This window comes from Nipponia nippon, unplaced genomic scaffold (assembly GCF_047370975.1).
Source record: "Nipponia nippon isolate SJK-2023a ecotype South Korea unplaced genomic scaffold, ASM4737097v1 scaffold_9, whole genome shotgun sequence".
Lineage (NCBI taxonomy): Eukaryota > Metazoa > Chordata > Aves > Pelecaniformes > Threskiornithidae > Nipponia > Nipponia nippon.
Window position 1 is genome coordinate 45,958,772 of NW_028262413.1, and position 213,827 is coordinate 46,172,598.

Sequence of the window (213,827 nt, forward strand, 5' to 3'; positions counted from 1 at the left end):
AAATGTCATCTTGGTAAAAATGTTAGTAATAAAAAATAAAAAGAAAGGCCCCACTATGGACTCAGGCCTGTAAAAATATCCAAAAGATGGATCTGGAAGTTTATAAACAATTGAAGCTCAGCGGCGAAAGGGCACTCTGGGGACTGCCCGGCCCAGCACAGACCTTCGTGGGGCGGGGGGGCAGAAAATCGATAAGTTAAAAAAATAATTGACTGTGTGCTTGGTCTTGAATTAAAAGAAGGGAACAAACCAAGACGCTTTCACCCATCTCAGATAGTTTTGGGGCTTATTGTTGTTTTGGAAATTAGGGTAAGGAAGGAAATGCCTGAGGGAGGGGTGGTGGGATGGGGAGATGCTCCAGCTTCTGCTGCATCCCTGTGGAGCTGCACTGGGGCTGTCCTGGCTCCCACCCACTCTGTTTTGGGATACTTGGGGTGCAGGAGGGCTTATCCCCAAGGAGAGGGTGCTGGGATGGGGAGGGGACCCCGAGGGTGTGTCCTGGTGTCACCCATCCCGCATGACACCGCCCACAAGGGGGGTAGGAGTCCTTCCTCCCCCTCTCCTGGTCCCTGCTGCCATCCCACTTCATCCAAGAGCACCGTACCAGGGAAAAGCATCGGAGCCTAGAGGGAGCTGGTAATAAACCCGGGCCAACCCCACCCCACCCCTGGAACAGCAGGTCTTGGAAAAGCCGGTTACGCCGGCGCCGCGCTGGGGCTGTGTCATCACCGCGCGGGAGAAGGATATTTCGGGTCCCCCCCGAAGGAAACGTGGCCGTCACTGTCAGGACAGCGGCTCCAGGGCTGAAATTGGGCTCAAAAATTGGGCTCCTGTGAGGGCTGGGGGTCACCGGGCAGGGACGGCCACTCTCTGCTCGCTGTGGTGGCTTTTGCAAATTGAATGCAACTCTTTTACTTCGTCCCCAGGTTGGGTGATGTCCCCAAGGACCCCGCTGAGGATGAGACCCCCCACCACGTTTTTGCTCCCCAGCAAACCCCGCTGCACCAGAGCAAGTGCCGGGAGCAGGAACATGCAGGGAGAGAGACGAGCCTGGGGGTGGAGAGATGCAAAGATCAAACCAGCAGTGATTTCAAAATAAAATCTGACAGCCCAGGGAAAACACGGCGTGTCCTTGCCGAGGCTATCATTTATGCCAATTAAAAAAAAAAAAAAATTGGCATGGCACGAAGGAGAGCTGCGTGGTATTTCCTGAAAAGGGCGTGGGGAGCATCCTTGGAAAGCCTTCCCTGCACAATGTGCTTGCTGTTTCCAGAAAAATAAAGTTTGCTGTGACCCACCTGTCCCCGAAAAGCAGCTATTTAGGGCCGTAACACGGTCAGCCCGGAGCCAGTGGCTGGGTCTGTCCTGACTGCAGAGCGGCTGGCACCTTCGCCAGGCTCTGGGGCTTGGCTATTTACCTGCAGCTCTTTAATTGCTGCAAAATACCCTAGGAAAAAAAAAAAAAGCAGGAGAGCTGCCCAAGCACCCAGCGCTCCCAATTTAAAGTGTTTCCCTCCCAACTTTCAGCTGGTGGCCATTAAATCCCCCCTGCCATCCCCCAGAGCCATGCCTGGCAGTGCCAGGACAGGACAGGAGTGGGACAGGAGGGTTTTTTCTCCTTTGCCACCTCAGCTTTTAGGGGAATTTTGGCCCCACTTGGGAATTTGGGGGTTCAGAGCCCGTTGGGCAGCAGCTTCGGGGTTTGCCGGAGAGATGGCTGCGGGAGCGATGGGTGGGTGCATCCCCACGGGGCTGCAGGGGGGCTCTGCTGCCTCTCCCTTGGGAAGGGACAGGTTTTGGCAGGGAAGGGGGTGTCCTGCGGTTGGTGTCCCACGTGTCCCCGCATCCCCCGGAAAGCTGGGGCTGGCACTCACTCCCCATCCCGGCAGCAGGGCGTGCTCGGGGCTCACCAAGGGCGTTCCTGGAGGTTTCAGCAGCGTAACAAGACTTGCCAAAACCTAATCTCCAAGAGAGATTACCTTTGGCATGGTATTTCAAAAGGGGAGCGTGGAAAACAAACACAAGCCCACAGCTTGGGTGGGTTTTTTTTCGCCTGAGCTCCGCTCAGAAGCTGCAGCCAGGCCGTATTTGGGCGATGAGACCAGATCCAGCATTTTCTGGCTGGACACGATGCTGAAGAGAAGTAGCTCCACCTAGGCAGGCGCTGGTGCTAAAGCAGAGCCGACCTCCACACCAGTTCAACCATCAACCATCCACCGTCAACCATCACCTCTGCTGGGGACCGCGCCAGCCACGTATACTTCAACCTGCAGCCGGGCTTCGAACCAACACCAAGGTCCCAAGTCTTGGGGTCAAGCTGGGCTGAGAATTCAAAGTTTCCCTTTTGCACATTTAAAAAAACTCCGATGTTTATTTTCTTTCCCGCTGAGGCTGGAAAATTGGGGGTAAAAATACCTGTTTTCAGCAAATCTCCATTTGCATCCTGCAAAGGCACCCCGAGACCCTCAGTGGGGGGAAATCCTGCAAAGAAACAAAACTCCACAGCAATAAAAACCCATCCCAGGTGGAAAAAGACCCTTAAAAAAAAGCAGCCAAAGGCAAAGCAGAGTTTTACGGAGCCCCGGACATGTCTGGATTAGTCCCATAAAAATCAGCATCAGTCACTGGTGGGGAATATTGGCTTCCCCGCAGGAGACAGCGGGAGAGACGCTAACGTGGTCTCATTTTGAAAGCTGCTTATTAGTCCTCATCAAACATAATTATACTTCAAACCCAAATGAGATGTCCAACTGAATTTTGAATACACGTTAATGTTTTTAAATGGGGGAAGGAAAAAAAGAAAACCATTTCTTGAATCCCAGCCAGGCTCTGAGTGTTAAAATAGACACTGCTAATGGCTCTGGGAAGGGGGGCTGCAGCTTCGTTGCAGCTTTGCCAATTAAATGCTTATTACTGACCAATTAAGCAAAAATCAACCTGGTTTTAAGTGATATCCAATTAAGCGGGTCCTGCAGATCAGCCTCAGTTGTTAACTGGGGGAAAGAAACACCCTCTCCCCGCCAGCCCCCCCCGGGATGCTCGGACCAGGCGGGGTTTCTGCCTACCCTGCCCATGAAAAATCCCCTTTTTCTTTCAGCACTGCCACTCTCCTGGGGGAAGCACACCCCAGGGACCAACCCGGGCACGGCAAAACTTTTCGGAGCCGGGAAGGAAATGAGGGAAAAGGGGGACATTAGCCACACGCAGAGGGTGGCTTCTCCCCCCCAGCTTGGCAGGTTGCTGTTGCCAGGCACACGCTGGGCCATGCCCATTCACAGGCTTTTCCAAATATTATCCCAATATTTGCTTTCAGTTCCCAGATAAATGGGCCTCTTCAGCAGGCTTTAAGCCTGCTCTGTTCCAACATTTTCTTTAAGGCAGCCGAGGAAACGTTTGGCTTACGCCGAGCTGCTGAATCCCACTTTCAGGGCTGAGCTGCAAGGGGTTTTCCAAGACAAAATAGGGGCAGTGTTGGGTTTTTCCCTTGTTTTGTTGGGAAATATGAAGGGGGGCACATCGCCCCTTAATCTTCCCTTCTTTCTGTCTCCTCTCCCACGCCATGGTCTGTCTTTCTCATGCTTTCCTGTGGTCTTCACGGATTTCTGAGCGTGTTTGCAGCTTTCCAGCTCCTTTTGGAGAGGGCAGTTTGCAGTCTCTACCCAACATGTGCTTCCTCCGCTGCGGTTATTGGTGTCTGAAGTTAAATAACACAAAAAAACCCCCTCAAAACCCCCCTTGAAATGGTAACCCAAGGGGTCTTCCCTTGCAGTTGCTTTTGTTCTGGCATCTCCACCAAGCTCTGAATTTTCTGATGTGGTCGGGATGGGGGGAGGAGGTTTTCAAGCCCTGTGGGACCTGACTGATGGCCACTGACCTGCTCCCAGCCCGGTTTGTCATTGCAAGCGGCAGATCCCGCTGCTGTGGCCAGCAGCGGGCAGGGGGGCACGGCCGGCCGTGATGCCCCGCAGCACCCCGCAGGCGAGCGGGAGCATCTCCCTCCGCAGAGCATCCCCCCGCCGAGCAGCCCCTGAGCCGTGGGGAAGCCCCAGGGGACCCTGCATCCCTCCCGTGGTGCCCGGGCACCCGAGGGAGCCGAGGAAAGGGCCCATGGCACAGCCTGGGGAGGTGGGGCTGGGGAAAAGGTAGGAAAGGATAAAAATGAGGCAAATTTGGGAAAATTTTAGTGCAAGGAGTGACTACATAAATAAGACTCTCCAAGGGCTGAGTGAAGTGACTTGCAGAGGCTTCTTCCAACCAAAATTATTCTGGATGGCGGGTGGTGCAAGCCCAGGGAGCCCGGTGTGGGTGAGCCAGGACGACTGCTCACTGTCTCGTCCCAGGCGAGGAGTAGGTGCCACCAGATGACCCAGGTGGCCCAGCCAGCCCAAGGGAGGGGGGCTTTGCGCGGTGCTTGGGATGGGCGAGCAGCCCTCGGCCACAGGGATGTGGTGGGTGTGAAGCCGTACGTGGCTCTGGGGAGCACCAGGGTGAAGGAGTGGAAGGAAAATTAAAAGCTGTTGTGGCTCTGGGAGTCCCCAGCGAGTGGGAGGGGGGCAAGGGGAGACTTGGTATGGGAGGGCATCACTGAAGGCTTTGCCTGGCCTCATACTCTGCCCTACAACTGGTCCTTACTGGGCTGGGTGGGGTGACGGAGGTGACGCTCTCCAGGTGCTGAGACATGTGGGATCCATGGGGACGTGTCCTTGGGAAATGCCACCTGAGATATGCAGAAGCATCCCTGGAGATAGGCCCAGGGGGGTCCAGCCCCGGTGCTGGAACGAGCTCAGTGGCAGGGGGGGTCGTGGCACTGTCCCCTGTCCCCAGCTGGGCTCCCGGTGCCGGAGGGGGGGCGTCCCCTTTCCCAGAGCTGCGGGATGGGGGATGAAGAGGCAAACAGTCCCAGGGGACGGGGGTCCCGTGGTGGGCCCATCCTCCGGAGCAGCACAAGGGCTGCATCAGCACCTTTCCTCCCACCATTCATTTACCCCGGAGCATCCCTCGGGACCAGGGCAGGAAAATCCCCCGTGGGGCCGTGCCATGGGTGTCCGGGGGCATCGAGAAGGTGCCGCGGCACCCTGCCCAGCCCTGCCCGCACCCCGGCACCCGCCCAGGCAGCCTGTGCGCCGGGCCGGCACTAGGTGGGGATGGCATTACACAGCCGCGCTGCTGCGCCGGGGAGGGAGGGAGGGAGGGAGGCAGGCAGGCAGGCAGGCAGGCAGGCAGGCAGGCAGGCAGGCAGGGCAGGGGCTGCAGCCGGGGCTGCTGCTGGCGGCTTTCCCCAGGGGAGCAGCAGGGTGGCAGGGGTGCTGAGGACTGATGGGCTGGGCTGAAAGGGGCTGAAGGGAAAAGGCTGCCGGGGAGAGATGAGGTGCGGGGTGCAGGCGGCGGCATGGCAGGGATGCTGGAGGCAGCACAGCAGGGATGTGGGCAACATGGCAGGGATGCTGGAGGCAAGGCAACGTGGCAGGGATGCTGGAGGCAGCACGGCAGGGATGTGGGCAACATGGCAGGGATGCTGGAGGCAAGGCAACGTGGCAGGGATGCTGGAGGCAGCGTGGCAGGGTTGCAGGTGGTGGTGTGGCAGGGATGCAGGCAGTGGCATGGCAGGGATGCTGGAGGCAGCACTATCAGGCTGCTAAGACGGGTGTTATTGCAAAGGCTGTGGCTGTCAGAAAGCCTGAGCCCCTCTCTTCACCCCTCCAGGCTCAAAAATGCCCCAAGGCAGGGCAGAATTGCCCTCTGCACCCGCTCCAGCCAGTGCAGCTGAGGCAGTGCACAAGCGCATCCCAGCAGGGCTGCGCTGAGCCCCTCGACCTGCCCTTGCAGGAAAATGCTTCCCCTGGCACACGCCTGCCAAGGAACAGCGCGGGGCGAGCACCAGGCACTCAGTTTGGCTCAGCCCGAGCATCGCTGGATGCTGCAGCACCTGGGTCCCACAAAAGTATTTGAAATTTTGGCATTTTGTCCTGCCGAATGGGCCTGCTTGCCCTCCCAAAGAGCCTTGCCAGAGGGGGATGCTGCCCAGGTTTTGGGTCTGTTGGTGCCACGCAGAGATCAGCCCCAAACAGCACTGGAGGGATTCACACACCGAGAGCAGTCTCAGGGAGAAATGCTATAAAAAAAGGAAAATACTCCTTTTTTCTGGACAGCAAGAGCCTCATCGAGGCCGCAGAAAGGCATTGGCAAATGCCGCTTCCCGAGCCAGTGTCCCTGAGCCCATGCCTCCAGGGGGATGCAAATGCCCATATATCACCCAAAAAGGGGGAAAAAAATAAAATAAATAGTGCAATTCCACATGGAGCAGAAATTAATTTGCAAAGTTCACATCCCAGAGGAGTCACGTGTGAGCACATCGCAGCCTTTTCCCTGAAAAATGGCTGGAGCCAGCTGACGGCTCCCGGGGGCCTGATCCTGCCCGAGGGTCCTGCTCTTCAGCTCCCCGCACCGGGGGCTCGAGGGTGTTTTGGGACTGACTGGGGCAGACATGGGCCCTTTGGTGTTGCCTCACCGGTACCTCCTGGGGCCAAGGTGCTTCCCCGGAGGGAGGTGGAGGGGATTTGTTTTATATTTGATGGTATCAGGACCCCTTGAGGAGATCCTGCCCGCCGTGCCACCCTCCTCATCGCCACAACCAAGGGACGAAGGCAGGGAATGGCTTATCCCACCCTGCTGGCCCTCATTCAGAAGAGATTGCAGCCCTGAGGCTGCCATTAGCCAGGGAGAGCCCAGCCCAGCCGCAGAGCTAACGAGTTTCCATGTTTATTACTGGCATTAATTACATTTTGCAATTTCAGAAGGGAAACATTTCCTATGAGTGCTTCTCAGCCAGATCTTCTCCCAGGCCCACAGCTTGTTTCATCCAAGCGCCTGTGCTGGATTCTCACTAAGGTGGGACACCGGCACGGCTGCAAGCCGGGCAGTCAGCTGCGGAGGTGGCGGCAGCGCCAGGAGAGGGATGCAAAGCGTTCGTGGTCCCGGTGCTGCCTCGACACGGGGTTAAGACTGGATGAACACGTGGCAGGAGGAAAACCCCGTTGCAGGAGAGCATTTTGCACTCCCTGCTTCGCCTTGGCCGCTCAGCCACCGGCAATACCTCCAAAACCTGTCTCAAACACGACGGGCCAACGCGATAAGCCCTTCACGTGAAAGAGTTTAGTTCCCAGCACTCGCTGTAAATCCCTCCGGAATCCACTTGATCCAGTCTTACCTCCCGAGTCTCCACCAAAACCAGAGCACGGCCAGAAATCTCACCACCTCCCTGCTCACGCCAAGGCTCAGCTCACGTCCGCCGCCTCTGCACGAGGCATCTTCAGGGAGAGCATTGCCCCAGAGCCTGGGCCCAGGGGATTTTCCCAGCCTCCTTCTGCAGGGACCTGAGCACCGGCAGCAGGGACTGAGGATGCTCTTGGCCATCAGCATCCTCAGCGAAACCTGGAGGCAGCTCCGACAAGGCATGGACTATTTAGTGATTTCAGGTAAATTTGGAAAATATTTGGGGGTCAAAAAAGAAGCTGGCTTGGAAATGTCAAAACATCTCCTCTGGGGTTCCCAAAATGAAGGGCCTCACAAATACCCAGCCTCTGTTCTTGAAGCTTTTTCAGGAACCATGGGGTTTTACTTTCTATTTGGAAATAGCTTTTTTTTTTTTTTTTTTTTTTTTTTTAAGTTTTAGAAAGGGGTTAGTTGATCTGCAGACATAAACTTTGCATTTCTTGTCAAACTGACTATTCTGAGGTGATCTGAAACCAGATTGGGGGATTTTTTTTTTTTTTAAATCAGGCTGCGTCAGTTTAATCTGAATTGATTTTTTGCCCCTTCCCTCCCCCTTATATTTTCCAGATCAGCCACTAAATGACAAATCCCTTTTTTCACCCCACAGCGCATGGCCTTTCCAGGCCATCCCATTACTTGGCTACAAGACAAACCAAACCTGATCCAAACGAGCTTCCCACAATGCTCCCTGCAAATCCAGCCACAAATAACCAACCGTATCTCTGCCAAATCCATGTGCCAGCATCAATTTCCAGCTAAATCCATGCACCAGCATCATCATCATTCCTTGAGCTGCCTCTGGGAAGCCGGAGCATCGCCCTGGATCTGCTGCTGCCTTTGGGATATCATCTGCCCTGATTTATTATTGCAAATTTCTCGGACCTGGGGCATTGCTGCCTGAGCCCGCTGCCACCTTGGAGCCGACACACCAACTTAGTGGTCCAGCTAAAATGAAGTATTTGAAAGCCAGAGCTGGGATGCTGCGGCTCGGATCGCATATAACCATAGAATGAGGAAAAAAAATATGATGACCACAAACTATTTGCATTTCGAAACTGAAACGTTTACTTCCTTTGGTATTTTTGCAAGAGTGCTGGAGGCAGCGCGGGCGATGCTGGCGGCCGAGGGCCATTGAGGCTTTGAGTGGCTTGTGTGAAAACACTTTTTGCCACAGTACCTTCCCTTGGGTTTTTCGTGACACACAGTAGCTTAAACAACTGCATTTGGATGGTATCAGTGGAAGGGCCTCTGTATTTCTATATTTTGCTTCCAGCACACAGGATTTTTGCATTGTTGGCTTCAGCCGACTCCACATGGAGCAGCACAAGGTGGGCTCCCCCTGCTTGACCACATGCCTTTCAAGCGACCCCAAATACTATCCTATGTGAGAACAATCTCAAACATAAATTTACACAAATAGAGCATTTCCATGCATTTGACAGTTCTAAAGCCTGCGCACAGGGGTGAGCTGCAAGGGTACATGGGGAAACTGCGGCTGGGCACGTGCCGGGAGCACCACATCCCTCCATGGCAAGGAGGTTTTGGAGATGAGCAGGTTTCTTGGCCGATATTGGCCCTATCGTGTCCCCTGGGGAGGGAATAAGAGAGGCCAGAGGGCTGCAGGGATGGAGAGCTGCCCACTTTGTGGGTTGATCCCCCAAAGGTGTGGGGCAAGCCTTAGACTGAGCTGGGCTCAGACCCAGGAGTCCGGCTCCAGCCCCAAAACCCCGCATTAGCTGCTGAAAGCATCTCTCCAGCCCCAGGGCAGCAGCTCTGCTCCCTCCCCACCCTGCTGCAGAGGGCTCAGAGGCACCAGCTCCCTCCTGTGCCTGGGTGTCCCCAGGGAGAGGACACGGATCTGTCAGGTCAGCGAGCTTGCTCCATCCCAGCACCTGGGATCAAACTCCCCAAACCTCAGCCTTTCCCGCCCCTGCTATGCCTCCCGAGAAGCCGTGGCAGCACCTATGGAGGATTAGAGCCCTCCTAATTTCCAGTCCTCATTTATTCCTGTCCACTTTTAGTCTCATTTGTTCTGGTGCCAACATTGTCTTTCAGCTTAAATAACTCTTCCCCTTTCCTGGTGCATCCCCCCTCGAGGTACCTGCGAGCATCTTCTCTCCCAGCCTTGGTCTCGCACACCTGAACCGCATGCATCAGGAGAAGGGATTTTCCTTTCCTTAGATGAGGATCTAAGAAAATACAGTACCAGCAGCTGCAACCGCACAGAGCTGTCAGAAGCCCCAGCCCTGTGGAGCTCAAAACCTGTTGAAAGCAGCAGCCGGGGCCGGATTCAGCACTGACACTGCTCGGGTGAAGCCGCTCTGCCACCACAGGGGCCTTACCGTGCTCCACCACCGGCCCACCTCCGTTCAAGTGGGTGAGATTTTGGAAGCACACAGTCAGCTCGTGCATTGGGTTTGCGTGGCAACGTTTTGGTAGCGGGGGGCTTCAGGGGTGGCTTCTGTGAGAAGCTGCCAGAAGCTTCCTCTATGTCCGATAGAGCCAACGCCAGCCAGCTCCAAGATGGACCTGCCACTGGCCAAGGCTGAGCCCATCAGCAACAGTGGTAGCACTTCTGGGATACCGTATTTAAGAAGGGGGAAAAAAACCCCCGCGCAATTGCAGCTGGAGAGAGGAGTGAGAGTATGTGAGAGGAGAACTCTGCAGACACCAAGGCAAGTGAAGAAGGAGGGGAGGAGGTGCTCCAGGTGCCGGAGCAGAGATTCCCCTGCAGCCCCTGGTGAAGCCCACGGTGAGGCAGGCTGTGCCCCTGCAGCCCATGGAGGTCCACGGTGGAGCAGAGATCCACTGTAGCCCCTGGAGGACCCCACGCCGGAGCAGGGGGATGCCCGAAGGAGGCTGTGACCCCATGGGAAGCCCGTGCTGGAGCGGGCTCCTGGCAGGACCTGTGGCCCCATGGAGAGAGGAGCCCGCACTGGAGCAGGTTTGCTGGCAGGACTTGTGATCCCACGGGGGACCCACGCTGGAGCAGGCTGTTCCTGAAGGACTGCACCCCGTGGGAGGGACCCACGCTGGAGCAGTTCATGGAGGACTGTCTGCCATGGGAGGGACCCCAGGCTGGAGCCGGGGCAGAGTGTGAGGAGTCCTCCCTCTGGGGAGGAAGGAGCGGCAGAGACAACGTGTGATAAACTGACCGCAACCCCCATTCCCCGTCCCCCTGTGCCACTGCCAGGGAGGAGGCAGAGAAAATCAGGAGTAAAGTGAAGCCCGAGAAGAAGGGAGGGGTGGGGGGAAGGTGTTTTAAGATTTAGGTTTTATTTCTCATTACCCTACTCTGATTTGATTGGCAATAAATTAAACTAATTTCCCCAAGTCAAGCCTGTTTTCCCCATGACAGTAACTGGTGAGTGATCACTCCCTTTAGTTATATTTTCTCTCCCCAGCTGAGGAGGGGGAATGATAGAGCGGCTTTGGTGGGCACCTGGTGTCCAGCCAGGGTCAACCCACCACAGCTCACCAGGAAACGTGATTTTGGAACCCCCTCAAAAAAGCGACGGTGGGAGGTCAGCCTGATTCAACCATCAGGCTTTCCTCTGGGCAGAGGACCAGGACCCCCACAGCAGCTGGTGGGAAGGTGGTGGCTCAGCTGGAGACTCCTGCCTGGACAGGAGGAGCTGGTAGGACCAAGATGGGCTGAGGGCAAGGAGCAGGGACCAGGGATGGAGGCAGGGACCCTGCAGAAGGGAAAAGACAGGGAGGTGGCCTGGGGCTGGCTACTGTCCACCCTGTGTCATGGCAGGAGCACATCCTGCATCTCAGAGCCAGAGATCCCAGCACCCAGGTTGCACCCAAATAACCAAAGCCAGGAACTAAGGAGCCAGGATTAAGCCTTGGGCCCAAGCAGTGCTGGGATAGGCAGGAGCGAGAGGGGAGGTTGGGAAAAAGAGCATCCTGCAACCCCAAAATAACATGAGCAGTGAGAAGGAACTGCTGAGGCTCCTTTTTACGCCCAGTTTTGGGGAGCTGGTCTCACCAGCTTGCTCGGTGAACAGACCACAGCCATGTTCAGGTTGTTGCTTCATTTTAGCGCTTTTTTTTTTCCCCCCTCAGGAAAAATCAGCCCAAATCCTGCAGCACATCTGCCAAAATCCACATTCACAACAGAAACGGTGGCTCAGACTTTGCCACTGGGGTCCGTGCCCTCAAACCAGGGGGCAAAAAAAGGCGGCATTGCTAGGACAGGAGCATAAATCAGCATATTGATTTAAACATAACTATTGATTTAACCCCTTCTGCTGCTTCCCTGCGTTCCCGACGTGCTTGTCCAAATGACAGAGAACATCGTTTTAGACAAACTCCATGGTTGCTCGCTGTGCAAGTCATCGGTCCCCAAAACCCGCGGGTCCCTGCGTGCTCAGGGATGGTTGGCATGTCCCAGGCTGCTCCCCCGCCAGAGTACACAGAGGGCACCTGCCAGCCTCAGAGGTGGTGCTGGGCACAGCCGGGAGCAGGATTTGGCCCTGGGAATCAGGCAGGGTGGCAGGTAGGGATGGCAGAGTTGGGATTGCCAGGGATGGCCCTGAGAGCAAGAGCGCGCCTGGCAGCATTACTTTACCTGGGGTCACCGACGTTGCCGGTGTCAGATTACGCCTATCTGAGGGTTTATTTCTTGACATAGAAAAAAAAATCAGGTTCTGAGGGTATTATTACATAAATATATATGTATTTTATGTATATATTTTATATCTATATCCCAGCAGCTCCAGGAGAGCCCCGCTGGCTGCAGGCATTGCGCAGAGGAAAGCTGGTGACTGCGATGCACCCAGAGATGCTGCCTTACCTTAAACTCACCCAGAAAAATCCCTCCAGCACCTCCAGAGCTGCAGCCCTCCTGTCTCGAAGCAGCGTGTGCAGGTCAGAGGTGTTTTGGGGAACCCCTGCCTAGACGGAGCGGGGAGCCAGCAGAGATCGGGGCTGGGGCACAGGAAGTGATCCCCCCCCAAACTCAGCCCAGCTTGAAAGCCCAGCAAGCACTAACACTAACAAACAGTCAGTGTGTTTATATCCCACTTTCCTGCTGGAGTAGCAGAGAAGGGGGGTTATTTTTGGCATATTTTTTCACTGCGGCAGAAGTCGGTGAAGGTCAGGAACAGCGCAGAGCTCTTGGGAAAGCCCAGAGGAGCCCCAGGCACAGGGCGATGCGGGGAGGGACGTGGGGAGCTGCTCCAAGCCCAGTTACACAGGGACTGGGTTTAGCCTTCAGGACGTGGGGCACATCCCTGGCTTTGAAAGACCTGGGGATTAAAAGCAGCATGGACTGGGATAGTCCATCCAAGCCACCTCCTATTCCAGCCCTGTGCTTCTCCGCTTCACTCCGTGCAGCCATGGAGCAGGAGAGCCACCCTGAGCCCTTGCCCACCAGGTCCTTCACCCCTTCCCACCCGTCCTGCCCGTGCACGGACACGGCCATCGCCTGGATGCCAGCAGCAACATTCCGGCATCATCGGGCACCTCTTCCAGCATGCACCCACTGCCTTTTGGCAGGGCTTACTGCTAACGGCGAGTTAAAACAGAAACGAAGAAGAAAGCACAAAGCGGCATTGCTCATTGCCCACTTGCCATCATGCCACAGGGCCACGTTCTTTCAACTCACTGCTAGTTTTAAGATAATTTAAACCATCCATCTCCCCCATTTTGCCCCAGCAAGTGACCTGCTCACCCACAGTTTTGATCTGCTTCGTCCCCACTGGGAGCCCAGGCTGAGGTTGCTGGCCTGCGGTGGCACATCCAGACGTCCTCTCTTTGCAGCAAGGATGGCTTTTCCTTACAAACCCAGCAAGATCAGCAAGGAGAGCACATGAGTTCTTGCAAGTGCTCACAGGCTGATGGCTTTGGCAGATAGCTGGGTCTTCTCTTTCAAGCACATAACTAAAATATGGAGCGCAAGTGGCAGGAAAGCCCAGGTTTGATTTGGGGAGAAGCTCGGACTGGTATCAGCCAAGAGAAAAACAGGTATAACCGGGACCTCAGCAGGCAAGGAGCTACTGCCCAAACCCCAAACCAGGCGTGCTAATTCCAATTGCCCCACTGTAGCAGGGAGCGTGGCTGGAAACACCATCTTTTCACATGGCTTGTCCATAAAACATAAGATTTAAGCCCAGAAAGCAGGACGGGAAGAGCCTTCTTCCACACTGTCCCATGTCTGTGGTCTCACATCTCCTGAAGCCTTTGCTGCTGCTAATTCCCTGTGCATCACCTGAGGATGGGGCCACCTGCGCATTTCTTGTCTAGCACAGGTCGTTTAGAGGATTGCACTCACCTGAGAAGTGGTTTATCCCCACAAACACGCTGCAGCTGCAGGGAGAAGGTGCCATGGGCTCTACTTGGCATCAAGAGCCTGAATTCAGCCCTACCCTTGAGCATCCATTCAGACCCAGCGCTTTCTCTGTACCTCTTTATTTTAGCCCTAACTGCAGAGATTAAATTAAGAATGCCCACATTAATTTGCCGTGCATGTGAAGGGGCTGAGGATTTCTCCTCCAGCTGAGGGCAGGAGCCCCGTGGCCGCCCTGAGTCCAGCGCTGGCTCCCAGCCTTGCCAGCATGTCTGCCTCCTCCTGCCCGCTGCCGAGCAGATATCAGGGCAATTGTGATAACGAGCCTCTGCCCTTCCAGGCCTTCTCAAAGCATTTAATGAAGCCAGGTGCTAATGAACTAGGCTTCACGGCGCCTTGGAAATGGGTTATTGCCATTTGAGGTGGAGGGAAACCAAGGTAGGAGCAAATGGAGTAGCTGATCCTGATGATGAGGTACCTCAGGCTGGATGCAGGAGCCGGAGCTCCCTGCCCGGAGCAGGGAAAGGATGGGAGGTAGACGTGATGGTGACCACAGCTCTCTCATGTGGTGCCTGTGGCTGGAGAGACGGGTTTGCCCACATTTGGGAGGGCAGGGGGGACTCCCCACCCATCCCGGTCCCGGTTCAGCCCTGAGGGGCTTTGAGGCAGCCATGCCTCCGCGGCCGGAGCTCCCGACCCCTGGCTTGCTGGCGTTGCCATCCTCCTCTGCATCCTGCCCCTTGAGTTTTGCAAGATCTCAAATGCAGCTGCCGAGGCACAGAGCACGAGGATTCATGGGTCCCCGAGCTTCCTCGGTTTTGTGACTCACCAGCCCAGTCTCCTTGGTGTCACTCATGACTCCGTTGCACTTTGCATTGCGCCACCTCTTATCAGCAAAGAAGACAACGGTTTGCCAGCGCGTCCCACCCCAACGGGGCAGCCTGACCCTGCTGTAGACGCATGTCCAACGCCTCTCCCCACAGCATTTTTGGACCAGCCTCCATGTTCTCGTGCAATGAGCATCCTCCCTTAATTCCTCTTGCAGACAACCGGTCCCCCCGCAGCGGCTGCTCCTGCGTTCCTACCGGTGGGGTCGCGGTGGCTCTCTCTGGGTCTGCCTGCAAGGGCAAGACAGCCGATAAATCACAAGGATGCGGCCGCCGGGTCACATGCTCTTACAGCACACATGTCCTCACATGCACGTTGATGGCGTGCTAAAAATATTCTTCACTTTTTCACTGATTAAAATTTTCCAGGAGAGTTGGAACCACAGCCCACGCCCTATCTGTAAAGCCAGAGGTTTCCCCTCACTCCCCCCAGCCCTGCCAGGAAAACAGAGAATGCCAAACAACATTTCTGGTACTTTGAGGTTTTTTTTGTCATTTTAAGAGTCTGGCTAAAATATCACCTTTTTTCAATAATTCATTTCATGATGGCTGGCACCGTCCCGCAGCCGAGCTCGGCACTGACGCACGCTGCCTGGCTCTCACGCACCCACTGGAGAAGCCTGTGGCTGAGCTGGGATGCTCCCACTCCCCACCCAAAGCCCCATTTTGATGGCTTGGAAAATTAAACAAAGAAAATATGTTTTTAAACCAGCTCCCACCTGGCATTAAGCGGCAGAGAGCTAACCCCAGCTTGGCGACAGCTCCAAATGACGATGGCCAGTCACCATTTTCTGGACAAATCTTTCAGAGGTGCCTGTTGTGCCAGGTAAAGGAGAAATCTGAAGGATGCTCACAACCCCCTGGCCACTGGCCAGGCCCCCCCGTGCCATCGCCGGTGACCGTGGCAGCATTTTCTTTGCCCAATTTGGCTCTCAGCCACGGAGGAGGAGCAGCAGAGGCCACAGAAGGTGTGTACACAACAAGGCGATCATCTCAGACTGGAGCCTTTGCCAAACCCGGAGCTAAGCTGATACGAAGATGCCATCAGAGTGTTTTTGCTAATTATCGCTAATAATTATTTGTGCATAGTTGCTCTTAGGAGCTCCGGTCCTGGCTCAGCCCCTGCTGCTCCTGCAGCCTTGTGCAAGTGGAACAAACAGGGGGGCCCTGCCCCAAACCCCTGGGGATGAGAGGAGAAGGAGGGTGAGTGCGGTGCTGGGGCAATGCCCCGATGGTGGCAGTGGGCACATGTCCCCCCCATGCTGTCCTCTCTCCCCACTCATACCAGTGACGGCCAGTTAGACCCCGTCTGTCCTCCCTTTGCTTTTCCGACTGCGTTCGGTGCCTCAGCCTCTTGTCAAAACCCAGATTAATCACAGCACATCTATTAGCAGCTTCTCCCCCCGGCCCCGTGCGGGATGTCTTTCTGCTGACACGGCAATCATTTCCCTGTCAACGTGCCTTGACAGCACCAGGATTTCTCATTTCAAACGCTGGTGTGTCCCAGGGTGATTCCCAGCTCCTCCATTAACCCCTGGCCCTGCAGGATGGGGGCAGCCAGCCCTGATGGATGCTCCAGTATCTCTTCCACCCCTGGTTAGCAGAAGCTGTCTCCTGTTTTTCCTCCCAGCACTTGACATACCTATGCAGAAGAGCATTTAACCTGGAGGTAACTGGGTGTCGAGACTTTTTCTTCTCCTTTCCTTCTTATCTTCTGTGCTGAGAACAATGGAGGCAAGGTTTGCAGAGGGAGGTAATATCTTTTTTTAGACTGACTGAAATAATTAGAAGAAAAAACAGGCAGGCTGTTGGGTACATGAGCCCTCCAGCAGGCCTGAAATAGAAGCAGAAGTCTGCAAAGCGGAATACCAGTGGAGAACAATAGCTCCGAGCGTGACTAGTTGCGTTAACCAGTTCTGCCACCAAAGACCATTCCCCAGCTGTTTCCCTGGGGCTAAGGAACTGCATCACCCCTCTGCCGAAACCCGCTGAGACCACCCCACTGCCAGGAGCCACTGCCGCGGCGGAGGGAGCCACGATGCCGCGTGGACCTGAGCCCCGGGCATTGCTCCACGTGGGCTTCACGATGCCCAGCGTGCCACGACGGTACCCACGAGGGCATCCCTCGCCTCTCTGCACCCTGTGCCCCGTCCCACTGCTCCTGAGCCCTGCCTGACCCCAGCCCCAGGGACACTGTCCCACCCTGGACCCTGTCTGACCCCAGGGACCCTGCCTGACCCTGTGGACCCTCCGATTCACAGAATCACAGAATGGTTTGGGTTGGAAGGGATCTTAAAGATCATCTGGTTCCAACCCCCCTGCTGCGGGCAGGGACACCTTCTGCTAGACCAGGTTGCTCAGGGCCCCTTCCAACCTGGCCTTGAACACCTCCAGGGATGGGGCATCCACAGCTTCTCTGGGCAACCTGTGCCAGTGCCTCACCACCCTCAGAGTGAAGAACTTCTTCCTTAGATCTAATCTAAATCCACCCTCTTTCAGTTTAAAGCCATTACTCCTTGTCCTATCACTACGTGCCCTTGTAAAAAGTCCAGGGACACTGTCCTACCACGGGGGTCTGGCCTGATCCCTGGGGACCCTATCTGATCCCGGGGACCCTGCCTGACCCGGGGGACCTCTCCCACCCCAAGCTCCTTATCCCGCCCCAGCGACCCTGTCCCATCCCACGGTCCACGGCCCCCCCGCCCTGCAGCCACAGCCTGACCCCCGTTCATCCCGCGGGACCCCTTCCCTTGAGGCTCAGCCGCCCTCCCCTTCCCCCAGCCCCAGCCCGTCCCGGGGGGCTCCCAGCCCCGCGCCCGCGGCGGGGGGGGCCGGGGCCGGGGCCGGGCCAGGCGGGGGGGCCGGGCCAGGCGGGGCCGGGGCCGGCGGCGGGGGCATCCCCGCCTCCTCGCTGGCAGCGCCGGAGCCGCCGGAAACCCGGCGTTGCTGCTGCTGCTCCCCGAGAAGTTGGTGCGGAGGCGAGAACCGGGGGGCTCGGCCCGGCACGACCCGGCCCGGCCCGGCCCGGCTCGGCATGCCCGCCCGCCCGGAGCCGAGCGGTGCAGCGGGGCGGCGGCGGAGCCCCTGAACGGGCGGCGAGGAGCGACCGGCCCCGGCCCGCCATGGAGCAAGTGAGTCCGACCGGGACCGGACCCGACGGGACAGGGAGGGGACCCCACCGGGACGGGGCTGGACGGGACCCGCCGGGACGGGACGGGGCTGGACGGGACCCCCGGGGCGGGACGGGAGCCCCTCGCTGCCGCTGCCGGCCGGGAAGGGGGGCAGAGGACCGCACCGGCCACTTTGGGCTTTTTTGGGGGGTCTCCGCCGGCGCTGGGACATCCCCGGCCCCGCTCCGCCCGGGTCCGGCAGCGGGGACAGCCCCAGCACAGGGAGGGGGCAGAAATGGAGACCCAGAGGATGGGGTTCCCTTTTCCCAAGCAGCCCCCCCTTGCCTTCTGCCCTCGCCCGGGGGCCTTGGAGCTGGCGGCAGTCGGTGGGACAGAGCATCCCCAAGAGCTCTTCGGGTTTTAAACTTTCCAACCGGCTGGGTGAGGCCGACGGGCAAACGTTGGCGCTGCCGGAGGACGAGTGCTGGCAGACTCGGGCTTGTTCAAATGCCACGCTTGCTCAGGCCACCTTGTGCTGACTCTTGCTGGGGTGTTGTACTTCCGTACTGGAGCTGGGCCTCGGTCAGCCCGCAAGCTTGGCCATGTCCACGTACCTAGCAGCCTTCCCCAAGTCTGTCCTCCTCCTCCTCCATCTCTGCCTGGGACGGGTTTAACTCGGAGTAGGGCAGTGGTGCTTCTCCTGCACGTGTAGGTTTTCATGTCCATGGGATCACACCCCAATAATGCATCCCCACGCAGATCGATTAGGATGCCACAAATTTGTTAGCAAGTTAAACAGGTAGTTTTCTCCCCTCATCTGGCCGCCCAACTATTCCTGCTTCCTTTCCTTTCCTTAAATGCTGCTCATGCACAAAGAAAGCTCCCGTTAGGGCTTACTGCCGGAGGACTTCAGGCTCTCGTACATGCCATGCCGGTAGCTGTGGCTTGTCTCTCCCCCTCGCCCCCCCCTTATTTCATCTCCCAACATTTTGTGGCAAGAATGAGAGCTTTTTTAAGACAGCGGGGAGACGGCGAAGCAGCCCAAGCTGGTAGTGACTGAGAGTTGTTATTATCCGCCGGCATCCATGAAATTAATCCACAGCGGAGAAAGTGCTTCCAGCTGGTGTCCGTGCTCACCAGGCGCCCGCCGGCCGCAGGGGCTTCGTGATGGCCCCTGGGGTTCGCGAGCGAGGAGGCTGGCAGGGCTCTGGCTGCCCCACCACCTCCCCAGCACTGACGGACCGGCTCACCAGACGCTCTTCGTTAACGATAAATGAGTCCCCCGGTGATTTCTTTCGGGAGAGGGCGTCAGCTGCAGTTTCCCAAGTTTCACGTGGATCCGAGCAGTTTATTTCCAGTGAGACGGTTTTGCCTCTGCGCGTCGGGGAGAAGTGGAAGTGCTAACGGTCGGGCTTGGAAGATAACGTGGAAAGGGAGAAAAAAGAGTGGAGGTCTGGAGATGCAGGTTGTCCCCTGGGAAGCGTTCATCAGTGCCTTGCTAGAGAGGAGTATGCCATAAATGAGCTGCTTGCTTTAAATGAAGTTACTGTAGCTGGGTAAGATGCTTCTGTGCACTCTATGTAACTTGTAAAAGCACCACCATGATTCAACTGTTGGGATTTTTTTAGTTAAAGACATGAAAAGTATGTGGGTTTGTGGGCCATTAAAATACAGGGGCAGGGGAGGGGAGAAATAACCACCTAATTGTTAAATAAAAAGCCACCCTGTCCCCCGATTTGGCATCTCTGGTGAGCTGTGAAACATGAATCTAAACCAGGCTGGAAGAGTGAAACTCATGTTTCACTTCTAGTGCCCCCGTGACATAAATTGCAAAAATGAGTCGTATGGATTGATTTTGGGAGCGATGCCTTCGGCATGAGCCAGCAATGGGATAACTCAGTTCTTCCCTCGTTTATGCTGGCTCGCTTGGCTAATGCCAGTGGGTTTCTTCTCATGGATTTACACCAGTGTCAGGAATGAATCCAGCCCAAGAACATCCCGGAAAGGATATCTTAGTATTTCTTGCAGAAGGAGTACCCACATAAAGCTGAATTAACACCAGCAACTCATCTCTTTGTGCCATGCTCCGGTTTTAGTCGTGGAATTGCAGGCAGAGAGTGCAGGACGGACAGAAAACCCTGCGCTCGGTGCCCTTTCCTGGCCAACCCCCCCTTGCCGATCCGTGGCAGGGGTGGTGTGAACTGGCCATAAAAATAAGCCACAAAAAATATCAGGCACCAGCTCTGAGACTCTTCTTGCTTTCGCAGGAACAAACGATCAAGTTGCATGATCTGTTTTTTTACGCCTTTAACCTGCAGGCGAGGGATTACAGCAACTGCACCCCCATCTTGCGACGTGCTGGGTGCGTGAGAGGGGGCAGCTGCTGACCCAGAGCCCGGGGTGCTCAGCAGCCCCCGGCACCGCAGAGTGCAGGATCGCACCCATCACATCTATCTTGTAGCAGGGGCTGGAGGAGGCACCGGGCAGCTCAGGCGCAGGTGACTCCTGCGCAGTGCAGGAGCCCTTTGCTTGTGGCTGCTGTCATCTGCTGAGACCAGCACTCTCCATCTCATCTTGCTTTCCCTCTCCTGGGATGCTCAGCTGGGGCAGGTGGGGGCTTGGAGTCACGGATCCTCTCTGCGGATGCTCCCAGATGCTGGCACAGCTGGGAAGTCCTGCCTGGTGTGGAGGGAACCCCATGCATGGCTCCTTCCAGGCAGGTGGCTCCAACCAGGGCTCCCGAGTGGCCTGGGGAGAGGGTGAGCTGCAAGGCCACCCTGCAATGCCACGGAGAGGAGGTACCGTCCCCGGGAGGCTGGAGAGCCGGCCAGCCCACGGGGAGCAGGCAGCTTGCAGGCAGCGCAGGCTGCCAGACAAGCTCTGCCCTAGCTTTTCAGCTCTGCCTTGTGCAGAAGTGCAGGCATGAGCCCTAACTCCAACAAAAACGGTTACTGGGGCAGGTTGTTTTTTCAGAGGTAGATGTTAAGTGCTGTGTCTTCACAGGGAGTACTTTTCTTTTAAAACTGGAGGAGCCAGGGTCGTTTTCACGCTGCAGGGCACCAGGAGAGGCCACAGATAGACGTATTTGCCATGTGATTTCAGATAGCCTTTCTGCCAGGTGGGGAAAAACAACAGGAAAAATTCATCTGCAAAGCAAAAAAAAACTTAAAGACTAAAAACATTTTGGCAGCTGTTTGTCTAGAGTCACTCAAATAAACTCTTCGTGCAGCTACATCCATGCAAAACGAGGGAGGTTAAAGTCCGTGCCCAATTATCTAAAAATGACATCAAAAGGGTGCTTGATCAGGAAACCAGCAGGTCTATATTTGTGCAGCAATTGATGTTTGCTGAAGTCGCAGATCACAACCGAATACAACTTCCTGGCAACCTAAAAAGTCAAGTTTAAAAAAAACCCCACGCACTACCCCTCGTTTCCCGGAAAACTTTTTCATGCTCTGTCATCCTGTATTGTGGCCGTTTCAAACACGGCTCGGTACAATCGAAATAACTTCTACAAAAGGCGCCAAGGATGTTACAGATTTCCGCCTGATTTTTCTTTTAGGTGATACACAGTTTATTTGAGTTTTTTGTGCTCGGTCTGCAACCTACCTGCAATGCCAAGCCTCTTCCCGACCTTAGCGGGGATCGGGATAAATGCGGGTGCATGGGGTATTTAATCTGTTTTTCCTCTTTTTATGGGTGCAAGTTCCCTCTTTACAGTTACAGCTCAGCCCAATGGCAGCTGCTGTCCAAGGGCGTGTTTGTTGGGAGTCTGGAGCATGGAAACAGATTTATTAGCAAGGCTCTCCTCCGTATTTTTGGAGCTCATCCGTACTCACTCGCTCTGTTCTCACTCCCTTCTGGCCACGGGAGTGTCCAGCTCTGACTCCTTTCCATGCACGTGGGATTTCCTCACGTTATGAAACATGATGTCTGAGCTCCAGCCACTCTGGTTTGTTTTGTTTGGAGTTTTTTTTTTCCTATGAGAAAAGGTTTCATTCAGGAGCTAGCGAGGGCCATTTGGGGAGGGCTGGGGCTCTGCTTTGTTGTGCATCCTTGGTTTGTGCGAATGTGCTGCCTTTCTGCAGCGGGATTGCTGCTACTACAGATGGGGATGTGGAGGAAACTGAGTCTGGGGGGACAGCGGGGTTCCTGGGAGGACACTGGAGGATTTGGGGTTGGCCTCTCCTTACAAGTCACAAGGTTGGTGAGGTGTTTGTGTAAGGGGATTTGGCTCAGCCAGGGATTCCCCTTGCCTTGCTCCGGGGAAAGAGGCTTATTGAGGGCTCCATGGGATGTTGGGAGCAGCGGGGTGCTCCGAGGGAGGCAAACGGGGATCCTGCCTTTGCAAAGGCTCTTCCAGCGCACCGGAGGGGAGGACAACTCTCATCTTTAACCGAGTCTGCTGGTGAAGGAGGCACTCAGCTAATAATCCTGGCTGTCCCTGCTCCCCTTCTTAGGTTTCCTGTACCCATTTGATGAGAATATTGATATTGGATATTTCTGATGGTTTTTTCGAAGCAGGGAAGTTATGCACCTCTTGGTTTTTACCAGGCCTGCAAAGCCAGCAGCCTCCCAGTGCAGGATGCTGGGGCTCCCCATGCCGCTGCTGTGGGTGGGTGAGAGCAGGCTGTGACAAACAGCAAGGAGCTGAAGGCAGGACAAAAAAAACCCACTCTTGGTGCTCCTTCCTCTGCTGGTCCGTCCCTCTGCCTACAAACCACACAGGAGCCTGCTGGGAACATTTTAGTTCAGATGTGATGAAGTCCTGGCCCTTATGCCATGGATTTGCCCACAGGAGTTGGTTTGGGGGCGATGACCAAACGTAGAGACCTTGAGGAGAAGCTTGCAGAAGTGGCGATGGGCTAAAATATGAGCATTGCTACTGATGCCAGCAGGATCCGTCCTGCTGGGGTTCATCAGAGAGCTGGAGGAGCAAAGCGGAGAGGAGGGTGCTTGTTTTCAAGGAGCACTTGGTGCACAGCAAGCAGGGAATACCTCCACAGAGAGGGGAGCAGAGCCACCGGGGAAGCAGAGGAGCAAGGTGGACTTGCTGCCATCCCAACAGTGTCCCCAGGGGTGGCCAGGGTCCATGCCCGCTCCCCTGTCTTGTGGCAGCTCTGGGATGGGAACTGGTTGAGTTTTCCTCTGGAAGATGTCAGTCTTTTCCCTTGTGATGTGGTGGGGAGGGACCACGTGTGGTGGGTGCTGAGGTCTTGTCTGGGCAGGCTTTCTGATGACCTTCATTAAATGGATGGAACATGCTTTTGACGTAATTCCTTCTCCCTTCTGTCCTTGCAGGATACAAAGGAGGAGGTCTCAGAGAAACCAAAGCCTGCTCCAACCGCAGAGAAATACGGCTGGATTAAGAAAAGCAGTGGGGGGCTCCTGGGATTGTGGAAGGATCGTTACATCCAGCTACGGAAAACGCAGCTTGTGGTCTATGAGGATGAGGTACGGTCACAGCTAATGGCCTTGAATGAAGGGCAGGATCAGGCCCTTGGTGACACACGTTCCTGTGTTTTTCACTCTTCCCTCCAGCCCATTCCTTTCAAAAGAGCTTCTCCAGTTATCTCAAGGAAGGGTAAATCCTATAAAGAAGAGACAGCAGCTGCATTTTAGAGTATATTCTATATTATAACTATTTTAGCTAGTAAATACTTTGACAGTGCCATTGCCAAAATAAAAAATGAGGGCAGGACATCCTGTGAGAAGGCGAACAGAGCAAAGCTTTGGGCGGAAGCAGGATATGTGCTATGCGTTTTTGGCGTTTAAAGGATAAAACTGGATTGTAGCAGGCTGGCTTCCCACCCGCTGCTTGAGGGGACGGCAGGCAACCTTGCAGCTGTTTGGCACCCCTCAAGCAGCTCAAATTGTTGCTAGCCAGACTCTTCAGGGTTTCGTTTAGCCACCGATGGATGCCGGGTGAGATTGTGAGTGCCTGCTGTCCTCCTTAAGCAGGGATGCAGTCTGGATTTGGCTCATCCTTTCCCTTTACTTGAGCCAGTACTGAGCGAAGGACCCCTGGGAGCCTTGTCCTGGACTTCCCTAGATAAATTGCATGCCTTAAGTTCATGGCCTCGTTTAGAGCTGTTTCCAATCAAATGAGAAATAAGAGCCAAGCCAAATCTGTCCTGCATCTTCATGCGAGAAGAATGGAGAGTGCAGGGCTGGTCCTGGGTTGCAAAGGTGGCTCTTTCTTGAGTCAGGCCCTCGCTTCCTGGGCTGGAAGGGGCTTCTGCAAGAGCAGAGTTTGCCCCAAAAGTTCAAAATTACAGTGCAGAGCACAAGCTACAACCCAGAGAGGTTTGAGATGAGGGGTGGGTAAGTCTAAGCCCTGCTGGTGTACGGTGGCTTGAAGTTCGTGTGTGCATCAGGATGGAGGAGCATTTCTCACTGCATGTCTCCACAAGGACCATGTGCCTGTGCGGTGTCGGACAGAAGGGGATCTGGGGTGATATAAAACCAAAAACGTGGGCATCAGGATGATATAAAACCAAAAGCATGTAGAGCTTCTGTGCAGTGTGTCAAGGGAAGAAGAATGGGGAAATGTTTCAGCAGCTGCATTGCTGCGATAGTTTCAGGAACAACAGGACTGACAAATGAGTTTGGTTCTCTTTTTTAAAAAACATACTATTGCCTAATAGACAAGATTTGTTTTAAACAGTTTAGGTTAAAGGGTATTACTTCCTCCCATATGCTGAACCCTCCTGAATCCCAAAGCTTTCCGGAGGCATTTGTTCTTAGTTTTGAAATGTCATGAGGAGTGCAAGAATAATGAAATGAGAAGTTAATGTCCGGTGATGAGCAGCTTGGAAGGCAGGCAACGCGGTGGGGGTTTCTCTTACGCAGAGAGACGCAGCCTGGTCCTGCAAGCCTTGACTCTTTGCAGATTGCTTCCCAGTACCCCGGCCACCTGTTGACTCCAGCTGAAGCTCCAGGAACTCGCGGATTCAAAATCTATAAACATGACGTAGGTTTTTTTAAAGGGCATGCCTTTAAAAACAAGATATATGGAGGCTCTCATTACCACAAGGGAAAAGGAGGCTTTTAAAGTAAGATTAATTTTCACAGACGTTCAGAAGAAGGAAAAATCCCAATCATTTAAAGCGTTATTTTATTATCTCAACAAGGAAAATGGCATTTGTAACAACCAGGCATAATGTTTTCTGGTAGCCTGCGGATTGTGGTAACATCCTGTAATAAATTGCATCTGTAAGCTACAGTAGCTACAAGGTCCCATTATTGTAAATAAGGGATCATGTTAATATCTATAGGCTATTAAACTGGCTTACAGTGAAGTCAAATGTCTTAGGAGAGGAAATTGCTACAAAATTATCTGGTAGCACAATAGGATAGCATGTGATTGTGCAGGCTTGCTACAGAGGAACTAAAGGAAATGGCAATTTTCTGCACTCAGGAGGGGTCCCGTGGCCACAGAATTGAGGCAATTCACGTTTATTGCTGTATTTATCTTCCTTTAACGTGAGTTAGGGCAGTGTTGCTGTCTCCATCTTACGACTGGGGAACTGAGTTTTTGAGATGAGAAGGGCCTTGCCCAATATGAAAGGAGAGTCTGTGGTGCAGCGTGCTATGGTGGCTTGTATTTCTGGAGCTCCAGCTGCCATTTTCCCCACTGGACCTTCTCCACATACCTGCCCTGCCTTGTGTGACCCTGGAGACAGACGCAGCATCCCAGACCATCCTCAGGCTGAAACATCTTTGAATGGGATCGTTCAGTGCTTGCTGAATCAGGGCCCTAGAAAAAGAAAGGAGATAAAGCCTCAGGTAACAAAAATACGAGCATCTTTCCGTATGTATCCTAAGTTAGACCCCCATGGGAGGGAGGTCAGCTTGCATGTGGGAGGGCAGGTTTGGAGGCTGAGTATTTCAGCTGGTCTGAGCCCCTCAGATTTCCAGGAACTGAGCTAGTGACTTGGACACACTGTGCTTTTAATCAGTCCCTCATGTGTTGGAGCCCTTCACGAAGAGGTGCTAATATTGCCTTCAGCAGTTGTTTCATATGCAGGCACGCTGGTTTATGCAATTGCAGGAGGCTGGCTGCACTTGTAGCCGAGGTTTGTGTGTGCAAAACAAGAGCAGAGGGGATGGCCAACGCAAGATGCAGGCAGTAACGTTGTCACTGGAAAGTACAGTCTGAGCACAACACAAATATTGTATTTATCATCGTCAATAGCAATCTCCTGGAATGTGCTCCTGACCTGCCCTGGGAGCCTGTTTCCCATATTGCATCTGTTAGTCAGGCTTTGCCTTTGGTTCAAAGTGGAGCCACCTCCCGAAGGCAAATTGCAAATGGTTATTGTATTACCTGCGGCAGATGGGGGGTGAAAGTCATCCCACCGGGCTTCAGGTTTCTTGCAGCAGATGTGAAATGAAGGGAGATGGATTTCTTGTTATCTGCTGTGCCCCTATCTACAGCACCCCACATCTGTACCCTCACGTAAACTAAGAACCGAGCGGGCAGGTGAGTTTCTAACGGGGTTTCTTGTCTTCTCTGCATATTCTTGCAAGAATAAAAATGAAGCTTTGCAAAACTACAGAGAGCATCTGAAGAACAGGCAATCCTGTGCAGAGAGGCTACACAGATCAGTATCATCGCTCCATGGATTAGAAAGCATCAGTCTTGGGTTTGGTTTCTTTTCCCTAAACAGTGCAGCTAGTGGTTAGAGTTGGTTTTTTGTTGTTTTATTTTTTTTAAAGTGTACTATTTGACAGGGAAAAAAACCTACTAGGCAAAGAGTCTTCTAGAGACCAGAGGACCCACTCAGCATTTAACAGTGGTACAGTTAACATCTGCATTTTGCCTCTGGTAAAGTGGTAGAAACGTATACCTAAAAGTGATTTATTAAAACTCTTTGAGATCCTCAGATGGAGAAGTAAATTATCATTTCAAGCAGTCTAGATGTCGTACACTGGGGGTCACAGCCCATGAATGTGTGTCAGTGAAGAGGTCTGCCGGAAATTTTGCCTTCATAGAAATAAACATTTCAGTGGGTCTTTTTTCCCCTTTTTATCACTTTTCGTTAAGGAAGTTGTTTGCCAAGTGCGATTCTTTGGTTAAGCACATGCATTAATATGTTTAGGTGTTCAGTAATTTTCTTCTTAAGGGCCAAGCTTACAGACACATACATATTTAAGTCGCAGCATCTGCTCCACAAACAGCTAATGGAATTGGTTTTCTGCATTAAATCATGAACGTAGGGGGTTTTGTACCAAGATTTTAAGCGTCTTTTTGATCGTCCCTTACAGCAAGCACGAAAGCAATTTAAAAAAACAGCCCTAAAATCTGTAGAGGAAAAGAGAAAGGTGGCCTGAAGGGAATTCCCTGCCTTGATCGGCAGCAAACGCCGCGCCATGGGACAGCCTTGTGAGCTGCGTCCTGCAGGGAGGTGCGACCGCCGAGTAAGGACTCAACCTTTCCATCTCAGGACGATGTAAAAGGATGATCGCTTTAACTTCTTTGGGACGCTACAGACCAAATGGAGGGGGAGCTTGTCCAGAACACGTGTCTGAGACCTGAGTGTTGGGGCAGGACTCTGGAAGCGAGCTTGTCTCTGCGTGATGCTGAGTAGCCTCCGGGTCCCAGGAGGTTGAAGGGACCTGGAGACCTGTGGCAGGGTCGAGTCTTTTGGTCTTTATCTTAGTGGTACAGGACAAACATAAAGGATCTCTTTGTGACCCAGGTAGGCTCACAGAGAGGGGATGGCCACGTGCCAAGGGTAGAACAGAAACAAAAGCCCCATTCTGGTGCTCCCTGAACTCAGATGCTTTTCCTTTGCCCTCAGACATGGAGTTTTCGTATTTCTCTGGCTGCTTTCTTCCCCACCTTCCCTGAAGAGGATAACTTACTTGAGAAGTTCAGGTCTCTGAGATGAAGGAGCCATAGCTCACACAGTCAAACCAGTGCCCCTGGGAGGCAGGGTCCTGCACGTCCCCATCCTCGCTGCCCTTGTTCCCTGGCCAGGCCAGAGTCCCCCAAGCCTCCCCAGGGAGGAGAGGGGCAGCTGGATGCCAAAGGGCACTGTCATGGCAAAAACACAGCTCTCCACCCTGCCAAGTCCTTCTTGTCCCCCAGCTCGGTGCTCCACTGTTCTTAGGAAGCGGAGGACGGCTTGCACTGGATCAGAGGGAAGGTTCCCCTGCAAGAGGCAGGAAGGATGGTGTGGACAAGGAGGGTGACATGGAGCCACTGGACTCTGCTGGGGACAGAGCCGCTCTCGAGAGCGGGGAGGGTGGGCAGGAGTCTTCGTGCTGGTCTCTGGTCAGAGCATTGCCAAGCCACCTACATCCTGAGCCCAGCAAACTTGCACATCGGAGCTGGTAACCGCACCGGCCGTGCGGCAGGGCTGTGATGTGGGCGGTCGTCCACCAAAGGCCAGGATGAGATCATCCATCCCTGAGGCATGTATTCCTGACCTCACCCTTCTCTGTCATTTGTTGGCCGCTGAGGGGTTATTATTTCCATCTCTGTCCTTTTGCAGTGACATTGCAATACCAGGATTGCAGCAGGAGCCTTGAGCCTTCAAAGGGCTCAGAATGTCAGCAGGATTTTATCTGCTCGGTTTTAGGTTTGGGCAGGATTAATCTCCTCCTAGTATATGTTTTCCCAGTTCTCTGGTCACATTCAGCTAGTGTTAAATGAAATAAACAGTAATGTCATTAAAATAATAAACCTAAATTAGATCCAGACATCCCTCAGTAGCTCAGAACTTGCTCTGCGTACCGGCATCGGCTCTGCCGGGCCCCCGTCCCCAGATAGGAGGGTTAAAAAAACCTAAACACAGTCTGAGCTCTGCACAGCGACTTAGATGTCAAGTGGTAAAGGGAGGAAATTCCCCGCAGCCCACTTCCCTCTGAACTCTCCATTCCCTGCCTCCAACCACGCAGCAGCTTCCTGGCTACGACACATTTCCTCGTCCCACACCCCCCCTTCGCTACAGGAATTGCTAAATACAAACTCATACGGGTACAAGGAGCTGCCTTGGGAGCAGAGCCTGAGCTGGGGATGGTCATGGCCAGCGGTTTTAATTTAGGATGGTAATAGAGAGGTTCATGAGGCATGCTGACTGTAGCACTTTACCAGCAAGAACTGCTCTGCGATTCTCAGTGCTTATTTGTGTAATGCTTAGGAAAAGGGAGCTTTGGTCTCTTCTGGGCTACTGAGACATGAAGAATATTATCTGCCCAGCGTTAAGCTGCGATTCCTATTAGGGATGGTGCTCTGCAGCTGAACTGAGCCACGCATCACGTGTGGAATTTTAGTTATGTTACTGGGAGAAATGAGCCAAGATCGCGGCCGGCAGTCATCAGCAGAGATACACCAGTGATAAATACTCCCCACTGAGACGCTGGCCCCGACAGTTTTGCTGGCTATACGGGGCCGTATTTCCAATCCTAAGCATTTTGACAGCTCAGAGCGTGGCTGCAAGAGGAACGCGTCCCAGTCGCACATGGCTCCCGCTGACCTTGCTGGGGCTTGGTGCGGCGGCAGGGCTCGCCTCTTATCTCCGCTCTGCCTTGGGCTTCCTGGGGGGCTGCTTGGACCATCATGATGCTTGCATCGTCTTCCCTGGGAAAAAAACAGAATAACATCTCCTGCATTCATTGTGGGGAGGAGGCAGTGTCGCCAAGCTTAAGGGGAAGCCTGGGGAGCGCCCCGAGATCATGCCAGGAAGGTTTGTAGAAGTGCATCATGTTATTCTTCCTTCCTATGCCAGGACTGGCAGCACGTTGTCAGCCTGTGGCTGGGGCAGGATGATGGGCAAAGACCTTCCCACCTTGTTTCTGGCTGCAGATCCCTGGATGAGGCCAACAGAGACGGCAGAGGCTGGTGTTACTGTCCCCAACGTGTTATTTGCTCAGCCGCTGTGGACCACTAGCCACAAATCGGCCTGTAGCTTAAAGACTAGAGTGTTTTCTTAGTGAGATGCCAGCCTGATTTATGGGGGCTTGCTGTCTGCATGCAGGTTATTTTTAAGGTAGAAGAGCTTTTAGACAGATGCAGGGGGAAGACGTGCAGAGTTTGATGGTATATGATTGATTTCCGTGCCTCCTATTCATAATAATGTTTCATTCCCTCTCTGCAGGATGAACAGAAGTGCATAGAAACAGTGGAACTGGAAAGTTATGACAAGTGCCAGGAACTGCGTGCGCTACTAAAAAAGAAAAACCGTTTCATTTTAATCCACTCCCCGGGTAAGAAGGTAGGATTGCCTTTCTCATCACCCTCAAGTCTGCAGACTCCAAAATGAGTTCCCAGGCAGCTGCGCCCAGAGCAGATGAAAGGCACTGAGATTTAGCTCGTTGGGAGAAATGACCTATAGCTGTGAACGGTCTAGAGCGTGTAAGGAGGAACGCTGCTGTCTTGTAGACTTTCTTCTTGTGGCGGGGAAAGGGTCTTCCTGCGACTCAACTTATTCCTTGTGATATTTTTCCTGCCTGATCATTTTCTTTCTTCCAGTACTCCCTGAGCAGTGGAGAATGACCATTCCCTGTGGTTCCCCCATGCGCTCTGGGCGAGGAAGTGTCCCTGTCCCAGCTGCACATGCTGTAGCTTTGCCTAAGTTCCAGTGAAATCAGTGATCCCGATCCATGTTCTGAGACAGTTCCTGGAGTTGGAACCGTTGATCCGAGAAACTCCAGTGCAGAGTTTTGCAGCCAAACAGTTCCTAGGAGAAAACAGTTATTTTGCAGAATTCATAAAACTCTACATCGTTAGTGTCCTGCGCAGCATCTGGTTCGATCCAGAACCTAACAACCAGGCTGGTGTTGCAAAGAAGTTATGCATCCATCTGAGCACTGACTGTATGCAAGGACACACTTGACTGACTTACTCCTTATGTAGGTTCATCATCACTACACATCTTCGGAAGTTGTCCTTAGTTCCTACTTACATGCTATCCGTTTCAGCATCTTTATGGGCTAGGATGCTTCTGTTGTTGCTCTGAGGCATTGCACTTTGACTTACATTCTAATTTAAACGTGATTTTATTGGCATTAGAGATCTTATTAAATCTCCCTGTGCAAATCTGAGAGGTTGTGAGGGACAAAACATATTCATTTCCATAAGAATGTGAACAGGCAAAAATACCAACTTGCCTGCATTCCCCCATCTCCATTTTGTTTAAATAAATGGAGATTGTTTAGTCATTGTTGTCATTGTGGCTTATTCTTTTGCTCCAGTCACTTAGTGTTTATGCATATAATAAGACCCCAGCTGAGTTCAGATCATCATTGTGCTAAACTTCATTCAAAACAACAAAACAAGGACTGTCCTGCCCCAAAACACTCACATGGATCAGGGTGGGGGTGGAGAGAGAAGGTGAATGATGGTCGTTTTGCAAGTAGGCGCAGTCTGTATCGGGGAGAAAAGTGATATTAAGCACCATTCACCAAAGTGATGGTAGCCTGGAAATTTGCACCCTGGGCTAGCGAGCTCCTGCTCAGCAGCGGATCCCAGAGCCGTGAGTCTCTCCAGTCCGAGCGGAGGTTTAGCCTTTGTTTCGTAACTTGATTCATCAGAAATAATGTGAATTTTAGATTGAAAGGGGATAACCCTGGCAGGCTTGGTGTGTCTTCTAGAGGGTGTCTCAATAACCACAAGTGCACACCTACTCCCAGGGAGGCGAATAAAAGCCTGTGTGCTCAGAGATGGGCGGCATAGTAGGCATTATGATGATCTGCAAGTATGTTACTTGGAGAGGCGAAGCATGTAGTAGCTGCATATGTCTCTGCACTGCTGCATGAATCAACACAGGGTGAGACCTCTTCCTAAACCTTTCATTTCTTGCTAGGAGAAAGATATGCCCAAACTCTGCCCCGACAGGGTAACTTCATCCTTTTGGCATGTTGGCAAGTTTACAGCTCCCCTGGTTTTCATGCCACTGATGAAATGGAGACCTAGATAGAGGCTACTTTTTATAAGGCTCTTCTGGTAAAAAGAAGGGCTTTTATAAATGAAAAGTTCCCTGTTTGTAGCTCCCCTCCTTTTGGCTGGGAATCTGCTGAGGGTGTTGACATGCAACATACTTTGGCAGATGTTCGAACAGGCTTCATTTAGGAGGCCAATGTACACAACTGTCCTTCTTCTGTTTTGAAATTGCAGCTGTGGCGATATATATCAGCTAAACATTTTCCATTTGGGAGGCTTGCTGCCATCCACAGTTTAAAATTACCCTGTGAGCTGCCTTGCCAAGCCCTGCCAGATCTTGCTAGGGTTTTTTTTTGCCCCCTCTCCTGAGCACAATGCTGAGGAATGCAGAAAGCCAGTGAGTTTGTGGGACTTATGAACAAGCTAGGAAAGGCCATTTCTGTTTTGGTGCACAAATAGGAGTTTCCCTGTTGAATACAGGAAGCCCAGTTTAGCTATAGGGGAATCCCAGTTAAATCTTGGATGGGATATTCTTGAAGAGCAGAGGACATGAATCAGTCAATTAAAACTACTCTGCAGCTAGAGTTGCACCCAAATAAATAAGCTGCCTTGCTAAACACTGGTCTTTGATGGATGTACCCCAGATTCTGCTTGCCCTGTTCACAAGGATGACATTTTTGTTAAGCTGTGACAATATGAGCATGTCACACGCCTGCACTGGTATGGAACTGAAAGCACTGCCTCCTGAGCTTCGATTCTTCAGCAAAGGAAGCTGGAAGTGTGCAAAAGACCCGTTCTGCTTAGAAATCTCAAATGCTTCATTCCACCTGCAGCAATTAAATGAAAACTGTTGGATGCAGAGAGCCGAGCTTGTAAGAAAGGGCAGCGGCCTTGGCCTGGAGATTTTAAAACGTACTTACGATGCAAAAAGCAGTGTAAATGATGCTTGGTGTAAACTGCCTAGAGACTACAGAGATTGGCACAAGTCTGGTATTCAGCGGGTCTGAAAGCCTTCAGCTCCAGGGAGGTCTTAAGAATGGGAAGAAAGAGGGTGATAGTAAGGGAAAGAGTCCATGAGCAAGCACAGCAGCTCCCCACGCGTCCTTTCCTAGCACAGCCAGGCACAAACTTCGCACCTGCGGTCAGGGGTGGAAACTTTCATTGCTTATTTTTCCCTTAGTCGACTTTGGAGGTACCTGCAGCTGCCTTCAGCAGGGGCCCAGCCGGGAACCTGCAGATCGCAGTGAGGCACGTTTGCCCTGTGCATGGAGGAGTCTGCTCCTGGGGTCTGCCTGTTTGGCAGAGATGCTGCGTTATTCCCAGGGATGAGGTAGCTCTTGGTTCAGCTGCAGAAAACCACAAGAATCCCCTAACTGACAGTCCCTTGGCTTCCACTTTTCCCTCCATGATCTAACCTGACAAAGTCATGTAGAAGAAGGCAGGAGATGACCTCATGTCTGGAAGAGGGACTCTGGTGCGCTCTTGGTAGTTTAAGATGTTACTGACCCAGCTCTGCTCTGGCTTCTGCTGGAGGTGACCACCCCGTACCAAAAGTCAGCAGAAGGGAACACATTCCCACACCTAAGCCAGCAGTTCACAAGCAGGTCACCGTCCAGTTTAGCCCAATCCCACTGAACTGAAGCCAACACCAAGCTTTGCACTGAAACAGCTGAGGAGCAAGCACAGGTTTCTGTCGTTGCCCACCTCTGCTGCAGATCAGCAGCATCTAGCAGAATCGCTCAGCAAAGAGCTGGTGCTGGTAAATGTCTCAAACTGCAACTATGCAGTTCTCCAGAGCTTGTCTGTTAAATCCTTTACTGCAGGTACAACAGACTGACCCTGAGAACGCTTCTCTTTCCTGGAAAGCAGGGTCAGCATAGCCATGAGACTGTCACTGCTTGAAGAGACTGATGTCTCTGAGAAGACACGGAGCAATCGGGGACACTGTTGTCACTGTCATCATGGACAGTGACCCGTGTGTGAGCCTCTTGTTGCGTGACATCCAGGCAGTGATTCAGCGGGAGCTGACTGGCCCTGCTGTGCTCCGAGTTAACTGACAGTAAATTGCGTAGTCTGTATTCATGGCTTACAATGGTCACTATCACATTAGGTTTAGCCATGACAGCTTTTCCTGGCACACCAGCCTGTTGTTTATGGCATGACTCAGTCTCAGCTGGCTTAGCAAGAAGGAGAGCAAATGTGCCTGCTGCCCTCTTAGATTTGGTGTCACTGACTGTCTACCTTAAATTGCTGCTGGGGAACAGACCTTGCTTAACATTTTGTGGGGAGTATTCATCTTCAGGTGCATCCTCTAATATCTGCGAATACTCAAATGAGTAAAAATACAGACAAGATAAATTCACTTGTTTCTTGTTTGTAGAGGACCTGGGGGTCTCAGATTAGTGTACAGAGCTCCAGTGGCAGGCAGGACTGAGACCAACTCCTCCAGCTCCTTCCTGCCTCTTCTCCGCAGCCGTCTGCTTTATAGAGAGCATCCCCCCTGCTCTGGGTTAGCCTCTTCTCCCCAGTGCTGTGGCCAAGGACATGAGCCACAGATGGATGCAGAAAGGGACTGAAAAGCAATGAAGAGACTCTGGCTGGCAGCATCCTGAGCACCCGCCTCAGAGCCCCAGCAGCACGACACTTCCTTGGTGTCTGTGGATATCATTCTAAAAAGGAGAAAAAAGTTTTCAAAGATAACTGGGTGTACTGGGAGGAACCTGCTGCGAGCCTCAAGGCTGCCCCTCTGTGTCGCAGCCCCAGGGACTTGTGCAAGCGGAGAGCAGGGCTGCAGCGGCATGAGTTTGGCATTGCCCACACTGCCCCATTGCAGGGAGCAGGGTCCCACGCAGAGTTCTGCTCGTCCTCCCTTGCCCAGCCCATCGGGAAACTGGAGACCTCTTTCTGCTGATGCCTTGGGAGCATCTTTCCATGAGTCCCTTTCCCCCACCATCCGTTGTGTCTGCGTTTGGTGGCCGCGGCGGTTGGTCAGCGTTACACTGTGCGGTGGAGGGTTGCCTGCCAGAGGGACATCTCAGCTTCTTATTAATGACGAACCATCCCCGCGAGCCTTCGCTGTGCCCTGCTGCAGGGTTGCTGACACCAGCGCTTAGTCACAGTCCCAGCTCTGGGAGGCCAGAGGCTTTTGTTGAGAATGAGGCACAGAAAGTGGCATTAGGAGAGGAAGCTTGAAGTGAGGCAGGAATCCTTCCCTTGAACAACATGTACGGAGATTTCTAAACCCTGGTGCAGGCTGCCAGGTCTTTGCCAGGCAGTGCAGCAGCTCAGCTGCTCACAAGTAGAGCTTTCTCATAAGCTTTTATAATCACAAAGCTTTGGGGCAAAATCGTTTCCAAACAAAAAAAAGTTTTTAAGCACACACAAAACCAGGCCTGCTTGGACTAAAACAAAATCTGGCTGTTGCTCTGGTTTGGAGCCTTGCCTTCCCCTAGGTTTCCTGGTTAGCGTGGCCCTTCTGCACCCCAGACAAAGAGCTCTTTTTGCAGCGGGCTGGGGTTCAGGCCCTAACCTCTCCTCTGAGCTCTCAGGAAGACATGTGGTCCCATCACCTTATATGCAAACTAACGGAACAAATAATCTTTCCCCAAATTGTTTCTTAACTCCTTGCTTGCCATGCTGGCTGTGAGGGTTTGGCACTTTGTCGCTGTGATGTGCAGAGGTAAAACCATGGCACTGAAGCGAGGAATAAATGCAGAAGGGAAGGGCAGTTGGTTTCTAGCTAAACAGCAGGACTGGGTGTAAGGAGATCAGGTTTTACTGCTTCAGTCTTTAGTTCTGCAGAATTTCTGATGCTACCATCAGAAGTTGCTGAGACCCAAAACAGTTGCAGCTTTGTTGTGCCATAAACAAAACAGAGAGCTGCTAAGAGCATTTGACTGTCAGTCACCATTAGCTTCATTACCCTCATTTTATATAGTCCCTGCTTTTTATAGACATGGCTGTGATTTCACAATGTGGGGCCTCATTTACAAAAAGGCCGGGACTACAACTGCTCTTGAAGGCAATGGGAAGGTGCAGAATACCTATAGCATGTTAAATACCCGAAAAACTATTCCAGACAAGACCCTGCTAGTATATGTTTTGGATGAGCCTCTCTGTATTTCACCTCCCCACCTGCAAGAGGTGGATAATTTCAGTTGCTCTGAAAAGTAATTTGTGGAGCCCCCAGATATTGTAGTGATAAGCAGCAAAGAGAAGATTGTTGGAGGAACCAGTAATTCTGTTTTCGGGGCAGGGCTTGAGCAGAGTGCCACCAATAAGACATATTGACCCACGAGGATAAAACACACGATGGGATAGCTCAGTAAGCAGTGCCGCCCCTGTCATTAGGGATGGTGCTAGGAGGAACATGCACAGCAGGCTGAGTTAGGATGGCCCCGGCCACATTGGGATTGTCTAATTTTTAAGTGCTTGATTTTGCAACTTTGATGATGTTCGTTAGCGCAAGAGCATTTCTGTGTGCCTGTGCAGTGCGGATTAGGGCACCGCATGGAGCTGTTTGGATCCAAGCCAGTCTGCCATAGAGCCACCTGTACCGTGAAGATGATATTTCTCTCACCTGAAGTGTACTTTCGGGCAAAGCTACATAATATCGGTGAGGCGCTCAGAGAGCACAGCAGTGAAATAAATAACACCCCACCTATTGTTCCTGATGCGGTCAAGAAGAGATTCGAAACACTGAGCACAGCCATGGGACTGCCCTGGAGGAAGGGCAGAGCTGGTGGAAGGGAGGACAGGCCGTACAATCACCCATCGCTCCCTCCTTATTTGTGTGGCCTGTGCTTCTTGCCAGCTCCCTCTTGTATGGCCAGTTCTTCCCTTCTTAGGACAGCTGTTCAAACCCCAGAAAGCGTATGTTTGTAGCATTCACTGCTGTATTTCTTCATTTGCAAACAGAAGAAGAATAGGGTTAATTTTTTCACTTACGTTGCCCTTATGCCTCATCACATCCCTGCTCAGCTGAATCGGGGTGAGCACAGCCAAGGTCAGAGCCCCAGATTCCCATATCAGTTCTGCTCTGCAGAGCCACAGGAACAGGGAAGCAGGCAGAGCCCGCTGCATGCAGCCTTCCCATTGCTTGCAGCCTGGGGGGAAGTTGGAGATAAAATACTTTATTGCATCTGAACCAGCACAAAATGACTTGGACTTTCAATCTGACTCTCTATACAGTGTGACCATTCGCTGTACAACTTGCTGCTGCTCTAAGAGCTATTCCGAGCATTTTGCAGAAGGAAGAAACTCTTACTTTCTTACTACTTTAGTTACTAGTTGCAAAAATAAAACTACAGCACCAAGCTGTTCAGCATAACAAAATCCTGTTCATGGGAGCTATGAAGTGAAGTGCTTGCCAAAGCGCAAAGGAATCTGTAGTTTAAACACAGGCTGGAACTGGATGTTATATAGAAACTGAAGTGACACACAGAGAGCAGAGAGGTACCTCTCTGTTCCTGGCAAGGAATGCTTAGGCAAAAAATTGTCTCTCTGCTCTTGCAGGTTCATGATATCAAATTTCAAGCTCCAACTTTGGAAGAAAAGGAATCGTGGATAAAAGCTCTTAATGAAGGGATCAATAGAGGCAAAAACAAAGTATTTGATGAGGTAAGAGGAAGTGTTTTCAAACTCCTATATTTCTGTGTCTGTTCTCATCCACTACTTTTTTAGCTAAAAGCAGAACTTGCCTGAGCCCCTTTGCTCCCTGTCCTTCCTGCATGCCAGCCATGGTTGAAGGAAAGATGGTATTGAAGGCAAACCAGGTCGCATCCCCGCAGGCTGGGAGCTTTTAGCCGCTTCAGTTCCCAGCCCAAGAAGGCAGAACATGTAGAGAGCTGTTTGCACCATCCTACGTCTTGCTGCTTTTCCCTTTCTTCTGGCTGGGGTTCGATGCAGGGAGGCAGGGGCAGCTAGCTGAGTAGACAGTGTGCCGGAGGGATGGTCTGTGCTGCTAAGAGCTAACATCTCATCAGGAGGCCCATGGGACACAAGAGCTCACCAAAGTCAGTGTGAGATGGTCTGCTGGCTTCAGTGGGTTTGGGATCAGTGAATGCAGGGGTGTTCCCCTCTCCCGGTGGAAGCGGCTGGTGCAGAGAAGCAGCTGCAGCGCCGAGTTGTGTCGAGCTGGGGCTGCAGCCTGGAGCGACCTGTCTTCCCCACGCTGCCATGATCCTCAGCACCAAGCACCCTGGAAATGGAAGTATTTGGTTAGGACATAGCCCAGTCTTCAAAACTGGAAAAATGTGAAGTGACTCAGTCTACCAGCTATTCCGCCTGCAGTCTGGAGAGAAGTCTGGTGGAAAGTTACTCCATGGCCCCGGCCAAACCTGCCTGCCTCTCAGCTGGCCCCGACACACCTGCAATCCCAAATTCTCCAGGGATGAAAATTGCACATCCTAGAGCCTGACTAACCTTACCTTGTTCCCTGTTAGCTAATTCCTTGTTAGCTCCCTGAACTAAACCAAAGGAGCAGTATCTATTCTGCAGTTGTTTCAGTAACTGAAAGGAAGTGCACAAAACCACCATCACGGGAATGACTCAAGAAGAAACAGGCAGAGGAACGAGGGGACGAAGCAATCGGCAAGATCTGTTTAGCAAAGGAAACCAAAGCAATGAGTAAAAATTTTGAGAAAAGGGCTAAGCGCTGCAGGGATGGTGCTAGAGATGTGAACTCTGAGAGCTTGGGCTTTGCTTTTATTCAGCAGAGGGCAAAAGCAGGAGGAGAGGCTGGAAGATGCTCCTTTTTTGCCAAGGCAAATGGCACTCAGTGTCAGGTTTTTGCTGGTAGTGGGGTGTAGCGGTTCTTCGGGCCCTTGGACCAAGTGGGAAGCGGCACATGGAATTAAAAGGACCAGCTGGGACCAGCAGCAGCCTGAGAAGATAAAACCCACCAGCAGAGAGCTTAGCAGCGAGGTCTGCCCTCACGTTTCAGCGGGTGGGAGATGGGATGTCCTGTAATGCAATGCTGCTCAGCCCTTGCTGAAGTGACCCTGAGGTGGCTTGGAGCTGCCTGGAGGTGGGCAGTGAGCTCTGCACACCCCCTCGGCAGCACAGCAAGGTGGGATCTCAGGTCACCTCCCTGCCCCATGGCCCGGGGTTATCCTCTTTGTGAGGACCTGGGTTCTCAGAGGGAGCCAGCCTCTAATTCTCATTCATTCCAGTAAGGATCAGACCTCAGATTTAAAGTGTTTCCGCACAGGCCAGGCACAGGCTAACAGGTCAAGCCCTCAGCTGGCTTGGATTAGCTGTTCTCCCCTGAAAGAGCTGTAAAACCACTCTGCCATATCAGCCAGGGATTGGGACCCATTTTTCCCTTTAAATCCCTATTTCACCCTTGCCAGCTTTCCTATTGTACAAACTTGTAGCCAGCGAACCAAGGACACGCTGACGTTTCACCATCCCCGGTCACTGGTGCTGCCCCTCTGCATGGAGCAGACTCCAGCCCTCAGCCATCTCAGCACGGGTGGGTGGGCGATCACAGAGCCAGCACAGAGAAATACCTGCCAGGGGGCTGGGACCTCCCTCCCCTCATGTGGAAGGCCTTGGATTTCTCATCTGATTCCAGGAAATAAATGTGTTAATTCAGCTAGAGTTGCAATTAATCCAGGTCACTGCTCACACCTTCTCTTCAGCATCCTGCAGCCATTAGAGCTGTAGAAGGGAAGGTCTGTAACGAAGCGCTGCTGATACAGTTCACAGTCAGGTCACGGTTATTAATGAGCTTTCACCTCTAAGATGGCAACAGCAATTTCGGCGCTGTGCTCTGCCACATGCAGGAGCCGGTCCAAGACCAGGCTGCAGCGAGGACAGCAAAGCTGCTTTGTGTCCTTCCTTCCCTGCCCGTTAGGTAGGGGGGAGGTTAGCCATCGCAAACATCTGAAGGTTGGATGCTTTGCTTTGGAGAGTCTTTAGATAAACACGGCTCAGTATAGGACAGATACCTTAAATATCTATCGCATACAGCAGGGCTTTGCGTGCAGGCTGTAACTAAGGTCTGAGGCAAAGACTGTAGTGGTGAAATATCCAAAACCCTCCTGCATCCAAATGCTCTGTCTCTTCATGTGTGACAGTGAGAACTTTATAGACATGTCTTGAGAAATTAATGACCCTCTGACTTTTTTCTTTCCCTCCTCTTCTCCCTTTTAAAGGTGAAAGTAGACGAGAGCCTTTCCTTGGACCACGTAACTCGGGACAGAGTGAAAATGACCCACGGACGCAGGCCACCCACGAGAAGTCACCTAAAGGAGGTAAGTGCACCCTCCTGGGGTGAGCCATCTCCCCAGTTGGGATCACCAAGAGCTGCTCCTTCCACTTGGGTACGAAACCACAGGGAAAGCCCCAGAAACAGAGAGCCCAGAGAAAGCTGACGAGGGAAACAGCTTCCTTTGGGAAAAACACCGCCAGCACCTCTCTAACGAAGCTCCAGGTTCCTATAGATCTGTAGTTGCTGCAACACGTTACGATATATTTAGCTTTCCATAACTCACGAGCTGCTTCACCGTCTGGTGAGAGCCATTATAGTTTCACTTTAATCACAAGAGACTGAAGCTCCTATATTTATTTTCTAAGTGATGATTTTGTAACCACAGTGGTCTAAAGGTAGAACGGCATGGTCTGTGGGGAGAAGCTGTATTTTTTATTAAGCTAACTGGAAAAAGCAGACGAGCTTTCAAGCCTACAAGCCCTTCCTTAGGTCTGAAACAGAATACGTTATTCTCCCAGGCAGTTTTATGGACTAGCCTGTCTACTCTTAACTGATTTTCTGGATCTGTCACTTAAAAAAAAAAAAAAAAGGAAGAAAAACCACCACAAAATAAACCTGCAGTTCACTTCTATGGGAGAGGTTCTTACTAATGTTTGATTCCTGTGATTTATGAAAAAGTTGCCACAGATTGATATTTTAGCAGAACATTAATCTCAACCAAGGAAGGTTCTTAAATCAAACCTTTTTTCTTCAAATTTCCAAGACTCTGACTTATGTGTCTGCACAGCGCTCAGATGACCCTCATGCAGAAAATGAGATGCCCCGAGACTTTTTACTTTGCATAGAAATGAAGGAAGAGTGTCTCTTCCAGAGAAATGCATGAGAATGAATCATAGATTCCCATCCACTCCTCCAGAAAACCGCAGAAGAAAACATGACAAAAGTCACAGCAGCAATGAAGTGTGGATTCTCGGTTGCCCAGTACGGGTTCAGGAAGGTAGGAAGCCCTTCCCGAGGCACTGAAAAGATCTCTCTCCCCTACTCTGCTCACTAAATTCACAAGATGCCTCTGAGGTTAATACCTGTAAGACCTCTCACCTTCAGCCCAATTCAGGGGAAACTGGCTTACAAATTCAGAAGCAGGAATGAGGGGAAAGGGAAGGGCTAGAGCCTGCAGAAAGATGTGTATCACGGCTGCTGGCTGCAGGATCGTGAAGGAAATGGGATGAACGATGATTTTCAGTGTCAAAGCAGCCAGGTGAGGACAGGTCAGGGCCAAGCTGCCAGGATGCAGCTTGCCTCCGTCTCTCTGATGGGCTGGAAAGGCAAAGAGAGACTTTAACTAAACTCCCTGCATTGCGGGAACCTGGCCCTGGCTGCAGCTATGCCTTCGTGTGTTTTGGATTCCCTCACACAGGAACTGTCACCGCATTTCTCCCTCTGGGCCACTGAGCTTACACACTGCAATGTCTTTACTAAGTCCATCCTTTTTTAGGACTCCCCCCTCCTACTAGAGTGATTTGCACACAGCCTGGGGTTTGAAGGAGGTTTAACCAGCTGAGGCTTGGCCCTGGTAAGACAGGGATGACATCAGGTTGGAGGACGCAAGCAGAAGGCAACGGTATTACAATAGTATCCCTGGCCGAGCAATCTAAAGATCAGCTTGGTTTATATGTTCAAGTAAAAATATGACAGTCCCAGAAGCAGAAAGCAGGTGTGCTTTGGGTAGGTATGTTATAAATGAAGGGGGGGTAGAGGGATCCAGCTATAAAGAATTAAAATATGGCAGAGCTGACTGCTTAGCACCGACAGGAAAACCAAGAAATAAGGTTATTGTGGAACAGGCTTTGAGACGTTCTTCTCAAAGGAAGTAGTAAAATAAGTGCTGTGCTTTTGTCCTAATTCGTGACTGCTTATGGTTATTGGCTTTGATATTCTCCTGCAAGTTGCTGCACTATCAGGCAGAAAATAACTCGGCAGAAAATAACTCAGCAGAAAATAACACAGAATGTGTTGGTCTGGGGAAAAAGTGGGGCTTTGCAGGGGGGTGGAAGTGCTTCACTCGATGCATTCAAGATTTGCTGCAATGTACGTGACTTGACCCAACTTTCTTCTTTGTTGGGTGAAATGTATGGGACTCGTGATTATCAGAGCTCATTAAATTTCAGCACAGCGGATCACCTTGGGTTTCACTTACCAGATTAATGCTGGTAGAGCTGACTGCTGCTGTTAGAGGGTAGCACAGGGCGATGCTGCACGGAAGCAAAGCGAGCTCCATAGATTGCCCTTGAGCTCTAGAAAGAGCTGCTCTTAAGAGCACCATTTTTGTTATCAGTCAGATTCTTCGTGCAGTTTAGACAGATGTAAGTATAAATGGGGTGGATGTGTGAAGCAGCAACCCCTTGCTTGCCATGCTGGTTGTGAGGGTCTAGCACTTTAACTTGAAGTTAAAGGATGGAGCACAGGATTGGTGATGGGATAGATATTGAAAAAGTTCTCTCTTGTATTTCAGGCTGCCAAATCTACATCAGATGGTATCCTGCGGCTAGATCTGGATATAGTAGACAACAGACCGCCAAACCTTGATTCCACTATCAGCGAAAGTGACAATGCGCCACCTCAGAAAGAAACTCCAAAGCCACCTATGCCACCTACAAAACCCACTGGCACAAAAGAAAACCAAGATGCAGAGAACAATGTTCCTAACCAGGAGCATAAAAAACCTCTGTCTCCTCCGTTGCCTCCAGATAAGAAGCTTAAGGAAGGCCTAGCATCAAAGGACAATGTAAATGCCAAGGAAGAGGACTCTGTAAGCCCAGAGGAGAATGTAGAAGCATCCCAAGCACCAAGTGAGGAGAACAGAGAGAACCTCATTGAGGTCAGCAACCGGGGCATAGCAAAAGCTCCGATTCCTCTTCCTAAGAGCGTGCCAGACAAGCTAAAAGTAGCTTGGGACCAACCAGTCCCTGAGCCTAAAAACACAGAAGACTTGAAATCATCAGAAGGTAGTAGCAAAGACAACCTTGCTGAGATTGCCGCTGCAGATGTTACAAAGCCTCCTGTTCCTCCTAAAATTCTGTCAGAAAAAATGCTAGCCACAATGAACTCCAGCCATGGTGACCTGGAAGCTGGGGTTTTGGAAGACCTGGAGTCGGGCAGCTCCAAGCCCCCGGTGAACGGGATCTCAGCCAGCGAGGCAGCAGAGTCCACATCCCCAGCAGTTGAAACTGAAGAAGGAAATGGGAGAACCTCTGCCGAGAAGGAACAGCAAACTTCAGCAGAAGAGACAGAGACTTCCTTAGCTACAGAGACAGGCCATGAGAGTGTAAAAGCAGCTATTGAGAAGACAACGTCTGTAGAAAGCACTTCAGGTCTCAAACTTCGCAGTTCTTCTCTGGGAGACTTGCTGTCTGATTCCAAAAATACACAGAGAGCACTTCCAGACCAAGGTTTCCCCAAGAATGCCCGTCACTGCTTAGCTAAAATGGAGGAGAAAGTTGCTAATGAAAGGGAAAAGACAGAAAAACTTCTGCAGAAGGTTTTACGTGAAGGGTTGGAACAGGCCCAGGAGGGGAATGGACCCCCAGTGATGGCAGAGACATTGCTCAATGAGGCCGTAGAACAACTTCGGCAAGCTACACAAGTTTTGCAAGAAATTAAAGGTCTTGGAGAACTGAAAAAAGAAGCAACACAGAAACAGAAAGACAAGCAAAAGGATCTAGTGACTCTTTATAGGAGAAGTGCTCCCTGACATACTCTTCAAAGAGACTTCTTTCTCAAAATGAAAGCTAAACATTTGCCATTTATGATTCGTACCATTGCTCGGCCAGTGTTTAAAAGGTGGTGTTTTGCTGTGCACGCACCATGTTTATGGGACAGAATTGAGCTTTCAGTTATAGCATCTTTCTCTCTTTCTTCATGCTGTACATACCAGTCCGGTTCTAATCCTCTTAGCACAGCAGAAGGTTACAGGACATTGAATGGTTTCGAAAATGTGAAGGCTCTTGAAGGACTCTGTCCAAAGTCCTTTCAATGGATCAGGCCTTAAAAATTACTGGTAATCAAACCAAGCCAGATTTTTGAAAGGAGCAGAATGGCTATTCTAGCAAAAGCCCCTGTCTGTCTGTATTTACAGACAAGCAGATACCAGATTACACTGGCACCTATCTGGTTTTCCCAGTTAAATCATTTAAGGATAAATGTAGTCAATGTTTTATTCACTTGCTGGCAAGGTTTCCCAGACCACCTGGCCCAGTGGCATCTAGGAATGTAAAGATAAATGGTTTAGTCTTCTCCAAAGGTACTCATAAAACCACATCCACAGTTCAAAAGTGACCTCACACAGAGGCAAACAAAACCGGCCAACTCCTGACTACAAGTAGTGCCCTCGGATCTGGAGCAGCTGGAGGAAAGCGCTCTTCTGAGCCTGGCTGCGCAGAGCTTTAGGTGTGCTAAGCACAGCATAAGTGAACGCACGTCTCAATGCGTCATTGCCAGGCAAGTATTAATTGTTCCTGCTCCATTAATAGGGAAACTGAGGCAAAGAGCAGGCTACGTTTGACCTTTGAAGGAGTGTCCTCTAGCACACAACACACTGATTATTGAGGACCATACCTATCTGGTAACTCTGAATCCCCTCATCATCTTTGCGAACAATTAGCCAGGCATTTGGAGAAGTTGTGTCCAGGAGATCCCCGGGAGCTTCCTAGGAGAGCTGGCATTAAGAAGCTTTAGTGATGTGTGTTCCCTTAGCTGTAGGCTCGCTCTCTGTCTTGTCTTGAGATGTGAACTGACAGGAGCATGCACATCAGGCAGCGGGGCTGGATGAGATCCCTCTTCCTATTTAACACATCTCTACCTGCTGTGTCCTGGCTAGCCTGAGAGCCATGGTTTGGCACAGATGTCTGTAATCGGAGTACAAGGAGGGAAAGGTATTTTGCACACACAACTTTGGGGCTAGTCCCAGTGGCTTAAGTATATTAAGAGAAAAATGCATTGCTACAGAAGGGTCTGAGGAAGGCACTGCAGAAGGCTCCGGCACAATTCCCACAGCTTCCCTGCCCACCTGCTGAAAGCAACCACAGTTCCCGTGGTCTTTAGTGATTACAGCTGTGATAAAATCATGTCTTCGCACCGCTGCTGTCTAGCCCTGTACCTGAGCTGCGTCCCCTCCCCTATTCTCTATAGTTGCTCTGAGGAGAATCGTCTGACAGCCCAAGGGGCTTCTCCTTTGCTTGAGCCAGACTCTGGAAGCACGGAGAAGGGCAATCTTTCCAGTCTGGTTTTAAGGAGTGACATGCTAGCTAAGCTCTTTTCTCTCGTTTGACAGCACTGCCCTCTTAGCTCGCCCACTTCTTTTTCTTCTGTTCTTTCTTTTATAATTTCCCAGGTTCCACAAGGCTGCAATGGGCTGCCATCACCCCCGTAGCAGCAGCCCAGTAAAGCTTCATCTGAGCCTCTTCTTAGGCTAGACAGTGGGCACTTCAGGTCTGAGCACAGAAATGTTGGCTTTGGGCTTCCAAGTATCCCATTTTTCACCACCCAGAGCCACCAAGACAGGTAGTGCCTAGAACTGATGCTTCTGCCTCTTTTGATTAAAGCAGCCTTGGTTTCAGTGGTCTGTCCCCCTCTCAAGACAGCCATAGACATCGCATGGGAATTCACTTTTTATTCTCTCTCCTGGAAAGTTCTACACAGTCAAACACTCAGGGCTCAGGTGCCAAAAAGCTTTGCTTTGAGACAAAAAGATTCCTACGTCCTAAGCCCGCTCCCAGGCACGTAGCCTGGAGCAAACTCTGGATCTGTGTCATTTGCTGCTGTAGATTCAATGTGAACCATGGGTCTTATTTGCCTTTCCAGATATACTTAGGACAAGGGCTAATAGCACAGACAATATTCAGTGCCTATCTGCTATCTAAATGTATTTTTCTGCATGTGCACTTTTGTTTACCGAACACTGTGTGGTATGAATGTGAGCTGTCAGAACCTGGTGTGCACTGGAAGTCGAGGGACATCAGCTTCAGAGAGCAGGGAGGCTTTTGCAAGATGCAGTTCTGTAACAAGAGAGAAATGAGATGGGGAAAAAGCAGTTCACACTACCAGGAAGACACATAAACCAGGGCAAACTCTGGGTACAGGTTCAGATCCCAAAGCAGAAGCCAGTCCTAAACTCCAGGATGGGCAAATCAAAGCCTGGAACTGAAAACCAGGAGAATGAAAACTGCTTGTGGGATAGCTCAGTCCCCTAATTTATATACAGATGCTTTTGCTCTCACAGGTGTTTTCTTGTGGCAGTGTGTTCTGTGGATACCCGTCTGGCAAAGCGCTGATGAAAATACCCAGACATCCCTATCTGTTACAGCCAAACCTACAGGATGTGCTTACATTTACTGTATATTTTTATATTATATTGAATATTCTAATGAATAAATGTCTGACATTTTACTGAATACCCATCAGTAGGAATCTTAACAGATAAAAATCCCTGTATCTGTTAGGAAATGGGCAAGTTAAATCATTTTACAAGCTACAGCTAATTACTGTATTTGCTGTACTAACAGAACTTACTGGATTTGTATTATGTTGTGTAAATAGGTATAACTTAAGTGGAATCTCCGTAGCACTCAGTAACTCTACTGCTGAAAATGCTGTTAGAGACTCTTTGGTTTTAACTATTTTTTCTAATAGGGTTAGCTGTTCATCCTAAAGTGTCTAGCCCGGCCGTAAGCCTGATTCACCTGGACTTTGCAGGAAAAAATGCATCATGTTCCTTCTGCAGTTTTCCCACTTGTTCTTCTCATTCTGCTCATTAGCCAGGCCCTGTCTAGGGCTGGAAACTGCCGTCTGGGGTGTTTTTACATGCTCCTCTGAAAATGGCAGTGCTGGTCATTCAGAGACAGGATCCTGGTCTGCTCCGACCTCATACAGCATCTCCCATCTTCAGTGTACGTCCTGCCACCATGCACTTTTTAAAAAAATCTTCCTTTAAACTTACACTTAAACTTACATCTAATTTCTGGCTGCACTAAGGCTGGTCTTTTTGTGCCTGAAAACCCTCTGGGCATGGAGCACTGGGGTGTGAGTGTGTGTTTTGGGCTGTGCCACCAGGTTACATGTCTGTGACAGGAAGGAAGTGAGTTTGCAAGCAAGCAGATGTGGATGACTATCTGAAAAGCAGCTGCTGCAGCCCGTGGAAAGGCAGCACTTTGTCTCCTGCTTGTAAAGAGCTTTGACGTTTGGCAATAAAACCCCCTTTTAAATATCAGCTGTTTAAGAGCCATTTGTCCTAAAGAGGAGCAAAGAAGAGCCACCAGGAGCAGCACATTGAGGCTTTGCTCTGGAGGAGGGCGTGTTGCACAGGCTGTGGTCAGGTTGGGGCGAGCTAGACGCTGTGCTAACCACAAGCCCGGAGGAAGGAGAAGCACTGGGGGCTGCGGCCGGCACAGAGCTGGAGCTGCTGCTGCACACAGTGCATCCTGAATCATTCCTGCCTGCCAGCTTGGCTGCCCTGGCCCGAAAGCACGGCCGAGGCCAGGATCTGCTCCTGCTCCTTCTGGAAAGCAGTGGGAAGCATCCTCATCGCTGGAGAACTCACCAAGTGCAGTCTCCAGCAGTGCTGTCTGGGCTGCCCTTAACATCTTCACGTGGACTCTCTGGTGTCTACAAAAAGTTGAACTCATTCAGCAGTCGTCCCCTTGGTGGTGAGCAACACCAGAGCCTTGTTCCTCTGCTCAGATGACAGTAAGCTACAGGAAGATAAGAAGCTGGTATCCTAGTGAGGGCTTCCCCTCTGAGAGAACTGGGTAGAAACTGGTCAGTAGGTTCAAAAGTTATGAGGAAGCAGGGAAAAGAGTGCAAGTATACGTGCCATCCTATTGCACAAGCTTGGCTTCGTTTGGGTAAAAAAATCTGCTTAGCAAACCCTCTAACCCCTTGCTGGGAAGCGGGCTGTTCCTCAAAGGAATCTCCAAGACACAGGGTTGATTTCTACAGATACACTGTAGAGAAAGGCACTCTCTTCCTCTTGCACTAAGAGACGAGACAGCACATCACATTTTGGCCTTAAATTGATGTTGGTAAGGAAGGGAAGTGTCTAGCACTATGTGAAACGATTTAAAAAAACGCAAATGAAAACATGCATAGTATTGGCATATGAAACATTTGCCTGAGTGCCTTTAATTCAATGGATAGTCATGGTTACTGGTTCGAAGAGACTGCGTTATCGTGTAATCTGAAATAGAAAATGCAGGTCCTAGGTTCCTTCCAGTGATCCCACAGAACTCAATAATTTGCAACTGAAAAAGAGCAGAAAGAGCTCTTCCAGTCCTGGGGTGCCAAAAGATTTACTACAGCATTGGCTAGGCTACTCTGATGACTAATTCTTGCTATTAAAAAATGTGTGTTTTATCTTAAATATGAATCATCAACAGTGAAGCTCTCCAAGATTTCCCCTTTCCAGCTTCAGAGTTAGAAAATTTGCAGGCACAGAAGATATCCACCGTGTTTAGAGAATGGAGATCCCCAGCTTGTTATGCTATGCAAGTTCACATACTTCAGAAAGCCAGTGCTTAATTTATTCCAGGAAACTTAGTCACCGTGTTCTTCTAGCGCCTTACCTCACGGCTAAGCAACCCACAATATTCCTGTGACAACCGCCAACGTGATGTTACAAAGCATTAACAATTTCATTCTCAGCAGCAATCCTGCTGTCTGAGGTCAATGCGAGGTACTTTAAGCCATGTATTTTCCATCCCCTTCTGGGTGTCGGAGACCCAGTCCCACCAGCTTCACTTCAGAGAGCAGCTGGAGGCTTCTCCCTCGCATCTCCTGCTGCGCAGCATTCATCCCCTCTGCCTGAGCTAGCCCGGCTTGGCAGTTCAGAGGTTGTAAAACACAACATAGGAGGAAACGGTGAAGGACTCCTACCTTAGCGCATCTTTACTAAAGATGATATGTAAAGCACGTGTATTCACACCTATAGAAAAAAACAAAACTGGGATATTGCAAAATGCCATTTATAAGAAGTTATTACAGGAGGGATGGCTGTCAACAGCTTATCACATTGACTGGGTAAAGGGAAAAAAACAGAGTTGGCTTACTTTGCAGCAAAAAAAGATTGTAGATCTTGATTTAGAAAAGTCTTCCAGGCCCAGGGTGGATGTATTCTAGAAGGGGATCCACAGGGGGACCTTCATCACTGGGACTTCTTAAGAGCAGATACGGAGGGAAGGTGGGTATATCTCACCCTCTTCTGCATGGAAAGGTGGATGAAACTGTTGCCTGTGGTCCTTCCCAGCCACATGGTTTCCACAGGACACTGGCAAAAGCCTCAGCAACCAGACCCAGGAGCTACTAAACCCCACAGGCTATTCAGGTCTTTAACCCTGTCTTCCCTCTCGCTGGGGAGCTGTGGGATGATAAACGTGGTGCCCTAGAAATCCCCTGCAGACCCTGCTCGCACCTCCTCAGCCTGGCCTGCTCTGCCCAGCTTGCTTCTCCTCTTCTGCTCCAGATTTCAGTTCTCATCTCTCCCTGCTTTCCCATCTCATGCCCCTTCTCTGCCAGAACAACTGATCCTAGAAAGCTCGGCACTGTGTCGATAGAAGCTGTCCGTAAGTTTTAGTTGTGCCGTTGCCAAGAAAACCTCCTTACTCCTCATCCCTGTCAGATTCACGAGCCGGTTTCTACATCCCCGTGGGGGATACGTTTACGCTTTGGAACGTGGACGTTTTTCAAAGTCAGGAAATTAATTTTAAAATTATTTGCTCAAAATAAATGAATGAATGGAATCAAAATGCTGGGAACCCAAGCTAGAACTACCTCCATTTTTTTGACTAACACCACTATTGGTGGTTCTTTTATGGTATCTTCCAGTACGAAGACCTGAAGGTGTTTTGTGGCCATGCATGAATTCTGCCTTGTAGTGCAGCCAGGAGAGACAGTGGAGCTTCTCACCCTGCAGAATGAAGGCAAAGGCACAGAGCATTGAAGAGCTGGGCTCCAAACCCATTGCCCTGCAGCAGCTACTTTTATTTTTAATTGGTGCAGTAGTGACCTTTTGCAGCAAACATTAGATGACCTGAACATTAGATGTCCACATGAAGTGCTCCTAAAAACAGCAAACAAACAAACAAAAAAAGCCAATTCTGAGAATTTGTCCTTTGATGACTTTTCTAACCCTTAGCAGGGGTAGGAATGGTCCTCCGAATCCTGCTTTCTTTGGGCAATATGACAGTTAAAGAACTATTACTCCTAGCCCATAAGTGGATAAGACATACTGTGCAAATACTACAGGTAGCCGTTAAATCTACCATATTGTTCATTTAAAATGAGAAATAAGAACTCGAAGTATTTTGGAGATGTTCTGGGGGAAAAGACAGAGCCATCTGGCGCAGGGACTGTAAGGGGGTGTACTGGAGAAGGGGTCAGAGGTAGGAAGAGGGCGAGATGTGGGGAGGCAATGCTAAGCACTAGCTCCCTTTCATGGGCAAGGATGTGACATCTAGGCAACGCAAACAGATCCAAACTCTCCTTCCCCTCAGAGCTACACAGCAGGGTCACATCCAGAAATATTTGAAAGCCGGTTACTGGCTTTCCCTTACCCCTTATTGAAACATTTAATTCCCTCTTGCCCTCTAAATCGTTTCAGATGCTCGGTGAAGTTTTAAAATACATCAATATTTTTCCCTCCCACCCAAAAAAACTCAAGTAGTTTTGGAGGAAAATTATTTTTTCCTTCCAGAGAAACCTACCTTGCACAGAAAGAAATGCTTCCTAAAGGAGAAATGCTAATCAGTTTTAGATGCAAGTTATCTAGCACACCACCGCACACTGGGATATTTATCACTGACTTTGATAAAACACTAGAAGATCTCCAAAAGTCCAACAGATGTGCAAGCCAGCATGACTAACAGGGCGAGGATCTGCAAAACTGCAAGTTCCTCTGCTATTTCATTCGCAACAAGAAGTCAGTTTTGAAATACTGGCAAAATACTCCGGATTTGTTTAGACCACATCACCATGACAGCAAAGCACTGCCCAGTTCTTCATGTATTGTACGCCTTTGCAAGAAACAGTGGCAAAATGGGGGGAAATGAAGCTCAAAGAAAAAAAAAACACATGGCCAGGTGTTATATGGGAAATCACAGGAGATACAGATTTGAAGCTACGTTCTCCGATGCCCATCCCCAGCATGTGCATAACCTTCCTGCCCAAGCAACAGAGCCTCCGATCAGCTCTTTCTCTGGAGCAACGCTGAATTTTCAACAGCATGGGCTGAATTTCCTGAGCGAGGCAAATAAATTCCACTTGTTTTCGACTGCCAAGAACTAACGAACTTCTGAAAGGTCATCGGTTCAAACAATAGTTATGTATTGGAATGACAGGATTGCTCTCAGCTCAGCCACGCTTCTGCCTTTCTATCCAGGAGGGTTCAAAACCACCCACCTCCAAGGGTGGAATCAGGGTCTCACGGGAATTGCTGGTGAGACGTTTCCTGGCAAACCGTTTTCGGGGCAAAACAGCAACCCAAAACTGTTAACAGAGAACTACAGATGTGGAAAAGTGTCTTGGTTTTAAAAAAATGTACAAAACAAGCTTTGAAAATTTGACATTTCAAAAGGGGACAGTTTTGCTCAGCAGCATGAAAACACAATTCCAACACCTTAGTTAATTTACAATTTTTTAAGTCATTTACCCTAAGAGTTTTTAAAAGTATGAAATTACGTATTTTGATGGAGCTCATGTGATTGCTTCCTCTCTGCTTACAGGAGTTTTAATTTTTTTTTAATTTTTTTTTCCTTGCTCTAGATAAGGGAAGAGAATTCAAACCCTTGGGAAGGCTGGGAAGATGGGAGAGCTCTTTCAGTCCGGCTCCAGGCAGACAGAATAGGATTCCTGTGCATTTCAGCCCTCAAAATGGGGCACAGGGCTCCAGCCTGGCTCCTCTGTGACTGTTCTCTCCAAGAACCAGCGTTTCATCCTCAGATGAACCAGTCGCACCACAGGCTGTGGTCCATTTGTTTTGGCTCAAGGCAACAGTAGCTGCACAGGTACAGGGTTGTTTTTTTTTAAATGAGTCTGTCATTGCCCAGAGAGAAAATGCCATTTTCTCAGACAATCACAGTAAACTTACAGATGTCAAAAGCAGCACTCCCTAGAAATCCTTTAAGGAGTTTGGTCTCATTCCTGTGACAAGTCTGCGTTCAAGAGTGTCACATTCTTCTGGTAAGCAGCTCGTCTGGAATTAAAGTATTCTCAGTGCTAAACACAAGAGATGTAAATTCAGGGGCCTGCAGCCAAAGCCACCATTCCTATAGAACAGAAAGAGCACAGGCTGTTCTCTACAGCTCTGCATGCTCCTGCTGTCCTCGTTGGGACGGAGGCAGAGAGCAACCTCGGCGGCAGCCCCGTCCCGGTTAGACATCGCCCCCGCGGACCATGAGACATGTCAACAGAATAGAAGGCATTTTTCGACCTCCGAATCAGGACCCTTGGAGGACCCCTCCCATTCACCACAGTGAATAACAGCAAATTGAAATGCAGCTGCTGCCTACCCCAGTTTCCTGGCATTTAGCAGACATTTGCGTCGGCTAATTATCACCAGTCTTGTACTAGCCAGAGCTCCTGAATCTTGCAACGGACTTCTTCAGGGAAGAACATGGTGTCTGCATATGACCCCATTAATACCATGGGAATAGCATCTCGGTTTGAAGATGTAATGTCCACAGATTGGTTCTGCACAAATGCACTGATGAGGGGAGCAAGCCCTTTGGGTTTTGACCCCCATTTCTAGATTCAGCAATCCCTAGCAAACAACAGAGGCCAACAGAGTTTCATTATTATTTTTTTTCAGAGCAGCTAGGTGCTCGACTGAGTTACTGCGGCTGTAACTCAGCTGCGTTACAAGCCATCTCCAGCAAGAAGGCACTGGAGCAGGAGGTAATTGAGGGTTGGCTCCCGGAGGGAATTTTCCCTTAAAAGGATAACTACATTGTCATGATGAAACCAGCTTGCTTCCACTGCCCGCAGAGCTTTTTGCAAACACGGCTGCCAGAGCTGGGGGCGATGGCGAGTATTAACATCAGACAGCTAGGAGCAGCAGGGCAGTGGCTGCTCCTTAGATGCTACAGGAACTCCGGCCTCTCTCAGCCATGCTCTCCCAGGAAGGGCAGCAGGACGCGCAGGCAGCCCCAGGTCGCTTCAGTGCCATGTAACAAGAGGCCAACTCCTACCATCTGCTCGAGGTAAAAAGAAACCGAAGTGAGGGACTGCAACCAAAGAAACCAGCCTCACAAGAAGCGCTTGCACTCAAAATCAGCAATAGTTTCAGAGAGGGGCAGGCAGGATGCCAGCTGAAAGCATACCAAGGCCAGGCAGGAATTTTTCCAATTAAATATTTTTTCCACCAGAAAATAACCGAAACCCCAGCTTTTCATTTGAGAATCCATGGAACAATTCTGATCAAAGCTCTTTAGACAGGATCAAGGCAAATGACAAGAGAACTGAACCCTAGAGTGGCCTCTTGTCCAGCAACAGGCTGCTGAGAGAGGAGAGCCAGGTTTGACGCCAAGCCCCAACGCTTACACCGGTGACTTGAAGCTCAGCTTCCCACAGCCCAGCGGAGACCGCCTTAACCCTGACACAATCCCTGCTCCAGGCCCGAGATCCCTCCTCGTCCTCTGGACAGCCCACCCAGCTGGAGCTTTGCACTGTGCTCTTCTGTGCAGTGCAGGAAGGACCGCGCTGTGGTTTTTACACGGAATGAGGCTGAAATGGGAAAGGCTGGGTTTGGCCCGGCTGTAGTGGCAGGCACCGGTTCCCACCTCACAGCTAAAGCCTCCCTGTGCAGATCTTGGGTGAGGTTTTCAAATCTGCCTCACGCTCGTGCGGTCTCTAACACAGAATAACCCACCCCTCACGCTGCAAGAGAAGGAACCAGGACCCAGTGTTTCCCTGCACCCTGACGAGCGGACAAAATATGCACGAGTGAGCAACAGCCAGGTCTCAAGCGAGCAGAGACTCCTGAGCTGGCAGTGCAACAAAGGCCTTCACAAAGTAAACCACCATCCCTTCCCCTGAGGACTCGAGCAGCCTACAGAACCCCACGCAGCTATAGTCCTTATCCTACAGCGGGGAGACGAGGCAGGGGACAGAAGCCCAGAGAGCTGGTGAGACAGATTTCTGGTCACCAACAAGCCATGGTGGCTGGAAGCAGGATCTCCTAGCACTAAGCACCTTTAACAGACAGACCACCAGCAACTCACCCCAGACCACAGAGGTGAGCTCAGGAGCTGCAGGAACTCTGCAGCCGTTCCCAGCTCTGCCTGGTGGTTGCTCCATCTGGTCCCAGCCCGTTGCTACCCCTGTGAAGGATCTGCCTGAAATATAGTCCCATTTTGGGAACTCCACAGGCAGCCATGGAGATTCAGTACACTGCCTCTTAGCTTTAGGGGTAGAAAACTTTATTCGCTAATCAGTCTTTCTCTATAGAGAGAAGTATTAAAAGCTTCAGCCGGATAAGTGTGTTAGTGCCGATAAACAGAAACTCATCCAGAGATTAACAAGCAGAAAGCTGGAGGATTACAGGTGTCTACAGGCACAGACTGGTTGCCATTTGGCTTTCTCCTTCTATGAGTAACAGCATGAAAATGAGTCAGGCTCTATAGATGAGTCATGGCGAGTGTATATAAACTTCCTCTCCAGACCAGGAGAACCTGGGCAGGTGGAGGAAGAGCTCTGTATATTCTTCTGCCCTAGATAAACACAGCATGGTGCGTCCATGGAGCTCTGCGAGTCCTGCTCCGGGGCCTGGGATCTTCCCAAAGGAAGACCCTGTGGTGGAAACATATGATAAACATACGACAACATCTGCCTCCTGTTTCCTGTGCTCTGTACAGATTATCGCTCTCTACAGATAACCCTGTCCTTCTCAAAGAGAAGGCTGGGGTTTGTGCTTTTTAAGCTCTGCTGAGACCAGCTACAATTTGAATCAGCTCATTCTATATCAGTTTTCAGACCGTGTGCATCACCACATCTCAGCATCATCCGCTAGACACTCCAGCAATGCGATTACACATCTGCCCGGGGTTGTTTGTTCCCTCATCCCTCTTTCCACGAGCACATTGCACTGCAGCCAGAAGCAAGACAGGCAAAGTGCCTTCTGCGTTTGCATGTTCTGTCTCCGCAATCAGAGCGGGGCTGAGGCCCAGCTGAGCTCCCCCTCCTCCTCTCCACTGATGTCATGATTTTCCGTGTTGCTTCTTGTGCCCAGAAGTGAGGAAGCCCCTGGAACGCAGCAGCTCGTGTAGGAGCTGTTTCTGCACTGATCACCAGCAACTCTAGCAGCAGGCTTAAAGGGAAGCCCGGTGGGCTGCAATAAAATAAAAGTCATCAGGCTGCGATTTGCCATCAGCAGAGCTTCTTGTAGAGCGCGTGACTCGGGCTGCTGTCCCAGCCCCCTCCCCCTGCCTCCAAATCCAAGACCGTGAAATTATTCATTAGGCTTGGAACAAAACTCTTTCGGTGCACTTGCATGTGGCTGGAGGCAGAGACAGATGTTTTAAGCTCTGGAAGAAAATAGCCAAGAGAGAGAAACGAAACGCTTCCAAAGCTGCACTGCTGCCTCCTAACAGCGTCCTATCCTGCTCCTGTTGCACTCTGTGGTGCACCATGATGTCAGAGAAGAAGGGAGCGATGGCATCACAGCCTAGCGACCCTTTGCTTCCACTTTGCTTTTATTAAATGCTCCAACACAAGATTTTTTGTTTCGCTTCAGATTTTGCATCGAGTCCTACAGCATGGCATAAAGGCAGCTCAGGGCTGTGCCTCTGGCAGTAGGTTCCAGCACTTCAGGTTTATGGTTATAAAATCCCATATTTCAGCTGCACTTTTGTCCTGAAAAAGGCAGGGAAGTGCTTGCCTTTAGGAGCCAGACAGTCCTCAGAGGCCCAGGAAGCAGAGGATCCTCTCTTTTTTTACACATGCAGAAAAGTGAGAATAAAAACATTGCCTGCAGGCGTGTCAGCAAGGGGATTAGGATTTAGTGTCCGATTATTGCTGGGTTTATCCGATGCAGCCGTTCCCACCTCCCATAACCAAACCTTGCTCAGCTAACCATCGCATTCGAACCAGGGAGGGTCTGGACCCCAGCTCCATCACACCATCTCTCTTCTCAAATTCAAGAAGGAAGATTTTCTGCCCGTTAGATCCTTCCCCGCTACGCTTGCTTTCCTTCACATAGTAGATGTTTTAAGAGCATACTAGTCTTCTATTCCTGGTTTTGAAAGACCAGCCTCCACTCTTCCGGTAAGACGTACAGTTCAAAGCAAGGCCAGGATGACCGCTGTGACCTGATCTTCACTGTGAGATAGAGGTTGTCACACCAGTAATCTCTCAGCTACTGGTCAAACCTGGCTTCATGCATTAAGAGAGTCTGAACACAATGGGCTCACATAGACCTCCTTCAGCAAAGCATCACAGAAATAACAAATTTCCCCCCCCTACACTATTTGTCTAAGATATCATTCAGGTACAAATGATACTGGGCAGGTATTTTTTTGCTTCTCATGTATTCCTGCAGGAGAGATGTCAGCCCAGTTCTCCACAGCTGGAAGGAGAATATACCGAGTTGGATGACGTAGTGAACTCATGTCAGTAAGCTCTATGCGAAGGTCAAGGATCAACAGGAGTGACCAGAGCATCAGGAACAACCCCGGCCACAGGGCTAATTGATTGCAAGCTTCACTTTCAAAGCTACATAGAAGTTTAAGCCTATTTATCTTTTCAAGGGATTTAAAGGCCTATCGGCTTTGGGAAGTGCGAGTGACGGGAGAGGGAAGTTCCAAATCACCAGCTGAAACTTCCAGTTGCTGGATTAAACTGTGTCAACCCCATGCAGCAGCATCTTGCCAGGCAAGACTCACTCACCCACCCTCTCTGACATTTCCTGGCTTCCTTGAGACTTTGCCTTACAAACAAACAAACAAACAAACAAACAAACCCTTCAATTTCTCGAACATGTGATTTCCTCCCAATCTCATAACACTGGATTATTCCTAAACCTAAGAGAGAGAACATCACTTTGTGATACAGGCTGCTTGCTGATCTAGGAGCAGCAGCTCTGCTGAAATACCTCATTCTGCGTTCTCTGAAACGCTACGCAGGATGAGCAGAGCCTGGGAAGACGGGAAAAATGGAATTATAGGCTCGTGAAACGGACACTGACAGAAACCTGGAGTGTCGAGCTCACTCAGATGCCGTCTGTGTTTAATCCAGTCATCAGACAGTCTCTGTTTAACTAAATATTTAACTTCAGAATTGGGCCTGAATTATTATTGGCAAAGCTTCCAAGCTCCACAGGTCCCTCTAACAAGCTGTTCCTCTGTGGAAGCCTTGCAAGGAGATGAATGCAGCCTTTGAGGGAAGTGCTGGATCCCTTCTCAGGCTTCCAGAGTGGGTTTGTGGAGTCCTGATAGGGTTTCTGAAAGCTTCATATGTTGACTGTTAGAAGCTACAGGGCTGATGTTTGTATGCATTGCTGGGATGTTCCCAGAGGAGTTCTGGCTCCGCAGCATGTCACAGCAACAGAGTTATCAAAGAAAGCACCAAAAATAACCTAGTCTGCAGGACAACTAAATGCCTGGCCCAGACAAAAAACAAATAAGATGGAGCCACACATGAAGCCATGTAGCCAGAGCTCTAATTTGTATTCTATTCGAATGGGACAAACCTGGAAGCACAGTTTGCAAGCCAGCACACAGAGCCGGTACAGTTAGTCCCTTTTGTACCCGCAGCGGGCACATAAAGCAGCACAAACATACAATTCCTCATGGCATCAATGACAGCCATGCACAGCAGTGCCCAAAGGATCTGGTTTCGGTGCTGCCACGCAGAGCCCACGATTGCTATCTCAGCACGTTGCGCTGTTTGACACCCAGTCATGTAAAAACAGTCCATCAGCACGGAAAGAGGAACGTGCTCATCCCCTCTCCCGTGCAATATTCAGTTTCCTGACTGTGGCAGCATATGCCAGAAAAGAGAATCCTCCAGGGCTGGAGGCTGTTCCCCGAGCCAAGCTCCCCGCTGTGGGCAGCTCCAGGGACGCAGAGGCTTGGCTTCCTGGACTACAGGCAGCTGCAGGCAGGAGGAGTCACCTTCCAGTTTTGCTTCCAAAGGAAGATTATAAATTAAAGTCCAATTTGCTAAACCTTTAGGTAAGCAACTGTTTCTGCATAAACACATACTGGTTTGTGGGCTGTATTACATGGCTAGCTACAAATCTGACTGACTTTAAAATCACAGTGTATACAACTAAACCAGAGAGCAAACAGAGGCGCATTTTAAAATGGCATGGATTTAAACAGCCTGACTCATGATTTTTGAAAGCTGGAGATTGAAAATAATGATTATCCTAAACTAACACATAAAAATTGTCCATGCAAGGTAAGAGCACAAAATGCCACGCCAGAGAGCTTCACTTCTAAGTGAAAAAGAGCACGTAGCCGGCTTAGCTAAAATTATTCTTCAAGTGAAATAAAGTCGAAGACTTTAACACCTTTCTGAAGATGAGGTCAATACCAGGAATATATTGCAAAAAGAGCTCAAATGATCACCTCCCCCTGTCATTCGTTATGCTACAACATTAGTGGAAAAATCCAACAGCTCTTTTAGGTCTGTTAGCTAATAAATGGATCGCTAGGCAAGCGTTCAGCGTCATTAATAAATCCTTGCTGCATTCTGTACTTAGTATCAGCAGAAAGCCTTCGTCCCTTCTGCCCCTGAACACATACCTATTTAGTAAGGACAGAAGGAATGCCTACATGGCTTTTTTTCTGCCCGCTGGAAATGCCCAAGCCCACAAACAGATGTAAACTTTCAGTGCATCTGCTCTACTTCTCTTCCGAGGTCAGCATTAAGCAGCAGAAGAGCCGTAGGTGATCAGTCCTGGCCGATTCAAGCTCTGGAAGAGGTGCAGACAATGACATTAACAGTGGCAGGTTAAGTCCAGACAGCTTTCCATCCGAGGATCTCTTACAGCGTAACAAAAGACTATAGCAAGAGCCAGAGGTCCCACCCAAGGCTGGGATGCACGGTAGGTCCGTACCAGCCAGGATTATGCTCTGCCTTATTCAGGGCTGTTTCCCCAGCCCCCAGGCACTCGGGTACCCAGTGGGAAGGGCTCAGCCCTTTGCAGTCATTCCTGCTGGCGCCATTCCAATTTGTCTAAAGACGCTTAAATATTCATCGAGAGAGAGCAAGACTCTGTCTCGCCGGGTGCACAGACTACTCTCCAGGGAGACAGGACACCTGCCTTCTCCACTCCCTGCTCCATCAAATCATTAATTATTTAAAATAACAGGAAAGAGCAAGAAAAACTCTCCGCACCAGACATGCTCGCAGCCTGCTGTTTACGGTACTCTCTGGGGTCTTGTGGAGACCAGGGTTTGCATCTCCCCTCCGGCAGAACCAAGGATCAAGCCTATCTTTCCCCCTTCCTCAGGGAGGATGCTCTACCCGCTGAGCTATTGTACAAAAGAAGGGCTTCCCCTTTATCCAGACAGACCTTATGTTCGCTTTTCCTACCGGAGAGGGTGTTTTTTTAATTCAATTTGAATAAAAGGAAAACAAAACACAAATGCAAAGCTCTGAGACCAGCAGCTAGCCACAGACCCCCACACAATCTGCGTTCGCTCGAGAGCTTAGAGTCTATCTCCCCATTTCACAGCTGGGCAGGCCAAGCCCCGCTCATGGTCCCTGCAGTGGGTCAGCGGCCCCAGCACAGCGCTTGGCTGCAGAGACCCTCGGCAGCGGGCTTCGATGAGATGGAAACCGCCGGCTCAGCCCTGCTGCTCCCAGCCCTGAAGACAACTCTGCTGTCCCTGTGCTGTCCCCACGGAGGGACATTTCTGAAGTAGCAGAGGGTCTCCCCATGCATCTCTGCATCCCCCGGGACGCTGTCTGCCTCCCTGCATCTCCCACCACATGTGCATGCCCTGCGCTCTCTCGCAGGAGCAGAGAGCAGAGAACAGACCCCCACAAGGGTCCCCGGGACAGGGGTGTCCCCCAAAACTGGCCTGAGCCCAGGCAACAGCCCCATCCGCACCCTGTTCATTGCTTGCTGCAGCAAATGGAGGCAGGTGAACAGCACTGGCACCCTCGTGTGGTCGCCGGGTTCAGTGGGTGCTGGAAGTGAAAACCTGCATACAGCAGGGCTGGAGAGGACGGGGAGACTCCTCCTGAGTCCTGCTGAGGAGGGAGAGGGGTCCATGGCAAGGACCGAGTCTGACACAGGTCTGTAGGCCAGCCTGGCACAGGCAGGGAATGCAGAGCTGATGCTGCAGGGACTAAGTCAAGAAATGAGAGCAGCGAGGCTGGAAGGGTCCATGCAAGGTATTCACCCCTATCCTGTCACCAGCAGCAAAGAAACCCCCTTTCTGCAGTCAGCCCCACTTTGCTGCCTTGGCCACTGGGAAGCCATACACAGGAGAAACCAAAGTCCTGCCTACCATGATACCGAGTAAGCCAGCACGGATTCACCAAGGGCAAATCGTGCCTGAGCAATCTGGTGGCCTTCTATGATAGAGTCACTGCAACAGTTGGCAAGGGAAGACCGATTGATGTCATCTACCTAAGTTTCTGTAAAGCCTTTGACACAGTCCCACATGACATCCTTATTTCTAAATTAGAGAGATATGGATTTGAAGGGTGGACTATTTAATGGGTAAGAAATTGGCTGGATGGACACATCCAGAGAGTTGTGGTCAATGGCTCTATGTCCAGGTGGAGACCAGTGATGAGTGGTGTCCCTCAGGGCTCTGTCTTGGGACCAGTGCTTTTCAATATCTTTATCAATGACATAGACAGTGGGATAGACTGCACCCTCGGCAAGTTTGCAGATGACACGAAGCTGAGTAGTGCCGTTGACACACCTGAAGGACGGGGTGTCATCCAGGGGGACCTGGACAAGCTGGAGAAGTGGGCACATATGAACCGAATGAGGTTGAGCAAGTCCAAGTGTAAGGTCCTACACCTGGGTCGAGGCAATCCCAGACATGAGTACAGACTGGGAGAAGAACTCATTGAGAGCAGCCACACAGAGAAGGACTAGAGGGTCCTGGTGGACGAAAAGCTGGACATGAGCCAGCAATGTGCACTCGCAGCCCAGAAAGCCAACCGTATCCTGGGCTGCATCGGAAGAAGTGTGGCCAGCAGGTCGAGGGAGGTGATTCTGCCCCTCTACTCTGCCCACATGAGACCTCACCTAGAGTGCTCCATTCAGCTCTGGAGCCCTCAGCACAAGAAAGATGTGGACCTTTTGGAACGGATCCAGAGGAGGGCCACTAAGATGATCAGAGGGCTGGAGCACCTCTGCTATGAAGACAGGCTGAGGGAGTTGGGGTTGTTCAGCCTGGAGAAGAAAAGGTTCCGGGGAGACCTTATAGTGGTCTTCCAATACTTAAAGGGGGCTTATATAAAAGATGGGGAGAGACTCTTTATAAGGGCAGATAGCGATAGGACAAGGGGGAACGGTTTCAAACTGAAAGAGGGGAAATTTAGATCAGCTGTTAGGAAAAAATTCTTCACTCTGAGGGTGGTGAGGCCCTGGAACAGGTTGCCCAAAGAGGTTATGGACGCCTCATCCCTGGCAGTGTTCGAGGCCATGTTGGATGGGGCCCTGAGCAACCTGGTCTGGTGGAAGGTGTCCCTGCCCATGGCAGGGGGCTGGAGCTAGATGATCTTTAAGGTCCCTTCCAGCCCAAGCCATTCTATGATTCTGTGATTTAGGCTCGTGCCTCCCAGTCTTGCCCATCCTGGGTTTGCAGAACAGGTTCGTCCTTTCTCCTCGCACCACCTCCCTATGTATTTGAAGGCCAACAAACAGCATTTACTCAATCAAGCCACAGTGTCACTGAACGTGTCACCCCATATCTGTGGCAAGTGAGAGTGCAGGCAAAGACAGGAAAGGCTAGAAAATATGAGGAATAGGGAACACTCGTGTGCCACCCTTACCCTGACACATTAGATATGGGGAGAGAGCTGCGGGGGCCAGACCCACGCCGGGGACCTTGCACAGGCTGAACTGAAATGGCTGTGGCAGAAAGGGCGGCCCTCGTGTAGCTCCAGGAAAGATTTGCTGCCAGAAGAGCCACTGCCTGGTCCTTCGTGAAAAGGCAGTAGTATCCCTTCCAGCCTGGAGACAGACAACAGTGACACGACCAAGCACCCAGTTTTGGAATTTTTTTTTTTTTGCTGTTTTGGAACTTTTTTTTTCTGCCTACCTCAGACCTCCCTGAAACAGATCTGATTCTCCCCCCAGCCTCAGCTCAGCCACTGCCTGGTTCCTTCCCCCTCATGCTATCAAAATGGGAAAGAAAATAAAAGACAAAACCAGACCTAGATGCTGAAACAGGAGAACAAACTAAAACTCTTGAGTGACGAGCGCTTTTAACACCCTCCTGTGCCCACTGCCGTGCCCTGGCTGTGTGGTAGAGGAGAGCACCTCATCCCCAGGAAATGCCAAACACTGAACCCTGCTTTAAGGGAAAAAAACCAACAACCCACCTCATATTTCCCACAGAATAGAAATCCCTCTCCTCCCAAATCGGTTTGGAAACAGAATTAAACTACCCACAGCCTCAAAGTAGCAGCACTGAGCTGAACCACGCTGAGGTGAAGAGCAGCGCTGGCCTAGGTAACGGCCGTGCGGCCCCCTGACTGAAATGGCGGTAGCTGCATTTTCCCCTTCGAGTCATCCCAAAACGGCCCGAAAACACCGTGTTTGTCGGAAAGAGGATTTGTTTTATTTTATTTTCCTTTAAATAACAGTTAAAGAGGCGCTCTGCGGCGGCGGGGCGGTAGCAGCCACCCCGCCCGTGAGGCGGCGGGGCCGCGCTTCTCAGCCCGCCCGTAAGGCGGCGGGGCCGCGCCTGTCAGCCCGCCCTGAGGCGGCGGCGGCGGGCCCGGCGGGCCCAGCGGGGCTGGCGGGGCCGGCGGGGCCGGCGGGCCGCGGCATGGGGGACGAGCTGGCGTCGGAGGGCGATACCCGTGAGTGGGGGCGAGGCGGGGGCTGCCCCGGCGGGACGTGGGGGTTTGTGCGGAGGGAGAGGGTGGGCGCGGCCCCCGCCTCCCCTGGCTCTGGGGGGGACTCTGGGGAAGGGCCGAGATGCTTTGAGAATAACAAGATGTATAAAAATCCATTCAGAAACAAACTCGGTGTATAACCTACGCGGGAATCGAGACTGCTTTTGCCCCAAAGCATCCTGTACCCCTAAGATGCTGCAATTAACACTACTTCGGCGTTTTGGCCCCCTTTATCGACCAGTCCCCGGCCATACTGGGTTGCCTTTGTGTTCTGCAGCCTCAGGTAGAGCCCAGCAGGCAGTTTAGCGCATCGCTTTGCATGCCTTTCATCTCCTTTGCTGCTTTTTTAAATCTCTTGCATAATAATCTGCCTGTGAGTTGGTGCATTGCACTGAGCGTCAGTCACTTAAGTTGTTTTCCACGCAGTTTGGGTTAACTGAATTTATATCCAGTGCCATAAGGTATGAAATACCCCAGAACCTGAGCTCGAAAGAGAAGGAAAACTGCTAAATATCTACTGAAATGCTGCTGTTGGACAGGTGCCTGCCATGATGAGGAGTGCATTTACATTTACAGGGCTAGCTTCGCAGGTCTGGACACTAAGTAGGAAACTCAGACTGTCAAATTGTTTCCCATTTGTTGCTGAGAACAAATAAACTGTGGCTTCTACAGCCTTAGCGATGCAAGGTTTGTTACTGCATCTTCACAGGTAAAGAATAAATAAGTCAAGGGGTGGTTTGGCATCTCTTGGCAGTGATGCTTTGTGCGATCATAAAATGTAAGAACACATTTATGTCACCTGGAGAGCAGGGGCAGCAACATTTGCTTAACTGAAACATAGGATTTACTCCACTGAACGGAGATAAGCATTTGCAAGGAGGTAGCATGTGTGTAGCCGTTGGTGTTAACAACATAAACTCCACAGGTTTTTCCCAAGTTCTCCTGATATTTCCTCTCAAACGAAGGGTCCGTATGGCGTGGAAATGCAGTCCCATTAACGCACCTGACCAGATGAGAATGTGGTCTCGATATACAGTACAGAAAACCTTGTTCCTGCAGAAATCAGTGTCCAAATCCTGCTGCCTTCAGTGAAGCAGCAGATCCAATGCTCTTGAGTGACCCTATCTGGTATTAAGATTTGTGTTATTGGCATTTTTCTTGAGCTAAAGGCTATTGTTTGAAGGTAAGAGGAACAGAAATTGGAGGATGAGGTTATACCTCTGCTGCTCTAAGAGTCCACAGTAGGGGTGCCTTTCTTCTCTGCCTTCCAGAGAGAAATGGGGTAGTGCTATTTAGACAGCAAGTCTCCTGTTTATCTCCTCAATGTGGTGGAACGGGAACAGTAATATGTTTCGATGCCTCTTGCATGGCATGCGGTCAGTGTCTAGTCAATATGTTGATACAAACTGAAGTTGCATTGAGCCCCTGCTACCCTCAAACTGCAGCCTGAGATCTGTGGAGACGTAGAAGAGAGCAGAGCACCTGAGCCAGCTCTCCAGCGGGCTGTGACAGGCTGAGGATCTGACTCAAGCACTTCTCGAAACAGTTCCCCAAAAGCACTGGGGCAGAGACCGAGTCCAACAAAGACTGACACCAGCCCTGCCAAAAACCTTGAGAGTCTCCCTGCGGGGCTGCGGCAGGCCCAGAGTCACAGCCTTGCTCTCGTTTCTTGGCAGGAAGGTTTGTTCGATCAAGGAGAAGATTGCTGGGGCAAGGCCCAGCATGGAGAGTAAACACCCTTAAATTGTGCCTAACTGTGCAGGACAAATACTGCCGGTTGTGGTAAATTATGCGCAGAACTGCCACGGTCTATTAAGAGATGCAACACTAATCGCAGGCCAGACTAGCAGTTTTGTGCTGCTTGGCTGATTCAGGTTGGCCAGAGGGGGACAGCAGGACCATGTGTAAAGGCCAGCTTGCAGAGCAGCGGGATGTAAGTGGAGGGATGGAGGAAGGGGTCTGGATCATCTGCCTGAGCCCTCACACCAGCACTGGGCCTCAGAGGATGCCAGACCTAATGGCTCAAAAGGTTTTGGGGCTGGAGCAAGTCTGCGCAAACAGAGAAAGACACCGAATTAGAAGAGGAGCTGATAGGACTGGGAGAGCACTGATGTGGTGCAGGGGTACTCAGAGAAGGGGAGATAGTGGGGGAGGACGAATCCAGCAAACGTGCCAGTGTCTGTAGCGCTGGGATTCTTGCTGGAAGAATCTCTGCTGTCATCCTTCCTTGAAGCCACTGGGGCCGGTGAGATGAAAGGGGGGTTTGTTGGGACATGCTGCTCCGTGCTCCTTGCCAGCACTGTTTTAATGCTCGCTCTTCTGTCTCTGCTGCAGTGCTTCATTCAGAGAAGGAGTTCCACGATGCGGCGAAGCGTAATGACACGGCCAGGATGGAGGAGCTCATCAGGAGAGGCGTCGACATCAAAGCCAAGAACAATGTAAGTCCTGGGTTTTTCCACCTCTAAGCTGCAGGAAGTGCTGAGGGGGTGTTTCAGAACAGCAGCTCCTTAACGCTACGCTCCTCCTTAGCTGCTCAATTGGTTAAAGCTTTAAAATGCACCGCCCAGTGCTAAATAGGGCCTGTAGCAACTGAGCAGTTTCACAACACACTGGAACCCACAGCACTGTCATCCTGGCCAGACTGAAAAGTTGCAAGCGCTGAGGGAGGGTGATAATTTATAGTTCCCCTCAGAACCCATGTGCCAGATACACGTGGCTGCAATGAAAGGCTTTGATTTTGCTATCTCCATATGCCAAGGCTGTGGGATTAACTCAGTTCCTGCTGCAGGTCTCCCCTTGTTGACCAGTAGGTTCCTGGAAATACGGAATTGCGCCCATCCCTACTGTTTCAATCTGTCTATCCATGGTCAGCAATACTTCTCATTCCGGTGCTGTTGTTACAGTCCATAACTGCAGTTTCTGAGTAGAAGGTGACTAGCAGAGGTCACTATCTGCCTGACAAGAGAGCGAAGAGACAGAGGGCTGTGTCCAAAGAAAACCCTGCACAGTGTGGGAAATGCTGGCTCCATGGATGGCAAAGGAGATTTTGGCCTTCAGGAAGGCTGGTGGATACGCACGCACTCTGCATACCTCAGCCTTCCCTCTCTCCTTCCTTCCCTTCCAGACGGACCGGAGTGCCCTGCACTGGGCCGCGGGAGCAGGGAACGTGGATGCTGTGCGGCTGCTTCTGGATCACGGTGTCCCGGTGGATGACGAAGACAGTGTATGAAGGCGAATCTCCCTTGCGCGTCCTGCAAATGTGCTCTGTGTTGGGGGAGCGCCGGGGACTGGGTGCTGGGCTGGCAGTTACAGACCTTTGCCCTGGGTCAGCAGCACAAGGCATTGCAGTGCTTGGGAAGCTGTGGCCTCCCTGCTGAGGCAGGTGCAGTGACTTTCTGGAGCAAGCCTTGTTTTCAGATGTGTTGGTGCTCTGTCTTTTGGCCTTTTCCTTGCATGCATCGTGACTAGGAAGTAGGCTGGTAGAATGTGTGAGGTTTTCTGTATAGCGTGGGGATGCTTGGCTGCTTCTGGTCATGTTGTTGGGGCTTGAGGGAAGACAGTGACAGCCAGCAAGTTCTCTTTCCCCCATAACAACCAGGCTAACATGCACCATTGACTAGGAAGTGGCAGTCAAGAGACAGGTCTCCGCTCAGCTGCTGCGACCATCCGTGGCAAGAATAATAGTAATTGGAGAAAGTGAGGCTAAAAAAAGCCCAGAGAGAAACAAAAATACTTGGGAGACTTCATGAAGCTAGAGGGACAGCTTCCCTCCAGGGTGGGGATGGTGGTGGCTGCAGTTTAGCTGTAAGTATCTCTCTTCTCTTCCGCCCAGTTTGGAATGAATGCGCTTCTCCTGTCTGCCTGGTTTGGCCATCTCCGCGTCCTGCAGATCCTCGTCAATGCTGGGGCCAAGATTAACTGTGTCAATAGGGTGAGAGAGTCTCCCTACATGAGTCCATCACTCAGCTCCAAACAGTGACGGGGGGAGAGAGAGAGGCTTACCTGTGCGCAAAGGTGTGGGACAGTATCTGCTATGGGGACTACCATCTGCCCTTATGCCTTATTCCTAAAACAGGTGTAATAATTGTAGCTATAGAGATGTACACAGCTTTCTCAGCTCTCATTTGTGCAGTGGTGATGTGGAAGGTGTTACAGAAATGGGAAGAGGGTTTAGTGAATCAGCAGTCTGTGTATTTTAATATAGACCTTGGATGGGAAAATGAGCATTGATACTTCAGTCATACCTTGCTGTTTGCAGCACAAGCTAGTTCAGCCCTAGAGGTGCAGGAAGGCATGGAATGGGTCTTTGCTAACAGAAGCAGGTTGTTAAAAGAGACTGTCCTGCAGTCTTGGAGTTGTTAAACGAACGGTCCTTTATCTCCTCTCCAGAATGGCAGGAACGTGCTCCACTGTGCGGCTCAGAGGGGACACATCCAGGTGATGGAGTTCATCATGGAGGACCTGGAGGACATGTGTGTGGATAAGACAGACAAGGTAGGAAGGATCTTCACTGCTTTGTTTCACAAGGTCTGATCTTGCTCTGCTGAGCTTAGCATGAATGTTGCTCTTCGTCTTGGGAAGAGACTCAGATGCTACTCCTGGAGAACCAAGGGTATCCCACACAGGCTCTGGCCCTCCTGCAGAGCAGGGCATAGGGATGATGAGGATTCTGGCTCTGATCAAGCTTCAGCAGCCAAGGCTTCCCAATGTAGCCTTTTGCAGAATGAATTCAGGAATTTCAGTGTCCTCCTCTTGTGCAGCTGATGCTCTAGGGTGTATTGTAGGTAAGCAATCACCAAGGGTAGCCCTCTCCCAGCATGTTCCAGCGTTAGCTGATCTGTTCCTGAAGGCAGCGTAGGAGCACACAAGAGCTGGCACACACTCTTTCCCACTCCCTGGCCTTCATGGCTCCTAGAGTGATCTCCACTGTGATGCTTGGGAGTTAAATGAGGCAAGAAGAGATCTGCCTTTCCGCCTTTCCCCAAAAGGGCTTCTGACTCACTCGATAACTGGGGTCACAGATATTAATTCCATTTTTTATCCTTATTTGCTTTTAGTAAACTATTTATTATCCTCTATTTCTATGAAATAAACACCGAAAACATCTGTTTTCCAGTGTTTGGCGAGACCAAAGTGCTTGGACTTGTTAGCCCCAGTGGGTAGCTCTGTTCACCTTGTTTTGTTAGGCTCATCCCAAATGTAAAGCAGAATAAAATTAACAGCAGAATAAGAGATATAACTATTTTTGAAGTGCAGCACTTTGTCCCCCTGTGGACTGGGTTTTCACCAAGGCATTATTATCTTGCTGGCAGCAGATGATCTAATCTTATGCTTTCTGAGCCTTTCTTGGACTGTATTTCTTTCTGTTTTCTTCCAAAGATGGACAGGACAGCGTTTCACCTGGCTGCAGAGTATGGGCGGCTGGAGGTGGTGGAGTTCCTAATTCGACTGGGTTGTTCTCACGGTGCCAAAGACAAGGTATGGGCATAAAACCACACACAAGGGAGGTAAAGTCCAAGGGTTAGAGGATGTGATAGTCAGGGAACAGCATACCGAATGAGGCTCATGCAGGGAAGGTGTCAGCAGTTTTAACTATGGTTGTGGTATGTCAGGGCTTTTCTTCCCTATCCGCTTGCAAACCACTTGCACCTCAGTCTGTGTTGGATTTCTCTCCAGGGCTTTTCAGACAGGATACACAGCAATACAGGATGCAGGATACACACCTGGTGGACTGTGCTCCAGTTTAAGGTAGCTGGATTTCTTACCTCCCTGCTACACCTATTAGAAGACTGTTTCAGACTCATGCTACTGGTTACAACCTGCTTTTCAGTCGTGCTGGAGATACTCTGTGCAAAGTTGTGGCGTATGAACACTCGGTCCTGTGATACATATATGTATGAAGTGATGTCTGCTTGCAGGAAGAAAATACAGCATTGCATTTAGCTGCTAAAAATGGACATCTCTCTGTGCTGCAGAAGATTATAGATGTTGGAGTGGACCTTGATGAAAAGAACTTAGTAAGTACATTTAAATTAAATGAAAACCACATCAGTTTCGCCCTTTCCCTCCCTAGAAGTACTCTCCTGCCACAGTCCTCAGCCTGAATAGTCGGTATTGACAGGAGAGGTTTAGAAAACAGCTGATTTTATCTAAAGTGCACATGTATAAATGCAGGTCACACTTCAGAGTATCAGTGAAAGGCAACATCCTTCTTGGACCAATATCCAATTCTAAAGTGTTGCCTTTTCTTCCTGCTGTATCTGCTGCCCTACCGTATCACTCCATTTAATCTGCCTTTTTCCCCCCTGACCCTTGTACATTCAAGTGCCTAAATGGTTATTGAGTGTGTTTTAAACTAAACTTCACTATACTTTATAGTACTGATTTAGTCACCGAACATATGGACCTTCTGTTTGAGATCTCGCTTTGATAGACCTGCTTTGGAAAATTCTGTGGCTGGAACATAGTTAATGATTTAGATAGCAAATATTGGCTGAGTAACGCTGTTATTTATTCCAGGGCACACTCCCAATTAGGTTTATCAGCAATTTTTTTAGACTTATTTGGTTACTGTCTTTGAAAAGTGTATTTGATTGTGATTAAGATCTGAAAGAAAAGGGAAACCACCTTCTGCGGTAACTTGGGTAGCATTTGTTTTCCCCCAGATGAGCTGCCCTTTGTGCAAACAGCAATAATAAAACCAGATAGGAATTCTGCTTGTTTCTTGTAAAGAAATGAGCTGCAGCCCTCAGAAGGGAGAACCAGTGGTTGAGGGCCGTGGGCTTCCAGTTCTGACCCTGTTTCTGGGCTGCTCCAGGAAAATGGTTTGTCTTCATTGTCCATGTGAAATCCTTTTTTGTTTGCTAATGGGCTGAAGGGGAGAAAAGATGATGAACATGATGTCTGTTTTGTGGCGCATGGGCCAGCTGTTTCCAGTGGCAGAAGGACAGAGTGATACATCGGTGGCAGATAATTATGTCCTTTATTTTCCTAACAATCACCCTGGCCCTCAGAATTGGTGTTTTAACATCTCATGGATTCAGAAGACGGGGTAGAGGCTTGCTCGTTCCGCTGCTCTGTCTTGGCCTTGTCTCCAGAAATGCTGCTTGTCTCCTTTTTGCCTTGTCCAGGAAGGATTTACAGCTCTGCACCTGGCTGCTGAGGGGGGTCACAGTGACTGTGTGAAGCTGCTCTTGGAAGCAGGCGCCGATGTCAATGCCCAAACCCAGGTGAGCTCTGTGGAAGTGATTCCATTTCCAGATGCTACTTTGTGGCTTTTTGCCCAGACCTGTGGCCTCCCAGGGTTGGCTCCTGTTATCAGGTGAGGCCGTGTGGAGCCCAGCGCTTCAGAAACAGCGCAGGGAGTCCAGAGGACAGGGCACGTGTCTTTGTACAAAGAGGCGGGTGAAGCTGCCCTGGGACCGGTTTGGCTGTGGAGACAATCTATGAATTCGTCGGTATGGGGGCATGGGGCCCTCGCAGGAGGGAAGCAGGGAGATCTCTGTGGACAGTCTGTATGAACTGCAGCTTCTGAGAAGAAACCCTGACTAATACCTGTCTCTTCTGATGTGCCTCTCAGAAGAAGATGAATTGCCTTCATTACGCAGCACTGCATGGCTATGAGGAGATAGCCAGGATCCTCGTGGATGCAGGAATCCACACAGACGCTGTTAATCATGTAAGTCCTGCTCAATGCTCTCATTGTTTACAAAAAGGCAAAGCCAGTTTGTGGAGCTGTTCAAGACCACAAAGCAACTCGGCAAGGAGCAGTGCTGCTGTGGGGTCTGTGCTTATGGGGCGGTATCCCCAGTCCGCCCCGAGTCCAGGCTGGCAGCTGTCTTAGAATAAGACACTGGGCACTGCATGGTCTTTTCAGTGCCGTGAGCTAAGCTTTTCCTAAGCGCAGGGTCTTCTTTCCGCAGCAAAACGCATCAGCGATACACATTGCGGTACTGCAGAACTTCCCAGCCATGGTGAAGCTCTTGATCGATGCAGAGTGTGACCTTGACATTCCAGATAACGTAAGACTGCAGCTCCTGGTTTTTGTCTTTGAAATGTGAACCCGTTTCATGGGGGATTTGGTCACCTCGGGGACAGGATTAAGGAGGAGTACTTTAAAATGGGGAAAGCCTGGAAGCACAACTTGGGGAACGTGAAACCTGTGAAATGATTCTGACTGTTGCAGTGAGGTAATTGCTTGATGGGCTCTGCCATGTCCCTGGGACCTGTGCGCAGAGACATTGCTTAGTCAGACTCTTTCCTCTCTGTTGGAAGCAGGGGGGAGGAAGTTCAGCCCAGAAAATATTCTGCAAAATGTTTGGGGGGCTGAGAATGGGAGGCAAACCTGGAGGTAGCTGGTTGTCTCCCCAAATTGTAATTTTGTGAATGAGGGGCTTTGCTAACAAATGTGTAATTTCTTTGTAATGTTTTGGTTAATGTTCATTCTTACAGTGATGTTCTCTCCTGATGACACCATAGAACTGCCACATTTCATATTTGATTTTAGTTGTTCCCATTAAACAATCCCAAGGTGCATACAGTTTACAGTGCATACACATTAACCCGGCCCTGTGTCCCAGGAACAAAGAATTGGCAAAGGTGCTTTCCTCCCCTGGCCAGTCTGCCTACAGAAATTGTTTAAATAACAGGAAATAATATAGCCCTATAAGTGGCCCTAGGGAGCTTTATGGAACTGAAGAGGTTCCTTCTTTAGACTGAAATATTATCAAGGAGGCTTCCTAGCGCTGGTGCTGGGACAGACCAGTTCTGCTCAGCCTGAGGAACCCAACTCCGGTTTGAGGTAGGAAGGTGTTTGGCCCTTAGTTTAAAAAGGGGTAGAGGGCAAAGGAGGGCAGAGCTGACAGCGTTCGTACAGCACTTCCTCCTGGTGGTGTTCTGTCCTCTCCTTCCAGCCTCGCACTTGTCCTTCTCTGAAATTTAGTCCTTTCACCCTCCTTCTGCAGAGGCAGCAGACCTCACTCCACATCGCTGCGGAGCACGGCAGGCAGGACATTGCCGAGATGATTCTCATTGCAGGAGTTAATCTGAAGCTAACAGACAAGGTAAATGTCTCCATGGGTTGACTAGATTCTGTGGGGGTATGGAGGGAAAATATGCATGGTCTTTGCCACTGTTTTTCATAATTTTCAAGGAAGGCTATTAATAATACTAAAATCTGGATATTTCCAGGGATAAGGCCTTGAAACACTGCCGAGTAGGTTATTTTGATGTGTTTCCCGGGAAAGAAGTGACTGGTTCTTAGGAAGGTAGAAAATAGTTCACACAATAAGCAAACTTCTTCTTCTCAGAGTTGTTCTAGTTCCTTCTACTTCTACTTGTGCTATCATGCACATTAATATCAAAGCTCTTCTTGAACAATGATAAATAATATACCTCAAGAATTACAGCACACGTTTTAATAGGTTAAAAGTGGGTTGGTATAGATCTGGCACTGGTGTCCAGGGCTTTTGCCCTCTAATTAAATCAATAAAAGGAATTCCAGAGGAATCAGGTACGTTGTGTGCAGCCTGAAAGCATGGTATGTGCCCAGAAAACGCTGAAGGGGGCTTGGCCAGAGATTAAAATAGTGTCTGCCCTTCGCAGTGGGTTAAAGCACACACAGACTCGAAGCCACCTGGCTGAAACGGCCTTCAGCCGCAGTGAACGTTTGCCACCTTCCAGCAGTCTTGTGGAACCACAGCGAGGCTCAACGCAGGAAACACGTTCACACTTTTCTGTGTGAAATTGGGTTTCTGCTCACATCTGAGGCTAGAACCGTTCTCACTGGCATGCCTGATGGCTGGGCTGGCTCGCTTTCCTTCATGCAACTTTCAAATCTTGTTCCTTTCTGCTATTTGCTTTTAGAGATACATACAAATCCCCCTGCCCAATCTAAAATCATGTTCATGTAAGGAGCGTAGTTACATTTTCGTAGTCCCATCAGCCTGTGCTTCTCTTAGGAGACCGTTTCTAATCACGTGTATGTGGAGCCTATAAAATTAATGAGGTTGTATAAACCACTTCAGTTCCATGTGTCAGCAAACCTGCTGTGCAAAAGGCTATAAAATGCCGTGGATCGTCGTGCTGAGCTCGTCCTTGGAGGGCCGCACCCATGTTGCTGGGAGCCTGAAAGCATCCTGCCATCCGCTGTGGGTTACGGGATGCATTCCCAACCGCTCCTGCCAAACGGGCAGATCCCCTGTGGCAAGAGGGATGCTGCAGAGCTGAGAAAATGGCTCCCCATGCCCTGCACACAGTACCTCGAAGCTAGCTCACATCTGAGGTGGTTACAGGCCTTTCGTCCCGGCTGGGTGCGTTGCTGAGCAGGCCGTGCTGCCTGCTCCTACAGACCGCTGGGTGGGCATGGAGATGGTACCTCCTGAGCGTGCAAGGTCTTTTCCAGCTCATTTTTCCCCTTCTAATTTCAGCAAGGGAAAACATCTCTGGATGTCGCCGCCCGAGGCAATCACATCAACTTGGCGGACATGATTATCAAAGCCGATCGGTTTTACAAATGGGAAAAGGTGAGCAGCTTTTACACCACCATCCCCTGCACTTTCCAGGGCAGATGTAGCTTTATCCTCTCTGTTGAAACTCCACATTACCCGCTGTCAAAAGGAAAAGAAATACAGGGCGTCCTGTGACAGCCTGACCTCTACTTTCATCACCTTACTTAAGAAAGACAAAAGTCCTCACCATGCCAACAACATCTACTTAAGGCTTCCCTTATTTAAAAACGCCTCTGTTGTTAAAAACCCCAGGCTGCGCTGAAGGGAACAGGGGTTTTCAGAGATTCTTTGGCTGCTGTTCCCAAAGCCCTGTAGAAGAGAGTGGGGTAGCATTAGTTCCTTTTCCCAGAAGGAGAGCCGGAAGCACTGGGCAGGAAAATGGCGTGGCCCAAGGCCACCAAATGGGATGCGGGGACTTTTTCAACAGTGGAAGGGGGACACCTCTTGCAAACAGAGCGATCAGTTCTGGTTGGAGTTGTACAACCCACTTCCCTCTCAAACTTCCCCGCAGCCGGGGCTGTTCCTCCTGTGCTTCCCGGGGTGGCCCAGCAGCCTCTCCCCTCCCATGGCCCCCTGCGCAAGGCGCAGCTGCTCAGCCCCAGTCCTACCCCAAGCCTGTGCCCAAAGCAATCCGAGCAGAGGGCGTGCTGAAAGAAGAGGCAAACGCCACATCCCTTGCGTCTTCAAGACTCTGGGCATCCTCCCATACCAGGAAAGACAGCGCTCTAGCGGGGAAAGAAAAGGAGGGCGTACGCCTGTGGCTGAGGCGCAGCTTCAGGAGTAATACTGTGTGTATCGGGCCCTTGCCTCGGCTTCCTGCGCAGCCCTGAGGGAAGTCGTTTAGCCTCTTTGCAGTCTGGCACATAAAGGGGGCTGAGCAGCTGCGCCTGCATTGCAGGGGAGCAAGCAGATTTAATTAAACGGTTCTGCATACAAGCCCCAGATAAAAGGCACTGGAGAAATGCAAATTGCGATCCGCATGGGCTTCCACAGCAAAGCTGCTATTAACAGTATTTGTTAACGTGCATGATTAGACCAGAGTGAAACAAGAGAAGAAAAAAAAATAATGTGCTGTGCCAGAATGAACTCCCAGCGACCTGCAGAGCTGAGGGTGCGGGAGGCTGCAGAGCGACAGGTCCATCTGCAGCATCCCAGCCGAAACCCCGGTCCCGCCTTTGCAGGACAACCTGAACAGCGACTCCGACTCCTGGCTGGCAAAGCACTTGAGCTTTAAGCAAGATCACAGGCTGGAAACGCAGCACATTCGCTCGGTAATGTGGAGATTAGCTACCAAGTACCTAAAACCTGGTGAATGGAAGAAGCTGGCGCACTACTGGAAATTCACTGATGCCCACATCAGGGCCATTGAGCAACAATGGACAGGTATAAAACACCGCCCAGGTGTTTTCCTTCCTTCGCTTGGGCTGTGTTTCTAGGAGATCAGTCTGCAGTAATAGCAAAGCAGGAAGAAAACCACCTGGCTTATTTAAAACAACCAAAAGATTAGGTTAAAAATCCTGTTTTTAATGAATGTGGAGTTACCTACACCCTGGAATTTGTCTAGGAGTAAAGCACACAAGCAGGGGAGTTGGCAGCCCGTTGCTTGCTCCTTCTGAGGCACTTGCCAGACCCGTGAATTCTTGCTACACTTCTTGTTCTGTAGGACAGAAGAAACTTGCTGGGTCTGTTTTTTTTTTTCTTTTAAGGAACTGAACCAAGAAGGCAGTGAAGTCCCATTTAGAATTTAAGAGATACGTTAGCGGAAGCAGGTTCCGAGTTTCAGAAACAGATCCCCTCTGGTTCGGTTACTGTAAGGACTCCTGTAGTTGGCACGACGCGAGCAAGGGGCTAAGCTATGTTCTGAAGGCAGAAATTCTGTATTGCCGTGAAAGGTTGTCTGACAAGCCCAAGCTCATCCGTGGCCCACTCCATTCAGTTTAGCGTTAATCTAGCAATCACGCCACAAGTAGGAATTAAGCTAAACTGTACTTTAGAGCATCCTAGTAAAATCCAAAGAGGAGGGCGGGGTGTCCGAACCCGCCAATTCGGAAATCCGCCCTGGTCAGGGCTGCACACTGTGAAGCACAGGATTTCAGCTGTGGTTTGATCTTGCCAGGCACTAAAAGCTACAGGGAGCACGGCCACAGAATGTTGCTTATCTGGCTCCACGGCGTGATCGCGGCAGGAGAAAATCCAATCAAGGGATTGTACGAAGGCCTCGTGGGGATCGGAAGAAGAGATTTAGCAGGTAATGCTTTTGTCTTCCTTCAAATAACACACACCGAGCACAACAGAGAGGAGAGCTTCACTGAAGCCAATTCACACAAGCTGGAAGCCACCCTGCCCCCTGACTACCATTTCTTTCTCTTCCTTTGATAAAGAGGAACCCATCCTGCCACGGCTTTATACTTGCTGCGCAGCAGAGCGTTCTCTCTTCTTTTACAGAAAGCATTCGGAAAAAAGCAAACGCGGACTCTGCCTCTCCACGGAAGTGCGTAGCGATGTAACAGCGGGAGGGCAGCGGTGGTTCCTTCAGCTGAGGCACCCCCGGCTCATCTTGGAGCTACCGGAGAAACTCTTGCTCTGCTACCGAGCAGAAGGCAGCTGCAACTTAAGGGCTTCTTGTCATGAAAAGCTGGCATCGCTGCCACTTCCTTCTTGGCCCAAAATGACCAGCGCTAACGGTCTCAAACGCCTCTACGCAGAAGGGAGACTTTTATCAGCGATTGCACGTGGTCTGGGTACTGCAATAAGTCCGGTGAGCGAGCCTCGCTTGTCGTACTGTGAGTATCAGGAAATATGACGCTATTTTACTGTAACTTGTTTTCATCACATTTTTATATAGAAATTTTTAACTGTCAATTTTTTAAGTTATTGAGGGGAAAGCCTTTGTTTTCAGAAACGTTCTTTGCTTCCCTTTTTGGGGCAGGAGGTTTGTCTATCGCTTGTCTTAGACGTGTTCCTAACTTCCCTATGAGGGTGGGAATTTAAGAAGAAAGGTCAAGGCCACCACTTGGTCCTTTTGGAACCTTAAGGGTCGGGATCATTTGTGTTTCGACTCTTCACATTAACATATACTGTTTATAAATCAAACAGGGAGCTTCTTTAATCCCTAGGTTACAGCTTGAAAAGTGTAAGATAAGAACGGTCACCCGTTATCTACACGGCCTCCGAGAAGGAGATACAGGTTTTTAAATGCCGATTTGTCATGTAATACTTCATATTTATTTTTTACAGTGTTTCAAGGGGAAAATAATGTCTGTCTTTCAATAAATCCAGATTTTACCCTTAGTTATGGCTTAGTCATTCTTCATTAAAAAACTACTACATAATTCTTACTTAGAGCTAAACAGTGCAACCTTATCATTAAAGCTTGAGGTGAATTCAAGAAGGTGCTGGTTTTCTGAATTTCTAGAAATTAATTCATCTAAAAATTAATTTCAGAGGTGCCTGTAGAGGCAGAGCAGGACTGCGGTACGCTACACCGCTGTTCTCTTGCAGGCAAAACGAGAGACGCTTGCTGAAATTGAAGTTTTATTGAAAACCGTTTTTAAACAGCAAGAAAGTTAAAAATTCAAACGCTTTATTTCCAATAGAAACAAACTAACTTACAACACAACATACAAAGCAAATAAGTGGTGGCAACATTGGCACTTAAACATCTTTTAAACCAAATATTCAACAAAAATATATGTCAGCTTATAAGTACATGATCTGTGGCAATATATACAGCTGAGTGAAAAATATAAAAAGAAATATAGTTCTGCTTAAGAACATGATAGTGAAGACTTTGGTAGCAAAAATGTCTTTGTTTTTAAAACTCTAGTCTTCAAGATGCTTCCTTGAATTCAAAGACTAAAAATTAAACTGACCTATCCCATGACACTGCTGGAGGTTGCTGTCCGCGGGTAGCTCACTGCCTAGTGATCCTGCTGGAATCGCACAGTGATAATCGGCTAACGCAAGGAAAAAGGCAGAGTGGGAACTGTTGATTGTACGCAGGAAGACCGCCAAACCGATTCCTCGTTTTCACCAGGGCTCCAAAACCTACTGCTCTTCTTGCTCGTTGCTGGCGTGAAGACTGATCTTCTGGACTTCCAGCTCTTCTGCGCTGACCATGGAGGGATCGATGGCTGCGTAACGGGTACCGTGGAACTGCAGCAAATGGATCTGTCGGAGACGGAGAACAACACTGAAACGGGTGTAGAAGCATAAGGGTTTGGTAAAAGAGAAACATTCCTTCTGAGTAATTTTTGTGAGGATGAAATCATGGCTCTGGAGTACAAGAGTTCAGAGAGAGGACAGAGGAAACAGGCAGCAGACAGACCCCCAAATCCAGCCCTCCACGAACGCGGCTGCTCCCAGCCCTGCCTTTCTGTGTCAGTGATCCGGGAGCCGGAGCCAAGAGAGCTCAGGCGGGTTAAGAAAGGAGAGCGAGCAAAGAAAAGGAGCCCCCAGCGCCGTTTCAGCTGGAATGCAGAGACTCACTTGAATGTATAGGTTGACCTCAGCACTCCTGCAGAGATACGGGAAGTTGCCTCCTGTTTTGAGATGAGCTCTTCTGGCATTGGGATAAAGCTTATACATTTCTTCTTTTGCTTCAGTCGAAAGTGCGCTTTGGTCAAACACCTACGTGAACAAGTCACAGCAGTTAGTTCTAAATCTAATCAGATTTTGCTTATTAAATCAGACTGGATACATGTCGCTCCTAGAAGCGATTCTCAGCTTCTCTGTGGAAGAATGTTAAAGAAACAGAAAACAAGCAGACACGTGAGGCACTGACAGCCAGGAAGCCGACGCTGTGATACGTAAACATATGTCTGTCTTATTGCACAGAATATCCCATTCGTAATTTGACACAGAAGAGTCACGGTGTCGCCCAGTCAGTAGGAGGCTTATGTAAAGATGAAGTTAGACGCTGCAAATATTTATTAAGTTGCTAACAGAATATCCGGGCCCCACCTGCCAAGGGCAGGAAACAGTCTTTAAAAAAAACAAAAAGGATTAGGCGGAGATTAACTTACATCCATAATGGTTACAGGGATGTCTCGGATTTTATGAGGTTCCACATAGGAGTTCTGGCAGTTGAGGGTAAGTCTCGAAGCGAGCTCGCTCTGGCCCAGACTCTCCAGCTTTCCAGTAGAGAGAAACACTGATTAACAAGATATTTCACTGCAGGAAGTTAATGCAATATTAACAGTACAGCCAAAGAGAGGTTAGTTTTAAAGGGAAACGTGACTGCACTTCAGACGAAGGTTACAGTTCCAACTTAGTATCTCTCTGCGTGAGACAAATGCTTAAAACACGTGCCGCTAGTTGCTCCCGCCTCCAGAGCACAGCCTACAGATGTACCCCTGCACTTTCTCCTCTCCCACCTCAGTTTCTTCGCTACTTCTCCTCTGATCTACATAAACAAACAGGACTGTCAGGCAGGCGGTCACAGCACCAGTTACATTGCTGGGACAGTCAACACCTCCTAAGGTTCTGTTCCTTAACCCTCCCTTCTGGGTAAGTAAATGAAGAAAGCAGCAGAAACACCCCAACCTCCCGCTAATAAATCTGCAGAGATTGGCATCACAACCACGGGAGTACGCAGCTACCTACCCTGTCCACCATGAAATCAATCCCATCCGCCATTTCAGGATCTAGAGGACCAGATGCAAAATTCCCAAGGACAATTTTTTTCAGCATAAAAGCAGGCATCAGCCAAAAGCTAAAACAGAAACAAGAAGTGACAACCTTCAAGCACCCGGGACTCCAACGTTAAGATGCTTTGTTGTAAGCGCGCCCTTTCCTTGCCTGGACTTTGTGCTTTAACTTCAAATGAAATCCTGAAGCAGCTTCAGGAGCACAGAGATGGAAAACCTCGCAGCTAGGTGCTTGAAATGGTCTGGGAAGCTGTTAGTCTTGCACTGCAAAAGTGCATTTTAAACATGGGGAATAGCACTCTTCTGACTCTTAAACAGCTTTGCTAGAAAACAGGCAGAGTTCTTAAATCTGACGGCACGTCCACAGAGGATGACAGGACGACTTGTCTGTCCAATTCCATGCTCCCAATTGCGAAAATTTCCATTTTCCTTGTGGCGTGGCTTTAACAGTCCCAAGCATTCCACCCCGCACCTCCCTCGCCCAGGTGGAAGCAGGTTAGACACATGTCCAACCAGATCAGCGTGACATTTCATCGCAAAAAAAATGCTACACATCTGATCGCTTGTCTCAGTCTTCCTTACCTGTTTGCTGTCCATGTCTGATTGAAGATAGAAGTGTCACTAAAGGAATTACACAGGATGAGAGATTGAACTCTGGGAGATTTGTGTGTGTATTCAGCAAATTTTTGAGCCAGAAAGCCTCCCAGAGAAGCTCCAAAAAGGTGAACCTAATTCAAGAAAAAAAAAAAAAACAAAACCCAGATCATGTTACGCCTGTGAAATAAGTGACTTGTAAGCACAACAGTTCATTACAAAAATAAGTCATTTAAGTTTTACCCTGTCCTCACAACCCGTTTTTTAAAAGAATCAAACTTTTCTACTCAGTCTCTGGTTTATGTGTGATATGAATGTGATAAATACTGAAAAAAGGAAGCGTTCCAGATCCCAGTTCAAATTTCTGTTTGCTCATGAAGGTTAAGAAAAAAGCGAACATTTTACTTTGTCTTCACTAGCTATTCCAATCCAAGATACTTTATTGTGGTACTCTGTACCATGAGTTAGGAAGGATAACTTCCACAGGATCTGATGAAAAACTAGTTAACCAACCCACTTTAATAGGCCTAGAACAGCAGTTGGATTTAGGCCAAGTATGACAATTATCAAGGGTATTCACCTTCCAAAATAAACTTGTTTCAAAAGCAAAATTGCAACACAGCCTCTTTATTTATAGGCTACGTTTCTGTGTCCTATTTTATATGCTTGCTCTTAGATAAGACTCTTTCAACCATTAGGTTTTTACCGCAACTATACCTCCGTTTCCCCATCTCTGAGCACTCACTTTATCCAGCTGAAGGTGGTCTAACAGTTTTCTGAATCCGTCGCAGAACTCGAGGTGATCCCAGTACACCGGATACTGCAACTAAAAGAAGATGAAGTTAGAAAAAGCCGGTCTCTGATCAGTCCCTGTCAGCTGCCCGCTTGCAAGCCCTACCAATTCTCCCACCAAAGGTTTCAAGATGGTGACGGGCCTCTCCTGTCTCATCAGGCTCCTCGGCAAGGTCCCTACAGCCAGAGAGCGTGACCACCTCCCCCTCGCTTGCACAAAAATACACAACTGCCAGTACCGCAGAGCAAGTTTGTTGGGGAAAGTGCAGCATTGCTTCATTCTGTAAGCAGCGGGAGGAGAGGCTGGAATGATTCTTCAGCAATTTTGTAGCAGGTAAATTTGGCAGGTACAGGAATCATTAACTGCTGCAAGAGATACAGCAGTCCTCCCACAGCCATACTGTTTAGCAGGAATATCACTGTGCAAATCAACCGTTTCGGTTCAGCTCAGGAGCCGAGAAGCCACAAAAGAGCGTGCTGTTGGGATTCTAAGGAGTGACTTAGCATTTGCAGCTATGCAGGCTAAGAACCAGGTTATCCACCATCGACACCCTGAACTAGCCCCTACGCTTGCCTCGTGGCTAACAAAGATCCAGCTGGAGGCAAAGATGGCTGGTGTCCAGGGCACACAAGGGAGAAAACAGACCGAGACGTTAATGACGTGCATGCACAAGGCTTTGGGTAAACGCTGCCATAAACATACAGCAGATTTCAGCCTGGATCTGCACGCTACGTACTCTGGAGTACAACTCAGAATCAGTTTTTTGTGGATTCTCCTTAGTCAACACTAAGAAGCTCCATCCTCTGATTAGAGCAACAAGCGCAAGTACGCTAACTTTGACCCAGGACTGAGAACACTCACAGCGATAACTCTGTAGCCCCATCCAGTCAGCGCCAAAATTTGCTGGAAAAACACATCTGCAGTTCCGCTTACAGGGGGGAGAAATATGAGCGGGCACCGGATGCTCCTAGGTCCTGCGTCATACAGTGACCAGACTTTACTGTCGTCATCGTCTACTATTATCTGGAAAAAGACAGGCACGGGGGAGAGAAGAAACACACAAGACAAATGAGGTTCTTCAGCCAGCTTCCACGATTGCTTCTACAAAATTTCCATCATCTAGTAAATATAACACTCAAGACCCCTTTGAACAAGGCCATCTTTTACTGTTCTTCACAATAGCTTTCTTCTCTAAGGCTGTTTATTAACTGGAATTACAATCTTTGTGTGAATACTGCTGGAAACAGAACTGCGGCCATGCACTATCAGACCAAACGCCTCGCGCGTCCTGACGTAAGCTGGATAACGAATGCTGCGCCGAGTCAGCAGCAGCGCGATACACGGTGTCGTACGGGAGCTCATCCTTCCGCAGACAACTGGAGAACAGCCCAAGTGCTGAAAGCAGCGAATGATAGTGGTTTTACAGTGACAGACTGCACTTCAGAAATTACACCCAGGAAAAAACATCTCTCTTCCTGTCTGGGGAGGTGCTGTTAGCTAAAGTTTGCAATGCTTTGCTCTGGATTTCAACTCGGAGGGCCTGAGTCAGAATGATGGTACCTCTCGATCTGAAAATTTATACAGAAATAAATGTCGCGAACAGCAAGATCAGGTTTATGCAATACTCCACGTGCAGAAAAATATGCTTGGGAAAGGAGCCACCGTGCGATGGCCCAGGAGAAACCCAGGAGGTCAGTTCAAGGTACAAGAGCAACGGCTGTAGGCTGGAAGAGCCAGTGCTGCCCCAGGAGGCAGCTTTTTAAATGACCACCTACGTTTGCATTCACTGGACAAAAGATGTTACCGGTCTGGATACACGCAAGCCTACTGAATTAAGCTGCTAACACCACAAATTATTGATCTGAAACAGTTCCAGCCCGCTGCCAGAAACAGAGACACACACAACTCCCAAAGCAGCACTGCAAAGCTGACCTGGAAAGAAAAACGCTTCCATCATCTGGCAGCATCTCGGGAGCATCTGGAGTGCCTACGACACGCGGCTGGCTGAAACGGATTATTCACACGTGAGCTGCTCTCCTTAATGAGCAGTTTCTCATACAGTGCCCGTCTCGGGGCAGAAGTCCTAGCACAACTCATATCTTTAAAGGTACAGCAATTAGATAAAGGTCTTTTCTAGCAGTGCTGGAGCCTGACTTGTTTTTCCAGGGCCTGTTCTACCAGCAAACTGTTGTGCATATTTAGGATGCACTTTCAACCCTCCACAACCCAGCAAAAGCGTGCAGCTCATACCAGATCAACAAGCACAAACCTCTGGGGAAAGCCTGTGTTGCACAGCATCTCCTTTGTATCAAGATTTTGTAGCTTTTTGAACGGTAATATACAAGCACAATTTGCTTTTCCATCACTGCCGTTAAGCTTCTCCAGGAATCAGAGAACAGCATATCACAAATCAGATTTGCTTGACTAACAAATCTGCCTGTAATAAAGCCAGTATTTCAGGCTCTGGGAGCATGTGGGAGACCACATGATACCGTTGTTTTGTAAAGTCTTTACAAAAAAAAAAAAAAAGAAAGATTGCATACCAGAGCTTCCAGACCATTTAAAAAAACAAACCGTGTACAAAAGCCCTCCCAGCCCTCCCCCCCCCAATCAACCCTTTGCACCCAGCTCAAGAGCTCCTGGCCTTGCCATTCTCCGCTGTTATTCCATCAGTAACGTCGGATCCCTTCAGGGTGGCTGTTGGTGGCTACTACAAAGTTTACCTTTAGGAATATTTCCAAAGGTGAAGCACGTTCCTTGAAATCAGAAAACCAAAGTTATTTCACGTGAAGGGAACTGAGGCTGAGAGATAATGTTTCTCTCCTCAAGCCCAGACGATGAATCAATGGGTTTAGACAATTCTATTCCATTTCTAGCCACATACCGGATAGTTTAACTCCAGCTCCTGAACAAGGCTAAGCGCCGCACAGGCGGACAGCAGCGTGTTTCGTGGCAGAACTTCCCCCTTGAGGTTAGCAGAGCCAGACTGTCCTCTCCTGAAGGCTTTTAGGAAGGACTTCTCTAAGACAGCAAGTGGTGTGTGCAAATGGAGTCTCGCAGGCAAAGCTAAAGACTTAGTTTAAAGATGTTATTTTCTGGGCTGTGCTTCCTATAGCCGACGAGAGCAGGAAGGGCGATGGAGCTGTGCATTTCCCGCTCCTGGCAGGAGGAACATCTCAGCCTGTTTTCAAACAAACAGCTCTGGCTCCGCTTCCTTATGTCGATCTGACAGCAGTAGCGTGTACTTACCAGCAGTAATGGTCAGTCATTCCTCCCTCCATACTGCATGTGCTTTGCTTTGCAAACGTACCCCCACTTTTGGGGGGATAATGCAAGCAAATGTAGCCCTAAAGACTGCTTCAGAGATTAATTACGTCTTCAAATTGTGCCTTTTTTTTTTCTTCTCTCTCCAGAAACCACGACTACTTAGTTTATTTCTACCTTCTTCATACCCCACATTCATCGCCGTGGCATCCCATTTACTTTTGAGTAGACTGCATCACTCAAGGGTCAGGTATTCCCTAGGCTGAAGGCCACCAGGTCACCAGCAGCTTCAGTTTACACGTGTCCCCATTTACGAAATCCTGCGTAGTCAGCAGCAGCTGAGGGCAGTGGCCCCTGGCAGCGAGCTGCAGCATCACACTGCCCCCACAGCAGCAGCCACGCGTTCTGTTGTAACCACAACCTCCAGCTCCTTTCATTTACCGTACTGCATCCCATAAAGCAGCGCCTCAGAGCACCCACGTGTCTTTCTGCTGAAATACTGCCTCCGGGTTTTGCTGACCCAGTCAGGCACTGCCTGAGGCAACAGCGTGGCACAAATAGACCCAGCAGATCTGGTACTGGCCAAAAATGGGAAGAAGCTGGACAGCCAGAGCACGCATCGTCAACAGCAATGGATTTTTCTTATTTACTGAAGACACAAACTGGCAAAAATGAATGAGAAACCCCAAACGGAAAATCCTACAGCTCTTCTGTAAAGAAGAAAAAGCTACACACCACTCAGTGGAAATAATGTTAGGCACATTTCAGCGTTGTTCCTTAGGTTTGGGGACACAGTCTCTTTTGAGTGGCCCAACTGCAACCAACTTGCTGTTGAAAAAGGTAATGCTACTCCTGCCTCTGCTGTCAGCACCATCCCCCGGCTCCTGCAGCCCACACAGCCATCCGGATTAGGGAACTGAACCAGCTGGAAGTCAGCATAAAAACAAGCTATAAAACACTCCTGAGCCAGACAGGTCACTGACTCCGCTCAGCTTGTATGGTTACATGAGCGACTGTGCTTGCAGGAGCAGCAGAGTCCTTCACTCTGGCAGGAGCCTGGGCTGCTGCTGCAGGTTAGTCTGTAACCACAGCCCCGGCAAGCCTCATTGGCAAAGGCAGGTGTGAGAGCTAGTCCAGGTCAGGAGTTACGTACTAGTACTGCACTCCGTGCCCTCTGCCGCTCAGCATGTAGAGAGCAGAAGCTGGAGCACTGCACACCTCAAACACTCTCCTGTGGTTCAGTGAAAGGAAGTGGAGAAATCCAAGCGAGAGGAGAAAGTGGTTGGACAGTGTGGTTAAGCAGAAGCCATCTAAAGGGCACGCAGCGGAAGAAACCATGTGGCTTTTTCCACCATGGTTAAGGCATCTTTCCACTCTCAGGAACCCTGCGTGCAGCCTGACTGCCGAGAAGTTGCCTTCAGAGGCTGCGCTTCAGCCTGAGGCTGACGGGTAGGAATGGCGGAGGTGGCTCTGGCGGCTCTGTGAGAGGGCACGCACACGGTCCCCAGCACGCGCTGTTTCCTCAGAGCCTCCTCCTCAGGCCTGGCTGCCATCAGGACGCCAGGTACTGCTGCTGCGGCTCACAACTGCGAGCCTCTGCTCCCCACCACTGCACGCGGAAGCGACCTCCGAGAAGCACGTGAAAATTAAGAGCGTGCTTTCGTGCACTCATATGACGCGTGGGACAACAGTTCAGGAGATAAGCCAGGTCACTAGCACAGCCACAGCTGTTCTGCATTAACCAAACAGCTGTGTCTCCCCCACTACAAAGCAAGAGGAGACATTTCACCCACAAGGCGATTACAGTTGTACGTACCTTTTTAAGAGGAACTGTGCTTCTGAACCAGTTATAGTCAGGAGAGACTTTAATCTCTCCCATGATGTTTAGAAAAAAACTCAGTTTAGGTCAGCCTGAAAAAAAAAAAAGAGAGACAAAGTTAGAAATCAATACAACAGCTTTACCGTAGGCAGCACGCAAAAGCCGTGCTGCATACATAAAGCATTTGCAGGGTGAGTTTGCTCTTATCCATTGATTGTACTCCCTCCAGCTAACGCCAGGTTTATTTATCCTCAGTTTTCATCACAAACCATTTAATTATTCTCCCAAGAGGCCGTCACCTGACTGCCTTACTGTACCAGCCCAATTATGAAATGATGACGCTTTTGTAACCGCATTCCCAGGTAACAGTTGTAGCAAAAGACAACTGTGTTGCAGGCTCTAAGTGGCTTATAAAGCTAAAGCACATTTTCGGTTTGTTTTTCATTTATAAAGCACTCCAAACTTATATCTAATAAATATTCACACGATTCACTCAGCAGTTCAGACAATAGACGTACATTATTTCATGAACCTACTGCCAAAGCATTCAGACCACGTTCTGCCATCTCAATATAACTGACCCGGAGGAGTCCCAAAGCGCAGCGGGAACATCAGCTGATCCGAGGCTTAATTTACAGAAGAGCCCTGAAGTTTCAATTCTACCCACACAGAAGCTGACTCCTGTCAGGAGTTACCAACAAAGGTATCTTCGAAGCACACCAATTAATACAGAACAACTTGATTCAGAGTTGGGGCCACACAGGAATGCCACTAATTCACTCTGAAGTCAGAATGTCCTAGCGTACATAATGGAAGTGTCTTACAATACTCCATTAATTTGTAACAAACACTTCTTGTAACAAACAAACTTCTAGATTTAACTTTTTTTAAAGCAGCGAGAGACCATTAGCTTCCATTTATACAACAGATGGCATCAAACAGTTGGAAGCTTGCAGACTCAATAGCTTTACCCTGAAAGCCAACTGCCTCAGGAGATTATTTTCAGGCATTCACACACAGCACTGAGCATAATAAAACAAAGCAACTTTTGCTCTTGTTACTTAATAGTTTGCCAAGTATAAATGAACAGGTTTTGTTTCTTAATTCTTCATAAAATAAGACCTTGGTATGTTCTGTGAGTCACTCCAATTCATTTCTCCCTGCAGAAAAGCTGCCGGTGTGCAGGTTTAACTAGCTTATTGGATTACAGCTGGATTAACAGTTATTTACAATTTCTTCATCTTTCAGTCTTCATTGCTATTTTTCAAGTACAGAAAACAGGGATTTTAAAAGGGAAAGCACTTTCTAAATTGCAAGACAACACACATTTTCCACGGAGCAGGCGATACACCTGTCACGTCTAGCGAGGGTGTCAGAGGTGGAAATTCAGCTGCGTGGCCATTGTTTCAATGTTGCATGGCTCCGTTTTAGCGCTTTGATCAACTATTCTGCTCCTTGTCACAGTCTGGCAGCAGGCTGAATTACAGCAGGGTAAAAAAAATATCTATTCCAACAACCTGCAATGCAAGCAGGCACAAAGATGCATTACTGGACTAAGGGGGACAGCCGGTCATTAGGGAAAGCAAACAGCAGTTCAGACTACTAATTCCTTTCCATAACCAGACATCAACTCGTTTTCGAAAAGCTATTCAGCAACGACGGCGTGACAAAATTACGGCAGAAATAAATTACAGCAAATGCCTTAAAACACCACATTCTCTTTGAGTATCACATTACCGCAGGGCCAAGAAGCAGAAGTCATGGTCAGGGCCTCGCTACGCTGGGCGCTGCACAAACACAGAGGCACAGGAGAGGAAGCCTTTCTGCTAATAATTCTGGTTGCCATAAAGGGTCGGCAACCTCGCCCTGCTGTGATCACCTCCCTTTTTCTGCCACCTCAGTCTTTCAGCACCGTTAAGCTAATTGGCGGGCTGGCACGTCACTTGGGAGCGCAAAGCTGCCTGTCATTAGACCAGGTAAGGAACGGGCACGGTGCAGATGAACTCGTCCTGTCAGCGTACCTCGGCTCGCACCAGAGCGGGTTAAGAGCCCATCGAAGCCTAAATTCTGAGCTTCCCAGTTCACCTGTTACCACTGGTGGAAGCAAACCGCTGGTCACCAGGACCTGAGCTGATTTCCCCCAGTTCCTTTCTTGTAAAGGACCCCCACTCCTAAGGATTGGTCCTCTTTTAAAGCAACAGTAAACAGTTTTGATTATAGAAGTTTTTGCTGAAGTCGATGTCCTGTTACTGAAATACTTTTTTTCCTTGGCACAGAAACACAGCATTACATCTGCACACACAAATATTCCTGTCAACAATGACTATGTGCTCTTCCAGTCACTGAAAAGCTGAACCATCAACTCGAAACAAGGAACCAGCCAGCAAAGGCAACTCAAATCACAAACAAAGAACCTGACGCTCCTCAAAACCAAGCCTCTAAAGACCCAAGTTTCATTTTCAGTAAATCTAAACAACCTGAAGAACTCTGACCTCTTAAAAATAACTCCTCTGAAGGAAGAATCACCTATGGATGTGTTCAGAGTACTTGATAATATTCACCTTTTAAGTTATTCCCGCTACACTAGTAACATTTTCCACTCGTTATCTATTTAGAAAGTCTTTGATCCTGCCACTAGAGAGAAAACCCTGCCAGAGGGGATCAGACGAGCGGCGACTCGCTCCTCTCCCCCGTGCCGTGTCTGCGTGAGCCGGGGCCACCGCGCAGCCGCTCTCCCTCTGCGCCGGCCACCCAGCGCCCACTCCCACGGGCCAAGAGACCTGAATCAGCAACACCAGCACTGAGAGCTGACGGGGGCTGCAGGCAAACGCCAGGAGATGCAGGGGAGACGCCAGGGCTACGGGTGCTTTAGGGACGCCAAATACGGGCAATGGGGAAGAAGTTACGGATAATTGGGACATGGCAGCGGGCACCTTCCCTTTTCCCCAGCGCTGTTCCCACCGACCCCAGGCCCTGCTCCTTCCCCCCCTCCCCAGGCACCGCCGGCTCCCCCAGCTCTGCGGGGAGAAGGGGGCAAAACCCACTCAGCACCCCCAGCCCAGCCTCTCCTCCCCGCCGCACAGGCTGAGGCGGCCCCTTCCCCTGAGAGCCCCCCCGGGAAGACGAACCCCCAGGGCAGGGCAGGGCAGGGCAGCGCTGGGCTTTGCCCCCCCCCCCCGTTCCCCCCAGCCCGGAGCACCTCAGGGGTCGTGATACCCTCCCCGCCTCCGGCCCGGCGCCTCCCCACGGCCCCCCGAGCCCTCAGGCACAGCCTCGCCCACGGGTAACGATGTCCCGGAGCCTGACAGACTCCCCGGTCTCCTCACGGCCCACCCGGCACCTCAGCGCTCCCCCCCCCCGCGACCCCGGCCCCTCAGGCTCCCCCCGGCCCCGGGCCCTGAGGCGAAGGGCGGGCCTGTCTCCACAACGAGGATCCCCCCCACCTTCCCCTGTCGCTGCCGGGCCCTCACCGGCTGGGCAGGCCCCGGGGACGGCGGCACGCGGGACGGCCGCACTCCTGCTCCTCCTCCTGCCCCGCCGCAGCCAGCGGGGGCACCCGCCGCTACTTCCGGGTGCTGCGCCCGCCCCGGCCACGTGACGGCGGAGAGGAAACGCGGGCGGGGCGGAGGGTCCGCCATTGCTGCCGAGGCGGAAGTAAACGGTTCCGGCGCCATCGCTACCGAGGCAAGGATCACGTGCCCCCGCGGCGGGGCGGTGATTGGTCGGCGGGCTGTGGGGGGCCGCGGCCGCCATTAGCGCCCCTCGGGCGGGAGCGTCTGAGGGATCGGTCGCTGCCGTTGTCCCGCCGGTTCTTCACAGAATGGGGTTTTAACCTAGGAAAAAAAAGGCACGGCAGAGCTCTGGGGGTGCTTTATTCCGCTCTCTGCCGGGCGCAGGCGTCACTGTGAGCTGCCGCTGCCATGCAGCGGGAGAGCGCGTCATTTTTTTTGATACATGTGAGAAATCCCGAGTGATTTCAGTGAAAGCACCGGTGAGTGAAACGGCGTGTGTTCACGTTGGGGTCTTACTTCTAATATAGTAGGTTTTATCCCGCTCCTTTGATCCGGGTGTTGTGCAGCACTTGCTCGTCTCATAGGAAATCTGGATCTTTTCATCAGCTGGGTCCATTCGCACAAAGTTTATTTTAAAAAAGCTAAATCCAAGGCTATGCGGGCCAGGTAACAAACCCGTATTCACGGCAGCATGTGACCGGTACCGGCTGGAGCCGCCGCCGCTCTTCCCTCCGTGATCTCTTCAGGTGTGACCTGAACGCAAGGCAAGGCGAACGCTGGAGGCCGGTGGGTCCCAGAGCTCAGCCTGCTGCTCCTGCCGAGCTCCTCAAACACCTCCTGAAAGGAAACACAGCGCTGGGTAAAGACCAGTTGGGATCGATTGGCTTCGTTGAATTGGTACGTGACAAATAGGAGCGGCAAGTGGCTTGAAAGAAACGGACTGATAGATACCTGACACTTGTAGGTGTGTTCTCCATGAGATACGTCTAAAGGATGCGTTTGATGAGATAACGAATGTATTTATGCATAGTGGTGTTCCCTGCCTGAAGATCACCCTGTGAGACAAGGCATCGTTTTCAGCTCTCTCCCAAAGTTGCTTCGTTTTGCCTATGGTTGCCAACTGCTGTCTCAGTTTGATTTTTGAAGAAAGGCTTTTTTAAAAAATTATTTCTGGGATCCAAGAGAAATATTTTTCCTCATGAGGAAGCAGAATTAAAAGGCAGGAATCACCTGAAATAACGTGTGTGCGGAGCGCCGCTGAGGGGCCGCCGGTGCCGGGACTACATTTCCCATGATGCACTGTGGCGGGACCGCAGCCCCACCGCTAAGACTACATCTCCCATGAGCCCCCGCGCGGCCTCCGGGGCGGTGGCGGGCGCGGCGCCCCGCGCGTTGCCCGCTGGGAGAGGTAGTCCGCCGGGCGTGCGTGGTGACGCCAGGCGGCAGCGCGCTGCCGTCACTGAGGCGGCGCCGGGCGTGGGAGGGGGTGTTTACGGCGCGGGTGGGGCGCGCAGCTCCGCCGCCAGCGAGGCCTAGTCGGCGGCGGGGGGAGCGGGCCGTGCCCGCGGCCGCACCATGTCCGCCTGCCACAGCTGCGCCGCCGCCGCCCGCCTCCTGGGCTCCACGCTGCCCTCCGCGCGGAGAGGTAACCGCCGTCCCCCCTCTCGCCATCACACGGCCCGACGCCGCTCCCCGGCGCGGCCGGGCCCTCCCTGACGGGGCCGGGCCGCGGCGGCCCCTTCCGCTCCCCGCCGCCTCCCTGAGGGGAAACCCCGTCCCCTCCGGCCGCCGCGGGGCTGTCAGCGCTCCGCGCCCCTCCGGCCCGCCCTGGGGCAGGGAGGCGAGCCCTCCCGCGGCGCGGCGCCCAGCGGCAGCCGGCTTGGGCAGCTCTGTGCTGCAGCGCTGCGATAAGGGCTTCGGTTAGGCAGCGGCTGGCCGCTTCGGCCCCTTGCTTTTTTTTCCATTAATCTTTTGCCAGCGTCAGCCCGGGCGGTGTGAGGGGACGGCCGGCGGCGGGTCGGGATTAAGGGCAGTATTACACCCTGTGAAGTTCTGGAAAATTAGCCCGCACTGGAATATCTTTTGGGAAATGCGATGCGCGAATAGAGTTTATTTCAATGGGAGTGATTTTCAGCAGCAGTTGTCCCGCGTCTGTTACCGTGCAGTGCTAGTAAATGAGCTTAATTAGCCGACTGATTAAAAGCCTGCCTTTTTTTTACAGCCTAAACTTGAAATACTTCTCATAAAGGCTTGGGCTCAGTTAGCAAAAAGTAATTGTTTCCAACTTGGCAGAAGGGCGAGGCTGCGCAAACCACTTACTAGAAGTTGAAGCGGAGGCAGGCTGTTACTTTTTTCCTACTTTTGTTCTTTTCATCGCGTTCTTGTGGGTAGCGAGAGTTGACATAGCATGTGCTGCTTTTGGTGAAGGGCAGACCACCCCCAAATTTTGCTGAAATCTCCCTTGTTGCCACGTTTGCAAGAAGAATTTGGATGATTGTACCCTCAGCAATAGCCTTGACGATTCAGGGGTGATTTATTGCCTTCAAGAGGTGAGTTAACTCATTGCAGTTGACTTTACATTTACATCTCTGACGTCACCTGTGCTGAAAGGTTTAAACCAGTACTTTCAACTCCAGCCTGTCTGGCCTCATGTAAACAATAAACTTTAAAGGAAGTAATATTCTGAGTTAACTTCAGAATTATCTTTTTTTAAAATTTGTATTTTTTTTGGTCAGAACTAAGATTTAAAAAGGATATGTAAAAGAACAAATGAGACTAAAACACAGATAGAGAGTAATAATCTTATTCATGCATCAGCTTTCAGTGAAAGTTCTTTTAAAAAAAAAAATCTTATTTTGGTGCATTTTTGTTGTTGTAACAGATTATGTCTTCTGCCTGGTACTTTGTTTGCTGTTGCTGGTTGGCACAAACTTGAGAGTATTCAGAGTGTGTGGATCAGTCTAGTCGATCAAGTGTTGTGTGGGACAGAGAGGAGACTTTTGTCACGGTCTCCCTGTCACTTCCTTGGGCAATAGATTCTTCCAAGACATTTGAAGCTTGGCCCAAAAGTGAGTGTTTCTTCCCTTAAATCTCAACTAAAGGTGAATAAGGTGTAAAAGGAGCCTCCTGTTATTTCTTGACGCACTAATCTGACCTGGAGAGATGCCATTGCTGCTACCAACATTCTTATGTTAGGTACAGATCCTTTAAATTTACTGTTTCAAAAAAACACCCAAGCCCTGACTGTGTGTGTGAGCAAACGCTGCTGTGCTAGCCAGCTGTTGCATATTTGAACATTTATCAGTATCTGGATCATTCAGTGGAAGCTGCCAGGCATTGGGCTGGAATGTTGATTTCTCCAGAAAATCTGCCTGAGTTGCAATAACTTTCTTACTGCTTCATTCTTTAATCATACAATGCTATTTTGTCAAAAAAAAAAAAAAATCACTCAGACCTCATGATAAGCACAGGGGCAAGGCTTTTCATGTTTAGCCACAAGCTGATGTAGCAGTAATATGATTTTTTTTTTTATTTTTATTCTGGTTTAGCCTATTTACACCCTTTAGAGTTCAGCATGTGTAGCAGGGTGAGTTTACTGTTCCCAAAAGGCTGGCCGGCTAAGAGTTTTGTGAAAACCAATTTAACAGCAACAAAAGCGTGACAGCGTGGGTGTAATGCTGCTGGCTAGCCTGGATCTGCTGCCGGCGTCCCGTCGAATGCCGGAGGTGCAGCCCCACAGCTGCAGCGTTTCTGATCGATAGCTGGGCACAGGCAGTAACGTGGCACTTGCCACCTCAGTACTTGACACTGTGTGTAGTTTCATAGTTCACCCAGAACGGTTTTCAGTGCGTTTTCTGTGTCACAGGGACGCTCCGAATTAAAATCGGTGATCTTCAGTCCGCGTGCGGTGCTTAGTGGTAAAATGTTTGAGTTTCTGTATTAGTGCTTCGTCCTTTCTCCACGGGCCAAATCTCCCTGCATGGCAGAAAAGTTGTGTGACTTTGGGTTTTATTCAGGAGCGCTGAGGTGATTTGGTTTTATTTTGTTAAGGAGTCTTTTCTCAGTTCCCTTCAGAAGCGGTAAAGCAAATCTCAGTAAAGGTACCATCCATGAGGAATAAGCCCCCAAGACCGGGAATTAATGCAGAACAGCTATTGCATTGTAAATGCTCACCACAGCTTATTCTCTACTGTCAAGTGCACTTGGCACACGTAGCCTCCAGAGTTCTCTGCAGATTCTGTTGAAACAACACAACTGCTTGTGAAAGTGAGCCAGTATTTTTAAGTTTACTGCGATATTTTCATAGTTTATGTAGTCTAAAGCATCTTGCTGTGTTGCCGTGGCACTCAACAGAGGAATTTAAAATTGGAAAGCACATTGATCATTATTCCTCCCTCACATTTACAGACAGAAGTAATGCTATTACAGATTTTTAAAAGATTACGTTTTTAGTCATGTTAAAAATAACTGCAAATCATCTTCAAGTTCAGGAATCTTAAGCAGCATATAAGTTAATAAAACAACTTCAAACCTCATTTGACACTGTCTTCTTGGTTGTGACTTTGCAGAAGCCTGTGAGAGTTTTCCTGGTAAATTTAGGCTCGTCCGTAGCGCTTTTCCTCTTTATTTTTCTGTTTTCCTGTTACAGTAGTAAGGTGGATTTTCTTAAATGTCGTCTTTCAACTAAGATGCCAGCTCTCAGTTGTCATTGTTACCTCTTTCAGAGCAAATGAACTGTACACCTCTTGCCATTCTTACTGTTTTTTATTCTTGTTTTAGAAGAGTTTTTGGAGTTTTCTGTAGGATTCTCTCATCTCTCTAACAATAAAACCCATGTATTATTAGCAAGTTTTTAATTGTTATTGTTGCTATATAGCTCTTCTGTCGGTAAGTCACAGAGTTCTTATCAAAACCAGAGAGCAAGTGAGAAATTTGCCACTTTAAATGAGAGAGGGAGATGTGAGATGGATTCCAGGCGCTTGTCTGTATTGAGAGATGTTGAAATCACAAGCATGACATATGTTGATTCACATCATACCTAGTCATGAAATGTAATCCTATCCGCTGTTGCAAGCGGAGGAAAAGGCTGTTGAGTTTCTCAATGAGTTTTTTTTCACGTTGGCAATAAGCTATTTCAACAAAGTTAAGATTACGCTGAATTTACTTGTGTCTGTCTGTCAGCACGTGCCAAATACGACACTACCTTTCAGTTTTCCTCAGGACCTTTTTTGTCAAGCGGTACCTCAAATTCCTGGAAACTAGTTTTTAGTAGAGTTCACAAGTGAAAGCCAAATCCAGACATGCAGTCCGTGAGTCTGAGACACGTCTTTAGTAATTTTTGCATAATAAGGAGACACTTCAAAGGTCTGTCTTTTATTTCAGGGGTTGAATTATTTCACAACGAGGGCTGGATGTTGATTGCATTTATCATCCTGAGGATCGGTTTCATAACTGGGATGTTCCCTATTTCATTACACAATGGGACTGTAAATTATCTGATGTTAGATGACATGGAATTACTTTTGGGTCATTTTTGGACAATCCTGGCAGCTTTTAATGAGATGGACATTGAGGTGGTGAAGAGAATTTATTCTGGATAACTGAAATTTGGATGTTCAGAGTTGAGTTCTGTTGCTGAAACCTCTGAGCTCCATTTAATGTAAATAAATTCTGGGGTTTGGTGGCATTGGGATTAGAACTAGAGTATTTTTAATGTTTAATTTTCATGTTTTCATTGTTGTTTAGGTATTACTTGTGGTCGTACACGCATCCCTGTTTTAGGAAAACTTGGGACTTTTGAAACTTGTTCCCTAAGGCGAATTCCTCTTAGAAACTTTTCAGAAACACCAGCGTATTTTGCTTCAAAGGATGGTGCAAGCAAGGATGGTTCTGGAGATGGAAGCAAGGTAATCCCCACGCGTTAGGTTTTTCAATGGTTTATATAAAATGCTTCTTAAATGTTCTTAGTAGATTTTTTTCCTTACTTAAAACTAGAATCTTCTTGAAATTGTTGCTTTAAACATTTCTCATCCTTCAAATTGCTACAACTGACAGTGGAAAAAAAAAATAAATTGTATTGTGAATTTTGTTAGCAGACAAAGCTTAAAAAAACATCCCATAGTGCTTTTCCCAGTTTTATAAATCTTTTTGCCTGGTGTAAAGGGACACTTGAAAACTTTGTAGAACGTTACAAATCCACAACAGGTTTCTGGATCTCAGGAAAGAGTAGTAGTCAGAACTATTCTCCTTCAAAAGCCTGCTACTCCCAAGTAGACTTTTTAAAGTAAGTACCTTTTAGAATATTTTTGTTTTCAGCACTGATTTGGTAGTTGTATTAAGCAAGACAAGTTTGTGAGGAGACTAGCTTTATTCCTATTAGTAAATTGTGATCTGTCTTCATTCTAGTCTTTCTCTATAATTATAGTTAATAAACAGCTTCTTCAGATAAATGATTACCTGAGAATAAAACTGCTCTTTAGTCAGCAAATAAGAGTTTGAGAGTTCACAGGCAACAACTTCGCCTTAGTGTGGCGTGTTGTGACATCTGAGGACCTGTCCGGATGACACAGGTGTGTTCTGAAGGTTCAGATTAAACTTCTTTAAAAAGCAAAGAAGGAAGATAAAAAAATTTTAATAGTCTTTTTTTCTTGAGAAGGGTTGCGATGAGGAATGAGTAGGCAAGCAAGGTTTAAAAAAAAGGGGAACTGCCTTAGAAAAGGGAAGAGAGATCTTTGCTGTTTCTTGAAATATAATAGTTTTTATTATTAATCAAAGTACAAAGGCATAGAACGGATATAGATTTAAAAAATGTTAACCTTGAACACCACTAAGCAGGGTAGTACGGAGAAAGGCAAGTAGGTCTCTGTCAGGGAACTCTGCCTTAGAAATAAAAAAGAAAATATTTCCAAGCAATTTCTGAGATGCTTGTTTTGTAGGCCATATCTACCCTACAGCCATCTGCCAGCATAGCTACATCTGTCAAGGACGTGAGAAGAGTTGTGGCTTCAGAAACCCTTAGAATCAACACAGTTGCGATAATGACATTACTCTCTCTATAAGTATGATTTGTTTTCTTCTCTGGGGTTAGAATAAATTACATTGAAATATACTATTAAAACATTCTTGACACAGTTTAGCTTATTGTTGTAGTGCCAGTCAAGCAGTTCTAATGTAGATATGGGATGCCTCTTCCACGGGCATCCAAAATTGGCAGACCTGGGAAATGCAGATGTGTGTACACTTCAAAACGTTTATATTGTGTGGTTCTAAGTTTTCAAAGCCTTTAAAAAATCCTGACGATAGTTATTTTGTCATTCAGCTATTGCAATATTCACATTACTGGATTCCATAAACACGCTGCTAAATGCCTCATGTAACAGCTCCATTGTTTGGGGCTAATTGTCTGGAAATCTTTTCTAGAAGTCTGTCGGTGAGGGGGGTGGTAAGAAGTCAAGCTCTGGAAGCTCTGGGAAAGGAGGGAACCAGCTGCGCTGCCCAAAGTGTGGTGACTTGTGCACGCACGTGGAGACCTTTGTGTGTAAGTTTTAATGAATACTTTCTTTTTTAAATAGACACAGATGTGACTGTATTTGTGATCTAATGTAGTCCTGATAGCTAAGTTTTAGCCTACCTAATTAGACAGCGTCAAAAATTTTGTTATGCTTAGTTTGGCCACATTGGCGTAGGCACGTATTGTCTCGGTGGATACATTTGTGTAATTTCCTATGATGTGTGGTGGAGCAGAATATGGTAGTGGAATTCGGACCGCAGCTGTGAATATACAGTTTTAAAATAGTTCATTACATTTTATGCAGTGAAAGAGATGCTGACATAAACAATACCGTTTTAACTACTGGTATTTCTTTCTGTCTGTTATATAAATGTATACTTATCTATATATATGTTTGTAATCTCTGTCCTTTGTTTGCTAAATAATAAAACTTTAATCCTGCATGTACTATAACCAAAGTGCTTATCCAGCAGAGGAATTCGTATATGACAGATGGCTTACTAGAATGGTCTTCTGTGGCAAAGTCAGATCCATAATACATTCCAAATAGGAGGCTGAAACGTCCAAATAGAAAATCCAAAATGTGTCAGATGCCTGGTGTCCAGCAGCAATAGCTACTTTTTTTGAAGTACAGTCCAAAGTAATGCCAGCTGTGCTTTAGGCTTTATCAGACTTGAAGACATTTCTCCTTATTTCAGCGCTAATGAGACCAGCCTAGAAAATAGTTGTCAGAGAGCAAATACCCACTGTCAGTTGCTGGGGCTCAAGTCAGAATCAGACTGGTGCACTAAGAAGCTTAAGACAAGGTCAGCGTAAACTTGTTCAACCATTGTTAATATCGCAGTTGGTGAAAGTAATGAGCAGATGTGCTATTATTTGCTGCTACTTGTACGAAATACTATTAATAAAAACGATCAAACATCATGAATTACAAGACAATTCTATAATAATAATATTTATTTACGTCAGATAAAAGGATCGGTCCTCAGCTGCTATTTTTTTTTTTTTTTCAGAAATAATAAGCCTTTTTTTTTGTTTGAAACTATAGGCAACAAGGTTTTCTAAAAAATTTGGCACTAGTTGATAGAATCAGAAATACAATCCTGTGTGGTGTTCAATATGTTGGCTTCTCCCTGGACTAGGTGTGGTTGAAAAGAGTGGCAGGATTTTTAACCTCATTTACCTTCCTATCAGATGATTCATGAGTAGAGAGAGACATTTTGAAGCTCTCTCACTTCACCGGTATCTCTGCTCCCCTTCTTACTGGAGGTTGTGCTTTTATGTGGAAATACCATTCAGGCATCGTCCCAGAGTGGAAAAAAAATCACTGTGTATCCCTGGAAAGCAGAGATGTGATTTAGTTTATTGTCGTCGGTGTCGCTAGGAATCTTTAAGCGTGTTTGAAAACTTTCTTACGAAGAGGGCTTGTTCATACTAACATTATGGGAGAAAATATCTGGGATGTGCAATCTCAAATTCACAAGCAGCGATGCTGCGCTTGAATTGCGGCACCAGAATGGCACAAGTACTGTAAACAGCTTGGGACTGGAAACTCGCTTTCTACTCGTAAAAACAGTGTTGCAGATTTGTCAGAAGCTTGAAAGTCAAAATATGAGGAAGTCTGCTTGTGAATTATTGAGTGTATTTGCTTTTCTCATCCTTGCACGTTCTGCTCTGAGGCTTTACCGTTTTACAGCCTTTAAATGAAGGCTGTTACTAGTTTCAAACTAAGCACAGTGTCACCAGATAATGGAGTAGAGTAGACTTTTTTTTTTTTCATCGTGAGAACAGCAGTCATCAGTTTTCTGTTAATTGGTAACTTAAAAAAATTAAACCAAAGATTGTAATTGCTCTAATTTCTCAGAAATTCCTGAGAGTCATGGTTAAGTTTTCTGTGGACCTGTGTCTTTCTGGTTTAGTCTGTTAATTTGAGCACACGGCTTCCCAGCCAAACTGTAGACTATAAAGCAGCTGGAAAACAGAAGAGCTAACTTCTAATTATCTTAAAAATGATTTTAAAAAAGAAAACAAAAACTACTAAGAAAAAAAATCTGTCCTGTTCTGCCCAAAATGAATGGGTTGCAGGTTGTATTAAACGTACTGTAACTTGATTTTTCAGATAAGCCTTTGATGTTGCTTAGTCAGGAAAAATTATGAATTCACTCAATTGTGGTTTGAATGACCAAACTGCAGAGCCTTAGGTAAATATCTAAAGCCAAAGGAAAATACGCAGTTAGCATTTGTTTCAGTTTTTAAATATTAGGTTTTTCAGTCATTTTGAGAGAAGTAGGGGAAAAAAAATACTGAATAAAAGCCACATTTGTTAGTAAATTAATTGCCATTGCATGATCAGTGTGACAGGCTGGCTGTTCAGTGGAGTTTGTTTTTAACGGGGCTTCACTTTGTATCTGCAAATCTTGCACAAGGATTTGCTGGGCAATGGTTTTCCAGTAATTAACAATTAAGGAAGAACATGATGCAAACCAAAAGGAATTTCGCCTTGACACACTTTCTCAGCGACTCCTGTATTGGTTTGGGTTATGAGACTGTGTGAGGAGAGTTTTACGATCAGTGAAATAAGATCTGAGCCTCAGATGTAGAGTGAAATCCAACAGCTGATTGACATAAGGAGCCTTAACTGCGCACTGCTTTTACTGTCTCCGCTTGATGCCATCAGGTTTGCTCCCATCCTCCAAAGCAAGACTTCCCCGCTGCTGTACACACTTAACAGGCAAGAAGCTTCCCTGCTCTTTTTCCTGATGTCTTTTTACCTTATAGCAGTTTAATACTAGCCCATTATCTCAACCCTAGAAGTGTTTTTAGTCCTCCGACTGTTTTGGCTTCCTGTACATATTGTAAAAAGCTGGCCTTTCTCTTTTGCAAGGTCAGCTCGTACGGACTTCAGAAATCTCTTTACAAATGCAGCCTCTGCGGTAATGTTGCCTGAATCACTTGGCTTGCATTTTGCCACACTGTAAATATTTGCAGATATCTTAATGACAGTGAGGTAACTTGACTTGAAGGCTCATTGCAGTGCTTTTATGTGTTTGCTAAAAGAACATATGAAAACACACCAGTATTTAAGAATAGCAAAGTTGCTTGTAACTTTGAATGCTCGGTTTTGGGGAGATAGCAGTACTTAAACTTGGTTTCCTTGCCTTTCAGAGAAAACTTCTCAAATTTTTTTTGTTCTGTTAAAACTCACATTGATACTTTTTTCCAGATTGCTGTGTAGATGATAGAAACTGGCCGGTTTCACAGCTGTGTTTTGATAACCGAGTCTCCTCCCCAGGGCACCCCGTACATCAGTTTCTCTGTAACCATGGACCCTGTTGGTCTTCCTGAAAATTAGGAAGTTCTCTAATAACCTTCCTGTCTGCTGCTTGCAGTAATTGATAAAAGTATACTCTGCACAATACTATTTTTTCGTGAATGATGTTTTAAAGATGCACAATAGAATTCTTATAGCCTGCTCTTTATTTTCTATTTTTTTTAACCATTCCTGTGGATCTATAAAGGGGGCAAGTATTCTCGTGGCTATTCCTAATAAAGCTGACTATTAGCATTGCGTTGCATAAGGAAAGACAACAGCCTCATGGCAGTATAGTCATTAAGAAGAGATTATTAATCTTAATAATTAATGTTTTCGTATTTTAATTATTTTAGTAATAATTAATTATTAATCTTTCTAAGACATTTTGAGTGAGCATTGGGAGAAAGTTTGGGTTTTTTTTTCCCTACAATGTTGTTGCTAAATAATAGTTGTGTAAGAGAGGTGGGCGCATGCAGGTGGTTCTCCGTTGCATACCCATCAGGCAGATAACAGTAATTTGGAATGTTGCCAGGAAAACTTTCCAGCTGTTATACAAATTTTCTTTGGAGTAGAGTTAATAAAGCTGTGATGGTCACAGTATTCTGTGCTGCATTATTAAAATAATCTGCTGGTCTTACTTTTACAGTCATAAGGTGTGTTTAATATTAAAAAAAGAACCCCACTCCTCTTTTGCTGATGCCAGCTCTATGGGAGGCACTGAGAAGTTATAAATAAGCAGCTTGTTTATTGCTAGAGGTTGTTATTAAAATCAGCTGCTGCTACAGTGTTCAAGCCATTTTCTGAAAACTTTTTATGATTTCAGAAGATTGACATTGGAGTTTTTCATGTGGTTGTTTTGCTACATTTACTTTGCTTTCAATTGAATACATTTACTAACATATTTACTTTAAATGGGTCCTGTTGCACGTGAGTTGCATTTAATAGCATAGCAATATGGTCAGAAAAGATCTATTTTGAGTTACAAATTTATTCTTCCCTACTGTCTATTTTTTTTTATTTCAACTTTGCTTTTCCAAAGGAAAAAAAAGTAGTGCAAGTTCTAGCTTGCAGGCTTTTGAAACCAGTCTTTGCAGATAACGCGATTTCTTGAGACATGGTTCACAAAGTCAGTGGTAGGAGGGTTTGGCTTTTGGAATCTGAAAGAAATTTGTTCTACTCTTGACAGTCAAAATAAATAAGCAAAAGATCTTGCAAAACATCAAAGTCCTGATCATCTGTTGCGTACCACAGCTGCCTCTTGTTGGGATGAGCCCTTTGTGTGACCCTGCTGTGCTCCGTGTCCTGGGCGTAGGTGACTGGAGCGCGCTCCATAGTGTTCCACAGCTGGTGGGATGCAGAGACCGGGAGCTGCCCCAGCTGTCCTTTCCTGAACCTGCTGCGTGCTACCTTTGATGTCATAGATTGCTTCCCTGCACTTTAGTCTGTCCCTAACCACAATTTTTTTTTTTTGCCTGCTAGTTTGAGGGTTAGGAACAATTCCTGCATAGATAGAAGCCCTTGTTAATTTTGCATCGCTCTGAAATGCAAAGTTTCCTCTTCCGAGTGTAGTGCTGCTGAATAAGTACAAAATAGATTTTTGCTTTTTAATCCCTTGTTTGGTTGCTGCCCTGCGTTGTGACTTTTTGAGCAAATTACATTCCCTCCGTGTCAAATTTCATAGTCCAATAATTGCTTTTAAAGCTTCTAAGGTGAATGAAGGGGAGGTGTTGTGTAAACACAGAGGTAGCTGTGCCGCCTTACAGGTGCTTGTCCTGTGTTTGAAGAACTCAAGCAGTTGAATGAATGCTGTCTAAGCAATTCCTCTTACCGTTTTGTTTTACTTTTTCTGCAGCTTCCACCCGTTTTGTGAAGTGTGAAAAGTGTCACCATTTTTTTGTTGTACTGTCAGAGGCAGACACAAAAAAGAGCATCATTAAAGAGCCCGAGTCAGCAGCAGAAGCTGTGAAATTGGCATTCCAGCAGAAGCCACCGCCTCCACCGAAAAAGGTATGGTTCTTAATTTCACCCCAGTATTACAGCATGGTGAAATGCTTTGCTTCTTAATCTGCATCAGGTGTGTAACGGTCTGCTGTGACAGAGCAACAGACAAGAAAGACGATTAGCTCAAGATTAAATCTTTTGAGAGCTATGTGGCCCAGCAGAGCACTGATAAAGGGAACAAATAGATCCAATAAAAGTAGTTGGGCTTGTTTTCATCCGGCTTTGTCTTGTGACCGAAGTCCAGTACCTTCATTTTCTCCTTGTGACCCCGAGACTAACCTCAGCCCTCACCAACCGTAGTATCTTTTGTTTCCTGCTCTGGCCTCACATTCTGCGCCCTGATGTTAGCAGCTTCTTTCTGTAGTTGCTGAACCTTTTATTTGGCCTGTTTCTGGGTGAGAACCGTGGCTGATTAGCTTTTGGCAGTGACCCATTTAAGTTATTTGGTTTCCCTCTCCCGAATGGTGAAGGAGCTTATTGTGTTTCTCGGTTGCTAGTGGACTGTAATGAATTCTGAAACTGCATGTGGCTCCTGGATAGACCTCTTGTAAGACATTAAATGTTCTTGAAATTTCTGTTTCTCTGACAAATTTGGGTGAAAATGACAATGAGTTTAAATATTAGTAGGGGAGAACTAACAGACACAATATGATTGTGTAAGCACCATGTTTTTAAGTAAACTTATTGACAGGAATGTATTTTGTATTTTAGATGTTGAGTTTCTGTTTCTTGGTTCTGTAACGGTTGGTTTAGACCAAAGTCCATCTTTGGCACGATATACTATTTTTCCTTTTCTGCTGCAAGGTGATTTAGAAGTGTTACTAAGATTGAGTTATTTTTCAGATTTATAACTACCTCGACAAATACGTTGTTGGTCAGTGTTTTGCCAAGAAGGTGCTTTCAGTTGCTGTGTACAATCATTACAAGAGAATCTACAATAATATCCCAGCTAACCTGAGACAGCAAGCAGAAGTTGAAAAGCAGACGTCCTTAACACCGAGAGGTTTGTATGCTGTTTGGTATTTTTCTGGTCAAATAGAAGTTATAATTTCAGGGCCCTAACTTAAGAAACCTGAGAAGGGTTTTACCTTGATGCTAGATGTTCTGTAATTGAAATGATCTAAAGGAATTTCTGTTAAATCTAATTTTCATTCTATGTGAACTTCTGCGATTTATTTAAATAGTAATCCATAAGGTTTATGATGCCATGGGTATTGCCTACTGTATTACATGGTGAGCATTTTTTACTGATGCATGTTATTAGGTGTTTAACTTTATAAAGTGAGCCTCCTAAACTTCTCTTTCTAATCTCATTTACTGCTTAACGGTAAATCTGCTGCTTAATCTGCAAGCGACAATGCAGATCATGAAGACAATATTTTGCAGAAGTAATTTGCTGAATAGCTACCTTTCTAACCTCGCTTGCCGCTGTTGGCAGCGTCTGATGGTCACCATAGTATTGTTCCATATCTGGCGGGTGTAGATGGAGTTACTCTTGGCAGTACTTTTGCTACCGAGTAAGCGTGTAGCTATGTTGATCTAATTTATTTTTAGAAGTAGGATTAAGTTACTGTCTCTGATCCAAAATGTACCTTGATTTTTTTTTTTTTAAAGGTGTTTTGTTCTGTCTTGCAATAAATAGTATGCTAAGCAAACAGAAATCTTCTTTGATTTTTGAATTTATGTGAAGAAGTACTTTAGCTGACGGGGAAACATGAGTAGCGCTGTTCTGGTAATGGTAGGAGAGCAGTTGTGTACCTGGCACAGAGAAGTTCCTGACCCTCCACAGGAAGATAAAATGGTGCACACACAGAGGGACGGGCAGTGAATGTTTATAACGGGTAGTACTTTGAAATATGTGAAATCTTACATTGTAGCACTCAGATACAAATGTGACAGTTTAAGGAAGCCTTTTCAAAACAAAATTGTATTATAGAATTTTTTCCCCCTTCTATAAGTGGTCTTAAAATGAAAATCAGAGGTAATAGATTGTTACTGTTTTAAGTAGTAGAAAGCTTGCTGTCATTTTAAAAGCATGCAAGTTGGGGTTTGGGTTAAATTTGAGAGCAATAAAAACTTAACTCGTGGGGATTTCTTGTTAGAAATACATTCATACACGGTGATGAGATGTATTCAGAAGAGGGCAAGAGGTGGAGAATTTATAAACTTTTATAAACTTATTTTTTATTACTGTTTTCATCCTCTCTCTTAGAATTAGAAATCAGAAGACGGGAGGATGAGTACAGATTTACAAGTAAGTGAACTCTCTCCTCATGTCCTCCTCTGCAATATCTACTCTTTTGATGTTAATGTAGAATAGTCTTTAGTGACCGCTAGTTTGAAATGCTGGGTAAAATCCTGTTTGCTTTTCTTCTGTGAGTAAATTTAATTGATGGCATTGAGCATATTTTTAATGGAGGTGACTAGGATCTGACTCTTTATCTAGTTCTAGGTGGAAAGCAAGTAAAATGTAAAGATACCTTTTATGACATTGGTTAAATAATTCTGTCCTTAGAGTTGTTCTCAATAGAACAAGTGGAAATTGAGATTTATTTTTAATTTAGAACAGATGTGTGATTATATTAATAATGCCACAGAAGATAGGATGGGAGGCAGATAAAAAGGGGAGTTAGGCAACTGTTTTCTGCGGGGTATTTGTACTCTGAAAAGGCACTGTCACCTTGAACTTCAGAATGCCTTTTTTTTTTTTTAATCTCCATGAGGTCAGTCCTGTTTATTTTCAGTCTGCAGGAAAAAAGAAAATCCAGCTCAATCTCCATATCTGTGTGCAGAGACAAAACCTGTAACAACTGAACTAAGACAAGTCTTTAAGTCTTGAGAGTAGACCCATGCATTGCTTTTGTAACTGTTGTAATATGCCAGTTCTTGTACTTTCTCATCATAGAGATCAACAGTTTGGGTTTATTTCTTCTCGTGTTAAAAAAAAAAAAGTTACAGTTAAAATTAGTCAATTTGTAAGGACTGAACATTTCTCTAGTGCTTGTTCTTAATGTAAAGGAATATTTTTAGATAATCCACTATACCACTGGAAATTCTTTTCATAGATACAAATACGTGCTTGTGCAAAAATATGATTGGAACTGATGTTTTTATAATAATTGCACCGTATTTCTGTTGCAGTCCTGTGTCTAAACTTCTGTACAGATAGGCAGAATTATAGGTTTGCAGAACAAAACAGAAGAACCAAGCTTTTATTGTGTATTTAAGGTAATGGCAGACCTTGTCGGTGCTCAAACAATACTGCTATTGTTCTCTTCAGAACTACTGCAGATTGCTGGAATCAGTCCACACGGTAATGCTTTAGGAGCATCGATGCAGCAACAAATGAACCAGCAGATACCTCAGGAAAAACGGGGAGGAGAAGTACTAGATTCACCCAATGATGACATAAAACTTGAAAAAAGTAATATTTTGCTGCTTGGACCAACTGGATCAGGTATACAGCTGCATGTTTTTTATAGGTGTCGGATTTTTCTTAGAGTTGATTTTCTCTTTTGTGACTATTCCAATTTGGTGCATAAAAAGCTAACCTGTGAATCCCAGACTGGGGGTTTGTGCTTTCATGCCGTGGTAACAAGCTGAGCTACATGGCCTTGAAAAGGAAGGAGGTCTAGTCATGCGTGGGTTTCTTTTTTTTAATGCCTGTATTTACTGACTGATTATAAGATGTAACTTTCACTAAGCTGATATAAAACGCATTTAAAGTTTCTCTGCTTTACATGGCAAGTTGAGATGCTGTGGTTAGTGTTGTTTCACCTCTGGGACATATCAGTTATAAGGGGGGTTAAAAGAGAAATTATATTTGTGTGTTCATAAGAAGTGGGAGTGTTTGTGCTGAAGCGATAGCATTTTGCAGAACATTTGGGAGAACGTTCACTAAATAATATCTAAATTTTGCTTCTCCCCAACTTCAGAGGAGGAGCAGTTGGACTTTGCACTGCCCCGAGTGTCTGCAGAGGGCTACTGGTTTATTTAACCTTTAATCTATGCAAGTACATGGATTTTGGTTTATATATTGTGTGACATTTGATTTGTGATACTGTATGCATTTCAAGCTGCCTCAAGTGTGTAGTATTAGTCTAATTCAGAAATACAGCTTGCCCAACATAAAAACTAGTATGTATGAAAACTGGCTCCCTTGGAAAATATATGAATATGCTGGCATCATTCAAAATGTCTAATGACAGTAATGATGATCCTATGGTAAATATCGGCGTGTGTGTGTGCTAGAGAAATGTATGGCAGATATAACATGCAGTTTTTATTTCATCAGGTAAAACCTTGCTGGCTCAGACTCTGGCTAAATGCCTAGATGTACCTTTTGCTATCTGTGACTGTACTACCTTGACTCAAGCTGGCTATGTTGGGGAAGACATTGAATCTGTTATTGCAAAACTCCTGCAGGATGCCAACTACAATGTAGAAAAAGCTCAGCAAGGTAAACTTGTACAGTATGTTTCCTGAAGCTCATTCACAGGCTGTTAACCTTGCCTAAGTGTTCTAAACTTTGAGACCATCAGTCTTTCTGTAATTTATTTTCCTGTTTCACGTGCCTGAATTTTAACGTGTTAAGTCAGAAATAACAAACCGGAAAAGAGCTCTAAATATATCTCATAGTTTTTGTTCTTGCCCGTAGTTGGACAAGATTGCTTACATTTTTAGAATATACAGTATGGCAGTAGAACAGATTGCAGCTATCTTAAATTATGTTCTTTCCTGTGTGTAAGTTATTGCTTTTCTTAAAAAGTGGAGTCTTCCTTAAATCCATTTTCTGTAACTGCAGGAATTGTTTTTCTGGATGAAGTAGATAAGATTGGCAGCGTTCCTGGTATTCATCAGTTACGGGATGTTGGAGGAGAAGGTGTCCAACAAGTGAGTACTTCTGTGGAGTGATTTTACTTCGTAAGTGAACAGCCCATCGAGCCTATGTATCGTCCTATCGCATGTCAAATAGCACGGGAGTGTATAGCGTCATGGTTCTTCAGTTCCTTAGTTATTAACCTTTGAAACCCTCATCTTTCCTCTTCACTTTCTTCATTCCAAAAAAAAATCTCAAAAGCAACTCTAGACCGCTTCATAGAAATGTTTTAATTGAAAAACATCTTTGCAGCTTTCAGATAGCAAGTTGCATAATGTAGGCAAGAATAGATAAGATTTTCCATTTTTGACAAAACTCTTAAAGTAATTCTTTACTAAGGGCAGCTCATAATGTGCACGGGAGTCACATGAAAGAAAGATTTTTGTCTGTCATTGAGTGGGCTCGTTTGTCTTGTATGGAAAACTGATTTCTTATTGTTACTATAAAGGTACAAGGGATTAAAAAAATTAAGTACGTCTGTGAGAGTAAGCACAGTATGGTGTGCCGCCTTACATGATGCTACACGGTGGAATTAATTATATTGTTTATTTCTTCTCTCCTCCTTAGGGCCTGTTAAAATTACTAGAAGGCACAATAGTAAACGTTCCAGAAAAGAATTCTCGTAAACTACGTGGAGAAACGGTGCAGGTTGACACAACAAACATCCTCTTTGTAGCTTCTGGTGCTTTTAATGGTCTTGACAGAATTATCAGCAGGAGGAAAAATGAGAAAGTGAGTGCATGAGGCTGTATTTGAACTGAAAAATTATCTTAATTACTGTTCACAGTACTGACTCCTAAAGGTCTTGCTATATTTGTAAACCCACCAAGTTTGTAGAGCGGTGGTTTTCCATCTGTTATCTGGGAACCTGAGGTCAAGCCTAAGAAAGAACAAGCAAAGAACAAGCCTGTTGCTGGTAGGCTTAAATAGCTTGCAGTTGTCTCTGCTTCCACAGAGAAATGTTTAGCATATGCAAACAGGAAAAAAATGGCAGGGGGGAGTTTGAAAGCTGTTGATAGAGGACTTGCTGTCCGTACTTAAGTGGTTGTTGTGGTTTAACCCCAGCTGGCAGCTAAGCCCCACACAGCCGCTCGCTCACTCCTCCCCGGTGGGATGGGGGAGAGAATCGGAAGAGTAAAAGTGAGAAAACTCATGGGTTGAGATAAAGACAGTTTAACAGGGAAAGCAAAAGCCGCGTGCCACAAGCAAAGCGAAGCAAGGAATTCATTCATTGCTTCCCATCGGCAGGCAGGTGTTCAGCCATCCCCAGGAAAGCAGGGCTCCATCGCGCGTAACGGTGACTTGGGAAGACAAACGCCATCACTCCGAGCGTCCCCCCCTTCCTTCTTCTTCCCCAGCTTTATATGCTGAGCGTGACGCCATACGGTGTGGGACAGCCCTTTGGGCAGCTGGGGTCAGCTGTCCCAGCCGTGTCCCCTCCCAGCTCCTTGTGCCCCCCAGCCTCCTCGCTGGTGGGGTGAGAAGCAGAAGAGGCCTTGACCCTGTGTAAGCACTGCTCAGCAGGAACGAAAACATCCCTGTGTTATCAACGCTGTTTTCAGCACAAATCGAAAACAGAGCCCCATCCTAGCTACTATGAAGAAAATTAACCTTTTACATTATTGTCCTGTGTTTCTTAAAAGCAGAATATGTGAAACAGTTCTAGCAATTAATAGGATTTCTTTCAGTTGGAGTGTACCAAGTATGAAACTGAGAAATCCTTTGGATATCAGTAGAAAAAAAGCTTTTACTGTTGATACTCAGATAGTTTGAGCAAATGGCGCTAAAAGCTATCATCTTCTTAAAATACCTAGTCATGCAGTTCACTGTTTTGTATATTAATGTCTGGGGACAGAGTTCTTCTGGGTGCAGCTTTCTGACAAAATGTGCGCCCTGTTCCTAACAACAGAGGAGTGACTGAAATCCAGATTACCGTTCATGATAATTCACGTAGCTTTTCATGTAAGCATACTGGCATGCATTTGCTTCGCTGCTGAAGAGCCCTTTTTAGTGTCACTGGTATTTGTAAACTTATCAGGACACGTTACTAACCTTTTTTATTTTAAGAAAAACTTGCTGATGTATTGATACTTTACTGAGGGAATTAAATGTTATAAGGAACTGATTGTGTGCAAGGGGTCTGATTTTACTATAAGTAATTTCTTGAGCTTGAATTAGTATGTAATGGTGTAATTAGTCACTCCAGGCTCTTTAATGCACATGGAACATGATTTAGTTATATAAAGAAAACTTAACTGTTATAGTTCTGTAAGCATAATATGTTTGTTTTGCAGTATCTAGGATTTGGGACACCATCCAATATGGGAAAAGGCAGAAGGGCTGCAGCAGCAGCTGATCTTGCTAATATAAGTGGAGAGTCTGATCCACATGAAGATATTGAAGAAAAGGATCGCTTGCTGCGTCATGTGGAAGCCAGAGATCTCATTGAGTTTGGCATGATTCCTGAATTTGTGGGACGTTTGCCCGTTGTGGTTCCTCTGCACAGCCTAGATGAGAAAACTCTCGTACGGATTCTTACTGAGCCACGAAATGCTGTGGTTCCTCAATACCAGGCACTTTTCAGCATGGATAAGGTTTGAATTTTTATTTGATGACTCTTCAATATTCTTGTTTATAAATACAGCGTGAAAGCGGTCTAAAATAGCAATTGAAATAATTTCTTCCCCCCACATGTGCACCTCCCCACTCTGAAAAAAAGTAAGCTAGCCCATTAAAACCTGGTGGGTTTAGATTGGGTAACTGTCCTTGTGGGGCAAGTAATCTGGAAGTAGCTGAGCTGCTCTTCACGTTTACATTCAAATGAACATCCGTGACCTGGCCTAAGAGGCATCAAGAGCTGCTTCATGTACTGTAGAGGTACTTACAGGAGTTGTAGGTAAAGGGACATAGTCGATACTGGTAATGTTAGTCAAAAACGACGCGTAGCTGAAGCTTTATGTATGTAGCTTAAATATTCTGGTCTGTAACAAGTAAATTGCTACCATTGGTTATTTTCAGTAACACTTGCACTGTCGCACTCAACACAGAGTTATAAATGAAATGATTAACTAAACTTGCCATTTTTCTCTATGTAGTGTGAATTAAATGTAACTGAAGATGCGCTGAAGGCTATAGCCAGACTGGCCCTGGACAGAAAAACTGGTGCAAGAGGTCTCCGATCTATAATGGTGAGTACGTTAAATCTCATATTGAGTAAATGAAGCTACCTGCGTTCATGTGTATGGGCCTGATCGTGACAACTTTCAGTCAAAAGCTCACTCTCGTTCTGGGTCTTATATGGATTCAATAAGGCTCTTCCTAAAACTGGGGGTATTCAGAGTTCTTCCAAGAAAACTCTCTAGCTCCGAAAATCACTTGCTAACCATATTGTTATGTAGAAGAGGGCATGCAGAAATATTTTTTTTTTTTTCCCCCTCTATTTTCTTGTAGGAAAAGCTGTTGCTGGAGCCCATGTTTGAAGTGCCCAATTCTGACATTGTATGCGTGGAAGTTGACAAAGATGTTGTAGAAGGCAAAAAAGAGCCAGGATACATTAGGTAAAACCATAATGGAAGTATCAGAACAGACGAGTAATACAGCCAGACAGGTATTCTGATGTTTGCTGTAGGAACAAGCGTATAAACACAAAACCATGCAGACAACCTAAGAAGGATCCGATTCTCTGTATACTGTACACAGCTGAGTAGTGCCTATTCTGTCCTAGAGACTTTGGGTTTGTATTGCTTTAGTTTTTAATTAGAAATGTAAAATAAACTTATATATGAAGTTACTTTAAGCCTTGTGTGTGTGTGTGTATGCCTCTAGAAATAGAAGTAAATTATAAGCATCATAAGTTAACAGTAAAAATCTGAAGTTTAATTGTGACTGTACTGAAATTTCTGAAAGGGAACTTTTTCTTTCCTCCTTCTACTTTCTACCACTGAGGTGTGGTTTGTTTTTCTTTTTTATCCAAGCTCCAGGCTGCTGCAGTTTTCTTCTCCATTGCTCTTGCAGCAGTGGAGAGCCACAAAGGCGCATCTATTGATTTGCCGAACTCTTGTTAAAATAATCAGTTTAATGTTGTAAAGATAGATTGTATTATGGTAATGTTATAATGTGGAATGCCGAAAGCACTGGACAAATATGGATTTAAAAAAAAATAAACCTTAATTTTAATGAACAAAGGATGGAGTTGAGAGGGGATGGGTCAGGTTGAAAACACAGGCCTGGAATTTAGGAACTCTGGCTTGGTTTCCACCTCTGACAACTTTTTTGAGTACGTGCTTTGTATTCCTCTGTGTCTGTGCCTGAAGCTTGGCTCAGCACACCCAGTGTCTCAAAGGGAATGATTGGAGTAGAAAGTATGATTCTGACAGCAATGGTTGCTTTAAGTGATTTTGTAGAGCACCAGCACCCATGTTTGCTGAAAATTTAAAATTTGCTAATTTAATCAAAAGGCTATTGAATTCAGTGATGAGACTGCATGCTGGTAGTAGTGTAAATCTGCACAGCACCGTTTTCAGATGAGAAGGTTGTTGAGCAGATGGATGCTTGTCAGAACTTTTGTCACTGGGGCACTTTGCAGGTGGCATGTTTACCAGAAGCTATGGAAACTGTCTCCGTTCTTTTCCTCAATTTCTAAAATGTCTGATCAGTTCGTTTTAATTATAGGGCTCCCACTAAAGATTCGTCTGAAGAAGAGTATGACTCTGGCGTTGAGGAAGAAGGCTGGCCTCGACAAGCAGATGCTGCAAACCATTAAATACTGTCAGAATGCTCGCCCGCATAAAGCGCGCTTGGTTATTTCCTTACGATTGCCTCTGGCTTCAGTCTGATACTAAAGGCATTGGATCTCTCTCGGATACGATACGTGATGAGGAACTTTATTAGATAAATCAGATCGTGTATTTTATTGCAACACCACATTGATTTCTTTGATGGACATTGTGTGGACTTGGATGGCATAATGTTCACATATGAATTGTATATTACACTTGTTCAATTAAAATGTATAGCAAATATAGCAGCACCTGGATCGCTCTTTCGAGGAGTTAAAACAGCAATGCAGGTGCTGCAGATAGTTAGATTTTACAATAATGTTACTCTACAAATGGGAAATCAAGATTAATAATTAGTAGAGGGTGAATAAACTCTTAGCTCCTCATAGGACTCACAGGGGGTTACGTTCAGGTCAGTGTTAGATTTCTGCTGGTGTTTGAAACCGGATGGGTGCTGGAGTGACTTGTTACATTGGTGGGGGAGGAAGCCCTTGCAACAGGATTTTGGAAAAAGTGGGACACACTTGATGACACTGTTGGGAGATTTTGCTAAAACGTGACACTAGTTTGTTACAGTAATTTGAATGCAATGTCAAATAATATCCTTTCCTTCACCTCACCATTAAGGAGTAAGTTTCAGTCACCTTGAATACTGTGAAAGAAGGTGAAGTCAGTAATTTGCTAATTTTTCCAGAAGGGTAAACAAGATTTCTAGGAAGCGGTAAGCCATCTGAATTTGGACGAGAAGTCGACATAAATTTTTAAATACTAATGTTCTAATATAGTACATTTTGTTTAACGTATTGGAACTATCATGCATCAATTTTTTGGTGCCAGGTATTTGCCCAACCTATCTTATAATGTTAAGAGATGAAAGAAGTAAATGTATAATATTTTTGATGTAATCAGTAGTGATTGTTCACATGGCACAGTGCTTTTTAAGTTATACGCTCAAATGCTAGTATTGCATCTTGTGGTTTTGTCTTTGATTTTTAGTCTCACAGCAAAGCAATCCTCCCTCTACTGCTCTACACCAAAATTAATCCAATCCTTTAGGGAAGTCTTTGTAAAAACACTAAAGGACCTGTATGTTTTTGATTTGTTTCAGGAATTAAAATTGTTGCTTATAACTTTGTTTTGTCCTTCAGTGATACGTGGACTTAAGTTTTACTGACCCCTTTTTCTAAAATTTTAATTCAAGCTATTTAAATAAAACTTCCATTATTCTTTTCAGTCTAGTGGATGTTCTAGGGCAGGAAAGGATACTGCAGATGCATTGACCCTATTTTGGTTGTTAATTTTTGTCATGTAAATTTTCTGTAATCCTTGTGTTCTTACCTAGAAGCAGCGTGATGTGCAGCTGTAGCCAGATGCAACAGATACTTCCCTTAGGATTTCAGGTTTTTCCAGGTTAAATGACCCATAATGGTTCAGAAAAAGCTGCCTTCGGAGTTGAGGATATTTCCAGGAGAAGCTTAGTCCCCGCAAAATGGGAATCTGTGGTGAACTATCTGTAACTGCATCCTCACTTTCCTTTTTGTAGAGTGAAAAAAAAACTATAACCGCTTTTATTTCTGGATCCTTTAATTCAAATCCTTTTTTTAAACGGATTGAAAAAACCATCATTTTAGGCGAAACCGTTCAACAACTTAGTTTTGAAAGTTGTTTGGAATTATGTAACCAGGAACTGTTTTTAAGGCAACAAAATGCTGTGTAACTACAGTTTGTACTTCACCTCTGGCGTTTGAATAAAACAAAGCGAATATTCAAGGAGCAGAGAGTTGTCATCCCTGACGTCATCCCCAGAAATTTTAAGTGTTACGGGAACGTGGAGCTTTTGAGGCTGCTTTTTCAAGTGGATCTCTAGGACGTTAAAAGGGGATGTGGCAGCCGGGAGGGGCGGAGGACTTTTTCCCGCCTCCTCCCCTGGGCGGGGCCGGCCCTCCCGGCCGCCAGGGGGCGCTGCGGCGCGGGCGGCGGCGGCAGCGGGCCGAGGCGGCAACATGGCGCAGCCCTCTCCCTTCGCCGGGCGCTTCCCGCCGCCGCCGCCGTTCCGGGCCTTCCCACCGCCGGCCGGGCCCTTCCCGCCGCCCGCCGCGCCCTTCCCCGGCCCCGCCGCCCGCCCGGGGCCCTTCGCGGTGGCGGCAGCGGCGGCGCCCCCTGCCTTCCTCCTGCCGCCGTTGCCGCCGCCGCCGGCCGGGCCCGAGGGCGACGCGGGGCCGCGCTTCCCGCCGGGCGCCGGCCCCTACTTCCCGGCGGCTCCTCCGTTCCCGCCGCGGCCGGTGGCTGAGGAGGAGGCGGCGGCGGCGGCGCAGCGGCAGCAGGACGAGCTGTGGCTCTCGCAGTTCCTGGGCCGGCGCCGGGCCGCCCTCCCGCCGCCGCCGCCGCCCGCCGCCGCCAGCCCCAGCAGCGCCCGGGAGCTGGCGGTGGCGGCGCTGGGGCTGGTGGGGCGGCTGGCCGCGCTCTGCCGGGCCCTGCGGCGGCGGGAGGCCGAGGGGGACGAGGCGGGCTGGGCCCAGGAGCGGGAGGAGGCGGAGGCGGCGCGGCGGGACCTGCGGGAGGTCGTGCGGCCGCTGAGGGAGCCCGGCTACCGGGAGGCGCTGCGGAGGAAGGTCGAGAGAGCGAGGAAGAGGAGGCTGCGCCTGCAGCGGAGGAAGCAAGAAGCCAAGGCGGCCAAGGAGGAGGAGGCGGCCCGGGCCGCCGAGCGGGAGGCCAAGATCGACCAGTGGAGGGCCAAGTGCATCCAGGAGGTGGAGGAGAAGAACCGGGTACGGCCCCCAGCAGCCTGATCCTGCCGCCCCCGGCTGCAGCGTGGCCTCCCGGGGACTCCTGCGCATCCCCCTGGGGCGCAGGGCAGCGTGGCCGAGCCGGGGGAGCCCTGCCGGTAACGGGCTCACAGCAGGCTGCGCCTGCCCGGCACCTGGCTTTGGCCCCGGCCCTTCAGTAGCTGCTGCGTGGGTTCGGCTTGCTTGGAGATGCGCTGTTCCCGATGCCCGCAGCCCTGCTTCTTCCTTAAAAGCCTTGGTGGGCATCTCAGCTTTGCCGCGCTCATGTCCTAGGCCTGGGCAGTTGGGGTTGAAGTGGTTTCTGAACTCTCAGTTGCGTGTGGAGGTCTTCCTCTCTGGTCCCAAGCTGTCAGCTTGCCCCACGCTGCTCACAGCTACCCTACGGCGGTCAGCACCACCTCAGTAACCATAAGCCTTGCCTGCTGCCTTTGTCCTTGTGAAGCGTGTTGTTTGCAAGCTTTTCGGTCTCATCGGGAAGTAAAACAGCTCCAAAGGAAAAAAAAAAGAACAACTCAGATTAGGCTTGCTGGGAAGTGCTGCAGGCACCTTTGTGTTGGCTGTTGGCGAAAGAGCTACCCTTCTGCTGGTGCTAGGTCCGCCGCTGGGATGGTACAGAGCAGCTCTTGGGAAAGGTTTTGTGTTCAGGCCGTGGTATGTTAATGGCCTTTAATTGCCGAGCTGTAGAATTGCGATGGTTTGTGTTTATTGTTAATGTTTTTCCTAACTTTCCGTGGTCGAAGGTTATCAGGATTTATGAATTCATTAGCCATTTGGCCCAAATTTATGAGTTGCTCAGCATTCTTTTTTTGTTTCCTGAAGTCTACCATGTTTTAGCTTTTTCATAAGACGGCAAGGCTGGATGATTGACTTAACTTACTATAGCTGTGTCACTAGGAAGTTATTCTGATCTCCAGTGCTTCGCTCATCTTTCTGAAAGTACCATTTCATTCTTACCTACATGGGATATTTCACACATGCGTCTGTTTGTTTCTTTCTTTCATAGGAACGAGAACTGAAGGCTGCTGCAGACAGCGTCTTATCTGAAGTACGGAAGAAACAAGCAGACACAAAGAGGATGGTGGACATCCTGCACGCCTTAGAAAAGCTTCGGAAACTGAGAAAGGAGGCTGCTGCCAGGAAAGGTTAATTTCAAGATCTTTACCAAACTTTTTTATTTGCGCACACAGGAAATAAGGTGATGTGCGTGCCCTGTGCTGACTAACAAGGTGCAGCTTGAAAAAGCTGTTTCTTTATTAGTGATTTCAGTGACATTGTCATGCAAGAATAGCTATAAAATGCTGAATACAGTGGTTGTGTTCCTACGTCTCCAAGCTCTTTCTTGATAGAAGAATTATTCCAGTAAGATAGTTGTTAGCAAGGTTAAGCTCAAGTTCCTGTGAGGTTTTGCCAGCTCCACCCTCAAGTCTGATAACGGAGCCCCTTCTGAATTTGAAAATTTAAAATTAATTCTCTTTCTCTTTAGGCGTTTGTCCACCCCCCTCAGCAGATGAAGCGTTTGAAAATCAGGTGGAGAGTCTCAAAACATTGCTCAAAAATCGCACGGAGCTGTATGAAGCTGAGGAGAGAGCATTAAGAGTTATGTTGGAGGGAGAACAGGAGGAGGAAAGGAAGAGAGAAATGGAAAAGAAACAGAAGAAGGAAAGGGAAAAACTACTACAACAGAAACTCGAAATTGATTCCAAGCTGTTTGGGGATCCGGGTAAATTCTGCATGCCATACGTAACAGTATTTCTCCACACCACACCCCCATCTCATAGACACTGGGTTTAAAATGCAGGCAGAAAAATAGTTGGGAAAGAAATCATCCACTGGAGTAATTTATGCTCTGAGGAAAAGATGGGATAAATGTAGTGTGCTGTTAACACATGTGATGTAAGAAGAACTGTTTAGCTCTTCAGCGTAGACTGCAGTAGATCACAAGCCAATTTCATAATGTTTTGCAAGAAGAGGTTGTAGATTAAGCTGAAGTGAGAATAAACAGAATAGATTGAAGACTTCCAGCACCCAACAGATGCTTTAGTCTGGTGATTTGCTAAGTGCGACTCGGGTAATCTGTAAAGATTCAGCGTCCATATGTTCCCCTTGTTTAGAGGATGGAGGCAGGAAAAGTTTTGCTAGTCTTGACTTGCCTCTGACAGCTCTGGTAAGGGTGAGGAGACGTGCAAAACATGTAAATAGTCCTTAATATATTACATAGGGCAGTGATTTCAGGTTATAGCTGGGGAGCAGCAAATGAGTTGGCAAATTTGGGCCTTCTAAGACTGGGATTGACGGTCTTTCTGGTTTATTGAACGATTTCTATGTTTGTGTTTTAACAGATGAATTTCCTCTAGCCCATCTATTGCAGCCCTTCAGAGAATATTACTTACAAGCTGAGCATTCTGTAGCAGCTCTAATCCAGATCAGGTAAAACCACACCAAGTCTTTATTTTATTATCAAAGATGACAAGTATTGTTTGTTGAGATTGTAAAATTATGGTCCCTTTTGGTTCGTTAACTTCCAAATACCGTTATGCAATGAATAGTCCTGTTTTTTTTTCAGTGAAGGATCAAGCTTCTCGCTTGATAGAGTTACAGCCAACAGATGCCCGTGTGAGGCAGAGTGCCCTTCCATGCATAACCATTCCATTTAATAGCATAGTACATACAATTTTCACATTTGTGTTTTGAAAAACAAGTTTCAGAGTACAATTTATAGTGTTTTGTGTATTGATTGGTATGGAAAAATACCTATGTGGGTATAAAATAAATCTTACTACCCAACTCATACCAGCTCTCCTCTCAAACCACGCTTTCTCTGTTAAAGGCATGAATGGGACCAGTACTTGGTGCCAGCTGATCACCCTGAAGGAAGCTGCATCCCTCCAGGATGGGTTCTTCCGACTCTCCCCACAAACGACACTTGGGCCACTGCTGTCAGATAATTTAGTAATAAATTATTTTAACGTTGGAGGAATGTTTCATTATAATTGCATGTGTAGATATGAGGGGTTCCCGAAGAGGAAGTCTCATCCAGTTTTGGTAGCCAGGTACTGGAATGTCTTGGAAAGCGTGAGAACCGGTTTTGCCATCTGCCTCTGCAGGGAAATACCTGAGCAAGCCCAAAGCTGCTAGGCCTCTCGTGGTATGGAACTACAATCCCGCTGCGAGTTTTCGTTAACAAAACTCAATCTTAATAAAGAAACATTGCTGACAAGGGTATTTGTGCCAGTATTAACATCCTATTTTTAGTGGCTTTTATCTTTATAAGCCTAAATCCAGCTGATGAAATCTCCAGAAATAAAGAAGTTTTTTTTTAAAAAAGAAGAGAGATCATTAGTAAACATGTTTTTCTTCTCAAATGAAGCACGTCAAGCATCACTGTCAAAATAGTTCCTGTATTTTTGTGTGTAGAAATGAACCTATCACAAGTTTAAACAAATTCTGAAGTACAAACAAGACGGGGTTTTTCAAGGTTGATTAAAGCAGCTGTTGACATTTTACTTCCGTGGACTAAAACTGGTACCACAGCATGGAAAAAATTCCCCGTTGTGGTGAAATAGGTCAGACAGCCGTGTGAATATATATAAATTTGATGAATAAGCCTGCTGGAAAAAACACAATGAAATCTGAAGTCTAACCTACTGCAAGTGTTTTTGCCTGTATAGCTATTTTTGTATAGGGACAGATGATGTATATAATATTCGATTTAAAAATGCAGCTCTATTTTGTAAGTTGTTTTTTGTACAGAATAAATAGAGAAAAACGGATTTTTCTTTTGTTGGAAGCGTTTTTACTCCGAAGGAGAGATCTGTTTTAGTACTTGGCATCAGATGTGACTCCAGTGTGGAGAGAATTGCTGGAAAAAGGTTTGCGCAAAGGAACCTCTCCCTCCTACAAGGTGACAGAGGCATCGGATTTCGAAGCCTCCCATGTTCCGGGCAGTTTGCTTGAAAAATGGGTTTGGGGCTTTGCTGGTCTACACAGATTGTCACGGCAACTTTCCAGAGCTGCAGTCGTTATTCTTGCTTAGCCCTAATGTGTGGGAATGGATTTAATCTCTCCAATTCCTTACCTCTCTGCATCACAACGTCGTGTAATTGCCTAAATTCAACACTTGGGCCTTACATGTGGCGTTAGTAGTTTCTTAGCTGAAGCTTTGCGTTGATTTCTGTTAGTAAGAGCGTGCAAACTAGTAATTTTTGGTAGAGTTAGAAATTTTAGTTTTCAGTTCAGGAAGCTTAGTGACCGGAGGGTGCTCTGCGTAAATAGTTAGGCTCCTTATCCCATCAGCGTGTCTGACGGGACAGGCTAACTGCGTAAGCTACGGTAATCTTAAAACTGTCAAAGTCGGATGCTTGTCTGGCGCTGCAAGAACGTAAAGAACCGAGCAGCAGATAAACAGGCAGCTCAGAAGCAACCCTGTTGGCCCTGCGAGAAGAGCTCCATGATTTCGTCGGACGGTAAGGATAACTTCATCTCGTTAATAAAAATAGCACTTGAAAATGCCAGGGGATGATGCAGGTTGAGGTGTATTTCAGTCCCTCAGGCTCTCTGTGGTTTGTTCTACATAGTTGCTCTTGTTTAATGACATCTGCGTTAAAATGTTTGATGTTTTTAGCGAGGAAGACGTTGAAGCCACAGATGGAAGAGGAACGTTTCAAATCTTAACTCATAAAATACATGGAGACAGGGTATTAATTCGTAAAAAAACCTTGTGTATTCAGATTTAACACTCAAATTTATCTGAGTATATACTATTTTTAACTTTGAAAAAATCATTATAGCTCAGAAGGAAAGAGGGCTTGGCTACGAGTTTCCGAGACTCCTTTGCATCCCATTCCTCCCCTGGTCCCAGTGCGGTTCGGGTTTCTCACGCTTTTGAGGCACGTCCTCTTCCGGATAGGAATTTGTCCGTTTGCCAGCCCGTACCTGCGATGTGAAAGCGGGCAGGGCTGGCGTGAAGCAGATGAAGGCAGAACGCTTGCAGGAGCTGCTTTCTGGTGTAAGCTGGTGTTCACGACTGACCCTCTTATTCTTGTCTAGTAGCGTTTTCGTCTCCTCGCCCCAACGTACTTCTTTTCTAAACAGCAGTTTGGGGAATTAACTCTTGTCGGAGCCTTTCTCAGAGCACGGTATTTATGCAGTGAAATACGGTACCATAATCTCTCCGTATTTTCTTCATCGTGGCTTCAGACACATCCACTACCCGTCTCCATCCCTTAAATTGGCATTTAAAACCAAGTAAAGCCGTTCTAGGTGTGAGACGACGAGATTCTCTTTTCCTTTGCACCTTTGTACCGCACGGCTTTTGGGAAGAGCTGCTTTACAGCCTACGCTGCAGGGAGGATCCGTCCCTCTCGCAGGCGGGGAAGGCGGCTTCGCTTGCAGATGTTTCCGTGCGTTGGCTCTGTCAGTGCTGACGTGGATCGTGACTTAGGCTGAGCCCTCTTAGGCTGGGGAGCAGATGGCCCGGCTCCGTGCAGGCTCCCACCACGTTGCGTGTGTTGCGTGTTAGCAGCAGCACACGTGCGGGAGCCGCAAAGCTGGTTAGGGGCTCTGCCCGCGCCACGGCCCCGCGTATTAAAGGCTCCTGGCGTAAGCAGGCAAGCGGCAACTCTTGTGATTCTGGTAAGAGCAACTGAGTTGAACCGAGTGTCTGTGCGTGTCGTGCCTCCTTTGTGGTCTAGAGGCAGTTTGTTAGTCCTTTGGTAACATAAGAAATGACCTTGACCGCCATTTCCCATCATAGACCCTTGTTTTTGCATTAAACTAACAGGCAGCTTTCCTTGATGCGTTCATCTGCTTATTTTCTTGTTGTGGAGTGTTTATCCTCATTGTTATAGAAGCCATTTCTTTTTAAAGCGGAAAAAAAAGACCAGGAAAAGCACCGAGGGATGTCACACCAAGCGTTTACTGTTTGTGTCCTGGGAATGGCTGCTGCTTCGGGAGGAGCAGGCACGGGCCGCAGGGACCAGAGCTTGATGGATTGCTGACCGTTACCTCTTGCCAATTCACAATATATAAAGGAAATTATTTTGCACGCTGTTGTCGCTGGGAAGCTGAGGACTGGAGGCTTCATGCAGCAAGTAGTGGCTTTTTACTAAATTGAGACATTTATACAGAGCTGATGGCTACGCTATTGCAGTAATATTTTCCATGCCACCATTCCCAGTTCATCAGAAATTTTTCTCTCCCCTGCTATTCCTGATCTAAAAAACATCACCGTGCTTAAAATGACTCAATGGTTCTTAAAAGCTAATCTGGCCTTAAAATGGCTCGTTCGACATCCCTCCAACACCGAAGCTTGCCCTGTTTGGCTCTCGGTAAGCTGCTGCGGCACCGGAGGGGATGCCCTCGCCCCAGCTCCCCCGGCTGCTCCGCGGGATGGCTTGGCACGCGTGAGCTCCGCGACCACGGGCGCTCTTGGGTCACGCAGAGAGAGGAGACCTGCGAGGTGTCCTCCTTGGCTGCGGTTTCTGCCTCTGTAACTGGAAAAAGTGCTCGGTCCGTCCCCGGCTTGGGAAAGGGAGCGTGCGATGGGCAGCGGAGGGAGAGGCAGGAGGGATGGAAAGCAGTGGGGCATGCATGGAGGTGGAAGCGGAGGAGAAAAACGCTCAGGATCTCTGCCAAATGAAGCTGTAAGCTTGGTCAGGGCCTGCTGGCTCAAGCTCAGAATAGCAAAGGTTAGTTCAGACAAATCTTCCCGGTACCAGTAATTAAGATTTTGCAAATCTGGGCATTGCACACAGTGGTTTCTACTTGGCTGGCAGCGTCTCTGAGGGCTGCGTTCCGTTTCCCGGCACCACTTGAAATAGCTCGTCTTTCCCTCCTTCCACCCTACTTAAAAGGTGCTAGTCCTGCCTTTTACGGTTTTGTTTCATCCCTTCCTCCAGCAGCAAGAAGTCAGGCAGCGGCCATGAGCTACCTGGATGAAGTTCCTTTCCGGACGGCCCGGAGCCTCGACGGGGACTCTGGAGGAGAAAACACTTTAATCACCGCCCCGGCCATCGACCTCCCCGACTGCGCCGACATCCTCATGAGCACCATGGTGAGTCGCCTCCGCTTGCGCCCGCGCCCGACTCGCTTCGGGGGGGATGCCCAAGGGGATGTCCGCGGTGTTTGCCTTTTCTTGTGAAAAAAGGAAAGGGAAACCTCTCCTCCTAATTGATCTCCTCTTAATTGGCTGGTTTGCAGGAGTGGGAGGAGGTGAGGACGATTTGTGGTGGGTGGGAGTGAGGCAGGGGTGGCTTTGGGGTTGGTTTTTTTTAATCCCATCCAAGCAGGAGGGTTGGGTCTTTCTGGGATAGGAGGACAAGCTTCAGGCTCTGCTCTGGGATTGTTTTCTAGTTTGGAATCATCACCATCTCATTTATTAATAATATTTATTAAATATTTATTAATAAATTAGCAGGTATGCAAGCAGGCAACACTACCTGTGCTGGCAACATATATATAATATGTATATATATATATAAAATATCCTGTGGTGCTTTGCGATCTTCCACATTGCTCAGTCCTAAACTGCTTTTGAATCTACAGCTATTGCTGTAACAGCTCTGTCACCGGTTTTAAACCCCGTCACGGCGATTTGAAGGAGCTATCTGTGCTCTGGAAGGGGGAAGGAAGCCTTTCCCCGTACAATTGTGCCGAAGGCATGGAGTCGGCTCTCCGGGCTCACGGGTAGGGCTAGCACAGCTCCAGTGGAAGACAATTTCAGAAATACTTTGCGTGTTCGCCCGTCGGTAGTCTCACCCATAGGTGGGGTCAGTGCACTTCACGGGGGGGAAGGTGATCTGGGTGATCCCAAACAGCCTCTGCTCGCTCCTGGTGATGGGTGAAGCAGCATTAAACCCCACATCTGGCTTTTCGCTAGCTCAGCCTTGCTCATCCCTCCCCCCAAAATGACACATCCCAAATCCGCAGGGTGTGTTTAACATGAAGAGTCACCGTGTTGTTCATTTTAAGCAATATATCTGAAGGAAATTTTAATGCATGTATTTTTTGCCACATGTCTAAAGGCAGGTGATGGTCTGCATCCCCATGGACCGTCTGAAGTGGTCCACCACCCCAGCCTATCCCAGTAAACCCCTGGCCCTGGGTTTCTCCCTGCTCAGGGACACATCGGTGCTCCCTGCTGGGGCCGAGCGATTGCACCGATGGCCCGGGCTGATCCTTCTGGAGGCATGTGGTGGTGTTTTCCTCGCAGAGGCTGGTTTGGGTCCACAGCTGACAAGTGGCAGGGAGCAGTAAAAACAGCATTCCTGGGCTGTGAATGTACTTGCCCGCCCGTCCGGAGGAGACCTTGTTTGGAGAGCTCTGGGACGGGCAAGGTTTGTTTTTTCCAGGAAAACCCTCAGATTTCTGTCTGAAACATGCTTATATTTTAAGCCAGACTACGTGGAAATGACGACTCTGTCCTGGGACCAGCTGAGCCCCTGGCGCTGCCGGAGGCTCCCACAGCCGGTCCTGCCTCTGCCCAAGGTGGCATCTCCCCCCTTGGTGGCTCCTGAGCCTCTGTGCCCTATGTGGCTCTGCCAGGTGCCACTACTGGGTGCTGTCCCCTTCCACAGCATCCAAACTGTCACAAAACCACCTCTGAGCATAAGACACCTATCAAAAGAATTGTAGATACAACTCAAAATAGAAATAACTTCGTAGCCAGATTTTTTTTCAAGTATAAATTTGGGGATTCCTTATAGGGATGAGGCTGGCACTGCCCAATCCTACAGCCCTAGTGCCTGCAGCCAGCCCTGATGCTTAGGGAAATAGGAGCCAATATGGGAAGGATGCAGCCCTTAAGGTGCCTTCGTGAAGCACGTGGTTCGCTCCGTGCCCTGTGGTCTGGTTGCAGATGCCCTCACCAGCTGCTTCTCGCTCTTCCGCAGCACGACTTCTCACTGGAAAGAAAAGTGCTGTACTGGGTCGAGGTGGCCTCTCAGCGGCAAACCTCCCGGCATCGGGTCACCTCCGAAGTCGTCCCCACGGCTCCGCCGTGCTGGCTGTTGCTGGTGGACCCCGTCGACAGCTACGGGGGGAGAGCACGGGACGGGGCGGTGCGGCGCTGCATCAGCCTCAGCGCTGCCGACAGCAGCTACGGGCACGTCAAGGACAGAGGTGCCTTGTCCGACACTGAGAGCGAGACCTGGCACTCGGAGGAGGATGAGTACTCGGAGGATGATGAGTACTCCTCAACCTCCTGGGAAGAGAATGACAAGGATGAAAAGGTTTCCAGGAGGAGAAACACTGGGAGAGATGCGGCTCCACGTCCCAGCTTTTACCAGAGCCGACCAAAGACATCACCCGGCTTGCTGGAGCCCTCACCAGAGAACGGCGACCACAACCCAGCCAGCCCGTACCCGAGCAAGCAGAGACGCTCCATGGTGATCTTTAACAACATGAAGAACGAGCTGGAAGCAGCCAGGAGGAAGCTGGCTGCTTTGGTGCAACCTTTGAACAGAGCTGCCGCAGAGAGCGGAGGGGTCCCGGTGCCACGGCTGCTCCCCCAGCGCCCCCGCACCAGCTGCAGCGTCAAGTACGGGCCAGCCCCGGATGGGTCCCCGCTGGGGACCTTGGTGCCAGCTCCTCCGGCCGCGGCAATCCCCCCGATCAAACGGCATAAGCCCACAGTGCCGGTGAGGTTTTTTTTCGTCTGGTAGCCCTTTGCTTGTCGCTGACACAGGAGGGAGGTGGAGGGCGTCGAATCGGTCCCGTTTGCTGGGGTCTGGGCAGCAAAACGGAACTGAAATGAGAGAGAACACTACACCCATGAGAAATTGCTGACGAGTTTTCATAAGAAGTGAAGGAAGGGGTTTTTTTTTGCTGGGGTTTAAAGGCAAGCTTTATGGGAGGACGTTTACTTGCTCTGTCCTACCCAAAACATCTGTTTTTCCTGACAAGCAAGGCATCTTATTTGATTTTCAATTGAAACACTTAAAAAACAAATGATTTTTTTTTCCCCTCTTTCCTCTCCATTTTCTCCCTCTAACAGATATAAACAGGGTTTATTGGGAAACACCCCTTACAGCCATCACAGCTGCTCCTCCTGGCAGCCCCAGAAGAGAAGCCGGGGCTTGAACGGAGACAAAACCGGGCTGTTTCTGCGTCCCCTCTGCCCTGGGTCTCCCTCATTACCTGTCCCCGAGCTCACTGCCCTCCTTCTCCCTCTTTTATAGCTGGAAAAGGCCACTTCACCCGACTCCTCTTGCAATATTGGCGTCCTTCTCTGTGGCAAAGGCTGTCTGGCTTTTCTTATAAGTCTAGGAAACTTTAGATTTCGCAGTCCTACTAGAAATACAAATCATTTAATGATAGAGACAGTGATGTGGAGTGATGGAGTAAATATTGCTTTCCATCACCTTGAATCTCAATTGCGCCATGTTTTTTAAGAAATCACATCTCATCCAGCTGCTTGAGAGACTGAGGAGATGAATTACCGAAAACCTGCAATTAAAACCATTGGACCCATGAAAGGCCAGGTTATTTATGTGTAGTTGCATTAGACATAGGGTCATTAAGGAAAGATTAAATGCCCGTGTGTATTTACACACTAAACAGCTGTTGCAGCTAATTACTAATCCATCGCCCACCCTGCTCGGCTGCTGTTGCAAATGGATCACACCAAATACTAAAGCCTCGTACTCAGGCGAGCATTTCTATGTGCAAGGTCGTTTTTGGAGATGGCTTTGTAAGAGCAACCTAAATACATCTGATAAACATCACGGGCATAAATGGGGCATCCTCCTCCTCGGGCTGCCGCATCGCCTGCCCGCAGGCAGCGCTGCCTCTCGCTTGGCCAGTCGAGGACAGCATTTATTGCTGGAGACGTGACCGGGACTCCTAGGGAAAGGAAGCTCCTTTTGCTCGCTTTGCCCCATGAACCCTCCTGAGCTCTGATCTGTGTCTATAGCTGAACTTGGATTTAATTAAGTCCGGTCTCCTGTGAAGCTCAAGGGGGTTTGTTCCACATATGGAAATTTTCCTCTTCTAGAGAGAGCAAGGTAACTGCTGGCATTAGAAAGCGTTGCTTCAGCCTGGGTTGTTTAGTGTCGTTTCATGAGCTGGAGCAAGAAGAACATCTGCTGTTTTTTTCTCGCAGTCCCTCAGCCCCTACGCCTGCCTTCCCCCTGCCTCCACGCCTGCCTCCACGCCTGCGCGGCCTCTCAGTTCCCACAGATCCCAGCAGGATTCGGCGGCTGACCTGCTCTCGGCGTTGAGCCAAGAGGAGCGAGACCTCATCGAGCCCGTTATAGCTTTGGGCTACCCGACCCGCAAAGCCATCCTCACCCTCCAGAAGACCGGAAAGCAAAGCTTAAGTCAGGTTAGTGGAGCTGGCATGGCGCCGCGGAAGGCTTTTGGTAAAGAAAAACTTGATTTTCATGGAAAAAGGGATGGCTGTCTTGTTCGGGGTGGACTTCTGATGGCCTTGTATTTCCTGCTTTGGTATCAGACCTCAGTTGATAGGGTTTTCCATCAGATCACGTCTGCGCTTTTGCTGTAATAAAATAGCAATGAGTCACCTTCAGCTTTTCAGCGAGTAATAACGACTGGGTAACATTATCGGTTCAATCTGTTGTATGGAGCATAACGTCCTTTTGAAGTACAAATTTTGTCCCTGTACATGGAAACTTTTTGCACGTTATTTTTTCCCGGCTGTTAGATTCGTATGATTATTGCCATGGCTCATCCTGTCAGAGCGGGAATGTATGAATACCTCAGAGATTTGTCTGGGCTCTCTCCAAAACACAAGTTCCCCGCATTGGAGCAACAAGGGACACCGTGCAAGCATTGCAGCTGGGTGCCAGAGCTCTTTTCCTGAGGAACCCTCTATAATAACCTGGGATTTATTGAAAATAATTAACATACAACCTCTTCCTATCCCTGGTATCCGAGTAGATCACAGCCTGCTGTGCTGCATCCTGATTCCCGAGGTCTCTGCTTGTCCAGATGAACCTCGCGTGGTCCAGCTGGGCTCGGAGCATCCGTGCAGTGAAGGATGCTGCTGGCTCTGACCCTCTGGCTTGGCAAGCTTGGGGCTGGACCTTCCCATCCCAGCAGAGGATTTAATAGGGGTAGATTATCCAAGTAGCTCTTGCAGAGAGAGAAGGGGCTCAATCGCAGCTTAGCAAGAGGGATGTCCACTGGGCTGTCATGCCAGGGAGCAGGAGCACACAGAGGTGTGAGCAGGCACGGCACCGAGCAGCCGCTGTTGGGTGCCAGTCTCCTTCCCGTGCTCCCGGGGAGCTGCCTGTGCTGCGTGGGCCGGCTCTTACCCGTCTGGTCGGTGCACGAAGCTGCTCTGCGGTTGAGTCATGCTGCAGCTTCTGGCTCCCTCCTGAGTCACCCCCGGCTGGACCAGCCTCCCCAGAACCTCGCTGGTGTTTCAGGCGAGCATCGCTGCAAGCCGAGGTGGGAAGGGAAGCTTTATTTCTTCAATTCTGTCGTGGTTTCATAAAGGTTTCACCTAGGTAGAGGGAGATGGGCAGAGCCTAGCCCACGTTCTTTGCACAGAGCCGTGCAAGGGTGTCTTGTAACAACCGCTGGCTTCAATATGAAGAAACAGTGCATCTTATTAAGGATGGAAATGGGTAGTCTGCTCCCTTCTGTATAAACACCGGGACTCCCATTCCCTGGGAGAAGAGATTAATGCACCAAAATACAAGGTCTGCCTTATATCCTGTGCCTTCTTCACCAGCAGTTCCCATCTTTCCCATTTCTGCCCAATTCAGCCAAGATAAAATGTAAGGCCTAGTCCTTCATGCATCTCTTACAAGTACAAAACTACCAAATTAGGCTAAACCTTCCTGGAAAATATGTTTCAACTCAAGTTAAAAACAAGAGCTGTGGGTGCTCTTTATTGCTTGCTGGTGTCACGCGGGGTTTCAGCATGTGACGATGACAGCTTCAACTGTGAAGATTGATTCTAGTACCAGATGGTAGCCAAAAATTGCTCAATTTCTTTGCAGCGTCAAGTCAAACTGGCAGAGCCCACCCTGGTGGAGAAGGCAAGTCTGCTGCCTTAAGGAGGTGATGCCTTCTCAGTTTGGGTGAAGAGCCTCTCTAAAAGGCTCAAGCAGGGTTAGTTGCCCCAACGTGCCAGAGGTTCATCATCTGGGATGTCATGGCCAAGAGCTAAACCAAAAATGCATCATTGCATTTTGATCAATGATCATTGATCAATCAAAAATGCATCGTTGATCCATGGAGCTCTCAAGGTACATGTGAGCTGAGACATGACAGATGGCTGCGGCTGGTCAGCATCCACCTCCCCAAACAGTCATAAGCACGGAGTTCAGAGCAGGGCGTTCACCAGGGACACAGCCCACTGCACCAGCCACCTCTTGGCCATGCACGGATGGGGAGCCTCTTCCTATGGACCGTTGGACTCTTGTGAAGTCAATAGTACAGCAAAATATGTGCTCAGCTGTGCTTCCATAATGTGCTCCTGCCCCTTTCCTCCTCCAAAAGAACTTGCTGTCTTACCCCAAGCGACCATCTAGATCTTCAGCGCTTCCTACAAGCCTTGCATCAGCCGCCCCTGCTGGCGGTGGCTCCCTGAGCATCTCCGACACTTGTAGAAGCTGGGTTCTCAGTGGCGGCATTTGCGGCAGTGAGTTGAGCGGGGCTGTCCGCCGTGGTGCTGGCTGGGGTCTCCCTGTCCCCCCAGAGAGCCTCTGCCCCTGGAGGCTCAGTGCCCACTGGGTTTGTGCATCCCTGGCTTCAACCTCCCTGCTGCAAGACTGGGGAGATGTTTACCCTGTTCCTCCACGATGAAATCAGCGTTTGGGTCTTTGGTGGTGTTTGCTCATGGTATTTCCATGCTAGCAGCTTAGAGTCCATGGTCCAGGTGGGTCGGTGAAACTGTTGGTGGTAAGGCTTTGCTCTTCTTAAGCAGCCAGTTGTTGGAGCACCTGAAGCGGGGACCTCCTGGGGATGGGCCTTTCCGATGGGCGTCAGCCAATGTGGTAAAGGGACATGGAAGATAAAACCCATCGGAGGAGGGATTTCCTTTACATCGCTGCCCATGCTTGTCTTTGATGTGAAAAGCTACATTGCTGCACGTAACATCAAGTAGCAGCAAATGAGGGAAGAGATAGATTAGCAGGTTACTGATCTACCAGAGCCTGGAGGTCTCTTCCCACGCAAGCAGTCTGTGATGAGGTTATTGGGTTGGCTGTGTAGCGGATAGAGCTGAGCTCTCCAGGGGTTCCTGCACTGGAGGAACTTCACGTCTAAGTGCAATAAGGAGCCTCCTTGAGAGCTACAAGGGTAGAAGAAACTTCAAGAAGGCAGTGGCACCCCCTCCTCCTCCCCAGCAAGCGGTGGGGCTGGTACCGGACCCAGGGGTTAGCAGGTCATAGTATTTAAAAACCTGTTTTTGTTTAGTCTTCAGGATATATATATAGATATATATATAGATATATATATATATATATATAATTTTTTTAATGATAAAAATCATTGAGTTGACAACAGCACAGATTTCATGCTGGGCTTGAACAGCACACCAGGCTGCCAGGGCTGGCCGTGAGCACGGCGAGCAGGGCAAGAAAATACAGCAACGATCTGGGGTGTTTAGTTAGTAAGGTAACGAGGAAGATAAAAACAGGTTATGAATGCCAATGACCATCTAATTTTTGAGGTAATAAGCTGCTCCTTAAGGCTGACATTTCCTAAAATTCTTACTCTGCTCTGTAGCCGAACTAGATCAACTCAATGTTTGAGGGACTTTTTTGGCTTTCTCATATGTTTCATGGTCTTTTACTGAATCCTTCTCCTTGGCTACAGCGGTGCTGGGGAGGGTGGAGGTCTGTGCGCTGGTGGATCTGGGGAGATATGAATCAGCTTCTCCTTGGATTCATCCAAGGAGATGGCATGGCTTTGGGGAGACCCATGGGATGTTTTTACCCCCCCTGCTATTGTATAGCTCATTTATTATTGTCTGTCCCATATGTTTTTGGACAGTGAATGATTCTCATGGTATTTAAAAGATACTGCTGGGAATAGTGCTGTCAGCACTCCAAGAACAATGAGGAAAGCCAAAAATAACTGTTTACTTTCAGTAATGACAGCACACGGGTCTCCCCTGGGGTAGGTTTTGTGCTTGGACACTGGAGCGAACCCGTGGGTGCCTGAACCCCGGCACATCAAAGGGATGCTGGGTCGGCCAAGGGTAGACATCTCACCGGGATAGGCTCTGCTTCACCCCCCAGCCTGGAGGTCATCTCTTTGTATCTCAGATGGTTCAGATGTTTGGTTTGCTCCTCGTCCTCCCTCCCCCTTGTTCCCGTTCCCACCCTGGGGGGGTAGAGGGGACCAAGACGTTGTCTTCTCGTGGTGGGAGTCCTGCTGACGGACAGACCTCCCTGGCCGAGCATCAGACGGGAGCCGGCAGAGCAGTTGTGCCCCAGATCCTCCCCAGGAGCGTGTCCCTGGAAGGTGGCAAGGTGGGCTCCTGAATGCACTCGCACCTCATGTCTCCAAGGTTGGATTAACCCTGGTTGTCTTCTTCTGCAGTTCCTGAGCTACCTGGGTGCCTGTGACCGGCTGCTGAAGCAGGGCTATGAGGAAGGGCAGGTGGAGGAGGCCATGGAAATGTTCCAGTACTCGGAGAAAAAGGTCAGAGCGAGGCGGCACAGCCCGGCCCTTTGTGCTGCGTCCTCCAGGCTCGCTTTTCCATGCATGCTTTCCTCCTCCTCCACTGCCCCTTGCGCAGCCTCCCGGCAGGCCAGACCCATTGCCCTGCAAGCAGTGAGGCCACACTGGCGGCAGACCCCTGGCACAGCGTCACCATGAGGACCCCCCCAGGAAGGACCCCGGCTCCGTCGCTCTTCTCCATCCATCCTCTCACCCCGCCGTGCAAGCGCAATGCTCGCTCAGCCACTGCGCGGGGAATCCCCCACCCCGAGCCCACCAGCACCCGCACTCGCTACCTCCCTCCCGGCTCCCCGTTTGCATTCACCCCCCAAGGAGACCAACCGTGGTGGCACGCCGGGTGTTGGTCTCCATCACCAGTCTCCTCCTGGGGGTAGTGAAGAGCCGGGGTGGGAGAAAATCTGCTTGAAATTTGGGCTGGCGCTGTTTGATGCGATGCCGACGGCACGTAGGGTTGCTGGCTCACCGCTCATTAGGGCTGTGGCAGCGGGAGGGCGCCCGGGTCTCGGTGTCAGGCAGGGGGTTATTTATTGAGGACACGGCTCCGGGAGATGTTGTGGTGCTGGGGCCCAGCCTGAGCAAGGGGGGAAGCAGGACAAATTAATTCCAGCTACCACTCACTGCCTTTCCCTGGCCTCTTTATAACGCAGGCAAACACTTGCATGGAATTCATATTAAACTTTATAAGGAGTAAGTGAAGCTAGAGGCTGACTTTATTAAATATTTCTTATTTAAAAAGTTGATGTAAAGGCACACTTTTAAATGCTAGCAGTGGTATGAGTGCCCTCTCCCTGCTGTCGGCAGTGGCACCAGGAGTGCCCTTCAGCGGTAATACAACCCGGCAAGGTCGCCTGGCTGCAGCCTTGTCACCCAACGCCGTTTCTGCTGCAACTCTGCGATAAATCCATCCTTGAAACCCCATGATAACATCACTCCTTTCTCTTCCTTCTTCCTCCAGGCAGCTGAATTCTTGCATTTGTTAGCTCAGTTTAACGATATGGGTTTCCAGCAAAATGAAATCAAAGAAGTTCTTTTGCTTTGTGGGAATCAGAGGGAGAAGGCGCTGGAAGAGCTCGTGATGAAAACCCAGTGACCAGCATCCTGGACCCCAGCCACAGCTTCCCCTCTCCAAACCGGACCACCGAAGGACTCGGGTGGGTCAACACGCGCTTACCTTTCCGCTGCTCCATCCCCACCCCGAGCAGCTCGGCTCACCAGGCACAAACCTTCAAAGCACCGGCTTGGTGTCTCATCTCATTTTATGGACATCCATCATAAGCGTGTTTGTCACTGTGCTAAGGCAAAGGCTTTATAGCAGGAGTGTTTATCTCTTCACCCACACATCTCCACCCTTGATCATCTCAGCTGTTTAGATTAGATGCAATAAGATCCAAACCGCCTTCGGCTTAGATTTTGCAAAACCCAAACCACAGTTTTCTCCCTCCACCTGGGGTGATGGGTGTCGTGTTTGCAACTACAATCAAATGTGGATTCTTAAAAGATTATGTAAATCAAGAGAAGAGATTGTTTTCTTAAAAACTGAAGGCTCCTGCAGAAACATTTGCTGGTCCTGGCTTGGGAAGGGTCTCAGCTGACTTAGTCATGGTTGAATATTGTAATTGAAATCCGGTCCGATCACATTAGCTTCTCCTTTTAAACCAGAAACTTGAGAAAAATACACAATTCAATGAGGGTAAGGAAAGAAAACAGCCTGCCCTTGCTCTAGAAATACATTAAGTTTATTCAGTGCAATAAAAAATGCCTTATGCAAGGGTTTGTGCTTGGGGAATTTCATTAAATTAGAACAGAGAGACAGGGAACGGCTCGGCTGCCCTCCTGCTCTACCCAAATCAGGAAAATTCAGGGGATGCTTCCCTAAACGGTGGAGACAGACTCCAAATGAAGTTAAGCATGAATGTTAGGATCAGGAAAATCTGGATGCCCAGGGGAACTTTTGTATGTAACTGAAGGACGGAGAATGGGAGATTCGGGTCACCTGACGGCATGTGTCTCTTGGCTTGGCAGTGGAACAGTGGACAGTGTTTTCACATAAAAGTATATTATTTTCCTGTGAATTAGATACAGATGTAATTTCTTTGAGTAAAGATGATTGGAGGGGTTCTTCTGAAATGTATTTGTGTCTTTTCCTGTGAAAATGCCAACTGGCACAACTTAGCAGAGAAAATCCTTAATTAGTTGCATTAGTACCATTTTTCCATTGTATCCTTCCAAACGATCTCCCAGCCCAACGTACTGGCATCGAGTTAAAACACTGTGTCCCTTCTCTGTGTATCTCTAGGTAGGTGCCAAACACCAGCAGGAGGGTCCAGCCCTCCATGGCTGCCTTCATCCTCGCCTGGATGCAACGAGGAAACTTGGCATCCAAGTTTTGGGGGACTTGACCCATCCGTACCCAAGGATGCTTTACACCTTCTCTTCTTTAACAGATGAAAAGGGAAATGTGGCACCTTGTATGGCCACGGGAGATAGTCGCGGGGAGCTCACAGGCTCTTCTTTGGAGCTCCTAGCTCTGTTTTTCCTCCAGCTTTCCCTTGGTTATACAAGCTTTTATTTTTGATACGGCCCTTATAAGGCAAGTCCATTCTACAGACAGCTTTTCGTTACGTTCATCCTTGCCAAGATGATGTCACCTTAAAAAAGAAACTTGCAAAAGGTTAAACTGTGATTAGATAGATCGCTCCGCCTCAAACTGTAATCTTTGGCGGAGTAAACACCATGAAGATTGAAAGGGGAAGATAACGGTGCTGTGCTGGTGCCAGTAATGTTGAGGGCTAAGTTCTGGTGGAGCGAAGCACATTTGCAGCATCGTGCCCACTCACTCGCTGTGCAAAGGCTGAGCAGCCTCTCGCCCTCGTTAGAGATTTGCTTGGTCCTGGCTCATCATTTCTTCCCTCTGCTTGCAGAGGTAAGAACTGTATCTTTTTTCCTCTCCGTGCACCTAAAATTATCTTGTGTTTACTTTCTGTATCGCAGTCTGGATTGATGGATGCAACGAATTACTCATCTTTTGGGAGCATCCATGCCATACTCAACAGTGCCTGCCAAGACCTGCTCTATCCTGCAGGTGCTACTTTTAAAATCCTAAAACCTTTTGCATGTTGTTGGCAAATACCTTTGTAAACCCCTCAACTGTGAAAAAACCAGTGTGTGAAGGTGGGGGGAGAGGTTGTATCGCTTGGTGGTGTCAGAGCTGGAAGGAAGGGGAGAGCCTGCCTAGTTCAGCTGTCCCGGGTTAGCCACAGGAGCCCATCATAAATATTGTAGTAACAGAATAATTTTAAATTTATTTTAATGGGGGGTTTAAGCTGTTTGTTCAACTTAAGATGGTTTTAAAGCAGCGTGCTTCCATGGGCTGCTTTCAGTTAGGGGAAGACAGCGTGAAATGTTAATTGGCTTCGTCTAGGAAGGGAACAAGGATTTGACTTGATGGGCTTTCTGCTAACAGTCTGCCCGAGGATAGGAACGCCGCTCAGCTAATGCTGCGGCACGGTGTAGAGCCAGGCAAGGTCCACCAGTGTCCCCTGCCAGCCCCGTGCCACCATCAGACCTGCACCTCCACCGGCTACTGTCCCCATCTCGGGGGTGACAGCGGAGTGGTGGCCTAGCCCAGTGGCAGAGGGCAAATGGGGACAAGATGCATCGAGTGGTTTTCAGTCTGGATATGGATGCAAGCTGGGGTTTTCTTGTTTGTTTTGGTTTGTGGTTGTGTTGTGTGGGTTTTTTCTCAAATGCGGTAACTGTTTTGAAAATGCTGAGAACTTGGCGAGGGTCAGCAGCGGAGGTATTTGAGGCATCTCGGCTGGTATTCTCTTCTGCTCCGTCTCAGCTGGGATGGCACGAGCAGCCCGAAGCCTGCCCCACAGATGGGAAACCAGCTGAGCCATAGTCTGGGTTTGCTGCTGTCCTGGTCCCCGCAGGTCTCCCAGCAGCGCTGCGGTTGCAAAGGGGAGCAAGGACGTTCTCCAGGCTGGACATTCTCCAGCCGTCCCCAGGGCTGGTGTTGAGGGCTAACAACCTAGGGGATGGTATCTCATGAGAATGGCTCATCTGGTTATGAAGCTCTGCTAATGGAGAAGACCTCGGCAAGCCTGGCATCACCGTGCAATGGTGGTGCTCTTTCCTCTCCTTCCCTTTTTGCACCCTTTTGTATTTCCAAGGTTTTCCATGTCCTAAAAAGACCCTATCTTGGCTCAAATGAGTGCCAGCACTTGCCACCCGTTGGGTCTGTGCTGGGGCTTGGCAGACGAGCCTGGAGGAGACAATAGCTGGCTAACGCACTCGGTGGGGTGATGGATGGCTCCCAGGTCCCAGAAGCCCCTCAGTGCCTTAAGCACCCAATGCTCAGGAGATGTTTTCCTTCATCCCCCCCATCTCCCCTCTCCCCTCCTCCTCCCAGGACCTCGCTGCAGCCGGGAGTGGCCGTGGAGACCTCCCCAGGGAGCGCGGGGCTGTGTGGGAACTGCGCTCCCACGTACGGCTCTGAAACGGAGCTGCAGCTGAAAAAGCATTCAGCGAGCAGGAGCAAGCCTTGACGTGGATCCCTGTTAGGAGGTATTTTCCTTCAGAGGAGGGGGGAAAAAACCCAAACCCCAAGAGTAATGAAAAACACAGGGGTTTTTATAGCTTTCCTTTTAATTCCAGGATATAACAAATGATTTCCCATTGGAGCAGAGAGGAGCTGGGATGCTGCACACCTTCAGAGTGCGGTCAAAATAAATAAAACCTGTGTTTGCATCTCTGGTATCTGTCCTCTGCAGAAGCCGTGAAGCCCTGCACGTGGTTGGCTCATGAGCCCACGTCTGGTAGGACTTTGCACACAGCCCATGCAGTGCAGGCAGAGGCAGGCAGCAGCTGCCTGCAGCCCCTTTCCTTCTGGCAGGGTCTAGTGTCACCTCCAAGGTCCAATGTGACGCGTCCCTGGACCTGAGCACGGCTCTGCGGAGGAGGAGAGAAGCCCGGCAGAGCGGTGGGTGCAGAGCCAAGGCCACGTGCAAGGAGAGCATCCCAACGTGGGACAGGAGGGCCACCTACGTCGCGACGTCGTGGTCGCGCCTCGGCAGCCGCAGGAGGAAGGTCTGCAGGGAGCCGCTGCGCGGGAAGCCCGCCCGCTCCTTCTTGAACCTCCAGGTCTCCTCTTCCACGGAGTAGAGGAGTGTCAGCATCTTGTTGACAGTGTAGACGGTGTCACCCCTGATGACGGCGGTGAAGAGGGCTCCTTTGCTGTTCATGAACTGCCCAGGCAGGGCGGTCCACTGCCGCGATGTCAGGTTGAAGCAGTCGATGACGCAACGCAAGAAGTCATCCGAGGGGCCGTTGCGCATGATGTAGAGGTTGTCACGGTGGGCCACCATGCAGTGCCCGTAGCTCTGGTGCCGCTTGAGCTCGGTGACGGGAAGCCATGCGTCTCGCTGGGTCTCATACTCATAGATAACGGTGGTGTCCAGTGGCTTCCACAAGCAAACGAAGATCTGCCCCATGGCTTGGGCGCAGGGTGCTGCTGCGCTCGGCTGTGGCAGGTCGGAGACGAATGTCCAGGTGCTGGAGGCCACATCATACCTCTCCACGGACTTCAGGGAGATCTTCTCATACTCCCCACCGATGGCATAGAGGTAGCCCTCATGGCCCACCAGCCTGACGTCGTAGCGCAGCTGATGAGGGCTGGGGAACTCGCTCCAGGTGTTGGCATCGGCGTCGTAGCAGAAGCTGCTCTCCACCACCTGCTTGCTGGCCCCGTAGACACCACCCACGATGTAGATCTTATTATCCATGGTCGCCATGCCAGCTAAGAATGTGCTGGCGCTCAGCGGCAGGCAGGAGAGGGTCCTCCACGTGTTGGTCTCCTCGTCCAGGTAGCAGATGGTCCTGGAGAGGTCCTCCAGGAACTCGAAGGTGGGCGTGTGGGCTCCTACCGCCACGAAGGTGCTGGGCAGGAGGGTCTCCACGTAGGCCAGCAGGTCGGCGGAGAGGCAGTCCAGGTACTCCTCCAACTCGGCGTAGCTGTCCCTTATGTAGAGCGCGGCGCAGTGGAAGAGGTCCAGGAGACCGAATATGGCGGCAGCTTGGTACAGCAGGATGCAGTTGTCGGAGTTGATGGAGTGGATCAGGTACTTGGCCAAGGGTTTCACCTGCAGGAAGGCGGCACACTCGACCGCCTGGAAGGTCTCCTCGCTGCTGAGGATGGGCCTCTCACCCGCCAGCACCCGCAGCATGACGAGGAACCCGGCCGCGCTCAGCTCCCCCAGCCCGATCTCCTCCTGCGTGCTCTCCTTCATGCCTGAGCGGAAGAGGGCACGGAAGTACTCGCTGCTCTCCACCAGCAAGGTCTTTTCCACCCAGAACGACTGCTCCTCCACCCGGATGAGCACCCGCTCTGGGGGCCCTGCCCGGGAGCCTTCCTCCTCTGGGGTCATCCTCGCCCGGGGGCTCAGCAGCTCTCGGCAAGGGGAGCAGCACCCGCTGCCCCTCCGTGCTGTGCCCTGGTGCAGCTCCCTCCTGCCTCCACCACCCTTCGATGCCTTTGCTCCGCTGCCTGGCGGCCGCCACGCTGCTGCCTTGTAATATAAATACCTTCGGCTAAAGATAGCTGAGCTTGTGACCGGGGCCTTTCAAAGGCATCCGCCGAGCTCAGCTGCCCACCCAAAACACAGGCAGGGCTCCGGCGTCACTGGCCGGCGCGGTTGACGGCAGAGATGCCCGGCTCTATCACGGCTCATCCCACAGAGGATGCCCGGCCGCCCTGGGGGAGACGGGTTTCACTCTCCCCTCTCTCGGGCATCCTCCTTGCAATGGCCTAAAGGGACGGTCCCCACCCCGGGGAGGGTAACACGTTTGTGTGGCTGGGAAGAACGTGTTGCTGCACTATTTTTATTTTTCTCTTATAAAAGTGGGGTTTACGGCTGTAGGGATGTAACCGACATCAGCAAATCTCTGTGCCATCCAGCCCGGCCGTGGGAAAGGGACTTTGCCACCCCCTGAGCATGGCCAGAGGCAGGGAGAGACCTTTACGGGGCCGTTCTCTTTGCAACCCTCCCCAGGTAGGAGGCGTGGAGCAACCTCGGCAGCCTCCATCGCTGGTGCAAGGAGCCATAAACCAGCCTGTGCTTCATCTGGGGATCCCATAGCAAGAAAAATGATGTGCAGCAAACCCCTTCTCTCCGGAAAAGTCCCCTCCGGCTGCAGGGCTCACCCCGCTCCCCTGTAACACCCAGACACGGGCAGAGGCAACCTCCCCTTCACCTGATTCATGTAGATGTTGACGGTGAAGAAAAGTGTTATTCGTGGCACGTCTCTCGTTTGTGTGCTATTCACAGCTTTTTCTGGCTAGAAATCCCATTTTGCCTCTGCCGTGGGGTGCCGCAGAGGGCCAGCAAGGAGGCCCCCAATTCCCCCCATCACCACCTGCAACTGGTCTTTATTTTGGATGCATAATTTAATGCAAGTAGCATAATGATGCATCATTTAATCCACCTTGCCAAAGGTATATTTTTTCCTCCCTCCTTAGCCCCTCATCCCAGCAGCTGGGAGCTCCCGGGGCACCGCATGATGGCAAAGCCATTGCCCCAGGATCGTGGCCCGAGCAGGTTCCCCAAAAAAATCTCAGTTTAGGGGAGAAGGTGAAAGCTTTGCCTTGTGTTACTGTCATTAGTCCTTACAGGTACCCGGCTTAAAATACCACGTTTAGCTCTGATTGCTTTTAAGCATCCTTGACCTGTGTCCAAAGGGGGTCTGGGGGTCCCCAGAGGGGCTGTGCTCCCTGTGGGGGAGCGATCCCCATCCTCTCCATCCTCCTCATCCTCCCCATCCTCCCCATCCCTGGGGCTTGCAGGGACTTCCACACTCCCAGACTATTTTGGGAGGGTTTAAAAATATCCTCCCTGCATTAACGGGCAATAATCCCAACGGCGCAGCAGCCCCGCATGGCCACAGAGCAGCCTTTGCCCCCCAGCCCCGGGTACGGTTCCCCACAGAAACCCCTCAGGGCCGGCCCAGGGGCCGTATCCTGTGGTCCTGGGCGCTGAGCCCCATCCCAAATGGCTGTGATCTCCATGACAACGCTGACTTCAGCCTCCGCCACCTACTCGGGCTCTGAGCCCGCTGGGTGCTGGCTGATGGCTCGGTGCGGGCAGCGGCGGTGAGTACTCCCCGTGCTCCCCTCTCCCCCCTTGGGATCATGCCTTTTGGGTGGAAAAATGGGATTTTTTACCCCTGCAAAGTCTCTTTCAGCAGCAGAAGGTGTCTGCGCTTAAATGGGCTGGGCGGGTGGTGGACAGGAGGGTGGCTGTGTGGGCAGCATCACTCCTGGGTGCTGCTCCTGCCTGCGGGAGGTGTAATGAGTGCACCGGCCTCAGCCAGGGGAGCGAGACCGGGCTTTTGCTCTCTGGGGGCTCGGTGAGGTGCTGCGGACACAGCGAGGTGGCTACCAAGCGCAGGCACAACGGGTTTCGGGGCCAGAGGTCTGTGCCCAAAGCCCCAGGAGCTCGGGGGCTGGCGCGTGCCCTGCTGGGGGGATCGTCCTCGGGGAGGCCGGGGCAGCGTGTCCGGCCCGGCGCCGGCGCGGCAGCTTTCCTTACAAGGAGTTTGGCTGGGGCCCGAGCGGCGGGAGCCGCGCTCGCCTCCGCCTGCCTCATTCATCGGCAGCCCCGGCGGAGCAGGGGCCGCTGCTCCCCCAGCCCTGGCCCCGGCCTCGGCCCCCACGCGCCCTGGTGAGCCCCACGTCTCCTCCGGCGGCGGGTTTTAAGGTGGGAGGCTGCGCTTCTCTTCTCTTTCTGGGGTGCGAAGGGTGGGCAGAGGGCTGGGGGTGCTGGTTTTGCTTGGGTGGGGTGCTGGCTGCCAGCGTGGGGTGGTGATGCCGACCGCCCCAGCTCCAGGATGCAGATGGAGGAGAGTGGATCCCCCTCCCTGGTGCTGCTGAGCCCCCCTTCCCCCCAGGCTGGGGCACCCCATGAGCCAAGCGGCGAGAAGGTCCCCGTCCAGCACGGCAGCGGGTGCCCCACGTCCCCCCCGCTCTCTCCCGCAGGACGGAGGATGACCTCGATGTTCGGCAAACCCCGAGCCGGCGGCGAGCGGCCGCCCCAGAGCCCCCTCGCCGAGTGCAACGTGGCCATCCTGGGGTGCAGAGGGGCCGGCAAGTCAGGTGAGATGGGCGCCCCGCTGCCACGGGGATGGCCGGGCACTGGGGGGGTGCCAGGGTGCCGGTGGCATGGGGGGCCACCTGCCTCACCCACCTCTTTCACCTCCTGCAGCCCTGACCGTGAAGTTTCTAACCAAGAGGTTCATAAGCGAATATGATCCGAACTTGGGTAAGACGATTTCTCCGCGGGTGTTTCCCCCGGGTTGTCCCCCATGAACTCCCACGGAGCATCCTTCCCATCTCCCACATTTCCTACGAACATGGCATTTAAGGGGAAAAAAAAGCCCAACACCCAAAATTACATGAAAAACAAGGGAAGGGTGGGATTTGACCCAAACCTCCCTGTAAAAACAGGGGTGAAAGCAGCGTTCTCTCTGCGGGCACGTCCCACAGGGGAACGTCGGCTCCTCTCATCGCCCCAAAGAAACCAAAAGCTGAATTACTGGGGGGGCCTTGGGGAGCATCTCCTGCCTCCTGCTCGCTCCTGGGGGTGTCGGGCAGGGGAAGGGCTGGGGCAGCGAGCGGGGGCCGCAGAGCGGGCGGCCCCGGGGGCTGCGCTTTGCAGCGAGCGGTTCTGGGCAATTTTTTTTTCCACTCATTTGAGTAATTAATAACTATTTTCCTAGGCCTGACTCCAGGGCGCGGGGAAGAACCATAAATGATTTATCGGGGACATTAGGGAGATATGGACCTTGTCCAGGAACTGACTCCAGCCCCTAATAACTCAGCGACTCTTAGGAAAGAAGGATAAATCCTTTCCTCCTTGGATCTTTTTTGGGAATGTGGTTTCATCTTCCCACGTCAAAACCTTTCCGAAACGCATCTGTTAGGACCTGGCTGGGAAAAGGCATCTTCCTCCCAGGGGAAGGGCTGAGCGGCTCTCCCTGCCTGCCCTCCTTCCAAAAGAAAGGGGTGCTCCTTTTGCCTGATTTATTGGGAAACAGCCCCGGTGTCAAGCCCCCAACTCGCTTTATCTCGCCAGGTCGTGGCATTTAGATAAGGGCTGAGCCCCGGGTGCAGTGATGGCCGCGCCAGGCTCCTTCCCTTCCCTCCTTCTCCCATGGGAGCCCACGCTTGCAGCATGCGGGGGGAAATAACTGCTCCCAGCTGGGTTTGCCCAGCGGCATCACCGCCAGTCCCCCAAAATAATGTTGTCTCAGGAAGGAGGGAGGTGGGAGGCATTGGTGGAAGATGCTCCTCACCAGGGGATGAGCTTTTTTCCATGGTGCTCCAAGCATGCAGGGCTTTGCTTGGCTTTGAGGAAGACAGGACACCCCAGCCCATCTTCACAACCACCCTTCTCCTTGCAGAGGACACCTACGCCTCGGAGGAGCTGGTGGACCAGCAGCCCGTGCTGCTGAAGGTGATGGACACCGCTGACCAGGTGAGGCACCAGGGCACCGCTGGTGCCAAACGCCCGGCGTGACCCGGCTGGACCACGGCTGGACCACGGCTCAGCCGCTCCTCTCGCCCCCAGGACGGCCCCGGGAACTGCGAGCGCTACCTGCGCTGGGCCAGTGCCTTCCTCGTCGTCTACAGCATCGATGATAGGAAGAGCTTCGAGGGCTGCCAGCGCTACCTGGAGGTCCTCGCCCTGCACGCGAGGGGCTGCCAGCGCCGCTGCCCCGTCCTCCTGCTGGGCAACAAGCTGGACATGGAGCAGTACAGGTATCGGGCGTGGGGCAAAGCTATCTTTTCCCAGTGCGGGAGAGCTCACAGATCAGCCCCCCATCCCTCTGGCTGGGATGCAAAACCCAAATCTGATTTTTTTTTGTGGTTATTTCCACCCCTGTTGGTATTTGCCACGTCCTCCCACATCTCCAAGGTTCCTGCTCTCCTGCCTGGGGGATGATGTGTTTATTTTGAGCCCGGTGGTATTTTCAGTGGGATGTTTTTCAGCTGCATGGTAAGGCAGCGTCACCGTCCCCAGGCAGGCCTTGAGCCCGCTCCAGCTCCTCGCTCCCCGCTGGATGTGCCCTTTCCCTGGAGCCCTTTCTCGCCCCGTCCCCGCTCCCAGGACTGGATGTCCCCGGTGTGTTTTTCTGGCCTTCTGTGCCGCTCTGGGGCTGTGCTGAGTGTTGGTCCCATGGGTCCTCGAGTCATGCGCGTTGCTGAACCCCACTGTGCGTCGCCAAATCCCCCCATGCTCCCAGCATGGAGGCTTCCCCCTCCCCACAGCAAGGACCCACCCATCTCCTCCCCGCTTCCCAGTGCGCTGCCATCGCATCCGGCCCCCTGCGTCACTGGCGCACATCCCTGGCACGGGAGGTCGCGTGATTCCCCAAGGACCCGCGCAGCCCGTTGCTCTGGGATTTGGGGAAAGGCAAAACTTTTCTGGACTCGCGTCCCCTGCTTGTCCCGGGATGGGGGACGAGCGGGTGGTGCCCCCCGCCTGCACCCCTTGCTCCCCTTTTCGGGTGGTTGCATCACCCCAAGGGATGCTGCACCCACTCCCTCCCTCCTGCCAGGCAGGTGCCCGCAGCCGAAGGGATGTCCCTGGCGAGCAGGTTCGGGTGCTTCTTCTACGAGGTGTCGGCATGCCAGGACTTTGTGGGGGTGCAGCACGTCTTCCACGAAGCCGTGCGGGAGGTGCGGCGGCAGGCAGAGCGGAGCCTGCCCATCCGGCCACTCTTCATCACCGAAGAGCGTCCCTGCCCGCCGGTGGCCACGCCGGTTGCCCTGCCCACCCACCACGGCTTGGCCAGCTGCACATTCAACACCCTCTCCACCGTCAACTACAAGGAGATCCCCTCGGTGGCCCAGGCCAAGCTGGTCACCGTCAAGTCCTCGCGGGCTCAGAGCAAGAGGAAAGCTCCCACACTCACCTTGCTGAAAGGTTTCAAGATATTTTAGGACGCGTCCCTGCGGGCTGCGGAGGTGGCAGCGAGAGACCCCTGTCCCCCCAGCTCTGCAAGGGCTGAGACCATCCGTGATGGACTCATGGGCGCCACAGCAGCCACTGGCGGACGGTGGCCCCGGTCTCCACGCCGGGGCAAAGCCCGCGGTGACGATTCGGTGAGCAGACGGGGTGCCTAGAGTCCGAAATCGGCTGTGGCATCACTGCCTGCCCCTGCCCTGGCTCCCGTCCCCCCTGGCCGAGCGCTGCCGCAGTGTTTGCACCCTGTCCTGCCACCGGCACCAGGGGCCAGCCCGGCTTTCCATGCGGATCCGGGCAGTTCCCAGAGCAGCCGGAGCTGCGAGCACCACCGTGAGGGCGAGGGCCGTCCCCAGGGCCCCCCAGCCCGCTTGGGCACCTGGCACACAGCGATGGGAGCCCAGGAAGGGGGAATTAATCATTAATCAAGCATGGAGGCACCCATCTCGTTCGTCTCACGGGTCCCCTGACCGAGCAATAAGTAGGAGGAATGCAGATAAAAGAAAGATGCAGATACTGTTTCAGCCAACTAAAGGCCTCAGGTGTCCTGAAACTGATTCCCATACATCGAAAGAAGTCATACCAAAAGAGCTGTTTTTTTAATCAACTTTTTAGGCTATAGTGTTCCTTTTCAAAGACTTTGCGAGGAGAGGTGCTTCACTGAGGAGGACACGCTCTGAAAAGCCTTTGTTTAAAAGACTGATGTATTTCCAAAAATGTCTTAAAATAATTTATGGCTTCTACACGTGTCCCGTGAAGGGCGTGAAGCGAATCCTAAAGCAGCCCAGGCTCTGCCTGGGCCCAAGCCAGGGCCAAGGGCTGTGCGTTCAGCTTCGTTTGCAGTACCAGGTTAAATGTGCTGCTCCTCCCTGGAGTGGCAGTTACTCTGCAGAGTAAAATATCCACATGTATATTTGTACATATATACATACATATATATATATGACCTTACTGATAGAGAGAGAGATTCAATATGGGATTTCGATCAACCACTTTGGAAAGTATTTTAATAAAGATGATTTCTGAAAAGAACAAAAGCGCCTCTGCTTCAGCGTGGCTGCTTTCCCGAGGGGCCGTGGCAGCGCGTTCCCTGGCTGACCCCAGGAAAAGCCTCCCACCTCCCGCCCCTGCCCCGGCTCGGCTCCCACCCGTTCGCGGCGGAGGCAGGCGGCATCTGAGGGAGGGGGCGAAGCTGGCGCGGGAGCGAGGGCTGGATGGGGGCAGGCGAGCGCAGTGGGCAAAGACCAGCCAGCCGGGAGCTGAAACGGGGGAGGCACGGGTTTGCCTCCAGTCCAGAGCCGCTTCTGCTGGTGCAGCTCTGCTGCTTTCCTTTTTTACTCTCTTTTGTTTCCTCAGGCTAAACTGCATTTTTAAACTTCCATCACTGTGAATTGAGCCGTTCTGATACATTCCTAAATGGTTTGACTTCAGCTGCCGTTACGTGGCATCCTCAGATCTCTGTGTACAGAGACGTGACGGTCCCGTCCTTCCACTGGACCATCACGTCTCCTGGTCTCTGATCCTGGAGCACCGGCTCCTGCTTTTGCAGCTCAGCGGGGCTGTATTCCTGCACAGGCATCAGGCTTTGCTTGACTTCCAGCTCAGCCTGCTGAGTGGTTTCCACTGCTTCTCTATACGCATCGATCTTCCTTCTCCTGCAGGGAAGGCATAAAAAAGAAATGCGGATTGAAGCAGCGAGCCCAGCCTGCATCTGGGGGCAGGCATGTACCCCCAGCGACGGTTCCACCCATCGCTTTGCACCTTGGCCCGGGGAACACATCAGCTGCTTACGGGCAAACCCCACCAGCTGCACTGTGTCACTTAAGTGGTCTGAAGTGTTTGAGTACACACGGCCACGGGGTTTACGCTTGGAGAACACGCAGCGCACCACATCGCCCAAAGCAACACCCAGCAAGCCGTCGGTAAAATGACAGCATGGCAGATTTGTAACATTAGCTCTTTTTCTCTCATTTTAAGACAAAAGCTCTGACCCAGATGTAAGTTTTCTTGCTGTAGAAGACAGCGAGTTGCTCCTCAGCTGCAGGGTGGTTGTGCAGCAGTATGGCTCAGGGAAACATTGTGGAATGCAGATGGGGAAAGGCTGGGGAGTCCTGCTGCGGAGCCCCTACATGCCCTGTACTTACGGGAGAGCACCTCACACCACATGTTTAACAGCCCTGTTGGGCTGGGCAGAGCTGTCGCAGACGCTTTACCGATGAGGATCCAGGGCCCAGAGAAGTGAAGTGGCTCGCTCCAAGTGACACATGAGGAGAGCAGGGAGTCAGGCAAGGTTTTACAATGAAGCACGGTTCAAAGGGAGTTTGTCTTTGCTCTTCTCCCCATCGCTCAGGGCTTGTTCCTGCCCTGCGTCTCAGCATGCTGCCCTGCCCTGCCAAACCCACGTCTCTCTGCCTGGGGGGGGTCTCAGCGCACCACCACACACCAAAAGACGCCCAAATTTTCCTGACTCACCTGTTTCGCACAATGTTAATGGCCAGAAGGAAAAGACCCAAAATCATGGCCATGAAGGAAAGTGCAAGGACAGAGTAATTCCACGTTGATGCTGCGGGAAAGCACGGAGAGGCAGCGTTAGCGTGCACAGAGCAGTGTGGCCCACAGAGCCCGGCCAAGCGTTTCCTGAGGATGCCCAAGCTCAGAGTGCCATGGCTTGGCTGCAGGATGAGGGCTGAGGTGCTGGTGTCCAGCTCAGCACCCAGAGCAGAGCACCCAGGTCCCGTTTTTGGGGATAACCTCAGGAAACTCTCCCTCCCCGGGCAGGAGACTTACACAACTGCTTTCTGCCCCCCGCCTCGGGCTCTGTATCTCTCACGCTGACCACATCTGCCTCGCATGGCTTTGCAGCCTCGCCTGAGAGCTGTGAGCGGCTCTGACAGAGGGTGGGAGCAAGGCCGAGAGCTGGAGCATCCCACCATGAGCACTGCTAGAAGGGCTCCTCCACTCCGCAGCCTTTCTCGCCGCTGCCACGCTCAGGCAGGTAGATTTTGCCTTCGAACACTGGCTGGGGTGTGCAGCACAGATGGCAGCGGATGCTCGGTCCTTGATTTTTGTGGCTTTGAAATTGATCCTCGGGGCACTGACCTGCTCATATCGATCTGCTCCCTCCACCCTGCCAAAATCAACGGTCATCCCAGACCTTTGCTCTCTTGGCAGGCTACGCCTAGAAAGGGGCTGAACCCCTCTCTGGGAGGAGACAATACCTCAGTAAAGCCTCATGCCTGTCTTCACCCATGGCCTGCTGCTTCTGGAGGTCAGACTGAGGGTTTATATACCTGGAGTAAATCACCTCCTCGGGTAATTCCCTCGGCCATCTCCATTAGGCATGAGGGTTAACAGCCAAGGACTGCGTATCTCTATTTCAACACGCAACCCAGGAACGTCAATGGGACTTACAGTCTTCGCTGCGGAAGAACCAGAGCAGCTGTTCCAGCTCTTCTTGATCTATGCCCAGCGCAAGGGTGGCGTTGCCTGCTGTGTGGTCATACACACGTGTGCTGGCAAGGGCTGCAGGGAAGTACCTCTCTTGCTCTGCCTCGGCTGTGGAGGAAAAGAGCAGAAAGACGCAATGATCGCTCACGGCAATACTTCGGGCCAGAAATGGCCTTCCCCTTGGCTCCCAGGGTTGCCCAGCACGTCCCTCCAAGCAGGCAGAATGCAGCCGTGAAGGCACAGCCCTATCTCGTATACCAAGAAGTAGAGAGCATTTCTGGCTCACGCTGCAGATCCCATTATGGTGGGACACCCAGGGTTGGAAAGACCCCAGGACACTGACTGTGCCCTTCCACACGCCCCAGCAGCGTGTGCGCGTGGCCCACTGGTCCCCGGCTGCGTGGCACTTACCTGCTTTCTCCTCGCACACGCTCCTGTCTGCAAAATCTTGCCATTGGGCCTTCACGCCTCTCACGTTATTGAGAGCGACTCCTTTCCTGTTTGCCACCAGGTAGCCCTGGCTCCTGCCCAGAGGGGAGAGCAGAGAATTCGAGCAGTTCCAGCTCGTGTAGCCCACGCTGCCGCAGAGACTAGTCTGCACTCTGTCGGCCCCTGCCACAGAGAGGCAGCTCTGCGTGCCGTGATTCATCAAAGAATCACCTTGCCAAGACCAGTCCTGGAAATCTGACTCTGGATTACAGTCCTCCAGCAGTAAATTCCCATTCATCGGGCTGGCTTGTAAACACAGCTTGACTTTAGCATTTTTCATCAGAAAAGCTTCAGTGTCTGCAAAGAAACCAGCATATGAGTGTTGCCACCCCCTAAGCACAGGACATACACGCACACAGAGTGTATAGGGCAGATGGGAATGACACCCAATTCTGGAATTGGGAAATCAGCATAAGGTAAAAGGCATTCAAGAGGCAAACTGCCTCCAGTCCAGCTTCTCTCTGCCAGGGCTGCTGGGCTCATAGCTGAGCTTTTCTTAACCCATGCTTCTCAGCAAATGTGGCTCAAGCACGTCCTTTCAGATGGGTCCTGGGAAGCCCAGCGAGACTTGCCCTTGCGACTGGTGCTGAGCTCTGTTTGCAGCTCTATCTGTAGCTGTTCCCCAGAGAAGAGATGATGGTCAGCTCCTCTCCTAGACTTGAGCTCTGCTGGGCCAGCCCACGGCGCCGCGCAGCCTGGCCCATGCTTAGCATCTTCCTGCTGATTCTAGGAGGTGGGAGGCTGCTCTCTTGGTTTGTCCTAAGAGGCAGAGGAGGCTCAGACCTTTTGATGAGCCTCATGGCTGGCTTCTGCTTTGCCTCTGGGGACAGACGGTCTGATGCCCTGCTCCAGCTGGATGAACTCAGAACTGCCTCCGCTGACTCTGCTTCTGGGGAACCGAGGGGGGAAGGGTTTGGGGCTCAAGTCTTTCCAGTTCTGCTGTCTAACCTTAAAGTGCCAGTTGGAACATCCCTCTGTGCAGTGGAGGTGCAGATAGTCCCAACAGACATTGATACTGGGTTTAAAAAAATCAAATCTCCATAAGTCAGGTGTCTTCCTAGGTGTCAAAGAGATTGCAACAGTGCTGTGAGCACAGGCTTAGGGTGCAACTTTCTCCATGGTTGAGCCAGGCTGCTGCTGGTGTATACTGAGCAAAATGGGCCCATGGAGAGGAAGAAACCGTACTTCCAGAAAGCAAAGGTCTTTAATGTATGCCTTTGCCATACTACTATCTGTCTGTGTTTGCCCTCAGCCAGCGAGGCATTCATAAGGTCATGCAACAATGCTGGAAACTCTTGCATGTGTTCATCCAGCTCCCGCGAACCTGCCCTGCAGACAATGTCTTGTTGCAACCCCTGCTGAGCCTGGTGTGGGTGAGAGCCTTTGAAGAGACACAGCCTCAGCATGTGTGACCTACTTCACCCACACTATTATCCTCTAAGCCAAGACTCTACCTTGCAGCAGGAAAAATGGGATTATCCAGAAGAACTTCATATTTGTGTGCGCAGCTGGGACGGATCACGCCTTCACCAGTGTTTTCTTCAGCATGCAGATGCCTGGGAAAGAGAGAGAGCCGAGAGGTGAGGGATAACCTCGCAGTGTCCTCTGCTAGGTCCCACTGTGCAGTTCCACTGGTTTCACCAGTGGGAGCCCTGACGTTATATGCGTCTGCAGTAGATAAAAGGAGACAAAAGCATGAGTAGAAGTGATGATCTTTTAAACAACTCTGTGCTCGTGCCAATTCCCCTCCCTGCTCCTGATGTACACCTGATGTACCCCTGCAGCTGTGGCATCTGTTTTCTTCTGTGAACGTGAGTCTGAGCTGTCAGGACGGGTGCAGACATCCTGGGAGCCACTGAGGTGATAGCGGAGTGGGTCAGGCACAGGGTCTGCCGCCTGGGGTGGACCCCTTGCCTAGGTGACCCCGTGCAGATGCAAGCTTGGCTGCTGAGCGCCAGCCCCTCCCCAACCAACCTCGCTGCTTCCCTCCTTGCTCCCCTGCCACAATCCTTAGAGAATACGGACATTGTGGACAGTGACTACCTGCTGCCAAGCCATGGATGGCAGAATAAGGGTGTGGAGATGAGGAAGCGGAGGGTTCAGCTCCAAGAGAAGGAGAAGCTGGCTTGCCATTTGAGGCAAAGGTATCTCCCAGCCCTCAGGGAAGCAGAAAGCTCCTCCTTGACCTTTAGTCCCTCATTTGTCAGTGGCATCAATCCAGCTTTTATGACTGCTTGTCCAACTCGGTTCTTCAGCCTCCTTTGGAGGGACCTGACCTGAGCAGAGGGTTCCCTCTGCCCGCTGTGAGTTACTCTGAGATGGTTAGGTGGCTCTCCCCGGCCCACTGCTCCACCACTGCTCACTCACAGCCTCATCTGAACCGTCGCCCACTCGCAGGTGAAGGACACCACAACACACGTGTCCCTCAGACATGCTGGCCCCACGGGCCATTAATTATTATATGAAGACTTAGACTTTTACAACTGTCTGATACTCTCAACTTTTACCTGTCTTTGTAGTGTGGCCTGGCACTTTCTGAAACTGTTCCCTGGAAATCGCTTACGAGCACTTTCCACCGTGCCAGGCGTGTCAACAACGCTGCTGCTGACTCCTCAGGGAAGCATTTGTCCTATCGGTTATAGACCTAATGATTGCTACTATTTTCCTCCCTTTCTCAATGTCTTCACAATTCAAAGTTCACATTTTATAGCCAACCAGGCATGCAGGCTTGCTCCCTGCTGCCAGAAAACCACTTGTTAGTAATTCTTTGAGGATGGGACTCTGAAATAGGTGGTCCGCTTTGACTCTGTATTTCAGAAAACGTGGGTAAAGCTGCTCCCTGCAGTTAGGTATTCCAGTTACCTTACTGTCCAGGTAAGCTTGAGCTTATTCACGTGCATCAGTCCTCAGAAAGGAGGAAATGAAGTCTCAGTGCCAAAAAATTCAAGTTACAAGTCTGCTACACCCTAATGAGAAGTGCCACTTGAACGTGTTAAATCTTGCTGTGCAAGGCTTCTGTCTAATCATTTGCTTGAACAAGAATATTTTACGTGCATGTTGCTGATTTTCTCCTAAGGTGTTTCATAACTTGTCGGCCACCTCCTGGCATCTGCACTAAAGCGGGGATGCTAGAAAGCTGCTAGAAGTACTTCACTACTTCATAAAGTAGTGGCTGCCAAATCTTCCCCAGGCATGGGAGGCCAGAACTTCTCAGGTACAATACGGTAGCAGAATGGATATTTAGTGTGTGTTAAGATGAAATTTAGGTAAATGACTTTAAGGGAACCCCCCGTTATTTTAAATATCTTCTACATCTACATCAAACTGACCAAACTAGCTTTGGAAGTTTCGTTCATCAAAGCTACAAAACAAAGTGTTCTCAGGCCAGCGTATCTACCCCAGCGGAGAGCCTGAGCAGGATCCAGAACGCTTCCTGCACCACCAGTTTCCCCAGTAAGGAAACAGTGAGTCCCACAATTGGGCTGGTGGTCTGGATCTTCCAGCCTGAAAGAGAGATTTTTAAAGTAATCTCCTCCAGCTTCCCCCACACAGCTGCTCTGCCCCACTGCCCACCTCCTGGCGTGGGTGAGCCCTGCTCCACCAAACAAGCTGAGGGAGCGTGGGTGATGTCTTCACTGTTGCTCCCTTGCCCACACATGTCAGCAGTCACTCTGGCTGCTGTTGGATGGGGACGAGCCCTTAGATCCAGGCCTTGGACAACTCTGAGCTGTGGACTTTGGTCTCCTAGCCCTCTGAAGACACCCAAGATCCTTCTGAGGTTGCTTCCCAGCTTGGGTACAACACGGGGAACTCAAATGAGAGAAAGCTCATGCATTTTAAGCTTGTATGGAAAGAAGAAAGAGGCCAGCACCTCTCAAGGAAACATTTTACCTGTCTTATTTTGTGTTCATATTTACACCTGAACAATTTTGTAATTTTTTTCTTTTTGCAAATGAGATTTTCACATCAAACCCTGCAAAATTTATATGCTGTGTATACTTCAGGAACAGAGAGTCACTCGCCAATGCTGTCCCAAATCCTCTTGTTCAAAATGAGGATCTGTGGACTTTGGTGGCACCCTATGAAATCTAAAGAAAATACAGAAAAATGGCAAGTGACCGAGTTTTGCTCTACATATTGATCCCAGCACTTAAATGGTAAAATCCTTCCCCATGATGGAAGCCTTTGGAGACCCACCACACACACAAGGCAGAGCTGAGGGATCGGTGTCCTAAAGGTTGGCATAACCTGGCGAGGAGCCTGTCCCATGCGGGAACACGCAGGTCTCCAGCTGCCTGTGGACTGCTTCCAGCCAGGGCACAGCATGCGGTGCTGTGAAACCACCATGTGCTTTGTATGTTGGTTTTTATCAGGCCTAATACTCGAGGCTGCTTACCAAGCCAGATGTTGCCCTCACTCTGGAAATGAGAAGTCTTGAGGTACTTCTTATATTGATATAAGTAAAGATGGGGAAAGAAGGTCTTCTGAAAAGACCATCAAGTACAGCTTCTGTTAAGATGATAATGTCCCTCTGGACACTCTACTTACTACACAATATGGGGCAACACACTTATAATGTCCCAGTCTTTGTAAAATAGTCTCCTCTTGTCATTCAGACTCTTTCTGGTGGTTATCTTATCTTAACTGATTGTGTTAAAATGCGTCAGTTATTCCAAATATATTACAAAAGTCGGATGCCCTATCTTTGGGATTCATACAGGATATACAATGGCACGCCACAGAGATACAAACGGATGGGTTGGTTTATAAAGGTACATTAAGAACCGAGTTCAATTAAAGAACACAAGAAAAACGTTTAATATTTAAAATACTAAAGCAAGAATGCAGTCTGTACTATTTTTTAACCTTTGTAAAGTCAAAAGTTAAAGAGCAAATCTGAGTTATATTAAATATTTTCCTTTGACTGCTTTCCAGGCTGTTTATATGTAGGAGTTATCCCAGCCTGCTTCTCACTTGCCGTTCAGTCTCTCCTTAAACAAGTCATACAGCCGTTGCTTAAAATTTCAAAGAATCTGAGCTTTCTAACTGAAATAAATAAATAAGCCTTTCTTTACAGATAGCTATAAATTAACCCGCCAGCTAGTGCACCAGGAATGTCCGTTAATCTCCGCTAACTCACCAGAAACACGCAGTTCCCAGCAGAGAGGAAGCTACATTTCTTCTTTAAGCCCTGCCATCTGAAGACGTCTCCTCCGAGCACCCGTCAGAGCCTTACTACGACGACAAAGTTGCCTTTCCTCCTACTCTCGGTATGCTATGAGCTGTGATTCATTCTGCTCCTGAGTCATGTGTGAAGGCCAGTCCAACAGGTGAGGTTCGCTCCAGCCCCTAAAAAAATACACACCTCTTTAGTGGGTCCATTTACAGCATGGGGTGAACGACCTTTTCCCAAAGAATGAACCATAGGAACTTCCAGTTTATTTGCTCAAGCTATTGGCATAATCAGTATTAAAAGAGCACGCCAAGTAGAATGACACTCAGTAATAAGTTACCCTGGGGTTAAAATAAATGATAACGTTCGCTCTGCCTGGCTCGGTCCTCATTGCAGAAAGGAAGCATGTCCTGATAAAGCAGATATTAGCCCTTTTTTCCAGTGAATGGTCATTCTAAGGCTCTCAGAGCATCTGGCAAGAGCACCCGTCAGAGATTTTGCTGTCCCTGTTTCACCGGCACTGGCAACAGAGTTGGCTAAGTCAACAGGCTACTAAGAGGCTTTGCAGTGTCACATGGCTGATGCGCTGCCTTTTTGTGCCAGCCGCATTTGGAAAGGAGGATTCCTCCTCCCTGAACTATCTGATCCATGGATGGAGCTGCATATTGCAAAGCAAGCTAGATACCTCTCAGGGATGGGTTTGGAGCACACAACTAGCTCTGGTTAGCTTAAGCTTAATTGGAGACGGGCACAGTCTCCTTATGTTCGTCCTGTTCTCAGTGTTTTCCAGCTTGAAATACAGTGTCTTTGGCATTGAAGCCGTGTTCCAGTGTGATTAATCCTTTGAATCCCACCTCACATCCGACGCAGAGCCTCCTCCGGCTGCCCCTGTGAAATGTCACCAGCAGACACGCATACTCCCCAAACAGAGATGTTTTACTGTTCAGTGTCAGCCTGGCAGCGATCGCATGGGAGCTCTCACTCAGAAACGAATCCTCTGGGAAACAAGAGCTCCTCTCTGCTGGGGAAGACAGGTCGAGCCGGGACATGCTGTAAATTGTGCCGTCTTTCCTCCTCATTTCGAGTCGGATCATTTAAAAAGTGCCATCACAGTAGGGAACGCTTTTGTACAGTGTCCTTGTGACCTTTCCATCGCCAGGGAAGGGGTACAGTGACAGGCCAACAAGCGGTCGCACAGGCTACACAACCAAATCCTCTGGCTCGCTGCCTTTGAGAAAGGTGCAAAGAAACCGCTTGCCCCCCATAGTGCAGGCTCTGAGTAGAGGGATGGGGACGCTAGCCATGGCGAAGAGGTGACTGTAACAGGAGGAGGAAGACTGCAAAGCCCCAGAAGGTCCCTTTTCATCCCAGTTTCCTACACGGCTTGATTTATGTATCTGTATTTTAATTAAAAAAAACCATTTTCTCCAACTGCTGTGTGGAAGCTGGGTGTGACAGTAGAACCCACATTTGCCAAACCGGAAGCCTCTGAAACCAGGTGGAGAAACCTGATCAGAGGAGCCAGAGTGCCTGCACCCCGTGGGAAGTCACGGGCACCTCTGCAGCTCTGCAGTGGCCGTCTGGGTCCCGTCCCGCCTTTGGGCTGTTTGCAGAAGAGGTGTCTGACAGCTCCTCCCATATGGGAGACCCCCAAAGCCCTACTGCCGCCCGTGCAAGCCCAATGTCCCACAGCCAGCGGTGAAGTGACGGGCTACCTCCGCTCGCCTCCCCGGGGTGGAGTGGCGTGGGTCGGGGACAAGCACCAGCACAGCAGTTCCTATTTCACCCCCCAAAAATAGTGTCAAAATGCAGGTAGGTGGCCGAGATGCCTTTAGGACTCAGCGTGATGGAAATAAAACCAGTTTCCCACTGGTTAGAGCTAGCCCTTGTGCCCAGGAATCCTCTCCTTCCCCAGAGGACCGCGAACACGGTCAGGAGCAATGTCTTCAGCAATGGCTGTGAGTGTTTTATTTCATATTTCCCTTGACAACACTGGCACTCTTTAACGGGAGATATCTTTTTACTTCTTGGAGACACTTTCAGTGTCTTTGGCTAGGAAGCAAAGTGGAGATAGGACGTTGATTTGTGTTCTGCTTCCTTCTCGGATTTGTCTTCACTACTCTTAGGAAGAACTTGTCTGACCTTGGCGTTTTAATTTTGCTTATCTTTTTTGATCCCTTCTGTGTCTTTGACCCGAAATGCCTGGTTACAGAATAACTAAACATTCAGGGTTGGTTTTTTTTTTTCTTTTTCATGTACAAATCAGAGTCCAAATGCAGCAGGAAAGCAAGACTTGTGAGGGTTGTTTGTTTTTTATTTATTTTTTTTTTGTGAAACAATCAGATTGTTGCTTTCAGTCTGCTGGAAAAATTTACATCGAAAAAAATCTTCAGTTAAAATTCATGTACACTGTGTCCAAGGCATAATACTAAATAATAGCTGTAATCTGAACCGTACAGTCATATCAGAGCTGAGGATGAATTACTTGGGAGCAAGTAATTGCACTCGATAAACTCACTGCAGATGAAACATGAATTACTTCATGCGCAAGTCTGGCAAAATCTCAGCACGGACTTTCAGTATTTCCAGGAGCCTTAACTACTGCCAGAACTGAGAATCCGTCTCCAGGGTCTAAGTCCCCTGATGAGCAGCAGGTGAAGCTCTGCGCACAGTGCCGGTGTGCCGCTGACACGTTCAATGCCTCCCGTGCCGGGATCCGATACCTGGAGATTAAGCAGCAGCTGGATGCCGGCTTCAAATTCCCAGCTTTCGGGCGGCATTTGGGCCATCCAGACAGGCATGGGATGTCCCTGGCCTTTCTGAAGTGCTGGTGATAAATCCAGGGTTTCACCCAAGACCTCAGAGAGCTGGTATTCGCCGGCACGACACAGAACGCCTCCTTCCAGCCTGCCTTCCAGCAACCGCGCTGTCTGCTTCTGTGGAAACCATGAGTATTTTTCAGCATCTGAGATACTATGTGGTCAAATTTTTTCAGCATCTAAGCGGTCAAATTACACGCTGGGTGGAACACTGCTTCCTCTCTTTTGGGGTCTGATATCTGTTAAGTGCCTGCAATCGCTTCGTTATTGTACAACGACTAATTGTTGCCTGTTTACCAGCTCCGTACTATCCGTGACAAGACAGACTGCTCCCCTGCGCTTCCCCCCACGTCCGCTTTCCAAGATGAACTACGCTGGTTGCTTTAACCTCCTCTCAAGCAGAAGCCGTTCCTTCAGCCCTGCTACCCTCTTGTTTATCTTTTTAATTTTTACCGTACCACGGATGCGCCCTGAGATGCGATGGCTGGGATCGAAGAGCGCCCTGCATGCGACTAAATAGGATTTTCCTGGGGCTCCCCAAGCAATAACGTTTTCTGGAGCAACTGATTTTTATGCACTGATTCTCAGCTAGGTAATTACCTCGGTATTTAGTAGCGTATTCTCCTCTTCTCAGGGTGCAGGAATGTAAGTTAGGATGGCCTGACTCATTCTTTTTTTACCTATAACAGCACTTTTTCATTAGGTTTCCTTTGTCTGAGAGAAGAAAGCCCTAACAACAGGCAAAACAGACATAAAAAGGGAATAAATATGCACAGCACCGCTTAGCGTGGCACAAAATGTCACTTTCCTTAGCGATCCTTCCCGTGTGTATCCGTCTGATATAAATCCTCACCCAATTTCCCAGTAATTTACATGTTTTCACTGGCATATAGGAAGTGTTTTCCGATTCTCACGTTCTCTGTTTCTAGTGTCGAAGACGGTAGGATAGACTGTGGTTTACAGGCGTAGGGGACTTGTGTGTGTAATTTACATTAAATGACACGCTACACAAATAAACCATTTTCCCAGGAGGGAAAAGAATGTTCTTAGTAGAAAGATAAAATATTTTCATTCTTATGTTATGGGAAATGATAGTTCTTTAATTGGTTATTCTGACCCCAGAGTTTACAAGAAAACATTCTTTAATCACTGTTAAAACAAAGCTGTCCACAGCGGCAGATGCAGAAATGAGCTTTTCAAACGCCGCATCGGAGCCAGCAGCAGATCAGCGGCTGCGGTGTCGACATCCCTTTCCGCCCCAACGTTTTTCCACGTTATCTTCACGCCGGGGCAGAGCGGCCAATTTACGGCCATGAGGGCCAGGGTCAGGGGTCCACCGCCACGGGAGACGCTCGCTCGGGCAGCACCGACGCGGTGGAGAGACAGAAGCCAGGGCTGGAGGCCGCGCTTGGGGTGCGCAGCCGAGACCGGAGCTGAGGCCTGGCTGCGCTCCCCGAGACCGCTCGCCTTTCCCTCGGCGCGGTGCTACCCCCTCGGGGCCAGGGAGCGCCACCCGCGGGGTACCACGCTGCCCCGAAGCCCAGCTCGGAGCGCTGCTCGGGGCCAACCCTGCCCGTGCCTCCGCACCGCCCTGCACCAAGATGGCGCCGCCGCCTCAGCCCGAGGGGCGGCACCGCGACGTCCCTCGCCCCGCCCACGAGGCGGGATCTTGCTTGCGTCATCTCCCAGCGCCGGAAGGGCCGCGATGCGGGGCCGGCTGCTGCGCGCCTGGCGCCGGGGGGTGCCGGCGGCGCGCGGGGCGGCGGGGCGGGCGGGGGCGCCGCCATGGCGGGTGCTCTTCTTCGGCACCGACCGCTTCGCCGTCACCTCCCTGCGAGCCCTGGAGGCAGCCAGGTACCGCCCGCCGGCGGGGGAGCTGGGGGGACACGGGCCGAGGGGGCTGGGGCGGTGAGGGAGGGCCGGGACTGAGGGGCCGAGGACTGAGGGGGAATGGCAGGGGCTTTGGAGAGAGGGGCTGGGGACGGTGAGGGAGGGCTGGGCACCGAGGGGTGGGAGATGGTGATGGGGTTCAGGGGCCGTTGGGGGATGAGTTGGGGTCGGAGGAGGGCAGCGGTTGGTAGGGAAGCGGGGGGGAAAGGGACCTTAGGTGCGACAGGGACCATGGTGTTACGAGTAGGCTGATGAAGGGGAATCACGGGGGGGTCAGGATTTGGAAAGGGGGCAGGAGCGTGGGGCTGAGTAAGGGGGGGTCTGGGATTGAAAGGAGGAAGACGGGGGTGGGGAGGGGGTTGGGGGTGGCAGGGTTGGGAGGCTGGGGTCAGTGGAGGGAGGCTGGGGATCAAACAGGGGATAGGAGTCGGAGGGGCGGGTGCTGTGGGAGGGCACAGGGGCACGGCGAGGGGTGGAGGTGACCCGGCCTTTGCCTCTCCCTTGCTGTGCCTGCATGAGGCCTTCAGTGCCTTGTCCACCCCAGGGAGCCCAGCGAGGACTCGCTCGTGTCCAGGCTGGAGGTGGTGACCCTGCCCTCCCGCCTGCCTGGGGACCTGCCTGTGAGGAGCTGCGCCCGGGAGCTCCAGCTGCCTCTTCATGAGTGGCCACAGACGGGACCTGCGGGGCAGTTTGATGTGGGTGTGGTGGCATCATTCGGACGTCTCCTGAGCGAGGACCTTATTCTGCAGTTCCCATAGTGAGTGAGTTGACAGGACATCTATTGCTGCTTCATTAGCAAAGCTAGATTCTGTTTCTGAGTCAGCACCTGTGATGTAGCAGGTGAGGTCAACTTCTTCCCTGGGTTCATCTGCTTAGCCTGAGCCCTGCTGTCATTGTGAGGTTCAGTGCTGTTCTCTAACACGTTGAAGTAGATCTGTGCAAATGTTCAGCATAATGTGTTCACCTTTATTCCTCTCATCTCCCTTTCTGTGCTCACTGAGAAACTGAAGGTTATATAATGTGAATTTTCCTTTAAATGTGTATTTAAGCCAGTAACACTTCAGAACGTCTGAAGAGTTACTTCTTAAAGTACTTTCAGTGTAATAAGTGTTGCATGCCCATTCACATGTGGGTTCAGCTTCAGGTACTGTTCCTATTCTAACTTTAAAATACTTCAATTCAGTGGCGTGCTGAATGTCCATCCCAGCTGTCTCCCACGATGGCGTGGTCCTGCACCAATAGTCCACACAGTGCTTCATGGTGATAAAGTGACTGGGGTGACAATTATGGAAATAAGACCAAAAAGGTATGTTAGATGTGCTTCCCAAAACAACTCGCTGCTTCTGTTGCCTCTCAGGACTGTAAATCATCACCACTTAAGTCATCATTTAAATCATGCTGTGTAATCACTAATTTTTTTAAATGTGTGTATTTAATATTAAAATTTGAAACGCTTAGAAACTTTCATCTGACCCTGTGAGACTTGCCACAAATACAGTATTTTAGTGAGCGTGTAATTTGCGCTCTAGACTCTAGGCCTGTTCTCTAATTCTTAGCATTATTACAGGGAGCAGACAGAGAACAAACACTCACACAGCTAGATGGATAGGCTTGGTATGACGCGACAGAAAAGAGCTGTTTTTCAGACTTCAGAGTCGCCTGTAACCTCCTGTAAGTGAAACAGACATTGCCTGTCTAGGGATGAGAGAGATTCTATGTTTTAGTTTCAGCACAAACTCTGGCTTAAAAGGCTTGTGGAAACATATTATCGTAGTTGTCTTTTCTTTCTTAGATGCTTGTCTGATAGTAGATCTCAGGAAAGGGCGAAACAAATTTCTTCCGAATACTTCAGATTGTTTATTCTGAGATCTTGTGTTTCTGAACTGTAAATTGTGCATTCGTAACAATCCCAGCTTGCCGAGATGAATCTTACTTGCTAAGATATATCTGATATTCTTTTCCCCATATTGTCTTGTGAACCAAACATTATTTGATAATGTGTGAAAAGTGAAGTTTTAGGGGAAATAAAGGGTAATTCGTAAATGATTTAATGTATTGAATGTAGACTTTTGAACTACTGATTGAGTTTTAGTTTCTCCAGTAAGCTTGTATGTTTTCTGCTTTGTAGGTTTGATGTAGGTCCAATTATTAAGCAAGAAGAGTTTGCTGTTCCTCCCCGCTGTACTGCAAAGGAGCTGGAAGTGATATTATCAAAGATGGGTGCAAACATGGTAAAGTCATGCAAGCTAGCGTCACTTCTAATTAGTGCCTCGCTTTTAACATGTGTAAACAGAGTTCTTTTTAATCTTGTTGTGAGTTGACTGCAAGTGTTAAGAGGAGAGTGATCTGAAACTTAGAGTTTGTGAGCACTTTGCCTCGCTGAGAGGAAAGCTGAGCGGTCTGTGATAAGCTGCCAGTGTTGGTCCTGTGCGTTGCCGTTCTGTTTCTATTCAGTGAAGAACTCAAGTGCTTTGTATGGAAACAGTGCAGTTGCTTCTGTCTGTTGAAGTGAATATCTGCTTTTTTGTCTTAATAATCAGCTTTTGTCCTGTTTGAGGATTAATATCAGAGAGGAGATCATCCATAAAAGAATACTTCAGTGGTTTTAATTGTAATTCAGTGGAAAGGATGCCTTTAGTGTGTTTGTATGATACAAGTCTTCTGCATATAGTGACCCAATTTTCTAAAAGCTCACAAGAAACTTTCACTGATAAATTAAACACTGTATTTATATGTCTTGGATTTACTGTTACTGTTAATAAATATACTCTACTTACCTTTGTTAATATTATGTACAAAATTTAATTTTGCAGCTGATATCAGTTTTGAAAAACTTGCCTGAAAGCTTAAAAAATAAAAAAGAGCAACCACAAGAAGGAGTAACATTTGGTAGGTACACGTATTTAATGCACCTTGTTTGTTTTTTCTTTTATCAGTTGGAAAACTAATTTTCTTCCTACTGCGCTGAGTTATGGTTTTTTTTTTTAGATACCTTTATCAGTATGTCTCTTCACTGCCTTCTCTGGCTTAAAAAAGTCAGAGAGAGGGCGAAAAAATGCTTCAGAATTCTTCAGACTTACTACATTAACACTTTTTTCCAGTTGCTGGTACACTATCAAAATCACTAGCAAGGTCCCAAAATCAGTGTCAGTTTGTTATTCTTCATGGTTGTAACACTAACAAAAATGTTACAGCTGTGCTTGTAAATGTGTGTTCTCAGTTTTCAGTGCAATGGGTAAATAAGGGGACAGCTGAGAATAAACTATAAATAAGCCAATTTGAGGTTTCTACAAAATCTTTTCTCCAGTTGTTGTCTAAGGTACATATGGTTAGACTGTAAACCTGCTGTTGGTCAGGATAAAATCTGTTTTAAAATAGTTTAAGATAAAATAGTGCAGCTATTTGTTTGCAAAAAGATGCAAAACAAGATACGAAGTCCTTTAATTTCTTTTTTTTTCTTTCTCCCCCCAGCTCCTAAAATATCTATAGCTAAGAGTTGTATAAAATGGGAAGAGCAAACAGCTGCACAAATAATTCAACTGCATCGTGCAATAGGAAGTATGGTAAAACAGTGGATTTTTTTTTAACCCTTTTCTGTCCTGTAGCATGTCAAGTTTGGTGTAGATACTTTAATGGCTAAACCTCAAATTTAGTTATTTTAGCCTCTAAACCCCAGCATATGTTTTAAAATCCCCGTGTAGTTTACTGTTAGAGATGGAGTTGGAGTGGAGGAGAATTTTCTTGAATTTGATCCCAAGTGTTGAAATCGGCTCAATAGTTTTATTTTGTTTCCTTAGCTCTGAAATTTCCACCGATGCGTTTGAGAGGGTTTCAGAACGCTAAGAACACTATATTGACATCTTTGCGTGACAGTGAACAGCACCACTGAACAGCTACTGTCGCTAGTTGCTTAACTCATTACTGCACATGCTAATGGTTTGCTTGTCAATGAGATGAAGAACAAGGAAAACTGGATATAGTAAAGAAAGTCTCTTATCTGGACAGATACCTAAATTTTTGCCCTAATGTTATTGTCACAGGTACCTTGCATAAGAAAAAAGCCTAGAGAGTTGCCTGGAAATTGTGAAAATATTCTTGATGTGTTATCTGCTTCTGTTTGCAGTTTCCTTTACAGACGCTCTGGAAGGGTAGCACGGTTAAACTTCTGGATTTTGTGGAAGTGGATAATATCCCTGGTTTTGCTGGTATTTACTTTTAAATTAATCTGTTAAGTTAAATTTTCCTGTCTTTTCAAACATTGACTTGAAGATAGTACTAAACAATAGCTTTAAGTACTGCTTTCTGAAACTCCAGGAGAACTAAGTCAGTGTCATGGTTTAACCCCAGCTAGCAACTAAGCACCATGCAGCCGCTCGCTCACTCCCCCCACCCCAGTGGGGCGGGGGAGAGAATTGGAAGGGTGAAAGTCAGAAAAACTCGTGGTTTGAGATAAGAACAGTTTAATAATTGAAGTAAAATGAAATAGAATAGTAGTAATAGTAATAATAATATAATAATGCCATACTAATATACAAAGCAAGTGATACACTATACAATTGCTTACCATGCGCTGACCGATGCCCAGCAGGTTCCTGAGCAGCGATCGCTGCCCCCTGGCCAGCTCCCCCCAGTTTCTATACTGGGCATGATGCCATACGGTATGGAATAGCCCTTTGGCCAGTCTGGGTCAGCTGTCCTGGCTGTGCCCCCCTCCCAGCTTCTTGTGCACCGGGCAGAGCATGCTTGACTGGTGTAAGCCCTACTTAGCAACAACTAAGACATCAATGTGTTATCAACGTTATTCTCATACTAAATCTAAACCACAGCACTATACCAGCTACTAGGAAGAAAAATGAACTCTATCTCAGCTGAAACCAGGACAGTCAGTCTCATATATACGCAGGGTGCAATAAGTTTCCGTGCCCAAAGATGAGTAAAAGATGGCCTTTAAGGGCATTCCTGCTTTGTGATGATGTTGAGTGAACAGCAGGTATGTGAATCGTGAGATCGGAGTATTTTAATCCTCTAATTAGTTAGGAGATCCTTTTCTAATGCCATTGTCTGGGGACCTCTCATGAGGAAAGCTGGCCCTGCGTACTATCGCTTAAACCGTTTCCTATACCAGCCTGTGAGTGAGAGCCTTGTGGGTACGGTGGTGTCCCAGAGCACACGGGGCTTCGTGGCTGCTTGTGGAGGAGATGGAGAGCAGTGCCAGAGAGTGACTGTTCTGATTCTATCTTGCTGATTTGGGTATAATAAAACACAGAGTACAATACAATATTTTTGTGTAAAATAGAGACTCAAGCTGATTATCATGCTTCAAAGAGACTTAAGTGTTTCAAACTTTTTTGGACTTGGTGGCATAAAAATGCAAGACAATCTCGCTTTGCTTTTAGATCAAATATTGAATGACTGTGGAGCTGTTCCTGGTTCACTACTATACCATAAAGTGTCCCAAACACTGATAGCTCGTTGCAAGGTAGGTTTTTCCCATTTGTTTTATATTCACGACCTTAAAAATGAGGTTTTTAGTATTTGTGTGTTACGTAACTTTTGTCTTAATTATCCGTCCTCCTCCACTGGAGTAGTTTAGATTAGCTTCAGTCTTTTTATTTGATACCTTGAAAAACTTTTAATTTCCACTAACAGGCTTTTGACTTGCAAGCAAGAGTTTGATTTGTAATGTAAACATGATGAAATGAAATAAAATGTGTTCTGTAAGCCAACCTAGTGACAGCTAAAGATCATAATTATAAAACACGGAAGAAGCTTACTGCCAATTTTTTTTATTTTTAGGAAGGCTGGGTTGGAATTAAAACAGTTGTATTAAAGAAGAAGCTTACAGCAGTTGACTTCTACAACGGATATATGCACTCTTGGTTCCAGCAGAACTCAAGAACAGTTCATCAGGAATGCAGATTTCAGACACTCAAACTTAGCACGACAAAAAAGACTCAGAAAGAGAGGGAAAAATTGGCACAGGATGTCAAACAATAGATGTATTTTAAAATGTGGAAAAAGATGCCTGTAAGTTCATAGGAATATAAAATATTTCAATGCCCACCTCAACATTCAACTTGGTTAAGGGCTTTCCTCCCAAAGTGTTTGATCTCACTGTCATCTTCACGTTTTCATCGTGGATTCCTGATGATACTCATTTCTCTTTCCCCACCAAGGAAGAGAATCTCTGTGAATGCTGAAGATAGTGAATAAATTCCTGTTTCCACTGTTGGGTAATAAATTTATTTTTGTACAATGTTTTCAATTTATTTTTGAGGACTTTTGGTATAATTTTCTTCAAGCACAAGTTGTGCACAGTTACTTTAATGTGGAAATGTTAAAAAACCGTGCTTCTCTGTAATTCACGTAGGGTTTCACAAAAGTGAGATTCTAAGGACAGAAGCCTGTTTCATTTCCAAATAATTTCTGTCAAATATCTTCTCATCTTTGATAGAATGTCTAGCAAAAGAGTATCCGGGCAGTGTTTTTCTTACAGCTTTGCAATGCTTATCCGTGGAATATTTTCTAGGGAAATTAATGGATGGGATTTGCCTAGGTTATCGGCTCTACCTCAGAGTTTAATGCTCACTGAGACTCTTAGGTGGTCTAGTTTGATTTTCTTGCAGACCCTTAAACTGCCTTTGTATCCCCACACTGAGATGAATACCTTAAGCCTTAGCTGGGAGCTTCTGCAGGATCTTTTCCTGTCTGTGATAGTTTTCTTATAGAGTCAACTAGTCTTAACACAAAAACATCCCTTACTTCTGACTGGAATTTGATGCAGCATCTTGCTAGAATACCGTACCTGGAGCTGTGTGCAGTTGGTCATCTGCCTTTTTTGGGGTGGTTTGCTAGGTGGGGTTTCCTGAGCAGTCGGATGTTCTGGGTGATCAACTTTTTTTGTCTTCTGTTCTTGGTTATGTATATATTTTCTCTTACTAACAATAATGTTACTTGACAAGCAACTTTGGTGCTTGATGAATATACTGCATAATTTCAAGCTTTGTGTTGATGTTGCAGAATTCCTACACATTGCACTACCAGATATTTCAATTATAACTGGATAAAGAACTAGCTAATGCGCTTTATCAATATTACATATTGTTGACCCCTGTAATTATAATATCCTGTAGTACTACAAGTTGAAGCCACATCAGAGCTCAGGTGGATCTGCGTTTAAATCGTTTCTATTCTTAATCCCTCTGAACAACTTCGCAATTGACTCTAAGGAGGGGGGAAATTTGTCATGTGAAATGTTACAGTCGTTCTTCGTTCATGGAAAGTTAAATGACATTTTATCTTCTCCCCCCGCCCCCCAATCCAACAATCCTTGCCAACTGCTGAATTACATGTGTCGTCCTGCGTATTCTCATTGCATAGTCTTAGTCTACTGGAACTTCCACTGTGCTGAAATTTAGTTTCAATAAGTCTCAGATTTAGAAAGGGAATAAATGGAATTTATGTTATTTAAATATAATACAATATATAAAATTATATATAATATAAAATTTATAAATAGAATATATAATTCATTTTATTTAAATATAATATTTAAATTATATATTTTATTCTAATCTGAGATCTCATCCAGTCCTCGCAGGACCATCATGTTTATTTGGGCCTGTTGACTTTGAAAATGCTGTAAATAGTAGGTACTACTTAATGGCATCCATGAATGCCAGCGGACTGTTTTTAGGCACCTGCATGTGATGTGAGCACATAATTTTGTTTCCTTTTAAATTCAGAAAAGAAAAATTTACTGCATGTATTTGCTTTTCAGTACAAGTGACTTGTTTTAATCTCATAAACTTGTCACTCGCCTTGTTCAGTAGATATTTTTCTTTGATATCTTTAGCTTTTCTGATCAATTGCTTACCCTTCCTATTTAGTCATATTGATTATCATCTCTTCCTTCTCCTTTTTGTTGTTGTATCCTAGTGTATATCCTACTGAGTTAATATTTGTGTGACATCCATGCAGGAAGTTCATGTTCTGCTGCCGTACTTTGATGAGAGAAGTTTTTACCTGATGAGGAGTTGTTAATCTAATCCAGGCTTTTCCTCAACCTGCCTTTGGTTAATGGCATGGGTAAGAAGGGGCATTTCATGTGAAGGACCCCAAACTGATAACTGTCTTACTTTCTTGTCTTAGAAGTAACGTAGCACTGTGAGAGTAACACAAAACAAAGACCGGCCGGATCTCAGGAGCTGCTCTCGTGTTACTTGCTCAATTAATTCTTGATTTTTCTGAATACTACTGAAGTAAAAGCAGAGCCACTGGAGCTATTCAGACTCGGGGAGGCACTGTTCTGTTAGCTTCACATTTACAGCATTACCACGGAAATTTTGGAAGCCTCAAAAGGAAAAAAAAATTGCAGGAGTTGTGTAGGGCTGGTGTTACAGTGGCTCCGTTTTGCTCATGCTCATCCTCTTCCACGTGTCCTGTTGGCTCTTCAGACTTCTCATGGTTTTTCAAGCACCCAGGTCTCGAACGTAAAGCTCAAGTCCGGCGTTGAATTCATGAGACGTATCAAAGTGACAGGAGCCTGACGTGCTTGAGTCTGACTCACTGAATGAGGGAAAGCAAAAAATCTAGAAAAATGTGTTGTATAACATGGATTAAAATGTCTCTGAAGAAGTGTCTGTTGAAGCAGATGCTGCAGGATTTTTCTTTCGTTGCCGTTGGTCCAACAATTAATCTGCCTCTGTCTGACAGGTTTTCCAGAACACGATTCGCCAGGAAATCCAAGCCTGTGAATCAGAGTCAAAAGCTGGAAACAACAGCAAGGTGGGAGTCGGGCTCCTGTGGAGAATTCCTCTCGGTTTTGACCGCAGACTCAAGGGCGCAATTTGTGCTGTAGAAATTATAAACCCAGCAAGTTTGTTCCTAAGCAAATGATATATTTTAGTGCTTTGCTCCCTCCTACCTACTACTTTTGCTTTCTCTCTGTTCAGATTGGTCTGTGACAGGTTGGTTATCAGCTTATGCCAATAGAAGGGATGGTGGGTGGGGGTTCTGTGGGGCTGGTGGGTGGGTTTGGGGGTTTCTGGGGTTTGTTACAGCACCGGTCTCAGTTGTGTGGCTGCTTGCCTTGTGTTTTCCCAGCGGGAGCTTCTGGGAATTGGTTATTTTTAAAGAACACTCATAGGCATCATTGGGATTCAAATATTCGATGTTTGTTGAGGATAAGAACACTTTCTCTCAAGTGTCGTCTCCGCGGACAGTGAGGTTTTTTGACATGACTCAGCTGCGTCGTAGGAGTCTGGCCTCAGGCATGGATTGTATCAGAAGTTGAATTAGCAGAGAAAGGAGCATACAAAAAAACCCCCGCACCCAAAACCCCACCACCACAATTTACAGCTAATTTTAAGCACAAACGATGAAGAATTTTTGACTTAGAGAAGTGTTTTAGTTATCTGTTAGCATGGGTGCACCCAACTTTTCTGATGTACTGGGTCCCCAGGCTCTGGAAAACGAATTGTGGTTCATTATGACCTGAGCAAAACGAACGGTGAGGTGTGACTCCCACAGAAATGATATGCTTTCAGAAGTTCAGGCGATTTAGGGTTAAAACTTTTTAGATGACCAAACTGTTAAATCAACTGCTTTGTTCTTAGGAATGACTTTTGAGGAAAATTGCTTGCAAGTTCTTTAACTCCGTTGCTTTTTGGAATCTGCTCTGGCATCACAAAGCTGACAGCAAAGAAGAACTACGTGTCTATCCTTTGCGTCCCCAGAACGACACGGAGCAAAGCGATGTCCTTGCTGGGTGGCGTTAATGCTGCTAATTGGAATATCAGCTTTCAGCCAGCAGCGGCTGCGTTAGATGGTAGCGTCGGGGAGAACCTGTAGGGCCATTTGTACATCTCTCGCTGACGGTTTTAGATGGCGCCTTGTGTGAGATCTGTCGCTGCTAGTCATCGCTGGCAGGTGGTAATTTCAGGTCTAACTAAGGCGTAACGAGTTTCCCTGCGTCCCTGGGGGAGTTTGCGGCGGTGTGTGCTTGAAACCCGGCAGATGGAGCTCGCTGCTTCTCTTTTAGGGGAAAACCAAGGTCAGCTGGGCAGAAGATCGTGGACATCTGGTACAGAACGTCTTCGGTTCGTTGCTTAATACCAAATAATATCTAAACCATATTGTAGCCAGGATACCTATACTTATAACTTAAGCTTTTGATCTGTGCAGAGTTTGCTTTAAGGCTTCTCAGTCAGAATTGCTTTCTATGCAAGAGGTTATCAAAGGTTAGACAGTTCTCTGTTGCTTAACTGTTAATGTCCTAGCTCTGAACAGGCACAACTTTACCCCAGTTGTTTTATGGAGGAAAAGAGGGTAAGATTAATTTATTTTTTTATGGTGGAAGTCTTTGGCATGCTATTTTTGACCTGGTAGAGAAGCTTTAAAGGGAATTGGTGTTCCCCAGGCAGCTGTTAGCCAAAATGTCTCTTTGGAAACTTTGCTTTCACCTAGCTCCGTAGGGATTTAACTTGGTAGGTAATGAAAATCTGATTATTTTTGCAGAACAGACAAAACAAAAATGGGGCATTCACTGATGAGGTGTGGAATAGCATGTCAGGCTTGACTCTGGAACGCAGACGTGGTGATTCAATCCCCAGTACCGCTGCCGAGGTCGAGTACAGCCACCCTAGCAATTGCAAAGCGATACTAGCAAAATAAAACAGCTGGCCTCCTCTCGGACGAGAGAGGGAAAGTAGCGGAGGTATTCATAGCCCCAGCGTCCGCTACCGCTCAGTTTAAGATCACTGAAGCCAAATTACTGGTAGAACTGCAAAACGTTTGGGCACCAGAAGGGCTCTGGTGTTGGATCGGAATGATTTCATCTTGGATTTCAAGTAAATGTTAGAGGGAGTGATATTTTTGAGGATGCTGGTGACTCGCAGTTAGATGCATCTGTTTCATGATCTGAAACCTTACTACTCCCCCTGCTTCCTAGGAAACCTCTTTTTTTCCTGTTTTCTGCTGAATAAATTACAAATAAACAAAAAGTGTAAGTGACTAATCACAGCAGTACTTGAGTCTTTTTAAAAAGTTGATTGCAAAATCCCTGAGTAATTGGAAGGTTGAGACTAGGCAAGAAATAGCTCTCCTTTTGTTTATCCTAACTGCTGACGGCCTGATAGCTTCTGGGAATCCCTTTCTTAAAAACAGGAGGAGGGATAGGTCACCAGATTTATCTGAGGGTTGGAAACTAAGCAACCTTAATGGAAGATGCTTTGCCATTAGCCGCAAACCTGCCGACGTTTAGGAGCCAGGTCTCCTGCTTCAGCCTGTTTCTCAAGGCTGGTGGTCCAAAGGCTAAGGCCGAGGGAGGAGCTGAGTCGCAGCCCTCCTGCGTTCCTCCAGCTGATGCTCTCCTTTGAGATGTGGGAGTCTGGGTTAGGCTTCAGGTTGCAGAAAGGACATTGCCGTGCACTGACCATAAACACAAGCTGGAGAAGTCAGCGCTGACGTTGAACTACAGCATAAAACTCGTGTGAGTGGGGGATGCCAGGACCTGCTGTAGCTTTTGTCCTTTCTTAATGTATTTGGCACGGTGGCTCATCAGGAATGACGAAGTGTTAACACTGAGTGGTGGTTGTTGGGCCGAGGTTGGTTTCTGTTGATAGTGCTTAAGCACCCGTGTTTGAAACCTCTCTGTCTTGCTCTGTATCCAATGTACTCTGCCAGCAGCCTCCTCCGAGAGCTCAGGGACTCAGTGAGCGCAGAGATTAGTTTGTTCCTCCAAGTTGGAGTTACGCTGCCGTGGGGGACAGTTTGGGGAAACTTGGAGAGCTTCTTGCTGTTTCAGGCTGTGGGGCTGTGACCATTTCATTCCTGTTAAACAGACATTTCTCCCCAAAAGGAGGAGCCCTGTACTCTGCCATGGTTGGCTCTGGCAAGCCCACATGCAGCACAGGGACGAGATCCCGAGCCTGCTTTCATCCATGTATCTCCTGGGTTGATCTGTAGAAGTCATTTGTGTTACTTCACCCTCAAAGTGATGAAACCGAGTTCGGGATTTGGCTGGCTGGCTGCAGAGGAGGAGGGGAGCAGAGGGAAGAGAGGTTTCTCCGCGAGTCTGCAGCGCAAGCCAAGAGCTCTGTGGGAAGGTCCGAGCTAATGCTCCCCACTGGCTGCCTTGGCCCCAGCTCACGCCAAGCCCTTGCAGCAGACTAGACACAAAAGAAAACACACAGAGTCTAAATTCATTGGTATGAAGAGGATGTGCCAGAGTATTCCACAGCTCTTCCTTTTCTGCTTCTCTTTGATAACTGTCAATTTGCGTAAAAACATGGATTATTAGGGGATTTTTTTAACCTTTTTAAGCATAATTCGGGCTGCATAGGCACTCAGTCCTGCACAGCTCTGCATTTATTGCCTGGGATTCCCCGTGTCAGACCTGAGAACCTGTTCTGAAACTTGCTAAAGGCTGTCGAAAGATTCCCCATGCCCTTAATGGGCTGTAGGTAAGACAACGTAGACCTAGGACTGGCTCCATACCCAGTGGAGGGGATGGGGTAAGGAGAGGGAAATCCATGCTTGAGCATGTGTTTGAATTCCAGTTTTCATCCAGTAGCGCTGCCCACCTTTTTGTGATCTCTTGATGGCAATTTCAGCGTTGGAAGCTTGCTGGCTTGCCTGCACCCCAAAAATTGATTGCCAATGGCGTGATTGGGTATAAACACAGGATGTCTTCTGTGCTGGTGAGGTCCTTGACTCCACGCTAGGAGTAGGGAGGTTTGATAGGGCAACTTAATAGCTCACTTGGAGATGGATCACTGTCTGTCTGACCCTTTCTGTGGCCACCTGTACCTTCAGCTAAGAGCAGCTTCTTGCCCAGCAGCATCCTGCTCCCTGCTGCTGAATGTGGGGGGAAGCCTGTCTCCTCCTGTCTCTGCACCTCCCAGCCTTGCTCTACATTGCCTGGCTTCCTATCATCCTTAAAACCCTCTTTTCCCCCCATCTTGTCCCACTCTGGGAGCCCTGCTGCTGTCTCCTTACTTTATCCCTTGCCCTGACCTGCTGCTCCGCTTCTCCCAGCACCGTTGCTGCCTCTCCACATCTTGAGCTGGGGACAGATTCCCTGACCACAGCACGCCGTGGCCAAGCCCTGGACCTGGGGGAGCACCAGCTACCCACCAAACCCCTCACCCGTACCCAGGTCGGTCTCACATTGATAAAGCTGTGACCTCTTTGTGAACAGAAAGGTGAAATTTTGCAAGTTAGTTGGTCAGCTCTACACGTGGTTTACTTGGGCATGTCAAACACAAAAGCAACACAGCATTGTCGAAGTTACAAAATGACTTGTTTTATTAACCTACCCTATCATAGAGCATGGATTTTCTTGTCAAATAATGCAAGAAGCAAGAGAAAACTGTAGTTTAATCCATGTGGAACCTACAAATCCACATGGCTTCTCTGTGCTAGCAAGCATGTGAGTTTTTAGAAATGCAGCTGCCGGTAGTTTAGCTTGAATACAGTCATTCTAAAACAAGCTAGAAATAAATAAAATACTTACATTTCAAGTACAAAACCTCGCAGTTGAATTCAGTATGAGGAAATCAGTTTATTCTTTTTCATGTTACCAACTACTGTACAGGTACTTGGGCTGGCAAAGTCTGCAGATGCAGAACAGAAGAATGTTTTATGTACATGACTTAATTGAATTATGTGTTTAGTCTTCCCTTTAGGCTATCATGTGAAGCTGTTTAATGTCAGGCAGAAAGAAGATTTCTATGGATGCATTTAGTAAGACACAAACCCACTACTGCTACTGGCCCCCAGTTTTTGCCTTATGTCTTTCCTTTCTGGTGCAAAAAAAAAAAAAAAAAAAAAAGTGCACCTTAATTGCATCTCAAAAATAATGACACCTACCAGCTTTGAATTAGGTTATTAGCAGGCAGGTGTTATTTTCAAATTATATTTAATCAAGTGCAGGTGACTTTACTGAGCTCCTATAGAGCTCTAGTACGCGGGAGAACGTTGACCCCTCATCGGGATCCTGCCTTGGGTGGTTTGGCGGCTCGCTGGCTGCCTTCGGTATGCAGGGCTCTCCCCTGGCAGAACCAGTATGGACTGCTGGCCTGCGTTCCTCTGAGACTGGAAGATGCTTTGCTCCGCTGTGCTCCTCTCCGAACAGGTGAAAGTCAACCCGACGCCGACATTGCTCTTCATAGTTCTGGAGGTGCCATCGGACGTGCCATCGAAACACCTGCCCAGGGCGATTTCCTTGGCGATCCTCGGGTCTTGGTCAGTGACGGTGTAGATGCCGTAGTTGTGTCCCAGCGGGTCGAGAGGAGCCAGCATTGTGTACTCGCTGGAGTCGTTGTTTGTAGCCATGGGGAGGTGGTTCACCAGGTACTCGTGGAGCATGCTGTTGACGCTCTCTCGGCGGCAGCTGCCTTGTGGGACCACTTTCACGAGCGTGCGGTCCACGCGGTCTTGGTCGAAGAGCATGCCGCTGCACTTGAACTCCAGGCAGGCTGCCGACACATCCGGCTGCCTGGAGTCACGAATGCTGCGGACGTCCCTGATGCCATAGAGCTTGCCAATGGTACGCGGGTGCGTCCCACCCATGTTACGAGACCTTATGTTCACCTCTTGGGGTCCGTTTATTTTTACTTTAATGTAGCAGGCCCTAAATTCCATGGGTTTGGGCCACCATGCCAGGTAGTCATCAGTCCAGCTCATGAGGTCATCTTCACTGAAGGGAACGGTGTTGTAGTCGTACCGGTCTCCCTCTATCCTGTAAAACCTGAAGTGAGCAGCATTGTATGGAGCTTCCTCGCATTCTCTTAGGTTTTCGTAGGCATAAATAGGGCCGTTGTTCTCTTCTGGGGAATTAGGGCTTGGCTTGGCCATGTTAATGCTGAATGCCGTTTTCTTAGTGCTAGAGTCCTCATGGTCTGTTCTCCTGTAGTTGAGCTTGTTGAGGTATGGCTGTGGGACCCCAACAGCATTAGGGTTGAGTTTGGGAGCAGAGGACACAGCTTCAAGCTCTTCGCCCCCCAAGCTCGCCAAGATATAAGCTGTGTAGGCCTTGGGGTTTTGATCATCGCAGAAGGCAGGCACGCAGGCACCATTGGGACCAGTGACCACGCTGTCAAAACGACCCCATGCTCTGGGGTTGGAGGAGAAACCTGGTTCTGGCTCCGTGTTTATAACAGAAATCACAACCCCTTGGATCTGTTCGCTTTGCAGAAATCTCTCGCTTCTGTACGCCCGGACTTTGATGTAGCACCGTCTGCTCTCTGGGACGTCCAGGTTAAAAAGCCGCCTTTCTTTGATCTCCATGTTCCCAACCAAAAAAGTTCTCTCCTCCCTTTTGCGCCGTCTGCTTTTCTCAAGGTTGAAGTCCCCTTCTTCCTCCCATAATCCTGTCTCCGGGTTCAGCGACCAAAGCTTCATCTCTTGCAGGTGCTCTGGCATCTTGACCTGAGCAGCATCCAAATGAACTTTCACTTCCTCTGCGTTAAGAGACTCGGTGCCCTGTTCGTCAGTGAAGTCCACGGAAAACATGCCGTACGTACGAAGTGGGAATACGTCTCCTTCCTCGTCTACAAAGTTCAGGTCACTTTGTGTCGCAGTGGCCGTTGAGATGTTTCTTGGGTCCAGAAATGTCACGCTGGCTTTCACTTTGCCTCTGTAGGCTTCTCCATTTTTCCTATAAAATGCATCGGGAGGGATTTCTAATTCAGCAATTGGATCATCATCTTCCATTTCTCCCAAGGAAATCACGTTGGTTTCGGTGGATTCCAGCGTAACAGGGGCTTTCTTTCTTAGTAGCTTGATCTCGTGAAACACAGCACCTCCATTTTCCTTGAAGGGCAGAACTTTCGTTGTGTTCACAAACTTCTGCAGCCGATCGACGAAAGTTAGAACCAGTCTCTCCGTGTCTGCTGGGACGTGGATAGAGAAGGTTCCCTTGTAGCCGGTCATACTCACTTTCTTATTCCCCATGTAGATGTGGCCAAACCTCAGTGGCTCACCATTATCTGCTGCCGTAGCTCTGCCTCGAACTGTTATTTTGGTCTCGGTGCATTTTTTGCAGCCACATTCTGTGACGACTTTAGTGGGGAGCGTGTACCCGTTGCAGGAGATGTCTCTGGTTTCCATCTTGGACACCCCACAGCAGTAGGCGACGTTGTCCTTACACCGGAGTCCCTTATCCAGCTTCCCAGCGCAGGTCTTCGTTGGGCACTTGCCCACATCGTAGTAGAAGGAGTTGGTTGCTTTTTGGAGGCAGTCATGTGGAAGTCGGATGAGGTGGCTTTGGGGCTGGGAGTTGCAGGCTGCCTCTTGTCTTCCTGTTGAATAGGATTTCTTAATGAGCAGCATGAAATAATTGTACAGTCATCACTATGTGGTCTGAAACCCTCAGAGCTAAACATTGCTAATAACAGTGAGGTTTTTGCAGCCGTAAAACAGATGTTTTGCAGGATTTTGGTTAGCTGAATTCATCTGGCCTCCGTTTTGGTGAAGCAGGTGCTCAGCTTTAACTTTAGGTACCTGATTAAGAGCAGTGCTGTTTGCAGGAGCGTCCCAGCTCCTGCTTACCCACCACTGCATCCAACCCAGCCTCGGCTGGATGTTCTGCAGCTGCCTGACTTTTTGGCTATGGACAGACCAAAATGTGTCCCGGGGTTTAAAAAAAAACAAACAACCCAAACAAACAGAAACATTCCCACATCAGGCAGCAAGTGCAGTGGGAAACCTGCTGAAATCAGCAGACTGAGCTTGGCAGGTCACCTGCAATCCAGAGCTCCAGTTTGTAGAGAGCATCTGGTTCATAACCAGCTCACGCAAGCTTATCTGCTAACAGATGCATGAAATAAACCCCAAATATTTTTCCTGCGACTTTTCTTTCCCGCATGGATCGCGATTTCTGGTTTCTGCACCCTGCCACCTCCCCAGCTGCTTGGAGAGCATCGTGCGCATTTTCTCTTACCTATGACAGCGAGCTTGGCAGATTGGGACTTTGCTGAGCCCCCGGCACTGCTGGCCTTGCAGAAATACTCTCCTGACTGCTCTCTCTTCAAGTTCTTCAGAATCAGGTTGTTTTTGTATTTGTACAAGGAGGGATCCAGCAGTGAGCCGTTGTGGTACCTGCCAGGAACAAGCAGGCAGTTAAGGGGACAGAGACTGACCGCCTGGCTGGAGCACAGCGATGGCCTAATCCTGCATCCCGCCCTGTGGATTTTGCCAGACTTCTTGCCTCAGTTTCCCCATTTACAGTCTGGCTGAGTGGCATCACCCAAAAGTTATTCCCCTTCCCCTGGCAGTACTGAGATGTGGCTGCCGGGCGCTGGCAGGCAGGCGGAGCTGCCAGTCCTGCCTGCTGAGGTTTTTCAAACTCTTGTTTGTATTTTTTTCCAGTAAGTCCCTCTGCAGATGACATTACCGCACCTGTGAGAAACGCCAGCTCTGCACATCTCAAGGAAACCATCGTTTCCAGCAGTTCTCGGCCTATTTAGCTGTTTTACAACTAAAAAAAAACACCTTTATGGAGATAGTAAGGAGATAAAAATTGAATTTGTGGGACAGGTAAGACTTCTGTCCGATCAAACTCGAGTTCCTTACCAGAGGTAGCGGTCGGGGGCAGGGTTTCCGAGGGCATCACAGCAGAGCGACACACTCTGTCCCACTCTCCTTGCTTTGTCCTCGGGGCTCCTGAAAATGTAGGGTTTGCCTGCGGGAGGAGGAAAAGGCCATCTCGTTACTCCTCCCCTCCTAAAAATCACGGTTTATTTCTGATTCCTGCATAAAGCCTCCTGCATTCCCCCCCTCTTTGGGGCTACCTGATCGTTGCAGCTGCACTTGGATCGCCAGGTTTCTTCTGTTGCTCTCCGGCACGGTGACAGTCGCTGTTGCGTATTTAGCCTTCTTTATTTTAAGGGCGTTTTTGCCATCGGGGCAGATTCCTGGGATCCTAAACATGCCCCTGTTATCGGCCGTTGTCAACAGCTTGAGTTTCTTGGCTTGCAGGTAGACCCGAGCATCGGCAGCGGGCGACCCGTCCTCAAGGGAGACCTTCCCGTGCAGGGTCGCATCCTCGCACATGCAGGCGTCGCAGTCGGCGTTGACGCGGCCCATGGGGCAGGTGATGTTGCAGGCTGGAGGAGAGGTATGCAGGTCAGAAAGCAGCCCCAAGTCCCCATAATGCTCACAGCACGGTTTCACGTCTGCTTTTAATTTAGATGCAATAAGGCAGATACTGCATAAGGAATAAATTGTATCCAAAACATATTTTTGCTGATTATCAACAGCTGTGCATTAGAAACACAGGGACGATGTTGTTTTGAACCTGACAATTAGTAGAAAGCAGCCACGTGGATATAATTACAGCTAGGAACTGTTATTTACCTTCCCCAAAGGACTGAATTTCAGGAAAATTTGAATCCAGATCAGCACGTGAGCTCTTAGCTCAACCCTGGCAAAATTACAAATCCAAATCCCTTAAACTTTGTAGGTTTATGTTACCAACTCATGCCCAAAAGTCATGAATGTGGTCTATCTTAAAAGCTGTCTCCCCTTACTCGATGGTAGCCTGGCTTGAGCAAGACATAGGTTAATTGCCAAATGAGCATTATCTGATGGATTTAAGGAATGGTCTCCCAAACGGTGATTCTGGAACATTTTCATTACCTGTAGTGATTAATCCTAAATAATAACCTCTGTCTCTTCCCAATGCAAGGGCTCAGGTCATTCCTTTTACAATCACAGAGCATCCCTGTACAGCAGCTACTTGATAATTTTTTTTGTAGCTGGAAATAAATGGAAGAAATCAGGGAAAACCCGAAACAACTTTCCTGGAGAAAACATGGACTATTTTCAGAGCCACATGTTTAAAAGAGGATTATAAGAATAATATAATTAATTACAAGCCCCTTTAGCAAGGGCTGCAGCAATTCAATATTCCCAACTCTTCTCCTTCCTGGAGATTGCATGGAGGCAGCTGCCTGCAATCGCCGACTCCACCTTAAGAGCTGCTGTTGCAACACGATTAACGGGATTTTTCCTATATCCCCAGGATCTTTATGGGTCCCTGATGATTCCCCATACCTGGATTCCCCCCCTCATCTTGCTATTTGGCTATAAACTCCCCATGCCCTGCTCCCTTAGCTCTCTCCAGGCCTGCTCCTGAAGGCACTGGCATCACAAAATTCTGGCAAGGGAGAGAAAGACGGTAAAACAGCAGTGAAGGGAGTACAACGCCTAGGGAGTGGTGAGATCAGGACATTGTCCCCTGCCTGTAAGTGAGGTTATAGGAGCACCTGAGCAAACATGTCCAATGCAGAGCCGCCCTTCCTCAGTTGCTTCGTTACAGTGCACGCCCCAGAGGCGCTCAGCTAGGCAGGATCTGGTCCGCTTCTGCACACCGGTTTGGCCGCACGTTCCTGAGCACTCGCTCCATTTCGACCACGGAGACAAAAACCGTTTTGAATCTTGCACCAGTGGACCTTGAATAACATCAGCAGTGTGTTACTGAGATGCACGTTACGTGTATGGCTGCCTGAAAACAGGCAGTTGGTTTTACAGCAGCTTCTATATAGCAGCTTTTCTATACAGCTCAGACTATGCATTTGGATATTATGCACCACATGGATTAAACAAACTCAAGGCATGTGCAGGGAGCTGGGAAATAAAGCACGAGTAGGCGCCTGAATGCTTCTGACTGAATTCCCTGCAGGCTACTGAATTCAGCATGATTAAGATAAACTCGAGGGGAGCAAAGTGCATGGAGCTCACGCTTAGTGTTGAATAACTTTGGCTTAAAGGAAATCAAACACACATTGTCATTTAAATGCTGTCTGAGGGGCAACACTCGCCTGCATTTCAAATGTGGTTAAGTAAAAAAAAAAAAAACAAAACCCAATAAAAAAAGAGCGTAAAATTGTTGGTATGATCATGTTGAATGTCTTTAACCGTACTTCAACATATGTTCTCTATAGGGGAAGCGTGTGTCCTATTGTGAGCACCAGTTTTACTGTGTGCAAACAGAAGCCTAAGATGCTACCGAGCAGGCTGAGCATGTTAGGGGCCAGCTGATTTGTAAAACACAAAGAGGGTTTATCGAGAATTTAATGTACGGTTAGATTTTTAAAGGAATTTCTTTAACCGGTCTACTAGATGGTATTAATTTAAGCTGCTTTGAATGGATAAGATACACTCCAAGTCTGTGGTTTGGGTTTATTTTTAAATGACAATGTTCTAATAACATTTATGAGGACGAGCTTGTAACTAAAGGTTCTATAAATGAGGTCTCTTGGGAACATGTGCCGTGTTGTCTCCCACACCTACTCTTCCACCCGATTTGTAATAAACCAGGCCAGGTTATTTCCTAGAAAGGCAGACAGGCACATGGCTGGGCTATTTGAGTAGTGATGGTCAAAACCAAGCCCCTGGCTTACAAAAGCAAGTGGCTGGAAAAGACCATTTAAATGAGCAGCCACGGAAGTGTCATGTCTGGTTTGGAGCGAGCACTTGGCTTAGATGGGCAAGTTTTTAATCTGTTGGCATGTTGGCATCTCCAGTTCAGCAGCCCGAGGGGTGCATCCGTAGACCTTATTTAGCAATTTGGGGGATGCAGGAGGTGGGCTTGGAGACGTGATCTCATCCTGGGTGGCACATGGATAAATGCCCATCTGTACTTGCCCCGAGTGAAAATCTAATCTGCAACAGCAGGGTCTGTAAAGCGGGGTCTTAGTAAGATCCTAAGCTTGTTTGGGATTGGCTGCTTTGATCTACAGGCCGGTGATGATAAGAAAAGAGGAGGGGAGTCCTGTGGAGGAAAATGGCATTATATGGCTCTGGGTAGCACCTCGGCAGCAGAAAAAACAGAAAGCGGAGGTCGAGGGAGAAGCCGAGGGGTCGAGCACTGGCGGGGACATGGGGAGGGACAGAGCTACCCCGTGGCACCGGCTGGCAGGAACGTACTGCGTCTGGCGTAGGCCAAGGTTGGGTCTCCGCGGCGAGAGCTGCTCCTCGTACCTGCGGGCAGAGGACGCGCAGGATGATTCGGGCAGGGTTTGCCTGCTCCCTGCCTGAGCACCAGTCCTACCTGCCGGCCTGGCTGCACCGAGCCCGGCTGCTCAGGCTGACCGGCTCTGGCACACCCTCTCCTGGAGGCAAAAACTGAGTTTACAGCTCACTGCTGTCAAGGGCAGATGTTTTAATTTCCAGTGGCATTGGTCAAAAACTCAAGATTTTGCTTTATTTCTCCCTAGAGAAGCAGGAGTCACGCCCTGCTCTGCGAGCCCCAGCCTCAGCATCACTGCTTTGTGCCATCCACTTTGAGGGGAAAGCAATTTTCCTGGTAGTTTTCCTAAAAATACCTCTCAGCAGGTGGAGGGGACTTCTCTCTGAGTGTCCATATTTTCGGTGCTTTGATTCTCCCCAGCGGCTAAAAGAGCTGCTGGGAATGGGACAGAAAGCTGGGAAAGTCCCCTCGGCTACGGCATCAGCATGTCCAGCCCTTTCAGTGCCTGCTGGCATTTAAATCCCAAGCCCTGGGCAGTACAGCTTGAGGGGTCGGGGTATCTCCTGGGGATTAACGAGCAGAGCGGGCTCTGCGGGTAATTAATGCCCTATGGGCTTTAATCCTAAAGCAATGGCGTCGCAAACCGCCCCGGGCATGGGGACAGGCTGGGCAGGGCAAAGGCAGGTCGGAGCATGTGATTGCCCATCCCTGGGCTCTCCTCGCCCTCCCAGCCCGGCGAGGGGCCGTGCATGCCTCTGATGGGAGTTGGGGCTGTGGTCATGCACTTGACCTTCACTTTTCCAGGAGAGGAGCCAACAGCATGTGTCAGCAATAGCCAAAACCCTACAGGAGGTCGCGGATGATTAACATTTATTCCATTGCCTAAATGTCCTCATCTACTCAAATAATATTGTTCGGTTGTAAATTAAGGCTGAAAAAAATAATACGCATGTAAACACCCCTTGTCCCGGAGAGGGAAAGCTGCCCGAGCTGGGAAATAACTTACTCTCCAAGCTGAGCATTACCAGCGGGCTGAAGGTTTTCTGTCTTATCTGGATCCTGCCGAGGGCTGGTTTCAGAAGCCTTTGACCTAAGGGTCAATAAATTAGAGATTAAATTAGATTAATAATAAATTATTTAGATTCAAGGGACTGGGCATCCTTAGGCTCAGTTTTTTAGATTTCCCTTTGGGTTGTGGCTGGTTAGAGCTGCAGATTGGAGCTCCTGTGGGCTGCGGTGCATCACATGCAGGCGATGCCAAGTGAAGGGCATGATGGAGATGCGCCGCAGCATCGCTGCGGCTCGGGTATGATGCAAATTTGCTATTTCCCTTAGCACCCAAGAAAAACTTTTTTGTGCTTTCTGTGTTGGAGCAGCTCAGATCAAATCATCTTTTTATAGCTGGAGGTATAAAATATATCTTGCCTCTCCCTGCATGAGGAGAAATGAACCTGAGGTGCATGAGGTTGGACCTAACGAGGACGGTTGTCACTATGGGACATGGACTGGTTTCTGCACTTGCTGGCTGCCCACGGGGAGCTGGTGGTCATAGCTGGTTCCTGGGGTGCTTGCTGGGACTGGTTCCATTTAAACTGGGGAGCTAAGTCTGAAGCTGCCCGGCACCAGCTCTCACCCGTGCCCAGCTCCTGGGGGCTCAGCAGGGCTTCTGGGCATCTCCCCAGCGACAAATTGACTCCCTGTTCTTATCCCTGGGCGTCTGGCCAGAGCACTTCAGGGCAAAATTCCTCTATAGCCTCAGAAAACAAATCCAAAGAGCCTGCAAACACATTTGCTCTGCGAGACCCACTGGAGCAGAGGGGCAGGTTGCTTATCACTCAGCGCTTTGGTATGTGCAACCCGCCAGAGCCAGCAGCGGACAGATCCTGCTGCTCCCGAGCATCTTCTCCTGGAGAAGAGCAACATCACTGCTTCCCAACAGCTTGGCTCCGAGGCTGGGGGTTGTTTCATGCTCGAGTGATGGATAAGGCAATGGCCAGGGTGGGTCTGCTTGGAGCAGAGGGGAGCCGGGGTGCTGTCTGGACACTGCGGGGTCTCTGGGATGGTCGCAGCATGCCCAGTGGGCACAGGGGCTCATCCCTGGTCAACCAGAGGCTGGCTGACTTGCAGACAGGCTTTGCCCATGCTCCGGGGTCTGGACGGGAGCCAGCCCTTGTCTGGAAGTGGTTTGGCCAGGCGAATGCCGCACTGACCCAGAGCAGCACCCAGCATCGATGTCAGCCCCATGTCTGCTGGCTCAGCAGCCACCGGCGGACGTGCCTTCATGTCGGTGTGCCCGCGGGCAGGGGACAGCATGGTGATGGGAATAGAAACGTTTTAACCTTCACCTAAAACGGACGTGGCTCCCAGGAGGAAGAGGAGGATCAATCCTTTTGCGGTGATCATTGCTGTCTTCAGAGGTGACCAGGGGCTTCTTGGAGCAGCCACAGCCGTCTCGCACCTTCCCCAGACCTGCAGAGACAAGCCTGGCCGTGTCGAGGCTCACCCAGGGTTCTGTTGCCTTCAGGGACCTTCTCTAGGCTGAACCAGTCCAAAACACGCCATGGGACTGCTTATACCCCCTGCCCACCCCTGGCAGCCCCCCACTTACACCCAAGGGGGAAGCAGCAGGGACTCGGCGTCTGCGCTCGCATCCCCTCTGCTACTCGCCGTCGCATCTGAGCCCAAATCTATTCTGCAGAGCGCTGCTTTGTAATGACATCTCCTTAAAGCGCCTTTTAACAGCTTAAATACTTCTGCAGGGATGCTTTTGCAGCCCACGTGGCTCCATGAGACCCCCAGCTCCCTGCTCTGCCCCCAACATGAGCAGGGACATCTCCGTGCCTCCATCCCTCCGCCTGCAAACTGGGCTTAGTGTGAGGATAGCGGCTCGTCCCAGTACATCCCAGGAGCGTGGGGAGAGGGAAGGCTCCTGAGCGCCTCTGAAAATGGAAAATCCCATGCACAAGCCAAGCCTTCGCTGCAAATGTGAGCAAGAAGCCAAATGTTTTCCTTTTTTTACATGCAGAGATGAGGGGCTGAGGCTTTGTGTTGCTCTTCCCCAGCTCAGCAACTTCAGATTTTGTTTGAAGTGAGTCCCTTAGCCCTGCGGCGTCAAGCATTTGGGTATTTAATTTGTGAAGGCACCCATGGAGCTGGTGTTATCCCGAGTGACAGCAGCTGGAATTACAGGTGTTTTATTTTATGCACCCCAAATTAATGAACTTGGGGGGTGTGTGGAAATATTGCCTCAGCCTTTCAGTGCCTCAGTTTACCCATAAAATGAGGCTTACAAAGAGCAGCTGGCAGCGAGAACACCCTGTTATTTGTAAGAGGTATTAACCATCCCCTGCGAGACCGGGGAATGTGGGACTAGGAAATACTTTGATTACGGCTCAGCAAATCCCAGTCAAGCAAAAATAACAAGCAACACATGAGCGGTGTTTTGTGGGCTTACGGCAGGGTCATGAACTCGCAGCCAGACAATAACCAGGAAAAATTAATCCAGGCTGAAAGGCTGTTTCCCACTCGGTGGCTATTTTGGGAGCTGGCTGCGAGTTGTTCGGCGCTGGGTTTGGAATGGGATGCAATCCTCTTTCCCCGGGACACGCGATGCTGGAAAAGGGGGAGTTCAAGCGGCTGGATCTCCGTGACGGGGAGGGTTCGGCATTGCCTGTGTCCCCTCTCTGGCAGGGCGCTGGGGGAGCCGGCACGGGACGGAGCCGCAGGAGATCAAACAGCCCTGCCTGAGCAAAGCCCCGTGCCCCCCGAACCCCCTGCTCCGGCTGTCCCCATAACCCTGCCCCAAACCCATTAGCTGGGATGAGGAGGGGAGAAGCGAGACGTGAAGAATCACATCCCCACCAATGTTTTCCAGCCCGCAGCCTCTGTGCCTTCATCTGCCCATCAATTAATTTCCACCTTGCCCTCAATCACAGCCGCTCTTAATTACACTGCCTTAATAACACAGCAAAATTATATAACCACTAGCTGTGACAAAGGGGAAAAACTTAGCAAGGCTGGGGTTTTTTTTTGATCTTACCTACAAAAACCATGAAAACCCCAATTAAGGAGGGTCTTGTCCTCTCACCACAGAGCCGCCAGCTGAGCTGCGGTCCGGGGGCGAGGTGAGGGCTTGTCAGCCGTGGGTTAAGGGATTTGCAGCCAGTTGGGAAGAAGAGAGAGAGTTGCAGCTTACCGAAACCTCCCCTGCACCGCCGCCGAGCCGGGCTGCACACGAGCCTCCCCGCAGCCGAGGCGGCGAGGTCGCTTATATAGCCCGGCGTGTAGCTTAGGGGATGGCAGCGAGCCACCGGCCGCCGAGCAAAAACAGATCAGACGAGTGAGGAAACCGCAGGCTGAATAATCCCTTAACAAGGTGATGGTAAACACAAACCCTCGGTGAAACAGCAGCCGCCGGGGCTGGCGGCAATGTCACAGCATGGCAGGGTGCTGGCGGTGGCAGGGCAGGGCACGGTGTGGGTACCACGTCCCGGTGTGGGTACCACGTCTTGGTGTTGGCACCGCGTCCTGGCACGGCACCATCACTCTTAGGGGTTTGCCCTGGGTCCGGATCCCAAATAGGTGCTGCTGAGCGTTGAAGATGGAGGTACAGGCACGCAGCACAATGAGTTTTGGGGATGCTTCTTGGCTCTCACCTGGTCCCGGACAAACACGGTGCCCACCCAGAGTTGCCCGTGGGGTTCCCACGTTTTGCAGGCGTGGGGCAGGGCTCGGTGCCATCCCACACACTGCCTGCGCTGCCCACACTGCCCACTCGCCTCTGCCCCGGCACTGGCTCTGGCAGGGATCAAATGAGGATGCTGCAGGGATGTGAGGATGTGGGACAAAGCCAGATGGATTGGTTTGGACACCCGGGGCAGCACAGAGCTGCAGAGGCAGGACCATGCTTGCAAATAAATGTGACCGCATCTCACTCGAGCCGTGGGGAGATCTAGCAATGACCCCTAACGAGAGCTCCCCTCCTGCCCCAGGCTGGCTTCAATCCCCCCAGCTCCTTCCTCCCTCTGCAGCCGTGTTATTCCCATGTAACTCACGGCAGCCAGTCCTGGCTCGGGGCTCTTGGGTGTTGCACGAAGCGTGCGACCGTGTCCGAGTGGGTACCACCGACGCACGCAGCCCCGGGCACCGTGGGGCCGTGCTGCCCATTTGCTGCAGGAGCCTGGTGCAGAAATCTGTGCGGTGCACGGCGGGAGCCATCCCTGAGGGATGGGGATGGGCGTCAGGGCAGCCAGCGGCCAGCGGGATGTGCCGGCAGTGTCCTGGGCTGCCTCTTAGTAATCCTTGCCGACCCTGCTGCCAGAGGGAGCGGTGCAAGAGGAACATCGATCAAGGTGTCACATAAAAAATAATTGGCGGTGGCCTGCACCGGCTCCTGTTTATGTTTACGAGGGAAAAGGAAAAAACACCTGAGATGTGCCAAAAAGTGGCAGAATATTTATTCGGTGGGCAAGGAGAGCCTGGCGAGCCAGGGGCCCCAGACCTGTGAGATAAACATGAAGCTCAGCCGCATTTCCCCGCCATGATGAGGACAAGATGCGGGAAAGGTGCCGAGACTGAGAGCAAGGATTTCGTCTTCCCTGGATGGCACCTACTTCCTGCCGCAGCCGGCCTGTCCCTGGCACAGCCCCGATGCCTCAGCATGCAGCTCTGATCCCACTGGCTGCTTGGCATGTGCTGGCATTGATTTCCATGGGTCGCGCTGCAGGGTAAAGAAACATGCTTTTCTGCAAAAGGCAAAAGATATTAGTCTTTGTGTTATGGAAACCAGGTATTAGCTCTAGCCCAGCGCAGACACAGGTGTTTCTGCATGGGATTTTGCAGCCTCCTTAGCATAGGTGTCCCCTCCCCAGCATGGGTCCTGCAAGACAAGCTCAGGAGACGCGTGTGTGGATTCAGGAGAGGGTCTGGGACGCGTGAGTTCATGCAATAACCAAGTCTCTAGAACAGTCTGGTTGCGCAATCACTCTTGGCTTGGCCATCCCTCGCTGCAGCTCCGGCATGTGGCTGATGTTGGATGGAGCAGCACGAGCAGAGCCCCAGATGTTTCCAGTGCTGAGCACTACTGGCTGCGCCGCGGCTCCAGAAGATGCTTGGCTGCTTTCCATCTGCCTGAGGTGGACGATGCCCCGACCCGTGGGGTGGAGGGGACAAGGTGGGTGCTGGCCCATGCCCAGAGGCAGCCGGGCCATTGCTCTGCAGGGCTGTAGCACCCTTGGCTGGCAGGGAAGGATGCAACCCAGACCAAACTGCTCTTACCTTTCTGGCTATGGGTTCAGCTGTCCAAGGCTGGTGTTGCCCAACCAAACCATCGGTGCAGCAGAGCCACGGCTGCACAGATGCATTCACCTCCCGGATTAATCCCCTGGGGGCCCTGCCTGGCTCTCATGGGATCTTTCCATGGTTTCATCACCGATGTGTAATTACAAGGCCGTAGTATATTTATGTGAAAGCTGCCATGCCAAATGCCCCCCCCCCCCAAGCCAGGGCCAAGGATGGGGCAGCGTAAGAGGACTGTGATAACTGATGGTGCAGCAGCATCTCCCTCTCCACGTTCCTCCGTCGTTGTCTCCATCACTCTTCTCGTGCCCCTCTAATAAATCCAGGGGAAAACAGGCTACTGATGCTCATCCCGGCTATTTGTACCTCCCTCCCTTTCCGATACGGTGTTGGCAGGGTGACCACCACCGAAAGCCAACTGCACCATGCTGGGAGGGCAGCAGGGATGGAGGGGCTGCTCTCAGGTCTGTGTGTGGGATTTACAGGCTGTGGGGTCTCAGAAATGCCCTGTGGGCTCCACGAAATATCCTATGGGCTCCGTGAAACATCCTATGGGGTCCATGATATGTCCTTTGGGGCGGACACTGTGCTCAGCTCCCCGCTGGCTGCCCCTGTCCTCCCTCCCTGTGCCCTCTTCTCTCTACCGGAGGGAGCTGACGGTTATTTTCCCCTGCTGCATGTTTCTGGGCTCGCTCCTGTTTACGGAGATGGGAGTTAAAATAACTGATTGATGACTTTGTTCCATCCCAAACACTTTGGGGAAGTTTGCGTGGTTTAGGAGGGCGAGCAGGGAGCTGGGATTTCATTAAGCGCTTGGCTCCCGGCACTTCTCCAGCCATGCTCCAGGGGTGGCTAATGTTGTTTTTTAAATCCTGTTTTGCTATCCCAGGAGCCGGCCTGGCGATTTTCATGGTTTGTAGAAGAACTTGGAGATGTGGCGAGTCCCCGGGGTTCACTCTGAGCTCTGAACCACCAGCAAACCTCGCAGCCACTGCAATATTGTTTCACTTAAGCCCTCCTCCACCGCTTCATCAGCACAAAGTCGCACTCCAGCTGCCTAAAAGCCTTGGAAAAGAGCCCAAAAAATGAACTACTGGAGTTTGTTTTTATTGTGTGGATGAGGATTTACAGGCTGTGGTTGGGAGAAAAGGAGCAAGTGGACCTTTCCCCCCTGCAAGGATTTACTTAGGAGCTAAAGCCTCGACTGTGGCTGAGCGGTGCTCAGCTCCACATGTGTCATTTATGAAACAGATGCAAAATGCACGGCAGAGGGGGGACGACATGAAAGCCAGGAGCCAGGGAAAGGCTGATTTTAGCTCTGGAGGTCAGGAAGGCTTTTTCTGAAGCGGTGAAAGAGCCAGGAGCTGGGGGAGAGCAAGTGGCTGCAGCCGTGCTGCTCGTGGGGTCCAGCCATGGAGTGAGCCCCTGAATGTCTGCTGGCACCAGCACAACATGACTGACCCCCCCCCAGCATGTAAACAGGGGGTGTACCCTGTTCCGTGATCACATCTGCCAAGGAAAAGGGCTTTTCCTAGTGCTTTTGCAGGGAATGGCTGTTATCTGACTGCCTAGGGACTATTACCTCCATCCCTGCCACACACATCCAGCTCTGCATCCAGACCCACATCACCTGGAGAGGGGTTCACGGTCACTGGGGCATCCTGGACCGCTGAAGGCTCCTGTTGGTGTTTTCCTCCTGGATGCCATCCCCATCCCTGCCATCTCTCCTTCCCCATCAGAGCTCGGAAAAGCAGAGACAAGAGATGCTTTAAGAGCACCAGAAGTGTCTCAATAGTGGATCCCTTTTTAATTGCGTTGCTGAGTTGGGGAAATTAAGATAAGTATTCTAGCTCGTTTAGAAACTTTCTGCGAGATGGAGAAGGCCATTATTTTCAAGCCCTCCATGAGTAACACAGGTGCCAGCCTCTCCCTGTACTGTGCCTGGAGCATTAACCCCTCGGGGACACTCGCAGGGCAGCGTCACGGTGCCACGTGCCAGTGCAGCACGGCTATTTTCCGGGAACATTCTGCCGGCAGATGCGGGCCAGCAGCAGGGCCTGAGTTATTGCACAACCTCGTGTTGGTGATGGAAATGTAGTCGCAGGATACAAATGGGAGCGATGGGAACGTGGCCAGGTCCAAGCCGGGGCAGCACCTCAATGGGGGCATTTAAACCACAGAGAAAGAGCAGGAGCAGAGCTCCAACCCACAGCCCACCGGCTGTTTGCTTTAGCTCTGGACAGGGCTTGGTGGACAAAGACCATCCTGTGTTGAAGCACATGTTGCTTTGGGCAATTAATTGCTCCTGAAGAAATCCTTAATTTATTGCTCTTATTTACTGGCATTAGCTTTGCGCTCAGATGCTCTCTGGGCTGTGCACCCTTGCTGGTGGGGAGGGCAGCCTCTCACCTGTGGGATGGCAGTCCCTCGTCTCGTCTGTGCCTTTTCCTCCTCGATTTTTTTGCTATAGACCATGTCAAGGTGGACCAGTTTGCAGCTGATTTACACCAGCAAAGCACTGGCCAGTTTTTCCAAAAGAAATGGCAAAATCCTGCATGACCTGTGAGGGTGCTGGGGAGGGCTTGGGTATTCCAGCACCCTGTGGTTTGTCCCCCTCCTGCTCTGCAGGGATTCCCGGCTGATGTGCACCGGCAGCATGTAGGCTGTGCAAGCCAGACCAGAGGATCTGGTGTTGGCAGCAAAACTGGAGCATCAGTTTAAAAGCTGCTTTTTAGTGTGCGGATGAGCCTCTACTTGGGATGGGCAGAAAATGTGCAAGGGATGGAGCTGGGTGGATGGTGGGGACTCCTCGTTAAACCATGCGTGAATTTATTTCAGGTTAATTATTGCACTGAGCAACACGGAACTGAGCCTGGGCTGGGGTAATCAGGGCCGAGACGCCTCTGAGTTTTGGCTCCGAAAGAGTTTGCCAGCATCCGTGCTGGCAAAAAGCGGCACAGAAATGCCTCCCCTTCCCGGAGCGCCTGTGGTCATGGGGGCGACCAGAGCCGTAAAATATCTCACGACCTCATGCATCATGCCGAGGGCATGCTCGGAAAAGCTGCTCTCTGCCAAGCTAATTCCAGCACTGCCGGGATTCCCCGTGGCGTGGTCGTGGCCATATCAGCTTTCCCCGGAGGGTAAGTGTGCCTTTGCCAGCCGTGGGCAGAGGTGTTCAGCGGGGGCCAAGCACTGGCGAAGGGAAGGGCTGGCAGCCCCCCGGTGTGAGCACCTGGAACCGGCTGAGATGAAAACCGCTGGGAGCAGGTCGGGAAGGTGGCATGGGAGATAAGCCCTTCCCGAGAGAAACTTGGCACAACACTCCTGGCATTGGATCGAGCCCTGCCTCCCCGGGAGCCCAAATCCAGCCAGGGGGAGATGTCACCACCAATGCTCATCCCAAGGGACGCCGGGGTCCCACATTCCCAGGGCTTGGCTCAGAGCAGGTTTCTTGTGGGAGGGTAAAAACAGGGTGGGGGAGCAGAAATTACATTCCTCCAGCTGATTCAATTCAGCATTAACGGCACCTCTCCCCACCAAGCCACTGATCCTTTCCTAAAACGAGTTGTCCCCCCACTTGAAGCTCACCCGAGGGTGTTTTTAAGCCTTGAAAACTGCTTGGAAATACCAAGCACAGGGGAAAGAGCTGCTGCTTCTCACTTCTGCAAGCTCCAGGTAACACTGCTGAGGGTCCCATGGGAGTCTCAGCTTTTCCCCATCTCACCTCTCCCCCAGCAAAACGGAGGAAACCAGCCCTCGAGTCTGGCCTGTGTTTGGGAAGGAGCATCCAAAGGGAGCGCTGAAACATGGTCTTGGGGCACACAGTCCAATTTGGGAGCATGGAGAGAGGAGGATATTCGATGTTTGGAGCAATGCAATGGGCAGGTCCCACAGGGAGGAGAAAAAAAAGCGGAGGATAAAAGAGAGCACGAAAGGCAAAGACAAGGACAGCAACTAAAGCCCATCCAAAAACAAGGGCAAAATTGTTCACTTCCATGGGTTAGTCACAATGAAAACATTGGGATTTCATAATTTCTTCCAGCTCAAGAAAAATACCCAGTTAGGGCAGCGAAAGCCCTGGCCGGGTCAGTGCGTGCCAGAGCCGAAGGGGACCCATGGCCCCTCCATCGACCTCATGGGTGATTTTCCTGGTTTACTGGGGACAGGAGCATCACGGGACTGGGGTGCCAGGTGAGACTTCCCAAATAAATCCCCCCAGCTGGGGTTTCCAGCCTGGGCAAGGAAGCGAAGCTGCCATGAGAAAGATGCACTGTGAGTGGAGCAGCAATGCACACATCCAGGTTGTATTGCTTGGCAGTGAGCAGACGGGGCTCAGCACCAAAGCCCACCACGTTTTCTGGAGCTTGACCTCAGGGTTTGGTCTAGGGTGATAAATCTACTCTTCTCTCTTGTCTAGTTTAGAAACGGAGAAGGGGGATTTTGCTTTGGTTGAGATGTCCTGGTGAAAGACGGAGGAAAGACCCTGAGAGCTGCTGCTCTGCGTGGGAAGATGTAAATTTGGGGAACCTCTGGGAATGATGCTCTGGACGTCTGGGCTCCCCTGCTAGCAGGGTCCTTGTCCTTTACGCCATCCTGGCTGGGTACGTCACTTGGATATCCAGCATGATGTGCTGGGCTCAGCAACACCAGGAGCACCAGCCACGTTATTAAAACACGGGAATTGCAGCAGGTTTGAGCATCAAGAGCACGTTTTTCTAGCGCCACTGTCTGAGGGCATGATATCCCCTGGAGAAGGGCTTTTACCAGCAAGGGCTCCAGCGAGGCTCTGATATACAAAGCCAAATCAGAAACAGCGTGTTATTTCACCAAGAAACGGCCCAAAGACACAGTTTGCCAAGATACTGAGCGCAGTGGGCAGGAGATCCCTCCCTCTGCTTTAAACAAGGACTTTTAGGAGGGGGACGGGATGACCCAGATTATCCCCACAAGGGACAGCAATTATCGTCCCTCTTGGCAGGCTCGGCAGAGTGGCCAGGGCTGGGTGATCAGGCAGAATGAGCCGCTGGTTTATCCCTGGTGACCGCTGAGCTTTGGTCCTCTGCCTTTTGCTGCAAAAGATTTCGGGGAATTTAGGGTGATGCCCCGTGACGGCCGATGCCCAGGGTCCATCTGTAGCACACAGCCGGAGGCAGCACTGCGCCGCACGCAGCCCCGATGCTATTTTTTAATGAGAAGGATGAAAACTAGGAGCTTCACAACTGCTTCACTTGTGAACTTTGGGTAAGAAGAGAAGCCGTTCCAGAGGTGAGCTCATTTCTAACCCCGGGAAATGACTTCATGGACGCTGGTATTTACTCACAAAAACATTGCATGTCAGATGTCCCTGACTAGACTTTCTGTTTCGAGTCCAGTATGAGACAAAAATTTCCTTGGACGAGCTGCTCCTGAGACAATTCAAGGCCTGGAGGAGAAGAATATTGGAGGAAAAAAAAAAAATCAGCATTAAAAACTCTGAAATCATGAGGCTTCTCTGAGCAAAGGGGAATTTTTGGACAGCCAGCCCAGCAGAAGCACCTGCCTGGGGTGATGGTGCTGGGGGCGAGGGTGCAAGTGATGGGTGCTGCTGTAGGATGGCTCTGCTTGAAGAAGAGCCATCATGACCCCCCTGTAATGCCCAGCAGCAGGAGTTTCTCTCGGAGGCAAAAAGACAAGTTTTTCTCTTTTGTGAAGCTGAGACCCTGGCAGTGATTTATTAGGATAAACGGCAGCAGGTTCCCTGCCCCGCGTTTGCACTAGGTTAATGGAAATGATATCCCATGCCGCTTTCCCTGCATGAGATCCCAATTTACATGGGATGTCCGATGGAAAAACACAGCGTTTGTACTTCTCTTCAAGGTCTGCTCATGCAAAAAATTGCCACTGGGGCTGTGCTACCTGTTGTGGCTTGCTGGTTTCTCTTTTCTCCGGCATCTTGGGATGATCTGTATGGATTTGGAGAAAAAAGTCCTGTTTGTGGAGCCTGGAGATGCTCTGACTCCCCGTGATCCAGAGCTGGGCTGCAGCTCCGGGGATGTACTGGGGCAGCATCCCAAAAGGAGGGGATTTCGGAAAGAGCCGAGCTGGGGTGTATGGAAACAACCCCTGCCTGCCAGTACTGTTTCCTAATCCTGGGGACCAAAAACCTCTGATTGTTAAACCAGTGTTCAGAGATTCAGCTGAAGGCTGCTGAGCAGACAACATCCAAGCTGACCTTTGAGGAGACGAGCAAAAAAAAAAAAAAAGAGAAAACACAAGGGGGGGTTACTGTGCAAACGCTGGAGAAAAATAGTCATTTTAATAAGGGACCCCACCCTTAAAATAAGACTTATTGCTAATGCATGCCCAGGACATTTCTGCGTGATGGCATGCTAAAAAAATCCTCTCTGAACAGGGACTAAAGGCTTTGTTGTGGCATGAGCGAGACTTACAGTTCCTAAGAAAAATCCTGTCCCTCTCTTGCATCATACAGTCGGGGATGGAGAGGACATTTCTAGACAAAAAGGCAGCCAGCCGGGAAGGAGGACAAACAGGGAATACATTCCTGACTCACTATTTAATTGCTTTAGTGCAGGTGCAAAGAGCTAAATGAAAGGAAAAATAAGGATGAGCATGTGGGGCCGAATTAATCTCGGCTTTAAGCAGGAGTCTAAGGCAAGAAGGAGGTGGCTGCTGTAATAAATGGGCTTCCACCCAACTTCTTTGTGGTTTCTGTGCTTTCTTTTCCCCCAGGGACCAGGCTCTTTCCCGCTGCGCTGGCGGGCGATGCTCCGGCAGGTAAGGAGGTGATTGGGACGGTCCCCTCTTGCGTGGCCGGGGTGGCTGGTGCTTGTTGGGCGCCTGCCCTCCCGCTCTGCTCGTGGTGGCTTTGGGGTTTCAGCCAGGCTCCGGCAGGATCAGGGGGCTGGTACCCCCCTCTGGAGGGGTATTGTTGATGTTAAACAGCTTTGAAACTGGGTCTTGGCAGGACAATGTCCCTTCGCTCTCAGCTTGTGAGACCACGTTTTGGGTGGAGGGCTGGCAGTGCCGGGGGTGAGTCTGCTCTTCTCTTTCCCCTCAGATGTAAAGCACTTTGAATGCATAAATTGCCCTCTGCGGCTCTGAGCTGAGAGTTTCCAGCCTGATCCCTTTTGGTGGTTAAATGCAGAAGTGATGGAGGGTTTGGAGGACCCCGATGGACGGTGATGCCTCAAGAGCTGATGTGGTCCAGCACCTGCAGCATCTCCTGGGTCTGAGGAGCTGGTCTCTCCGCCACACAATTTGACTCTCAAACCCACAAAGGGGAAAAAATCCTCTGTTTTTTCTGTGCCCAGGAACAGTCCTGCAAGCGGAACAGCCTCAAAGACGGTGTATCTTCCTCCCACTCAGAGCTCGGCCATTTCCTCCCGAAAACAGGTGGGAATAGGTTTAACGACAGAAAACCTCCTATCCCAGAAAGTGAACCTCGTCCTCTCAGGGAACAACGCAGAGCCACTGCCACCAGCCTGGGACCTGCGGTCCCCTCGTACACCATGTATTCTTAACTGAATAGACTGGGAGATGTGAAGGTCTGTTTGCCTGTGATTATAGTGCCTGCGATGCCCCTGGGAGCGTGTGTGCCAGCACCAGCCCCAGTGGGGCTTGTCATCCCCGCAGGTCTTTTACTTTTGCTGGTCAGAAGAGCAGAGTGTCCTCTGTCTCCCTCCCTGGCCTTGCATCACACATCGTATTTTTTAAGCCCTTGTGAGCTCTTTGTCCCTCCCAGGGTTTGGTGCCACACACTGAAGCTCTAACGCTTGAAAGAGATACAAAAAGAACAAGGTGGGAACTTCTAGAGTGCAGAGGAAAGAGTATATTCATTAAAATGGCAAAATGACCCAAGTTTCTCCTTATTAATTCTCTCCTTACAGCATTTCCAGTCCAGGCACGTACCTATGTTCATCCATGATGCTCCCACGGACCTGTGTGGTCCAGGAGCATCGCTGGGGCATGTGTGTGTGTCTGTGTGTGCTGCGAGTCTCCCGGTTGTCTGAGCAACGGGACATTCATCACTAACAGGGATAATTAACTCATTTTCCTGTATTTATAGAAAACCAATACAGGGAGTGTTGGCACTTATCCCTGATGGGGCCACATTTGGCTACAACATCTTGAATTTTGGCCATTTCTTGCAATACAGCGGCTTTGTCATCATCCCCACTGCCTGCTCATTAAGCCTGAAATCGGGCAGCTCGTTAAGTCCGCAAGGGCAGGGGTGCCGGCCCCTGCCTGGGGGTGAAACACCGGCAGCTGCCTGAGCCGTGCTGCCCGTGGGTGCCCACCTCCGCCTGTCCCACTCCTGGTTTGCCAGTGCAGGGGACGTTTGCATCAGCGTTGCCATCTCCAGATGCCTGCATACGCCTGTGCTAAAAACAGCGTAGCTCCCAGCTCGGCCGCCGGCAAGGGGAAATTTTGCTGCTTCAAGGGGTTTGTTGCAGGGATGTGATGCAAAGAGGCGCTGGAGCATCCTGAGTCGGCACTGTGGCGGTGGAAAACCTGTGGGGCAAAACAAGGAGCATCTTCTCTTGGCATCATGGCATGCGTATGCCAGGTATGTTCCCATCAGCTGGGACAAATCCAGACCTTAACATCTGTTTCCCTTTGTTTCTCCCAGACAGTCAGCAGGCAGCTCGGCACTTTTTCTTTTTGCTGCTTACTTGTTGGGTTGGTCTTTGGGGAGGGAGGGGGGCAAAGGTAGCAGGGGGGCTTGCTCTCACGGGCTTGGGGTGCGGTGTGGGGCTGGAGGAGAGCGGCTTGCTGCAAGGTGTCAGCATCTCCATCCCACAGAGCTGGGGAGACAGATTTGATCTCTGCTGCTTGTGTTATTTGTGCAAAGGTGGGGAATGCTTTATCTTGGTATCAGCAAACCAGAAGGTGCCTGAAACAGTTAAGATACATACCCTACCTGTGGCTGGAAATGTTAACAGCTTGTGTCCCTGAGAGTTGGAAGTATTTGCCCTTGAGACATGAGTTGTCCCCAAGCTGGTTGTGCTCGGGCAAAAAGGGCAGTTAAATCAAGCCGGGAGGGACCACCACACTGCTCATCACCCCCTTGCCACCCCCCGTGTCTGTGTGCTTCTACCTTCACCTCCACCTCCTCCTTCGCCTCCTGAAGGCAAAGGGACAGAGGTGTTGAGCTGGTGCTGCCCCAGTCCTGGGAAGGTCCAGGCTCCTAAATGCCACCGTGATCCTCTCCCGAGAGCCACTGTCAGTGCCCTGACAGTATGGGATCCCCCTTCTCCCCTCCTGCCCACCGCCAAGTGCTCCCACCCACAGCCCCGGATCCAGCACTGGAGATGGAGGTAGACCGTTAAGGTTTGACACACTAATGGAAAGTGCTGTAGGGTTTCTAAAAAGCTGAGCCCTGCTTGCAAAACCCCTTTGGAAGGACAAGTCCTTGAACCGAGCACGGCTGCCCCGGCACAGGCTCAGCCAGCTCCAGTGTGACCCATTCCTGGTCGGGTACTGGCGGGCAGCGGCTCGTCCCGTGGTCCTGGCCACCGCTCCTGCTTCCCAGCTGCTCAACCACCTCATAAAGAGCTAAAAATATATGTGTCTGTGAGCAATCACTATAGCTACAGCAGGGGTTAGCCAAAGAGGGCAGCCGGGCAGTGTCACTGCAACGGGGAGGTGCAGCAGCTCGGCAAAACGGGCAACACGGAGGGGACAGGCCGGGACTGGCAGGTTGCTGCTGGTGCCTCTGTGCAGATCCCACCATCTCCCCATTTCTCCTTATATTAAAGCTGCAGCACATGACACAGCCCCTAAGAGGGGGTTCACTTTGCTGCTTGTGTTTCGGCAGGGGATGAGTGATGAGCAGCTCCCCACATCTCCCCGCTGCCCCGCCATGGACGGGGATGCCAACGTCTCAGCCTCTGGCTGCCCTGAGCACTGGGTCGAGCCCCGGTTCACGCAAGCGGCGAGGGTCCGCGTGATCATCACAGTCATCATCTTCTTGCTGGCGGCGGGCAGCAACGCGACAGTACTCTTCAGCCTGCTGAGGAAGAGGAGGAAATCCCACGTGCGGCCACTGATCCTCAGCCTGGCACTGGCCGACCTGCTGGTGACGGTGGCAGTGATGCCCCTGGACGCTGCGTGGAACGTGACGGTACAGTGGTATGGAGGGGACATCTCCTGCAAGGTCCTCAACTTCCTCAAGCTCTTTGCCATGTATGCAGCTGCCCTGGTGCTGGTGGTCATCAGCCTGGACCGGCATGCAGCTGTCCTCCATCCCTTCTCCCGCGCTCGCCGCCGCAATGGACTGCTGCTCCGCGCTGCCTGGGCCGGCAGCGTGCTCCTGGCTTTGCCCCAGGTAGGGCTTGGTGCCCTCCCCATGTGACTTGCCCAGGCTGGGGTGGTTTTGGAGAAGGGCTTCCCCATCCCGACAGCCCCAGCAAGTCCATCCCAATCCACGGGCTCCACCACCACTGGATTGGCTTTGCTGAGCAAAGCGGTGTGGTTGCTGCATTGGGTGCTCAGTGCTGCTTTGCACCTTCTTTATAGCACCCATTCATTGCAACACCATCAGGGTGTTATGCCAAGGGCTGGGAAAAAATTGTGTCTGCTATTTTTTATTCCTCATGCACATGGTTATCTTCTCCTAAAAATGTATCACTGCACCACTAACAAAACATGTTGAAGCAGACAAAGATAAATCTGAGCAGTTCCTGACCAAAATAACATTTGGTATGGCCAGAAAATGGGATTTCTCAGCCATCAGATCCCATCCATCCTGGCCATAGCCATGAGTTACGTGCCCAGAGTGCCTCTCCCAGTCCGACAAACAGGGAAGTGCTCTCCATGCACAGCCAGGAGCATCTGCGTGATGTGGTGCCCTGTTCCAAAGCCTCTCTGAGTTATTATTTGGTTCTCCCTTTCAGCTTTTCCTCTTCCACCTGCACACGGTCCCGGGAGGGAACTTCACCCAGTGTGTTACTCACGGAAGCTTCCGAGTGCACTGGGAGGAAACCGTCTACAATATGTTCACCTTCACCACCCTCTACATCACCCCCCTGAGCGTCATGATCGTTTGCTACATTCGGATCATTTGGGAGATCAGTAAGCAGCTAAAGATCAATAAAGGTAAGCAGGTCCCAGCCCTTTAGTGTCCACTGTGACTCTATGACTGAACCTGCTCCAGCCTGGAGCATTGTTGGGTCTGTCCTAACACCCTTTGAAGGGTAATCCAACTAAGGGGTTTTACACAAACTTCTTGACCCCCCTTCTTGCTGTCTTCTGCTTCCTGTGGGCCACAGACCAGACCATGAGATGGTCTCCCCTCTCTGGCAGAAGCATGGTCATGGGTGGTTATGTTTTCCTCGTTTTCTCCCATCTCCGGCTATCCTTTTGACTCTCCCTGGCAGGTTTGATAAGAAATCAAAATGACCACATCTCCAAGGCACGCATGAAGACTCTCAAGATGACCATAGTGATTGTTGCCACCTTCATCATCTGCTGGACCCCATACTACCTCCTGGGCTTGTGGTACTGGTTCCAGCCAGCCATGATCCAGAAGATGCCGGAGTATGTCAACCACAGCTTCTTTCTCTTTGGCTTGCTGCACACCTGCACCGACCCTGTCATTTATGGACTGTACACCCCCTCCTTTCGGGAGGACGTGCAGTTGTGTCTCAGGGGCATTGAAACAGCCATTACCAGGCACGAGAGACACAAACCCGTCTCGGTCTCGGAGAAGAACATCAAGGATGGTGCTGTAAATGGCGGGGTGGCATCAGGGGGCTCCAATGGGACAACTGTCAACACGGTCTGCTGAAGAGACATACTCACAAGGAGATGGGAGGCACAACTTTGGGTGCTGCTTTGTCCCACAGGATCATTCTGGAGACTGTCATAAGGAGGTTTGCCACCCAGTTTTGGTGGGTGAGGGTCTCTGGCCAGAAACTGGGAGTGTGTCTCCTGCCTGTACTCAGGGTGAAAAATATTTGGGGGTATTTATGGTCATTCTTCCATATTCTGGCAGTCCCATGACAACTAGAAAACCATCCTTTTTGTACCCTACACATGCTCTAACCCTGATTCTGGGAGAAAGCATCTGCCACACTTCCAGCATCGACCCCTGGGAGGAGACATACTAGCTTCTCCATAGTCCAGGGCCACGTCTCCCAGGGTGGCCTATCTATAAGTGCCCTTTGCACCTACACCGAAGTGTGGAGCTGCACAGACGCACAGCACTATGTGGTGTCACCCTGAGAGGCTGCAAAGGTGCAATCACAGGCTTTTACTCCATTTTCTCCACCTGCTGTAGGAAAGGATCTCCAGAAATTTTGGCTCTCCTGGCTCAGAACCTACCTGGTTCTCCCACAGCCATGTGTGAAGCCCTGGGAAGGATGTAAATCTTTGGGGAGGGACTAATGCAAGGACATTAATCCCCCTGGGCTGCCTCCACGCTGGGGAGGGAGAAGGTGCTGCAGGGATGGAGGGGATCAGGCAAGAGGGGTACGAAGAACTGCAGTGGGATGGGATGGGGTTTTCTCTCCCTTTTGGAGACAGCCAGAAGGGAAAACAGTCCCTGCTACCTTGTTCTGGCATCCAGGGAGCAGTATGAACACATCCTTACATAGCAGCTTTTGAGACACAGGGCTGACCAGGAGAGAGAGTATTTGGGGTAACCAGAGAGTAAGAACCAGACCCAACGCTGCTCAGCCCCTCTTGACTGTCTCTGTCCCCGTGTCCCAGGGCACGAGCTGGCACGTCTCGGTGGCAAACCCCACATTTTCTCCTCTCTGTTTTTCCCTCTCTCGTTTATACCCATTTACTTCACCTTAATGGCTTGACCCAATGCCAGCACCTCGTCTCTGCCCCAAGCAGGGTGGGTGCAGCCACCCCACAGGTGATGCCAATGAGGAAGGTGATGGGAAACACCTGTGGGTAAAGGGGTCCATCAGCACCCACAAGTGCTGATGGTCTTTGGTTGCACTGCGAGGGCAAGGGAGGCTGCTGGAGGGGATCAGCTGAGCTATGGTGAGTAAAATGGATTTTTTTTTGCTTTTTCACCAATGTGCCAAAAGTTGCTTGTGAAGGTGGAGGCCTCTTTTCTGGATGTGGGTTGAAGAGGTGGCTTTATTCAGCTGTGTTGTTCCCTTTCATGCAATTAGAAATAGTAGATTATTTATTTGTTCATTATGTGCTGATTGTTGTTAAATGCATTTTTTGCTTTTGAAAAGAATTTTAGTTTTGAGCCAGGTGGTTTGTTTTTTGGTTGGGTTTTTTTTTTTTTTTGGTTTTGTGAAATCTTTGGGCAGCTCAGGAGCTCTGGACTTGTCAGGAGGCAGCTCCCTTGGTATTTCTGTGGCCACTGCAGCTTTGAATGAGCATCTGGACTTTATCAGGATGAAAGAGCTTTGTTTTAAAAACAATTCTTAACTTGCTGTTGCTGTATATGTAGGGAGGCTGGGAGATGTCTCCCCCCAAGAAAGCAAATCTCCTTTGGGCACCAAGGGGGCCTGCTCAACCCTGTCTCCAAGAAGGGATGGATCACCATCGGTCAGAAAGGATCTGGACTGGTCTCCCAGTGCGCCAGCTAACAAATTATTAAAATTAGAGGGGCGGCAAGTGGTGTTTGAGGGTTGGCTGAGGCTGGGCAGTGAGGATATGGGAAGCCACGGTGCTCAGGGTGATGCCAAGCTGTGGATGGGTGTTGAGCACTTGCCTTTCCCCATGCTATCATTTATGCTAAACATGCTGCCCAAGGAGAAAAATATTCAATTAGAGCTGCAGGAGCCCAGACGGGCTGGTGGGGATTAGCATGAGCCATTTAGGAAGCATCCAAACTCCAATGAGATGCGTAATCGCCGTTTGGCTTTCCTGGACTCATTCTGCTCAAGGTTAATTACGCAACGCTAACGGGATCGGGGCTTGCTGCTGCCAGGCTGGCTCGGCTCGACCAGTGGAAATAAGTGTTCCTTGTAAGGTGATGGGAATGACTTGTGGTAGGGGAAGCTAATTTATTCATCAAACACTCATTTGGTCTCACTGTTTATATTACTGATGATGGCTAATGGGAGGCAGACTTTGAAGGTGTGTTGGTTTTCTGGCAGGCCTCAAATAAGCAGGAAAGTGTCTTTAATCTCCTAAGAACGTTCTTCATCTGCTTTCTGCTGAGTGGGAGAGAACGGGTCCAGCATTGCTCACACGCTTTAGGTCACTTGTGCCCTCTTGCACAGCGGCAGGAGAGCTCAGAGACCTTCTCTGAGGACAAGAAGCAGTTTTTCTCTTGTGGGAGGGACCCAGGACCCTTACACACCATGGGTATGGTGGGAGGGCAGAAGCAGGTTTGGCTTTAGGTGAAGAGTAGGAAAATCGGGATGCTGACAAAGATACATACCTTGGTCCTTGGGGGAAGCATGACACATCCCTTGGGATGCTTGCAGGCACTGCAGTGCTGCTCCTTCTGCCTGCCTCTTGATACCTTCCCTCCCATTGCTGGTGCTCAAGGCTAACATTTTGGGAAGCCTGGAGCGTGGGCAAGGTGCCCAAAGTGACAGCTTTCATGATAGAAGGAAAATGTCACTAGAAGAGGATGCTGCCAAGCCGTGTGCCTAACACACACGGGAAGGGGGAGTGAGCAGGCGGGCAGCACCTCCCCGGGGGAGCCGAGCAGCCTCCGGGTCACCGGGGATCAACCTGGGTCTGGGTCCTGCCAGAGGCAGACCGAAGCCCAGGCCTGGTTTGAATGTCTCGACATCTCTGATTCTGCATTTCTTAAATCCATTTGAGAGCAAAAGATTTTTGCATCACTCATCAGGAACGGAAAACCTGGAGCCTCACTCCTCCCCGCCCCAGGGGTGATCCTGCTTTCTGCCGTGGTTCCTTCTCTCCGCACGTTGCCTCAAACCCAGCTCTCCCACAGCACCTGTCCTCCTCCTCAGCTGGCACCTGACTTCTCTCCATATATATATTTATTATCTATTTCCCCTTATGGGAGGAAAATTCTCCCACTTCCCCAAAATCTGCGCATTCCCCCCAGGAAACACCAGCTGCCATGCTTCTCCTTGCAGTCACAGCAGGGCTGGATTTGTCTGACTCAGTAACAGTTCCTTAATATTCACCACAATAATGTAATGAGCATATTAATAAGCACAGGTAGCTCTATATTTTACAACTCCTCGACCTCACCCTGGGCTGCCTGCTTCAGACACAGCGGTCCTTTGTTTGGGAGGAAATTCTGATTCATTCCCCATTAGCGTTTTTATAGTACCATGCATATTCAAAGAGGCACGCAAGTGGCTTAAGAGGTTAACACGAACCTTGGGTTAATTCATAATATTGTGAGTTACTCAGCACAATACTCGCATGAATTCAGCCGCCTGCATCTCGCCACGTTGGGAAACACATGCCGAAATCAGCAGGGAGCACAGAAAACAAGCGTGGGAGTAGGATATTAAGTATTTTGCTGGCCCGCTAAGGTAGAGTCTGAGCACCTTAAATGTATTTATTTTCCCATTGCCTTTGAGGACAGCGTTACCCCGCTCCGCAGATGTGGAGCTGAAGCACCGAGGAGTCTGTGCCCAGGGTCCTCGCAGGCTTGGGAGCGTGAGGGATGGGGCTGCGAGCCCTCCGAGGGGCACTCCAGACATGTCCATCAGGACTCAGCCACCTCTTCCTTGTGGGTCCATTTAAACTGTTCAAAGCAGAAAAAACCAATTTTTTTCCTTTGATACCCGCTGATTTAATTGCAGTGCTGGACTGCGTGTGTCTGCCGTGAGAGGCCCCGTGATACTTTTCTCTCTGGGGATATAGCCTGGAGCAGCTGGTGCAGAAGATCAGCTTGGGGACTAGCTCCCTCCACGGATGCTACTGCCCCGCGCTTGGGATGAGAGCTCAGCTGAATGCCTTAAAGCCAAATAAAAGCCCAGACAGACACGAGGAGATAGTGCTGAACGGCCACTATGCATTCATTCCTCTTGATTACTCTTCAGAAACTTTCCTACAAGAAGAAAGCCTAAGGAGGGAGCCTGAAAACCCTGCTGCGTTCCTCCCCATCTGTTCCTCTCATCTGAGGCCCCGGTTTGCGCCTTTCCCTGCAGCGCCAACAGCCATCCATCCATCCATCCCACAACTGCTGCCCAGCCTCCTCCTTTTCCAAAAGGCCCGATGATAGCCCATCTGTTCCAAAAGCTGGTGCGTTTGCAGATGTACAAGCCTTTTAACAACACAATACCCTTTAGGTAGCATCCAATACCTCTAGGTTTTACCGCGAACTGACACGTATATGGCACGAGGTTATATCGACCGTGCTGAGGTGGCCCAGAAATGGGCAAATACTCCCGGGAACCCCATGCATGTCTCAAACCCCAAGTTTCTGCATTGGAATATCAAACAGTAAACTACTATAAAGTAGTTGAATCTGTTGTGCAAGAAATTGTTAGTTTATGTATATTTTAATTGCAAATCAACGCTATAATTGGCACATACATCTCTTGGGCTGAGGCAACACAATGTGCTTTAACAGTGAGCATTATTAATGGACTGTAAAAGGCAATGGGGAATTGGATTATAATGTTCTTGTTTTGCAAGCTGTATGGTGAATAAATAAATTTGTTCTGGCAGCAAAATTAACTGGAATAAATGCTTCTAGCTCCATCCACCAAGAAAAGGGGTTGCTGTAAATGAACTTGTTCTCAGCCTTGAGTTAGAAAACCTGATTACCAGGTCATTATTTCTGGCAATTAGGTACCAGAACAACATCAGAGAAAGAAGAAATTTTCTTTGAAATATTTAATGAGTAAGGTAGTAATCATAGACTCATTTGCTGGAAATATGATGAGATTTTTTTTTTTTTTTTTGTGGTTAGGGTTCACTGTGCAATGAAAACCTGCATTTATCAAGTCTGCTGCTAAAAGCTAGGCTGCAAGCTGGAACCGTGGCACATATCTAGCTTTTCTTTGCCTAGAATCCCCAGGCTCTTCTTCAGTCACTAACCAGAGGATGCTCCTTTGCCCCTTTTTCAGTTTCAGGTAGTTGTAGGTTGCTTTCTAACAGCAGCAAATGCAAAGGACTTGGACAGGAGGGCGAGAGCGTTGCCCGGTTTATGTTGCATGACCAACTTGAGCATACCTGTATGTGTGTTTTCAAACAAACGCCAAAGATGCCCTTCTTCAAGATTAGGAAAGATGAACCTGAGAGAGACTGAGGTTTTACGCACCAGCATTAAGCCAAAGCTCTTCGCAAACAGCGTAACTGCCGTAATTCCGACCACAGAAAACTCAACCTTTGTGAGAACTTAGCGCGGACAGTCTACCTTACAAACATATAGTAGCGCATGCAAGTTGTCACGTGGAGGCCTAAGTGAAGTCTACGCGAAGTTAACTGTACTACAAATGTTCACAGACATAAAATACAACCTAACAGTTCTGCTGCTGTTTTACTCCATTTCTTACAAGTGTTTCAGGAAATTGCTGGCATGTTACTGTGTTAGTCCATTTGTTCGTAAAGGGAGGCTGAAAACAGTTCAACACAGGCAAAAATGTTGAACCAGATCCCAAACCCCAGGCAGCCCCAACCCCAAAAATCCTGGCAGGTGGCAGCATCAGTAGAACCCTTCACCTCTTCTTGGTGCAGAAAAGACAAGTGGAAGGCAGTTTGATAGGAATAATCCTTACTCAGTATTGATGCTGAAGGGCCCGAGTTTGTCTCATCTGCACACTAACGAAGGACAAGGTAGATCAGGGCCGAGAGCACAAACCTTGTGGTTGTTTTACAGGGGAAAAAAAACATACTAGAAACCATTTAACTTCTTCCATTTTGGTTGTTGCTTTATTTCTTGTTGTTTTCTTACAATCATTATGCTCAAATACAAAAATTCCTGGCCAAAGCCAAAGTTAGTTTTAAAAGTGATCCCATCTGCATTGATACATGCTAAACATCACTAAATTCAGTTTCTGAAAACAAACTGGTAAGACTCCCTCCAGGCTGCTTTGTTCGACAGAAAAATCCTCCTTTCTAACTTGTGCAAATATTACCACCTCAGTTTGACAGAAGATAGTTACACCTGAGTGTTTCTGCACTGAGTTTTCACTAACTTTAAGTAACTTTTTCCCATGGACCCTTAACAATTGATTCATGCTAAGCTGCACCATTGTGATCCTTTTCAGCTGTACTGGGCATCCTCATGAATCATCAGAACACAGAAATAAGAATAAATGGAAAGATGCCATGAGGATAATATACTGGAGACAGAACTGGAAAGCTCCCGGCACCTTTATTTCCAGAGCTCTGGAATAGATGCAGTGCGTTGCAGATTGGTTATTCTTAAGGCACGTGGTGAAAATAACAGTTTATCATCTCGAGCAATTCATCTCTCCGAGTCAAACATTCTGTGCCAGTAGTAGACGAAGGTTGGCGAGTTGCTGGCCCCTATCACTATTAGCAGCAGGAGGTACAGCATCATCATGATGGCGAAACGGTGGGTGTAAAACCAGGAAGATTGACTAGAAGGCCTAGAAAGGCAAAAGAGCACGAATTCTGTCAGAGATGCACAAATACCTTGGCAAAGACTATTTTAGGTTTTGTGATTTTCACTTGTTAAGCTAATGTGATAAAACCAGAAAGTTGTTCCACAATCCCTGTAACTAACAAAGCCTGACTCCCGTCCCTTTTCCCTACGTCTCTGTGCACAGTCCTGTCCTTCCCCGCCACGTTCACACCTCTCGCTGTGGTTTGGAGCTGTAACCGCCTGGCCTGTACAGGCACGTTGGTTAGCGGGGTGAATGCTGCCACTTGGGATAGATGAGGGCAGAGTTAAAACTGCCCTAGTTTTAAGAGCTGCACTCGTCAGTGTTTCACTCTTTCTTTCCTGCCACAAAGAGATTATTAGAGCTCTCAAAGATACTAACTGCTTACAGGTCTGGTGAAAAAGCAAACTCAGCTGAGCCTGGGAGTGTCAAAGAGTGAGACAGAGGCAACATGATGGTGTAAGCCTTATTTCACAGGCAACAGACGAAAACCAAATTCTGGCAGTGCAGCATCTCTCTCTTGCTTGTTTTCTGTTGTTTTTCAAGAATGAGATGTGCTTATTTGGCTGTCATACCATGCTCATCACTCTAGACAGCTGAACTCTTACCTCCTATGCTGTTTCTGTGAATATACCAGCAAGTATTTAACTCGTAAAAGCTGATTGTTTGTGACAACAAAGTATTTCTGTGGTACATCACCCCCTTCGCTGTTTTTCACTCTTGCTCTTTTTCTGTCTATTTCTTCTGAATCTGCACGGGAAGAGAAAAGAAGTGGTCTTTGGGGAATAGAAAAGCAAAAAGAGATGCACAACTTCAAGTAACTGTAAAAAAGCAAGCAACCAACACCCTCCCACCCCCCTACACAAACACACACACGAGTGGGGATGAGATAACCAAAGATCTGGTCTTGGTATTCCCCTGAATTCCTCAGCATCCAAGAATAGACTGAAAAGTTTGCTTGAGGCTATACCACTCCTAGTCATCCTTGGTATGGATGGCATTATGGCCCAGACCAGGGTGAAACGGAGGCGAGTCTCCCACACAGTGCTTGAGGAGCTGCTAATATTAACAGGGAACGAAAAACAACGTGGAAGGACTGATTGAGCCCTGCAAGCAGGAAGCAGTCAAAGGATCTGAGCAGAGGCTTCCTAGGCATCTAACATAGCTCATTCTTGATACATTTGTGATGCTTCTGTTTCATCATCCCAGGTGAAATGATAGGGCATTACGGAACATGATTTTATCATACTACTGAAACTAGGAAAAACGAATAATGCCACCAAAGTATTTTCTACCCCTTAAATATACTATTTTAAGAGAAGCTTCACAGACAACAAGGCTGTTGTGCATGTGTTGAAGGGTCAATTGGAAAAGGAGTCTGCAGCCAGTTTCTGCCGAAGGGCATGCACGCTCCATACACTGCACTCTTTATACGGCAGCACATATGCACAAAGCTGAAATATGAGAAGTGCTAAGTAAGAGATGAACTACACGTAGTTATTATTGCAATAGACTCACCTTTCTTTTTGACCTGACACTTCACATCTGGATGGTCAATGATCTCGCAAACAGCTACGCAGCTAAGGATAGAGCCCAGCGCACTTCGCTGCCAACCAAGACCATGAGGGCTATAAAGGAGAGCCAGGCTCAGGTCACTGGTAAGATAGGTACCTTCACCAAACAGGGACGTCTGAAACGGAGCAGAAATATATCCTGAAATCCTGCGGCGCAAACTATAAACAACATACAAGTGTTCTTTACTTTCAGACAGGCAGTTCTGTTTCTGAAGGTAAATTAAGAAAGGCTTTTCTGACCTGTGTTGGGCCTGGTCCATGCACTGTTTTTGTCCTGGCACAACTTCCTCGGGGTGGGGCAGCTGCCCTCTCCCATCCCTCAAATTAGCTGCTTGGCACAGCCCTTGGTGTGGACAGATTCATGCTTTCCCGGATTTGGATTTAGTTTGCCAGCCTAAGTATTTTATATCAACATGACTGCACTGCTGTCAGAGGCATTTCACTGATTTATTGAGACTGCCATCATTCAAATAATCCAACCTCCACAAACAAGACAAGGCTTTACTCACACTGAAATCTGTGCTGTACTAGAAAAGAGGGAAGTACTTTTCAATTGTGACTTCCTTTCAAATCTTACTGTTTTAATAACTTTGAATCCGGGGATTTGCCACCCTGGCTAAAATTATTAATCCAGTAAGTCCACTGTACCTGATAAGCCACTACTCATAAAGAATGTGCAAAACCATGGTCCAGGTTGAGTGGAAGGTCAAGCAGCTGCTGTGTTAAAGCTGCTTTACAGATGACAGAAAAAGCCAGGAGTCGCAACTGCCTTTCCGCTGAAATCAGAAGAGGTACAAATCCTACGGGATGTCTCCCTTAACCAGGCCATGTAAAGAAGGCTCCATTTGCAAAGAGCACCTAAAACTTAGTTGATCTAAACTTGAAGCTAGGCAGAAAGAGAGAATCTCTGCATTGCCTGGGCCAGTATCCTCCTCCTCTGTGCACAGGCGCTTCCCAGCTGCAGGCTGTCAGATAGGCCAGTATTTTCAGGGGCATTACACTTCCTTACAAAGAAGCAAAGGCTAGCTTAATTCGTCACACCGGAGAAAAGAGTTTTGTGCTGCTTCCAGTTTTTACCCTCAGGCTGCACTAGAAAATCCACCACAACCATCCACAAAGGCCTACACTGAAGTGAAAACAGCAGTGTAAGATCATCAGCACATTTCAAATCCTTAAAGGAATTTGGGCCTATTTTTAAAAAGTGTCACTAGCTGCAAGTGACCAACAGAAAATGGTGCCAATACCAGGAGCCTCACCCTGTTCAAATGGCAGTGCAGGCCGTTGTGCAGTATGGAATGGAAGTTCTCGAGGCGGCTCCCGTGGAAGGCGTAGATGAGGTCCCGCTCTCCCTTGGTCTCAGCAAACTTGGAGTTCATTTGATCGCAATACACGATCTCAAAGAGGTAGTCTGGAGCAGGAACCACAGCCCCAGACATCCCTGTGAGTTCTTGGATCTTCCCGTACTTAAAAACAGGAAGGAATATGAGCGTTGGTTTATGAGGTTAGATTACTCACTGGAAATTTTGCTTACTCTCCCTTAGTCTTTCATGTTGCTTTATGTATTTTGATTAAGCTTTCTGCGTTAGAATTCAACGCTGTCACAATTGAGGAGGAGTAAATATACGGTGAGAATTCTGACAGTTCCTTGCTATGAAAGCTAAATCCTAATTCTTCTTTCCAGAAAAAAAACCTGAATTGTGGTTATGGTTTAATTGATGATGTAAGGACAATATCCAATTCTACTATGCTGCTTTGGCTACTAAGATGATATATTCATCAGCTGATCTTGGAAGAGGAAACAAAGTGAAAACAGAAGTTGTTTTCATCTTGCTGCTAATCCCTACAACTATTTTGATCCCTGTTACAGAAGTTCCTCAGTGGCTCTCAACCTTTCCATTTTTGGGGCCGTATGCAGAAGTACAAAGTTTCTTTCTGAGTGAGAAGCAGGACCTAGCTCCACGATACCCGAGTCGGACTGTCTTGGTTTAGAACATGAAGGTGCGTGCTACGTTAACGGCAGTAACCACCTACAATCACTGCCCGTCACCAACTACTGACAGCGATAACTATTTCTTGCAAGTAGTGTTCCTGAAAATTTTATTTAAAAAAACCCTCTCTATATACAGAAAAAAAATGCATTCACGTTGAACTGTCAAGCTCTGACAATAACCAACTAACTTCTGGCAGGAGGAAATACTTTCTGAAGTGCAAGTTTGCCTCAAAAGACGAATTCCAATAAAGACGTTTAGAATTCAAAACTTACCTCCTGTTTCTTAGTACTTTGTATCATGAAGACCTTAGATGATAAAATCCAACTTAACAAATCCCAGGTCCTTTTCTCTGTGTTTGGAACAGACTCCAGAAGTTCTTTCAGGCTTGGCAAAGCGTTGGTATCTGCAAGCTAACAAGATGGGCATTTAGTACAAGCTCCTTCTTCTCATTATGATTAAACAGAGACCTCTAGTGAAAACAAAACAATATTTCACCCTAATAGGTTGTAAACTAAAAACCAGTTTCTGTTCTGAGATACATTTGTATCCAGTTTGTGGGAAAGTTTGCCACCTGTTCGAAAAGCACATACCAGACAAGTTATAAAATATTTATATTTACCCAGAATATCCGCAAGGTACATACAAGAATAACCACACCAACTCCTGAAAGAAGACAAGCCGTCACAGTGCAGTATGTGCAGCGGGACAGACGCAGGGGGTGTGCAGGCCATGGAAAATACAAACCCTTCAAAATTCATTTGAATTTCACGTCGGGCAAGCTCTTCTAACGCTTCGTATCCCGACGCTGGATTTGGAAGTTTCCAAGCGTGGGTTTATTGGTCACAATCCCAAATGTACTTTAAAACCTGGATTCCTTGACGGGATAAACCAGTCCTCCTGTTTTATCTGTAACCCTGAGGCGCCGCTGCCCTCGCCTCCGAGGGGGACCTCGCCTGCTTCTCCCCCAGCCCAGCCCAGGCGCTCGGCCCGGGCTCCCGCGCCCACCGGGCCCTTTCACAGGGCTGTTCCCCCGCTCCCGAGGCGGCACCCCGTATTCCCGGCTCGGATACCCGCCCCGGGCCGGGGGCACTGCCACTCACCAGCCCCTCGAAGTCCTTGGCGTCGCCGCCCGCGTAGCGGCCCGGGAAGGGCCTCAGCGCCGAGTCGCGCTTGTAGCTCTGCAGCGCGGCGGCGAAGAGGCTGCACCGCAGGTCGGCGGCCAGCGGGTCCCTCCCCGCCGCCTCCCTGACGCGGGAGGCCGCCTCGCCGGGGCCGGGGCCGGGCGGTGACATGCCCGGCGGGGGCTGCCGAGCGGCGGCCGCTCCCAGGAGGCGAGAGCTCCCGCCCGGCCGGCGTCGCCCCTTCCGCCTCGCCGCCGGGGCCGCGGCCTGGCCCCGCCGCCTCGCCCCGCCCCGCCCCGCTGCCGGGCGGCCGCCTCCGCCCGCTCCGGCGCCTCGGTCCGCCCTCCCCGGGCCGCGGCGGGGCCCTCCTGACTCGCGTGGCCGGGCCGCTGGGGCCGCCGGGGCCGCGGCTGCGACCGTTCCCCCGGGCCGGGGAGGAGGGAGGCCTGAGGGGAATGGCGCCTGCCCCTGGGGGAGAGACCTGGAGAGGGGTACAGGGGGAATGGCGCCTTCTCCTTGCGTAGAGACCGGGATGGGGGCACAGGGGCAATGGCGCCTGGCCCTGGGGTAGAGACCGGGATGGGGGTACAGGGGCAATGGCGCCTGGCCCTGGGGTAGAGACCGGGATGGGGGTACAGGGGCAATGGCGCCTGGCCCTGGGGTAGAGACCGGGATGGGGGTACAGGGGCAATGGCGCCTTCCCCTCGGGTAGCGACTGGGAGAGAGGTACAAGGGGAAATGGCACGTTCCCCTCAGCAAGAGAGCGGGACAGGTCCGTGGCCTGTGGGGCAGGGAGAACACGGAAGGGGAGCCCAGCTCTCCATACCCACAACGCCAGTGCGTCGTGAGCCTAAGGCGGGGGACGGCAGGGATGGCAGCGGCTGGCAGGGATGGTGGCAGCTGGCGGGGATGTCGGCGGCATGCTGGGATGAGAGTTGTGCCATGGCTCTGTCAGACACCGGGTGCCTCCTCCTCTGCATGGCGTCAGGAGGGTCCCAAGCCCTCATCCCCGGCTGCTGGGGCACGGCAGATGCAAACTCCCAGCCTGGGCATTGCATTCATGCGAAACAGCAACGCCTCTTAGCCAGAATGGGTAATCCAGGGAGACTGGATTAGTCCTGTCATCCAGGGAGTCTGCTTTTCACATAAAATGTGGTGTTATGTCGCTCTGATTTTAACAGACTGTTACGTGATAGTAAGTCAAGAGCACATAGATGCCATTACTCCTTAGCAATTCCCTTTATCATCCAAGCTTGTAGCCTCGAAGAATGAATCCAGGTTTCTTTGAGTCATCTCCCGCAGGCTGGCGTTGCAGAATTAAGGGAAAGGAATTTACTTTTTAATAAATTGAACCTCTTACCAGTGGTTTCACCAGGTTGCATTTGCTATGTTGCCTGAGATTGGGGCTTAATCTTCCTCTCTGAAATACTGGCACAGTGTTAGCACTCTGAGGCATTTCTCCAGTTCCAAGATGTATTAGAAGTCACCATCGGCAGGGTGGAGGTCTCCTCAACCCAAACTCTGTTGGTCTCCTGAGCGCAAGTTACAGAGACTGACCAATTTAGGAAATCTATAGCCATATTAGATGTCTTCTAACACCTTTCTTGGCTTCTTCATTCAGGAGGGATATTGCACGTATCCATGGAGTAACTGATAGAGCCGCTGCACCCATAGACTATTGCAGATCCTCGGAAAAAGGTCAAGGTCACTTGTGGATACCTGTTATTGAGCTCTTATCCTGCAACTGGATCTCCAAAGATGGTCTTACTCTTTTTCTGAGCTGTAATTTGCAGCCTTACTCATAACGAACAGGAACACCAGCTGTATTAAATACCATCTAAGGGCAAACTGATATCAAAGCAAACAAAACGTGAACTTCATTCCTAAGTGCAGGGTTCATATTGTTACTCACCTACTTGAATGGCTTGGGGGTATAAGGAGCTTTCATAATTCTGGATAGAACTGAATAGATCATAGACCGTGCACGGTTACACTAAATTGAAAATGATTTCACACGGTGTATATAAATTGAATTGAGTTGTAGGTTTGTTTACTTCCTTTTTACCATTTTATCAAAAATGCATCTTTCAATAACGGCTGCATGAACAAACCTGCAATATGAAGCCATCAATTCTAGGACAGCACAAATACTTGCTTAGGTCTGACATATTTAATGGCAACATGTAGACAAAATGATTTTAAAGGTACCTTTGGTTTAGGTTACCCAATTTACTAGATATCTGTACATGTTTTTATCTTTAAAAAATGATTCAGCCTATGAGGTCCATGCTGTTTTTTCCTTCTTGACATATTGGTAATGGATTATTATTGTGCAGGTTTTGGATGAAACCTTGAAATCTAGGTTTTGTCTGCTCTTTGTGGAACTTCTCACACCGACAGAGGCTTGTCTGAGTGTCACAACCAGCACATTTCCAGTTTCCCGCTGTATTTTGTGCTCTTGGCTTTCTTAGACCGGGTAGCAGCCACGCTGCGCTTGGTCCAGAGGGTCTCCTGCACACCAGCAGCATGGATGGGCGACTTGGAAGAAGAGGTCTGGCACCACACAAAGCTTTTTCTCAGGAGCTATGTAAATTGCCCGGACTTGAAATGCAGCCGGAGAGATTCCTTTCCATATTTCTATATCCGTGAGAGGATGTATTTTACTTTATCAGATGTGGTGCCTTATTCTGCTGTAAATATCTGATGTCTCTGACAGGCTGTTAGCGACATCATTCAGTGATTCAGCTTGGGACATGTTTATTATCTTGCATTATATTAAATTGTTCGGTGCGATCCCTTTGAAAATCAGTCATCGTCTGTCTAATTGGCTGATTTCAGTCACTCATAAATCATTAGTAATAATTTTCGGCACTGTTAAAGAATAGTATTAGAAAACGGTAGAGATGTCTCTTTCAACGCCTTTGGGTGGAATTTTGCATTGCTACTTTGAGCTCTTGAATTGGTGTAATTCCAGTGCCCTCGTTTAAAATATCACTTATTGCGGTTGAGAAGAGAGGAAGAGTACTTCTGATATCCCTGGGACGGGCAGAGACACTTCATGTAGCGAAAGGTGTGTTGGTCTCCCCTTCAGGGCTTTTATGTGCCAGGCAGCACGCTGTGTCCTTTATCTCACAGCGTGCCCGGGGCTGTGATTTTGGGGCAGAGTATGGTGTGGAGGGCAGGACACATATGGCATTGGCGACTGGGGCTCTGCTGTGGGGAGCGGGATGTCCTGGCATGCGATTAAGGAGTGGGGATGGGTGATAGTCCCCGAGGAGAAACTAAAAGAAAGGGAGAGCGTGGTGGAATGGGGTGGGAGAGCGGGAGGGAAAAGGGTTTCCTTGGAACCACGTCAGTTCTGGAGATGATGGGCTCATTGTGCTACCACTCTTATATTACCATAAGAGAGTGTCTCAAAGTGAAGTGAAGGCCTTTTGTTGACTTGTCCTGGCATGAAGAAATTAACCCAAAATAGATCTAAAACATCACTGGCATCATAATAGTTAATGGAGATTCTGAGAGCATTGATCCAAAACTGATGTCTACCTTTGGGATTTAAATGGATGGTGCTTCCATTACGGCAAGCTCAGCTGAGTTAGGCAATGACAGATATTGATGAGATAACAAGTTTGCTGTATCGACGCTGACCGAGAGTGCTCTCTGATATAACTCATCTAACACCGGACTAAAACCCTGGTTTACAAAGTGTCCACTAAGCCAGAGATGAAGTACTGAAAGCTTTTGGTGCTGGTTTTAAGGGAATCGCACCTTTGTGTGTTGGTGATGCTGAACATCAACCTGCTGTAGACTTGGGCCTGCAAAATGTGTGATAGGAGGATAAAGTCATCACTCATTGGGAGGGGAAGCACGATTTCCCCCAGTGTTAGTGACGGCAGATAAGGTCTTCCAGCCTATGCCTCGCAGCAGCCCTAAACCCAGATCTCTCATCCCTCTCCCGACAGCTGTAGCAGGCACCGTGTTTGGAGTCAGAAGAAATACATAACAGCTGCTGTTTTAGCTTCTGCGTTGCTGCTTTTTAATTAAATGCTGCAAGTATGTGCCGTGGGCTGGAGGCTGAGATTCAAAAGCATCTTTCCAGTCCTCTTAAAAACAACCCGATCAGCAGCCTTTGAATACAGTATGCACCTCAGCATCTCGTAACGACTGCATCCCACGCCGCCAAGCTAGCTCACGCACTTTTGCACCCCTGCTCGGTGTGCTTCTGCCCTTCGATACCTACAGGCAGGCAAGACTGGCTGGGGGCACTTGCAAGGAGCTCTCTTTTTTTTTTTTGAGAAGTGCCCTTCAAATGTATTTCCCTCTTCCAATTTTATTTTCCTAGATAGAAAAGCTGTCCTCGGTGGTTTGCTATGATTCAGTGCAAAGATGGTTTTGTAAAAGGTTCTGCCAGGGTCATTGCCAGTGGAGGAGTTTGAATAACGTAGCTGTACAGCTTCTTATGAAATTGAAGATCTGATTATTTAACATAGACTGTAATAAAAATAGTTTCTGGTGTTGGTGGATGCATTTCAGCAGAGAAATGTGGCTTAAATGTCTTCATTTAATTCCAGTGTATTTAAAATTGATCTCATGGACCGGAAAAGAGATTTTTTTTCCCCTTAACTAGGGTCTGTGAAGGAAATTAATATAGGGAAGGGAAAACAGAAATACAATACTACACTCAGTGAAACAAATGCTTATGACTGAGGGGTTCATTACTCGCTAGCACCACTGGAAAAGCCAGCTGTATAAGGTATGTTTTATTATAGAATTAACCTTGACCTAGGGTTCAAAGAGAAAGGTTAGTTTGAAATAAATCAGTAGTATGGTCAGGTCACTTCAAAGAGTCTAAAGCTGAGCTTGAAGATTACATGCTGTTTATGTGTATCCAGTTGGAATAGAACATATGGTAAAGATAATAGAAGTAAACTATTTATCTCTCCTCCCCGCCCCCCCTTAGGATTTAACGCCTTTTTGTCCTTTGTGCGTATATGCTGCAGGGGATGTTTTTGTCCTGAGAGATTTATTGAAAACAGAAATGTGGAATAAAACAACCTTCTTAAGTCAGCTGGGTAAAATAGTCTCGCCTTTAACATTTTCCAATTGCTCAGATAAAAGTAAGAACTGTTTTGGAAATAGTCATATGAATGTGGTGAATCATATTTCTCTGTCACTTGTCTCGGTGAATTCATATAGTCATAAGAAAATCAAAACAAAATGTGGTCAGCTCTGAATTATTGTAGTTCTAATCTAAAAGCTGGGCCACATTTCATTGTTACATGTGGGTTCCATGGATTTAAGAGCTTCCCAAATACCAGAGAATTCATGCAACATCCCAGCAAAACGGGCACGAGTATCCCAGCTAGCGTGGGGAGTGGGGAATGAGGATGGTTAAGCAATTTACCCAAAGCTACTCATAATCTGTAGCAAAACTCAGATTAGTCCTCAAGGCTACGGTTGATTCCGAGCTTTTTTGGGGGGAGAGGGCCAGAATCTCACCTCGAATGTCCGGAATGCCAGTCCGCTGCTTTAACCACACGACCGTCCCTTATCTTTTGGCCCATGTTCCCTTATTCTTTTGCTCTTTGTGCAATAAGGAAGATATCAGGACTTGAAAGGTGGCGTGGCCACCAGTCATTTGAGTCCGTGTTCAGCTTTGTGTAGGTCGCTACATGGGGGAAATAAAGGAAGTTTTCACTTCGTCCAGACGCATCGGAGGATAGAAAGTGCTGTCAGTTAATTCCTACTAGATGGCAATTTTCCAGAGCTTTCTGATACCTTGTGTCTATGATCAGGTAGCCAGAGAAGCCCTTTCAGTTATTCAGGTGAAATTCAGGAACAACTCCACTAAAGCGAGTATAGTTTTGACTAAAAAACAGCGTGTGAAGAGAGCTGGGCTCACAGCGTGTAGGAAGGCAAGGCAGATGCAGTAACGAGCTGGCGTTCATTGTCTCGGATGCATAGGTTCTCCGGATTTGAATTGCGGTAGTGCGTGATGTGCGAGGCCAGCGCCGGAGCTTTGCAGCGCTTACAGGGAAGCGGTGGGAAGAGCAGGGCTGGTGGCATTGCTGGGAAGCAGAGGGGTTCTTTTGCTGAAATTAAAACCAGCTGCTGAGCCGCGACATGGTCACTCGGTAATAGCTTTGCTCCACAGATTGTTTTTTCCCTAATGTGATACATGCAGTGTGCAGATAGTAGCACGTTTTAAGATTTATGATTGCCTGATTTTTCCCATTAATAGGGAAATCTGATAATTATCCATTTTAAAGCAATTGCTAAACAATAGGAAGGAGTATGCTTGTTAAAAGTAAACATAAAAGCGAGCTGGATCTATCTTAGGGTGCTGAGCCTTTCATAGATTTGCTTCTTACAGCAGTCTTTGATCTGACACACTAGAAAATAAACTCAGTGGGAGACTGGATATGGGATATAGAGCAGTTCACCTCTAGGTCACGGGCTCCAGGCCAAGCCAGGTCAGGAGCAAGCCTCCGGGTCAGCTTTGGCAGGAGCTGGGGACGGCAGCAGCCCCGACGTCTGCACTGCACCTGCTTGGTGAGCAACAAAGGAAGGACCTCTTGCTTCTTCCCCCCTTCCCAAATAAGAGCTTTGCAGTTTTTCCAAGGAGATAAATGATACTTTCCTGCAGCTAGCCAGCCAGTGTGGGCATCCCCAGGGCAGCACGGGGGCTGCATCAGGATTTGGCTCTCGGGAACACTCTTGCTGGAGGAAGCTGAGTGCTCCGGCATGGGGTGTGTGTGGGTCATGCCCAGCCCTGCACTGCAATCTCTGTGTTCTCTTTTAGGACGAGAAGAAACGGCCTCAAGCTGCTCTAGGGGAAGTTTAGGTTGGATATTAGAAAAAAATCCTTCACCGAAAGGGTGGTCAAGCACTGGCACAGGCTGCCCAGGGCAGTGGTTGAGTCTCCATCCCTGGAGGTATTTAAAAGACGGGCAGACGTGGTGCTCGAGGACATGGTTTAGTGGTGGACTTGGCAGTGATAGGTTAACGGTTGGACTCGATGATCTTAAGGGTCTTTTCCAACCTTAACGATTCTATGATTCTATGATCTTCTCAGAAACGCAACATGAGCTGTGCCTGTTACTTATCAGGTAATCTAAACAGAAGTCTTCGAAGTAGTCGTATCAGTCCTGTAGGAAGAGACCTGTGGATGTGCAACCGTTGTCCTGGAGGCAGCAACACCTCCTGGCAAAGTGCTGTTCTGACCACTTCACTGGCAAGAGGCAGGCAGGTCCATAAATCACTCTTTAGTCTAGTATTGCCACGCCACGGCACGAGGTGATAGTGTTTGTTACGGGCCAGATTCCCTTGTCCGATAAAAATGGCTCGCGGTATACAGTGACACAAAGCTCCATGTGTGATGCTGCCCAACGCCCCACACAGAGGATGTTCCATACAACCCCAGGGTATTTTTTTTTTAAAGTATTGTGTTTCCATGACCCTGACACAAATCGGAAAGGGCTGTTATCTCAGAAATATTTGAAGCCCTATGTTTCCCCACCTTCGGAGGGCTGATTCCAAAGGGAAAGTTCTGCAGTGCGTATACCAGGTCACAAATAAACTGAGTTCATGGCAAGCACTTCCAATGGATTAGCGTAAGGTTTTCTGGCTATGAATTACGAACTTCTGGCTATGAACCTGAATCTGAGCTGAGAAGGAACATAGGAGAGAAACAGAAATTAAATGAGAACTGAAAAGCTTGGGGTTTC

The 213,827-nt window shown here is 49.3% G+C and overlaps 13 protein-coding genes across 44 annotated transcripts; 8 read left to right on the forward strand and 5 right to left on the reverse strand.

The window, feature by feature from the left end:
• Positions 1-17,375: 17,375 nt before the first annotated feature.
• Positions 17,376-46,931, forward strand: PLEKHO2 (pleckstrin homology domain containing O2). Its single transcript, XM_087744927.1, has 6 exons — positions 17,376-17,585; positions 22,866-23,018; positions 29,672-29,788; positions 36,970-37,074; positions 39,615-39,713; positions 42,183-46,931. Exons 1-6 carry the CDS (start codon positions 17,577-17,579, stop codon positions 43,419-43,421), a joined length of 1,722 nt encoding a protein of 573 aa, XP_087601053.1. The 5' UTR covers positions 17,376-17,576; the 3' UTR covers positions 43,422-46,931.
• Positions 46,932-62,619: 15,688 nt separating this feature from the next.
• ANKDD1A (ankyrin repeat and death domain containing 1A) lies at positions 62,620-76,548 on the forward strand. 4 transcript variants are annotated; one of them, XM_087743129.1, is made up of 16 exons: positions 62,620-62,713; positions 65,084-65,187; positions 65,874-65,972; positions 66,582-66,680; positions 67,139-67,243; positions 68,129-68,227; positions 68,426-68,497; positions 68,668-68,766; positions 69,880-69,978; positions 70,329-70,427; positions 70,672-70,770; positions 71,713-71,811; positions 73,177-73,272; positions 74,439-74,640; positions 75,374-75,505; positions 75,703-76,548. In XM_087743129.1, the coding sequence occupies exons 1-16, from the start codon at positions 62,680-62,682 to the stop codon at positions 75,762-75,764; spliced, it is 1,599 nt and encodes a 532-aa protein (XP_087599255.1). In that variant the 5' UTR covers positions 62,620-62,679; the 3' UTR covers positions 75,765-76,548. The 4 variants fall into 4 exon arrangements, with proteins under 4 accessions (XP_087599255.1, XP_087599256.1, XP_087599257.1 ...); XM_087743130.1 differs by having other exon boundaries at positions 70,332-70,427; XM_087743131.1 differs by lacking the exon at positions 68,426-68,497.
• Positions 76,549-76,778: 230 nt separating this feature from the next.
• On the reverse strand, positions 76,779-88,997 carry SPG21 (SPG21 abhydrolase domain containing, maspardin). Of its 4 annotated transcripts, none has more exons than XM_087743133.1 (9): positions 88,846-88,997; positions 85,373-85,467; positions 81,154-81,315; positions 80,245-80,325; positions 79,488-79,633; positions 78,862-78,970; positions 78,282-78,389; positions 77,746-77,886; positions 76,779-77,427 (listed from the first exon to the last, which is right to left on the reverse strand). In XM_087743133.1, exons 2-9 carry the CDS (start codon positions 85,433-85,435, stop codon positions 77,305-77,307), a joined length of 933 nt encoding a protein of 310 aa, XP_087599259.1. In that variant the 5' UTR covers positions 85,436-85,467; positions 88,846-88,997; the 3' UTR covers positions 76,779-77,304. The 4 variants fall into 4 exon arrangements, with proteins under 4 accessions (XP_087599259.1, XP_087599260.1, XP_087599261.1 ...); XM_087743134.1 differs by having other exon boundaries at positions 88,819-88,972; XM_087743135.1 differs by lacking the exon at positions 81,154-81,315.
• A 1,352-nt stretch (positions 88,998-90,349) lies between these two features.
• CLPX (caseinolytic mitochondrial matrix peptidase chaperone subunit X) lies at positions 90,350-113,141 on the forward strand. 4 transcript variants are annotated; one of them, XM_087743127.1, is made up of 14 exons: positions 90,350-90,532; positions 94,633-94,793; positions 96,307-96,424; positions 101,563-101,717; positions 102,555-102,714; positions 103,924-103,965; positions 104,992-105,168; positions 106,006-106,170; positions 106,516-106,604; positions 107,158-107,322; positions 108,885-109,184; positions 109,686-109,778; positions 110,041-110,197; positions 111,262-113,141. In XM_087743127.1, the coding sequence occupies exons 1-13, from the start codon at positions 90,463-90,465 to the stop codon at positions 110,149-110,151; spliced, it is 1,806 nt and encodes a 601-aa protein (XP_087599253.1). In that variant the 5' UTR covers positions 90,350-90,462; the 3' UTR covers positions 110,152-110,197; positions 111,262-113,141. The 4 variants fall into 4 exon arrangements, with proteins under 4 accessions (XP_087599253.1, XP_087599254.1, XP_087599250.1 ...); XM_087743124.1 differs by having other exon boundaries at positions 90,351-90,532; positions 110,041-110,147; XM_087743125.1 differs by lacking the exon at positions 103,924-103,965 and having other exon boundaries at positions 90,351-90,532; positions 110,041-110,147.
• A 212-nt stretch (positions 113,142-113,353) lies between these two features.
• PDCD7 (programmed cell death 7) lies at positions 113,354-117,125 on the forward strand. Its single transcript, XM_009470224.2, has 5 exons — positions 113,354-114,136; positions 115,158-115,296; positions 115,638-115,874; positions 116,494-116,581; positions 116,982-117,125. The coding sequence occupies exons 1-5, from the start codon at positions 113,372-113,374 to the stop codon at positions 117,097-117,099; spliced, it is 1,347 nt and encodes a 448-aa protein (XP_009468499.2). The 5' UTR covers positions 113,354-113,371; the 3' UTR covers positions 117,100-117,125.
• A 932-nt stretch (positions 117,126-118,057) lies between these two features.
• UBAP1L (ubiquitin associated protein 1 like) lies at positions 118,058-131,996 on the forward strand. 5 transcript variants are annotated; one of them, XM_087745278.1, is made up of 6 exons: positions 118,058-118,617; positions 121,051-121,205; positions 123,043-123,789; positions 125,253-125,474; positions 129,671-129,772; positions 130,767-131,996. In XM_087745278.1, the coding sequence occupies exons 1-6, from the start codon at positions 118,509-118,511 to the stop codon at positions 130,899-130,901; spliced, it is 1,470 nt and encodes a 489-aa protein (XP_087601404.1). In that variant the 5' UTR covers positions 118,058-118,508; the 3' UTR covers positions 130,902-131,996. The 5 variants fall into 5 exon arrangements, with proteins under 5 accessions (XP_087601404.1, XP_087601407.1, XP_087601408.1 ...); XM_087745281.1 differs by lacking the exon at positions 118,058-118,617 and adding an exon at positions 118,633-120,840; XM_087745282.1 differs by lacking the exon at positions 118,058-118,617 and adding an exon at positions 118,633-120,243.
• RASL12 (RAS like family 12) lies at positions 130,940-142,807 on the forward strand. 4 transcript variants are annotated; one of them, XM_087745289.1, is made up of 6 exons: positions 130,940-130,962; positions 138,846-138,962; positions 139,072-139,128; positions 140,270-140,343; positions 140,437-140,627; positions 141,428-142,807. In XM_087745289.1, exons 2-6 carry the CDS (start codon positions 138,854-138,856, stop codon positions 141,810-141,812), a joined length of 816 nt encoding a protein of 271 aa, XP_087601415.1. In that variant the 5' UTR covers positions 130,940-130,962; positions 138,846-138,853; the 3' UTR covers positions 141,813-142,807. The 4 variants fall into 4 exon arrangements, with proteins under 4 accessions (XP_087601415.1, XP_009468307.2, XP_087601413.1 ...); XM_009470032.2 differs by lacking the exon at positions 130,940-130,962 and adding an exon at positions 137,744-137,960 and having other exon boundaries at positions 141,428-142,805; XM_087745287.1 differs by lacking the exon at positions 130,940-130,962 and adding an exon at positions 138,414-138,567.
• On the reverse strand, positions 134,802-137,561 carry KBTBD13 (kelch repeat and BTB domain containing 13). The gene has a single exon (XM_009470033.2). The coding sequence runs from the start codon at positions 136,237-136,239 to the stop codon at positions 134,857-134,859; it is 1,383 nt and encodes a 460-aa protein (XP_009468308.1). The 5' UTR covers positions 136,240-137,561; the 3' UTR covers positions 134,802-134,856.
• Positions 142,808-142,889: 82 nt separating the features above from the next.
• Positions 142,890-151,031, reverse strand: SLC51B (SLC51 subunit beta). 2 transcript variants are annotated; one of them, XM_087745286.1, is made up of 6 exons: positions 147,814-148,007; positions 147,225-147,326; positions 145,693-146,067; positions 145,246-145,389; positions 144,307-144,397; positions 142,890-143,489 (listed from the first exon to the last, which is right to left on the reverse strand). In XM_087745286.1, the coding sequence occupies exons 2-6, from the start codon at positions 147,262-147,264 to the stop codon at positions 143,285-143,287; spliced, it is 855 nt and encodes a 284-aa protein (XP_087601412.1). In that variant the 5' UTR covers positions 147,265-147,326; positions 147,814-148,007; the 3' UTR covers positions 142,890-143,284. The 2 variants fall into 2 exon arrangements, with proteins under 2 accessions (XP_087601412.1, XP_087601410.1); XM_087745284.1 differs by lacking the exon at positions 147,814-148,007 and adding an exon at positions 150,911-151,031 and having other exon boundaries at positions 142,892-143,489.
• Positions 151,032-155,074: 4,043 nt separating this feature from the next.
• MTFMT (mitochondrial methionyl-tRNA formyltransferase) lies at positions 155,075-189,767 on the forward strand. Of its 14 annotated transcripts, XR_015701656.1 has the most exons (15): positions 155,075-155,616; positions 156,197-156,409; positions 156,836-156,958; positions 157,781-157,883; positions 158,466-158,541; positions 159,124-159,215; positions 159,776-159,857; positions 161,049-161,131; positions 161,449-161,885; positions 164,368-164,439; positions 173,026-173,193; positions 173,635-173,773; positions 185,765-186,066; positions 186,969-187,117; positions 187,344-189,767. XR_015701656.1 is itself a non-coding variant. In XM_087745277.1 (9 exons), exons 1-9 carry the CDS (start codon positions 155,075-155,077, stop codon positions 161,647-161,649), a joined length of 1,515 nt encoding a protein of 504 aa, XP_087601403.1. In that variant the 3' UTR covers positions 161,650-161,921. The 14 variants fall into 14 exon arrangements, 1 of the variants encoding a protein (XP_087601403.1); XR_015701661.1 differs by lacking the exons at positions 185,765-186,066; positions 186,969-187,117; positions 187,344-189,767 and adding exons at positions 163,591-163,740; positions 165,270-165,752 and having other exon boundaries at positions 161,449-161,679; positions 164,368-164,621; positions 173,635-175,637; XR_015701654.1 differs by lacking the exons at positions 185,765-186,066; positions 186,969-187,117; positions 187,344-189,767 and adding exons at positions 163,591-163,740; positions 165,270-165,752 and having other exon boundaries at positions 164,368-164,621; positions 173,635-175,631.
• On the reverse strand, positions 168,694-180,867 carry CILP (cartilage intermediate layer protein). Of its 2 annotated transcripts, none has more exons than XM_087745276.1 (9): positions 180,825-180,867; positions 178,975-179,167; positions 177,636-177,719; positions 176,587-176,640; positions 174,924-175,109; positions 173,448-173,762; positions 173,230-173,338; positions 172,598-172,755; positions 168,694-171,956 (listed from the first exon to the last, which is right to left on the reverse strand). In XM_087745276.1, the coding sequence occupies exons 2-9, from the start codon at positions 179,030-179,032 to the stop codon at positions 169,615-169,617; spliced, it is 3,306 nt and encodes a 1,101-aa protein (XP_087601402.1). In that variant the 5' UTR covers positions 179,033-179,167; positions 180,825-180,867; the 3' UTR covers positions 168,694-169,614. The 2 variants fall into 2 exon arrangements, with proteins under 2 accessions (XP_087601402.1, XP_009468495.1); XM_009470220.2 differs by having other exon boundaries at positions 178,975-179,098; positions 180,825-180,856.
• A 1,638-nt stretch (positions 189,768-191,405) lies between the features above and the next one.
• Positions 191,406-195,073, forward strand: LOC104017056 (gonadotropin-releasing hormone II receptor). Its single transcript, XM_009470030.2, has 4 exons — positions 191,406-191,492; positions 192,744-193,253; positions 193,822-194,023; positions 194,305-195,073. Exons 1-4 carry the CDS (start codon positions 191,475-191,477, stop codon positions 194,712-194,714), a joined length of 1,140 nt encoding a protein of 379 aa, XP_009468305.2. The 5' UTR covers positions 191,406-191,474; the 3' UTR covers positions 194,715-195,073.
• A 5,615-nt stretch (positions 195,074-200,688) lies between these two features.
• PARP16 (poly(ADP-ribose) polymerase family member 16) lies at positions 200,689-206,372 on the reverse strand. Its single transcript, XM_087745001.1, has 6 exons — positions 206,080-206,372; positions 205,252-205,389; positions 204,245-204,451; positions 202,933-203,104; positions 202,023-202,164; positions 200,689-201,399 (listed from the first exon to the last, which is right to left on the reverse strand). Exons 1-6 carry the CDS (start codon positions 206,269-206,271, stop codon positions 201,255-201,257), a joined length of 996 nt encoding a protein of 331 aa, XP_087601127.1. The 5' UTR covers positions 206,272-206,372; the 3' UTR covers positions 200,689-201,254.
• Positions 206,373-213,827: the final 7,455 nt, after the last annotated feature.

What these genes read in the sequence shown, in the direction of transcription:
- ANKDD1A (XM_087743129.1), top strand. Translation starts at nt 62,680, where the DNA reads ATGGGGGACGAGCTGGCGTCGGAGGGCGATACCC. An exon ending in GGACTGTGCTCCAGTTTAAG is followed by an intron (nt 68,498 to 68,667) that starts GTAGCTGGATTT and finishes GTCTGCTTGCAG; the next exon opens with GAAGAAAATACAGCATTGCA. An exon ending in ACCTTGATGAAAAGAACTTA is followed by an intron (nt 68,767 to 69,879) that starts GTAAGTACATTT and finishes TGCCTTGTCCAG; the next exon opens with GAAGGATTTACAGCTCTGCA.
- PDCD7 (XM_009470224.2), top strand. Translation starts at nt 113,372, where the DNA reads ATGGCGCAGCCCTCTCCCTTCGCCGGGCGCTTCCCGCCGCCGCCGCCG. An exon ending in CAAGCTGTTTGGGGATCCGG is followed by an intron (nt 115,875 to 116,493) that starts GTAAATTCTGCA and finishes GTGTTTTAACAG; the next exon opens with ATGAATTTCCTCTAGCCCAT. An exon ending in GCAGCTCTAATCCAGATCAG is followed by an intron (nt 116,582 to 116,981) that starts GTAAAACCACAC and finishes TCTCTGTTAAAG; the next exon opens with GCATGAATGGGACCAGTACT.
- MTFMT (XM_087745277.1), top strand. Translation starts at nt 155,075, where the DNA reads ATGAGGGCCAGGGTCAGGGGTCCACCGCCACGGGAGACGCTCGCTCGG. An exon ending in CTTATTCTGCAGTTCCCATA is followed by an intron (nt 156,410 to 156,835) that starts GTGAGTGAGTTG and finishes ACTTCAATTCAG; the next exon opens with TGGCGTGCTGAATGTCCATC. An exon ending in TAATATCCCTGGTTTTGCTG is followed by an intron (nt 159,858 to 161,048) that starts GTATTTACTTTT and finishes CTTTGCTTTTAG; the next exon opens with ATCAAATATTGAATGACTGT.
- KBTBD13 (XM_009470033.2), bottom strand. Translation starts at nt 136,239, where the DNA reads ATGACCCCAGAGGAGGAAGGCTCCCGGGCAGGGCCCCCAGAGCGGGTG.
- PARP16 (XM_087745001.1), bottom strand. Translation starts at nt 206,271, where the DNA reads ATGTCACCGCCCGGCCCCGGCCCCGGCGAGGCGGCCTCCCGCGTCAGG. An exon ending in AAAGTACTAAGAAACAGGAG is followed by an intron (nt 204,452 to 205,251) that starts GTAAGTTTTGAA and finishes CCTGTTTTTAAG; the next exon opens with TACGGGAAGATCCAAGAACT. An exon ending in TCACAGAAACAGCATAGGAG is followed by an intron (nt 201,400 to 202,022) that starts GTAAGAGTTCAG and finishes TTGCCTTTCTAG; the next exon opens with GCCTTCTAGTCAATCTTCCT.
- CLPX (XM_087743124.1), top strand. Translation starts at nt 90,463, where the DNA reads ATGTCCGCCTGCCACAGCTGCGCCGCCGCCGCCCGCCTCCTGGGCTCC. An exon ending in GCTGCCCTCCGCGCGGAGAG is followed by an intron (nt 90,533 to 94,632) that starts GTAACCGCCGTC and finishes ATTGTTGTTTAG; the next exon opens with GTATTACTTGTGGTCGTACA. An exon ending in CACTTTTCAGCATGGATAAG is followed by an intron (nt 109,185 to 109,685) that starts GTTTGAATTTTT and finishes TTCTCTATGTAG; the next exon opens with TGTGAATTAAATGTAACTGA.
- UBAP1L (XM_087745278.1), top strand. Translation starts at nt 118,509, where the DNA reads ATGCTTGTCTGGCGCTGCAAGAACGTAAAGAACCGAGCAGCAGATAAA. An exon ending in GAAAGCAAAGCTTAAGTCAG is followed by an intron (nt 125,475 to 129,670) that starts GTTAGTGGAGCT and finishes CTTCTTCTGCAG; the next exon opens with TTCCTGAGCTACCTGGGTGC. An exon ending in TCCAGTACTCGGAGAAAAAG is followed by an intron (nt 129,773 to 130,766) that starts GTCAGAGCGAGG and finishes TTCTTCCTCCAG; the next exon opens with GCAGCTGAATTCTTGCATTT.
- SLC51B (XM_087745286.1), bottom strand. Translation starts at nt 147,264, where the DNA reads ATGAAGTTCTTCTGGATAATCCCATTTTTCCTGCTGCAAG. An exon ending in CCCATTTTTCCTGCTGCAAG is followed by an intron (nt 146,068 to 147,224) that starts GTAGAGTCTTGG and finishes GTTTCTTTGCAG; the next exon opens with ACACTGAAGCTTTTCTGATG. An exon ending in GTTCTTCCGCAGCGAAGACT is followed by an intron (nt 144,398 to 145,245) that starts GTAAGTCCCATT and finishes GCTTTCCCGCAG; the next exon opens with CATCAACGTGGAATTACTCT.
- PLEKHO2 (XM_087744927.1), top strand. An exon ending in TTGTGGTCTATGAGGATGAG is followed by an intron (nt 23,019 to 29,671) that starts GTACGGTCACAG and finishes CCCTCTCTGCAG; the next exon opens with GATGAACAGAAGTGCATAGA. An exon ending in AAAACAAAGTATTTGATGAG is followed by an intron (nt 37,075 to 39,614) that starts GTAAGAGGAAGT and finishes TCCCTTTTAAAG; the next exon opens with GTGAAAGTAGACGAGAGCCT.
- LOC104017056 (XM_009470030.2), top strand. An exon ending in TGCTCCTGGCTTTGCCCCAG is followed by an intron (nt 193,254 to 193,821) that starts GTAGGGCTTGGT and finishes TCTCCCTTTCAG; the next exon opens with CTTTTCCTCTTCCACCTGCA. An exon ending in GCAGCTAAAGATCAATAAAG is followed by an intron (nt 194,024 to 194,304) that starts GTAAGCAGGTCC and finishes TCTCCCTGGCAG; the next exon opens with GTTTGATAAGAAATCAAAAT.
- RASL12 (XM_087745289.1), top strand. Translation starts at nt 138,854, where the DNA reads ATGACCTCGATGTTCGGCAAACCCCGAGCCGGCGGCGAGCGGCCGCCC. An exon ending in TGATGGACACCGCTGACCAG is followed by an intron (nt 140,344 to 140,436) that starts GTGAGGCACCAG and finishes TCTCGCCCCCAG; the next exon opens with GACGGCCCCGGGAACTGCGA. An exon ending in CTGGACATGGAGCAGTACAG is followed by an intron (nt 140,628 to 141,427) that starts GTATCGGGCGTG and finishes CCCTCCTGCCAG; the next exon opens with GCAGGTGCCCGCAGCCGAAG.
- SPG21 (XM_087743133.1), bottom strand. Translation starts at nt 85,435, where the DNA reads ATGGGAGAGATTAAAGTCTCTCCTGACTATAACTGGTTCAGAAGCACA. An exon ending in GCACAGTTCCTCTTAAAAAG is followed by an intron (nt 81,316 to 85,372) that starts GTACGTACAACT and finishes GTCTTTTTCCAG; the next exon opens with ATAATAGTAGACGATGACGA. An exon ending in ACCACCTTCAGCTGGATAAA is followed by an intron (nt 79,634 to 80,244) that starts GTGAGTGCTCAG and finishes TTCTTGAATTAG; the next exon opens with GTTCACCTTTTTGGAGCTTC.
- CILP (XM_087745276.1), bottom strand. Translation starts at nt 179,032, where the DNA reads ATGATCACCGCAAAAGGATTGATCCTCCTCTTCCTCCTGGGAGCCACG. An exon ending in GGTAATGCTCAGCTTGGAGA is followed by an intron (nt 176,641 to 177,635) that starts GTAAGTTATTTC and finishes CTCTGCCCGCAG; the next exon opens with GTACGAGGAGCAGCTCTCGC. An exon ending in GCCCCCGACCGCTACCTCTG is followed by an intron (nt 172,756 to 173,229) that starts GTAAGGAACTCG and finishes TGTTCCTGGCAG; the next exon opens with GTACCACAACGGCTCACTGC.